Here is a 288358-nt window from a genome sequence, read left to right on the forward strand (position 1 = left end):
TTTGACATGTTTAATGTTAACAACAACAATCTTGGGTGTTTTCCTTTTTGGAGAAAAGAGTGACAGCAGTAGGGTAAGTGAGATACTCAAAACATTAGGGCATAAATTAATTGCTGATTGCAATCAATATTATATGTTGCTGGGAGGCTTCCATCTGCAGAATTTCTTTATACTGGCTCTATGAGGAATACTCTGTATGGCAATGCCAAAGATGTTAAAGACGCCATACAAAATTTTCAGTTGTGATCATTTAATGGAAGCAAAAATCGGAAATATATGCGTGCGTGCAACTTAAGAGTAGGTCATTCTCATTGAAAAATAATTTCAAATGCATAAGTCAGATGGGAATGTAACTCATCTCAAATTGTAGTTGTAACTAAAGGCCTGGATGAATTTGTGAAAAATACATTTCACTATGCTGCCTCCAATGATATACATTTGATCGGTCAAATACAACTTTGGACTGCTACGGTAGAATTTAACAAGCATTGTTTGAATGCATAACCGTGTTCAATGCCTCTATTTCATTTACTCTGGAAATCTTTCCATCCATGCATTGTCTACCACTAATTTGAGATCGGGTCTGCCCGGTGTAGCTGGGCGAAACTGTTTCCCCCTCAATCTAGGAAATGTATTGACAATTGTGAAGCGACTAAATATAAATAAAACGTTTCATAATAGCAATAAAAACATTACATTCAGCACTATAAATTAGTGTTGTCACAAGATCAGAAATTGAGGGATTAATTGATTAGGATTTCCAATTACCGGTAATTGTTTAACAGTTCAGTTCAATCTCATTGAGAATTTGTTAAGAAAAACCCTCATCCAGAGTTGTTTTTTTTAGATACATTTGGTTGCTGTGGCAGCTCAAAACACTGATATACTAGAAGAACATAAATGTGGCCTCAGTCATTGATTTTTTTTCAACAGATGCAGTAAACTATTTACTTGCTGCTCTATTTGAGACCAATTCCAAGCACTAGTTGCAACCTTTAGTTTTGCTGGCTGTTTTTGTTTTGTCAATAGCCGAATTAATAGAAAATATTTTAAATATATTGTAATAAAACACTGTTCATACTGTACGTTTTCATAAGTCATACATTTTCTCAAGTAGAGCATGACAAAGAGCTTTTCTATGGTTTGCTGCAGTAGCGTTTTTGTTGCTACCATTAGCTATGGCTACAGTATGTTAGGCTAAACTTGAGCTGCCTTTGTGGTAAGAAAGCGCCTTCTGAAAAAAAACAAACAAATAAATAAATACATTTACCGCCAGACCAATAACTCTCACATTCTCTTTCATTTTTATGTTTAACTCATGTTTTTTTTAATTTTCAGGTCAATTTTTATCATTCATTAGACTGACTCTCAAAAGCTGTTCTATTTTCATGTCTTCCTTTTGTATCTGAACTTTACCTTCTACCTGCATCAGGAGCCTGTCAGGTTGTGCCCAAAAAAATAGAAGCCAATCAGTGTCCACTTAGGAATGTCATTGACCTTTCTTTTCCAACTCCCACCAAGTCAAGCACAAGAGGCCCACAGAAAATAAACTGATCTAATCAGCATAAAAAAAGCATAATCATACCACTTTCACTATGATTGTAATTAATTGCTGGAAACTAATCTGTTAATCTGACACCTCTATTTAAACTCTTGTCCAATACTTTGATCTTTACATCAAAGGCATTTCTCATCAAAGCAAAAGCATTGAAAGAAGACATCAGAGAGCTGAAATTTCACCCAAATGGTGCCAATGTCAAAGTTCAACATGGTAAAACCACTTAGTTATCACGCGGCCAGGAGTGCGCCCCCCCTTGACTAAACTACTGTGAGAATGATGGAAGGAAGGTGGAAGAAAATGTTTATTGAATAATATTTTACAAGTAAACGTGCTTCATCTGTATTTCCATTTCATCCTAGTCATGCATTTGATTTCACCATTTTTAATTACAGTGTTCTCTTGCCACTCAAACAGTAAAATGTAACGGTCTTGCAAGACTTTGCTCCAACTCATTCACATGTATTGAGAGTCCGTTTTTGCCAGCTTTATTTATGTTTTTTATTTTTTAATCAATAAGGCAATACTGTGCTTTATTGTCAGTAAGGGAAGAGTAGTGATACATTTGACATAATAATTGGACAAACTGATTCAAAGGAGGTTTGCCAGGCAAAACCTATTTTGCTCATGATCACCCACTGGAAGCGTTATGAGCAGAAGACCAGTAACTCGTGAATGATATCAATTATTTTCATTGGAATAATTCATACGAGTCATCACATTTAAAAACATGGCAAGAGCTCAGCTTTGACAAGAGCAGAGCAGACGTTTGACTCCAAGACCGCATGCATTGATTATGCAATGTTTGAAATGAAGAGAAGAAGAGCCTTCCCCTTGCTGGAGTATTGCAGCCACAGTTATGCTAATGTAAATATGATGTGCAGTAGGATTTAAAATTTGAGGGATCATTTGTTTGGCCTGCATAAATCATCAAAGACTAGCCCCCTTACCCTAAGCCAAAGCTCCGCACCTCCACCGCCACCCATTGATATGACCTGTGGCAAATCTGCCAACGGCAAAAGGTAGCACTGAATAAATTAAGTGCAATTCTGGCAGAGTTTACTGGCATTTGAAGTAACATGAATGTTAATGAGATGGCAGCTTAGTAAGCATCAACAACCTCCCTGGTACAACAGTCAGTGAGGTGAGAAAGAGGAAACAGGCAGGCTTACATCTTTATCAGTGATTATTTAAAAAAAAAAAAAAAAGAAAACACAGGATTCTAGGCATCACAGTATGTAAATACTTGAATTATAGCAACTCATACCATTGTTGGGATACCTCATCTCGGATCACACAAATACGTGTTGTGCGTGTTGCACCCAGAGCTAAATAAATGAAATCCATTTGGATGACAAAGCACAAATGAGACATGAAAGCCTCCTCAGTGGACCATCCTCCCTCCTATCTCCACCGCTACCTACTAATTTTATTCCTGAGATCAATTTGCTCACTGGCTATCACATGGCACCACCACTGCACCATATTAAATCTGATCCTATACCTCTGAGCTCAAAGCCCACCACAGAGACTGAGTACTTACCAAGACTGTCATGCAGAGAATTCTAATTCAAGCAGCTCCATGTTGCCAAGGAAATTCAAAATGCCTCCAAAAGCATGGAGACGGGGATGCAGCAAACAAGACGGGCTCAGATCTGAAAGCTGAAGGTGGATGTATGTAGGAATGAGATTCGCTTGTCAGTTGGGGCATCCGCAAAATGCCTTCGTCCTCTACAGATGCGCTAAATCCAGCAGCACTGATAGGCTGATATGTAAACACTCAGGCGGCTGTGCTGCCTCGCACACGCTCACATACATGCTGCTGCACCTAGCAGAGACTGAGGGGAGGAGGGAGGGCTGGCGGATGAGAGGTGGAAGGAGGAGCTGCAGTGCCCTGGAAGAATGAGAGGACACATGAAGGGAGATGAAAAGAAACGGAGAGAACTGTCCTCTCATTGCACTGGCAGCAACGTCAACTGACTGGGCGCTCGGGTGGTCTTTCTTTACATGCAGTATTTTTTTTTTTAACGCTGTAGTAAACTAATATGCAGTTTATTTGTGTGTAGAGAGAAAGTCACACAAGTAGTGGAGAGGCGCAAGCACGCAGCAGAAGATTGAAGATAAGAAGGTGAAAGGAGATTATGGCAGCTGAGAGGACATTTTGTCATTGGAGCATAAAGGGTCAATTAAGCTCAATGAATAGCACGTTCATTGATGGCTGGGAACTTGCAACGATCGCGCAGTGTAGATAAGGACGAACAAGCGCTTAATTTATTGTCCCAATAATGGACGCGTTCCAATTAAAGTGATGATCATCAGTGAAAATCGCATTTGTTTTGAGAGCACTGTAAGGTGTTGGATGCAGAGGCTTAACTGTACTAATTGCTGTTTCAGGAGCACAAAAGCTGCCGGTGCCAATGAAGCTCCATCAGGGAGTTTTTAATGGGATATTATGTGGCAGAGGATTTAGTGAAGTGGACATGAGGAGCTCCGTGTCGCTGAATGAGTCATGTGACAATATTGGAAAAAAACATCACTGTGTTTTGTTGTTGAATGGTATCTTCTGCATTGTTTGCTCCTCGTTAGAAATGCATACAAATAAATATCCTATGATACATTGTTAAGGTCCTATAGTTTTGTTTGCAAGTATAAGTATACGGTGCTCAATAGCTAAGTCTACATGAAGCCATGGATTCAAATTTTAAAACATCCAAAAAAAAAAAACAAACAGAATGAAGATGCACTGTATGAACACTTGACTCAGAATCAAACGGCTATATTTGAATGTAATTTCATTTGGATTCTTGGGGCAGTATATTGCTTTTGCCCACCCAAATAAGCGTCATGTATGAGCATCATGTAAATAGTTTATAAACAGCTAATTAACAGGTGGTGTCCGGTCTGTGCGTGCTCCATCTTGATGTAGATGCGTCACAACGTCATCATTTGGAGACATTGGAATGGTGATGTATCTTACGAGCTGAGTAAATTAACAGAGTCACGCATGTCATCGGCAGACTGAAATAGACCAGGTTTCATGGAAACTAGCAAGAAGAAATCTTCATTTTGAATGATTTCAATCGGAATGATTAAAAAAAAAACAATTCTCAGTGGGATATGGCTTAAGGTTTCGTAAAGTCTCACAGTCAGGGCTTAACAGTATATCCTGTATTTTCAACATCTCACTGTTAGGGCTCTATTTAATGGATAGCGTAGTTGTGCTGGAGATTGAAAACTTGTGTATCTTGATTTTCATATTCCTATTTGGTGAATTGGTTCATTTCTCTGTGTCATGGTTGGCCATTCCAGATTCCTGAGGTAGGGTCCTTTTATGTACATCATGTGAAACTGACAACATGGAGGCAGAAACTCCTCCGAACTTTACGGCTCCTGGAACCACATTAACTTGCTGCAGGTATATGGTGAATTTCGGCAAAAAGACAAACAGATTTTTTGTATATAGCATTGCATCACATTCATAAATATGACAACACGACTACAATCAAATTCTCTAAGTGCAGGCTTTAGAGATCTTTACTATCCCTAGCCAACTTTATTTCATCTGCCCCTGGAGATCTGCTTGCACTTCCTTACAAACATACTTTGCATGTGTCAACCAGCCACTGGACATGAGCAAATTGGTTTCTTTGTCCAATATGTCAAGGACTCTAAGCACATCCCTCCTGAATTGCATTTAAAAGGAACGAGAATAGCTGCACTGATTGGCGGCGAATTAAGTCGACTGTGGTATGCACAACATGTAGCAACATGCGGCTTTTTTGTAATCTTGACTTGCATATAGGAACAAAAATACCAAAACCAGATCTTCAAGGAAACTCTTGCTAATTTAGACACTTGTCCTGCGCTGGAAAACAGAACAGCAAGTGCTACGCAGAGTCCATTTCACAAACGGCAGTTTGTGAAAGGCATATTGTAAACATATAATAGTACTTATAGGTATTTCATGTAGGTTTTTCTCATAAACAAGTTCATTAAGGAACTACAACCATCGGGAAATGGTTAGTTAATCGCATTAACATGAATAATATATAAGCAAGTCACTGGACAAAATGTGTGTTTAGCAAACTAAGCAATTGTTAATGTTAACAATTTAACAGAAGTGAAAGCAATATAAGACCCTCCACAAGAACATTTCCCATTCGATACATCAATGAATGAGCTAGTCTAATTTACTACACTGTACAGTATAGCACTAAAGTCAATAATGGTGAGTTGAGAAATTCAATAATGTAACCCTGGCATTAGACCTTGATATTTAACATAAGCACACTGAATACATTTGGCAATTTAACTGGAATGATGACATTTAATTTGTAAGCGGATTGAAATGTTTGGATGAATGGAATCACATTTATCCTTTTAAGATTTCATTAAGGAGCTCCTATCGTGGACATTCTACATTCTGAAGCTTTTACTGCAATGTTAATTACTACCCTAAACACACCAAAAAGTGATCTTTTCTTGCCCTGACCCATTGCTGAGGATTGTTGCTTTGTTGTGCATTCTCAACTTGAGATCTCTGCTGCTAAATGAGGAGATTTATTTACAGAATACCCAACTGTGAAGTCACATTACTGCAGACAGCTTCATCCTCATCTTTTCCTTTCAGCTTGTCTAGCTACTGGTCGCCACAGCATGTCATCTTTTTCAATCAAATTCTTTTGTCTGCATTGCATGCTCCTGTCTAATCCCAACTGCATGTCTTCCCGTACTCCATCCATCAACCTTTTCTGTCTGCATCAACCTTATACTAATATACTCAAGAGCTCTCCTCTGGACATTTTCAAACCGTCTAAACTTTCGTCTAACATCTAACCTTGGCTGTCCCTGTGATTAGCTCATTTCTAATCCCATCCATCTTGCTAACTCCTAAAGAAAAGCTCAACATCTTCATTCCCACCAGCTCTCCTCCCGGTTGTTTCTTCAGTGCCCCTCTCTAATCCGTATGCCATGGCTGGCTTTACCTCTTAACTGTTCCACTGCATCTTAACAGACTCTTCTATCATGTAACACACCTAATAATGTCTCCATTCGCGCCAACCTGCTTGGCTCTTCACTTCCTTATTACTGCCTCTACCCTCCTTGCTATTCTTCATCCGTCTCCTTTCCAGCACATGCATCCGCCCTTCTAAATGTTCCTTCACTTGCTCCCTGCTCTCACTGCAGATGATAATGTCATCTGCAAACATCACAGTCCATAGGGATCTCATTCCAAGCTAAGTCTAAAGGGCTTAGAGCTGATGCCTGGTGCAGCCCCTCCACCTTACCCTCCCTGGTCACACTGAGATCACACCTCACTTCTGTTTTGCTATGCTCATGCATGTCCTATAGTATTCTAACACATTTCTCCACAACTTCAGACTTTTATATCTAGTACTGTAATTACTGTTCTCAAATTTGACAAACACACTGTAGATACTTCACACTTTTATCCTGGGTATATCCTCCACAGTTTTTTTTCCCCATGTCTTCATTATGTGCCTGATTAACTTGAATCCTTGATATTTCCAAGTGCACAAGCAAGTGCACATTGGGCTTCTTCTTGAAAATGGACACAATGACACTTTTACGCCATTCCTAAAGGCATATTTTAAACCTCTAGAATTCTATTAAACAACCCAATCAAAACTCTATAGCTTCCTCTTCGAGATGGTTCCAAACTACCAGAGGTATATCATGAGAACCGATTGTCTTTCAATTTTTCATCTTTTTTAGTACCTTTCTAACGTCTTCCTTACCCTTATCAAAGCTTCTCCCTGGCTCAAAACAATTGTGTCTTCTACTCTTCCTTACCTCTTATTTTACTCGTTCATAAACTCCTCAAAGTATTCTTTCCATTAATTCACACATGGATGAATGGATGGACGGATGGATGGATGGATGGATGGATGGATGGATGGATGGATGGATGGATGGATGGCTACTAAACGCACTACTGGCAGAATTCAACACAAATCCCTCTCGATCCTGTTTTGACCCAAAAGCGATGTACATTCCATCCATCTTTAACCGTCTCAACTTCTTTATTGTCCAAGCTGGAAAACACTGCAAACATCATACACATTTTGTCTGGCTTCTCAGCTTCCCACGTCTGGCTATCACATCTTCTTGTAGACATTCCTGAGCCCTCTCAATGTCTTTCTTCTTCTTTGCCAACCTCTGTTCTTGTATGCTTTCCTGCTGTCTATGATCCTAGGAACAAGTCTCATTTTCCCCTTTTCTACATTCCAAGTGCTCTCCTTCCAGTCTGTCTGATCAGCTTGGCAGTAAGCAGTCCAGTCCTTGTAACCTGTCCTACCTACTGAGAGCCTGTCTCAATTCTTGAACGGTCTCATGACACTTTCTTGACTCTCAGCTTCCACGAAAGGGTTTTCTGCTCTGCCATTTCCATTTGAACAATCTTTAATCTTCCTCACCTCCAAGAGCCAATTTACATACCGCCATCTTATGCTGTCTAGCTCTTGCACAGTATCCCAAGCTACTACTTTACAGTCAGAAACCTCCTTCAGACAACATTATCTTCACAAGCAAGCAGCTGGATATGTGATCCTGCCTCTTCTCAGACAAAGTCATCTCTACGACTACTTTCGTTGCCTTGGCAAAATACACTACAATTGTTTCCTTTATTATACAATTTGATCCTTTCATGTATACACAATATACACATCATTCTTCATCACTCCTGTTTCCTTCACCAACCTGTCCTGAACAATCTGCACCAATCCAGATTCACTTTACTCCTGGAATGCAGAGAACTACAGTACTTGGTTTAGTTCTTCCAGAATCTGTCTTCCTCTTCTTTGTCACATTCTACTTTTGGAGTATAACTAATTACATGAAATGTAACATCTTGAGTTTCAAGATTCAGCATTAACACTGACCATCAGTTTGTAATTGCTTGTGTCCTTCGTAAGGCTGCGTTTTACTGCAGACAGCTGTGATTGTTCGAATGTGAAGAGTGAACATTTTCTTCTAACAGGTCTGATCAGGCAGGTTCATGCGTCAGACTATAATGATTTTCAGGCAAGCTATAAAGTGTCTCTATTGTATCGACCAACATATCCTTAAACACACAAAGCACCTTATTTCTTCTCTCTCGCACTCTTCTCTTCTCACATTCTCTTCTCAGCAGCTTCATTGTACACATAGGAAGTAAATGCCTGGCACATAGCACAGAAGGCTGCTGCAGGTTTCACTCAGAACAACAAATGAAAGCACAAAGGGCAAAGAAAATGCTGGCCTATTAGTGAATACAAAAAGTTTGACTGCGTGATAAGATTGAACAAATAAAATGAGACGGCACCTACAGGTCTGATGACGGTGATATACCATATCATTACTACAGTCATACAGAGTTCAACGTTAAATACTGTACGTCTTAGGCCTAATAAAAGCAGCCTGAGCTAATTACTTTGAATTTAGTCTCCCTCATGTCATTGTGACATCTCCAAGTACCTCATCAAGTCTTGTCACAAGAAATTACAGCTACATCGGACCAGATTTGACAGTGATATAAGCATCTGAACAAATTTAAAGGGAGTTTCTGTTACATTTAAATATGTTCCCAGGATTCAATGGCAGAATCTAGGATGGGGTTTCTTTTTCATCTTTTTTCCCAGTTTAAATTAGTCCCTGTTGTGCTAGCTAGTAAGCCTAGCCTTGTCCTCGCAATCACTACCCTTGTTTCTTTCTCAGGTTCAACTTAATTCGTTTTTTTGTTTTTGCTAGAGCAACATGAAAGGCAACAGCTAACTGCACTGCCTAAATGAACATTGCCGACAGACTGCTTTGCACCCGAATGTAATGCCCTTTAGTGGGCAAAATATTCCCATACATTATGGACATTTATGCCATATACACACAAATACTTATGTGATCCACAAAAACATAGCCCGTGCATACTGTAGCTTTGGGCTGAACAATTTTGTGTCTTTTCATCATGTCTTTACGATTTAGGACCATGGTCTCAGATTTGGAAGTGCTGGTTTTCATTCCAACTGCTTCCCAGCTCCAGTGAAACTTTAAGAACACTGCTTAAAAAAAAACAAAAAACAAAACAACAACAACAACTACAACACCACCACATCAGAAATGCATAGCTATGGCCTCTGAATCGGACTTTCTCAATGCCTTGGCTGCTCCTAGAAATTTTTATTCTTAAAGGTTATGAACAGAATTGCTGACAAACGGCAGCCTTGGCGGAGTCCTACCTTCACTGGAAAGGAATCTGGCTTCTGCTTGTAATGCGAATCAAGCTCTGACATCAGTGTTGCAGGGACTGAAGAGCCAGCTCCAATCAACTTCCTTAGCCAAACCAAACCAAGTGAAACTAAATGTGGAATCACATTCATAGATCTTCATTTGGTCTATTTACAGTCCTGAGATGAGCAGATCACAACCAACCTAACCTGTGATAATAATGCAGCATAAATCACACACTGTATGAAAAACAACCAGGATGCTCAGGTCAGGTCATGGATGTTTCCTTGTAGTAACAAAAAAACAAAACAAAACAAAAAAAAAAAACAGTAGTTAGAAATGCAATTGTCACAATATACACTCCGGTTAATGTTTCAAGTAAGGTTTTCAAACTTGGGTTATGGTTTAAAATTAGGGTTTCTATAAAATGCAGGGTTTTTAATTGAGTGTCAAAATAAGGATAGGCATTAACATGATTTTTTCTTGGTGCAGGGCTTCAATTTACAGCGTCAAGGGTTGTGGTTTCAAGGAGGACTTATAATTTCAAAGTAGGGTTTCAAGTGAGGTTTACGATTCAAACTAAGATTTCAAATTTGTTTCAAACTGTCAGGATTTTAAAATAGGGTTCAAACTATGGTTAGGGTTTTATACTAGGAGTATGGTTTCAAATTAGAACATGCAAACTCTACACAGGAAAGCCAAAGCAAGCTGGAATTGAACTCGGGACTCTGAACTGTGAGGCGAACAGGATAACTACTCTTCCATTGTGCCATCTTTCATAGATGAACACAACATTGGGGCGGCGTGGCTCGGTGGGAGAGTGGTCGTCTCCCAGCTGTGAGTTCCATCCCTTGACCATTGTCACCAGAGAAGACATTGAACCACCAATTGCTCCTGATGCTGCGTTAAGATCAGATACATGACTAGTTCATCTAAAGCACTTTGAGGACAGAAAGTAAAAGCGCTATATGTGGAAGTCCATTTTACCATTTGTAAATTATGGTGTATAATTACCTCGGTTTGAGCAGATGGGAAAGTTACCATCAGGTGACTACGTGTGTCAAGTGTGTAACAAGTGAAAAGTGCCAAAGATGCAGCTGGGGAAGAAGCCGATGGATAATTGGTAGCCACTAATGCATGATAATAATCATATTTTTTTTTATTAATACTTGATCCTTGATTGAGTGAATCCTTGAACTGTTTCATGGACTGTACAGGAATTCAGAAGGATGTCTGATGACCCCCCCCAAAAACAAACAAACAAACAAACAAACAAACAAAAAAAAACAAGTGTTTTAACGCTTCCTGTCAAAGTCATACAGGTTAACAATAGTACTGACTGGTCTGTTGGCAAGCTCAATAATAGACGAACGTCCTGGTCAAGAAAGTGAAAGAGAACCACCTTGTGGAGTGGCAGCGAAACAGCAGCTTTATTTGAAAAGGAGAAAACACACTTTAAATTGAACAGTTATCATTCCTGTTGTTGGTATTATGTTTATACTCATTTCACTTTTCAGTTATAAGAAGAATTGTCATTCATACAATTATTTGAGCTGGTCTCCTTCACGAAAATTATTTTCTGTACGCCATGCTGATATTGCTATATTCAGTTGAAAAATGTTTACAGGGGTACACACAGATATATTCAGTGAACCACCCCCAGTAGAGCCAAAACAGGCAGTTTGCACTGCCAAGATGCTGACTGCACTAGGATCGTGCCAAATGACTGTGTGTGTGAGACCTACTTGAGCATGGCACACAGAATCTGCAGAAGTCTTATGCCTTTCCTTTAGCGTATGTCCTAAAAATGACAGAAAACGCCAGTGAGCACGAAGGTGAATGTGTTCAAAGTGTGGATAATTGATTAAAGTGATGAACCATGCCCATGCTCCAAAGGTTATTTCCTGTGACCTTGTTTTTACCCAAATGTCTGTATTGTTTTCTCTTCAGTTGTTTCCCTTTGACTGTAATAATATTCAGATTTTTTTTGCATGCATGCTTAATGTTGTTTGATGGGTTCTAAAAATGGTCTGATCTCGAGCAGCATTCATTTAGTGGATGTTTTGTCGTCTGAAGGTAAAATAGATAAACTCAATATGGCCTTGAATTATTTGGTACCTTAACAACACTAATAATTTCTATCGCTGTATACTTAGCAGCTTTGATTCCCTCATTTGTGCACTTTACACAGACATGCGATCGCAAACTGTGTGTTACTGAGTTTTTTTCTGCTCAATTCAAAACAGCTGCAACTGCTCAGAAACTGCCTTCTGGTTTTTGCATAATTTTCGATAGACGTGATTAATCGTATCAACACGGAAAAACTGCATAATTGAGACAAAGGGCAGAGATAACAATAGTTTGAGGAACGAGAAGCTATAAAGTAGCTTGTAATGTAAATTTTCAGCTTGTCTTGCTGAATATCAAGCAGTAGTTATAATGTTTATTGCAGTGTGACCATTTCACCACCCTGAATCCAATTTTATTCTACTCCTTTCTCCAGAGCTTACTGGAGTGAATAATGTGGAGGAGGCTTTTATCAATTGGCGAGCGCACACAGAGAGTGTTTTGTACATTCCTAACATGAGTGGTGACTTCAACTTATTTGAGATGGTGTGGAAGAATGTGCTGAGTAACCATCAACAGCAGCAGCTCAAATGCAGCAATCAATTATTATATTTAAAAAAAAAAACATAGCAGACACAAATTTCGTTTTGACTTTTAAATCTGCTTCATCTTTGTTCGACGATAGCTGGATGTGACCAGGGTGGATAGTCGTTCTTCCATATACCCCACTTTGAACTTTTTGTCGGAACTAACAACAATCAATTTATACAGCATTTTTAAATATTTTTTTTTGGCAGCAGCATCTCACCAGTTTCTTTTCATCTTTTAATCCATTTTGACTTGAAGTCCACTTTTGAATAAATCATTGTAGTAGCATGTTTTTGTTCTTACTCTCTTTTGACTTATTGCGTTCTGTGGTATATACCTACAATTTCTCTCATTTTGAATGTCTCCCATATTTGAAGCAGTGTGTGTAGACTTTTTATATATCTCAATATCCTCAAAAGGGTATACCCATTTTGAGTGCACAGGCGGCACTATTTCATAATCTCACAATCAATCAATAATCAAAAACTCAATATTTAGTGATATTTAGTCCCAACATTATATTTATAGAAAATGGATGGATGGATATTACCAACAGGATACTGCAGAGTTTAAATAGCAGTTCGAACTCGAAATCAATACTTCGATAGCATTCTGTCTCCCATTGTTTAATAGATTATTTTAGCGAACACTGCTCACACTGCAAATAAATAATATATACAATCATAAATGTATAAATACAATCATTAATACTGTATGACTTATATCAAATTTGCACGTCACAAACTTTTAAACAAGATCTTAACCAATGTAGACCTTTTTTTTATATTTATTTTAAATTCTTTAAAACTCTTTCTGAGCACAACCATTGATTCACATCTTTTCAGTTCTATTTCATAGTTGTTCCATAAACTGACTCCTTGAACACACACTTGCTTGAAAGGTGGGAAAAACCAACAGATAAGCCGCACTGGACTATAAGCCGCGGGGGGGAAAAAGTCGCACCTTATATTCCAAAAAAATACGGCATGTTTCAGTGTTACTAAAAAACTGACTTAAGCGCAAAAAGTAGAAAAATTTTCTTAAATATGATTTCAGAAATTTTCATGTCTGGAAAAGTAAGAAAAATAAAAACTGTTGTGAGGGGAAAAATAAATCAATTTTTGAGACCGTTACATTGAGTTTTAAAATTCTCAATTAAATAAGAAGAAAATCATCTTTGCTGAGTCCCGCATAAATAGTTTGCGTCATTTTAAACCCAGTAATGATGTTTCCAATGACATGGATGGACAGTAGGTGTACTATGCTGTACTGTAACCGGCAAACTGAGGTCCAACTTTGTCACCTCCTGCACAGAGAATCAGATCCCTTTCAGCCAAAAAGATTAGATTCTCAAAAAAGTTTGCCAACGTGGATCTGTGCTCTCTGTCTTTTTCAGTGTCACAGCCTCCCTGAAAATCCTTTGCTAACACCGTGTGCTTCATCTACGGCAGGGGTGCCCAAGTCTGTTCTTTTCTATCTAACCCTCGTCCAGTAGATCTGATTCAAATAAACATGACTGTTCAGCTAAAAAGCAAGCCTCGGACGATGACATAGAGTGGAGCCCGTAGTTGATCAAGTATGATGATGGGGAAGCAGAGTTTACACTGGAAAATTGAATTTATTACAACAGGATTCTTCATAACTGCTTTCCAATGCTCTCTTTTGTGCTCGCCATACTCCTCCCGCCGTGTGTTCTCTGTCACGTGTCAGACTCACCCAGAAAAAATCTCCAAGTACTGTCCTCAACAGGCAACAGCTTAGACAAGACCGGCAAGTCAATAGATCACTATCACCGATGAGGTCAGGAGTTACTGTATAATCTGAACCTGCCCAGTAGTTGTCATCCACTCCTGCCCTCATTGTTGCCCCAGTTTGTCTTCCCACAATGTAGATTTTTTTAGCTTTTTTTTTTTTTTTTAATGATAAAAAAAAGGACACTGAAACTGAAATATATTGCGTGAAGTGGCGAGGGAACGCTGTATTCCCAAATACATTTATGGAAAATCAGAATGCATATTAGAACTTTTTTGTAGTACTGCAGTAATTTTACCAATAGATGGTGGTGTTGCTCTGGGTTAGTTCCACCTTTTGATGATTGCGCAATCTGAGGCGAGGGCATACAATCAGGGATTTAGGAAGAATTGTTCCCTCAAACCACATACTGTATATTCAGGCGGTGGCACCTGGGTTCATCCTTTGAGATTGCTGAGGCATTCTCCCTTTCAATTTGTCTGTTGTATCTTCATGACTAGTATCCTTCCAGGCTTACCATCTAATTGTGTCATGAATCACTCCATCCTCTGGTAATAGCAAACCAAAACAGCAATCAGAACTGTGCTGTTTTGAAGACCCTCATAAGCCTCACAAAGTGTTGACTGCTGGTCTGAAAGCTGTGTGATGCTAAGTGTTGTGATTGAGTAGACAGACTGCTGACTTTCAATGTTGTCTCAGGCTTAGTTAAAACAAAGAACTGTTCTTCAGGTCTCATCGCTCTCATGAAATGGTCTGCTTCTTCTGCAGTGATGGTGTAAAGCTGCAGTATTGCATGACATCTGCTCAGCGCTACATGCTGGTATTCTGTCCTCACACCAAAAAATGTGCAAGAGACTTCTCAAGAAAACCAATGCTATACACTATCCTGCAATCATACCAACTCTTTAGTTTAAGTCCCAAGAGGACCAAACTCACGTTGACTCTGACTTCTCACAATGGCAGACTGTCAAAGCAGCCAGGGTCATATTGCATTGTCCTCCGTATCTCCTTAATAAGGAATTGCACTTTTTCCCCCGTGGCCATGACAGCTTGCTGAACAGGGTGAGAATTTTTTTCTTCTTGCTATAAAAGCCTGACAAAATGATATACAGTAGTTGACCGCTACCTTGGTGGTTTTATAGCATTGAATTTGACTCGGTAAAACATCTGGTGGGCAGCACGGTGGAAGAGTGATTTGCACGTCTGCCTCACAGTTCAGAGTCCTGAGTTAAAGTCCAGCTCACTCTGGCCTCCCTGGGTGGAGTTTGCATATTCACCCCATGCCCATGTTTGTCACCCCATCACATCTGGTAGTAGGCTTACCAGTAACTGCTGCTATTAATGTTATCACTTAAGATTCCTGATTACAGCTGATGTTAAATACATTGTGTGTATAAACTGTGTATAGTTTACACTTACAGTATGTAGCTAAATATACATCAAGTCATTAGGTATATATGTGCGATTATTTTGGTTACCGTTTGGCCATTTGTTTCCTACATTGGTTATCTCAAAGGCAAATAAACAAAACACATTTGAGAATAAACACACTTTCAGTTTTATCATTGGAAACTGTTGTTCTCAAGTGCAATGTTACCAATCCATTTATCCCGCGAGATTTTGCTAGATTTAGGCTTTCCTTTCTGCTGTTATCACCTGCTCAACTGACATTTATAAACCCAGATTAAATTTACTAAAGGCTATGGTTCTGCAGGTTTCAGCTGTTGGTTCCCATTACGTTGCTTAAGTTGTCCGGTAGCACTTTGTCCATTTTCATCATTTTGTCAAGTGTGGTGTTGAACTGACCATAATTTTTAAGCGTCCCCAGAACTTATGCCAGGGGGACCTCTTCAGTTAGCCACATATGCAGCGCAATAAGTGGAAATTGAAACCTTTCAAGTAATTTACCCATTTATTATGTTGTACTCAATAACTATGTGCAAATCAATCAAAACATCTTATGTTGCTTTTAATTGACATTTTTAAAACATGGTATTTTAACATTTAACATAACAGTTTATTAACACAGGCCCTAAAGGTTCAAATTGTAATTGAAGTTTTTGAAAATAAGTTGGCGGAACAATAACTCAGTAGCCGCTAAACTGCATGCTCATATTTATATTTTCAGGCGAACTGCAGGAACTTCATTACTTGCGTGCTACACGCTCAAATGGTTCAATAGGTTTGTAGTATTGATTACATACTTTACACAACAGCTTCATTTTCTCCATGTCACTGTGGAGAAACCTCCACACTAGCTATACGAAGAAACTTGTCAATATGGCCTCGTCTTGCCAAGATGATGGCAAGCCATATGGCAATAAGCTGCAGCTAATAGCTAAATGTTCAGAGTTAAAAGTACTTTCTGATTAATGTTTCTTCTTTGCGGATTCTTTTTACCTGCAAACCAAAGTTAGAAGGAACAGTTGAACTGTAACTGCAGTCTCACACATTTCCTTATCTCTGAATGAGTAAAAATGCTCACAACTGGTGACATAACAATCATTATTCTCCATCATATAATCAACTGCTCATATTGCCCCTCAGAAAATAATAGATGGGGTAGGGGTGGTAGTAGTTAGCTGTACAGTATATGTTCTGGAAAAATAGGTAAAATTTTTCCGTCTCTTTGTGCAACCCGGTCCCATTTGGGGCCGATATCCGTCCACAGACTCGTGGTTGGAGACTAATAGCTTCGTGAAACCGCATTGCCTTAGATTACAAAATCATTATGCCCTTTCAGGCACCTTCTCCAAAGCATCAGATGGTCTTAGCATTGTGACACTATTTAGGATCCATATTATAAGAACAGGTATGTATGTTATGATTGTAAGTGTATTTTTGCATGTTACTTGCATGTGGTGTTATAAATCTATGACATTTACTTGAATTCTGAGAAATGTCATCAGTAGCTACAGTATAACGTTGTATTTATTTGTATTAGGAACACGTTTTTGACGCTGCAAACATACTGGTAATGCCGGGAGCATACTACCAGTATTACTACTTATCTTTGTGAAATCAGTCAAAAGGCAGAGATCTCAGGGAAGCCTCAGAAAGATTATTTATATAGTGGGCCCCTGTGTTAGGAGATTTGAAAACAACACAAATACAGCTAGGGTCATGACAGTTGTTTTTGTCGCAAAACCGGGAAAATACCATAAAGAGGGGAGCAAAAAACGCAGTATTCCACATCGCAATATGAAAAAAATTGCACGACCCCATTGGTTAAAATTTAACTCTGGGTAGTGTTACTTACCTAATCTCTGTAGTGTTAATGTTTCCTCTGTTTTGGGGGTTAAAGGAGGATTGGGACTTGATAAGAGTCAAATCTTTAACTATATTGAAAGCCAGTGTCCTACGGACAACGGTATGATGGATGTAAAGTGTTAATTTGACTTCGGAGTACTGAATGATACAAAAACCCTAAAACAACTCACTGGTCTTTTTGCTGTGTGGAATCCTTTTAGCTTGTTTTATCAATTACAGTATGTGCAGCATATTCTTACACCTTTGGTTTCTGTACAGCACTGTTTAAAAAAAATATGTGTTGAGCTTTAAATATACATACCTGACAGTTGAATTATGGATGTTTTTTTCGTTTTAAAATGTAAACGGGACATTATAGTGTTATATTCCGGACAAATTGGGTTACTGTTCTTTCTTTCAGCTCATTCAAAATGACATTGTAAATAGTCCTGAACGTCACAATAGAACTTTCATTTTGTGTTTCACAGTGATAAGAAAGCCCTTTCACATTCATCAAATAGGACGAGCAAAAACGAAATAACAGCACAGTACCAGACGAAATAACTGCAATTTGAAAACCTCTCAGAAGATGGCAGTAAATATCCACCAGTAAAATTCATGATGTGCGTTTCATTTTATTTTATACAGTATTTTTGTCATATGTTCTTCCCAAATTTCCTTGAGTTGTTCTGTACTTTAATCAGCACACTAAACGAATATAATATTCAGTATGAATGTGATACATTTGTTAATTTTTGGTCTGAGTTGAATAAAACGAAGTTTGACACAAACGCTTGTATTTCTCTAATTAGGTTAACATATTAGCACACACTTGTAGAGTTTTTTTTTAAATCATCCACACTTAAAATTCAAAACAAAATAATATTCAAGGAACAAATGTATGAGGCATTTTTCTTGCAACAGACAGCATATGTTTAGAGGAACTGCAATCATGATCGTAACTGCAGAAATATGAATGGTAAATCCTCTTTGTACTTTTACCTACCTCAGGTCTTCAAAGTGCTTACACCGACAACTTATGGACCTGATGCATTCACACACCAGTGGTGGTGAATGTAAGTGATGCAACCACAGCTGCCCTGAGGTAAACTGAAGAGGCAAGGGTGCCATATCCATCAGAACTGTGAAGTGAACGTTGATTTTTACCAACGCCATCCCTTGCCAACATTGTGTCAGAATTTGGCATCATTTCTAACGAGGCTTTCAACCTTCTGTAAGTGTGTCAGCCATGTCAGCTGGCTTCAGCTGCGAGATAGAGATCAACAGTCAGAAGTTCTGGTGAAAGGATTTTTCAGTCGCAGAAAAAAGCCAGCTCAGCTGAGAGGTTGTCAGTCATTTCAGTGTTTTGACCTCACTGTCTGAATAGCATGGGCCGTGCGTGTCCCAATGATCCTAGTAGCTAAGTGGTTTGGGGCTTATGCCCCTGGTAGGGTCACCCATGACAAACCGGTCCTAGGTGGTTTTGTTATTGGACTTTTGGGAACATCACGGATCGTTCACATCAAACTCCATGTTCAAACATAAGGGTGTCCATATGTGCACTTGGCACCACGACACCCTAGGCCACAGGTCGACGATCGACTTTGTGGTCGTCTCATCGGGTTTGCTGCAGCATGTTCTGGACAGTTGGGTAAAGAGGGGGTGGACCTGTCAACTGATCACCACCTGGTGGTGTGTTGGCTCCTGCGGTGCTGGAGGATGTCTGTCAGACCACGTAGACCCAAACTCTTTATGGGGGTGTAGCAGAGCAGAGTTTCAACTCCTTCCTCTGGCAGAATTTCTCTCAGACCCAATGACACAGCAAGGAGTGCACAATCTTAAGAGCCACGTGTCAACCAATGTAATCGCACCAAGATGGTGTGTGAAAAAAGAACAAAGCAATAACAAGGTGATAACACATTGTGCAAGCGACCTGTTGCGTTGTCTTTTTTGGTATTCCCAAGGAGTCAGTACAAAGTAATCCAACAAAACTCCTGACAAGGATGAGAAAGTCCCATTATATTACTCCGATACTAGCCGATGCGATTTCAATGTTTTGTTCATTACGTAGGACACGTTACACGGTTTATCACCTTCCGATCTCATTGATTTTGTTTTACCCTATGTTCCATCCCAAAACCTTTAGTCACAACATGCCAGTTTCTGCAGTGTTTTATATTTGGGCTCCAGTGCTCTATTGAAGAATACTGAAACCCCATGTACTCTCTAGGAATGTTTTAAATCCGACTAAAGATTTTATTTTTTGCACTCAGATTTGGTGGAACTTTATGTTAGCCTGTTTGAATGCCATTTCTTGTTTGTCTTTCCTGTCCCCTCATCCAGCTTGAAGAGGGGGCTGGCTGGGCAATGATTGAATTGGATGCTGCTGTAAGGGCTTTGCACCAACCGATTGAAACAAAATCTGAGATGGGCCATGACTTCAACTATGCTGCTATGGAGGTAGACCACCCAGGCCTAGTTTTGAGACGGATAGTCTTCTCCAAAGGCGTCCTTCCATAATGTTTCAACTTAAAATGGACTAGTTTGCAGTGTTTACTACTGCCTACTTGGCATCTATTGCAGCTCAATGAGCTTTAAAGAGGGTCTCCCATCTCAAGTTTCCTTATTATTATTATTTTTTAGAAGGTAGTTTTTGGTAATCAAGATTTTTGTTGTCCTCCTGGGAGCCAAGTTTAGGGAAAGTTGTTGTGTACTTGTGAAGCCCATCAAGACCCTTTAGAAATTAAGGGCAATGTAAAATATGATTAGAGTGTATTCCCTAGCAGATGACAGAACACTTGTCTTTTTCAGATTCCTGGCAGATAAGTCAGATTGGACCTTGACTTTTTATTTTTTTCTAGTAAAAATGAAAAAGCCCCTTTTCTCTTCTTAGAAAATGCCATTAATTTTTTTTCTGTCTCCCACTCACTTATCTTTATCTGATTCTCTTCAACGCTTGCTCAGTTGCTATCCTCATTCTTGGTTATTGCATGCTTCTTTCCAGCTCGTTCCTCATCAAGTCATTTTTTTTCTTTTAAAAATAAATGTCAGAGGTAGATTTCAGTTGCATTAAAACGCTGATCGTTCCATCCATCCATCCATCCATCCATCCATCCATCCATCCATCCATCCATCCATACATCCATCCATGCATTTACTAAAGCATCTTACCCTGCTGTCAAGTACAAAAACATGCAGTTTCTAAGTAAATTTACTTATTTACTTGAATCCCAAAAACTAAAAGAAAATAATTCTTGAACAGTTTTAAAAACACTAAATACATCTAGATTACCCAATAACATTACATTTTCTCTCCCACACCCTGTAATGGATAAATTGAATCTAGAATGTAACTGATTAAATGAAATTTAGATTTTATTTTTTTGGTTGTTTTTTGCTCTTTTTTTCATCATTTTTTTTAATTGCTACTTCTTTGAATGCTTTTGCTATTTCTAATAAACATAATAGCCTCTCCCACAACATGCATGCAGCCCTGGTACCATAACCTTTTTAGTATCGTATATAAAGAAGAAAGCAGTGAATCACATTCTACGCTTGACTTGACATCATCAAACAGTTGATATATATATATATATATATATATATATATATATATATATATATATATATATATATATATATATATATATACATATATATATATATATATATATATATATATATATATATATATATATATATATATATATATATATATATATATATATATATATATATATATATATATATATATATACACTGTGGAATTTCCTGGACACGAAAACACAATGGAAAGACTGACAGAGAGAACAAATCCCATAAACCACTAACAATCCCTCTGCACATAAAAACTGTTGATGTTAAACTTTTTCCTAATACAGTGTTCAGCAAAAACTACAGTAAATGATATGTTATGCATAAAGCTTCCCTTTGTCTTTAGAATAATCTTCGGCAGCGTGTATGGAACTTAAGAATATGGTACATTGTGTGCAATAGTAGTCATCGAGTTTCAGTAGCGGTGCAGTAAATGTGCAATGCAGTGAATGCATTATAAACACAGATGCGCCAAAAGCATCATTACTGTCTCGATCATAATGCATTTTTGCATACCCCAACTGAACCACTCACACTTGCTCTGTTCTTAAAGACATGGAAGTGGTAACATTTTCAATTTCAACAGTTCTGACTTTCACAACCGTTATCGAAACTTACAGCGTTAAGGCTTTAAAACGCTACTATCATTGAATCAAAAATCCATCCATTTCCTAGAGCCGTTTATCCTCACAAGAGTCGCAGGCTTGCTGGTGATTACCCCAGCTCACTTCGGGCAGTAGGCGACCCTGAACTGGTTGCCAACGCACCCAATCTCACCAAAGAAGAGGTCAGTGTGTCCAATAAAACTGCCATGCAAGTTTTTGTAGTCTGGGAAGAATCTGGAATGCCTGAAGAGAACCCACATGAGCTTGGGGAGAACATGCAAAGAGGAAGGCTGGAACCGGCTGGAATTGAACTCGGGTCCCTTAACTGTGAGGCGGACATGCTAAGCACTCATTGACCGAGCCGAAATTAAAAAAAAAAAAAAAAGGATTTTCCTCACCCATCGATTGACCTCATGGATGAACTTTGACACTTAGTGAAGATCTGGGTGAGATAAGGGCCTGCAGGCCAAATCAAGCCAGTGCATTGTAGCTTATATGAAGTCAGCATAAAATTTCTAAAGCGTTTATTTTATGTGCAAGTTTAAAAATATTGTTATTGTATCTAGGGACTTCAATCATTCTACCAATTATATTTAAAAGAAAAGAAAAAAACAAAAACAAATGCCAATGCCAACTGTGGTGCTCTTGTTCACATCAATCTTGTTTCCTGCACAGCAAGAGCAAATTGTTCTGGTAATTGTGTTCTTATTCTAAGATTGATATTAGTTGTTTGTTCTCATAATGTTGGACACAATATAGTGAAAAAAAATATGCAAGTGTGTTTTGTGAATTTCAATTAAATAGGAATCCATCATTAATATGCGTAGATATGTCATTTTGAATACACATTTTCAGTTTTGTTTTTAGTCTCCATTTTTAATGTCCCAATTATAACTACATAATTATACCAGGGCCGGACAAAGCCAGCTTATTAAAACAATACAATTATGAATCAACACTGAACTCATACTTAACACAATTGATTTTCTTGGCCTATTAGAAAAATCTATTAGCCACCGCTGACTTGCATAATGTGACCCTGTGATCAGCAAGCAGTTACTGAGAGGAGGCGTCTAAAGTCCACTCATTTTTGCACCCCAGTCTGCTTTGGTGTAAGGACGTTCTATGACAGTCTGTCAAGCCGTGATGCAGCGACACGAAGATGATCGTCCAGCCAGTGTCCACCCTGCAATGCGATCAGCCACCGTTTCTATGGTCCACGTAGCCGTTAATGGGACGCTAGTAAAGCCAGACACCACAATGTTTTGCATAGGCGCTGTGAGGGTCACCTTCAAAATAAAATCAAAACAAGTACTGTACATGGCCTTTTGTATTAGTGCGCAAAAACATGGTGACAGGTCAACTTATGCTGGGACACTGGAGAGATGGCCAGTTTTTCTGGGCCGCATCAAATATTTTTTTAAAAAAGAGGCTCAAAACGTAAAACTAATAACATATTTTCAATCTATTTCAATTACATTTTAAAACAATCATGGGTCTTCAGACAGAGCTCATCTCCCTGGCAGTTTGCCTGTGAATAAAATGACGCCTGATTTCTGAAGCACTGTTACTTTGCGCATTCCTTTCCTTTCCTTGCAAAGAAAACAAACAACAAAATTAACATCTCATATGCTGCTTTTGTTGTTGTTGTTGTTGTTGTTTTTTCTTTTTAATTGGCTGTTCTTGTCAATTACCACTTCACTCTACAGCAGGTTTTGAAAAAGATTTGACAGACTGGATGACATTTGGTGTCTTATCAGATTTACATTTTGCCAAAAGCTGAAGTAATAAAAACAAATTAAAAGCAAAACAAAATGGCCAGGGAAATGACACACACACACACAAAAAAAAAGAATATATAGTTTCATATCCTAGCTATAAGCAGTTCCAGATCCATTTTTTGCATAACACCAGTCAGATAAAGTAGTGATTGCAGTAAGCTAAGTAATTATAGCCTAAATTAAATTACAAACATTGATAATAATGACATTTTTGAGGAAGCTGTTTAGGCCTAGATGCCTGAAAGAAAGGAAATAATCTCCCATAAGTGCTTAACAAAAGGAAAACAAGGTTGAGGCCTAATACAGATGTCCTTCGGGGCTCTGGCTACAAGCCCGCATCACATTGGAGAGAATAAAGCTGGAAGACAATTGCCAAGCTTTTGCTTATACTAGGCTTACATTTTGTTCCCGGTGGCCATGGCAGCCCTGTTTGCCCAAAACATAGTGCACTGAGGGATTTTGGCCATTTTGCTTCTTGAATTAAATTCTTGCTAAATGTTTTTTTTTTTTTTTTTTTTTTACAGTCTTTAACAATATCCATGAATGGAAGTTAGACATAGTTGAGTCCTCAATGCTCAAAAGGACACGGATGACTTTGGTCCGTGGTTTACCACAGATGCCAGCATGTTCCCTCTTGGCCTTTCAAATTTTGTTGGGTCGCTCGCATTATTTTAAAACTTTCTACGAATAGAACTTGAGATGCCAGGTAGCTTTAAAAAAATGACTGAGATCAATTTTCTGTGTTCTTTCAACATGGAAGTCACTAATCCATTTTTTTTTTTTTTTTTTTTTACCAAATCATGCAGAGTTTAGTTCACTCCATTTACCATGGCGGATTACTTTTCTCATCCGCTTCATGATGATGTTATTGTTGACAGTTTATATATCTTGAGGTGAACCGATGGCGGTTACGACCTGCCCCGTTTGGCCATCCTGTTTTCCAAAGTGCTCTCACTTCTTTCCCATTTTTAGAATTCAGTGGTGACCTGAAAAGGGGGTTGCTGTAGCTGTTGAGTAAATACTGTAAACTTAGTATTAATGGTTTCTCTAGGCTCAACACAAATCTGTAGCTTCTCTAGCATAAAGGAAGGGTGTCCTGCTTGCTCTAATCTTCCTGGTGGTGTTGGTGTATGGTCAGTTCTCTATGATTTCCATGTGGGTGTCTTGGCATCTCCTTTCTTACTGTGGGTGTCTTGCAACTGGTGTGGGTTGGCCCATGATCGCCTTGGCAGGTACTGCAACTCTTTCTGTAATTCCTACACTTGTTTGAATTTCACTGATCATTGTATACTGTATGCTTTAATCCAAGTGATCAATGAACCTTAATGTCTTTTAAATGTCTTTTTTAATGTAAAATATTTTATTAGGAGTTGTGCAACACAATAATCCATAGAAAAGTCATCCAATACAATATGTTAATTTGGATGTTTTGATGTGATAATAAGAATTTCAGAAAGAACGCTAAGCAAAATGGAACAAATGGGCATGTTTCTGTTATTTATTTATTCATTTATTTATTATGGTCAGATTAAGAATTTTAAACAAATGATAGCCTACTGGCAGAATGGAATAAATGTTCATAATTCAACCAGAGTGCCAAGATACCCTTATCACATTCTTTTGTGCATAATGTATGAACTGCTGAAAACCTTTCCTTTAAAGCCAGACTTCTCTTTTCTGTTATCTCATGTAGTTTGCAAATTCAAGTTTTGAATGACACACGGGCACTAAAATATATGCAACAGAGTGTCGGATATTGTCCTGTCTTGTACAATCCGTCTGTAAACATATTGTGCATAATGTGGTAAGGAGATTTCACTGCTTGCATTCTTATTTCCTTTCTATACATATTCATGGTGGCAAACATAAGAAAGGAATGAATAGCATCACCACGACAAAGAAGTTCTCAGTGGAATTTTACCACAACGGTGACAGGCAAAAATTTTATCTATTTCCTAGAAACGAGAAATCCTGATTTACTTAGGCAACTGTCAATCAAAATTGCTTCTAGGTCTCATTGTGAAGCGGAAATATTAGCTCCTTGAAATTAAGCGGACCGATTGTGACACAATTCCCAATTTATGTGTCTGCTGGTTTCTGTTTGCCCATTTAAAAGTAAAGTTATTTCTTCGCACATTTGGAATTGAACAATCTGATTTTAATATAAGGTATATTATATTTATATACAGGTGGATGAGTGTTAGGCGCATCTGCTTATCGGTTCGGAGTCCAGAGTTCAAAGTTTGCATGTTCTCCCCGAGCCCACGTGGGTTGTCTCCTGGCACTTCGGCTTCTTGCCACACTCCAAAAATGTGTATTGCACACTCTAAAATTGTCCTTAGGTGTGATTGGGTGTGTGAATGGAGTTTCATCTGTCTGTGTCCTGCGATTGACGGGCAACCAGGTCAGAGTGTCCTCCGCCTACTGCCCACACATAGCTGGGATAGGCACCGGCAAGCCTTCGACCCTAGTGAGGACAAGCGGCTCAAGAAAAGGAAACTGATGGATATTTATTTACAAATAAGAAACATTGCTCATAGTCTTATGGTAAACTCTGAAAGGAATACTTCCAGTAAAATAGTCAATGAAATATCTTGAAACTGATGAGACTAGAATTTACAAAAAAAAAAAATATATATATATATATATATATATATATATATATAGACAAGCCACAAAGGTTCACGATGAGGGTTATTTGAATAGTTAAGGGGAAATTAACAGAGATTTTTGTTTGTTTGTTTTTTTGTAAAAACAACCAGCTCAAGAAAACAACCCTGGAAATTATTCCACACTGTCCCCATAGACTGAGACCTGAGCACACTAACTGTATAGGCAGTAATAGCCAGTCATGATCTTAGCGTGGCCATGGACGCTTTTTAGTTGTAAAGCCACTTTTGTCTTCACAAAAGGTTACATTTGCCCTGGCATGTCTATACCTTGAATGTATCTCCCTTTTCACGTCAGCCTATGAAGGTAACCTCAAGTATGCAACTACACAATGGCAGAGAAAAGGAAAGGTGATGTGCACATCTCGTGAATCCCCTTGGCCATATAGCTGAACAAACCGTGAACTAAAAACGTCTCATTTGAGCCATTAAACTCAAGGATTTCAAATCAGTCCCACTCATGCCCTGGGTGAAGAGAATGGATAACTGGCATGTAGTTTATCGCACAATATTTTCCAAAGTGGTCTCCGTTTCTAGACCACACATCATTCAAAACACTCAAATCAGAAATACATTTTTCACATTGAATGGCAATGCTGTTAATTTGGTCCAACATCCCTCAAAAACAATTTCATTTTTGTGTTGTTTTTTTCATGAAGAAATAGCGCAGCCAAATTTCACACTCTATTTATAAATTATTTAGTTAAGAAAAAATTAAAACGGCTGAACAGTTTTTGTCACATTTCTCCTGTTATGCACATGGTTCTCATTCTGCCTTAGCCACTTGGAAACAGTGTAAGACGGACAGACAGATGTCTCAAGTCTTCTCTCAGCTAATCAGTTATGCACTAATATCGTCATTTGTAGCAGAAGGTAGAGATTTTAATTTATAATTGGGGATCAGACTATAAAACCGCAAAGCAGTACCATTAGAAATTGACGTAAAAAAATCAATTTTCAATCAATCATTGAAACAAGCGAGCATGACTTTAGTGTAAAAATGAACAAAGAACAAAAAAACCTACATCATTTCGTTGTGAGAAAGTGAGTGTTGTGGCAGGAGGAAGAAACCACACGCTGTTCTAGTCACAAGGTTCGAAGCTTTAAAGTTTCATTCCGACTTACCATTCAGATGAGAGGCATGGTCTTGATGGCGGCCTCACAGTTTTAATTCCAAGCAGAGGCCACCATTTATTTGGTCCCCTTCTTGGCTATCTTTTTGGCGTGACCTCATCAAGAAATCTTACACATTTATCTCAACACGGCAATACAACTCCATCATATTATATCATAGATAGAGAGAGAGCAAAAAAGAGATACGGATATAGAAATGTTCACCGGTTTGGTTACAGCAGCCCAATGCGATATGTATGTGTTTTTATGTGAACATATACAGTGTCAGATGTAGCTAATTTCTACGGTATGAACTGTTGGTGGAAATTGTGGATGAAGCGTGTAAAGATGAAAAGTGCAAGACCACAGTAAACATCAATGCAAAGAGTCTCTCGTTTGTGGACAGGCCGGCAAATAATAATAAATAAAAATGCATCAAATGCTGTAACAAATCCAAACAAATGGTCGGTTGTGATGACATATTACAGGTACATATTACAGACTTTTTGGAGAGAACGCTGGTGTCTCATGTCATTATGATACACCAACATTTTTCACCTTTCATATCCTGAATTTTTCTTTTTAACAAGAGGCAATATTTTCCAAAAGGGGTGTTTTATGACATGATTTTTACATACCAAGACATTCATAAGTAGAGGCAAAACTAATCATGAATATATAAGAGAATGAATAAATATAGCCTATGCTGTTGTTCAAACACAAGTAATGAAACAATGTAATTATAAACATGTTAGAAAATTCTTGATGATAAAAAAAAAAAGTTTGCGACCATTGGAAACTGTTGGCGAGCGTCTGTGACCGTATACGACCTTGAACAATGATGAATAATCGACGTCACAAACATTTCCCACTCAGTGACCATACATAACTATGCATAAGTGACTAAACAGTTGGCTGAGTTTCTCACAAATTTCAACTTTTCCATTACCTTCTGACCACTTTCTTATATTATCAATTCGTGTTGTGCACATCCGCTCATCCAACGCCGGAGACCAGCATACCTGGGAGCATTGTCATCGGGGCTTTCCACGGAGATGTCGCGAGTAGAGTAGCCGCTGCGACAAGTGAGACATCGTTTTCTAAAGGGCGCCTAAGGAATAAACTGTTTGTTCCTGTTCAGCTTTTTCCTGAGGATCTTCTGCGGTGATTGTTCCAAAGTGTATATGAGGCAGGCAGACTGTGACAAGTAAGCACCTTTATGGCCACAGTCTGCCCATCTTGAGGCAGACAGGTGCTGACCAGTGGGTTATCGATGATCCTTTACACCTGTACCAAACTGTTGTGGCAAGATTTTGTCAATACGCTCTGGGCTTACAAACTCTCTATGGTCGTACCTTTTGTGCATTGTGTGGTACAGATGCTTCAGTCCTATTAGTGCCAAGTCTATTATGTATTATTTTAGCAGTATGATACAATAAATCTAAAGTGGTAAAAGTACATATTACAGTAACGTATGATGCATAATTCCTTGTTCATTTGCCATGGGGGCAGGTCTTTATTTTTACATGCAAGAGTAAATGGTATCACGAGTATTTCACTCGCATAGTTCGGGTGATTATTTACGTATACACACGTAGTTCACTAAAAATGTTCCGTACATATTTAGTAGTGCAATGTTACTCACGTTTATTTCAGACTTGTTGAGTAGTTCTGGAATTAATCAGGAATGAATCAGGAAAACAAAATAATCCTTTTTCTTTTTTCCTATGAACAGAACCCCACTTCAGTTTGACACTGGGGACAAGGGGACACTGTTTAGAATGTAGTGGCCATATCTGCCTCAAAGTCAAAGGTTGTAGGTTAGAATTCCTGACGTTTCTTGGAAGAGTTTGCTTTCATTCATTTTTACTCTTGGGACTTTGATTTCATCTCACTCATTCCAAAATGGCATGCTACTTTTTTCAATATTACAGTTTACTCCTCATGCGTAACTGATAGTTTATTTGACTATTTTTTCTAATGTGTGCTCCGACACCCATGACCCTAAACAGAAAATGAATAGCTTGACGTATTTGTCCTAGCAAACCTATGGAATACAGAATATTGACGGTACACTCTTACATATAGTCATGATGTGATTTCAAATGAAGCAGTGCACAACATTTACAAACCGTGCCGGCTTAGCTTTGGGGATTTAGCTAAATGTAATCACACTTGATATCAGCAATTCATGCTCATCCGCTATAATTATTCTTTATGATACTCAAGAGGTTGCCTCAGCTAGCACATTGGTGACAGCGAAAGTGCAGCTGACGCAATATATTATTGAGGAGATTCAGGGGGGTCTGTCAAGGACTCTCTCCTCTCTAATCTGAGGCATACTCAGGTCCGGCCTTCTCATTATAGCTGGTCACCATGGGTTTCCATGCATGAACTTCTAATTAAACCAGATAAATTGGTGGAAATCTTTCATTATGGACAGTAGCCTCCTAGGAGGACACAACAGAATGGAAATTCTATTAAATCTGTAATGGAAATGATTTATCATGCCCATGGTATACGGTATGTGACTTTCACCTTTTGCGTGAGCTGTTTCATATTCTCCATGTATTACATGGTTTGCGTTTTGGTTGCCTGAATCTTCAATTCTCAAACCTTTGTGCTTTTGTCCATCCCACTCCTCATAAATACAATATTTAATTTGAATAACATGTCAGACGCTGGTTTTCGGCTAAGTTGATTGCTTTTCAAGTCGAAAATGTTTCTCACGCCACATAAGAGCCAGGCTTTCACTCTGAGCAGTGATGGAGGGGGAATTGTGCATACTTGTGTATCTTCAGAAGCTAATTAAGTTTTACACTAGAGAATAAGAGGCAGATGTCGGGTCCTGCAGTGTATTATGGGTCAAATTAATATTTTGAGGCGACCAAAGAGGATTCAAAAAAGAAAAAGAAAAAAAGCTGTTATTTGGTCCAATTCAATCCCTGAAAAGTTTTCTAATGTCATCTTTGTTTTAAACATGTACAGGCTGGGCCATTTGATTCCCAGTACACTGACCTTCCTCAGCTGGGACACAATAGTTTAACTGACTTAAGTTCTTAATGAGATTTGGCGGGACGTGTGCACCTTACTGGGGCCCACAAAACTACACAGGGATGTGAGGAAAAAACAGGCAGGACATTTCTTCGGTGGATGGTGAAGGTGCTGGATGGTGATCCTAAATGACCGGCCGTGGGTGCATCCCGTGTGACCCAAAACTTTGCCCTGATGCATGGGAATAGTGCTGATTGTGCACTTTGTAATTTTATTACTTCATAGCTCACAATAGGTTAATTACATTACATTACTTAATTGCTGAGAAACATAATTTCTGTAAACCACTACATTTTTAATTAATTACTTCCAATACCGCCAACAAACGGTAATATTAAGTGTACAAGTAAATGAATGAAAATTCAGTCTCGACTGTACTTAAGAATGTTACAAACAATTGTGACTGATAATGCTCCTAATATGCTCCGAGATGAACCAACTGGCACCCTTTTTCCCCATACCTTTCCCACTACTATCAATTTAGCTGCTCACTTGAAAAGGTTCCTTTTCATATCTTGTTTGTCATAAATGTACTGAGAAATATCACTATTTTTAATTTGGGCAACAGTTTTTCCACATATTTTGGTAATATGAATCGACAATGTATCCCGTTCTACTTTTACCTCTTTAAGCAAAAAAAAAATAGCAGTTGGCCACATACAGTACTATTTTAGTGGAAAAAGACATGCTCCTTACTAATCAAAACTTAATAAATGTATGAAAAAATATACAGTCTCTCTTTGTTATTCTGTCTTGCAAAAATGACCAAGTAGTATGATGGTTCTTTGCACTTTACTAGATTGAAGCAGGAATCATTTTAAATTAATTGAATTCAATTGTTTTGAAACGTTTAGAATCAAAAATTGATTCTGACCCCAGGTGACCTCAAAATCATAATCGGATAGAATCGTGAGACAGTCAAAGATTCCCACCCCTAGTTGCCACGCACTACTTGCAATGAGCTCATGGACGAGTCATTGACTGTTTTGTACAATGAACGACTATACCGCGGATGTTTGAGATGTCTTACTATGTAAGTGGTCCTTGAGTGTATTTCAAGTCAGCGAGCAAATGCAAGTACAGTACTTGCTTTCTTTTGCTCATTCACACACCGATCATTAGTTGATTGCAATGTTTTTGTTTTCTTTTGTTCCGTTTTTTTTTTTCCTTGCATAACCTTTTTTTCATAAAACTAAAAAAATTAAATTGGGACAACATTCCTTCCGGTTCCAAATAGGAAACACGCTGCGAGAAACACCCAGATTGTCTTCAGTCTGAATATTTCAAATGATCCTTAGGTACTTAAACAGCTCCAGTCTACTGCAAACCTGAATGTGATTGCAAATCCTTTATCTAACTGATGGGCTGTGAGTGTTGGCAAAGGTAGCAAATGCACATGCACGTCAGGGTTCTTTCAAGGTTGCAAAGGTTCTCCAACTAGGTTGCTAATGTTTGCCAAGCTGGCAAATGTTTGACACACCCCAAGAGCAGTTTGAATGTTTTTACTTATGTATCTCATTGCAAGAGCAGATCAGGGGCACGTCTGGTGAATGTTTGCAACCTTGAACTAATCCTGACATGAACAAAAAAGCTGCTACCTTGAATGACACACAAGCATTAACTTCTCAGCGGGATAGGGGCTTGAAAAAATAACAGTGAAATCCTCTTTTCAATCAGTTTATTGTATGAATTGCTATTAGAATGAACTATCGCAGACCAATAAACAGCGGACCTGCTAACTGGACTACCCCTCCACCACCAAAAATAAGAAAAAAAAAAAAAGAAATGGGACACTGAGACAGGACCTGCTGTGACAGAGAGCCATTGAACGTCCCTGACTTCTTACCTGGCTGTCTTTGGCAGACATGAATGTGCACCAGGCGTTTTGTTCCGACAGAGCCATGCTCCATTAAACCGCTCCCCCGCGGACTCGCAAATACATTCAGCAGTTCGGACCAGTCAAAACTCAATTCTCCCCTGCCTGGACTTTTTGTTCCCTCATATTGTGGGTATTGAGGGTGCACACTCGACACTCACGCAACATACACATCAAGCACTCGTCTTCGTACTGTCGCCTCACCGTGTTTACATGCCGTCAATAAACGTTTTTAACCCGAATATTGGCAATATTCAGGATCAAAATGCCATGTAAATGCACACAATAACATGAACAAACTCATATTATTAGCATTATTTTGATAAATAAAACTCCTTCTACAACCAAATATGTGGCCACATTAACAAATTTGGGTAAAATGCTAAGAAGTAATTGATTTGTGTTCTTCGCATGCTCTAACTCACAAGTGTCGCTGTCCCGGCCAGCAAGGTTTTCCATGGCCCCCGGGATGAAACTGATTTGATTAGAACCGGGCCGCAAGTGTTTTTTTAATTTTTTATTTTGTTCCTTTTACATATACCAATACTCCATTTCCCACAATGCTACCTTTGGCATGCCTGAGCACGAACAGCTTCATTCAATTGTCCATCAGAAGTCATTATCTAGCATAATAGCAAAAGTTAACATTCAGATACCGATCAAAAATGGCAACATGGAAGGTGGACACTGAAAACTGCCGGTTTCAAAGAACGTGGGAGTCGGATTACTCGTTCGGAGAGGTTGCTGGAAAACCCATGTGCATCTGAGTGGAGAAAGTTTAGCAGTAATGAAACAGTATAATCCGAGACGGCATCATGGAATAAAACACGCAGACTAAAACAAGAATATGGACGTAAAACAAAGGCTACAAAAGGTGGGATAAATCTCTTGAAATTCAGCAGGCTCTGTTCAGAAAAGCTAAATCCGAAAGCTACACTGCTGTCGCGGCAGAAGAGCTCGCCAATTCAGCATTGACATAGTGGGATTTTATCAAAAGCTTTATACTTCAAGTTTGTGATGCAGTTTGCCAGACAAAAGGCAAACTCTTTCTAAACATGAACGTGAGCAGAAAACACGGTTGCTTAGCGCACATTCCCAGGCTGGGGATGAGAGCACCGATGCTTCTGACGTTGCCCACTTATCAATTTTCATTCGTGAAGTGGACTCCAGCCATAACGTTAGTGGCAGTTTTAGCGTTATGTCCCATGCATTTCACAAGTACAGGACATGATCTGTGTGGAGGTCGAGTCCCCAACCCAACAGGTCGACAGGGGGAGGGTTAGAGTTAGGGTTAGTTGGTTATATGGACAATGTTGGAGTACCCTTGTGAAAAAAAAGACCCCTACATATGTATAAATACCTGAAGGTTCGATCAGTCCGGCCCACGGCATGTAGTTATTTTTTTCATTCGGCCCCTTGTCCATTTGACTTTGACATTCCTGCTCTGAAAGGAATCTGGGCCTTTTCCATACAAAAGTACATAAAACATGTATCATGAACCTCACTGTAGTGAGCGAGAGGGTGGTATGGTGTCTGGAGGCCGCCATAGGAAGACGTTAAAGCCCCCAGCCTTACATTGCCACTATCTAAGCGTTGAATTTTCAGTGAAGTAAACAAACAGGCTGAAACTCATATGCTACAAAAAGCCTCACTTGTGTGACACACTTGGTGTGTGGAGGAAAATGATTACTTAAAAGTATTTTTAAGATCCATCTATCATTCTTCTAACCGCGTATCCTCACGAGGATCATGGGCATGCTGCGGCTTATCTCTGTCTTCGGGCAGTAGGCACGGTACACCCTGAACTGATAATTCATTCAATAAATGTAGTTCTACAATGAAATGGAATCCGAGAATCTGTCTGCTTGCGTCGCCATCAAATCCACCAAAATTGTATTACTCCACATCCGCCCCAACGTTTTCACACTTTAACCTGTACCATTTTCTTTAGCTGCTTTTCCTCTCCTGGGTTACTGGCATGCTGGTGCCCATGCCAGCTTTCTTCAAGCAGTATTAGAGGGACACCCTCAACTGGTTGCCAGCTAATTGCAGGGCATATAAGAGGTGTGAACGACCTCTCACACCTAAGGACAATTTGGAGTGTCCGATTCACCTACCATGCATCTTTTTGGGATCATATAAGGAAACCAGAGAATCTGGAGAAAACTCATACAGGCACAGGTCAAACTGGCAAACCAGTCTTCCACTGTGCCGCCTGCGCTTGGACGTGTGTAGTTAATTAAATATAGTCCTTGGCAAAGCACTTATTGAGGTGCCACACGGGCTGCCACATTCTTATACACGATAAGCTAGCCTTGCCCAGGTGCCTGTTGATGAAAATAATTCCCGGTGTGTCAAACCAGAAGTCGTGATTTACAACCACGTGTCATTGAGGTATTTTAAAATGTTAAACTACAATTGAAATGTTCAGAGACCCCTCAAATCTTTGTAGATGAGGTTTTAATTTGTTGATTAAAGAAGTTCCACTCCATGAGTCATAACCTTACCATAGTTTACGTGTCCCAATGACGCTAGGAACTAAGTTATCTGAGGCTTTATGTCCCTGTCCCTTTATGGCAAATAGGTACAAGGTGAGGAACCAAACAAAGCATGCCTCCCAGACCTCTATGTTGATTGAGACAATTGAACAATTGTTTTCCTTGCTCAGATCTCAGTCACCAGGGCAACCCTCTTGAGCCAGGCCTGAGAATTGGTCTTGTTAGCGGCATAGACTTGATGGACTGATCTCTGGATGCAGAAGGGAAGGAGTCTGAGCTGGTGTGCAAGGCAGAAAAGTTCTGGCTAGACATGGTCTGACTTGTCTACACACACAGCTTGGGTTTTGGTACCGCTCAAGAGAGGTTTGACTCAGTCGTGGTCATACTTATTGCCCCTTGGCTTGGCTTTGGGGTTAAGCCCTGTAGATGAGAAGGTAGCCTCAATCCTTTGGAGTGGGGTGACTGGTCCTGGCTGTTGTTTGGAATTGTGCACCAAACAACAAAGACCAAAACTGGGGACTCCCTCGTTCTGCTGGGGGACTTCAAATATTCACGTGGGCAATGACAGTGTGACCTGCAGGGGCATGATTGGGAGAAATAGCCCACACAATCTGAACCAGAGCTGTGATCAATTATTGGACCCGTCTGCTAGTCACGGATTGTCCATATCAAACACTATATTAAAAAATAAGCGTTTCCAGATGTGCACTTGGCACCAGGACACCATAAGCCGCAGTTTGACCATCATCTTTGTGGTCAAGTCATCGGATCTGCCGCCACATGTTATGGACACTCTGGTGAAGAGAGAGGCGGAATTGTCAACTGATCAACACTTGGTGGTGTCGGCTCCAATGGTGGGGAAGGATGCCGGCAGACCTGGAAAACTCTGTTCTGGTCTGTTTGGAATGGCTAGCAGAATCCTCAGTCGTCCAGGCCTGAAAACTGCTGGTAATTCCCCAGGAAGACCTGGACGAAGTCGCTGGGAGAAGTAAGTATGGGCTTCCCTGCTGTAGGTGCTGCCTCCATAATCCGACCTCGGATGAATGATAGAAATGGGATAGATGACTGGTTAAAGAATGTGTTTTTTCAAACAGATTCAGTTTTTTCTATGATTACAAATGCATCAAGTTTCAAATGTTTAGACTTTGGCAAAGATCTGCGCTCTCTGAGTGCTCTTGCATTAATTACTTTGACTTTTTTATTACTTTGGCACCTCAGCATCACTTTGCTTTCCATCATCATAATTTCACTTTTTTGAAATGGAAAACTTCACACTGTCATAGACGATTACAATCCCTTTAAATCTGTTTGCATCGTTTCTCAGAGCTGTCGATTCCAATGTAGCGTGTCCCCGATGGCCACTCTCACCACTTATGTATGCTGCGTGCTACTCCTCACACATTGCAGGTAGTAAACAGACAGTGCGGACTGAATGGGGTACCACAGAGCTGGGGGAGCAAGCAGCAGCCACACAATGGCAAAGAAGCTTCTCACCAATCGCAGAAGCTCCTCGGGTACTGACATCATATCTCCTCCACATCTCGCTCTCATGATTTCAGGCCCCACCCGCTCCTTTTCATTAGCAAGTCGCTCCGTGTCTCTGTGTTATTTAAAACCAGATAGCCCCCTTCTCACACAGCCACTGTGTTGCATCTGTCCGCCTCCCCGCATGTGTGTGAGAGCGTGTGTGCGAGAGGGTGTGCGTGTGTATTTGTGTGAGGTTGCACTAAAATCCCAAGCAGCCAGTGGGAAGAGAGCAAGAGAGTGAGGAGAGAGACGCAGGGGAAAGGCAAAAAGCATCTGAGACGGGAGAAGGATCGGGAGTGTGATTCAGCTATGAAATCCATCCAGGTTTTTTGCATGCTGCTTCTCTGTCCAGCTTTGAGTCTCAACACAAGGTAGGCACTGGATGATGTTTTCATTCAACCACTTTCAGGCACTCTGTAACAAATAAAAGGAGGGATGCGCACATGTACAACATTAGATGAGTACGTAAAGCTCTGTCCTGCCTTGTCATGTGCAAGATCCTAAAATTGTCCTGGCACGGACTCCCTGTATGTCGCATGTTGCTTCAGGAAACTCAAGGACTTACGGGGAGGAAGGAAGAGATCATCTTTTTAACTGGGCTATTATCTTGCTCGGTTCTAGGTTGGCTAAGAGACAGTTGTCCCATTGTGTGTGCGATTCCCTCAATGCGATGCCTGCTGGGGCGGCAGTGGGGGTGACCACGGCGCTTTTCGGGACTTTTGCTGCATGCCGGTTTAAGTGAGTGCAAGTTGAAGTCAGGTGAAAAGAAAGGATGAGGAGAATGCTGCTGCAATTTGCAAGCAAGGAGAGAGTGTGTGCGTGTGTGTGTGCGATGTAAGGCTTTGCATTTAGAAAGAAGATAAGTCATAGGAATGAAGAATGATGAAGTGAGATGTAAGACTGGACGATTTTGATGCGTTGAATCGCTGAAAAATCACCTTCTCCTGTCAGTGCCTTGCTTTTCTTAATGAGTCGTGAGGGGAAATTCAAGGCTTTGACGATGGCTTGGAGACTCAGATGAAGAAAGGCATGCATAAAAAATGTCTTTCCTACTCCCGAGTGCCTAAAACAGTTTAATTCTGGTTTGTTTGTTTTTTCTCTCCAAATAAAGTTAATGACACATGCAGTATCTGAACAAAAAAATATGCTTGCTTTTTATTGATAATGAGATCAATACCAACATTTGAAGATACAAAGGTTGCCCTTTTAGCAGAGTAAGATTATTGCCCTTGTCCAACTTCCGTCAATATCACAGCGGTGAACTTTTTATGACTTGTATTCTACTACTTGTACTCAAGTTTATTATTGTATTAAAGTATTAGCCCCCAGCAGTATAGCAAAAATCAAACTGGTACTGTAGTCTTTTAGTCTTTAATAAACCCTCTTGGTCATGTTTATTGTAAATTGCATGTTGTGCTGCATATGCTTCTTTGTACTTATTGTAAACACTTGAATATTTCTAGCGATGATATCTATGTTTAGCTATTATTGCATTTGAGTGTGTTTCTGAGCATATGATGTACTTCCAAAGATTAAACTTGAGCCTTTTAGGTGGCCATTTTTGCTTGTCAACACACTTTGCAAGCTAACTCTTGAAGCAAAATATCTTTCAATTTAATTAACAATTAGACATAATGAGAATCTTATTTCATCCTGAGAAGAAAGCTCAAAACAGCTTTTAAAATAGTGATGGACAAGGCAAACCAAGTAGTGGCCATAATAAGATAACATTAGTAAAATAAATACAGTAGATGCTTAGTATGATTTTTTTTCTTTAATAAATGCTTTTGTGAAGCGCTTAGCAGTTTGCATGAAATACAAAAAAAAAACAAACAAAAAAAGCCATTCCATCGACATTGAAATCCGTTTCTGGATACATTGGAGTTTAATAATTTCTCAATGTGAACATAGATATTAGGATGTGATAATGGCAGCAGCTAAGATGGTTTTTGAATTTGACTTGAATATAACCACCTGGCCATGTATTCTGAAATAGCTTCATTTCGACATGTATTCAGCCTAGCGACTGTAGCTAGAAGAAAGGCCCCATGAGTGGTCGGTATCAACCATTTCTGTTGTGGTCGTAATTATCAGGCAAATGTCACCGCTGAACTGGGAAACTGTACAGCTCATACAAAACGCTTTCATTTTCATTGTGCTCCATTATTAGCTCCCTGCTGTAATTGGTGACAGGTATGTTAATAAATATATATATATATATATATATATATATATATATATATATATATATATATATATATATATATATATATATATATATATATATATATATATATATATATATATATAATGTGTGCATCAATTGTTGATGACATTGAAATTTTCACTTGATTTTACCTTTTTTTTTCTTTGCGTTGTTCTGTTTCCCAACCAATACATTATAATAAGATTACATGTTAGTCAGATGGTCTTTCTGAAATCCAAACTCAGTTGTAATTCCGAGTGATCATATTCTGTTCCACTGCGGCATAGTACTTTAACATTGAACATTACTGAATGTAAGGCGGACGAGAGAAAAATGAATTGTGACCTGTGCTGCCGGGCCTAGGTAGAGCTCTTTCTCGCTTTGTTAGATTCACAATCATCACATCAGTGGTCTGTAAATGAACCCCTTTTGTATGCTGAGTGCAACATACAACAAGATATGTATGACCTGACACGATTAAAAATGTAATAAAAATGCCTTCTTCCATTTGATTACCCAGAAAACTTAAAATGACGTCCATCTTGCGATCATCATAAAAAAGCATGGCTGTTAATTAAATATGTATACCTGCCAGTTCACGTCTCTATCTGACTAGTGATGCCAGCTCCAGCTCCAATGAAAGCGTGATCAAAAAGGTTTGACTTTAATGAATTGAGTGAGGAACTCTAGCTGCAGAATGATTGTGCAGGGTTGTGTGCCATTGCAGAAATCAAGCGGTACTTAGGCAGAACACAAGGCTGCAAAGAGACCGGTCCCGTGAGACATGGCCGTCCACCCCCAGGTCTGGGTTGTGAGGCTGAGAATGCGCTTCTGTACTTGGCTTTTTTCCCCTTTTCTTTTCCCCATCTGTGCAGATCAAACAGTTCCACCTTTTTATACTTTCAAGTATTCTCTTTCAGGGTTTCTCTTAAAACATTTTGACACATTTTCTTGACACCATCTTTGATGCCTCTTGCATCAGCAGGCTCTTAGAAGAAGATGTACTACCTGGCACTTTCCCCCCCATTTTGAAAATGTGAGATTGTTTTAGATGTCATATGGAAGGGCAAGAGAGTGTATTAGATTGCTGATTGAGTACAGACAAGTGTCTGTTATTTCAAGTGGTCTTTTCACGAAATAAAACTCATAGTGTAACAGCCGCTTGAAAAGGATGTTTAACAGGAAAATGAGTAGCCTATTCTGACACACATCCAAATCCAATTGATCTTAAAATAATTTGCTAAAACATGCACACCTGTGTGTGTTGAATTGCAAAACACAACTTACACAATATACTTGCAATCCGTAGGTGTTTTTTTATGTATACTCTTTTCAGTTTCCATCAGCCATATTCTGTAGGACTATTAATTTAATTTTTTTTTTTTTTAGGACTATTAATTTAATTTTTTTTTTTTTTCAAACTTGTTCACATTGCATGTGATTTAGTACTGGTAAATATTCAGGATCACGCTCCATATTGGGCCCAAAAGGAAAAATCCAATCTCAGTTGGCATCGTACAAAATAAAAATTCAAAATCAACCTATAATTTATCTGCAATGTGTGATGACATGACAGAGAAAGGCTCATGACGGATATTTCATACGCCCTCGAGATGGGCTTCAATGACAATACTGTACTGATGACTATTTCAGTAATAGTCTCTGGCTGGCTAAGTTACTGTCCACATCCATGCAAACCCAATTGCAGGCACTCACTTCCATGTTAACAGCTTGACAAACTGCGTCCATCCTCACATATTAACTTTATATACATTGAGCTCTCCAATAAAAGGAAACACACAAAGCAAAACATAACAGTCAGTGAGCGTACCAACATCGACCGTACTTGAAATGTTGCGTGCTTACATACACACACACAAACGCACGCACGCACGCACACATATATATATATATATATATATATATATATATATATATATATATATATATATATATATATATATATATATATATATATATATATATATATATATATATAGCATGAATGCAATATGCTTTGAGCAACCTCAGTTTACCACTCAGTGTAAATGGACTTATCCAAAAGTTGTAGAAAGAAATTCTGACCTTATCCCAAATATTAACTGCATGTCAACATAGTCAATATTGTGTCGTCACGTGATTGCACAACGCCATGTGCTTTGTAAAAAAATGGTCAAACGTCACTAGTGGTGAGTGCAAAAGGAGGGTGTCTGATGAGCCAAAACCAAATTGATTGCAAGAATTTATTGACTGGTTTAAAAAAAAAAAAAATCACAGATCTCCAGCAGAGTCACCATGTACCTCTTTTTTGGTGGCATTGAGCACAAAAGGTTAAAAAATGATTAAACATACTTTAGTTTATGTAAACACAATGATTTACTGCATTTTTGGAAGTGCAGCAGTTTATGAAAACTTGACAATACCATTTTGTTTAACCATTTTACTGTGAGTGTGAGAGTGCTAAACCATGAGGGTTACAGCAGCTTCCATGGTTACAGTCAGACACCACGACATGTCATATCCTCACAGCCATGTGGCTCCAATGATATTTGGTGTAAGCAAAATTATTGTTTTTCTGTCATTTGCCTGACATCTACTGAATATCGCATTTTTTGAAAGGTATGGTACAATATTATAAAATGTAACACTGTATGTCGTTTATTTGAAGCTTGGAACAAATTAGGCAAATTACATGTAAAATATGATTCATCATTCGAATGATTCAGGGTACAAATTGCACTCTGGAATGAAATAGAATGGAATGGAATGGAATTCGTATCTGGAGGTTCCACTGTATTGTTGACAGGAGGATTGTGTTTAGATGAGTTCCACCCTTCATCTTCCTTAAATATTTTTAATTGTTGGTAGATGGGATAATTCGACAAACATTGAATGGGAGAGTTCTTCTCTGTAAAGGACATATTATGGTGTAGTGAAAACGCTCATTGTGTAAATATTTTTTAAAATGTATAATACGTTATGTATCCTTTACACCATGATGCGTGTTTGTGTGTGTTTCGTTTGAGAATGAATGTGTGTTAAGGACTACCATCACGCAGTAATTTTGTCATGACTTATTCTGTTTCATGAATGGTTAAAGGTTGGTAGGGGTGGGCAACTTACATTTATTTTCTGGTGCGACAGACGTCAGTGCCCCACCTCCCTTTTGTCATTGTCTGTCCGCCATTGTTTACTCACTAAATATTCTAATCGTTGGTCCGTCAGACGACTGCCGGTCCTTAGGCAACTTCCGCCATCGCCCCCTCTTCCCCCGCCAACTTCCGTCGTCAACCCCCTCATCGCTCATTGTCATTGTCAAGCCCCGCCTTGCTCACTCCCCCTTTACTCACTTCCATTGCTAGTCCCAAAAATCTTTTGTAAACACCCACCCAAACCCATACATCCATTTTCTAGAGCCACTTATCCCCACAGGAGTCGCAGGCTTGCTGGCGCCTATCTCAGCAGGCTTCGGGCAGTAGGCAGGGGACACCCTGAACCGGCTGCCAGCCAATCGCAGACCACCCAAACCATGTTTTTTTTTTGTTTTTTTTCAACTCAAAATCAATCCAACGTCAGTAAGTATAATTTTGCACTGCACTTACAACATATAACACTAATAAAAGTGAAATAACCAGCCAAGGCTCTTAAACCCACACTCCTATAAGCCATCATTTCAGTGAAATTGCATGTACGTGTATGCAGTTGGGACTAGAGTGCTATTGGCAATCGTGTCCACTGAAAGGCATTATCATGCTTTACATAACTATGGTTGTCCGTTGTGATGGGCTTCTGACAACAACTGTAGATCTACGGTACTTTAGTTTCCACAAACAGTCTCCATCAAAAGTATTGGAACAGTGAAGCAAATTCCTTTATTTTTTTCTGAAGACTGGAAACATTTGAGTTTGACACCAAGACGAATATGAGACAACAGATCAACAGTTCAGCTTTTATTTCCAGTATTTACATCTGGATCTGATACACAACTTAGAAGAAAACTTTTTGGGGAAAGAATCACAAATTTTTAGGTCCCCAGTGAAGTCCGCTATTTTATGGTTGTGAATGACAAGTAGTGAATTGAAGGCAGTTTATTCACTCAGCTGAACATAGTTCACTGCTTGGTGGCAAAATGAAGTGACTCAAGTCACATTGACGGCAAAGTGATTTCATCTTATACTCAAAAGATACAGCAACACAGCTGACCATCATGCCTTTTAAAAGGGCTAAAATTTAAGTTAGCAAAAAAAGTGTGTCAGACTGACGGACATCTGACAAAATGTCTATCCCGACGATTACAATGACAACTGAAAACTACACTTCCAACAGTCTTAATCTGTCCTTTTTTTGAGCAGCCAATCCCAGGGCACATACATGCCACTTTCAGTGCGAGGCCTTCTAGCTGGCCTTATGTGTGTGTGTGTGTGTGTGTGTGATAGGATAATGAGCTCAGGTTATGTTAGGCCAGCACAGGAAGCCTTGTTGGCCTACCACTAGCATAAACACATTGTTAACTTGAAAACATGAATAGTATTTTCAATGCAGTCAACACATAGTGTGCCACAAAACCAAGAACAGAGCTGAATCCCACACTTTTAGGAAGCATCTCATCCCTAATATTTTTGGAAAAAGAAACTGAAATGCAAACCATTTACTAATTAATTCAGTCAGTCCATCCTCTATTGGGTGCAAAAATGGTAGTATTCACTAGATATGAACTGTAATTTCCTTGCTTTGAAACAAATATTTGTGACGCCTTATAAAATTGCATAGGATATGAAGGTTCGGGTCACCCCAATTATTTTTTTCCAAAATCAAGCGATGTACTTTCTTTCCTTTTGCTTACAACTAATGTTCCTGCACATTGTGCTATCGACTTCTTTTCCTACCTACAATTCATTAAAGGCGATCCAGGAAACTTTGATGTGGCTCTTTATTGCAGCTTCAACCAACGCTTGATTGTACTGCTTTGGTGCTGTCACTACACATAGTGTTGCGCTGTCAAAATTGCTGTTGTAATTGGCAGAGACTTAATTGCTCTGTCCCTCTAAACACTGATGCTTGTGTTCTCAGAAATGAGTCATTACTGGAGGGCTTGGCTCTTTGTTTTACACTGTAGTGCAAGATGTATCACCATAATAAACAAAAGCTGAGCACCATCCCTCGTCATAATGGCAGCAAATATAAACTGACTTGGTTGTTTTCAGCGTATTGTTGCGCTACAGCTTGGAGTCAATTTGTTTTGAAGCAAAAGCAGCACGCTTGAGTGATTTTTGGATCTTGTCACATCTGATCAATGCATATAAATGTGACGCTCACGGCCTTTCAGAGGTTCTTCAATGTGGATGTTGGTCATGGTATAAGATTTGAGTCAAAGTGTCATCATCTTGCACACTTCATATGATTCCTCCGAAACACATCCGCTGATCATTCTTTACAACTCCACCAGGATCTCGGCTTTTTATTTTTATCGTTCATTTCAACGTTCATTTTAGCGATCAGACCTGCGCCCCCGGGATAAGCGCCATCTAATTGGTTTACGTATCCGTAACTGCATGAAAACTTGAACTCATTGCAAATTCGATGAAGCAAAATTGAGAATAGAGCCATGGTTTTAAGGAATCTATCTGTTCATTTTCTTTGACGTTTATGCCAAGCCTATTTCAGGTTTGATCAACAGGCAGGATGCATCTTGCTGGCACTGATGTTCACACCTAGGGGTATTTTAGTGCGTTCAATGTAGGAAAAAAAAACAAAAACAAAAAAAGTGGGAGGAAAGAACCCACGCGGGCTCAGGGAAAACATGCAAACTCTACTCAGGAAGGCCAGAGTGAGCTGGAATAGGATTTGGGACTCTGAACTGTGAGGCGGATGTGCTAACCAACTGCCGCGAAGATATATATTTATGTATATTTGTGTGCGTGTGTTGTTTCAATGGTAACTGATGGAAAAATAGCATTTTTATGCTCCTTCTGTCCCTTTGCCTTTAATTTTTCTGCCTGTGAGTATTATGTCACTGACATAGACAGTTGAACAATGATAACGAGTTGTAATAAATGAAAGAAAAGGCATTTTAGGTGAAATTGGATAATTTCCCACATTTACCACTCATGATCTCCTGCCATACACTAGGGTGCCACTGCGATCTGGTAGAGAATCACAACATAGTGCCCAAATATCCATCACATTGATCTTATACAATATCACCTTGTGCGTTATCTTTTTTTTTTCCTTGCTTGTGCGTTATCTTTTTTTCCTTGCCTTCCAGCTGCAATGATTCTCACCTTTTCATCAAGTGAATAGTGTGAACACACATCACTAGCAGCAATTTCGATATCCATTGCCCTTCAATGTTTGCATTCTCTTCTACTGAATGTCTTGTCTGGAACAGTTAGCGTGGCTCAAGGCTCAAATAATTGTGCTGTAAATATCAATTTTTCTAGCAACCTTGAGCAATTGGAGCTTTTGCTCTCATTTATGTGATCATGACGTTGCCATCGGCTGTATCCATTCAGCGGTTTTGTTCATTTCTGCTGTCTGTAAACCCGCAACTGGTTTACAAGCAGAGGAACCTAACCCTTCAGAATTATCTACAAAATGATAGAGAACTTGGAAGATGAAGATATTTCTTTTGGCATGAACCAAGAAGGCTTATGAATTATACAGGTATAAAAAAAAAAAAGCTTGGATCATGAAGACACAGCGAGGCCTCAGTGATTCATCCCTTTCATTAATTATTTTGCAGCAGCATTTGTCTCTCCTCCTCACACTGCTGTTAACACCCCCCCCCCCCCCCATTGCCTACTTTAATGCTATAGGTTAATGTATAGCTTACTTTTTCAAAAACATCACAGAATCCCCATATGACTGACACACAATTGTTAGCTCTCTTCTTATCATAGATGTTAAATTCCCATGAATTCCAATGAATGAAATGAATGTGTAGAGTAAAAGTAATTATTCCACTTCTGCTAAATTGTATGCTTTCATCATTTTACAATCAATATACCAGCCAAGGTAGACTTAGTAAAATGAATTACTGTGTTGACATTTCCCAATGGAAAATTTTGCTCTGAATTTTACTCGTGAAAAACATCTTTTATCAGACGGCTGATAAGTCAGTCTTGTCAGGCATTTCATTTTGTTCCTCATGTAGTGCTTTTTTGGGACTGTTATGTTAATTAGATAACCATTTGGTGCATTGCACTAAATTAAGCAAACTGAGAAACTGAGGTTTTATGTGTGTTGAGAGAGCAATTAAATGACCAGCAGAGCCTGAATCTTGGTGGGTAAGTCAACAAAAAGAGAGTTGCTCACCTGTTTAATTAACACTCTGCACCACATACAATGCTGACATAGCCTGTGCCATGATAAGTGACTCAAGGAAGTACGTGTACTGTCAAAATGAGAATATTGCTAAACTGGGTGGATGTTTTTTCTTCCGTCTTTTTTTTTTAATCCTTCCTTGTTTGTTCAATAACCACAGCTGAGCATACTGCGCAGCCTATCTCTCATGTTTAATTTCTCAGAAAATGAAATATCAGTTGCGTTTTATGAAGGCCGTATAAAGCTGAATCCTTTATCAGTCGCTAGCACACCTCCTCGAAGGCGTCTGGCTGGTTTCTGTTATTTTTATCATATAATTTCCTCAGCATATTCTAGTGTCAGGATTCATCTTGGATGACAACCTCTGGTTCCTGTAGTCCCCTATCACCCTGTTTATTCAATGCTTTACCGAGACACCTGATCGATAAGTACGTGTATGTTACGTGGTGCGCTCTCAATATACAAGAGGAGAATTTTCGTTCAAAGCTCTTTACCCCTCAAATGCTGTCGTTGCTTTTTTTTTTTTCAAGTGGTCTTTTGTCTGGCTTCAGCATTCAATTCTGAAACAAAAAATATGTGTTAAGGACTTTGGTGAAAGGACCCAATATATGCACAGTTTGAGGCAATTACAGAACAAATGAAAGCGTTTATGTTGAAACTCGGTTTCATTAAGCATTTATTGTATCACATTTTCATCATGCTGTGTTTTTTTTTTTTTGTTTTGTTTTTTTTTTTTATAAGGGGGTGATTGTCCAACATACTGAAAATGCACATTCAATCAAAACATTACCATTCAGACAACTTACTAGCATATTAAAGACCTGGAGATAGTGTTTTGGGAATAACGCTTCTTGGTCTAAGCGGTTCTGCCTCTTGCCAATCAATCTCCAGTGTCATTTGGCACCAAATAGAAACCACTCATGCAGTTCACCTTCTTGTTGATTGCATCTTTCTGATCAATCTGTCCATCCCAGCTTTTATTCTGTATCTCAGCAACAACTTGAGTGCACAGTGATGTCCAACCCACAGAATGCAATGCTGTTTTGTGTGGGTGTGTATGTACTGTATGTGCAATGAACCTCACTGTTAGGTTCAAAGAGGGGAGCTAGAGGGTGTTGCGTTACCGAACGTCCAGCATTCTGGTTTGCCTGTCTGTCAGATGTCTTGCTTGGCTGGGCTCCACATTGTGATGGTGTTGACAAAATGACAGGATGGGAGCAGTCTGCAGTGAATATCAATATCAATGTTTCCCCTCAAATGCTCAAGCATCCAAACACTTAAAACAAAAGCGAGAAAGCCGGTGACGCACAGAAAATATATGAAACACATTTAATTTGCACAAAGCTTCTCAGGTCACACGCATACTAGTCATCAAACAGTCTGAGGTCTTATGCACACGAGATGTTCTCTCACCAAGGGTGAAATTACAGCCTGACTGTGGATTATACAAACAATTAGATTTCAAGATGCACCGTGGCTTCATGTCTGTATGGTGATATGGGGAGTTTGCATATATACAATGTCATTCTTGTGTTCTCTGAGCTTTATTTGGAGAGGCTTATAGTTCTTCTGTTGAATACTGGTTGCATTTGACAAGTAGGACTACCACGAGGGAAGAATACCACCACTCCAATGCTGCAAATATCCGTCAGTCCTGGGCCTTAGGACTTGTCATCAATTTTCTCCTCATTAGAGCGCCGCAACTGGATCACATTCAAATGTTTACCCAATCTTACAATCTGTCCTTACACTCGACCCATTCCATGGTGGTTCGGTTGGGGGACGCTTGGTGAAGTTGTCATTTCATTTCATACAGATTTGAAAGCCTGAGTTTTATACTAAAAACAACATGTTTGACTATAATCAATAGGCGGCATCTAGACTCAATATTTAAGGTTAAGTTATAGAAAACATCCTCACTTGCGTGTTTTCAAAATTAGCATTTGATGAGAGGTGTTTGGACTAACGCTGATTTAATGAGCTTTATGAAATTCCCTGGAGGATGAATGTGGTGTTTAGGGATTACTGACTTCCAGGATATTGTTCAAGACAGGCAATGGAGCATTTCCGCTCTAAATCCATTAAAATGTATACAGTCTATTCGATGGAAACAGGAAAACAGATATTTGAAGGTGTGTGTGTGTGTGTGTGTGTGTGTGTGTGTGTGTGTGTGTGTGTGTGTGTGCGGGGGGGGGGGGGGGGGGGGGGTACTGCAAGAAGGTTAAGGATGCAGTGTTCCCCGAGGTAGTGAATGTTGTGACCACTGAGCAGAAAAATGATTTTCATGGTAACAGTTGTAGATGTACAGGTATTTTTTTCTACTCTTACATTTTAGTATTGATGTTCATGTTTGATACTATGCCTCTAAGGAGTCCAGTTACAGGAACTCGGTATATTTGGAAGCTTACTAGCGCTTCTAGAGGAAGTTATGCCATGCAATATAGGCATATTGTCATATGTACACACACACATACAGGCAGGATTGCGCACACAATTCATACACAACTTTTATGTTGTACATACGTTCAATATTTAACACCATTTAAAATTAATGAAATGGAAAAGGAAAGTCGGGTGAAGATATTGCAGAAGCACTGAACAGTACAGTGGCATTATAAATGTTAACTCACCATAAGAGGTGTCCTGGCTGGTCCATGAACATTACATACCATGAGGGTAAATGATCCACCGACATCATTTTACAATTAATAACCATCACTTTATTAATATATTTTCTCATTTGTATAATGCCCAGACACTTCTTTCCTTCCACTCCAGTTTGGGGCATGTATCTATTAAGAGGAGGGACCTTTATTAATAGAAGCATTGCATATTTTTCGGTATATAAAGCACATGTCAAATACGTACATTTTTTGAAAAATCAATAGCGTATCTTATCGTCAGCTGCAGCATTTTAATTTGTCATTGTTAATTCTAATTACTTCCTGTTTACTTACGCATCATGGTCCAGAAAAATATGGTATTTAAAGTCTACAACTGACTACATATTAGCAAAAATATCATCCTAATAAGTCTAAATCCACAATCACAGTTAAATAAACTTTCACTTGCTTACTGTATTAGTTTTTTGCTTATTGTGCTGCGATGCACTTTAAAACAATGTGCATTTTATAACTGTGTGACCTATATATGGAAATTTACAAAATTAGACTTGTTCATTGAGACTGCATTTTATAATCCAGTGTGTATTATGTCTCCAATGATAAGATGCATTTTTAATTCAATTTAGACATTTATTTTTAAATTATTTTTTTATTTTATTTTCACACCCCAGCAATAATACATATTATGAGTTAATATCAATGCATACAAATGATAAATGGTGAATAATGCTTCTCACCGTTAGTTGCAGGAGATCTGGGGCTGTTGGACTTTGAGGCAGATTGAAGGGCACATACAGAAAAGCAACCATTCACATTTATACCTAAGGACAGATAGAGTAATCATTGAAATCAATACATTCCCATGTCTTGGTGTACATGGCAGGCACAGAAGTGGACACCTATTTTTTTGTTTTGTGGATAAAGGCATGTGCTATAATATCAACTGGCATTATTTATTTTTTTTTGGGAGGGGGGCACTTTCACCCACCTCCAAAATGGCAAATATTTTTAGGATTTTTTTTTTTTATGTCATTTTGTTTGAGCTTTCAGGCACTACTTTGTTGAAGTTGGAGCTGGGTTGCACCCACCTACATCAAGGTTTTGGGGTGATGCTCATGACGGCCTCACTCTCATGTATGTTGCACACTCACATCAACACAATCAGCACCAGAAAATTATCTTCATGTACTTATTTGATCACCTAAAAATAAATTATTATTAATTGCCTAATCATTGATAAAGGAATATTACAATCGATGCTGCGCCACCTGGTGCCCACCGGATTGACTGGTGAAGTCACATAATGACACCTGCAAACATGCTTTTACATCCACAAGAACAAATAGCCATGTTACGCCCTCATCATCCACTTTTTCAAAGCGACAAGTAGTATAATAGGTAGTCTGATGAGCTTACTAAATCATAAGATTTCGGTGAAAAGGATTCTCACAAACGCACCTCATCATCTCTGATTTTGCTTTTTAGCGGTGGATGCCCACTCTGAGAAGATCGATCATGAGGCTTGGTCTGCACAGATTTTATTTTTTTTGGTTTTGTCTTTATTGTTTTATAGTCTGACCTCAAGCAGTGCATGTTTGTAGATGGAAAGAGCATGCCCCAAGCCGATACCATTAGCACTGAGGCTCGGTCGTGACAGGTTGGAAATTTGCTATCTATTCCCTATAGCCATCAAGTTTGACAAAGCAAGCCTACTCATGTGTCTGTCATCACTATTTTCATTTGTTATTGCCTTAATAAACACAAGCAAACGACCAGGCGTTTGAGGAGAAAACTATACTGCATTTCCTTCCACACAATAAGGAAATAGGCAAAGTTGATTACTAAACATCTATTCAAACCAGCCACTTGAAATTGGTTAAGATCTCATGAAAATAACAGATGAATTGGGGTCAGTTACTATATGGAAATAAGCAGGGGTTTTCCCAGATCTGTAAAAAACTATCAAAAATCACACCTAAAATTACTCCTGAGTCTTTTGAGAGAGGGATTTTTATAACATTTTTTTCAAGTCCAGATCTCAAACAACATGAGTGCAAATGTTTGGCACTTTATTAAGACCCTCTAGTCAACAATTTTACACTGTCGGTTTTCTGTTTTTTTTTGTTTGTTTGTTTTATTTTGTTTTTTAATACATTTTCTTTTTTGCACTTCCCTTAACCAAGTCATAAAAGTACAATGTAACAAAGGTCATACTACATGTTTCATTCTAACTGAAATTCAAACTGAAACGGAACTGTTTAAAAAGAAATGAAGAAGGTCACAGGTTGTAGTGAAAATGATCCTCGCTGTATGTAACCTTGTCAGGCTTTCCCACACCTTTAACATTTCGCACAAAAGGTGTCCAGAGGTATTGACCCCAAATTATCTGAATCCCCTCTCACTATCCTTTTCTTTGAATTCTAGAAGATAAGAAATGTCCATCAAAACACAACTGTCCTCAAATGGAGATGTTTTGCTTTAGTAGATGAAAAATGCAGTTTATTCATCATTCAAGGTTTATATATATATATATATATATATATATATATATATATATATATATATATATATATATATATATATATATATATATATATATATATATATATATATATATAAATACACTTGTGAACATTGTGCAGCTACACATTTATATATTGGGGTTCCGTCAGAGCTAACAATAAATCCCATCAGTCTGTCAAAGCTTATGTGATATGTTACACATCTAATTTATCAAAAATCTCAAGACCCTGCGTTAACAACAGGTTCCTCCAAATATAGCACTGGGTTGTGTAGCAAGCAGAATCCCATTACTTAAATGCATAAGTCTAATAATAAAATATGACTTCCAACCTAAACGGATTAACAGTGATTTTATGCTCTTGGAAATGTGTTGAGTTCCCTTTCCAAATAAATACCCTTTATATACAAAGCTTTTCAGCAAGTTGATCTCACTGTTACTAGTGAGTGTTAATGGAATGGAGGAGAGATGGTAATATATGTGTGGTGGTGCAAAGAAGGAGAGCGAGGCATTTCAGTGTATGGCTGAATTAATGCCCCATTCAAACAAGCTAACACAGCTAGGGATTACTCAGTATTGTAGAACACAATTAATTAAGAGACTTAATAGAAAAGTCACATCTAAGTGAAAAAGGAACTGGGTAAGAAACCAAGACACATTTATCTAGTCTGCTAAAGTCATCATTCAATTCCAAGTTGACCAGCTAGCTGAAAGTGCAATATTTGAGGCTAATTAGGACATCTTCTGCACTTGTTTACATGTGCATTATTTAACCAACGGAGAATAGTAAGAAAGATCCATAAAACGGAAAGGGGCGGGGGGGGGGGGGGGGGGGGTTACTCGTCAGCCAAGTTGTAGCTTAGTCCTAATTTCATTTCATTTTGGTCAATGCTGCTGTTGCTGCTGCGATTCTTCTGTTTTGGATTATTTTCATCTACAGCTTTGGAAAAAAAAAAAAGCCTCATAAACTCACTATGCCCAAACTATTCATCCACAAAAAAATAAACATTCTTCTGAATATAAATCAATGCGAGAAAAAAAGGGAATAACACAAGGCTTCACGGTGTAAAGACACACTCATTTGAACCATAAAGTCTCGTTTTGAATTTGAAGATGCGAATGCACCAAATTAAACCAAAACGTCTGAATATGAAATAAATCAAGGTCCATAGCGAATTGTCTTTTACTGGAGTGAAATTGCTTTGTAGCCTTGATTGAATTGGCATATTTTTAAAAGAAAGGTCCAGTGCAAAATTAATACAGTTTACATACAATTTTACACATTGTTTTACTTGCCATGATTAGGAAAGGTGTGAAACAATTACTTCTGTGGGTTCTTTGTGCATCTTTTTGCTACTTACATTGTTGTAATTCATCTTAGAAAACATCTGTCACCAATAATTCACTACCATGACCACAGTAGTGTATATACTTAAGTCTGTTTGGTGACGGTGAATGATATCTGAAGTATTGGGCACACACATTATTCAGGTTATGGCAGCATGCATCAAGTGTGTGTGCACTCTTGCAAAAGAACACACTGAGATGCAAGCGGACAGTAAAGGGCTCTTTATTCAAGAAAATACTGTACAATTAATAAAAGGCGGTAAGCATCAATTGGTTTCAAGGTTCTGACACATCCTGTATAGGCATTTTTAGGTCAGCCTATTTAATGAACACATTGGCCGTAGGTAGACTACTGTAATTAATTGGAAATGAAGTATATTCCACAAAAACGGTTTATGGGAGTAGTAGTCATTTAAGGAGGATACAAAGACCATTTTACATGGAATGTGCAAACAAATGAAACATTCAGAAATAGATGGGTGAACCTGTAATATCTAATTCTTCTAAAGATTGACTGCTCGAAACAAATGTAAAGAAATGACCGAATATGCTGGATGAAAGAACACAGTTGTGAGAGACCTATAATACTTCTCAAGTTTTTCATGCTTCTTCTTTCCGATATATATATATATATATATATATATATATATATATATATATATATATATATATATATATATATATATATATATAGTAGTGTTCTTTAAAAATGTCTAAAAAGTGACATAGGGACCCTTTGTCATTGTCATATTTAACACAGTACATACTTGTCCCACAGACACCTGAATCACCTGTCTGACACGATGTTGATACACTCTCATTTCCTGGCACAATTCCACTAATTGGAATTTCCCATTACTGAGATGGGATGTCTGACGGTCCTCCTGTTCCCATGACAATAGCAGTCGACTTGCACACAAGTATCCCTTGAGTAAACATTTCATGGAAGGATTGATTTTACATTACAAACTCTGCAATTTGACTTTGACAATTTTCATCTTAAAAGTCATGCACATGGGTGTGACAAGCGAAGACAGCATTTCTTCTTCAGGGTATATACTATAACATATTTCTATGGTACTTTCTAAGGAAATGCCAATCACCCCTCAAATTCCAAACACCCTGTATTTCACAAAGCAAATAAATGGGCTTTTTAGATGCAACATTTTTGTGTTTGGGGGGGTGATAGGGCTAACATGTGATGCCTCCTTGTCATATTACTGTATTTTTCGGTCTATGAGACGAAATAACTTGTTTGCATGATTTGAGCTGTGTGGCTTACGCTCCACTGTGGCCTATCTGTAAGTTGTTATATTTTATTTTATTTATTTTTTTTTTTTTGCAAGCCACCACGAGACAATCCACTGGCATAAATGTGTATCTGTTCAAGGTGTCACTTTATGGAACAACTGTGAAATAGAACAGAATGAATGTAAATTAATTAATTTTACAAACATGCTATTAAAATTATAAAAAAATGTAGAAATTGAATAACATCTTGTATAAATTTGGTGTGTATATGATTGTATAAATGTATGATTGTATACATTAGTTCTGTGCAATGTGTTTATATTCACTAAATAATCAATTAAACAAAGGGAAACAGAAGAAGACACTTTAGAATTATTGACTTTGATTTTGAACTGCTATTTAAGCCAGTAATATTCTGTCAGTGTCATCTTGAAAATATTCATCGATCCGTTTTCTATAAATTTGTTGGTACTCAACATGCAGGCATGTAAAAAGATGTGGCTTATGGCCAAAAAAATTGATACAACGACAACATCAAATTATTCATAGTATACTGGCTGTCTGAGGTAATTACGTGAGCTTATCTTGAATGATGTATTATATTTGTAATTACGTAAACCAATTATCCAGATTTCTACGATGACAGATCATCCACGTCTTAGTTAATGAGTCATTCCCAGATTCGCAAATCATGCATGACTATGTCTACTTACAGGTAAGCTTGCTGGGCTTCATGTTTGAGTTTCACCACTCTCTATTGTTTTTATAGTGCAAAAATAAAAACAACTGTAATAAGAAGCTATTCTGGAAAAGCGTACATTGAATGTAAAAAAAAGGGTCATTACTGAAAAAGAAATCAAGGTTGCAAATTCAAAAAAGACAATCAATAAACAAAAATAGAACTGAACAGAGCAGAATAGAACATAATGCCTTTAATGTAATTGTACACAGATGTACAGCAAAACTGGGAGTGTATATTAATACTATTAACAAATAATAAGAATGAATAATATACACTGAACCGATAAATAATGAAAACTAAAGCTATTTGTACTGAAAGCAGCTGTCAATTTATAAAATTTTGTCAATATGTCTTTTCTTTTTTATTCTGTAAAGGACATTAGTACAAGTTCAGTATATTATGTAGTTGGATGAATAGAATTATGCATACTGTCCAATTGCATAATAACATAACCCCTACCCTTCTGTCATAATTGTTGATAAATTATGGGCTTCACTATTTAATGTACACACCCACACGCACATTCACACACCTCTTGAAGGCCTTCTTAACTCAGTGTGATCTGGCTCATTTATTCACACATCAGATAATATGTAAATATCTTTTACATCTGCCGCACACTGAGCAGTGTGGTGGACAGCAGTGTGACAGCAGAGTTCTGCCACAAGACTTAGCATTTGTTTTTGCTGCAATTCAGTATTTGAATTGCTGTCGCATGCATGCGTGTGGGATATTATAGGCAGTGAAATTCCACGCTGATGAAATGTCCATTTTTGGGTTATAAGCCAGTGGGACACTGTTGCTGAACACACCCTGGCAAGAAATACAGAAATAAATGCATACAGTACAACGTTGTGTTTTATCACATATTTAAAATCTATTTGTTCATGCGGAAAAATTGTGAAGCTTGTCTTAAAAATATTTGTTCTGCATCAGTTACATTGAAAGACAATAGGAAGAAGCCCTGCCTTTCAATATATAAGCCCCTCCCCCTTGCCATGTCTTTCTTAACTCCTGCTCTCTCAGTTTATGGATAATATTAAAAAAAAAAGTGATACAGTACAACATATTGTTTGAGGATTCCAGAAGGTGATATAGGCTTGCAGAATTCATATCACACCAATTTGTTTTTGCTAAATTGCCCATTGTACGGTTCTGAGTGGCCAACTGTCATTTTTGTGATGCTTCAGTTTTGGATGCCGTGTGTAGAGGCCCTTAACTGCTTAAAGTTCAGTGGTACCAACTTGCAGGGACCAAGTTAGGCCACAGAGACTTAATTATCTTCTAAAAGCCCATACAGGAATCAGTCAATCATCAATAGTTAAGTTTTTTCAAATCGAATCAAAAAATGTATCAAATTATGTGCATACCAAATGTATGGGTTGCTTGATCTAATCAGCCATTTTTTTACTGTGACCACCTGTCGTCCTGCTGCTGGGTCCTTCCTCCACTGACGAGATGTGTCAGTTTTGCAAATTCGCCTGCACCTTACATTTTTCCCCCCAACCATTTTTACATATTTCTTTATTTTTATGCACCACCACATTTTCTTCTCACCTGCCTTCTTAGCAACATTCTCACCTTGCTGCGTTGGCAAGGTGATGAAAAGAGGAATTGATTTGAGCCTGAGTCAATTATTCCTCAGCAAAAATGAAGACGAATCCGAGTTGGTGTCGTGTTCAGGGGTAGGGCGAATATCCAACACGCTGAAGGCTTGTAAATCTTCTTACATTTTTGGTCGCGCAACAGCACTTATGCTGCAGCCTGCATGTAACTCTCGTATTTGACACCGAGCCACTCAGTCAGCTATGAATTGGGCAGACTAGAGATTTCCGCATGCAATTTTGAGCTCGATTCAGCCCTTTTTTTTTCTTACATTATTAGTGATGCATATCCAATTAATTTTTTGGGACAAGATACTGGTGGGTTGGGTAGAAGGAGGCATGGCTATAATCGCTGAATTTTAGCCACTGTAACAACAGTACTCAGGTATTTACTGATTCCTACAAAACAAATTGATAAAATAGAAAATCATCCAAAATCATGTTCTTGATATGAATAATAAGAGTTATTGCACAAAAAGTGAGATATTCGACAGGACTGCTCCGACAAAGGATGCTCACAGTAACACAGTAACCAAAATGGTCAAAACCCTTTGTACCTTTTCATTAACAAGGTGACAATGCCAACGTATATAATCAGATTGCTATGTGTATATATCCCCTTTTAAAATATAAAAATGCTTTGCATGTGTGATGGGTGTATTGAAATCCACTGAACAATTTAGTGGGCTATTTACGGTACAAGACTATGAGATCCTTTCTAATTGAATTTTTATGAGGGCCCCGTGCCGATGCTTCAAAGTATTTACAAAAATAGTACCTCAATTTTGTGTGATCTGAGACCAATGTTAAACATTTAAATGCATCGCGTAAGAACTATTCAGGCATAAATCCGTCTCAGAGATTAATCTGAACATCCTTTTTTTTTAAAAAAACACATTCGGCCACATTATTAGTATGAGATATACTGAACAAAGTTTGAGGGAACAAAAAAGGAGAGTGGCGCAAAACATAAAAATCATCATCATTTTTTACTACCCTCTTTACGTTTTATGAGCAATACATGAAACGTCTGTCGAGTGCGCTGACAAGACCCATTTGTGAGTCATGCACCGTACCTACAAATAAACACATGCGAGTATCGATGACTTATGGATGCCGATACTTTTGAGCCTAAAAGCGACCAAACCAAAAGGTGGTATACACAGATTGCATCCCAGTGTGTGATGCGGCCAGTTAAGGGATGGAGCAATGTAAAAACACAGTTGGCAACACTGGTCTGATGGGTATTTACCTACAGGGGGTGTGCTCATTCGTTCCATGTTGTCTCAGCAAGCACATATGGTGCGAAGACTGTGTGTCTTCCAGGGGATGCCTTAGATTCCATGGATCACAGTAGTGAGTTTCTAATCTGGGATTTCAAGTGTTTGAATTGCGTGTATTGTTTGTTTTTGGAGGATGGGTCGGAACTGTCCCAGCCATACTTTCCTCCGCGTCCTTCAGCCTGCACACATTCCAGCCTTTTCACTTCATTCAGTTGACTACATTTTTACCTTACATCTAAGATGACAGTTGATCCTCAGGGTACTATTGATTGAAGTCACTCCTTTGGGAATGAGCGGTACATATTTATGTTGCACAAGAAGGTTACCCTTAGGAACAACATAATGAAAGGCAATGGCGACAAAGGCTGACGGTGAATAATGATCCCTCGAAAAGATTTGAACTCCCTGTGTCATTATGTTCGCTCATTAATAAAATAAAAAATGTCATTGACTTGGAATGAGCTTATGAACCTGACCTCTGTGCCTACCTGAAGTGATTTAAATCTGCCTTCAATCGATTTTATTCTCATAATGAGATTTGAATGTCATATGGCTGTCTTGCCATGCTGGGGAACGTCAAGCGTGACAGAATGTACCCTGTTTCAGGGAAAATTTTCATCATACTGTTCTAAGACATTGTGTTACATAGCAATCTAAGAAATTATGATTCTATTCATATCTAATGGAGACATATCAGCTTCGAAATTGGTTCTTTGATGGGAGAAAAGACATAAACTTTGAATTGTTGACTTCATCAGTGTGTGAGAACCCTTGACTACTTTGAAACTACTCTTTAACATGTTGGAAACGTTTCTAATTGCTATGGCATTTCAAATATTGTCAGACTCAGTGCTTCAGAAAGCCTCTGGGTCAAATAAAGGTCGCAAATAGGAATATCAAATAGGCTTGAAATCAGACCACATTTCGCATCTAAAGTGTCAAAAAAAAAATTAAAACAACATACTATGACTGATGTATATCACTGTTAAGGCAAGACTGGTAATTAAAAAATTATACTTAAGAACGCATGCACAAACACACACACACACACACCCACACACACACACACACACACACACACACACACACACACACACATAAAATAAATAAACAAATTACCGTAACACCCCATTTATAAGGCTAAAAGTATAAATCCATTGTATCATTGGTAACTTAAAGCTTAATTTATTTTTGTTCATTCAACACCATTCTGTCAGCCACTTAAGCCGAGTTTTAACACACAAATGTGCATTTTTATATCAGTGGTGTTCTGCAACAAAATATGAGCAAAAAAATGATTTTTGTCACGGATAAGGTGCAGTGGACCCTAACCCGCAGGTAATCATCAGATCTTTACGCAAAAACATGGTATATGAAGTTTATCATTTTTTTAGTTATTTATTTTTTTGTAATTGTCTGCCAACAAAACATCCTCTCTTTAACAGATTGAACATTTCTGCATGTTTAGTCTAAACATATTCATCGAAATATGACGGAGGGATTGATATCTCATAGTTAAATAGCAGTTCAAAATCAATACTTCAGTAGCATCTTTCTTTTTCTTTAGTTTGATAGTTTATTTTAGTGAACATAACACATTGTACATAATTCATATACAAACATACATACATAGATAAAATCACATATATTGTGTACTGTATATAAAATTTACACATCACAAATTTCAGTTCTATTTGATAGTTGTTCCATTAATTGACGTCTCGAACAGTTACACACATTTGCCTGCTGGTGGCTAGCAAAAATAAAACAAAACACAACAAAATACCCCCCCACACACACAAAAATAAATAAATAAATAAATAAACAAATGCAGATAAGCCGCACTGGACTTTAAGCCGCAGGGCTCAAAACATGAGGAAAAAGTCACGGCTTATAGTTCGAAAAATACGGTAATTACCGTAAAGGCACAAGGTAGAGAGTGATGTCAGTTGGCAGTTGGCAGCTCGGGATTGTTACAGCTAACAGCAGCTCATGTTATTACGCTGAATAACTTCAGGAATTGATGGTATAATGAACTTGAGCAGCGTCGCAAAGAAAAGAAAAAACAACTGCTTTGATCTCATTCGCTACACTGGCGAAACATTCACTGACTGCTCACAATGTGGGAAATTCCAAAAACACTTATTGCACAACAAATGTTTACAAAAGATGAGATTCATTCTGTTATGCTAAAGTTTTTACATTGTTTTTACAGTGTTGGTCTCATACATGGTAACATAGAAAATACCAGAATTTGCCCCCCAAATTAGGTGTGCATCTTATACACAGGTGTGTGTTATACTTGGGGAATTATGGCATGTCAAATGGAAGGAAGAATCAGGATTTTGTGTGTGGTGAGAATTGCAAGATGAAAAACATGAATTAATCTTTGCTTGGACAGACTCAGGACCGCCAAATATGAGACTGAAACATGTTCTCAGAAGGTTGAAACATCCATCCATCCATGTTCTTAACCGCTTGTCCTCACGAGGGTCATGGGCATTCTGAAGCCTATCCCAGCAAGTTTTGAGCCGTAGGTAGGGTATGCTCGGAACTGGTTGCCAGCCAATTGCAGGGCACATGGAAGCAAAGAACAAACGTCACACATTTGACACTCACAAACACATCTAAGGGAAATTTGTTGTGTCCCAAAGACTTACCATGCTTTTTGGGAATGTGGGAGAAAACCGAAATACCCAGAGAATACCCACGCAGGCACAGGGAGAACGTGCAAACTCCAGACAGGAAGGTGTAAGGCAGAAGCGAATCCTCAATCTCTTAACTGTGAGGTCTCTCACCGTGCCGTGCCGCCCAGGGAGAAACATTTTCAATATAATTTATAATTAAAGTGCCAATGTCAAATCATTTTTTACCATCCAGTTTAGGAGTCCAAACATTAATCCATCAAACCTTTTTTATTGATGGTTGTAAATTATTCTTCTTGGACTTTTTCTTAGCTGCAATAAATAGGAACTGACTAAAGTAAATTTTTTTTTGGTGATGATGTGTCTTTTGGGTCACTGCCTGTCAACATTTTCTTTAGTCCTTAAACGCTTATTGATGAGGGATGAACTGTTTTTAAGTATTGCCATTTTTTTGAGCATCACACAGAATCAGATCACAGACACATAGGGATGCAAAAAATGAAGCCAGAGTCACGGCTTGCAAGTAGTGCTGCTTTCCTGAAATGAGTGTGGGAGTGTTAGTTCGGTACCTTTCTCAAGGGCACCTCAACTGTAGCCTCCAACAACTCGCTCCAATTTATTTTAGAGCCTTGCGTAGTGGTTTCTAAGACCTTGTCATCACTAATAGGCTTGTGATGCCCTCATGGACTAGAGATCAATGTTTTTGAAAGAATCTCTCCAAAGTGCGTAATCAACTGTGAAATAATGAATTATTACTGTACATGCTCAGTACAAATGCTTAGGGGGTGGTTCCAACTGAACAAAGCAGTTACAGTTACAGAGTGGAGCCAGATGATTATCTCCCAGGCACTTGACTTGAATGATGATGCAATTATGTTAATTTGAAGTTGATTTAAAAATTAATACACACTAACCAACTGTTTCAACCGTTCATATTTCGGGTTCAGAGAACGATGTCTAAATGCCTGTATGAACTTTTGTTCATTTTACAGTGCATCTCCCCTTGACAATAATGCCTGATTATGTATCTGTGAAATGAGGACACAGTTTCCTCCCCCTGCTGTAAACCCTCCAACTTTAAATGGCTTGACTGATTGCAACTGAATGTCTTTTGAGATTTACTTGATTAGCATGGTGCCAATAGTTGAAATTAAATAATGGTAACATTGTCTAGAAAGTAATGAGGGGTTACTTAGTAAACTGTAGCAGATTGGAAATGGCAAAGGCTTTCACCCATATGGCAAATCATATTTTAATCCCAATCTGGGACAAAATCATATACTGAATGAAGGAGAACTCTAAATGGATAAAATTCTACCTCTATTGTTTTATAAATAGTTTTTAAATTTCAGACTATAAACCACAACTTTTTTCTCAGTCTTTCTTTTTTAATGAGCCACCGAGGGCAATCTCCTAATAACAAAGGTTGACAGAAGAAAGCACGATCAACGTGTTGATTTTCAGTTTGAACTGCTGATTTACTCATCGCTTGTGGACACTCTTCTAGTAAGCACAATCAGGCATGCTACTGTTGTGTTGGTGCATTATTCTAACAATCAAAGATTGTCAATTGTTATGTTGAAAATATGTTGGTGCTGCTCTTATTTCTAAACGTGCAGATAAATTCAATCTGTGTTGAAGGTGTGCTGGTGATGCTCCTATGTCTAAATAAACATGCAGGCATGTTCGGTGTGTTGAAAGGAGTGATATTGCCATAACCAAACAGTTTGGGGAAAACAAAAAAAAAGTTTTGCATTAGAATAAAAATTAAAAAAACGTTAAGGTACTATCTTTGTGCGTGTATGCCAGCTGTTGCAGACTGTGTCTTATAGTCCAGTGAGACCTACAAACATCAATTCCATTAAATTAAGAGTCTGAAAAATGCAGTACGCTATTGTATTCTTGCATGTTACCAAATATGTATCCTCTAGAGTGCATAAACACAAATCTTATCAATGTTTTTTTATTTATTATTATTATTATTATTATTATTATTATTATTATTATTATTATTGTTATTATTATTATTAGTATTACAATTATTATTATTATATTATGTATATTTTTTTCGTTGCCTTGCATAATTTACAGTAAGATTAAATCATTTTAAAATAATAAAATAATTTTAACCCCTTGACCACACAGTTAAAAAATGTTTTACAATTCCAAAACATTCACAATGGATCAAATGAATAATGTTGCACTTCAAATAATATATTAGCATTATTAAAATATTCTTCTTATTATTAAATTATTATATTTTTTCAGTGAGATGCATTATTTTACAATATGTACAGTACCAATAATTCTTTCTAGAATAGATTGTTTGAACTTTCACTTTTTGTTTTCATAGCTTGCATTTGTCTAAAAAATTGAAGATGACAGCTGCTACCTTCAGAACACACAACCCAGTATCATTATAACAACAGCTTTTATTGAGAAGCATTCTGAACACACCTTTAGGCATGTCAAGCAGAACAGCAGCCAAGAAATACTTGGCACTAGCTTTGATGATTATCTACTGCTCTATTCTTCCATAAAATGCAATGCATTGTACAATAGATTGTCCATTTTGGCAGAAGAGGGCAATTGTCTTTACTATTGTCAGTTGGCTCTTGGTGGATAAAGCACATCAACACTGTAAAAAAATACCATCATCAAGAAAAAAAAGTAATAACATTTGGAGTCTGAGAGTTCTATTTGTTACGTGATGATGCGACTCAGATACCTTCAAAATGACTAATTATGCTGTAGAAGCTGCCAGACGAAACATTTGGCACAAAGATTAATAGGCAAATCATCAATTTTGTCACCATGGACACACACTTCCTATTATGATCCTGAGGTGTTTTTCCCTTCAAATACATTCAGAATGTCTGGAGTGAAGTTTATCTGCAGTTCCATAGGAAAAGATAGGAGAGGAAAAAAATGCAACATTATGCCCCAAATATTTGTTCAAGAGTTTTCCCCATATTATTGATGCTTACCGGCACCTAGATGGTTTTAAAATACATAAATGAATAAAACAAAATCACGGTTTTAATAAAGCATTTAAGACACAATGAGGCTCAATAAGCTTCACCGACTCCAATTTAAAGCACACAATTTAAAAAAAGTCATTACAACAAGTTATACATGTAAACAAGAATAATAAGGTGCAAGACACCTTAATTATTGGTAAAAGAATAAAACATTGTGATTAAATGGTGGCCAGTCTAGAGTGTTACAGTCATTTTTGAATTGGAACAACAATTTGTAAGAGCTCTATACAATATAGCGATTATAGGAAAGTAAACATTGTGTCCTCGAGAGCAGCCATCTCAAACTGTGGTCTATACAAAGCATATTAAGTGTAACTGAGCATAACAATCCTCAATTGGACTCTTCCTTTTAGTGGGGCAGATTTTTGAGTTTCATTTTATTACCTCACATCTGTTCAATTGGTGCACAGGGACAACACAGGCAAAAAAAAAAAACATGAGCCCAATCATCCATGAATAGTATGTAGATTATTGAAAGAAAAAGAAAAACTATTTTTTAGCATCAGCTACAGTAATTTTGTCTGTGTGTGTTTCCTCCTCTTTAATGGTTCTTGTCCTCTTAGGATACCGGGGTTTCAGTATGTATCCTTTCTTAAAGTACGGCTTGCTTCGTCTTAATCGGAAAACTGGGTTAATTATACTCCACCCTATGCTGACCCCAACCTCCCCCGAGAGACTGTTCCGATCGCCGCATAATTCTTAGCAGGCACTTGCGTTGTGGAGACAAATGATGGTGTGGCGCAATCTGGCCTGACATGTGCCCCAACAACTGTGAAGGATTGCCTCCCAAATACAAATCAAGAAAATCTAAAATAGGTTGCAGTTGCCTGTCATAGCTACATTTTGTGAAAACAATGCACCGTGGTGCTGTGGTCTCCTCCGGGTTTCACCAAAAAGAGAATCATTTTGTGCAGTCAAATTCAAACAAAGCACAGAATGAAGCAATTGCATCTATGTCTGATCAATAATTTGCACTCTTTCTATCCATCTCTCAAATGACAACAGTTAAATGTTTTTCTTGCCAAGAACGGGAAACTTTTAATGGAAATGCATCCCAGTGAGATAATTGCTGTGCAAAATTAATCTCAAAAGCCGCTGTTTTAATAATGCATACTACTTAAAACAGCAGCCAATTAGATTCAGTCCTTGATATGCTTACAAGTTAAAGTCATGCGAGAAAACACAACAGCTTTGTGAACTGTATGAAACAACATCATGTGTGACTGATTACACAGGAGAGGTTTGTAAACACAAGTAGGATGTCATTAGATTGATTGAGAAGTCATTTTCTCTGGGAGACGTTCTAATCAATTTGAAAAAGCCGGAATTATAGATTGTACATGACGCAATCTGTGGTGATGGTGAAAAGACTTGGGTGCATTTTTAAACAGAAGAAATGCTGGAATATATAATTTTCTTCAAAGTCAATCTATGTGCAATTACATGGCTCCATTCTGGAAAATGAATGTCGTTCTAAAACTGGATAGCGTCCCAGACTAATTAAATCATAAAGGACTTTTACAAGCTGTTCTCAAGCAAATTATCCTGAAAAAAGAAAATAAAAAACTTTTTTTAGCTCATTTATACGTTTTCAGTAAAGTGAGTTTAAGCACAGACCATACATCAATTTGGTGCAATCTGTCTGTTATGTGTTATATGTGAAAAGTGCCATAAAAATAAAGCCAAACTGATTGATTGCTTCTATACACAATGACGGCTGCTAATATCACACACGCCACTGATCCATCTCAAGACCGAGCCACCACAAAAGAACACATTGTAACACATCATTTATGCATTTAGAACGGCAAAAGATTTAAATGTAAATGTGTTTTTCTTTTATTTATTTATTTTTTTCCAGAAAGTTTCACTCCTTAAAATTCTAGGAGTATAAAAACCGCATTTGTGTGGTACAGCGGTATCGTCACTTTAACCTCCAGTGCTTTTCAGAGCTTGAATTGAGGTTTCAATCCCTTGATGAGATTTGCCATTCTTTCTGTGTATTGACTAGACTACATAACAGTGTGCATGCCATGAACCCAGCTCAAATGAGATCACTGGCTTCATCCTAGTTAAAGGAAGTAGATAGAAAAAGGGGAACCTGTGCGATAGACATTTGCAGTCGAGGAAACTTTGAACGGCAAAGCCGCAGTGGAAAATTGCTGAGAAAGGGAAGATGGCCTTAAAGCGATTCAAATCCGAAGTAACGGGCTCCTGGTTCTCTTCAGATATGCGTGAAAATTGGAGCCTTGTAAGCCGACTGACCGAAGGCGGCGAGGACTCGAATGAGCTCGTTCCCACATCAGTACCTCATGCACATTCGCTGTGTTATCATGCGCCACAGTGCAACCAGCTATGAATACCAATCTGAATCCACTATAAACTGACACACTTCCCAAAGAACCGCATTACGGATGTGAAACGGTCTCCGTGCAATCCTTCAAATATATCTTGACAACACAAACATTTCCCGGGTTGGGAATCTGGCCAAATCTGCACTTCCTTCTGCTTTGTAAGGCTAGTCTGACGACTCCAAAATGATTTGGACTGTAACATTACATTTATTACACTGCTGCATGATTTCCCGGGAGTCATCCATTTTGCAATGTGTTACTACATGACAACAATTAATTGCCTTAGCAAACTATTCATCAATACTGAATTGTGTTTGCATTAAGATATAAACGTTTTTGACTAACCAACCATTCTTTCATTCAATATGCGAATGAAATAGAACATCACAAATGTCCATTTTCCTTGCTGTGATTCTCTGCACCAGAACATTTCTTTTTTATTTTTAACTTGATATCCAATCTCATCATGACCTCTCTCACAATCGAGCAAGCAATGGTTTCAATCAATTAACGAAAGCACGCTAATTAAAAGTTTCTATATTAGGTCAACCCCCAATACATTAAAGTTAATTAACATTGACTGAAATATGCCTAATATAGTATACACACGTTGTAAATCTCATTATTGAAATGTCATCACATAAAAGACAGACCTTTGTTAATTAACAACTGTCAAAGCGTATTTCCGTCTTAGTTCCAGTGCATACAGTCTCCAAACCCTAGTAAGTACAGTTATTGTACTGATCGGCACATTAAAATTAGTAGCACCTGAACAGACATTGTCTCATAAATCTTTTGCTTCTGAATATGCCATACAAAACATATGGTCGTTATGCCACACGTATGGCCAACAGCTTGTCGTACTTTTAATGGATGTAACACATACTGTATGACAGAGCAGAAAATTGACTTTAGTTTATGACAGGGTGGGCATGATTGATGATACCCACCGCAGAGTCTATTTGAATAATCTAACCATGCACAGAATGCAAATTTATTTGCTTAATCATTTTTAATAATATTAGCATATAAACACTGTAATCGTATTAGTGAGTACATGCAGTTCTGCAAGGTGGACATACTGTACATTTTCCATGCAAATTACATTTTCAAATTGGATTAGTGAGCAAAATTGTTTGGGGACCGAGTTGTAAGGTTAAGTGCATGCAAAAAAATGATCTTCTGTTCTGAAATGCATACAGAGAGGTTTAAGGTAAACCCTGATGTAATAAGAAATTATTGAACAACACTGAATGCTAAAACAAATATTTTCAGTGTTAACTCAAATCCTGGCTCCTATTTATCTATTTATTTATTTATGAGGGGGTGAACGTGAACTAGCATCCCTTTATTTGATTCCTTTATTGGTTGAGCATGAGCTGGAAAGGTCAGTTTATCACTTGACTCACAGTCTGACCTTCAACTGTGGCATAGAGTTGTCTTTTCATTTTACTGGAGTGCTTTCAAGAAATTTCTATTTCTAGGTTGGATTTTTTTTTTTACTTATATCATAGTAGTGGGGAAATTGATCATTGAATTAATGGATTTGTGATGAATTATTCTGTATCAAGACGTATCTCAGCAATAGTGCCTATTTTTCTTTCTGTTATTATGCAAATGCAAGTGGCAACCACATCCTGGCATTTCAGATCCAAATTTCCTCTGCTATATTTATGAGAAGAAAACGAGACCCCCTCCTGTGGCGTTAATGGCGAAAATAGTGTGAGTGACATGGAGTGGCCATTCATAAAAAAAAGAAAAAAAATCAAATAAAAAGAGAGAAAAACTCTTAGACACTCAACGACATTAAATAAGGAGCAGAAGCAGTATGAGAAAAATGCCCAAATGTACTTAGCATTCATCATGAAACCTAAACTTTCATAGCAACTTTTCATATAAATAATTATTACCACTATTACGAATGCTGACTACTGCCGTTGAGTCAAATATTCATAATATTAACCAGTTTTTCTAAATATGTCTTTTGTGAATACATTTCATGACGATGACCCGCATGATCCAAACCAAATTATAAACTACAGATTCCATCATTTTGACGTAATCTACAAACAAACTTCAAGGTCTCTCTCATGCACTTTACAAAGGTTGTTCCCGGAATCCTCAACAGCGGCCCTGTCACAGCCACATTGATGTCACCAACATTTTCGCAACTGGTCTGTCTTTATGATCCCCTTGTCATTTCGAAAAAGAATCAGAACCCAGTCAAGTGAGTAGGGAGTTTGCACCAGTGTGACGAAGTTCTTCTTTGCTAGGAATTGTCAGAACCTCAGGGGCTTTGTCATGGTTAAGTAGTCACAAGTTATCCAGCCCCAACTCTTGCCTTTTCTCACACTCTTAACAAAGCAAACATCCCAAGACCTCTCTGAAGATGTGTTCGTTGATCATCGGGCCCACGATCAGGTAGAAAACTCACAGTTTATAGTTTGGGCTTAAAATAGATATTTTGAGACACTAGACCAGGAACCTTTTTGACACATTTTAAATATGTACAAACTGAAAACATAGAGCAGCCTTCATTCAACCAGATAATACTTCGAGTAATCTCCTCACTTTAAATTAAATGTTACTTAAAAAATAGAAACGTACATACCATTTGTATTGGTACTTCCATTCTTTAACCAGTCCTGCAATTTTTGTTGACCTATTATGTAGTGTATTTAAAAGCAAAATGCAAAATCAAAAACTTGGCATTTCAGAGAGATGTGTTTTTCTATAACTTTGCCATTTAAAAGATAAACAGGGCTGAAAACTGAGTATTTAGAAATATTGTGTGAAATGAAATAACTACTGATTACAAAAGCATTGTTGCGATCATAGTAAAAATCCGACATTGACTTTCTGTGTTTGGACTGTATAATGGTGTCATCACAAAGCAGTTATGAAGTTATCAGATTGCACAGATGTCATCCCTATTGTACTCATATTATGCCCCATAATAGTTTTATCATAATACATTTACAATCTATCTATCTATCTATCTATCTATCTATCTATCTATCTATCTATCTATCTATCTATCTATCTATCTATCTATCTATCTATCTATCTATCTATCTATCTATCATTTTGCATATAATTTGGACACGTGTACTGATGACAACTTTACTTCAGTTCCTCATCACTATGCAACTACATTTTTATGGATATGGAACAAAATTAAACTTTAACCACACAACGAGTAGTACGACAATAAAACAATACTGTAAAATAACTGACATCAGTTTAGCTGCTTTAATGCTCATTGACTGACAATTAAGTTCAGGAATTAATGGCCAGGTTCAATTTTCGAAAATGTTTTTTATAAAACAGTACTCCTTTAACATATTTTCGGGATTGTTAGGCTTGTAATTAACCTAATCAACTAGAATGTATATCCATTCATTCACATCCTGCCTTGCGATAGGTAGCCTTCTTTTCTCAATTCATTATTTTGTTTCTCAAATCTTCAATTTTGTTAGTTTGATTTTCAGTGAACAAAAGTATGATTGACACTAAATTAGTTGGGCCCAAAAGAATAAAATGAAGTGGGATACACATTATGCACCTTGCAGACACAATAAACAATTCAGTATTGGCTCTAAGAGTGATTCAACTTTCCTTCAAAAACAGTTTAATTTTGTTTTGCTCACAAAACTACCAAAAAGCATCCTTTTGTGATATTATTATATCAGTCAATACGCTTTTGATTTGAGTACAACGATGCCTGTCGTGGCTATAAAAACGAGGTCTCATGGCTTACTTAAATTGTGCTTCCAATTACTAAGGTATGATTTTTTTTTTTCAGCAGTCTCACTTCCTTTCCGAAAACTATCCATCAATAAATAAATAAATAACACTCGATTACCACAACACTATTCTCAATCTGACAAGCAGCAATTGGCTGTGTGGCTAATTGAGAAATTCCACAGTTAACCCCAAGTATGCTCCTTAATGCAGAATGAGAGTGTGCCTTACCAACAAAGTCAGCGACGATGCACATGGGATTCCAATTCATACTTGTCCTAACTTACTTACTTTCAGCACTCAGCTGTATTTACCTTAATCATGGCAGATAAAAGAATATATCCTCTGGCTACTACTTGCCTTGGCTTCCTTTTTTTATGACTTAGCAGCACTCTGTGAAGCAGGCGCTAAACTGATATCACCAGGTAATAGCAAAATCTGTTTTTAAGTGGTCTCTGATGAGCTATTTTGACTTTGTCTTCATAAGTTAACATTGAAAATGTATTGTTTCTTTTTTTAATGTTTCTTCTTAATGTATAGTAGGCATCAAAATATATTCACAGAATAAATTCACAGATTTAATTTTAATACATGCCTCACATCCTCTCGAGAACAACCACCTGCCTCCCGTCACAAGAGCTGTCGAAAAAGAACAACCGGGACATGATACAGGGCTTGATTTATGAAGATCCAAAATAGCAGGCACTAAATTGCGTGTTCACTCCAACAGATTATGCATGCTATTGATGGGCGTGTTGTGCATGATTTACGAACATTGCAATCTTTTACTGAGGTTCCAAATAGTGGGTGCGAAATTACGTGTTCACTCACTCTAACAGATTGCAAGCTATTGTAGGCAGGTGTAAAAGTGGTTGTGACTGGTATATTTAAAGAGGATTTTGCGTTTTTAGTACTGTGGTTCCATATAAATACCGTGGTTCTTGATTGAAAGTTTGGCATTGCACAGCAAGCAAACTACAGTTTGAAGTGATTCAATTGGAAATGTTCTAAAACAAAGACAAACATGTTAGTGAGGTATGAAAAACAAATCAATCAATGTGATCATCGGAGGAAGATGAATTTTAACAGTCCGCTCCGATGTCATTGGTGATAGGGCATGACTCTTTCTTGAGACGGGCCTCAACTTAGTCAAAGTCGATGTCAAATACAAGGTCAAATGGATGAAATGACAAAAACTGTACCGTTCAATGCACTGAGAAAAGCTCTGTGTATACCACTTTTATCAGAAAATATCCATAAAGCCTAGACTTCAGCACAGGGCATGCAAGCGTAAAAAAAAAAAAAGTGACACTCCAGCTGGGATGGTCTATTTTTCACAAGCTTCAGCAATAGTTTGCCTTTTTAATTTGATTAATTTGTTTTGGCGAAATCAGTAAATAACTAAGTGCTAAGTAAAAACGACCCCCTCGCCCTTCACTTGATATGTCAGCGTGAACCAAAAACACTTTGTCCATTCAAAATCACTGTACATATATTGCTTATAATGTCAAAAAGCCGGAATCGGTGGGTAGCAAAATTGTCTATGGACATCTACAAGTGCTCAGTTCAATCCAATTTGTTGAAATATCACAAAATTTAGCCACACACTGAGAGAAATGAAGACACGAGTAGTGTGTACAATTCTGTCATGTGGTTTTGTGCAAATGCACCTGATACTTTTCCTTTGAGAATTCACCAAGATAGGCAAACGTGTTCCTAGAGATTTTTGTAAACCTATTTGTTCACAGGTAACTAATATACGTTTACAACAACAGTGAGTCGTAATTTTTGGACCAAAATGTACAAAAATGTATGCAAATGACATTAAGTGAATCATCAAACTGAATTACTAAATTTATTAATTTCAAGGGGAATACCTGGCACAAACGACAAAGTGAACGAGCTAAACACATTTAGGGCAGGATTATATAACATGATGAAGATAAGAACTAATATTAGCTAGCGTGTTATCCACAGTCACAAGTAGTTGGATCAACAAACAAACTCATTTTAAAATGATCATACATCAACATTCTTACAAAGGTACAACTTACAGACAGTCTTGGGCCAGATTTCTCGGAAACAAAACAACGTGTGAGTCACCTACTGACTGCTCTCAAAACCACACCTTCCTTCGCAATATAAATGTAATACCAACAGCGGCCAGAGGTGGCGCCAAAAAAACAAAGATCAAGCCAAACAAAGCACAAATGAATGAACTGTTAAACTACTGTAAATCAGTTCCAAAAGATTATATCGGGTGCGTCCTACTCGGCCCATTACCAGTTGATCCACCGACCGGTACCGGGCCGCGGACCAGTGGTTGGGAACCACTGCTCTAATAGTTGTCATATGGTTAGCCCTAGCTTCTTTACTGTAGTTTTGGTGTACAACCAACATCTATATAAATGAGGAGTCAAGAAACTACTTTTTTTCCTGTAAGGCATGGGTGTGCTTAAGTTAAATTGGGTCACCCACATGTGCATTATACATGTCATGGATCCAACCAACGAAAACTTCAAAGAGGTCTACTCACTTGGGTCATTTTATACTTGAGCAGGTAGCCAAAGTTATTAAATGCATGGTTAAAAATGAAGGGATTATGTCTGGGCAAATTGTCATCAGATCTCTCTTGAATTTTCTGGCACTGAGAGCTATGGAATGTATGTTATGTAGTTGTGTGCCTAATTATCCAGCGAGGCATCCAACTGTCTGATCAAGGTAATTTATTTGACTTGCTAACAGATCAGTGAAAACTACAGTAATGTTTGAGCCTATTTTTGCGAGCATTGTATCATGTTGTTTTTTTTTTTTTTAATGACAGTTTATCATGTTTGGTTTATAGACTGCCTGTAAAGTAATGCAAATTTTATCAGCAACTGGCGACTTTTCATCAGAAGGAGCATATCCCTTTGCATTTACAAGCTCCATCCCTGAATATGAAATGCACGTTGTCATGACCCTGTAGGTAGCCATTCATTATGAAAAACTTGGACAGAACATTTTGTGTTGCAATACATCCAAATCCTTTTTTTTTTTTCTTAAACTTAATGCATAACTATGTAATTAGAACATTATCAACATGAAATTGTTTCTTCAGGCTAGATTTGACAGATGTGATCTTATATGCAGCCTACAGTACACAATGTGTGTGCAGCATACTTATATGTTTTTATGTTCTAAACAGAGAATTTCTTGTGAAGAATATTCTCCATATGTCACAATAAAGCAATGTTTGGCACAATTCCCAACATGCCTAATGTAGCATCTGCTGTTAGATTTATTCAGCTCACATGTCATAAAAACTTACACTATTTTAGGCACAGTCACTTAAAGTACGGCGTTAATCATGATTCATTGCTCATCCTAGTGCTTAATTTATGAAAAAACAGTGTTGATTGAAAAAGAAATTATATATATATATATATATATATATATATATATATATATATATATATATATATATATTTCCGTGGGGTGACATCGACCAACAGCAGACCAGAATTGTAGTGACGTGTTGCATGAAAGCATTGGCGGCAAAAGAAAATAAATGCAATTACAGGTACCTAAAAACGCCTGGTTGCAGGTAATAAGTGATACAGCAATGCTCCATTCTGAAATGTACTTTTTCTGAGGAACATGTCAGCATGAGGTAATGGGGACATGTAACCGACTACTGTCAAGTCATTAAGATTGTTTTAACAAAAATGACAACTTTTTTTTTTTCAAACTCCCGGTCGGCATCCAAATTTTCTTGTCCTCTAACCCATCCTAAAAAGCTGTAGCAATTTTAGAAACTCTGATAAAGATTCATTGTAACACCCATCATCAATTGTCCCACATAAAATGAAGGTGCAATTTATTTCCACAAAAGCAATGTAGATTTCAGAATGCGCATATTCCTATAGCTCGGACGTGGTTTTGGAAGGTTAACACAATTTTGTTTTTCCTTAACACCACAGTGAGGAGCTCAGCAGCGCAATTTCAGGATTAATCATGAATGTTGTTTTTCTCTGTCTCCACTGAGGCTCTCTTCTTAAAATGTGGGGGCTGCTAAGCTTGTAGCATAACGTTTGAAAGCAGGCTGATAGGTTGAGCGGGAGGGAAAAAATATGTTTAATTTCTCAGCAGGAAATATTTTGTCCTTGAGCATTTTTGAGCAACCAAGGGTGACATCGTGAATCTTGGTTACCTGACAAATCACTATTGCTGTCTTTGTTTACTGGGGAAAGGGAATGCCGAAGTACTAGAATATAGATCTTTTTCACCCATTCATTGGCACCACCCAAAAACCCCAAATGGTTACGGAAACAGAAATAGAAGCAAAAGCAACTATCTCTGCCCTATGCCTCATCCGAGGTGAACGGAAACTAAGTAAATTAATATATATATTTAATTGGTGTTTTTTTCTTTTATTTAAGGCAACCACGTCGTATGATTTTACAAAAATCTAATGAGAAGAGTGAGAGTCATTGCCATGGCAACTTGGGTTTTAATATTGAACCAACCTTTGGTGTACTGTTTGTCCCCCATGTCTAAGATTCCATAGTGTCTTTGACCTCAGCATATCTTTCCCAATGAATTTATTCAGCTCTGAACTAGTTTATGTCCCTGGACCAATCACACCCACTTCTCCTAGTCTGTTTTGGTCAAAGATGATCAGCTTGAAGCTGTTGGCCTATGAGTCACTGATCTGTTGACTGTCTCTTCTGACTTTGGGCTCTCTGTCTGTCAGACCTTTTACAGTCCACTGCACTTGGTAATCGACAAGTGATGGTGGATGAAACACCCTTTTTTCTGGCTCTTGTAAAATTCCTGTCTTCTATTTATTTTATTTTATATTTTGAGACATGTGACCAGCCATCCCACTACCCGTACTATTCCTTATTTGCCATGGTATTGGGAAACATGTCATCTAAATATCAAGATTATTGTGTATTCTGTGTATATTTGACAATAAAAACAGACTGAATGACTAATATGAGACACTGATTTGTTTTTTAACAAAGCACAAAATGTCATTCATTACTATTTGACGCTTTAAAAGAAACCAAATCAGAGTATCTCAAAAATAATTCTTTTAGTGTGTCCTTAATGAGGTGGCTGAACTATATTTTGTTTACTGCACACATCCAAATTGTGTCTTTCACTGGAATAAGCCTGGAATAAACATGGTAATTATTTTTCACCTGAGAAGCATAATTTTAGTTTTTCACCACGGTTGCTCTGTCAAAAACAAAGTGAAAAACAAATGGTTGACAGCAGAGGTTACAATGCTGACAGCTTTGTTGATATCAGACAGGGAGAAGCTGCTGGAAATGCCATTTTTGTGTGTCTAATTACTCAACAAATTGACAAGAGCAACAACAACAGATCTGCTTGAAATCTGTCTGATTGTTTTGTTCTCTCATCAGGGGAACATGCCAATGTGTGTGTGTGTTTTTTTTAAATCCCTCCATCAATGCTTTTAAGATAAACAAGCCCATTACTCTCCACACCTACGGTATTTCTCAGAATTAATTTATCAGCACATTATGGCTAATTTGCACACAGGCCCCCCTCAAGATTTAATCAAAAAGATAGCAGTGAAAGGAAGATTATACAACGACTGAAAAACATTGTCTTATCTTCAATCTCAAAGGTCATGAATGAGCCCAGAACCTAATGCAACAAGAATTGAATCCACCGTACTTTGTCACACACAGAACGCGACGCACACGCGGGGATGGAGGAGGGAAGTTTAGGGTCTCAGCCAGCTCTTTCTCCTTTGCGTTTGTGACGAAATGAAACACTATGAAGAGCTTCCAGCAGGTCGTGTTGAGAGAAGCATGCCCGGTCTAAAATGACAAACGAGCTGTTCTTACTGCAGTAGTGAGCTTTAGCCATTATCTGACTCACTTCATCACAAGCTCGAGATCTTGTGCTCTTCAGGCTCCCAACAGAATTTATCCAAATGTTAATAGTCTTGGCTGCGTAGCGGTGGGAAAAAAAGAGTATCGGGGATGTTGCTGGCTCAGCCGGTATCTGAAGCGGAATGGCGAAGTCTCTGTTTTAGCTTTTAGCAGGACAGGCGGCTCCTTTGGGGAAAGTGACTCGAGCTGCACACGTTGTGCCACGTATTGCATATGACATATTCAAATTGCACGGCTGTATTATGCAAATCATATGCGGGGATGGGAAGAGGTGACTTGTCAGCAATAGTCAGAGTGTTTGGAATTTCTTCTGCATTTATGCCATTTAAAGCGAATGCATTGGATGCAGCCTTCTGGAATAAGCTTAGATATTGTATCAAATAAATATGAGCATTTGCTGGTGTTGGTAACATTTTATTGTGAAGACTTTGACAAAGTCATTGCATTTATGGCCTTGATGGGTATATTATATTCCTTTTGTACAGCAGATGTATGTCATCAACTTAATAATAATAATAATAATAATAATAATAATAATAATAATAATAATAATAAATATTTGTCTATCACTTTTCATGCGTTAAAAATGTAACACATAATTGCTTACAATGCTGCACAAGGGTTAAACGTATCCACCCGTTCAACATCAATATTTTAACTGATCGTTAGACTTAGTTTGTGTTTGACAAATAGCATATTGGTAAAGCACATTGAAGAAAGAAAGAAACAAAGAAAATTTCACATTATAGTGAAAAATGAGTCAGTTGAACACTGACTGGCCATTGATGATTTTTTTTTTGCTATGTTGAACTTGAAATATGCAGATAAAACATCATTAATAAAGACTTTTCAGGAAAGATTTTTTTTTTTTTCCAAACAGACAGCAAGCAGTCCTTCCTCCATCTGTGCGGTGGTCATCAAACATACAATACATTTATTACTTTCCTGTGTAGTGGCAAATTGTCCTCTTCTCAAAAGGAAGATGACAGTTTAATGACTGTGACTGATTTGCAGTGTTCCAACCAGCGTGTGTGCTGCATTCATTGTTTCTGATGTTACCTGACAGACGGTACCACTAATGATGAATTTTGCATGTTCTTTCAATGCTTATCTTGGTTCTTTCTACAATTGCAGTTGAACATTCATCAGAGATACAATATTTTCCTTGGCTGGCAATGGAGTAGCTTTGTTCTTGTGTGTCTCGTATTTTCCATCTATTCCTGTACTGTTCATCATCCAACTGATCCCTGAAATATTACTGCTCTTTACTTGTTTCAGCTACAGGAAGACAATGTTTAAATTGGTTACAGGACTTGTATTTCCATTACTCTGGCTGTTAACTTGGCAAGACATTCACGATATTGTAATGTCATTCAAAAAATAGTTTAGCAAATGAGGAAATGGTTTCCTTGTCAATCTAAATATTAAACAAATCAGTGTGCTGCACTGTTAGCCTGTCTCCCGTTAAATTAACACAGCTCTTCTTGTGCACAAAATATATATATATATATTTTCTTGTAAATCCACATGATTTCATAAACACTAAGCAGCTACTGTTTACATCTGTAGAACGTTGAGGTTTTCCCCACCTTAATATGCATCTATCCTCAAAATTGCCTCTAAGCCATGTGGAAAAATAGAAATATATTTTTCCAAATTCTTATAGACCGTCTGTCTCTCTCTCTCTCTCTCTCTCTCTCTCTCTCTCTCTCTCTCTCTCTCTCTCTCTATATATATATATATATATATATATATATATATATATATATATATATATATATATATATATATATATATATATATATAAAACTATCATCAAGACTGCTTATAAATCCACGTTGCCCTTCAAAAAAAAAAAAAACATAAAAAAGAACCACTCAAATGAACAACTCAATTAAGGCATAATAAATAGATTAACTGCAAGTATGTGGGCTCCACTTCATTCAGAAAAACTGAATTTTTTTCATAGAGAATTATGTCTGTACAGCATTATGTTTCACACACAATTGAATTAGGGTATCCATGTCTAACTTTGCTGACATTCAAATATGTCGTCCTCAAAATTTAGTATATACAAGTTATTCTTCAGTTCAAATGATATAAATAGATAAGTGGGCATGATGTAGGGGATTTGACAAACAGCGAAACAATTTTAAATGCTCCACAGCCGAGGGTAAAAAGGCTTCCCCCAACACAAATAATTAAACAGTACATTCTCTAGACAAGCATTTTCACTAAACTTCCATTTAGCTTCATTCAAGTGAAAAATATAGAGCCAGCAGTGCAATAATGAGATGGATGCTTTTCCATTGCTGATATGAATTTGAAGACATGCTCGAGCCAAACGCAAATCCAACACATTGAACTTAGTAACTGTCACTTTTGAGGCCAGGTAACAAAGAGACCGTTTCATGATTTCACTGTAATACCTGGAACATTACAGTTATGGCAAGGAAGGTAGAATAAAAATATGCTGCTAGCCTGTGAGCTACTTTTGGTAAAGCATTTCACGCTACAAATAATACCACATTTAGCTGAAAATCTATAATAATATAGGTATCAATTTTTTTGTTGCCTTTTCACACATTTTTCAACTCAACTCTTAAAGACTTATTGAATACAACTCCTCAATAAGGATGTAAAGTTACATCTTCATTTTAAATACAACTATAAATCTACAGTCTAACTATTAAGTGCTTTTGGGGTGGAATGAAATGTTTAATTAAAATGCAAATTCAAGCTGCTGACAAGCAGAAGCATAAAATCAAGGAAGTCACTCTTTTTATCATAAAAAACAGCCAATGTGTTTTTGTTTTGTTTTTTTGCCAATGACAATAATCAATTTATCTCTAAATTTTGGTCATAAATGCATGCGTTATATAAGCAACATTTGTAAGAGACATTCCATTAAATCAAATTTATTTTACTGCATATATTTTTTTGCATGGATGACTTCAAAAGTTAAAAAAAAAAACAGCATTCTCAGATGCAAAAACATGTAATCTTTAACAGTGTTGCATTTTGAATATACGGTACCATTTACAGAGTGAGAATTGAACTGAAATGCAAAACGTGTAGAGTCATTAGCAATGCCACAATGTCATTACTAATTAAATGCTGAAATTCATCCAAAATCTTGATGTGTGCCTTGTGTACTCATTAGAAGCGATCAGATCAGATTCACAAAAAAAAAATCATAATTGGGCATTGCGCCCTGCAGGGAGATTGTAGCTATAGACTGTCCATCTTCACTTGTTGCTGATGGAGGTAGAGGAGCAGATGTTTTTGCTGTAAAAGAAATACCATTTTAAGTTCCTGTGACACAAATATAACACAATAATTAATCAATGACTGCTTTTAGTTTACATGCAGAAAATAACCCTTTCAAAATCCAATAATTGGCAATACTTTTTTTTTTTAAAGCCATGTAAACATGACGATTACCTGAATATGCTCATATTTGAGAGTTTAAATATCTGAGTAATGCCTCTAGATTAGCCACAAACCCAATTAATCTACATGTACACGAGTTTGGGTCACCTCCTTTGAGGCAAAAATCAGTTTGTCCTCTGTGCATGTTTTATCCACAAAAAAACCTGGTCAGATAAATTGTTTGGTTCACCTACGGATGCTGGGATTGGTAGAATGGGTTAATAATACTGTAACTATCTGAATCATTATTTAAAACTTCATATGACAAGTGCTTTGAGTTTTCTCTGGCCTGACGTAGCATTGTACCTATCAAGATCGGTCTTGGTTTTGAGACCAGTCTCATGACGTCTTATCAAGAGTCTTTGTCCCATCTTGGAATCAAGCCTCAAAAGTCTTGGTCTTGTCGCGGTCTTCATACTCCCTAGTCTTAATAATGTCTTAGTCTCCATTGTTGTAGTCTTGACTACAACCTTAGCCTAACATCTCCAAATACCAACACCATTGGTCAAAGTTTTTCTATGACAAGATTTGGTACACAGTACTGTATGTGGAGATCAGGCCAGGAGAACTCAAAAACACTTATCAAGTGAGCTTTCTACATTTTTTTCTACAAAATTTTAAGGTTATTTTCAGGGTTTGTTGCTTTGCTCAAATCAGTCAATCAATTTTTGATTGAAATATTTCTGCAAAATTTCTATAAAAGAAAAAAAATATCTGAATGATAAATGACAGCATAGCATGCTGAGACAAAAATAGACAAGCTTTTGAAAATTATTGCTTTTGTTCATTTTATTTAGTGTTTTATTTAGGTCTAGTGTATATAAATTTTGGTCAAGCCCAGAGGTGCATGTCCACTGTGTGGAGAGTTGTGTTATGTAGTATGTTGCTGTCATCTCATAAAAACACTGATTAAGTGAAGTGCAATTTTCCTCTGGGATGCGATTTGATAGTCCTGCCGTACTCGCTGCTCTATTACTCAGTGATTAATATCCAGGTCTCGGTTCAGGAACGCTGATAGACAAGTCACTTGACTAGTGGTTCAGGGAAATTAAGGCTCAAGCCTAATAAGATAAAATAATAATGGTTTAATTAAATAATGTATTCAGCGTTTTGTTTTGTTTTGTTATACTAATCTACGGCCAATGCTGTTAATTTTCATTTTTATTGAAAGAGGAAGATCATTAACTCATGCTCATTTCGGGTCATTTTAAAATTAGCACTGTTTGTGAAACTGATACATACGTTCCCAGCATTTCACATAGTTCATTAAAGGCAGTGCAAAAGCTTTATGGCCTAGAAAATAATTGTGTTCTTAAATATGCTACAAGTACTAATTTAATTAGAAATCAAGGATGTGCTAGTTAGAAAGTCATTATTTGCCACATTTGAGTTTTTTTCCCAACCTTTAGTGAGCCAAGGCGCCCATCGCATTATAGAAAAATGTCACTGTCTCATTGTTGCAATGAATAAATTATAGTTTTCAGGCGATTGCATTATTTTTCAGGGCACCCATATTGATCTCTCACTACTCACTGTAAGTTCCTTGGTTTGAAGTGATACAGTTGAATATTTTGTTGTATCACATCGACTTGTAAGTTTGTTTCAGCTGTCTATCCTGTTTGCTTCCTTAATTGAGCATTTGGGAGAAAGTATATGGCCCGCTGAATCATTTTTTAAGGTTGAATGAACAAAGTCTGTTTGTGTTTACTTGCCTAAATCAAGGTTCATTTGACCTTAACGCTTCCATTAGCCTTGTACTGTCTGCCTTTTCAATCATCAGACAGGGACTCTAATAAGCCCCCTTGGTTTATGGATTTTTTTTTTTTTTTTTGTCTTTGCAGCCTTTACCCATTCTCCCAAGAGGGTTTTATTCTCACAAACACCCAATATGTACTTCATCACTGTTCCGCATAGTAATAGTCAAAGGCAAACGTTGAAGACACAGATTATGTATTAAAGTAAGCTTTGGGTACCATTTGATCCTAAAGGAAGGCAAAAAAGTTGGAGCTGTTTGGAGATGTGTGTGTGTGTGTGTCCCAGATGTGTTCTCAGACAAGTCTTGTCGCGAGGATTAGTGTTGCGTTATTGACGAAAATATGAATTTTCGACATCGATGTTTATTTTGAGATTTCAACAAGAACAACTCCCTCATGGTCTGAATTATCATTCAGCAGCAGCCAAAAGGGTCAAATAGTAATCGGAGTGTGTGAAAATAACAGATTAGAAGCAACATTGAAAGATGAATGTGCAAAAATATTTTTTTGTTATTACTTTAATACTCAAAACTAGAAATTTAATCTTGACAACATTGCTGTAACTTCATCAAATATATCAATGTTTAAATGTTTATTTTGGGAGCCACAAACCTAATCTTGTGAAGACATATCATACGCCGACACACACACACACGCCTACACACGCAGACAGGCAGAATGACATTGAGGAAGACATTTTAAAGACAGAAAGAGTGAGTACCAACCAGTATGTCCTGGTACTCATGTGAGTAACCGATAAAAAAATACAATAAAATGTGCACCCCTGTTTATATACATAATTTATTGGAAGTCATTTTAGTAAACTCAGTTATCTAAATTAGCTTACATTAACATTAAAATTAACAATCCATAACATAAAATAAATAAAACGCATCACACATGTCGTATAACATTACTTATGTTATTTTATGGATCATAAAATGAACAAGGGTTCTGACTTCAATCCCACCTTTTCTTAGGTTATCTTATCGGGCGAGGTAAGGAGCCTATAGACCCGGAACATGAGCATAGCAGATGAGATTAAGGTGAGGCGATGGTGAGCAAAGACACGGGGATAAAAAAATCGGAAACAATACCATTGTAATTCACTTGATATATACTGTCATAAAAAAAAATCAAGTCAATATACAAAACTGGTCAGAACAGGACCATTGCAGCCCACCTCATTTCAAAGTTTTTCCAAACGAGTTGTCAGAAATGTATGCACAAAGGTGAGGCTGTTATTACAAATGGGACACCAAAATTATATATTCTCTCTCCATCCTTGTAATGTCTTCACATTTTTATTCATGTAATGTGTCTTATTTCGCTAACTTCATTTAGCTAATTTGAACATCACAGAAAGGAAGTGATAATATGCTAGAAATTGGATTTTCTTTCTCACAAATTGTCATTATGTGATGAAAGATATGGTTAGTTTCCTTGCCTGGCAGCATCCTCCATCATCATTGTGGCAAAAGGGGAATGGGGCTACGTTGTAAAAAGGGCCTTCAGTACCTTGAAGGTGGAATGGTGCTGTATAATGCAGTTAATTTACCATGATGACATCTGGAAGAGCCCCAAGCTAAGACAGGCCAAACACTTCAATTGCAATTGTGGTTTCATGCAATCCCTGCAGCACAGAGACACTTTTACCCAACTTAAATCTTTATTTTGAGCGTTTTTTACTAACATATTTTCTGACAGTTTTTTTTTTTTTTTTTTTTATTAAATCAACGTAAAACGTTATAATAATGTCTCTTTTGTTTGCTAATATCATTTAAAAAAAATCATGCTTTATTTTTAACTCAATATATAGTATTTGACTCAAGCAACATTTTCTTGGATGACCTGCAATACTGTCTAAGAACAGTCACAGCGTGGGGCAAATACTGACTAATTGAAGCGAGCATTATTATTACAATTGACATTCTGTTTACGCGTAAAGGTCATTTGTCTAATTTTTACAGCACATAGAGTTCATACTGCATACTGTCTGTGAAATAAACACAGCTTTCCTGTCTGCGGGCAAGCTCATTAAAGCTGTTTGCCACAAACTATTATGAGAGCAAGTCACCAGCCACCCATGAGGCTTCAAGACACAGGTTATGTGACCAGGCTTCATTCGAATATTAACACACTTCCTCCAAAAGAATTGCACTTTCACATTGAATGCTCCATTGTTTGTAACAATTTTTTCAGCCACATACAATTTACTGAAATGATAAATGTGCTGCAAACACATATTATGCCACTCTTTCTTACTAAAGATAGCAATGTTGACTTACAAAGTGAACAATGATGTTATTTTGCTTGATGTAAAATCACATGAAGAGGCTCACTTTCAGAATTGAATATTTGGTGTGGACTTCACACAAAAAGCAAATAAGCCACAAACTGGGAAATAAATTAAATGAATTATCTTGTTATTTACAGGATAAGGAAATGAGCACAATAAAAATACTGAGAATTATATTTGTATTAAATAAAATATATTGCACGCTTTTGGACACTCAAAGATGCTCTGCCGTACACACAAAACAAAATCAGAACATAAAAACGCCATCATGAGAGGCAGAACAGAAGAGAGGTCAAGGAATAAAAAAAAACAAAACTTTACCACTTTCCAGCAAATACCTTCAAATAGGTATAATTCACTTTTTACAACTTTTGTGGTCAGTGGCCATTTTATTGGTCATTTGACTGTCAGGCACTGGCTGCAAAAGGCTACAAAGTCATTCTTTTAAAAATCTTATTCTTATGTGAAATCACGGGGTGACGCATGCTAGGTGTCACGTGGTTCGGGGAGACAGTGTTGTGACACAGAAGGCGGTCCATGTGCATGGAGTTGTTTAGTAGTTTGTTTAGCTGTGTACGTTGACGACCACTAAGATTTATCATTCTAATTTATTTGTCTATAAGGACATGATTAAAAAGAGCCATAGTTTTTACCAAAATGTTATGTTCGTCATTTTTAGGTAATATTTTCCATGTTGCAATTTAACTGTCTAGCAGACGGGAAGCCGCCATCAGGGATTGAACGTGGCAGCAATTTACTGTCACAATAAAAGCTCAAATCGAGCATGCTGTTTAAACGTAACTCTTTTTCTTACCTTGGTTTATTTAAGTATCATACAGAAAGTTATTGGGTGGCACACACACATACGATATATATATATATATATATATATATATATATATATATATATATATATATATATATGGACATAAATGGTTGTTTGCCTCTGTATGTACTCTCTGACTGAGAACCAGTCCAACAAGAGCATAGTGAAAAAAAGGGATAGACTCAGCTAACTTTTGCCTCTGAATAGGAGAAGTGGTATATAATATGAAAGGATGGATATCTCATACTCTCAATAGGAAACCATACATTTATTTACCCACAAAATTTGAAAAGACCACATTAACACTGCCGCGCAGAACCAAATCAGCCCATTACGAATGGCTTCCGCTGAATTGTAAACAGATTAATTTCACATAATATTAGGTGACATGAATAAATATGACACAATATATGAATGAACAATTACAATAGAAGCTCTATGATTGGAAAGCCCTCTCTAGCTGAATGATCAAACTTTTAATTTCCTACTTTGATGCAGCAACCCTGCTGTAAATTTAACAGCTGTCTGGGTTTAATTGCACATTTCTACCCATTTCATTGCTTAAAATGTTATTATGGAGAAGATACTTTTCAATTGCTTATATGGAAATAGTTGAGCCAAAGTGCGGACTTACACAGCCATGGAGGTTTTTTTGAGCGACGTACCTATTTCTCCACAAATTTGCACATAAACAAGCTGTTGATTTTATCTGGTGAATATTGATTTACATGAGTATGTAGCTTGCGGACTGTGCCTGCATATTATAACCTTAATAATTAAATGAAAAATATTATTAAAATGAATACATTTCTACTAATCATTGCAATTGTGAATGATAATGGTTATGATATTGATGATGATTAATATTATGGTTTTTATTCAGTTTAGAATAGCTCTTTAACTTATTCAGTGCCAGGGAAGTATTTTACAAATTGTATTTAAGACTCTAGACATTCAAACTCAGATAATTATGTATCAATTTAAGACTTAAGTATCTGGAAAGAAATGTCCTTAATATACTTAAGTATCAATCTAATACGTATATATCTAGGATTCGTTCAGATTCGTAAAAAAAAAAAAAAAAAAACACAATACTACGTCCCTGGCATTGAATGAGTTAAATATCTAATGTTTTGAAAAGATGTTTAGGTGTTTTTTTTAATTTATTTTTAACATCATTTTTAAAGTTCCTTGCGAAAACTTTTTGAACGTCTTTTATGTATCGAGATTCTCATTTATTGTGATCCAGAACCAAACTGCCCCAAAAGTCTCCTTGACTGAAAGGAAGCAGAGTTGTACAAACACATGATGCACGAAAGCCAGTCAGCTCTGTTGCTAGCGAATGGGGTGTATCAGTCATGCATCTGGTGATTTTGATTAATGATTCCCATACCCTCAATTTAGCTGCTAACTCGAAAAAAAAATATTTTCAGATCTTGTTTGTCATAAATGTATTGAGAAATATTGATTGTTTTAATTGGTACATATTGTGTACTGCAATTTCCTGTGAAATGACAATGTATCTTGCCCTGCCGTTTTATTATACAGATTCCATTTATTTTTGTTCCATCTTATTTTATAATATAAAAGCTATACAGTTTATATTTTTATCGAAAAAGGCATGTTCTTTAAAGACAGAAAAAATGTAAAAATGAAAAACATAATGAGTCTTTGCACATTATAGATTGAGGCACAAATCGTTTGTAATTGAAATGATTATTAGTTTCAAAGTGAAAATCATTTTGAATAAAAATGAAATTGTAGACACAAACATCAGAATCAAATTGAATCGTGAGAGTGAGATTCTGAGCCCTAGTAGTCTATCATCTTTCTTGCTGGCCAAGAGCTTCAAATACTAAGGATTGTGGTAGTCCAGCTTCTTTCTTTTTGTACACAGTTCACTGTTAGCATCAAGTGCATGTTGAAGCTAACAACAGCTCATGTTAGCTGGCATTATTTTCAAGAAAAGAAGCAAGTTGACTTAATCAGCGTCTAAGTCCACGCAGGAATCTTACCAAAACCGAGAGGATCATGTAAATGTTTTGATGCCTCCAGCTGATTCCATGCAATGTGCTTCAGGTAGAGCACACGAACATATATTCCATCTGACTCGTTTGTTAACTGTGGTCTTTTGGCACATACACACAATAAATGGTGAAAATCGGATGCTTCTCAACTTCGGGTATTTAAGGTAAAATGAACTCGAACCACGTTGCGAGGAAAAGGTAACGCAAAAGCTGGGAGAGCATTTAACGTTACACTGGGGAGGTGTTCACTGACGGCTCACAATGTGGGAAATCGGAATCGCGCTTAACCTAACGTAGAACAAATATATAACTTACGGATGTAAAGCGTTTACAAAAGTATGTTAATTATGTTTTGCTGTAGTTTTTACATTGTTGCCAAAGTGTTGGTGCATCTTATACACGTTAATATGAAAATACCAGAGTTTGACCCCGAAATGAAGGGTGTGTATTTCATTTACTTATCTCTTGTATGCTTCATCTTGCTGAAAATATTTCTACTCGGTGATGCCGATTGTTAATGGAAAGAGGGGGCCCATGTCTTGCTGATGACTGTTGTGATCACAGTAGCGTATGTAAGAGAGACAGGGAGATGCATCATTTTTGGTTTTTGTTTTGTTATGTCGAAATCAATAACGAATTGCCAGACCTGGGAAGTGCAAAAATAATTGAAGAACTCCCAAAAAATGTAAAAAAATAACCAAAACACTTTTGCCTGATGAATCCATTTTACATCCATCCATTCTGCTTGTGTGATCAGAAATACTTGTAAGTACAAATTGTTCCTAATTAAGTCATGATAATATTATAATAGTAAGTAGAAATGGCAGCTTTTTAATAAGAATTGTCTTGTATGTCACTGGTTCTAAAACTGTCCTTTTTTACTTTACTTCTCAAAAAAGGATGAAATTTGGAGTATACCCACCTCAAGGGATCACTGCACCGCTGTTTGTCACAAAAGAAGTCGCAAATGTTGAAGGAATAAAAAACATGGTGCGATGTGGCATGATATGTATTTATTTATTGGAGCTTGCTGGCATATACCACTCCACTGCCATCAGGCAGAAATATATTTTTGGCAACAATGCCATTTAGACCCTTCAAATAACAACAAGAGTCCTTAGCTTTGACAGCAGAGTGCAGAATCTGACAAGCATGCTTCCATTAGGGATGTCTTTGAGAGATGGGTGCAGCTCCTTTTACTGATGTTCAACTAAGGGTCATTTTGTCTCATCTGTGCAAAATTCCCCTTCCGGCAATACATATGCAGTAAGCCAGGCAAGTTCAGCGGTAAAATGTGGGAAGCCTGTGGTTTAAAGATAAGATATGCAAGTGCCATCCCAGAGAAATAAACAAGGAAAAATGGTTATGACTTGAGTTGACTACTTCAAAGCAGGGTCATGTTCGCCAGATATTCGCAGTTTTAACGGTCGCAAGAAAACATGTAAAACTGTCTGCAAACTGGTGAACATCTTCAATAAGCTCTAAAAAAAAAAAGAGTTAAAGTTTTATGGTGTACTAAAAATGCAGCAACAGGAAAAAAAAACATATTTGTGAATAAATGAGCACTTATTTATTGAAAACGTGCATAGTCAAGAGTCTTAATCTGTTGCAGTCTGGCTATGAACTGGTTCTAAGAAAGTAGCATCAACGTAGAACAGAAAACCCAGACAAATATGCACAGTCTTTTCCTCTGCTCATAAACTGAACATTTAATGAGATTTGTTGGTGGGTACGGTGCAAGATATCAGCACAAGATAGGCTTATCTAGAAAACAATACGTCTTTGCTCAAGAATCAATGATCAATCATGTTTATCCGACGTTACCTTAACGAGGAGAAAAAAATAGATGTACAGTATTTTATTTGATTAAAAAAAAGAAGCTGAAGTGAAACTCTCCAGCCAGCAAATTTGGGAGCTAAATCAAGGAAATGGAAACCCAGTTGAACATTTAAGTTTCATTTGTCATAGAAAACGCTGTATCATCATTTTTAGTAATTATTCAATGACCCTTTTGAATGATTAACAGGCTTTTACTTATTGTTGGGTATAGTTTTTAATCAGTAGTGAATTACAGAACAGCACCAAGAATAAGAAATTACATCAGGGAACACTTAAATGTAGCTGAACCGTGAGAATGTATCCTTCTAAAAATGAATTCATTTTTGATTGAATGGGAATCTGGTAATACAGGTTTTCACGAAACAGACTCCTTGTCAAGGTCCATGGGACATTCTAATACAAAAGGATTCTCAGATCTCAAACATAAGCTTCATCGTCAATTTCACAGCGATCAACATCCTCACTCATCACTCATTCCTTTTTGTTCAACTATCTTCTGATCCCTACTTTGACAGAAACAGACAGGCTGCAAGAAGAGTTTTTCTTTGCATTTCATCATGCCAGTCCAAACTTTGGCCAGCGGGTGAATTCAAGCAAACTGGACAACCATGTCACTGCAGTTGTTCCAATTTGTCAGGAAAGCACCACAACATGTTGCTGAACACAAAATTAGTTACCACAACGTGCACCTACCTTCGATGAAATTAAGTGAAATCTGATTTTCCGCTCATACTTAATGGATAAATCACCTGCCTCTGGGTCTCTCCTTCAGACTTTCTCGGAGAGTGAAGTACCAGAAGGGCATAAAACCCGTGATAAAGCCGCATCTGTTATTTGATTTTGAATTCTCTACCTCACTCCTCCTCCTAGCTCCTGCCTCTCCCTCCAGATGGCTTAACTTGTCTTTTTGCGTCTTTGAGACCTCACAGATTGTCCTTGATGTGATTTAGACGCACACTGTATTGTATCGCTGCATACTTCAAACCAAGTTCACAAATACTTTTAACAAGTGAGGACATTTCTTGAAGATTAGTACAGTAAACGCATATTCAAATTCAGGGTGTGCACTCATAAAAGTAATCTGTATCTTAATATAATCATACCTTTCTGAAAGCTAGTGAAGCAAACCAGATTCACAGTCAATCAATGATTGGGCATAGGCTATTTGTGCTTTCAATCCGACATGCAAAAAAAAAAAGTTGACAGGTAAATTAGTTCACCGAGAAACCATGTTGGTTTCTGATGCAGTTCTGTTCCTATACAGTGGGGAATACAACTTGAACGTGTACAGTACACTAGTTCAATGTGCTATAGTCGATCACTAATCTAACTAGGCTAAAGTAAAAATATACTGAGACAAATTCAAAGTCATGAGTATCAAACACTAAAATGAAAAACCGTGAGTAGTCGATCTTTCAGTGAAGAAAGTTTTTGATGGATTTACTCTAGTCAAGTGGTTCAATGTAAACAAAGAATCTGGGTCTGGATGCTTGTTTTAAGTAATCTATACATTATCTTAAAATACTTTCTCTTTCGATAACATTAATAAATACACTGTCGTAAATCAAACACGCCGTTCTTATGCCTCATAATAACACAATCTTACGCCACATGTCACTTGTGACCACAAAATGTCACAACCGTCATAAACATACGGATGTTGCGAAGGCAACATGTTAAAATAGCAAACTGTTCTAAGATCACATTCACACTATTATGCTAATTTCATATTCAATTAACGTACCACAAAGCCGCAATTGGTGACGCTCCTCCACACACAAACATATTGGACACACTGGAGGGGAGCTTGCATAGCAATTCCATTGCGTATTTGTGGTGACAGCATTTTATCACCAAGCCACAGAATCACACCTGACAATGTAGTGATGTGGCGCATGACATTGTTTAACACTAACTGTACCTTTAACATTGACACCTAAGCCAAACATCACTCTGACATTATCATTCTCAGAAGAAAATGTTAACGCGCTTTACTATTGCTAATCTACGCAGCCCTGTTTTCTTATGCTGATTTTTGTCCAGTATAGTTGATTATGCTATTGGCTGAGACGGTTGGTGTAAGAATGTATTTTCAGGACCTCACTGCTTTGTTGCACTGGGGCTAATTAAGTGGGAGTGCACAAACAAAATAAACATTTTCAGAAATTGGAGAATAAAATATTTGCGTAGTTATTTAGTTTCACATGATGGCTGGGCTCTTCAGAGACCTACTTGTACACACATTTCAAAAATAAATTTTTCCAAACACACTTATGTATGTTTTTCATTTAGTCTACTTTATTTAACCAGGGAAATCCCATTGAGATTAAAAACCTCTTTTACACGTGTTTAAAACATTAGCTTTTGGTTTTAATCAAGTAATAGCGGTGTGGGTAACTACTGCTTTTACTTTTCGTCACTTGTATGCCAGAACTTCAATAAGCTTCCAGAAATCTTATTTATTCCTGAACTTACATGTGCACTCTCCTTATATAAACCAGAAGTGAGATCTAAGCTATTCAAGTAAAAGAAGTAGAGTTCATGTCCCTGGGATATTGATGATATCTCTGGAGTAGCCTATTGTTTTTCTTCATTATTTTTTTTGACACCTCGATTAGGTGTACAACAAACATCTCTCTGAGGGAAAAGCTGAGAGTTTCACACACAGAAGTGATTGTGTGCATTTGCACAAACAACATCAGGCCGTTTGGGAGAAAAAAAAACCCCTCAGTTATGTAAGCAAGGGATGGCACTGGCAGTGTCTTCAATTGCCAGGCAACCAGTCCTGGGTGTCCCCCCCCCTACTGCCCGAAGACAACTGGGATAGGCACCAGCAAGCCAGCGAGCCTGGTGAGAATACGCGGCTATAGATAATGAATGGATGGATAAATGGATGGATGGATGGTGAAAGAACAATGAAGAGAAACATAATACACATGGATTTTGATAGAAACTTCCAACGAGGATTCTGAGAGGTTCATAAAAGGTATTAATTAAGATGATATGAATGCCTAGATTGGGGTCATGTCATCAAAGGTGATAACATAAGAGAAGATAATAAGTCAGAGCAGCGTTTTGCAATCAGTGGTGTCAACCAAATTTGGTTTCATCTGTCTTGTAAAATATAAAAGAGGAAAGTATCAAAGGTGATGGATTCATATGTTGGGGCTTTCACAAATAGTAGACGTTGTTGGGGTGGGGTGGGGGGTGGGGGGAGGGCTGCTGCTGCTGCTGGCTGCACTAAAAACGTCATCTTCCTACTCACTGTGTGTAATGTCAACTACGGCCAGAGGCGGCGCCACAAAAACAAAGATCAAGCACAAACTTAGGAACTGTTAAACTAAATCATTTCCAAAACATTCCAAAACAAATTGTGGGTGCAGTCCACGCGGCCCGGTACAAGTTGATCCACGGTCCGGTACCGGTCCGCGGACCGGGGTTTGGGGACCGCTGTTCTACAGCACAAGTTCACTTTAATTTGATTTATTTAATGTATTTAATTTTGTACTTATTTTTCATGTTATGAATATAACTACACATGTTCTGGAGTTGTGAAGTAATGGGATTTGGAAGCTGCCTTAGAACTTTCGCTAATTTCAAGCAATACATAATCGCAACTAGCTGACCAATTAAAATAATCGGTGATTAATGGACTATTGAAATAATTGTTAGTGACAGCCCGACCTATATGTCACTGAGAAAATTATTTAACTTGTCCTTGTTAAAGAAGGGGGGAAGCAAGGTTAATATGGGCAAAGAACTGTATTATTTTCATGTGACAGATATCCTGATTCTGCATAAGCACAAACAGGATCTGAAGGTGGACGAATGCTACCCTCTTTTTAGCAATGATGTACTCATTGATACAATATATTGTTGAGTTTTGCTATGCTGCTGAATAAACATTTTTCAAGGACAATTAACGCTTCATATTTTTGGTTTTGAAGGGAAGTCCTTGAATTTTGCCTGAAGCTGCAGTCTGTGAGAAAATGCTTATCTGTCTGAAAATGCTGTATTGTTTCATATGCTGTGTGAAATGTCAAGGAAATATAATTGGCATCCAGTTGTGCATGCAAATGTTAATTTGTGAATTATTTATGTATATGCTAATTGTTTTTAATGTTATTGCCAATATATGCCTTTTTTGCATAACTTAATGATGTGATGAGCAATCTGGATGTTTCATTTTTCAGAATTGTCTCAACTGATAGTTTGGATCAGTTTCATAGGATATGTAACATTTCGATGCAATTTCTGGAGTCTTCCTAAATGTAAAAGATTCAGACGTTTGCTGTTCTGTATGTCTTCAGGAATATTCAGACATTTTGGGGAACAGGAAGAGGACATGTCTTTTAACGAATACATAAACTTTAATACAACATATCTGACACATATATTTATTTCAACATCCTTACACTCACATGATTTTTTAATACTAAGCACATATGTGCAATACAAATTGGCCAAACAAAAATATTTTTAGTTGTCTTCCTTCGGTTTTTCACAGGAGGAATTAAGAACAAAAGAAGCTTTGATACCGCGAGACCAACACAGCTTGGCGCAGATAGACAAAGGCCGTCTCCACCATTTGGACGTCAACGCAGCCAGCTCCAATAGTGCAATCGAGGCGTCCTATCTCCATTCCTTTCGATGTAGCGCACCTGACTGGCATGGTAAATCCAGGACATGGCAGACGTTTGGAGGACACCGAACTTAATCAGGGAGGAGTCGCACGATCAGGAGGTCGAAGTGCGGGCACTTGGACAACTCAATTCATCTTCGTCACCCCCTCAAATAAATTAAAAAAATAAAACCACAGGACCCCCAGCCCAACAAACATACACTGTTGTACCACAGGCAGGGGTGCTTTAAGTATAAGGTTACTACAATGAATAATAAAATACAACATCATACTAATGTTATTATTTATATAGCATGTCATACCCAGACATGATTTTAAGGGATTGTCCCAACCTGTCAACAGAGGAATAAACAAACTTCCTACATGCTCACGCTGTTGTTGATTTTGAAGTTAGGTTGTCCTAAACCAGGAGTGGGCAAACTTTTTGGCTCAGGGCCACATTGACTTTTTAAAATTTGACAGCTGGGCTGGTACAGCAACAAGATACAATACATTAAAAAAATGCATTTGTTAACAGTACATATCAAACATAAACATAGCTGAAGTATTAATGTAATAACATATACTTTTTATTGATAACAGTGTTATTGATCACCCATTTTAGCCAGTGCATCAAAGTCTAGATGTAATCTTGTGGCAATTCTCAGAACAGATCTGATAAGTTCATCACTCATTATAATCATAACACTCAAAACCTATCTGTGTTTTTCAGCTCTGGAAAGTTGTCAGCGCTTTCACGTAGCTCCAAACATGAAATAATCTCCTGTTTGGGCTCCCAGACATGTTGACATACTTTTCCCAAACTTAACCAGTGGGCATTAGGATGGTACAGTAACTTTATGTGATCAGTGTTAGTTTCTTTGAGAAAAAGAATAACTGGTGATGGGGAAGTCCCCTCGCTCGATTAAAGTTACCAGGTTTTGCAACGCGGTCAACCTGCAACACGGTTTTGCACAGTGCTTCCTAGTGAATTGTGCAGTGTAGGAACCTCTTGAGCCTCCTGACGTTTTTTTCCTGTTGGATTTGGTGATCCATCTGTGGTAACGTTGACGAGCGTACTCCAAGGTAACTTGTGCCTCTGTTGGACGGTTGATAGGCTACGCTGTTAAAGAAGCCCTCTCCTCGTTTTTTTGTTTTCCTTTCAGAGATTCCATATCAAAAAAGTCCTCCATTATCTCAAAATGAGCAGTGTCATTTGTTTTTGTCCAGTGCCAAAGAATATAATTAAAAGTATGCTGCTTTATTGTTTAGCTTGCTATTTACGTGTCCGTAAATTACTTCAATACGGCAAGTCGCTGACCTGCATGATAAGTTTTTTTTTTTTTTTTTTTTAATTCGTTCTTGCTCTCAGGACATAAAATACTTGATGTATCTACTTGTACCTTGCACTCTTTAAGAAACTCCTCTTTGTGGAAAGTATAGCTGTCTTTTGCTAGTTTGAATGGCAGTAAATAACTTGTATTCGTGTTTGCTTCTTGAATGATTGTTGCTCGGACAAAAGTGTTTTGCTAACGCTGCACGCTAGCTACCAACCTGTCTGCAGTAGCCATACGTGCTTGTGTTGAATAGTTGCTGGCATAATTAGACGCCTTGGTGGACAAGTGATGGCTGCTATTATATTCTTTTAAAACAGTCATGGTTTCTTGGCAAATCGAATATACACCCTTGGACCTGACTACACAAAAAAATATATCCATCCATTCTTTCTTAAACACCCACTCACTGTCAACTTTTTTTTCTTTGACATAGCTGCTGATGTGTTCTGATTTGACCTGTAGAAGGGCGAGAATTGAAAAAGGCTCATTCATGCGCTCTCTCACTGCGCTCATTCTTCTTCGAGGCTCTGCACAATCATGTCCTTGCACCTACTGTGCCACCTGGTGTTGGAATGTCTGCCAGCAAGTCAAAATGAAAAAATAATTGGAATCATTCAAACCAAACCTTAATTATGTGCCATCATAGGTAGGCCGGATTAGAAAGACCAGAACAGGCCGGATCCGGTGATGTGCACAACACATCATGTTGCATTGATTCCAAGCTGAAGAAATCCCACAGCAGTTTTTGACCAAGCTGATGACCAGCATGAGAAGGTTGAAAAGACGGTTGTGCTCATGGATGGTTCTTCCACACACTATTGAAGTGTGTTCATGTATTGGCAAGAGGAAACAGAGAGCTTATCTTCCAAACACACATTGCTTAATGTTTGTTTTTTCTTTTCACATTAAGAAAATGAATTGATGGATGTACATGCAAAAAAAAAAGAAAAAAAAGATTGCTTGATTGCATTTGGGCTTGACTGCCCTGGTTAGTATATATGATCGCAGACTCTCTAGACATTGCTTTTAAGGACACTCTTGACCTTGGCTGCTTGTCCTTACTTTTGAACATTCTTCAAAAACAGCAACTCCTTGTGAAAAAGTAATTGTCATAAAAATCATCATCGTCAATGATTATTTTGTGGAAGCCAATTACTGAGATCACAGTAACGGGGAAATCCTCCATCATGTAATTAGTGAAAAAATTAATGAAAAAAGATGCAGAATCTAAATACGTGGTTCTCAAAGAAAAAAAAAAAACCTCATGATCGAGAATAGACAGGACAAGACACATGACAGATAATAAAAACATACATGTTCTTTGAGTAACATCATATTTCTAAACACAATCACCACAATAACTGGTATTGCGCAAAGGCGTCGTGTTTTTTTCTGTTTATTGATACTACAATATCAGGGGAAACCACAATGTGTGTAAGGTAACCTTTGTTGTCTTCACACTACAGTAGAGCTGAGTTCTTACTATAGGACATGATTAACAGGATAGAATATATACATTTTACAATTGGGGATATTTGGTGTGATCTAGAACAGGCTACACAAATAAACTATTTCATGATGGAGACTGATGGAGATGTTGATTACAATCAGGCAACTGTGACAACGATATGAATGATTTGAACATTGTCCCGCAACACGTTCTTGTCTTGCAACATATTCAGGGATATTCCACTCAGTTCATTTTTCCATCTTCACTGCACTTCAATCTTCAAGACACTAATGTTGACTGCTTCAAGCAGTACATTGTGAAGTGACTGATTAGATATCGTGACAATTTTGAAGGGCATACCAGCGAATATTTTTGCAACAACCCTCAGATGAAAGAAAAACAAGGTTCGGGTTGGAAATTGGATTGCTTTGGTTGCAACGATTACAGTTATTGGTACTGGATTTTTCCCAACCATTTGGAAACGCACACCGCTTGCAAGTAAAGCTGCAAATGCTGCGCTTCATAAACTGTAGCGAATGAGCGATCAATCCATTGCTTATCTTTGTCAACAACTGTGTTATACAAACAGCATTGTTTTTTTCTTTTTCTTTTGTAATTGTATCTTACAATTTATATCATCAGGTACTATTAGTATTTAGAGTGCCCTTTCACATTAATCATGAACTTTGAAGAATTTAGTAGATGCTCCAGGGCTTGAAAATGGAAATTGGCAGTGTTGTGGCAGAAATATGGTTCAGCATATGCTACGATACTGTATAAGAAATATGGAGAGCACTGCAAGATTTGCAAATGTGTTTTCTGGTCGGTCAATAAACCTGAATGTATTTCTTACTGTGTTAACACTCGACTCATATTTATCGCCTCACCCTTGTCAACAGGGGACCTGAGCCCCTGCAGTTCTCTTTCTGAGACTTGATGCCATTCCCTCTGCTACCTTTATCGAGCTTGAATGGTGATGGTCCTATTCAGTGGCATTGCTTTTATTCTCTAAAATTGTATTTCATATTGCAGGGTCTGCCCTAACAACTCTAGACTTGCTCTGACTCTGAAGGTTCAGAAATATTTGTCCTCAATAATGGTTCCCAATAAATGGAGCCTCCCCTTCAGCCTTGAGTCTGATGAGTTATATGACAAAAGCCTGAGTCTTCTTCCAAACAGGAGATGTCTGACATGAAAGATTTAATTTTTTTTAGTGTACCTCTTTTTTACAGCTGTATGCTTGCCTGCAAATACCGTACATTAGGCATCTTTGTTACCTTTGTTATCTTTGTTACCTTTGATATTATTTAATGTCCACGCTCTTTATTGGATGGGTTTGGTAGTTTGGGAAATACCAAGGTAGACCTTTCGAAATTGCCCATCCTTTGCCAAGGAATTGAATGTCCACAATCTAAGTGTCTTTTTATAAATGCTCTTTTGCCTGCATTCATTCAATAACTGGGCTACAAATTTTGGCAGTGGTAGAAATCGCTCATCTTTTCATCCCCCATTATCCGAACACATGAAGCAAATGCATATTTTGTTTGTTTGTTTGTTTTAGTTTGTTTTTTTTTTTCGGAGGGGGGGACCCAGATTTCTTTTTCTTTCTTTTTTATACATTAAAAAAAATAAACATATTGCGATATACTGTAGACTTAAAAATATCATAAAAGTAATCACAAAAGTCATCGCAAAAGCTGGCCAAATCTCAGATGACATCTACAGTGGAACCTCAATTCTAAAATTATGTGAAGCGCACGCATGTCGAGGAAAAAAAAATCTTTTAAATTTACAGGGATTTTGTTCTGAAACGTGCATCGTGAGTACAATAGCAGCATACAGCGCAAGGCATCATCACACCTAAATACTTGGTAGTTCGGCTGCTATCTAAATAATTGGATAAAAAAAATGCTCCCAATCGTTTTGTTAAGATCTTACCATGAGACCAAAAACACATCTCAGAAAAATCTAAAATACCTTAGCAGTGTGTTATTGAGTTTAGAGCATAACAACGGAGTTGCAAATGATACACACAGAGACTGAAAGAGTGACGGAAAAACATTTGGTGAATTGGCAGTTAGTGGCTTGTTAGAAAATAACCAGTTTTGCAAATTTTACTAGAACACTCCTCAGTTCTACATGTACATTAAAAGTTTAGAGAAGGGCAAGCTAAGTTCACCTGGAAAGAATATATCGTGAATTTCAGGTTATTCATGCATTTTTAATTAAAAGCTGAATATCGCTAACCTTTTGTGAGAAGTGTACCTATCAGTTGCATATTTTATTCAGTATTATACGCCCACCATGCACTTAATTATGAACACTACCACATTAAAATCATATCCAATGCAAGAGCTGTCTCCGATATTTTGGCTTCACAAATGTAATATTAGGTTAAATTTGATTGTTACTGTCAGGAGGTTATCAATTTAAGGATATGCTCAATAATGTGGTTTTAGCTTGCAATAGCACAATGCATCAATCATAACAATCTCATTTAACTAAATGACAACATTAATGATAATAACAAAAGTTGCCAGCAGCTACACATGCCAAAGGGCCTCAAAAGCCCTGGTCACATTGAGGTACTGGTTCAATGGAATTTATTTTGAAATAAATCTCAAAATATGGTATTTTTGTGCCAGGCTTGATGCATGTGTAATTTTCAATACATTATCCTTCACAAGTTTTGTTCCTTTTTCTCCTTTCAATTGCTATAGGCTTCAGTCAAATGTAACATGATTTGATTTTATTTACACATTGTAGGAGATACTACAGAGCTATTGTCATGATTTTGTTGGTCCACTGTAGAAGGCACTTCGTTATTTGTAATTATGCATTATAACTTTAAAAATGTAATGCGCATGAAAGGTAATTCAATACTTTTCCACAGTTTTCCATTTTCTACAGTAGCAGTTTCATAGTTTTCTGTAATTAATTTGAAGGGGTAGCAGACATAAATTCATTACCGTCACTGTGAAACATTTCTTTTTAACTGTCATGCCTTTAAAATGACACAAATATACAAAACGAATATAAAGTGCACGTAAAATTACACCCAATTAAATGGAGCCCTGAGCTTCTTTCTCTGGCCCAAGCCAGGCCCCTTCAGGTGTGATGGGAGACTTTGACACATGAAATGTGTTGCAGTCAACTCTGTTGTTTTGTTTCTCTTCTGGCCACTGTACAAAACCCTGTTCCACACAAATAAGATGTCAAAAATCAAGAAAATACTTTTAAGGTCACCATCATTTACAATGTCCAGGAGTTGATCATCCTCTTCCATAGACATGTCAGATTCACATGATTCTTAACGAATAGGTAGAAGATCCATGCCTTGTAAGTTTCCAGGTTCTTTGTACCTCAAAGGTATCGCTAAAGGTCCATACTGTGATAAATCATTATTTCAAATGTTTCAAATTTTTCAAAATAAATGCTTTTTCAGACTCAGATAGTCAATAAAAGGGAAATATTTACTTTGTGTGCGATGCCAGTACTGTACCGTTACCAGTTGATCCATGGACATGGACTAGTGGTTTGGGACACTGAGCTATGGGGATTCAGGGATTTTGAAGAATCCACACTACAGTATGTAAGCGAGACCATACTTTGCAATCGATTACCAAGCCAGAGAAAGACTGTGAGAGAGGAGGAAGGGGAGAATACGACTACTTTACAAATAATCATTGGTTTCAGTGCACAATATTGCACTATAATATAAACCTGGGCACAAAAATAATGCGGGACTGAGTAACATCGTATACAGAAATCCAGGCACACAAGGGTTAAGTATTATTTTTCATGTTTCCTTACCACTTCATGTTTCACTTTTTGCGCTTCCCCCTTTCTTTTTTTTTTTTTTCCAAAACCAACATTGCAGCCCATACCGCATTGCAACACTCCCACACTCAGTCCTAACATGGAGTCTGAAGAAATCTAACAGCCCTAAGACATGATCTTGTTCAAATAAAAACATTGTTTCTCCTAAGTAAACCACTGCTGTTCTACATCCGGCACTATATAGACACGTTTTGGCAAGAATTACATGACCAGGCTCAGGCTCTACGCTTAACTGGCGCAGAGAATTATATGTGGGGGAGGAGGTGGGGTGTGGCCAGATAGAGCAGAGTGACAACACTCACGGACTGAGCCTGGGCCTTTAAGAACATTTTAAAGGCAATGTGGGCATGGGCATGGGGAGGGGTACCACTAGCGCAAGAACATAGTTAGTGAGCAGCACTTTCTGCCCACAAGGGCACTCTGATATGTGATGAAAAATAAAAATAAAGTCTGTACCCACAAACAGACTGTTCTAACTCCATACTATGGGTAGGAGATCACTGGGCATTGGAAAGATACGTTGGGAAGGTTTTACACATTTCATATACTTTATTTATGTACATACAATATCCATTGTATGCGGAATTCACTTTTCTCAGGGCATTTATATAGCCCATTAACCGCGAAAAACAAGGGAACATTGTCCAGTTAATGTAATTAAATTAACATTTTGCCGCTGGCTATCATGGCTCACAATTTGTTGGGTTTGGCTATGTGACGCCTACAAGCCCTTTTTTAATGCCCTAAAATAAAATAAAAAAATAATAGCCCTTTTTAAAGCCCTTTTTTAGTTGACAGCAAGTGCCAAAACACAAAAGTAATGGTTATCAATTCAGTTGTAAACTGTATATAAACGTGTTACTGTTGAAAATAGCTTAATAAGTAAAGTTTTCCCTTTAGATCAGTGTTTGTACATCTTTGAGCCTTGAAAATGTAATTTCAAATACATAAAAAAATAATCATGGTAAGTAATCATAATATTTGTGTGTGAATCAGTTATCATTTAGATGTTCTTGGTGCACACTCGCTTTTTTTTATTTAACAAAAGTCAGTTGAAAAGTTGAAAGGTAAGGGGTAAATGAAAAGAAGAAAAAAATGCATAAATACTTGCTGCTTATATACTGCTTATCTGACTGTCATACCTAAGCCTTACTGTCAATAACTGGTGTAACATGCTGTAAGAAAGGCTCTAAGGATATGACCATTTTACTGACAACAAGCCAGAATTAATCTCCTTGTACTCAACTTTTTCCTTCTGGATCAATAACCCCGCCATCTGCCCAGTTGCTTTTGCGACATTTGCAAAGGGTTTACAATATATTTAAAATGCCCAGGGCTCCATAGTAAACACATTTGTGGTCTGTAAGGGAAATTTAAGGCCCCACCATCTCTTTTCATAGCAGGTTAATTGCATGCAGGTACACTTGATTTGAGACACTTCCCAAATGAGCTGTTGGCTGTTCTATAGTTAGTAAACAAGGACATTAGATTTAAAGAAACTCTTTTTGTTTGTTTTTTTTATTATAAGCAGTGAAAGGGTGACTCGGTGGCACAGTGGTTAGCACGTCCGCCTCACAGTTAGGGGACCCAAGTTCAATTCCAGCTGGCTCCGGCCCTCCTGTGTGTAGTTTTCTTGTTCTCCCCGAGTCCGGGTGGTTCTCTCCGGGCACTACGGCTTCCTCCCACATTACAAAAACATGCATGGCAAGTGAATTGGAGACTCTGAATTGGCCTTAGGTGTGATTGAGTACATGGATGCATTGTTCGTCTCTGTGTGCCCTGCGATTGGCTGGCAACCAGTTAATGGTGTCCCCCACCTACTGCCCATAGACAGCGGGGATAGGTGCCAACAGGCCTGCGACCCTGATGAGGATAAGCGGCTAAAGGAAATGGGTAGGGTGGATGGATGGATGTATAAGCAGTAAGAGGAACACTCTTACTATTTAATCTCGGAGCATATCTGTTAAATGTTCCAGAAAAAACTTCAATTGTGCTGATCGTAGTTCCTGTATTAGATCCCATATACTTTATGATTTGTAAAGTACCATTTAATTGTACAGTATCTGTCCAAATTGTCAGTTAGCACATTTGGCATCTCAGGAGTGTTCTTGTTTTTTTTTTTTTTTTTGACATAGCTCAGTGATAAACCTTCCGACGTATTGTTCAGTGGAAGCTCTTTCACAGAGGCAAATAGGATGTGATAATACAACCTCCATGCCCTGTCCCCCCTTCCTTTTAATAGCTGAATGGCCCCTGTCGAATATTAAACTAGATCAGTAGGAACATGCCTCTGGTCAACAGGCATATCTCTCTTAAGCAGGTGACACTTGAAGGATTGGTTGAAAGCAATAATCAGTACCATACATTTCTTATCCATTTTTTTTTCACTTCGGGAACTGTGCTGAACAGATGTTTTTGTTGTTTTTTTTTTTTTTTTTACCTTTGCTTTACACGTTGTCTCTGATATTGCTGCTTAGTCTTCCGGTAAAAGTCACTGTAAAGGCAGAATCTCAGTCAGTGGTAAACGTTAAAAGTAAAATCCCTTTTTTTCTCTCTCTTCAAAGACAAGGCTTCGATGGGCTGGAAAAAAAGCTAAAGGAAGTCTTCAGTGAAAGAAGCAGCATCTTGCACCAACTTTCCAAGACATCCAAGGAGTTGGACAGCATAAAAGGCAGCATTCAGGTTGGACATTACATTTTTTTTCAAAGTTAGCAAGACTTTCTTAACTGTGGATTCTTGAGGAGAAGTGTTTTTTTCTTCTTTCTTTTTTGTGGGACTGCACAATGTTCAACTATAAGTAGTGTAAATTATATTCAACAATTAATTGGACTTTATAAATGGAAACCAAGACTAAAAAACTGGAGAAGTATCCATTTAAAAATATATATGTTACATGTATATGTATAATTAAATGGCAACTAGATGACAGCCATGTGTTCAGTGGTGAGCTCATTTCTAGATACAAAAAAATAAAATACAAACTTATATTAAGCAGGGTTTGAGCCGCTGTTTATAAACATGTTTTGGGTGCAAGGCCCTGGATAACTACCATCAGAACCCAGGCCACCAGCACCATACCCCCTGCTAGTCCTTGTTGGTGAACAGTTTTTAGCTACTACCTTTACACTGCAGTCAATATTCCGGTTATGGTCAAAATGACTGTATTTGAAAAATTCACAAAAGCTCTGTTTACATACTCCAGTAAAGGCTATTGCGTTTTATGTGTGTTACCTCAATCAAAACTGCAACATAAATCTGAAATTATGACACAAATAGATTCCATTTTTGCCTTTACTTTCTATCTCCAGTGACACACATTATAGTCATGTCACTTACGACAGTTTTAAAGTATTTAGTTTGCTTTTACCTCCAAAAGTTTTGCCAGATCTGTTTATACCAGGAAGGATAAAAATGTATTCAAGTTAGGCTCGCTTAGCAAGTGATAATGTCACACCAATGGACTTACCTCTCCCCAAAGCAAAGGGTTTTCAATTGTGGTTCTCAAGGACCCGAGCCCTGGATGTTTCTTAATGCCTCACTGATGAGACACCTGTTTCAAATAATCAGGATTGTTGTCTGCAGACCTTGCTGATTATCTGATCATTTGAAGCAGTTGTTTTTTTTGCAACTTGCAGAAAACATGGACAACAGGACACTGGCACTAGATGGCCAAGATTGAAATCGCTGACTTACAGCAAGTTTTTCCCCCTCTTGCTATGGCAAATAAACGGCATCACGGAGGATAATAAATATATTTCTGCGTCAAAAGGTTTTACTGCGGATAGAGCATGAACACAAACCATTGTTCAGTGACGACTGTGGCGAGATCAGAGGATGGAAGTTTATCCTTTGCTGTGTTTCTCCCCCCACCTGTTGACATCCTGTTGACAAAAGTTGACTTGGACTCGGAGAAATATGTTAGTTATCTGCGAAGTTTAAAATGGCATGAGACAGATCGTTTAAAATTGATCCTCTTTCAGTGCTTCCCTTCAATTGTTTTGCATGACTGATGATTCTTTATGTGCTTTTGAGGCAAATATAATTCTCGGTATGGTGGTTATCAAAAAAAATGATACACGGCCAGCAAAGTGTATGTTAATGCCCGAGCATGCATGCGTGTTCTTCAGATTAGGCATATGTGGTGATTATATTCGATTATATTCCCCTGAGCAGACTTGGATGTTTTTTTTTCCCACTAGTGTTCTTTCATCCTTGGCCCTGTGCCAGCATAATGGACATGGCAGAGATTGTGTGAAAAACCTAAGCAACAGAAAAAGAAACATTGTCATTTAAAAAAGAAGGGAGGGCTCAAATCATTTTTTGAATTAGCCAGAGTTTATACTTTTCAGGTTTCAAGCTTGCACCCCAAGTAATTAAACTTTCCTTAATTGGGGTGGGGGGGTTTATTGACAGTGATACCCCCACCTCACCCCAGTATGCTAATCCCCTCCATTTTAAAACAGAATCAGTCATGAAACCACCTTCAGGCTTTGAAATAAATTTTCCTCAATAAACGACATTAGCTGAAATACAAAAAATAACAATAGTGTAGTAAATTGAAACATTTATGAGCAATATTTACTGAGCACTAGACCTTGGCTTATCTGTAAAATACTTTTTGCAATATATATGGGGATTCATCACGTGCGTGTGTGTGTGTGTGTGTGTGTGTGTGTGTGTGTGTGTGTGTGTGTGTGTGTGTGTGTGCGCGAGCACACGTCGGTAGTGGGGTGAAGGGGAATGTATAATGCAATATGTACAGAGGTGTTGGGGGGGGGCTTGTTCTACTGCGTATAGTGCTCAAAGCAATCCACCAGATGATCGTTTGAAGTTGGAACAGTTTGAATTCATATAAAAATATACAATTAGAAGAGACAAACAAGACTCAAGAGTTTTATGTTCATATGTATAGCAATACTACACAATGAATCTCTTATTCTGTTCACTTCCCCGAGCAGAATACCACAATCAAGCAAATAATAGAGTAGGCAATAAAACAAAAACAAAACAAAATAACTGTAAGAACAATAATATTGAACCACTAATAAATGAATAGACGTACTTTCTGAGCTTAGTATGGAGTAGTTGGAGTGGAAGAAATTGTATAAATATGAGGATGGTCGTGCAAAATATTATGTATTTAGCATCTTTCCTGCACTGTGCAGGATTCGTAAGGTACACATCTGCGTGTGGTAAAGTGACTGGTGGTGAGACAGATTAGTGCGTGAGAGATTTGCTCAGAATCCGGATGGCCTTTGGATAGAAGCTGTTTGCCAGTCCGGTAGTTCTGGCCCTCAGGCTCCTGTAGTTTCTGCCTAATGGCAGCAGATCAAACAGGTTGTGTTGTGGGTGAGTATTCTCCCTGATGAGGTTGTGTGTCCTCCGCAGAACCCTGGTGTGGTAAATCTCCTGCAGTGAGGGGAACGCTGCCCCACAGATGCGCTGTGAGGTCTTGATCACATGCTGGGGAGTTTTCCTACGCAGGCACTGAGAAAACATGCGAACTTCACATAGGAAGGCCATAGCGAGCTAGAAGTGAACTCAGGACCCTGAACTCTGAGGCGGACACGCTAACCAGTCCAACACCGTGCCATGTAAAAACTTAAAGTGCTCAAATTTTAATTTTACTTAATCAACCGAAGATGCATGATACTCATGCTTTCTTAACCCACCTTCAAACTGACAATGGCTATTAACTATGTGGTTCAGATGACGCTGTCTAGCTGTGTGAGTAGCATTATGGAGTTCAACTTCTTGAGCCGTAGTGGGAATGACAGAGCCTGCCATTTTCCAAACTGGCCAATCCCAGGCAGATTAGTGAAACATCTGATGCGAAGTAAGCAAACAATCTGTTGATTCAAATGTATTATACAGTGGACCCCGTGTTTATGACGTCCCTGCCTTAGGTTTTTTTTCACCTTACGACTTGGACCCTTCTTTACGCCATTTTTTTTTGCCATATGACACCTCAGACATGACAGTCAGTGTGCGTGCGTGACTCTGCGAGTCACTCCGCGTTCATATGTCTATACACACGTAATTTCTTACGTCACTACAATGCTGGACGGCGTCACGACTCCCTATGATACTGGTCTACTCTTGGTCGGTGTCCCGGAGGCACTAAGATGCTGGTCTGTCGGCGTCATTTGTTCCAAAATGGCGAACCGGTAAAGCTTTGTTCTCCTGTGAGTGCTTACAAAAACCTATTTATAGTGCATTTTAGTGCTTAATTCAAACTTTAATTGGTTAGCCATGGGTCCCAAGATTGCTAATGATGTAAAGAAGTGAGAAGATGATTTATATGGAAAGAAAGCTGGGGATAATCAAGAAACATAACAAGGTAGCCTAGCCTAGGCTACCCTTACTAGGGAATATGGGCATAACAAGTGCCACTTAAAGGTAAATAAATCCTTTTTATATTTTTTTATTTATGATGTTATTTAATTGTATAAATGTGTATTATATATAAGTAGCACTCACTATACTATTTTCACACCAATTTTTAATATGTATATACAATTTTGATGTTTTTACCTGGGGTTATACACGCATTAGCTAATTAAAATAGGTTTGGATTGCCCGCCAAACGGTGAAGTCCCAACTGTGGAACGGATTAATCTCGTAAACCGGGGGCCCCACTTTATCTGCCTTAATTTCAAAAAACACTTTTCACTTTGGCTTTTGCAAGATAATATCCCTCCTTTTCTCCTAATCACTCCTCATCATTCATTCATTATCTGTGAAATTAACATTTGGGCATTAAGCAGCAGGGTAACAGATGAACTCTTTGGCTCATGCGACCTTGCTTGCATTCTGCTTGCACAACACACACATCTACCCTGAGGTTGTAGTTGACATTGTGGTGCGTGTGTTACACGCTTTAGTGAGTGTCCGAGTGTGGACATCTCAGCAACGTGCAGGTGCCTTGCTGCAGCTAACGGTTTGAATATGCACGCAATGTGGCTCACCTACACAATGAATTTTCATGTAGAAAATTGTGTAATTGTTTTCATTTTCAGCCTCTGAACACAAACAAGTAACATTCTGCTGAGGTCTTACTCCATAAATATGACTATTGTACTCCAGGTTACTTTTCTCACATTTGGCCACGATTACTTAGCATGCTCATGCTCCAATTTTGTGTGCCAAATGCATGCACATTTGACGCTCACACGTGATTATATATTAATGTTTTTGTAGTTGGTTTATATGTATTCTGTGAACAAATGTGTAACACTCCTAGTCCATGCATACGCATAAATAATGATGGATCAGCAACAAACACTTCTTGAAGTTGAGGTGTAGCACAGTGACAAGTGGTTCACACATTTGCCTCATGGTTATTTATTTGCCTTCCTGTGTGGAATTTGCATATTCTATCCATGCTTTTGTCTTTTATGTATATGCATTAAATCCTAAATTTTGCACGAATGTAAATACTGCATTTGTTTGACAACATCACAGGGGAGTTGCAGGGATGCAGCTATTGAATATTTTAGTATTCAAGAAACCTGCTGAAACTTAAGAGAAAATAGAGCAAGCCACTAATTCGACAGTAACCATAATTAACTGAAACCTAGTCCTGAGCAGGGCTACTGTCAAAGAATGCAAATTGTTGGGCTTATAACACTGAATTAGAATGTTTGTTTAAAATACATCCAGGCATTTGGCTGCTGTACGCACATTTTAGGTAGACGTCAAATGGCAGGGCTGTGGACGCTCTAGTGTTTTAATCTAGAATCCTCCCACACTACTGCCACATTCCTGGTCCATCAAACAAAGGGTTGGCTTCCACCTGCGACTTCCTGCACCTATATGCCATAAGCGTGTTGTTGCTGCTTGTAATTTTGATTGTCAGTGTGTCTACGTTGAGGCACAAAATGCAACATTTGCCAAGCAAACTGCGATGCAAACCATTTATTTTAATGGATACTCATTGTGTTCGGGTCCCAAATCAGTTTTCTGTAGTTTCATGTGGCATGTGCCATGATCCAGGTAGTTCAAAATTCAGTTTTAGGAAAGGCATAATTTCAGTTAAGGCGATTCCCAGCTGTGCAACTGAGGGTTTTAGAGGTCCCAGTGTAAGTCAAACTAATTTCCTCCTGTCCTGGCTCAAAAGGGCTTTGACTAATTTAATATTCATTTGTCAACAGTGACTTCCTCATTCCTGAACATAAATGCAAATGAGCAGCCATCGGGGACAGGAAAAAAGTGGAAAACATCTCTGTGCCACCAATGGAAATGCAATATTAATTGCCACAGAATTCCCCTTCAAGCATGTTTTATAATAATCTATAACCTGCTTGAGTCCTATTAGGCTACTTTGGGAATTTGTGTGCAATTCATGGCAAACAAAAATATCTTCAAGGGATTTTCAAGCAATCAGAGACCTGATTCCTTCAGAATTACCCATCAGGCAGGTGCTTATGCACCAGTTAAAAAAAAAGAAAAAGCAATCAGCGCTTCCCCATTCACCCCTTGTTAGGATTCTTTTAGACATCAGAGCCAGATTGTTGGAGGCTACATATTTTATTTTATTTTTTTCTGGGGCATAAACAACATTTGAACATCTGCTGCATAATTACATGTTCATGGTATTCATCTCAATTATTTTAAGAATCTTCTTCTTTTCGGCACTGTTAAGTATTCAAGGATTATCTTCCTTTTAACTTTGTTCTCTAAATACACCACAGTCCCTTCGATAAAAGTGCTTTTTTCGGCCTAACACTCATGGAGAGGTCATTGTGTAATATGCAAAATTCTCTTGTGCCTTTCTCCCTTTTAGTCATTGAAAAACGATGACTCAGTCGCCAAGAAGGACGTACAAAGGATTTTGGAGCTCAGCCACAAACAGAGGTAAAGGCATCAGTAACATTGTTTTTGAAAACATTTGTAACTTATTTAATACATGAGTCAAATGTTACGGTCCAAAATTGTGAAATTATATGACAATCCCTTCACAAACAAATCAATTATGCCGTGTAAATCCACGCATGCATAATACAGGTGCACTACCCAAGCATATATGTGAGATAAAAGACCCATGCTTGAAAAGAACGCTTCCTAACTTGGCAATATATCTTTTTGCAAGCGAGCTGGAAAACTGTTTACCTAAAGTGCTCCACCAGTTAAGATTGTCTGATTAATGTTGTGTGTAATGAGAGCGTTAATGATTAGGAGTCATCTGTGGCCCCCCTGCTCTCCAAAATGTCAGACTGATTAAAGTCCAGCCTTCTACAAGCAGTATCTTGATAGCCAATCAATAGCTTATCACCAACGCATGGCGGCGTTTGGTGATGAAGCTAAAAACCATAGTAGGCGCCTTGGCTCAGTGTTGCTTACACTAAACTGGATTTTTTTGTTTTTTTCTGCTTTTAATCCGCCTGTGGAGTCCCACGTGTGCTAGGGGTAATTACTAGCTGGTTCGATCATGATAAAAGACAACATGATTAATCAGAAATAACTTATTTTTGACAACTACTCTATACTGCAATTCTACAACTCTTTACTGATGGATTACTCTAACGGGTTGCTGCCTTGGGATTTCATGAAAGCAAAAAAAACAAAAAACAAAACTGGTGATTTAGCCTTTTATAATTCCATAAGTCTATATGACCTCTTTTGTCATACCTTCACTGTTTTGTACCTCTGTGTCAGCCTCACAGTCAACGTGCCCTTCCCTGTCAATGTGGGCACTTTTTGATTTTGTTTGTAGAAGTGTTTACAAGCAAGGGACACGGGAGATGAGAATAAAAATGAAATGCCAAAGCAGTCGTGGGTGGCTGGTTGCTGAAAAGGAAATCATTTTCAAGGATTTTGCCAATGCCAAAACATAAGACCACTGGCATGTAAACGTGCTGTGCGGCTGTTCTGCAAAGACGTTCACTGAACACAAACAATGCAAGTGTCTTTTTTGTTTTTAGCCTTCAAAGACTGCTGCTTAAGTGCAGTGGCTGACTATCCTTGTCATAATAATGTACAGCAGTGCTTAGAAACATCAAATACATTGTTTGTTCTGACTTAACATTATTGCCACACTCCTAAGTCTCAAGTTAAATTGCACTTTCTTAATGTTATAGTATGTTAGTGTGAGCATCAAAGTGCATGATGAACATTGCAGGGAGTCTGTAGAGCATTCCGAAAGCTCGAAGGGAAGTGCCTTACGAAACACAATGAATACTTCATACTATGTCATCACCGTCTCCGTGTGGACCCCAAGTCAAATGGCCTTTATTCCATTTACATTTGTCAAGCCTCCTTTAATTAAAGAGAATATGATTTGGAACTAACAAGCCACGGGAGAGTTTGGATGTAATCATGCACTTGATTTGGAGGCCATTAAGAAAATAGATGGCAAAACAATGGTTCTGACATTGCAGCAGGGAAATGCAGCAATTTAATGCAAAACTGCATGACCAAGGGCTAACTAATCGAAGAAGTTCAGTTCAAGTTGTTCAACATCTTTTCATTCGCCAAATGCCATGTGCAAAACATAATGTTTGCATTATTTATCCATAAAATGGAAATGAAACCTCAAACGCTGATGTATTATTAAGTCTCAAGGAGACCATATACTGTACTTCCCAACTCTTCAATTTGCAAAATTTAAAAATCACAAAATGTATTTATTATTGATATTCACCGGCTGTCTTGCCGGTGTAATTGCCTCACACGCATGTGACAAAGATATCCCGTTTACTGGTGTCATAGGAAATATTAAACAAAATACACATAGTTTACCAAATATTGGTTTTCTGAATATAGCCATTCATTATGACTCTAAGCCGCACAGAATATGTGGAAAGTGTGCTAACAGTTTCTCATTTGCTTCACAACCGACAGAGACGAGATGAAGTCCCTCCAGGCCGCCTTGCAGAAGCAGCTGGATGAGGCAAACGAGAGAGCCGAGAAGCAGCAGGCCACAGTAAGACAGACCCGACCTGACCATCAACATCCGGTCGTTTCCAACCTGTCCTGTCACCTGTCACGCAGGCCCCTCGGTGACCAAAGCTTATTAGCCAGGAGCGCTCTCAGTCAGCTTCTTCACTCAACGCTTGACACTCTTAGAAAATGGCAAGAGAATGTGGTCTGCCGGCTTCATTCAATCCCCAACTAAAGATTAATAAGACTGAGCAAGGGGAGCGCAATGGCCGAGTGCTTACTGCGGTTGCCTCTCGGCGACAAGGTCGGCGTTGACTTGAGCATATCTGTATGGGGTTTGGGAGCTGTTTATGCAGTTGTCTTGGCTGCTCCGGTTTCCTCCGACATGTCCAGTTAGGTTCATATTGAAAAATCTCCATGTGTAGAGTGGAGTGAAAAAAAAAAAATGCGGTACAAGTGAACAATTCACGGTCCATCAAATTTTTAGCTAGTCAGAACCTAGTGCTTGAATCATTACCATTAGCAATACACCTGAAAAGTGGCGTTAGTATTTTTGTCCCTCAGCCAATGTGCATAATTCTAGTGGACCGGTTAGCATTTTTGGTTTTCAAAACAACATAATTGCTGAGGAGGAAGAAGATTGTATGGCAAATTAGGAGGATTCGCTGGAGCACTTCATCTAAACAGCATCTCAAGTCAAAGAGTTGGCGGGGAAACGGACAGACGAACAATTCACTTACAAACTCAACAACTCTCACCATCCACCTGATAATGTCCGTATGCAGTTACTTCTTTCTTTTCTTCTGAGCGTTGACCATTCCCACGTCCAAGCACACGGCAATAACTTCTGCCATGACTGTATTTTGTGACCAAGCCCAGGAACACGTTCCCACGCAGGACCTGCTAAGCTGCCCAACATGCCTGACTTAAATTAGTGCCTAAGTACCTCTTAGCTTCCCACCAAAAATGAGTGATATAAAATACAAGAACCGAGCGTCAACCCAATGCTTTTATAAGTTCAGCAGCAATGAGAAATTTACGAGAACAATCAACATTTTCTGCCGAAATACTCAAAAGTTTACTTCAACGCGAAGATCCGTTATTTGAACTGGAAACATGGCGTTTAATAAAAATGCCAAACAGGTCCCACAGACCCAAACACAATACAAGGGTTAAGTAGTAGGGGGAAAAAAAGTCTCCTTTAATGTCAAATCAAACTGATGTCACACCACTCTGTAGAATTTCATGAGGGTTCAAGCAGATTAGAATCTGTTTATGAGCATTTGGTGTTTATCATCAACTAAATGCTTTTTAGGCCGGATAAATGATTAACGAGCATAGATTGGATCACTAAGAGGAACACATGCTCGACCGGCCTCGTTAACATTCAGTTGAACAATGGGAGCAGACATTACTGCCATCTGATTTGTACCCCTGGTCCACGGCCAAAGGAAAACACAAATGTTCCTCAGTTGTAGAAGTCAATGAAAAGGGGAAAGCTATAAAACAAGTACTTCTGAGGCTATCACTACACTAGTGATAAGCTGTTGTTGCCCCGAGCGTACAAAGATGTAATTTTATTTTCAGTGTAGCCAAAACTGATGTCCCCATTGTGTGTACTGTAAGCCTTAATTCAACATGTTTTGAATGTACTGTGCATCCATATGGCTGATGGATTGGAACGTTGTCCAGCTGTAAATATAAAGGAACCATCAAAGACTCACCATGAAGTTAAATGCAAGGCAGAACGCTGCAGGGATTTTCTATTCATACTCACAAAAATCTGCCTACGTTTTTATGTTTGCTCAGGGGGTGATAATGCACACGGTGAAATGCAATAAAAATTCTAAACACCTGCTTGCTACATAGATTAAGTAGATAAACAACAGCGCAGTGTACAGGTCATAGGATTTGTCTTATTTGAGTGCATAGTCAATGTCAATTTGCCCAATTTCATTGAGTTTGACATGAAATGTCGATATAAACTTGATAGTCATTTAATAATTGTGAGACAAATGCACCTTTTTCATTAAAAAAGAAAAAAACATCCAAAATCTGTGAGGGTTTTCTACACCGGTTTATAAAAAATATTTGCGTGTGAAATTATTATTTTTCTATTTTTCATTTTTAATTATGAAATTGAAAACCATTTTTTATTAATTATTTGCTAATAATTGCCTCAATAAGTTTATGAAAATATTGTTGCTTGACGCTAACCACTTGGGATTTGTTCAATTTCATCAGCTTACATCTATTTATTGCTCTCGCAATGTCGCCATAGATCTACTCAATTTAGACTGACCATACTAATGTCATTGTAATACGTACATGGAAACCCCTCACATTTCTGTGATAAAGACAGAATTCAGAAGCGCTGACCAGCGCTGTACATCTGTTTGGACAATTCTGTTTTTGGACTGCATGGTTTAAGATGTATGCCAATGGCCTGGCCAATAAGAGCATGCCCATTATAGTCTAATTTTGATTTATATCAATTCTCATTATGACTTCCGGAGTGACTTTTGCCTCTAACTGATGAACATGAAATCAATCATGTCCATGGGTGACTTTGTGTTCCCTCGTGGAGCTTATTCTACCACTGACATCCCTGGGCATGAGGCAATCTCATGCCGAGCTGTTCCCAATTGTGGTGCAGATGGTGGGTGGCATAACCCAGTAGATGCAAACAAAGTAGGGTTGTCTCTTCCAATCTTATAGATTCTCTTGAAAATGAATCTGCCCACCCTCCCTTCTCACCAAACAGGTAAACCGTTCAAAATCCTACATATTGCTCCTGTTTGGAATGTAGCTCGTGTCGGTGGTATCAGTCAGTACATGACTTTCCATTTGCAGCAAATCATTCAAGTGCTGTTACTTTGGCTAAAAGTCAAACTTCTAACAGCATTAAAACAAATTGAAAGACGGCCTTGTGACAACGCACGCAATTCTTTCTTTAAACCATTTTGTCTAAATACTGTATATGTACGATTAAAAAGAACAACTAACCTTTGTGGCACATATTTCTGAGACCTGATGTTGTTGATAAATACCATATTCTAGTTTTCTGTAAGATTTGCCAGTGTCGGGGCACTATTTTTTTTCTGTTTTTGGAGTGAAAATAAAGTATATAGGTTTTTTTATTATTAAAAAAAAATAAAAGATACAGAATACAGAGGACCTCTGCTGTTCATAGACAGGGATCGAGCCAGCCTGCAAATAGCAGAAAGCCATGTATCATTGGGACTCTTTGAAATGTATCTGGGGAAAGGATAAATACATAAATTGTCATAAAAAAAAACAACAACTGCTAAACCACTAATCTGCATTTTTCATAAGAAATGCCTCCCCTCACAAAAAATACACAAATAACTAAAAACCACAAGGTGAATCTGTGGGTGCTAAAGCAAAGGTAAGTATGGATTCAGTCGGTTCTCAAAGCTCCCATAAAATTCAAATCATTTTTCCCCCCACTGTTTCATGCCCAACATAGTTCAAAATTACTTTGACATCTATACAGAACAGTTTGTGATTGTATGCATTGCATTGGAGAGCCATTCATTTAGTTCTTATTTTATTTATTAATTGTAAACGTTTTCCCCCTCAAATTTCACGTCAATAAGACTTACACTGAGTCTCTGCTTTAAAATGTGTTCACAACAGGCGTGTTTTAAACTACGCTAAGCTAAGTTTAGCATTTTTGCAGGTGAACAGGAATAGTTTCTACTTCCAACTTCAACATTTTAACATATCTACTCCACAAACACCATGTAGTACCTTCGGACTAGTGATGCTAGGCTAATTACGTTCTAACTTTCAGTGATAGATAAAAAATATACATGTTAATAAAAACATGTGAACTGCTAAGCAATTGATGTACATAGGCAATACAAATGAGAAATGTGGTAATTCAAAATGTTTGAAGAAGGCCATTCTGGACATTTTCATGTGAAATCACTTTACACTACCGCTAATAGAAGATTAAAGACTCAAAAACAAAATCACATGTGGCATATGACTTGTAATGAAAACTTTATAGCAGAGGAGACTTCTCTGCAATGTTTTATTCTTAAGTGTTACCTTGGCTACTCGTGATTCATCTGCGCTAATCAAGTGTTCTCATATGAAGAATAGAGGTTGAACAGCACTCAGCAACATGCAGTAATAGCCATAAAAAGAACATGTAACGTTGGTCCAAGAGCTGGAACACCTCATGCTTTAGTTTCTCAAGTATACAATACTTTGACACAGAATAGCAGGGCCAATTAGAGCAAGTCAGATTGATGAAGGGCATTCTTTTTGAAAAAAGAAAAGCCAACATCATGTGTCAAATTCAATCAGTAAAATGCATCAAAAATTGGAAGTATTCATTGTGCAATCGCTTACAGTATACAGTATAGGATATACTTTATATAAACAGTATATGAACAAGAATGTTAGACTTAGGGAATATTACAGTACTTTTATTTAGTGTTGTCTTAAAAACAAACAAAAAAAGCTGCCCCTTTGCCTCTGACATGACTGGAAGTTTCAAGATAAACCTGATGTTATCTTGCCATACTCTGGGATGAGAGTCAATTCGCATGGCTTAGTTTACAGTTCCCTAAGGTGCATTCCTGGTATGAGGTCACCAGCACCATGATTATTTCCCTCTTTGTCACCGGGTCTATCTTGATGACCTCTTTCAAGGACTCAAAGGATTGAAACTGCCTGTTAAATACAGTCTCGCTCGCTCTCTCGCCCTCTCTCTCGCATTCTCTCTCGAACACTTTCTCTCTCCGTCTTTCTCACTTTCTCTCTCTCTCAAAAATATTACATGCAACTATTAACATTCTCTTATCATCATAATAAGAAGTCATTGGTACATAATTTCCAGAATGTCCTTTGTCACATTTATTTTAATTCTTAGATGATGCTGACAAATATAGGGAGTCAAAGAACACCCATAGTGACTGCAGATTTTTTTTTTTTCCAGGTTAAACTGATTAAAGCAGAGATGGAAAAGAAAACCAAAATAATAAAGGATTTACAACAAGAGGTGAGTCATCCATGTATGATTCAAGGTTTTTATTGAACTCTTACAAGTGTTTTTCATTGTCATTACAGTATTCAGTTTTATCTGAAGTATTGTTTATATGTACACTAATTGCAAACAAATGACCATCAACATATTTTCTTTACATCCTACAAAGGGTTTTTGGTAATGTTATTAGACTTGATGTGGGAACCCTTGTTTTTGTCAACTCCAGTGGGTGTTTGCAGCAGGTGTTAACGTTTCAATGCTCTTTTTAAAGACGAAAGGGCCAATTTAGATTTTTGTCGGTTTGTCGGTTTATGCGTCCTAAACCAATGATGCCTCTGCTTTATGTTGTTGCAAATGCCACCATGCAGACAATATGCAAAAAATACGAATCCCAAATCCAGAAACTTAAATGAAATGTAAAGATCTTATCTAAGTCTTTGCACTGTCCGACAGTACGGTATCACTTCAAAGCGGCCATGTGAAGGTTTTTTGGCAGTGGCTTGTCAATTCCATTTTTAAATTAAAATAAAATCTAATAAGTTGTGTAGTATTTGAATGATTTTAAGAGAAAAATAATAGTTGTCATAAATTTGGGCAGGAAGTACTCAATAACAAAAATGTTTCCTATCAATAATGGTCAAGGCACGAGAATCTTCTGTATGTACACTCATTCGCAGACCTTGTTAAATGGAACCCTTTGCCTTACTTGACCCCACTATTTGATGTTTTCAGTGAGCAGACACTGGTCATCTGGTATGCTTCTGCACCAGCAGAAAACCTATTTCTCCTGCAGTTTCTTTTCCTTGTATAAGAGAAGTTAAAAAAAAAAAGAGAGATCTTTACAATGATTCAACTGTGCCAGTGGCACTGATAACACTGGTGCCGCTGTCACTGTCTGCATCTTAAGAGAATAGAATAGAATAGAATAGCATAGAATAGAATCGAGCTAAAATGTGTCTCCGGGGCGGCAATGTGGACAACTGCTCAGCACATCTGCCTCGCAGTTCATAGGTCCCAGGTTCAATTTCATCTTACCATAGTCTTCCTGTCTTCTCTGGGCACTCTGGTCTCCTCCCACATTCCAAAAAATCATGCATGGTAAGTGTATTACAGTTAGCGGGAATTGTGAGTGTGGATAGTTGTTTGTCTAAGTGTATCCTGTGATTGGTTGGTAACCAGTCTAGGGTGGAAACACCTACAGCCCAAAAATGACTTGGATAAGCACCAGCAAGCCAGCCACCCTAATTAGTATGAGCGGCTATGGAAAACTGATCAAATGGGCCTCCGTTAAGAATTACATAAAAAATAAATTAAAACATAGAAAAATAGTACAAGTATACAGTAGATCAGGGGTAACCAACCTTTTTAAATTGAGAGGTACTTCTTAGTTACTGAGTAATACGAAGGGCTACCTGTTTAAGTGAAGATGGCGATCATGTTAATGATTTTTCACAATAATTAAGGAACAACTGTAGTAAATATGTAAATCAAGTGTAATATGCAATGTAAATGTAATACATGTATAATTGTAAAATTCATAGAAAATCACCAATGTTCTATTTCTTGTAAGCTATTTGCAGAACAGGCCTGTGGTCTGTCTGTGGGGGCTACCTGCCAGCGGGCACCGCATTGGTTGCCCATGCAGTAAATGTTCTATATACAATTTAATGTGCTAATAATTAAATAATGATAAAATCATGCAAAGACTGATGTTTTAGAAAGTGGAGGACTTGTATTTCAAAAGCTATATTTCAAATCCAAATTACCTACTCCTAAGTTTTTGCCCTCATTGTCATTGCCCTTGATGATATAACTATGACCTTTACGCTCTGCAGCCATTGAACTTGATTCCCCATGCATTAACATACACATCTTCTGTCAGGTTGTCAGCAATGGGCTGTGAGGGTTGATGAAACAAATTAGACCAGACTTGCTAGAAAGCGTCACCACCGGTGATGAATTATGCATCTTCTGTACAACTCAGAGGCCAAACGCTAGCGGGTACTGTGAAAAAATTCAAAGTCACAGAGGCAAAAGAAAGAAAGACAGTTGAAGTCAAAGGTCAAAGTCATGTTGACTGTATTCTCTGAAGTGAAGAGCATCTTCCACTCCAAGTTCTTGCAATGGGCCAGAAGATTACCCAGCACGTAACCAGAGATCCTAAGGTTTTTTGCTTAGTGAATGAGAAGAAGCAAGAGTTGTGGCCGGACAAATTGTTGTTGCTTCACCATGATGACAGGCTTGGTGAAGCAACAACAACAAAGGCAAAATGATCTTTGCAGGAGTGCAAAAAAGTTTATTTTTGGAGATGGCTGAGGAAGTATAAGATTCCAGAGCCCAGTAGCCCGGAGCCCTGGAACCTTTCTAAATGTGAACATAAGCAGCAAGAATAGGCAGCACTTATGATAAATGCCAGTGACAGACTCTGACCTGGACTTAAGTGACCAAATCAATTTCTAAATACCACTAACATCATGTTGCAATTTTGCAATATAATTCTGTGCACAAAAAAATCACTATAAAAAGGGGTGCACATATTTATTATTGACTCAAAACATTATTTTCATGGGTTACTCACATGAGTACCAGGACATAGTATTTGGTACGCACCCATTATAAACAGTCTTCCTCCATGTACGCCATACCTTGCAATCTGTTCCACCAGCTAGCATGCCGGAAAGCGAACATGCATTGTCCTCACAAAATATAAGCTTATGAATAATTTATTCATTATGAAAATACCTAAGTTGTGAATCCTGAACCGGTCAGCATAACTAAAATATATATTTAAAAGAATAACTTTGCAAGTTAATTTGGTATTATTTTTGTATTCATTCAAAAGATTAAAGTATGTATACGCACACACACACATATATACATATATATATATATATATATATATATATATATATATATATATATATATATATATATATATATATATATATATATATATACACAGTATATATATATATATGGACTCTTTAATTTTGAAAGGCTTGTAGCGAGGTAACGCCGGTAACGTGTGGCGACAAATGCGCACTTGGGTCACAGAAGCCAAAAATGTGCATTAAGTCTCTCGATGAGCATCTGTTATACCACGGAGAAAAATGGTTGGAAATCATCCATTCGAAACTTTTTTCTTGTGCAACGGCAGAGATTTCTGTGTATTTTTGCAACCTGTTTTTACCGTGCTATTAAGTTTGGTTATATAAGAAAGATAACTCTCAAGATGATAATGCTTTACAAGTAGAAGAATAAATTGCTAACGTTCTGTATGCCATGTTTTGTTTTGTTTTTACCTTGAGCACACATTACAAATTCTATGTAAGATTAAATATATGTAAGGGCGAATTACAACTTTGGTAAGCTTCAGTACACCCCAGGGTTGGCAGATATGAGCACCTTGTTTGTTAGTGTTGCGTGTGGTGCGTGAGCTGTTCCAAACACTTCGTTAGACGGGGAGGAAATGCAGCACTTGTACTTCTTCAGCCGCAAGCATGCCACAAAATGAGCGAGCTCTTTACTGTCTTTAGGAGCGGAAAAGCCAACGCTGAACAGCCAAGCGCTTATTCCACCACTCATGTCATCATCCAAGACACATTCTTTCAATCCGGCACTTACATTAGCAATACTTTGCGCTACATTCACCTGATCTTTTCATATTTGTTAAATGAAGGATGACTGAAAATTAGCTGGGGATAGGAGCAGTAAGTCTTGCACCACATTCAAAGCATGGCAGATCTTCGATGAAAATTGGTAGCTACGCAAATGCGTGCAGTGAAGCACAGGACGTTACGCATCAGTGACGCGCATGCGTACCTGCGTACCAGTTATGTGCACCTACAGTATGAATATAAATATACTTGGCTTTCAAAAGAGAGGTCACCCTTTGCTGTTCTGGAAGGGGCAAAAAAACAAACAAAAAAAAATTCTGTGTAGTCAAGTCCAGTTTATTTACGTAGCCCTTGATGACAACATAGTCTCACCATCAGGCCTTGGTCGACCCATCTTCACAGGAGCACCTCCGTGGGTGTGGCCACCTCAGAACTCGCTGCAGTCGCTCAGTACAGGTCCGCATGGCAGCATTCAATTGGTTCATTTCCATCCAGCCCCCTATGTAAGCTGGAAGAATGGGGCAGGAAAGAAAAAGAAGAAAGCTGCAGTCAAACAGACAGTTCAACTAAATGCATGAGTACAAAAAGTAGTCTTTAGTAAGGTTTTAAACATTTCTACTGAGGGAGCCGGTCGAACCTCTGTGGGTAGGACATTCAAGAGGATCTCTTCTTGGCTCTCAGGGTCACTACAAACCGGCAACATAAGTGACATAAGGTTTTGGGACGGAACAGACAGAGAGGCACTAAGCGAGACAGAAACACACTAAGCCGTGCAGAATTTTATAAGTATTCAACAAAACCTTGAAATCGCATCTCAGCTGCACACAAAGAAAATCTGATTTCACTATGAAATCGGAATTGAGCATTAAGCCCTGCAATGTGAACCTAGCCACCACTTGAGCTTAAGTTTTATGAACAAAACCATCCTTTGAGAAGGAGAACATTGCTTTTTAATACCACAAATACAATATTAATCAGAATACCTCATATGGGTTAGTGATGGCCACATAGAAAACATTAAAGGGACAGTGTGTAAGATTTAGAGCGTTTTCCATTACGGACAGCAGGGGATGCTGCAGGTGCTGCATTTACCATTGACCATAGCTATAACAAACATGGCCGCCTCCAGAGACGTGCCACCCACCATGTAATATAATTCAATGATAACTAGACCGATGATCATATTTAAAACATATTGTTGGTCATAAAGAACACATTCATTTGCAAGTTTTTGAAACTTATAATCATTTAATTTCTTCCTTTTGAATGAAAAATGGTCTAAAACTTACGCATTGTTCCTTTAAAAAAAGGAACTTTTTTTTAACCTTCTTTATTTAAAATGATGTATAGTAATTTATATAAAAACACTGATATGTAAATAGTTGCTCACAATATATACAGGTGAAGCACATAAAATTCCACTCATGCCCCCAATTAGCTGAGGAATGCCCCTGACCGATCTACACGTTATATTGTCAATTCTTAAAATCATCGCAAGACTTCTGAAAATTGATGACGGTGACAGTAAAACTGAAAAATACACAATGTTTTCTCTACACAAAACTAGGTGAGGAGGAAGAATTGTTCCTTTCAGCGATCCTCTTATTAATGACCAGCATGTCTGACAAACTGATGAACTGTGGCCGCTCAGTGAAGCAGTTTGTAAGGCCGGGCTAAGGAGTGCTAAAAGCACAGGTAAAATTGAAGTTCCTGATCCTTTCTGTGCATCCAGGCTTCTCCATGTGAGAAATACTAACTCGGTGAGAGAAGGCAGATGACAGGCGCGTAGGCATCCTGCCGTGGCTCCATTAAGGCTTCACCAGGGGACACACAGTATAGTAGGTGGTTCTGAAAAAGCTGCTTCTGTGTCTTCTCTGGAACAAGATGTTAACGGCACTGATTTGTTGCAGTTGAGCTTTTCAGTGGTATGTTTTGTGAACGGCACCACGAGAGGTCTTCCACTGCCAATCTTTTGGCTCGATCAGTTTGAAGACCTGCACGATCTTGCAAAGCTCATTTGCACAGAGCTTGGTGAGCTTGGAGCTGATTGAGGAATTTGACTTTCTGAAGATGTATTTTGATTATCTGAATGAGCTCCAATCCTTTGCATGACAAAAGTGACATGCAAACTAAAAAAAATCAACAACAACAGATAAGCCAAAGACTAACACATATCCATAAGCCACTTTTACAAATACTATGCAGTGAATACGATTGCCTTGCTGTTGGTCAGCATGTTAGGCAGAATGTTTAAAATTTTTTTAATGTTAACATTTAAATGAATGCCTGTTTTTGGACGTTCATATAAATAAATGCATTGATTTGGCTGTCAAGTGTTACCCTTTACAATAAAGTAATCAAATCAATGATTTACACAAACAGCGGCTGTACAAGTGGTCGTATTGTACACTAGATCTGTTTAAGTGAATAAATGGCCAATAAAGAGAACTGTGGTTTGCCTTGGTAATGAACAATTAGATACAGTATTCCTTTAGTTTTAAATAAAATGGAAATAGACCAAATTAAAGTGCTCAACACCAACTCAAATAGTTATCTGTGTTGGTGTCAGGCACTTATGCTGTATGCAATGCTATTATCTCTTTGACATGCAGTAATTTGATTTCCGGCCATATTAGCCTCATTTCACTAAGTTGGTCAAGTAGTGCTAATAGCGATTTTGGCAGAACAAAGAGCAACGGAATAACGAGTTGATGTCAGGTAATTTATCAGGGCTCCAAAAACAACACTTTATTAATATTCTTTTGGGTTTTAATGTTACCCAGAAGACTCCTAATCAATCTAAAATTGAAAATAGCAATTGCTTGGTGGAAACCCAGACTTGCTTTTACTCATCAGAAGCATGGTTGGAAACACTACAGTAACTGCTGAGTGGATGACTGTACTTTTATCATGCAATTTAGTTTGGATAACATTTTTTCCATTATGTGTCCCTGATGTTTAAGATCAGCATGCTGCGGTGCTTTCACTGCACTGGCAGATGTCTCAACCAGTTGCTCCATCATCATATGATTGCCTAATTGCTGACATTTGCCTTTTTTCTGTCCCAGATCTGCATCACTTAGTAAATGTCCTTCCAAGGATTCTGGGCCAAAGTAATCACATACAGAAAGGAGCGTTTGTGCTCAGCAGAACATCTCTGACATCTGTGATGACCTGACATTTAAACTGGCAGCATGCACAGAATCTATTAGAGTGTCACTTACCGAAATGTATTGCATTCAGAAAGTCAAACAGTAACAATGTTAAAATATTACAGTAAACCCTTCAAAGTCTGCCACGATCCATTACGTGATGTCAGTTACATTCCAATCTGTTAAAATTATTTTTTCCCTCTCTGGATATCATATTATATTCCAATAGATCATTACTGACTCAGAGTCCATGATCAAAGCCTTGATTACTGTAAAGAATGTTTTGGAAACCTTTCACTGGCATCGGGCCAAAACTTTGTCACACATGGTGAATTTCAAATTTTTCTATTGTGAATTTCTTATATTTGGTGAATGTTCTAAGTCACTTGCTAACATTCTGGATGCAGTACTAATGGTTGCGCAAATTTGGTGTCTCCTGAAAATGAATGATTTTAGAGATACAGTGGGCCCCCCCGTGTGCGGCCCGTGTTACGAACTTAATTCGTTCAGCGGCTACGCTCGTAACTCGAATTGCTCATATGACGGGCAATCCAAACCTATGTTAATTAGTGAATGCGTGCAACGCATGCAAAAACCTTAGGTAAAAACATCACGACTTTATACACATATTAAAAATTACTAACAATCTACTGTACAGTTAAATTAAATAACATAAATATACAAAGGAAAAATGACATGTACCTTTGGGGCGACGTGACTTGAGCTGGGTGGAGGCGGAGGGGAGCAGAGACCAACCCGCAGAATTTATTGATTTATTTTCTTAAACAAGAACTTTTCTCAAACTAAAACATATCACCGGTGATTTCCTTCTCTTTAATCCATAATAGAAGAAGACTCTCAATTTTGTTGTCGATCTAAAAAGTCTTGCCCTTAGAAGATTGCCGAGCGGTTACGGCCATACTCACGAGCAAGGTTAACAATCTGAAAATGATATCAATGTATGCTCTGATTTACAAGCGTGCGCCTCCTTCGTATTTTTTTTTTTCCTGCTTCGTTTCTATTGTCATCATCCTCTTACTTCTTCCTTTACCGCTACTAGCAATTTTGGAAACCATGTCTAACAGATAAAGTTTGCAAAGTCTTCACAACATTCCTTCCTTCCGTTTTTCACTCATTTTCTCTCCTTCCTTCCGTCCCGACCAGCTGTGTCATCAAGCTAGATAAAGGCGTTCGGCCAATAGCATATCGGCATTTCTGTGATTGACGTGACGCCGGCCAATATCATATCCGTATCTCCGTGAGTGAGACTGGGACTGTGACCTTAATCGACCAATAGCATATCGGCATCTCCGTGACTGACACCGTGACTAAGACAGTGACTGTGACATGTAAGAGCAATAGCGTTCAGCGTCAATGTGATAAGCGTGATCATTTGATTTCGTTGATGCAGCAAAGTAAAAAATAAATAATCCGGACACATTGACCGTCATGTTCGGGCATGTTGAAAAAGGTTTGTGCGTAAGTTAAGATGAAATGTTCGTATAAGAGGGAGATCGTAAACCGTGAGCCCACTATATTAGGATTCTCCATGACCCAAATCCCATGCTCATTTAAATGAATATTATATACACAATTAAAACGTGCTTCTGGGTGGTGTAGTGATATTGTTGCCTGATTTTGGTGGACGCAGTCTAGGTTCATTTACGAGCTTCCCACACACTGACAGTGTGAATGTAAGTGGGAATGGTTGTCTATCCAGTATGAGCCTTTGTGTCTGACTGCTGACACGTTCAGCGTATAGTCTGCATTTTGCCTGGAGTCAATTTGGAACGGCTCCAGCATGAGACCCTTAACAGGATAAGTAGGGTTGAGAATGGATAGATGGATATTCATATGTAAATTATATATTTATACTGAATGGCAAATGATCAAATTGCTCCATATAACTGGAAAGATGCTTGATAAAAAAAAAAAATAATGAAAATGTTGTGCCATACAGGCATGTGCATGATAGATTATTTAATGTTTGTGTGCAGTCAATTCTGCAATATAGTACCAATGGCCAAGACAGAAAGTTTTTCGTGTCTTTTTTATCCATACTGATTCCCATCTGTTGTATAATTACAAAAGAAAAAAAAACTCACATGAAAACACAAATTACTTAATTTATTTTTGAATTCATAATGTATTTTAATTATCGATATTGTACATAGTTTAGCATTTTTCAAACATCTGCTTACAAAAAAAAAGATGCTTTGGAAATTTTGAACAAAGCTGGATCATCTGTTAAGACAATCTTGTTCATATATCTTCTGCTTAGTCTTTACAAGTGGCTTGTCATCGTGCACATGAATGTCGTTTGCGTCAAAATATGAGATACGTAGCTTTGCGGCTGCAATTCAATCTGAAAATGATATCAATGTATGCTCTGATTTACAAGGAATATTGACCGAGAATGATTTTCATGCGAATTTAGATCCTGCTGGGTTTCATCACCCTGACAGAGAATTTACCACACACTGCTGTCTTTGTACTGGTACTTTTAGTCTAAGATCGCCCAATGTGTTTTTGTTTATTTCATACTAGTTCCATTGAGGAATTGGCAAAATTTGATTTGAGCGTTTCCCTGGGGAGACAAACTACATGAAAAAATGTGTCGTTATTTTGTGTTACAGAACTGACACCCTTATATTTACTTTGTGAAAGAGTAAACCAATGGGAAATTATCTTTTTGCAGTGAAAAAAATGTTCACTGTATGAAGAAATAATAACGTTCTCACCTCTCAGGTGGTAATTTACTCAATTACTGACTAACCACAGTATTAACAGAAAGAAGGCTCTCAGTGCTATCAAGACTCTGTCAGAAGTAATTTCACACATATGATTGCTGACACTCATTCAGAAAGTACATTGGGGAAAATGGAGCTTCAAGTGAAATGGAATGAGAGGGAGCATGATGCAATGTGACTTTTTACACAGAAGGGACAGGTGATATAAAACCTGGTTGACTACAGTCCTAAATAGGAGACATTTGTGCTTTGATATGCAAAGTATGGGGTGGATTCTGGTGGTGGAGTTAGTTAAAGCGAGTAAGTGTAATTTTTCACATGCGACTATGGGAGCTTTAGGGGCATTACGGTAAATTCAGCAAAACACACTGAGCTGTCCGTGGCTACAACAGACATGGCGACCTCCGGTGGAGTGCCACCCCCCATGTAAGATAATTTAATGATAACTTGCCTACGATTATATTTAACACACACTCTTTGTCGTTAAGAGCACATTTATTTGCAAGTTGTTTTTTTTTTAAATTCATAATAATTTAATGTATTCATTTTTAATGAAAATCTGTCTCACTCCTGCACAGTGCCACTTAAAATGGTAAGGGTTGAATGGGAAGGTAAGAGCTCATTAAAAATAGCAACTGACCTCAGTGTTGTACAAAATTATAGGTCACACCTGTATTTGCATTTCCCTGGTTGAGTAATGTGTAAAGGTTGGGCTGTGGTATCACACTGAACCACTGGCTATTCAACAGTAAGGGGGCCTTACAAACCGGAATATAATCAATTATCTTGCTTCCTTTCTAATCCTTGTGTTTTTGCTTTGTATAGTTTAGTTTTCGGTGAAGAGCCAAAGGAAATGAATGGCAATATGCAAACTTTAGGAAAAATTCACTGGGTGACGACTGGGTGAAAGTGCATGTGAAAAAAAAACATGAATTGTTTGTCATGCCAGAAAGGTCAAATGGCTAGAAATGGACCAGGCATGCTGCTTTCAATGTCGAATCGGAGCTATTTTATGTTGTGGCTTTTTAATGTTCTGTCATTATTTTTTAGTCGCATAGAATTCAATAAAAAAAAAGTTGACATTAACTGTCTTCTCGTTCACTTTTTTTGCTTTCACTTTCATGCTCTGCCGAAATTAAAAAGTTTACTGGCGTTATGACATTTTTATGTTAGCACAAACCCTTTGTGCAGATCCCTTGCAGAATAAAGAGTGTGTGATATCTTAACCATGAGTCAAATATTTCTGCCAAAAGTTGTCCGTAGTCTGAAGTGACAGTGAATCCGCAAAAGCTGAATGACAAACTTGTATTAGGTCAACATGCCACAGGTCTGATTGGAACAAACTGCATTTCCACTGACCAAATGCTGTTACACAGAGAAACTGATCTTTGTCTTTCAAATTTGCCAATAATTTGCAAACCGTGTTGACCCAATTGATTTAAGTTGTTGATGAGTCTATCTATCTATCTATCTATCTATCTATCTATCTATCTATCTATCTATCTATCTATCTATCTATCTATCTATCTACCCATCCATCCATCCATCTATCTATCTATACCCACCTATCCATCTTCTGATGAGTGTATACAAAGTTGTCGGCAAGACTGTGGTGGGTATATTTGATACACCACACCACTACATACATTAACAAGTGTAATATGATGGTTTCATGGTGATATACAGCTTTCACTAGTGATAATGTGAAAGAATATTTATGGGTGCTTACTTTAGGGGGATAGTTAAATTTGCCAGTAATGCATCAAGTAAGCTGCACTGAGCTTTGTTGAAGCACTGATTCACATTAAAGGGGTGTTAGTTTGTGATAAACAGCACGTACAATACTCGGTCACTTGATAAAGAAGTGCAATGTGTGGGGGTTCTTTATGTTTGGCAGTGTCAATGCACAAAATGAACTGTTGCCTCCACAAGATAAAATGCTTTCATTTTCTTTAAGCTAAGGTCACTCACTTGTTTTTCACTATCTGGGCTGTTTCCGTAAAGAGAGGCTAGCAGCAGGGCATCACAAACACTCACCACTGAATAAAGCAGAAGAGACAAACGAAAAGAGAAGACAAATGAAAGCTAGTCCGCTGGTTGTCAATCTTATAAAAGCGTGGCTCATTGGCCCGGCAGTTGCTGGTATGTGATGTAGGTTGACTTGTGAAAAAAAATTGAGTAAATAAAACGTGATGGTTGGTTCAGCTGGGCAGACGCCCACTGTGATTTCACTGAGGATAACTTCACTTCTTCTTCATTACTCCACTAGTAGATATCAAGAAATATTTTACTAATATAACGACCCATGCTTTCCCTGTAATTTAGATTTACAACAGGATTTTCGGGTGTAATTTGGGTGGACATTTTGGGACACTCTATGATGACACTCTATGTGCAACCTAAAAATATTTACAGTCTGTCTCCAAGTACCACCGAAATAGCCAACGTTAAAATGCAGTCGCACAGTAGTAGTCCTAAGTGTTTGTTCATAAAGTGGCAGAGTTTTTATTCGTTAAGTGTAGACTTTCAATCAAAAAATGTAGTGAAATTGTTCAATTAAAATAAACATATTAAATAAAAATTACACGTAGAAAGACATGGCTAAAATAGAAATATTATAATCAATGAAAAATGTTTCACAGTATTATACTGGGGTTAAGAGTGAAATGCATTGGAACTTCACTTAAAGAATGCAAATCACTTGGAAAGTAAAAGTATGTGTTTTACTGAACTGAAAAAAACCCAACAGCTTTTAAAGAGAAGATATGCATATACGCAAAAAAAAAAAAAAAAAATGCTGGGTTATATTCCTAACCCACTCATTGAGTAGCTGTGGATTTTGAACCGATTGAGTTACTTTTACCCAAGGTTCGGTTAAAGACTCGACAGAAAATACAGCTGAAGATTAGAGCTGAATTATAAGAACTGAAGCGTGTCATCTTTCTTGACAGTTTTGTTGTGTGCGGAAGCTGAAGTACATTTATTTTAACATTCTTGGAAAATGTTGGTGGTAGTTGGATGGCATTATTTATTTATTCATTTATTTATTTATTTGAACCAAAGATATAGTAATGATATCCCTCCCTCCCTCACTCAACATCCAGTTCTCTGCGCACTTGAGTTGAGTCCTCTCTGCTCAATCAGCTTGGCACACATGTTACAAATGTGCCACAAAGCTAGCAAAAGTACTTTGATTGATTGCTTGCTCTCCAATTAGATTGCTTGCTGTGTGTGTATATGTGTCCCCTCTCGCTTGCTCCAAACGTGTGAGGGAGACTTTGCTGTCACGGCACAAAATGCCATGGCCAAATACTGCACCTTTACCCCTCCTTTACACCTAAAATGTAATTGACTGTATAGATCGTCTTCGGTACGACAGTCCTTTGGCCATCCATTGTGGTACTTGTGCGCGCCCGTAGTGTGTGAAATCCTGGTGTCCTCCCCGCATACAGCACAATTTTGAGACATTTAGCGTTTACACAGGTCACATTTAATTGAAGATGTGAACGACCTCAGGAAAAAATCTGATTTGACAAAAAAATCTAATTTGAGCATTAAGCCCTGTAATGTGAACCTAGCCTATGTCCCCTGTGCTTGGCTGTTGTGCGGTTATGGGTGTACGCCCTTCTCTACCAGAGTAGACTGCGATAGGCTCGTGCACAACCGTGCCATGACCCTCATGAGGATAAGTGGTACACTTTAGAAAATGGGTAGATGGATAAAGGGGAGAACATTTGAGTTGCTAAATTTCACAGTGCAATAATCTGATTTAATGCTTTTAGGACTTGAAGGCAAAGTGTGTAATAGAACTTACAAGTGTAGCGCACTGTTGCATTGGCCTGCGTGGAAAGAACAACATATAAATATGAAAATGTTCCTTTACTTCCAGGTCCGCAAATTTACAGTGCTCCGGGACTAACACGTTTAGACGTATGCAGCTCAGAGTATTGCATTTTGCATAATGCACAGTGACAGACAGGCTCTAGAGGATCTCATTTTCACTCAGAGTATGTCCAGGGGCTTAACTACATCACATTTTGTGACAGCTGCCAGTTGTACATGTCCTCACATGGTGCTCCCTCTGTAGGAGCGATAGGAGGTGAAACTGTCTGGAATTGATACTTGTCCAGTTTTGCCTCACTGGCTCACGATATTTTTGCTGGGCCAGCTCATTATCTCATGGCCATAACATGCTTTATTTGTACGTTAAATAGAAATTAAAAGGTCACAGCTTTTGGGCAATTTTGAATGTAAATATGAAAACATTTTCCATGCATTTATGTAGTAAGAGCTAAAAAAAAAAACCTTAAGGTAATGTCGCCCATGGTGGCTGAAGTTGAGTGTGCCTTCTACCCAAGGCCCATCATGACTACCCTGATAGAGGATAAGAAAACGTACATACCAACATTTAAAAAACAACAAAAACTCTGAATTCCTATGTTGAAGGCGAAAACCAGCATTTGAAAGTGACAAAATAAAAGAAATAATGGCATGAGTACTTTTATTTCAACGTTTAAACATTGCAAGGTAGGTTTTGATACGCACTGCTTACCAGATTAAAATGTCAGTTGGTGAAAACATTTCGCATTGTTCTTTGCCATTTCTCCTGAAAACGACAACATACTGTATATTGATACATCTTTATAATTACATCGTGATTATGTAAAAGTGATAAAAATGGTATGTTGACTTGTAATCACTTTTTGAATGTATGTGTGTGTGTGTGTGTGTGTGTGTGTGTGTGTGTGTGGGGCGGGGGGGTCTATTTACTGTATATTTTGGGCCACGTTTTGCATTGGGCAAGCCACATGGTTAAAACTTCTCTTACCGTAGAGGTGTGCTGTTCTTTAGCAAACCTTACCGCGCAGTACAATGATCAGTCAGTTTTTTATTATTTCACACAAATTCATAAGACTGACAAGTTTTGTTAGTATTGACTCAGCTTGATACACCATGTTTACCGCGGTGGTTTTATTTATCGGAGTTTGAGTTTCTGCAACGATCTCTTTAGGGGTGAGACAAGCAGGAAAATTGCATTTTGCATCATTACACCAAATTGCTAGTCATAATAAAAGGATAGATAGTGTATAGAGGTATGGGGGAAAATAGCCCTAAGTAGGTTTGTTTCTTGAATTTATGTTGCAATATGTGCAATTGTATTGTTGCTTTTTACATCATGACTTGGGAAAAATACTGATACCTTTGCTACTTATTTAAATCTCCCGTGTGTTTCAGAGGCTGCTAAAGAATGGACTCACATGAGAAATGTATTGAGCAATAAATCTAACACACCATCCCAAATGAGCCTTTTATAGTTCTGTAATTTAAAAAATATTATTTTCTCTAATATCTTGTCCCAGTATTTCAGCTGCATTTGTGACATAAATGTAAGCGCTTATATCCAAACAGAGGCCACTCCAAGCGCTCCTAAATCTATTCTGACATTGCGAGGCATCCAAGCACTCACTGTCAGTTTCAAGCCAGCCTGAGAAAGCGAGACCCACTGAGTCATAAAATAACAAAACATGTAAAGGAACATAAACCAGCAGACAGCAATTTCATCATCTCGTCTCTCATGCTTTTTCAGAACAAGAGCTTGAAGAATAAACTCTTGTCAGGAAACAAGCTTTGTGACGCACATGCTGAAGAGGTAAGTGCATGTTCAGCTGAAAAAAAGAAAAAAAAAAAACAACACAAACTAAGGCAATGGCTCAAATGTAATAATTGAAGTATTAGAAGAACAATTTGGGTCGTGTGGAACCAAATACTGTACGTTTTGTTTGGTAAATTTTGTTTCAACGACAATGGTGAGCAAAAGGTTATTATGTATTTCACTTTGTCATTGTGTAATTTTGCTCGTGGCAATACTGTCTAGTAATTAGTTTGTGTTGGCTCAATTACACTTACCAAGACTCTTATGAGTTGAATTCATGGAATCTTGAACTATGACGCAAATAAGATCGTATTTTACCTACACAATTTTGTAGATAAGCTATGATTAGTTGGTGTGATGTGTTTGAGTCCAAGGTGAGTACAGGACATCGTTCAAACACTACATTCAGTTTTCGGATAGAAACAGTTTAACCAACATGCGATCTTGATGTCTTTATTTAGAGTTGGATTTTGTTCACGAGGTTATAACGTTATAATTCAAAATGATCACACGGTAGGGAATACCTTACAATATTTTGTACAACTATGGATAGTTTATAAACTGAATTGTGGTTAAGGTACACATTAGAATTGGAGGTAAGCGGATTTTTTGTAGTTTGTGAGAAAAGAAAAAGTCAAGTCAATCAATCGGTGATACAAATGTTATTTTCGTCAGCACAGAACATCAGTGCCTGCCTATTTTGAGCTGCTGACCAGTTTCACACACACACACACAGTTCGATAGTTGGGCACAGCTACGAATAAAAAAGTGCTTCTTAAACTATCGTGTGAGCCACTATTTTAATTTACCACTACATTGGAACGACTGTGCAGTGTATTTGAACTACTGCGGTATCTTGCCCAGTACACAGTATACAGCCCAGTAACCAAAGTCTATTTCACAATGGGAGTTCCACACTTTCTTACTAGCTAACTGCTCACTATAGTAGTAGATATGTGGCAGGTTATAGTAACCAAGAAACTGGAAATTCTCAGACAGTCAGTGAGGCAAACACAGACTCGCAGTTGCTCTATTGAAAAGGTTAAAAATGTTGCCACAAATGAAAATGACGAGTTCTAGGTTTTTGCACATATTTTCAGAATCAACTAATTTGTTTAGCTACACATGCCTGAATTTTATGGCATATGATCACTGCCAAAATAATGTATGCCGGATTACTGATTTGTCTCAGCAACAGTAATAATGTATGTGTCTGAAATGTTTCCTTCAAACTACAACCAAAATTGTGCGGGTTTGAATTATTTTCCTGTGACTATGAATCCAACACCTGTGAGTGCCAAGTGTTTTCAATACAACTCTCACTTTTATGACTAAGAAGCTTCACTACACATGACTTCATGTCTGTGCTCGTGGGTACGACTCTTCTGTGGATAGCTTCCTGTGAGTACAAATCACAATATGCAAAATGGAGTGGTGTCACCAACAGTTCATAGGGAAAGTAATCGAGCTGCAAGTCCCCCACCTGCGCATGGATCAAGAAGAGAATGAAGAAGGCGGACGGCAATGGCATGGAAAACGAAGCTTTCAACAGCTCAACACGCTTCAGTGTGAAGGATAAGATATGCCATTTTTCAGTGATGGTCAAATCAAGGTTTTGTGAAGCACCGGACAATATGGGCCAAGTGCCATGTTCTCCCTGAGCCCGCATAGGTTCCCTCTGGGTACTCTGGCTTCCTCCCACATTCCAAAAACAAGCATGGCAGATGTATTGGCCATACTAAATCAGGGGTTTCAAACATGCGCACTGCAAATGGCCCACAAATAAGATTAATCCAGCCCGTGATTATGTTTGGGCATAAAAATGAGATGATTTTTTTTTTTTTTTAATAAATGAAAAACTTAAAATATTTTATGATGAAGAGTAATGTTAGGATTAATAGTGATGTTCGAATACTTATTTTGGACAGTAAATACATTTGTTGTTGTTTTAATGATGGGCCACTTGAGAATAGATTTTTCTCCATGCAGCCCACGTTTGACAACCCTGCTCTCGATTGTCCTTATGTCTTTTGGGCTGTGTGAATTGTTGTGGATCACTGTGTGCCCTGTGATTGGTTCGCAAACTGCGCAGGGTGTCCCCTGCCTACTGCCGAAGACAGCTGGGATACGCACTAGCTCGCCAGCTGCCCTAGTGATGATAAGCGGCTACAGATAATGGATGGATGGATGTTTTTCAAACAATGTTTGGATTTGGAGTCATAGGTCATTAGCTTGAAAAGCTATAGAATGAAACAATATCACAGCCTGCCTGTCCAGCTAACTCATTCTCCCTCACGAACCTGTCTGAGCGCCCATCACCATCAGGTAATTGGTCATCTTGCTCCCCATGCCAAGTTTTCTTTCATTCTCTCCTGTTCTGCCTGTCTGATCCTGACCCTGCCTTTCCCCGATTATCCCAATGTCTGTTACCCCAGTAAGAAGATGTGCTCTGCCTGCTTCACGACCCTTCTGCCTGCCCCTGATCAGATCTTCTGTCTCGGCTTGTCTTCAACAGCCTATCGCCTGTCTCTTCCTGCTTTTGACTGTCAAGCACTGTTGCCCACCTGCCATTCCGTCACGTTTACAAAAAAACAATTACCCAACACTCTTGCCTACCTCCGTATGCTCTTGGGACCAACCTACGTTTTGTGTCATCCAAAGATATAACAAAAGTTTGCAAAATCTTTGGATGTCAATAAAAAAAAATATTTGGATCATTCCTCAGGTGAAGTAACAGCACAGCAGGTAATTAGCAACGTAAATGTCAATACTGTATACAGAAAATATTTCATGAAATTTAACTCAAAGGCTTAATGCTAATTTCTTGCAAGCTAAAGAGCCATGACTCCAAATCCATGTATTATTTGAAAACCATTTATATACAATCAATTAAAAATAAATTATACATTCATTGTCCTTAAATTTAAACATGGTGAGCCTTTGAAAGCTACATATTTCATACCATTGGTGTCCGCCATCTTGCAGCTTGATCTCTATCCCTTTAAACTCCTGCTGGTAACTTGACGTGATGTTATAGCAATGTGCATATTGTGCTTGCACAGGAAAGGGTTGGTAATGTTTAGTGACGCTTCGTAGTCGTAGAAGTGAGAGCTGTATTGAAAAACTTTGCCCACAGGTTGTAAATTCATCATCAAAAGAAAATAATTCAAACCCAATTACAATAACATTATTAATGTTATTGATACGAACTGTTAATCATGTATGTTTTTTTTGTCAGTGATATTACGCCATAGATTTCTTTTTTTGTTGTTGAGTTTTTAGTCAGCACATTTATATTGCTACCATAAGTAGCTCTTTTTTTCTCAATCAGGGCACAAACATGAGATGAGGACTCATTGACAATGCTCTGAACATCATTGTGGAATAGTGCAGCGAACAAGCAGATAAGTCTGACATCCTCCATTATGCAGTACTCGGACTATTTACACACATTTGCACACCTCTATACTGTGCACCTTGTGATTCTAAGTATTTCTCCTCACGTGAAAACAATACTATAATATCCGTCCATTTTCTATAGCTGCTTATTCTCACTAAGGTCGCCCCAGCCAATTGCAGAGTCCAATTTCTATAAGGATGGGTTTCATTCGATAACACAGAAAACATCTGTGTCAACAAGCAAGCCCAACACTTATTAGCCTCTTTTTCCTACTAAACCCTCAAGTCGAGCATATCTGAATCGTATCCAACAAACATGTAACTTTTCCAAGTCTTAATCACATTTGTAAACTTGTGGTTCTGGCTCAGGCCCTGTAGAAAAAGCTGGAAAGACAACAAAGACCAAAAGGCCATAAATTAAGCTGTCAGTTTGTCAGTCAACCCAGAGCCAAGGATTCCCGAGCAAGCGAGCATGATTTCACATACTTGCTTCAAATGAAATGCGCTGTAATACTAAAGATTCCAGTTACCCTTCTGTCCAGATTTATTATTTATTTATTTTAGACCTGATTATGTGGCACTGTGCACTATTCAAACAGCAGTAATACTTAGTTGCTTCTGGATATATATATATATATATATATATATATGCATTAAAATGTATACATACTTGACATTTGATAAGGTTTACTTATTTAACAACGCATGTGTAGCCTCAGCTTGATTTATTTTAGACACCGAACTCTCAACTTCAAAGGAAATTTGAACAGACAACCTACATATGTGATATTCCTAAATTTAATTTAAAGCTTTTACAGTTTACCTGACAGTTAAAAAAAAAAAAAAAAGAAGCTTGTGGACACAAGATGCTGGCTTTTATCTCTCTGTGGGTAAAAATCTGTAGTTGTTGCACGGGAGGATAATTCTAGTGTCTGTAGGCGTGGGAGGAACAAAGACAAGATTGATGCCTGGGGGTCCTGCAGTATAAGAGGACAATCTTTGATTCTAGTATACATATTCAAGGAGTAACTTTAATTATTCATTTCCCTGTCATATAAGATTGGGTGGCATTTTTTAAGATTTACATCAAACACTCGCTTGTTTTCAAAATAAAACTCAATTCATGAAAGTTTTCTTTAGGCCTGACAACACCACCACCTCAAACAAATCAGTTGCAAGTAAACTGTTGCCTGTCCCAGTTGACAAGAGGCAGGATGCAACCATAGACCGGTATAGCCATCCAATTCTGGACTGAAAAGTGATAGGTTACAGTACATGATTAACTTTATGCACCCATAAAAGTTCAACCGACATACAAGCCCTTAAGAATCTGTTTTTGATAGAATATTATAATCTGCACTTTAAGCACAAAAACAGTTCCACTTAGAGCTCCAGCTAAGTAAGAAAAAAAAAAGAAAAAACAACAAAGCTTCCGATAAAATCTTAAACCAGAGCTTTGAAGTCGCGGCCAAGAGCCGAAATGAGGCTGCAGCCTTTCAAGAAGGACATAGATAAACTTTTCAAGCACCAACTTGCTTTGTTACATGCAGTAGGCCCACATTTGGAAAGTCTGTGTGTGTAAACAATTTTTTCTGCATCTGTGATGTGCATTTTAATGCTTATGCGTTTATATTCTCTATGGGAGAACAGTCCAATCAATTCCAATTGTGTTTTCTTGATCAAATTGTACCAGAATCTTCTTCTTCACAACATTGTAAACATCCATCCATACTGCATTTTTAAAATAGATTTTGTCCTCAGAGATATTCTTGTCAATAATGTACCTCAAGTGGATATCCATGAGATGTTAATAAACTATAAACAGATTTACACCGATTTTGCAGTGTATTCAAACGAATACTTTTTTATTGTCTTTGAAAAATAGAAATTGAGCCGCTGAATAGAAATTAGGCTTGTTTGAAGTCTCTTTCCACTCAGTATTTCTGCTTTGAAACAAATTTTCAAAAGGAGCTTTAGACATGATAGGCGGAACGTGTGCCTCGACAAATTGCAACTATGGAGTTTAAGTCGCTTACAGTGAAGAAACAGTTCAATGTCTCAGTGCATCTCGTTTCAGAACACTTTTATGAGACATGGTAAATGGTTGTGGCATGGCAAATAGGAACTGAATCTTACAGTGACTGAGCAGCTTGCATTTATGTATTGTCTAGACATCTAACGACGAAATTCAGTGTAAACAGTTGTTGTGGCAGATGGCCATTCAAATAAACGTAATCCTCTTCTTTAGTTGACCATATTTCTTCTTTTGAGGAATCTAAGACTCTATGATTTCAGCTGAATAATATTAATACAGTTGTTAACATGAGAGTAAGCCGATTGGCTTAGTTACTCATAAAAAGATGAACGTGTTCTCAAATTGCAAGGAATTATTGTGGAGCACCCAAGCATCAGTCAAGTGCATTACAGTTTGCAATGCTAAGCTTTGATTTGCACCCTGCAAGACGTCTATACTACCTACATGCGCCTCATACAATAATCTAGTTGTAATTTAAAGTTGAAAAGTAGCTCACTTGGCGGTGACTTGACAGCTGTTGATTCATTACAAAAATAACATCTAACCTTTCGGAAACGTTTGATCAAATCCTCAACGGAAACATCTGACATTGAAAAAGTCAATAAAAGTCTGAGTCATACAGACCTTTGAGGAAAGGGGAGGGGTAACAGGCATTAGATCTGCCATTTAATCAGTTGCTGTTCTTATCTGTGTGAGGACGCATCCATTGCTCGTTCTCTGTTGCTGCCTAGTACTTTTTGTTACGGATGATGCTATGCAGAAATAGTCATGTGCATCACCACAACAAAAGGAAAATAAAACACTCCTTTTTGTAATCAGATTTGCATTTGAAAATGTTTTGGGCTCTCAACTGAATCTCGTGAACTGAAATTCTCTTCTAACACCATAAGTCTATGGATCCTGTTGAGAAAATATGCTTAATGCATTTCACAGCTGTGCCCGCGGCCAAAAACACTAATTTTAGATCCTTGAGTCCCAAACTAATATGCAATCAAAATTTGATGATGATTCTGATAGTAAAAATATCCTAATTAATGGCACTGAGATGCACACTCCAGTGTGGGCTGAATAAATGATCGAATGGAAAGTGCTTCTGGCACTGTAAAGAGAAATTTGTCTTTTTAGAATGGAAAGGCAGTCATTAAAAGGCAAAGCTCATGTTTTTGCTCAACTTGACTTCATTTTTTTTTCTTTTTTGGTGAGCGGGTACTGTATGCATCCTGTAGTTGTTGCAGTACACACTGTTCAGAGTCTATTCCTGAACTATCTGGATTTAAAAAAAAAAAAAAAAAAGTGTTTTAATTTTTCTCCATCACTTTTCAAATCAAGGAGAACATCTGTCATAAAAATTGTGCCAACCAAATCATGCAAGTGACTTGCTGCAGTGACCCCTGAATGGACAAGCCTAAAGTCAGAGCAACAACAACATATGAAGTTGGCATGAAGAGAAAGTGTCCTCACCCCGAGTCATCAAATAAGTGAACATTTTTCTAAGGCCATTCAACGGCTATACCTATTTGCAGCAAAGGAATGCTGAGCCTATTCTTAGTGAACATTTACATTTTTCTCATTGAATTTACAGTAAGGAGACAGAAATAGTGAGTGTTGAGTACTCCTGTTAGAGAGTCCTTAAAATCCGAAATGTGTCAAATAACACAAATGTGAATTTAACACTGATATTCAGCTGAAACAAAAAGTGGATGTTTGGCTGCTTTGGTAATGTATCATTTTAAGAGATGTGTGCTTCCCCCAGTTTCACTAATGTACTCTGCAACTCAATTAGATGTGAGGGCAAGAGCATATCTGTCCAATAAAACAATTTCCCATGTCCTCCCTCATCCACTATCTATACTGAATAATTCAGACACCTGAAGCTACTGGAATGATTAAAATGAAATTTGACTTTTCTCTGTGGCCAGTCTGCATCATCTGACATGTTTAAGAAAGTCTGGTACATAGACTACTTTGTAAAGTGCAATCTGATGAAAGGCAGTGGGGTGTGTAGCAGTTTAGAGTTGCTTTTGAGCTCTTTGTTAGTAGTCGAGTGTCTTTCAGTAGAATATTAAAAGACACGAGCATAACCTAAAAAATTAAGTTGTGTCAGCGTGTAGTCAATACTACAATAGATGCCCCCCCCCCCCCCCCCCCCCAAAGGAATCGGCAGCGTAAAAGTTGTTTTTGGCATTAAAAAAAACAAAATAGCCTTGTTTTTGGCATTAAAAAAAAACAAAATAGCCAGAATGTTCCTGAGAGGTGATGATAATTTTGGCATGTCTTCTTCTTCTCCTTTCGGCTTTCTCCCTTCAGAGGTCACCACAGCGTATCAACTGCACCAACTACTTTCAAATCCTCATTCGCTAGATTTATGAACCTTCTCTTTGGTCCTCCCCTAGACCTCCTACCCAACAATTCCAAATTCAAAATCCTTCTTTTTATATATTCACTATCTTATATCTCGACGAACCATCTCAGTTTGGTCTCCCAAAACTCCAACATGTGCCGTCCCTCTGATGTATTCGTTTCTGACTCTATCCATCTTGGTCACTCCCAAACAGAACCTCAACATCATCTCTGCTATATCTTCAGCTCTGCCTTCTATCTTTTCCAACATCACTGGTCTCACCACTGTCCTGTACACATTTCCTCTCAGTTTAGCTAAAACTCTTCTATCACACATCACACCTGACCCTTTTCTCCACCCGTTCCAGCCTGCCTTCACATGCTTCTTCAACTCGTTTCCACATTCTCCATTGCTCTGGACTGTTGATCCTAAATACTTCACTCTTCCACTTGGGTCCTTCTCATTGACACACATGACTCCCTTTTGCTGCGGCTAAGCTTCATTCCTCTATTCCAGCTTCTGCTCCACCTGTTGCCTACTCTCACTACACATCAGAATGTCATCTGCAAACATCACATTCCATGGATATTCTTGTTCAACTTCATTTGTCAGACTCTCCATCACCATAGCAAACAATATGGGGCTCAGAGCTGATCTCTAATGCAGTCCCACCTCCACCTTGAACTATTCTGTCACACCTACTGCACATCTCACCACTGTCTTATTGTCCTCACACATGTCCTGCACTGTTCCAACATACTTCTCTGTCACGCCAGACTTCTTCATACAATACCACAGTTCATCCTTGGGCACCCTGTCATAAGCTTTCTCCACATCTAAAAAGACACAATGCAGTTCCCTCTGACCTTCTCTGTACTTTTGTACTTCTGTACTGGACTTATGTGTATCTTTGTGTATTTTATTTCTCATATTTTATATCTCGACTTGAGGATACTGCTGGAAATGTGAATTTCCCTACGGGGTTGAATAAAGTATCTATCTATCTATCTATCTATCTATCTATCTATCTATCTATCTATCTATCTATCTATCTATCTATCTATCTATCTATCTATCTATCTATCTATCTATCTATCTATCTATCTATCTTTTCTATCAGTATCCTCAAAGCAAATACTGCATTTGTAGTGGTCTTTTTTTGGGGGGGGCATAAAACCATACTGCTGCTCACAAATACTTACTTCCGCCCTTAGTTTAGCTTCAACTACTCTTTCCCATATTTTCATTGAATGGCACATCTACTTTATTCCTCTGCAGTTACCACCATTTTGCACATCTCCCTTGTTATAAAATATTGGCACCAGCACGCTTCTCCCCCATTCCTCAGCGATCTTCTCACTATCCAAAATCCTGTTAAACAACTCAGTCAGAAACTCCACTGCTACTTCTCCAAAGGACTTCCATACCTCTACATGGATATCATCAGGGCCAAGTGCCTTTCCACTCTTCATCCTCTTCAATTCCCCCTCACTTCGTCCTTACTCATGTTTGCCACTTCATGTTTCACCAGTCACCTCTTCTGCTGTTCGTTCTCTCTCATTTTCCTCAGTCATCAACTCTTCAAAGTACTCTTTCCATCTTCTCATCAGGCTACTGACATCAGTCAGGACATTTCCATCTATCCTTGTTCACCCTGACCGTCTCCATGTCCTTCCAATCTCTGTTGCGCTGCCTTGCCAACTTGTATAGGTCAGTTTCTCCCTCATTATTGTCCAACTTAGTATACATGTCATTGTAAACCCTTTGTTTGGCCTTTGCCACTTCTAGTTTTACCTTATGTTGCATCTCCATGTACGCCTGTCTTCTCTTTTCGGTCCTCTCACTTCTTGACCTCCTCGTTTCACCACCATGTCTCCTTATCTTTTTTCCTTCCAAATGACACACCAAGTACTCTTACCTGCCTCTCTGCATAGAGAAAAACAAAGATTCACACACTCATTAACACAGTTGCATGATTTACAGTCCTGAATTATCCTAAGAAGTGTGTTTTTCGAATGTGGGAAGAAGCCAGAGCTGTGAAAAAAAAATAAAAAATCAAACTTGACTACAGAGTACTCAAGAAACTATTCAGACGCCACCAGGAAACATTTGTAATGTTTAAGCCTTACTACCATAATGAGAAAAACTAAATTTAGAAGTTCCATGATGCATTTTCACAAAGCCCTTCTTATGTCTCCTAAAATGAACATTGACGTATTGCTATGTAATTCTAAACTTAATTCCCTTAAATGATAGACAATACAGGCTGGTAGTTTAGAAATGGACTAACTTACACCAGTTTGAATTTTCACAAATTGAAATCCCTATTTGAAGGAAAAATACATTTCAAATATCCATAGCAACCAGTACCTTGGGATAAAGATTTAGACCCGAACTAGTGTTAACCCCTCCGTGTCAATGGTCTTACAGGTCCTTTGTGTAAACTTTGTAATCAAATAAATGTCACTTGCAAGCTTGAACGCATCATGCCATTTTGAACCTCTTCTTGTTTTGAGAAATTTATAGTATTTTTTTTGGTCTCATTGTGTTTTTTTTTTTTAATGCTCTCAGTATCAAGTACAATGGCCCAAATCGTGTTGAAAGTGACAACATTAAATGGCCACCATGGCTTAATAGATATTAATTGAAGATATGGCTGATATTTGAACACTTTAAATTCTGAGAACGTTTAACATCTCCACAGATTACATTGTGAAAAAATTGTTCTTTGGCCTCAACCCAAAAAAATATTTTCATTCGGCTTACAAATCATTCCGAAAGCACCATCTGTCAAAGTTTGTTCGTTTTAATGTTGCCATGACCGTGTGTGGATTTTAATGTCAAATTTATTTACTGTGTTGACTGTAGAGTACCTATCATTAGATAATTACAAGTCTACAGGCATTTCCAAATGTGCCCTTTTTATTGGGAAGGGGGGTGCTCGTCGTAAAAAAGTATCATCAAATGCTGTAGTGGCACAACTTGCTTTTATGCAAAATGAAACACAAATTAAATGCAGGAACACACTCATTAGAGAAAGACACCCTGGAAATTAATTACAATTAGATTATTCATCGATTTACAGATGACATAATGATATGCAAAGAGGTGGGTAACAGCATATTTGTACATTATGCATAATGTCCAACCTTGTTGGCACGGTGTTAGTTGGCACTGCTGTAAGTCCGTATCGGTCCTGTCTGATGTTATGCTAAAGGGTCATATCATGGAGTTTTTTATTTTTATTCGAATTTGTCCTTTATGCAACTCATTTGTAAAATGACGTTCAAGGCGTGGGACTCTGGGTCATTCGGGAGCTACTTCAAAGGGACGCGTTAGTTTGTTTGTCAGATTAAAGTCCATACAAATGTTGCATATCATCTACTAATCTTTTTTCATACACTTCGATTACAATTTGAATATTCTCGCTCCTGGGAAATGAACGTCGAGGCCTTAAGGAGTTTTTTCTTTTTTTTTTCTAATAATTCCCCAAATTTACATTTCTGAGGAAAATTAAGAATTTTGTCAATAACTCTTATATTCCTACACACACACACACACACACACCCACATACACACACACACACACATATATATATATATATATATATATATATATATATATATATATATATATAAATTATTGTGTGTGTTTAAGGCTTTGCCTTTAAAACATGCATTTTTCAACTAATTTAAATACATTTAAAGGTAAAACAGCAAGTTTGTGTGTCCAATGGTAGCAACAGCAAGTTGTCAGCAAGGTACTGGTTGTTCGCGGTGAACCTTCATAGCAAGTGGAAGCCTCTGTGTGTGTGTGTGGTGCAGGTGATAATTTAACGGTGGGCATAATGCCAGCTCATGGATGCATCACTGTTTGGTTTGTCTTTGCAGTTCAGTGAAGGGGAGATTTGATATTTTCCTTCTCACGGTAATGCTGTTCTCTTAGCTGGAGCGTTTGCCCTGTGAACACTCACAAAGGGGTCTTCTGCTGCAGCTGCCAGAATCCTGCTACGTGATCTAAAACCAATTTCACAATTTGAATAAGCTAACACTTATTTTCTTATCTTTCTCTTGCAGTCCAAAAAAATCCAGGCTCAACTGAAAGAACTGCGGTATGGGAAAAAGGATTTAATTTTTAAGGTAAGCTCACTGAAGGGTGGTTAGCTTTCAAGAAGCTCCACACCAGAGCTAAGGAAGAACCATCTCCATACTCCAATTAATTTATTTTTTCATTTGGTCTTCAATTACAAAACCCTTCCGGCAAGGCAACTGCCTGGAACACAGTCTGAATTTTGTTTTGTTTGTATGTTCTTTGTTTCCTGCAAAATTCTATCACATAATTGTGTGTTGAAAAGATTATGCGATAAACTTGAAAAAAAAAAGTAAAATAAATTCAGAAATGTGTTTCTAACTGAAAAAAATGACTCAAAACCACAGTACTCAATTTTGACAATGGTGCATTATGTCAGTTCAGTATTTCAATATCAATAATCTAACCCATTTCTACCAATACAGCATACAATTAGCTAGCTTTCTAACTATTCCTCCAACCCCAAAAATACCTCCTTATTAGATGCAATGCATGAAAAACCGAGCCATTGTTATTTGTCTTCCCAACTGCTTTGTATTATTCAGGCTTCAAAACCATATTATTTTGAAAGATATTGTGAGGTTTTAATTAGCAGGAAATCCATCCATCTATCTATCTATCTATCTATCTATCTATCTATCTATCTATCTATCTATCTATCTATCTATCTATCTATCTATCTATCTATCTATCTATCTATCTATCTATCTATCTATCTATCTATCTATCATTGTATTGCAGTATATATATATATATATATATATATATATATATATATATATATATATATATATATATATATATATATAACGTATTTTGCGTACTATAAGGCGCACCTAAAAGCCTTAATTTTTTTTAAAAAAAAGCTGATGGTGCGCCTTATAATCAAGTGTGCCTTATATATGGATATCAATATTGAGATTGGTATTCGTAGATGGGGAATGAACTGATAAAGCTTCACCTGTTTCTTGTGTGTTTTCAGTTGAACAAGGTTGGTGATATTGACATTGAGTTATTATGCTATTGAGAGTTTAGAGTTATTAGTTGAGATATTGTTATTACTTTGAGTATTACTATAGTGTGATTGAAAATGTTTTAAAGTATGTCATTAATTGAGGGTGCGCCTTATATCCCGGTGCGCCTTATATATGAAAAAAAGTTTTGAAATATGTCATTAATTGAGGGTGCGCATTATAATCCAGCGCGCCTTATAGTGGGGAAAAGCTCACTGTCACCTATACGTTTAAGAAGCTTTATACAGATTATTCTTTGATCGTCAATGGATTTTGACTAATATTGCCTTATAAAAACATCATTGTGTACTGTGTTATTTGTTTGTATATTAGTGGAAACACCTGCTGTTTCCTTTCTAGCTTTCTTTTAAATCTTATCTGTATTCCCAGTATGCAATCATTGAAAGCCTTGCAGGGTACAATGGAGCAGATGAGATGAGAATGAAGGGAAGAGTCACTCAAGATCGCAAATGTCATCAGCCTCACATGAGGGATGTCAGTCATGGCACCTTGCCCGCAAGGAAATTGAATTGGTTATAACAGCTGTTGCACCACGGCAAAATGCATTTTATGTGGTGACAGTACACAAAAATTACAACTCACAACTCGGGGGGGAAAAAAATGAAGATATTTCCAACCAAGGACAGCTGACCCAATAGAAAGATGGGGAAAGACAAAGTGAGCCATGGAACGTGAGATGGGTGCCAAAGTTTAGTTAAAATTGACCTTGAATATAAATATATTTATATGAACTTTTTATCTGTCAAAAATAAACAATAGGAAGATCTGCATCTAATAAACAAGCGCAAATGCTTTCTCCCGATGCAAATAGTCATTAACATTGCACTTCACTGCTCGACTCTGACCATCAAACTGTCTGAAATGTCAAAATCGACAACATCTCAGATTATTAGGTAACCTGCTCCAGTAGCCGTAAAACACTCATCACAGTCAATGCTAAACTAGACACACAATACTCAGGCAGGTACGCCTTCGCTCGGTCTCTCTGTTATTAAATAAACACCCTAAGAGCAACTACCCTTTCCCGCGTCGCATGGCAGAGCCCTCCCTCGCAAGTCCCCATTCAACTTCACCTCGGGGCTGTTTCTCCACTGGCTTTCAAAAGCGAAAGAAGAATGGTGGTGTGATGTAGTCGCATGCCTCATCAAGCGAAATGGCTTGTACCCCACTGACCCCACCTCTCCATAATGGACTGACACATAAATATGGAGCTTTGAGTCAGTAACCCTGAAAGTCAGCATTTCTGGGTCAGTCACCATGTGCCTGCATTCCTCAGAGGACTATCTGCTGATGATGCACGAAGCAATGGCTCTAATGGCTCTCTATAATACAACATAGTCACATGCATGCGTACGTGCACACATTCTTCTCTTGCCCTTTAGAAGTAATACCGAGAGCATGCTGCAGACTCCTCTGCTTGTTAGACAATCCAACCTGGACTCGTTATTTAGCACATCGTATTTGCACTGTTTCATCTGACATGCTGAGCTACATTTTGCGTCTGTATTTTCTACTGTGATAAGATGTAAACACATTTTGTTTATTTTCCCCTCTGTGGCAAGGATTAAAATGTCCTGTGCCAGTATTCTGACGGCAAAAAATACAAAATGTCACAGATGTTTTTTTTTTGTTGGTGTTTGGTGATAATGTTTTTTTTTGGTGTGTTTTTAGTTGTTATTAGTATTGTTCACATAACATTAGTATCAATGAATATGCCCATTTCTTATTTTATGTGTCAACATGTATTGAATATCCCACACAGATTTAGAAACTCAGACCAAAAAAATAAAAACGATTCATGCCCTTGTCTGTACTGGTATGACTCACCCATCCGGCCAAACTTAAACATCATTTTAGTGTACCCATTAAGGTGTAAACACATTTGGCCTCATTAAAATTGTAAATTTGTGTGCCGATTCTGGCATTCTAATTAGATGAATGTTGCAAATATTGGATGTTTCAACAGTCTGACTCAATACCCAGAGGTGGGCAGTAGCACCTTGCCATCACCTGTTTATTACTACCGACAGAGGCGTCCGTGGTTTGTTTGGGTTTGAAAAGGAAGGGGTCATATAAGTATACTAGGGTTAGTATAAACAATTAAATATTTTTGTGTACTGTGGTCCCTACTGTTTCCAAATGAATGTGTGCTCTTCGCCTTGTGATTTTTTTTTTTTTTTTTTGCTCATAGTCCTCAAATAGTGGAGATTTAAGGCAATTTAGCAATAAGGGAAGTACGGTTAAAATGTTGATGACAGACTCACGGACTGACAGGGGGGCCTAAATTAATGGTGGACTCATGATGGACTCGCAGCCTGCCACTGGTGAATAAGGAACGTTTACTGGTAAGCCCGCTATGGTCAATGACCTAAGTTACTGTAATACTATTGAAAAGGCTATACAAAGCAATACATTGCATTTAGTTTTTTGTTGGTTTAGCTGACCTTGCCTTTTCCAAGCAGGGAAAATGTTTAATTTCAAAAGGCCAGTAAACTTTATAAGAACCCTAATAAAACGGTAATAACTGAAAGTAGACCACCAAGGTCAATTTTAGTTTCACGCAATCTGCATGCAAATGATCACAATTTGTTCCATCGTAATGGTAAAGCGATTAATAATGAAGTTCATTTGGCTCTTCAGTTAATGGGTTTTTTGGTGTGAAACAATCGCTCCCCCCCTGTTTATTATTCAGTACAGGAATTAAACTTGAGCAGTTATAATAATTATGGGCCCTGTGTGTCATATATACAGTAGGACACTTAATATAAAATATCGCACTGTAAATTCAGTGCTCATTGTACTATCGTAACTCTCAGCCACACATAATGCTGCTTTATGTATGTACTGTGTGTTTGGTTAAACAACAAGTTTGCATAGTGATAGCTTGCTAGCTCAAGACTTTGAATTCTTGTAATCAAGGCAGAAGAAGCTATGTTTTTTTCACGCATTGTCCAATGGCACTTATCAGAAGAAAAAAACTGGAAAAAGAGTCTGTTGTCTGGGGTGAGTCTGAGGCCATTTTGTCTGCCCCTCTCAAAGGTCTTGCAGTGTGCAAGTCATTTAGAGTAGGTAGAGCGGGACCATGATCTTCTCAGCAGTCCTGTTCCTTGCACTTGGATTTTTTTGTTTTGTTTTTGTGGCAGCACCAAACCAGTCTGTGATGAATGAACACAGGACAGATTCAATGACTGTTATATAGAACTGCCTCAACAGCTGTTGTGGCAGGCTTTGATTCCACAGCATTCCCAGGAAATACATTATCTGTTTGGGCTGATGTCGGTCTCTCTCTTCAAGACCCCAGAGTCTAAAATCCAGAAACTCCAAGCTCTCGATGGTTGACTGGGCTGACAGGACTTTTGTTTTCTACATTGGTTAATTTTGCCACTGTTTTAAACATAGCTTCTGCTTATTTAAGTTGGTGTTTTTATAACTACGGTCACATGCAATCACTTTTGGGTTAAGTTGATTGAGTTTTTTGTCAGAATTCAGGTTTCTGAAATTATTTCTAATATCACCATTTACATGCTTTAGTGAGGGAGGTTATCTTAATAATAATAGCATTATGCAGCTAGACGTTTCCTCATCTTACTTTTTTTCATTAAAACACCTTCAATTGATGTTATTCACCAGAGTAAAAAGCTATTTTTTTCCTCCTCGCTTTCGAAATGAGGCTCATTGTCTTTGACTTTCGCCCTGTTTGTTCATCGCACAAAAGACAACTCAAAGTATTCAAATAAGGCTCCTCAGTAGTGGCATGGATTTTAAGTACTTTAGTATTGAAAAAAACCCAGATTGCATGCGGCTCAAGCATGCGCAGAACACAAACGTAAAGAGAAGGGTGGAACAGTGGGTTCAGAGGTCTTGGGTTCAACTCCAGCTGGCCAGGGTTTTGCATTATGTCTCCCTCTGGGCAATCTGGCTTCCTCCCACAATCCAGAAAAAAATATTCATGGAAGGTATATTGAACTCGCTACACATAAATTGTCCTTAGATGTGAGTGTGAATGATATGCCCTGCGATATACTGTAGGTGTCCAGCTCAGGGTGTCCTCTGCCTGTTGTCCGTAGACAGCTGGGATAGGCACCAGCACACCAGCAACCCTAGTGAAGATAAGTGGCTATAGAAAATGGATGGATAGATGGAGAGAGCAATAGAGAGAGAGAAAGCATGTGTGCAAACTGTGCTTGGTGTGTTTGTGTATTTTTAAGTGAGTGAATGATAAATTATACAGTTTTAGGAGCGAAACTTCAAGGTTTGACTTGTCATGATTGCGCTGTGGGAAGAAAATGCTGAAAGGTTCATTTTTGATTCAAAAGTTGTGTACTTTTTCAGGGGCAGCAGCTAATGGATTTGGAACACAAGTTAACCATAGCTAAGGAAGAATTAGAAAAGACTGCTCTTGACAAGGTGAGCACTTTTTTTTCTGCTTTAGTAGGGCTTCTTCATTTCAAGCCCAATTGAAATGTTTCCCCAAATTATTATTATTATTAAGATGCAGTACATGTATTTTATTGACAAGTTTATACAATTACTGAGGATATTTACTCATCTTCTGAACTAAAATAGAAATGTTTCCAAATACCCACAAATATGTCATTTTTTGGCACCCCTCTAATCTACCGTTTTAGATGCAAGCCAGTGCTTTTGATGATGTTTAGAGCTTCAGAGATGGCCCTGGTAGCAAACCACTGGCTTTGTTGCTTTTTGAAAGTCAATTTAGGGCTTGGCATCTCATAAAATCAGATTCTCACATGTATGTACAGCAAGCGACATGGAGGAAGTAAAATATTATCCCCTGTGTAATCTCTTTTGGGAACAGGATTCTCAGCTGAAGGCGCTAAAGGACACTGTTCACATCTGCTTCTCAGCTGTCCTGCTCAACCAGCCCAGCAGCAGCCACAGATTTCCCACTTCCCCTTCTCATTTGTACAGATACACATCACTCATCAACAGCTCCAGAGTCACCTTTCAACAGCCACATGCCAAGGTAATTCAATATTTCACTCTTCACCGTCTGATTTAACGCCGATCAAAACGGCACACTTTTGCCGTCAAATTTCTTCCAATAGTTTACCGCCCATCTTCTGTAGAGTGACTCTCAGCTGTCCTTGAACTACAGTTACAGTATGTGTCATAAAGAATGTCAATGTGTGCAAAGATGTAGCAAATCTATCTATCTATCTATCTATCTATCTATCTATCTATCTATCTATCTATCTATCTATCTATCTATCTATCTATCTATCTCTCTCTCTCTCTCTCTCTCTCTCTCTCTCTCTCTCTCTCTCTCTCTCTCTCTCTCTCTCTCTCTATCTATCTAAAGTAAAACCATTTATATTTTGATCCCCTGTATCCCAATTAAATTAACCCTAATTGCATCCTTAAACTGCATGAAATGAATGGGGATTTTCTATGACTTTTTTTAGAGACAGTTTATAGTACAATGCGGACTAAAGCCAAATGTCTGGTAATGGACTAGGTGGGGGCCCCCACTCATTTTGAATCCCTTTGGCGAAATTGAAAGATTTTACCCGTGCCGAGCAGGAGCACAATAGAGCTAGATGCTGATGCTAATGTGTGCGCAAGTGAAGTGTCCCACTTTCTGTCTCTAAAATGATCAGCAAGCTTTTTTGCACCTGCATGGCAATTCTTCAGTTCCACTTGTAAATTACAGTGCTCATCTGGGCATTTTCTTGTAAAAGTGTGAATTTTTCATCTATTATGGTTAGCAAACTAATGGATTTGGTGTTATTATTTTTTTCAATGCTTTGGAAAATACTCTTGTTTGACACCCCTGATGTTGTTTGACACAACATCACCATATACATATGTATTCCAAATTTCACATTCTATTCAAGCCCTAAAACGATAATGCGCATCTGCATTGCACCACAACACACACATCACAGCACAATTTTATGTGTATTTTTGCTGTACCAAGCAGTCGTGTCAAGCTCAATCAGAGATTGTATTAGTTCTGATTTCTGAAAAGCAGTCACTGCAGGCACTTTGAAATCATCTGGTCGGCCACAGCCCTGCTGCGCCTTATCTACCATGATTCTGGTGAGCAATTCTGTCTTTAAGAAGCTTTTCTCCCGTCAAAGCAGTCACAATTTGCACTCCGTCCCCTTCAGTTGGTGCCTCAGAGATTTGACATGCTATGATGATGTTTTTTTTTTTTGTCATATTCCCTTATCAAGTCTCAGTTTCAGCATCTCCTCCAGTGTCAGTGAAACTGTGAAAAACAATAATATACAACTGACGTGTTTATGCTCACTATTCAAATACTTAGAATAGAAAGATCTGATATGAAGTTTTATTTCCTTAAGATCTTTGTCATTCTGTACCACTTATTTGCCTAGCAGACTCAAAACATAAAAAAACAAAAACCTAACTTTGGTTTTGAGCACTAACGCTTCTTCGTTTGCACTAAAAAGAACTGCACTCCACTCGCGGAGGAAGATTCCGGCTCTATTATCTCCATTATCTCCTTTAAGCGCCATACACTTTGACTGGCTGTCTGATAAATCTGTGTCAGCCCTTGCTGTAAAGATTACTGGGGTGCTCCATCTGTCCACTCTCTCTGCTTATATGGAGGTGTGCCAACTCTCATTGAAATCCTTGCCAAATTGTTCGAAAATGATGTGTTCGAAACAGCACGTAATTGCATTTGCTGTTCGTGGAAAAGAATGGTCCCTAACTATGTATGGTAAAAAACACTTGGCAAAAATGCTGCTCTACAGATCTTGCTTTAAGTGAAGACAGCATTATGGTTTTTTGTTTGTTTGTTTGTTTGTTTTTTGGGGGGGGGTGTTCAAATTGACTTTCATAAGATCCATCATAAAATAAGGTATGCATGGCAGCCAGGTTAAACTGACTGTATTTCAACTGTTCACTGTGAAGAACCCTTCAAAATACCTGCAAACGTCACTTCTCTAGCGCCAGTATTAGATATTTGAAGACGGATAGCAAGGTCGTAAAAAAAAAAATATATATATATATATATATATATATATATATATATATATATATATATATATATATATATATATAAAGAACATAAATCAATAAAATTAAGACATAAAATAAAACCTCAATGAGGCCTATTGTCAGGTGACATACTTGGGATGAAAGTTTAGCGACTTACAATAACTAATTATTCTACTGTAGATACACAGATTCTTAACTTGCATACATATGTAGTAGAACCCCACCATAGGTGCAATTTCCCTCCATTAGTGTAATTTTCCCTCCAGACATTGCTCATAAAAAGATAACATAGAAACTGAAATAATGAGCTAATATTAATGTGATTGCAACTAAAGCACCTTCCCTTTAAGTAAAGAATTAAATATTTAGAATGGGAAACTATACTACAATGAATCTCGGCAAAACAGCAGCAGTTATTTGAAAGTTTACAATGTGTTAAGGAAAAAAGTGGTTGTCTTAAATGCTCACATCAAGATTGTGCACCCATCCTTCTCATTACGCCTTGCAAGTAGGGAGGCAATTCGTCAATGTTTAATTCTAATGTTGTAATTATTCTACTTCATATTATATTTAAATTCATTTATTTCATATTCTTCAAGATAACCAGGCTTCTATGGCTTAAGAACGAGACACGATTGAGGAAAGCTGAGGTCAGTTTTGGATTCTACACACCAGAAGTAGTTTAAAACCCTCTAAGACCTAACAATGAAAATTGTGCTTTCCGGTATAATGCATATGTTATCCTGCCTCATTGGATGAATAAGCAACTCAAGACCAGAAGAAACAGATTATTGTTCAGAAGGGAAAACCTCTGGACGATTAGCATGTTCCGCATATTTTTTGACAGTCATATTTTGTAAGAATTTTTACATTTGGTAATCCGTTTGAAATAATAAAAATAAATTGAATTGAAAGCCACTTACCCATGCCAATGCCATTTTTCTCATGCCAAATTACAATGTTTGTGCTTCAATAGCACACTCCAGAGTAGATTCAGCATTTCATAGCCAAAGAGGAAAAATGCGGGGTAGTTTGTTCAAGTGCTCAGTGACACCAATCTGTGTTTCTTATTTGAGTTAATATAATGAGGCTTAAGCTCTCATGGCTGCTATAGTAGGGGCTCCCGTGGACTTGGCCTCTCCCACATTTACAAAACTCCACTCACTGGTGAAAGATTCATTAGTGTGAGGAAGCAGAGATCAGCAAGATTGCAGTGGAAGTTGCTTCATGTTTAAGAGTGTTGGGGGAGAGCCATGGTTTGTGGTCCAATAGCATGCAGTTTTCATCTAAGTAATGGAAGATGATGTCGTAGGGTTTGGAACATTGTGCCTGGAGAAGAAATCAGCCCATTTTAATATCTTGTCCAGTTTATTGTACAGAACTATTGTCACGTATAGCACGTCTGAAATTGAACGTATGAAAGTCTTACTGTGTGTATATATATATATATATATATATATATATATATATATATATATATATATATATATATATATATAGACACAAACACACACACACACACATTTTTATTGCAACAAAAACAACTGTCATGACCATAGGGGCTTGGCTGTATTCATGTTGTTTTGACTGAGAGATAGATAGATAGATAGATAGATAGATAGATAGATAGATAGATAGATAGATAGATAGATAGATAGATAGACAGACAGACAGACAGACAGACAGACAGACAGACAGACAGACAGACAGACAGATAGATAGATAGATAGATAGATAGATAGATAGATAGATAGATAGATAGATAGATAGATAGATAGATAGATAGATAGATAGATAGATAGATAGATAGATGTCCCCCATCTGCCCAATATGTTAACTATATAAAATAATTATCTTTTAAAACAAATGGGCAAAATAGCATTATTATATAAATTCCATTCCCTTTTGTTGTACGACTGTGAACAGATTCTGATGGTTGCTGCCAAGAGGTGAGAAATAATGCATGAAACGCTTATCCTCCTCCCAAACTGCCTCTCCCTTCCAAAATTCTTCTTGACAGAACCCCCAAGCCCCAAACCCCCCAAAAAGGAAGAAGAAAGTTTGACAGTGACTTTAAAATCACTAGTTTTTATTTTAAAATGTTTTGCTTTATGCTCTCAAGAGACGTTTTGGTCCATAGAAGGAAACTTCAATATAACAGCCCTGAGGAGTTGCCTGCAACAGGCAGTTACATTTGGATCAGTGTCTCATAATGCTCTGGATGCTACTTTCGCCTCTGCTTTGGACAAGCTGTTCAAAAATATATCAACATTGATTTCCGTCCTTAAGTCCTTCTTTCTAGGATTTAGCTTTTTAAAGATTTATATTTAGTCTGAATTTAGCATTCTCTTATTCTTGCATTCAGTGCTTGTCGGTTGAAAACAACCTACAGATTTAATTTCTTTGAATTCAATTTATAAAAAAATCACTGTAATATGGGAAACTGACAGAGAAAGGCAGTAAGGGAAAACTACTTTCCAAAAACAGGATTTGTATTTTGTGGAAGCATAATGATGCAGTCTAACAAAATTAGATTTTCCCTCTTCCCCTTAACGTATTGTGAACACTACTTATATGAACCCAATTTTGTCCCAGAAACTTCAATTCATCTTCTGTCATTGCTTTGTCTTTTCCGATGATTTTACATCATCCACTTAAATGGATAACTCATGCATTTACTTTGATTGTAAACAATCAATGTAAAACATTACCTTCAATGTCTAAGCTTGCCATCAACCATCATAGTATAGATGTCCTACTTTATTATTCACAGTTGATTTCTTAAACAATGCAATGTAAAACATTTCAACCCCTAAAATGTTATTGTTCATACAGACATGAATATAATTTTCACAAATGAAACAACTGTGTCAAACATTATTCAAATGTCAGACGATAGTCGGGGCACAGCGCCAGCTACTGCAATTATTTTTTTTTTGTAATCTGAAGTTTGATATCCTGTCTAATCTTTCCTCAACCTTATTACTAAAAAAGGAAAACATAAGTACGAGTAAGTCTCAGTCATTCATCATGTAAGGCATTGTTTTCCTGAAGAACATCAATAGCAAATCATGAACTTGGAAATTGCAATTTAGTTAATTGTGTTCCTTATTTATTAGGTAATGCAAATGATGTCTCTCACACAACACAACTGTTCTTTTACGATTTAGAAATACAGTCAATAGCTTGAATTTCATAATTGAATTCAAAATTGCAAGTAAAACAAAGTCATTGTGAGTCAGCCGTGTTTTCAGGATGCTCAGATTTAATACTGCAAGTAACGAGCCGTTTCTGCATTTTAGTTTTAACCCCAGGCTATTTTGTTTTTTTTTTCCTAATAGGACATCTCTAAAGTTCAGAGAGTCGTCACAACCAGCAGCACACCCATGAACATCAGTGTAATGAGGAGAGAAAGTGGCGGAGTTAAAAAGTGCCAGATGGAGGAGGTGAGCCTTAACAGTAATTATAAACAACGATGTAACCCAAGGGCCGGAATCCACCAGCAATCATTCAAATCCCTAACCAGGGTTTAAAAACATGGTTTGTCTTTATTGTTGTCATTATCCATAAACTTTGTTGAAGGACTTCCAATGAATAGAATATTTATTATTTTGTTATTAAATTCATGTGAATGTGTGTATAACAGTTCATCTATAATGTGCAATGGGTGGAGCTGTGCATATAGATCTATATTTTCTTTATTGAAACACTTTGTCCTGAAGACCAAAGAATGATCAATTCAGCCTAAGAATTTTCAGGTCAGCAGTAAACTAGCAAGTGTGAGGTCACCTCACGCCCAGTGCCTGCTAGCTCTGGCACCCTATCACCCCACACATGAACAAGCGTTTGAAGACAACAAACGGATGGAAGGAATACTTGCATTTGCACATTTCGGAGTTCCATTCCAAAGTTTTAGTAGAATGTATCCTTTCAACAAAATTTGCTGTTAAATGCTGTGCTGAATTGAGAATACATTTGAAAGCAGTTAGTTCAAGTGAGAAGAGATAGTCAATAATTGACATTCACTGTTGAAACTTTGGTTAATTTGCTGCCTCGCTGACAGTGGCGAGGATCCCAAAGATTCAGGCAAGTGTGACATTCAAGGAGCCTCTCAAAAAACCTCTTTAAGACTTGTAAAAACAAATGCATTTAAGAGGACCATCAGGAGTTTTGACAAGTGGCGCGCAAGAAGTACTACAGATAAAAATTGATAACCATCAGGAGACTGTGGCAGATTCTCATAGAGGAAAATCGTATTTGCAAAACAGTGTCTCCAGCAAATGGTTCCATAAGGAGATTGTGCCAATAGCAAGGTTCACTGTTGTGCCATTATTGATTATGTAATTTTGGCATGATTGTGTAGCCCCCTAGCAAAAGAGAGAAACATGCTGTTCCAGATTAAAGACGATGCTGGCAAATTTGAGAGGGCGAAAAAAAAAAAAAAAAAACTTAAATTGTGGTTGCTGTGGATGTCATCACTGTTGAGGGTGTCCAAGTGATGGATGCATGGGTTTCAGTGCATGTCATGTTTAAGAACCTCTCTCTTCAATGGGTATTAATGCAAAACAATCAAGGATTTTTTTCAGATCCTTTGCTCAAAAGCTGAAGTGGTCCAAAACAGATAAAGTATGAGCGTTAGGGCGGCCTACAAGGTTGATACTGTCAGGGATTCAAATCGCTGATAGTCCGGAGAAGTTTATTTGGAGTTACAGCCAGGAGGGAGACACCCTCCGGGAATAACTGATGCATTTGTGATCATTGACCTACCCACGTACCCTAACAAAATGCAAATTAAAGAGGGGCTCTCCCTAAGGGGGTAAGAACAAAAGGGTTAGCTTTTATCATTGGTTTGGTAAAAAAAAAAAAAAAAAGATGATGACAAGCCAGGCTTTCTCAACGAATTAAGGTTATCTTTGGCCGAGGGAGCAGCAGAGGCTATTTTCTGAAAGACGGTACCGCCGGAGGATTGTCCTCAAACTCTCAGGTGCCTAGGTGGACATTTAGAGCACATTTTGGAAAAAGCAAGAAAATCTACTCCAAGACCTCAAGATCACATATTTTCTGACATATGAAATTAATTAGTGTAAGAACTTAACATTTCCATCATTAGCTGTAGAAATGGAAGACACTTATTTGGAGTGCAAATCATTTTGTGTACCACCATAACGCCAGCATCAAAATTTCAATCTATGTATACGGTATTAAACTCATAAAAGGTAGATTTTTCAAAGATTTTAAGATAAAAATTGTAATATAATGCTTTTAGTGTGCTGTTTGCATCTGTTTTAGGCAGCGAGCGTCTTATGTTTGAGTTGCTGGAGTTTGGAAAACTCACCCCGAATTGGACACTGATTAGCTTGTCATTGTGTTTGAAGTAACCCATTAGGCTTAGTTTATGGGTGGAAGGCCAAGTTTAGGAGCAGAAGGAGGAAGCGGAAATAGAGGAACCTGTGAGAGTGGTTTTACTTTCAACTTTAAAAATGCCCTAACGATACCTTTTGATGAAGTGCATGCTTTGTAAGGAGCTTGTTTACCACAGAAATACTGTAGCTCAAGTTTAGCCAATCACATAAATGCAAAGCACTCAGCTGCAAATGCAACCACAGTTAATGATAACACTCAAAGTGAGCCATAGCAAAGCTACTAAACTAAAGAATACTCCACATTTGAGCTGGTGAAGGTCAGGCTGGTCCTTGTTTTATCCTAATGTTAATTTCCGATTATTCTGTGATTGAGACAAGAATACGGCGCCATTCCTCTTGATTGTCAAAACTAAATGTTGTAGCCTGAATTTGGGAGTGGTTTCATATACAGCAGAGGGTTAATGGTTACAACTGCATCAATTAAAGTAAACAAATACAACTGAAGCCACGATTAAGTTTATTATCTCCAATTATTAAAAACATTGATTTATTAAAAAAAAACTATGGTTAAGGGTTTTTCTTAGAAATGTTTCCTTGATAATAACGAGATTGACTCGAGATCTTAATTGAGTAACCCCATTTTTTTCAATCTCTTGACAGCATCATTAACAATTTGTTTATTTTTGTTCATGTAGTTTGCAGTGGTGTTCAGAACACAATATTCTAGCAAGCTGTTTTATTGAATACAATTATTTTGTGCAAGAAGTCATAATGAAGTGGCTGGTCGGTAGACGTTTTAATGACTTTGTTGGTTATGGTGCCAATGTCGGAGCTAAGCCCACCTTTTATAGGTATTGTACAAAGTCTGTTTTACCTTGGAGTTGAGAACTCACAATATGTATGGTTTGCTTTGAGCTATGAAAAAAAAAACAGGAAAATTAGTACTCAAATGTTTGTCACACTGAGAAAAAATTCCTGATGAATAATTTTCATGAACATGGAATGTGTTTTGGAATACATTATTGAATGAGCTTGTTGCCTTTGTTTCTTGAATGTTCTTTAAGATGTCTTGTTTCTCCTCCAATAGCCTGGGAGCGACTGCTCCACAAATCAGACAAAGGATATTGCTCCAGAAGCAAAAGAACAACCAGAACCACATCAGGTAATGTTGAGTGCAAAACATTCTCAATGAAGCATCTTATTACCGTAATTTCCCAAATACAGGACACGCCTGTGTATAGGACACATCCTTCATTTTCAGGTCAAATCCTGGTATTTCCTCTGTTACCATGTAAAAGATGCAGTAACAATTTGGCGACAATGTCAAAGCTATATTAAAACAGAACTAATGTCATCTTTGTCAAATCTTCATATTTTCTTGTTTTCATAGCCGTAAGTTATATATTTGTTGCAGTTTAGTGTGTTTCAGATTTCCCATGTTGTGAGCAGTCAGTGATCACTGCTTCTGTGTAACTTTGAATGTGCTTGCCATAAATACCCGAAGTTGCGCACCATCCTTGTTCCACCAAGAAGGGACAGGGGAATGTCTGAAGTTATGGAAAATGTATTTATCAAACCTACCAATGATATCGGTACATGGTATCTGTATTAGTGACTGTTTATTAGTTGTGTACTTACACTTGCATGGGTCTGAAAAAAAAAAAGTGGTATATAATATCCACTGTACTCATATGCCAAAAACATGCTGTTTATAAATTCAGTTGAAAAAACAGCCCATAATCAAATGTTTGTAGGAAAATATTACCAAAGGTTAGTTATAAAGCAACACATTGGAAGAAACATAAAACTGTAGCAAAGGTGAGTGTTCAAAGTACTGTAGGTGAAAAACAACAACAACAAAATAAAAATAAAAAAAATCATCTATACTCGCTGCTGTGCTCCAGCATAACATTCTTTAGCATTATATTGCTGAATTGAGTCACACCTGCCTTCAGTTGGCAGATGGTGCAATAACGCAACACATCCCATTTGAATTCAGTACAATCATGTCAAACTGACAAGTTGTCATGCATTCCAAATGGATCTTTTCCACTTTTGGACACATTCTATTTGCTGAAGAATATGGCAACATCTTAAGGGGGAATTTCTATATACCAGAACACATTCAGGGACTGCCTAACAATTGATTATTCGTCAGTATTTTACTTTAGAGTGTGTTATTATTCATAGTCAAATACAATTTTGCCAGATGGATATGTGGTCAAGATGATGGATGGAAGGATGGACGGTAATATATATGATGGTGACAAATACAACATTTGAAACCATGCCACAACAGAAATGGAGATTATTAATAGACTCTTTGTGAACACCACTACCGAATTCGGTATAAAGAGGCATACATGAAAACGCATAGGGGAAATGCGTATTCATGTTTAAAAAACACTCAGAATCCCAGTGTTGGCTCAAGGAGCTATTTCCTTTGTCTTTGATCAGTAAAAAATATCGGTGCCATTTCGACCTTGCGCTGTGCAAGCATGAACTATCGAATATAGCAATTATGCAACCATGGGTTATCGCACGTTTAACGACAGAGGTTATTTTTCAGTCAGACAGCATCCCAGCAGCTTGTAATATATTAAGAACGGAAGCTTTTATTCCGACTGACCTTTCCACAGGAAATGCTTAATGTCTTGCCATGCATATGGTGCGGTCTGTTATACATCCTATAAGGACGTGTCACTGTTCCAAAATATCATTCTAGACAGACGTTTGTTTGCGACAGTAAATTCTTTGCCAATTTTCTTTCCCTTCTGCTATTTGTTTCTTCTGCGCAGAATCACGCCAACATTCATTTTGCAGTAAACAGTTTGATTAGTAGTGATTTGCAGTCAGGTGTCTCTGGCTGAGTCTGCATCAAATTTTCCAATATTCCTGTCACAGTGCAACTTCCATTATGCGTTCTCATGTTCAGTCAGGACTTTTCTGTTGCCTCCCCTGATGTCCAAAATGTTTTATGGACCGAGAGTATGCTGGAAGCCACAAAAACAGAGCAGCATCTGGCCTGTTCAATATAATATGTCCTCTTCTATCTACACATGCCTTCCAGCAGACATAAGAGGGTTCTCACGCAATGTGGCTTTAACGTCAACAGTCGGGCAGCTGAAGACACTCACTGAAAAGATTTCACTAAGATATTGTAAAATGTCAGCAAAAGAAAAACAACACTCTTTGTTATAGTACATACAATGTAGAGGCAGTTTGACCTTGCGATTTTCATGCTTAACATATAGATCTGAACACGACTGGACCGAACCTAGTAGGCAAAAGCGTAGATAAGTGGGTTGCACATCAGCATCACACTTTTGCCGGTTCAACCCCTAACCCTGCTTGGGTTTTCTCTGGGCGCTCCAAGTTTTTTCCATATTTTAAAAAATGTTACTTAGGACGATCATTGTGCTAATTTAAATCATTACTATTTTGATTTTGAATTTGTTTGCAATGTATACATAACCTAAGAATGTTGGACTTGAAAGTTGTAAATAGTTGCTGAGAATTATAGCACCAATCAAAAGTTTGGAAATACCCTTTAATTCCGTGTTTTTTCCAACTTTTGACTGGTGCGCTACATGTTCATCAATAATGTTAGTTGTTGTTTATTATTCCCTCTCAGTTTTAGTTATATGTGTTTTACCAAACTGATATCATGGTGTCATTTCGTTCATGTTAATTCATCATCATAATTCGCCACACTGACACACACATGCTGTATATCCGGAGAAACTCAGCAACCCAGAAATGTTACCTCAATGTAAGAAAAGATGTTGCCAAGACAAGATGGCAAGTACCCTGTTCTGACAAAACAGAACAAGTGCAAAGGAAGATTTTGGTTTCACTCACTTTGCTCTCAATTGTATTTTTTTTTCATTGTTTTTGCTTCATATTTATCAATAAGATTTTTATCATTTCTTAACCTGTATGTTTTAATTCACATTTACGTTAGAACATGTTTAGTTTTCATCTCTACGGCCCGCAGCTAAAAGTGTGTGCTTTGAGTTCAGATATTTTGCGCAATTGTGTTTGACAACGCTGTTGAAGTGCATTATGCTTTAAGTCATCCTTTGCTATGGTGAGTGGTGTGGAAATAAATCATTTGCAGCCACGAGTATAAAGGCATTCCCGAATGTGACATTGGCAAGAATAAGACAGGTGCTTTGCTTAGAGAAATGTTTTCTGTGTGAACTGTCGTGCTTAAAAAACACCAGGCCAAAATGCTGAAAAATTGACTGAAATATTTGGATTATCAGTAAAAATTTAATTTGAGGGCACGTCTCGCAATATGAGACAAAAGAGACGGGTGCAATGATCCTTCATAATGCACAAACTACATTGTGCTCAACAGTGAGCAGCCTGCTGTGACTGTCAGTGCCGTTCATCAAAGAATGGATGGAGTTTTCATCCCACATAGCGGTTAATGGCATCCATTATGCATTCCTCATTCACTCTTTGTCTGGAAAAAAAAAGACATCTTCTGATGCTGTTAGGTCTTAGCCATAAACAAGAAAATGCATCTCACCTAACATCATGGCAGACATTATCAAGCTAGTATGGTTAGGTCTAATTATGTATTATATCAGCGAGTGTGTGAGAGTGACTATAGCCTATATTACCCCCTCCGTATATCTACATAGGATGCGCGCATATACAATCAGTGTACGGCCCTGACAAATAATAAAAATGGACAAGTCTTTTTAATAGCTCCTTGGTCATCTATTCTTTGAATCTATCATTTCTTGACATTCTCGGGTATTAATGAGCATTACTCATACCTATCATTCAAATTATAGACCGCTGTATGCCTGCAATGAAATATGGCTAGAGCTATCTTGTTTATTATTCATGTTTGTCTTTTGAACCTCACAGCAAAGAAGCCAAGGGCAGCCCGGGAGCTCGGAAAGCGTTGGAAAGAGCCTGGACGACAGCGAGGACGAAGGGCAAAGCAGCAGCAGAAAGATAAAGCCTCAAAAATACAACTGAGCAGACAGCGTATCATGAAAAATACAAATCTCCTGCATTCCTTCAACGATATTTCCAAGAGCACACACATCTGACGAACCTTCACAAAACATGCGCACACACATCCGCCGCACCCTCACAAAACACGCGCACGCACATTTACACACACAACACACAGACACGTACAGTATCAGCATTGCTTGCAAAAGCTAAGGCACTGGAAATGTCAACACAATAACATGGCATGCATTTTACAGTTTTATTTTGATGGTAGCAATGGCACTGGTAAATTGTTTCATGATTGTTCATTTGATGTTTACTTATCTGAGTTGTATTCTTAGGGAGGGTACTGCTTACTAATGTGTGATCTTTCTCGAAAAATCCCTTTTCACTGATAAGGTCTGGACACTGTATAGTGTAATAAGTATACGAATTTGCAGATGCCTGTTCTACAATATGATTCTCGCAGTCTTCGGTCATTCGTTTTCAGAATGGTCACACTGCGCGATGAAACATAAGGTACGTTGATTCTTGACTACGGCCGAGTGATTTTCAGGGTCTTAGTGCAGTATCGTTGCATCGTTAGTATGGGTCCACCACAGGTTGTTGTTGTGACTTTGAGCCAAAATCGTGTGCTCACATAGTGGTGTTTATGTTGAAACTAAATAAACGAAAGAGGAAATAGGAAAGTGTGGCCGAACGTAGTGAGTCACATTAATGCAAGTTGACTTATGCAGCTGCTGCTGATGATAGTGGCTGTGGCAATGATATACTGTACATGTCATTTCATGGTATGTTTCTCTTGTTTGGTTTTCTATCTGCGAGCGTGACGTCAGAGAACCTGTGAAGTGATTTTCTTCAAATTTGGGACACTGCTTGATGTCGGTCGCAGTCCATATTTTGTTGCCAGGCTGCATTTTCCATCAAAAATGGTCAAAATTGTACAGTGCATTCTGGGCTTCATACAGGAAAAATACTTCTCCAACTAATACCAAACTAGACGATTGTTTGTCACCCATAGTAGCAGGTTAATTTACTCCTCCTCATTTTGGAATATTAAGGCTCAAGTTGGCTGGCCAACTGTTCAACGTTTAATCTTTCTGCACTCTTTCTGCCTTTACCACTCCAGAGGCAACGAGCCAAAGACTCACAATGGGTCGTCTCCCTGAGAATGTGCCATGCACTGAGTAGTAACTCCTAGCTACATGTATCTGTGTTCTCTGACCTTTATGTGTACTTTCAATGAACTGTAATTTTCAGTACATTTGTGAAGAATAAATGGTTCTTTGTGGGAAAAAAAAAAAAAAAAACTTGAGCAAGAATGTTTGTGATCAACAGAAAAAGGTTGCTCCGCGTGCAAACGTGCCCTATGAATATTTCATTAATTTTGAATATTTCAATAGGGTTTTAGATTCGAGCAGATGATTTGTGATTTGCAAAGTCGTAAATATTCTCAGTTTCAGTTGTCAAGAGCTTTCAGAATAATTAAATTAACGATGGGAGCCATCAATCACTTGTATTCTCTTCTGTCTTAAGCTAAAGGCATCAGAACTACGGTGCGCATGTAAAAAAAAAAAAAAAATCTCTGCGTGTGCAGTCCAGTATTATTTTATGTTCATTGTAGAAGCTCCTGGTGGCATTTAAGCGGTAGAGTTACCACCATACAAATCCAGAAGTTATATTATGTCTCCCAGTAGAGCTAGTTTGTGTTTAGTGTGACCATTAACTGCACCATGTATCAGGCTTTATTTCGGACTTCCGTGGGGTAAAAGGAGTGTGAACCTGAATAGGAAATGCGGTTGAGAAAATGTATAGCTCCAATATGCTCACTACGCTTGATTTAAGCATTATCTATTTCCTTTGTCCTATTCAACTATTGTGGCGCTTTTATATCACCCTTATTTACCATCCTCTACTGTCAAGCCAACGTTTGACCCAGAAGCTCCCGAAATTCGTCTGTGTTTTGAAAGTGACGGCTCAACCTCATCTATCTTTAGTTCCGGCAGCCCCTCCGTGTGACATTTGGTGTGACCACAGGATCTAAGAATGTGCCGTTTTAAAAATGTCAGATGACAGGTGCACTGCAGTTTTTCAAGGCCATAATCCGTCTTTTTGTGCAAAAAGGAGCGACTCCCATAGGTTAGGTCAACATGTTTCAGTGGCTTAAAAAGGCCCTCCAACCAGGATTTGGAGAGCCAAGCAGGACTCGAAAGATTCTGCCTTTCAACAATATCCCTTTGATAGGACAGAGGGGAACAAAATGATTGCATGGGATTGAGGCTTTTATCAAAGCAACAAGGTGTTATTTGTGTGTCATTTTGATTTTGCCACAGACACACACACAAATCAGGGAGCACACTAACTAGGCCTTTATTTGAAGATGAAATCCTTTTTGAAATCAGAACAGAAGTGATTTGCAATGTCTTTCTTAAGATGGCCGTTGATAGAAGTGAAATGATCGTGTTTTCTTTGACCTTTGTGAACATCTGCATAATAAAATTGATTTTTCTAATTCTACTAATTAAGATAAAACTAACACAATAAGAAAGGAGGCTTCATTATCTCCGTGATTGGGGATGGTCTCACAGATAAGGAGGAGGATGGTGGAATAATACATGTGTTAAACATTTTACATGAACACGATGATGACCAGTCTAGTCGTGGTCTGTCAACTCCAGCAAACATGAATCACAAAACAATGTTCTGCTTCTATTTGCCTAAAACTGAATCATTTTACTTTGACTTTAATTTGGCCGAAGCTGACATGAAATCCACAAAATGTCTCCCCGCTTATCGAGGCACTAATATGCTAAGGTGACGTGCTGTACAGAAATGAATGGGGGGGTCGCTGGGGGTGAGGCAATGGAGTGGAGGATTTTAATATCACACATTATTTGCAAAATTACCCTTAGATTATTATTTTTTTTAATTCACACACAATGAAGTAAATGTCCACCTCATTCTGATTATTATTTGAATTCATGTAAAGGTAAAATTGTTTTAAGTCTACAGAACGGTATTGGAGCACCTCATTAGGGTTTCATTAAGAATTAAAAAAACAACAACAAAAAAAAGAAAAATGGAAGAAAAAGAACCAATTCATCAAGCAACTCTTGCTGACCAGCCTCTTTTTATGACCTTGCTCGAGGTCTTCTCAATCCATCTTTACTGCTCTGTTCTATTTTTTTTTTTCATGTTTTTTTGCCAATGTCAGCAGTTTCCCATTTCCTCCACTTCCCTTTGGGGTAACAAACTTTTTGGCCAATGACAGCATAAGAAAAAGGTGACATTAGCACAAGCACTTCGTTTGAAATAAACATCCATTTCAAGACTGTTTGCCCTATCCCAAAGAATGAATGGTTTAAAGAAACAAAATGACATCCGTCCTGACCTCTTAAGCTTGCAATGATGTGAGCTCTGGTGCAGTAGCCAGTGCAGGTTACACAGACCGATCTTCAATAGTTTGTCTTATATTATTCGAGCTAGTACCTTGACAAATTTCACAATGTAAATGTATACGAGATAAAAGCTGAAAATGCTTTTGATTTGAGAAATGGTTCTCCTTGAAAGCAATCCTGTCTATCGGGGAGCCCATGGGAATTGCATGAGACTGTCGTATTACTGACCTTATTTAAGGATCTAGCCATTGCAACATTGACAGGTTTGTAGCACAGTCTTTATCAAATAAGCTGTTTCAAGGTTTTACTGCCTCCAAGAATAAAATTACCTAGAGTGTATACGGCTGTTAATCAATAACATTGAGGTGAGTAATATACAGTATAAAGGACACCTTTATTTCCTAGACATGTATAAGCAGTCTGAGACTGTCAATGTAAAAGTCGTTAGGTTGCCATCATTGTAAACCACTGACTGTATTTACTTTCTTGAATATACACTGACCAGCCACAATGCGACTTTCATTCGGGGTTTGGTGGCCCACTAGTATGAGAGATCACCAGGAATGCTGCGGTAAATCAACCAAGTTAACTTAATTGGTCTGAATGGTATTTAATATGTACGAATGCATCATTTTGAAGCCCCAAAGGTGACATTCAATGCCTAATGATGGCATAGTCATTGGAATGAAGACTCTAAATCATCCATAGGTATAAATGTAAGCCTGCATGCTTGTTTGTCCGTGGTCTTCAATATACTGGGGACTATTCTTGGGTCAGTTGAAATCGGTTACAGCTTATGCATGACCTCAATGAGGACAAACAGTATAGAAAATTTTTGGATGTATGATCCACAGCATATTCGCGCTAGAGCTCACTGTCACTTGTTAAAACCATGCTGCGGTATATGGATGGACACCAAGCCTCAGAGTGCTTTTTCATCTGAGCTGTCACTGAGGGCTGAGGACCTCTCACCTTAAAAAATCCGACATCTGGGATATTGAAGCAGACAACCGAGAAGATCCAAATGTGTGTTATCTTCTCCTGGATTTCCCCCGGGTGATGGCTGAGCTTTCAGTGGATGACACTGTAGTGTGCTGTTTGGTAGTAAGACACTGCAGGATCTCTGCTCTATACCTGCGAGATCTGGCTGAAGTCTCATTTTTATTGATCATATGAATGAATGATGTATGCTCACTTTTCCAAAGGAAATGAAATAAACATAGATACTTTCTTTTCTTGTTTTTTTTTTTTTTTTTTTAAATTGTGTGACAATATCTTGCATGAACCTTTTCAATGGATATTTCAAAAATCTCGGATCAAGAAAAGGTTATAGAGAAAGGGAAGAAGTTGTAATGTACCCACTGCATGCAATTCAACTCTTAAAATGCATGGCAATACTAATCTGGTCATGTTGGACTTCCAAGGTTCAAATGCAGAGATGGTTTTGCATTATTTAAACTCCGTCTTATTGGGTAGTCGATAAAGGAGGTGTTGAGAACATAAATATGACTTAATATTAAGCAAAATTCACCACTGTGGAAGGAGAGTGAAACAGATTTTAGTCACATCATTTTGTTTGGGTGTAAACGATTTGTGTTATAGTGGAAATTCGTATTGATTGATGATGGACTTTGAAAATAATAGTCAAGATTAAAGTGGTTTAAACCCGCTGTAGTTGTCAACTCTGCAACTGACACCATTCTATCCAAAGTCAGTCAGGATAGGCTAGAGTAGAGACTTCTAAGCCGATGATGACCAAAGAGAAGTCCAAAGCACAAGAAAGGGAATAAGTATGAAAAAAGGCAAGTTTGACAATATCAGGGTGTAAAAGAGAGGCTTATTGAGTGGTCCTTTATCATTTTGAATCCCTCCTCGACTGCTAAATATGCACCCACTGACAAGTCCTTTCTGTGTTCCTGTAATAATGAGATTCCGCGTCCCTCTTATCAGCTCATCATGTTTCATCCAATTCAGCCTTGGTCACACCACTAGCTTGACTTAACAAAAAGAGAAGGAAAGAGAGTGCGTAAGAGAGAGAGAATACTCATCTAATTGGGTTGTACGGTTTGCATTATTTTAATTACTTGCCTGGGTTTAACTATGGTTCCCTGCAGAGCTTCATATTTTCTTTCCAATATTTTGAGGTAACCGCTAATCCAACTATTTCGGTGACATTCGTTCGTAAAGCACATGAGAACAACGCACGCTTCCTCTCACATTGCTGAGTATTGAAATCTTGCCACATGCTCAAACTCTTCTTGCTGTATGGAAGGTGTGTCCGCAGGATATAAAATATCCTCAAATGAGTCATTCCATCACTCAAGTATGTGCTCAGTTAAACCTAATTTAAACTTTGTAGACAGGGCACTTCATCCCCTTCCTGAAGTGTTAAAAGGTTTGCCAAGCCTCTTCAAGGCCATCCAAAAATTGCGCTCGTCTCAACGCGTTCCAACCCAAGAGTTTTTGCTTCAGTTCCCACAAGGCTGCACCCCGCTTGGCCTGGCGGCACCCATCAGCTACTTGAGAAGTCTTTTAAGCTTGCCAAGCTTGGTAGGACTCTTTCTTTCTTCTTCTTTTTCTTTGCTCTCTGAACAGTACTAAATGAAAAAAATATATGGGAAAAACGTATGTTTCAGAAACCAAATGTTTAGATTATTTTATTTCAAGAATGATGTATAGCCCTGCATCATTTCCTGAGTTTCCTACAGTATATACTGTATTACCCCCCTATTGTACCTTTGTAACCACCTCTTGTTCCTGGTCTCATTATGGAAAGGGCTGAATCTGAGGTTTCCCTAATCCAGCAATAGAAGAGCCTTTCCATCTATTGATTACACACTTAGGGGCTTATTTATCCTTCTTACTTCCTTTGGCAGTGTATCTCTGTGGTGGCTTATTTTTTCACGTTTTATGCATTCATGACAACATGCAAAGAATTTGATGCCAAATAGCACTGACCCCCCCCCCCCCCCCATTCATATGGACATAGACAATTGCATTGACGAAAAATATATTTTTTTAAACTAATCAGATTTGCATTCCATTTGTTTTTTACTTAAATTATATATATATATATATATATATATATATATATATATATATATATATATATATATATATATATATATACATTTTTAAAGGTACCCATTTTGTCATTTTTATTATTACTGTTTTCAAAATTAAGATCTTTTCATTTTTGGAAGACAATTCGTATTGGAAATAATAAAATAATTCCCTTTTCCCAAGCGGTTTTCATTAGTTTAATTCTAATTACTATATTCTTCATTCTCTCAATGAAAAGGATGATTTTAGCAATTTTCATATATGGGAGGCACTGGGTTATTTCCTGTCAGGCGCATTACTGCACAATAAGTAAAACAAATGAATCAAGCTTCATCCAAGTACCATACATAAGACACATCTGATTTTAAGGCTCCCAGATGATTTTGCAAACATAAAGGGATTTCAAGTGGGCCTTATATGTGTGCCAAAAAAATAAGATACATAATCATAAAAAATAGTCAATATGAAAATGAGGTTTAATCAGATTGTGTCTCTGCTCCATTTAATTGGATAGGGAAAACAGCTCTCTTTTTGTTGGTCAATCCATGATATGTGGGCACCTCGTGGCCATCGTGTTTTGTTTTCCTTTTTGTTGGCTCATTGAAATTTAGCAAGCTATTGGTGAAAATGTTACTGGCAACATTGTGTCCAGAAGCCGCCATGACAGCGCAACACCGCAGTCATCCTGGAGGATTTTTTTCCACCTCCATGGTGAAACCGTATGACCTTGCAACAACACAACACTGGCACTGAGGTAGGGGCTTTTAAGCAATACAAAGCAGCGTTTGGAGAAAAAAAAAGAACATGATGGAAGGACGCCTTTAGACTTGGGCATAAAACAAGCATTTGAAATCGTCATCAATAAACATATACAAATAAATACAAATAAATATATACAAATATATACAAATAAATATAGTTTGAGTTCACAAATCTGCGGAATGAATAACATGCATATTAATGCTAAATGTGTCAGGTGCGAATGCCCCACTTTCGCCTCTTGTTGGTGTTCATCGGAACTGGTCCAACATTGCCATCTTAATATTTGAAAATGGGAAAAAAAACGTTCTTTCTTGAGGGGACTAAAGACAGCTAATTTTCCCACGCACAACATTTGGAGCAGCACCTCCCAAGGAGCTGAGGAAAATGTCCTGACCATCTGACTCCCCGTGTGCTTTGGGAATTGCAAAGCACACAAATTCAAGTCCCCGCATAGCATAGTGTGAAAACAAAAACATGAAAATAAGGGAAGTCTCCCGACCCACAACCCAGGACATCAATACATGCATCTCCGATTGTAAGCAACCCCTCCCAAACGCACACACTTTCTTTGCCCCATTGCAATCAGGTCATAGGCTTTGCAGCATCAAGATGTGCGCCGCAAGGTTCGACAACAGCTTCTTCCTCCAAGCTGTCAGAGCCCTGAACACAATGGCCTGGCATCAACAATATGAATGTCTCTCTGAGGAAACGATAATCTGCACTGCCACCAACGCTAATGTGCAATAGACCTTTATAAACACTGAAGCAAAAACTGCTCTTGCTGCTCTTTGCTGACAAATCCCAGTATTAGACTTGCTCTGAATAATGTGTTAAGTTTTAACTAAAAGTCTGTTGTTTTATGGCTGTTGTAATGATGGAGGTACTTACTAAGTAAATTAACAAGGAGTGGAGCCTCACAGTGGAAACTGTTGGATGTAAATGGAGTGCATGAGTTAAGTGTCTCTTTTTTATATCCTTTGAATATTTGTGATATACTTTTTTAATCAACGTGGTCCCCATGAAATTGCATTTTTTTCGCTGCATAATGAAAGATAAAGCTTGATTTGGAAACTGAATATTTTGCTTTATGGATTTTGTGTTCTATTAACTTCAGCATGTTATTGTTTTGTTTGTTTGTTTTTTTTTCATTTGGCTCTGCCTTTTGAGCTTTACCTGCAAATCCTTGATAACTGACACCTTTGTAAAAAAAAAATTCTGTCAAGAATTTGCTTATTTTCACCAAATTTCCGAGTAAATTTATTGGTGTACGCAAACAAATTGTGTTACTCACAATTCACAATATTGTCATAGGCTGTAGTTTGTTGTTTGGATGTCTTGATATTTTCCAACGAGCTGTTATTTGTTTCTATTTCTGACTGAAGGTGTAATAAAAATGTAATTTTAATTTTCAAATATCTACCTCATGTATTTCTTTCTATATTTATTTATGTATTTATATAAGTATGGACTGTTACGTGGAATTCGTTATCTGTACAATCTGTATTGGTGTATTTTGCATAATTGCATGAATCCATATACAGTACTGTGTAAACACAGTGAAACATCCAACAAGTGTTTAACTGGCTGCCATGTACGTCAATCAAGTGTTAAATTTCACAAGGGCTGATAAACTGAAGTCGACTTTTTTTACTTTTTTTAAATCCCACAAAGACCATGGACATTCCCTCTGCTCACAATCTACTTAATGTACGCCCCTGGAATACATCACCTGTGTGTTATGTCGTCTGTGAAACATTTTAGTCAATGGAAGATGGAACGCTATTTCCATTTCGATATGAGGGGCGCTACACAGCAAGCTGACTTCAAAAGTCGTTGTGCGTCGTCAGCTTCATGTAGTAAACACCATCGGAAAGTCGGAGTAATTGTCATGGTCGGGGAAAGGGGGTTGGGCCGGTCGAGCGTATTGAATCGCGTCAGGCTGTTGGAACAATCAGCAGCTAGCGAGACAAGGGCCAAAGGGGAAGATTCAGACGAAGAAGAGAAGTCTGGGAAGTGCAAAGGATTTGTTAATTTGTACTTTAGATGCATCTCATTGTCCAAATATTGATGACATTTCTTGACATGTTGTGATCCAAACATCTTTTTTAATTGTATTTAGAAGCCGTAATGTGAATTTTTTCAACCATAATTTGTCAAGTTTGCGTGAAAAGAACAAAACGTTATTTAATTGGCTGTCTTTTTAAAGTTGACTTAAAAAGTGTGCATTCTTAAATAAGAGGACATTTTCAACTGGTGCCATTCTATGTGCTCGTATGCAGCACATGTTAGAAACTAGAGACTATGATATGCCGGGTAAAATGCATGGAGAATTTTTTCTTGCAATTGTTGAATTTTTGATCTCATTCTTGCTGGGTGGCAAACGAACGCCTACCATTGAAAACAGACACAGTTTGGGACTAACATCAGCAAAATTATACCACTTTACCCCAGACTTGCACAAAAAAAACAAACAAAAAAAAAAACCCCAATGTGATTCATATACTGTGTGCGTTTATATATATATATATATATATATATATATATATATATATATATATATATATATATATATATATATATATATATATATATATATATATATGTTTATTCCAAGCGGCATTCACTGCAGTGAAACAAAAGCTCCCCACAAGTAATAACTTTTTAGAAAGACTTAAAGTTGAAAACATGGAGCCAAAGAACTCACACAGAGCTAATTTGCATTGATACAGCACTGTTTGTGTAACAAGCAAACTTTTGATTAAAGTTTACTTGTGAGACTTGTAAATCAATACCTGAACTTATTTTGTGGCTTCTAAATTCTATTTTCTTTTTGAACATGTTTTTGAAGTCACCTAGACAAATATAACCTTTCCTTTTGTGAGATTGTTTGGGAGATGTATTAATATTTTTGCTTACCATATATAACATGCATGCAAAACATTCCTTTGCAACGATGGAATATTTTTAGGAATGATTCCATCTGAACTGTCAAGAACCTTCTGTTGAAAATTAGATAAACCACAGCAGATTACTGGAGATTACATTTTGATTTGCATGTGCTTTTCTGTTTACAAATGAACAATAAACAATTCTATTGTTTATTAAAAAGGCCAATGCCGTCAAAATGTCCTTTCAATCTGCCAAATAAAAAGTCATTTCCGTTTCAGTATCGCTTAGGTCTCAAATGACTTGAATTAGATGAGTGGCCTTACCAGAAACTTTTTTTTTTTTTTCTAGAAATCTACCAGACATCAGCTCGTTTCCACTATAAGAATGTTGTTGTGTGTGTGTTTGTGTGTGTAGGTGTGTGTTTTCAACAACAAGTCATGTCAACAAGCAAAGAGGCTAATCAACAAACTGTCCAGTTACATTAGAACCATTCATCCACTTTCCACCACATGTGTAATCTGGAGTTCAGCAAGAGGTTGGTTATATTGTAGAAAAAAGTCAGCAGGGCTTGGGAGCTCAACGTAGCCCGAAAACAAAATGCTATGTGAAATGTGTTAATTGCGCGATGGCATGACATGTGTGTAAAATAGAGCATAGTTGGGCAATTAATGAAAGCCGAACAAGTACGCTGCAGTACACTGTAGTGTTGTTCATTATGCCACTCCCTGACCTTTTCAAAGCTCAAGTCAATAAAAACCTACTTGAGGTCAACCATGTCCCTGGGATTTTTAAATGGCCTCACCATCAGCATTAATACTGCTGATGAACATTTGTTGCTATGGTTATAGTGAGCGGCCTTTTTTTCTTCTTCCTGACAAACACAAGGCCATAATTACAGTACATAAAAATGTATTTCCGAGGTCTAAGATGATGATGAAATGCATTGACATTTTGAACAACAATTTAAAAAGAGATGGAAATGTCTGCCTGAAACAAAATCTAACCAGAACTAATTTTTCTAAAGGATGGAGGAGTTGACAGCCTCCAATCAAATGGCATGCTCACAAAGTATCTGTAACCGGTTTGATATTTGCAGCAGTGGGCAGGAATGCATGTTGCTTGTTCAGTTGCACAGCAAAATTGATGAACGATTTACATCGTCATCCCTAACTAACCCTTGTGTAGTATTTCATTTGTGTTTAAGTCATTTTCTTCCACACCATTCTGTCCGTATTTTAGCAAAGGGATGGCACACTCCTAGTAGTGTTATAACAAAGTGGTCTTGCCATGTTGAAATTTGACGAGTTGCCACCATCGAGGGGAAACTTCTGCCCCCTCGCATCTTCTTTGAATACAAACCCTTTGGTGTGAAATATCTTTGATGTAACACTCAAAGTATAAATACCGCACTGATGTTAAATAGATGCACAGGGTAACAAAATACGCTTTCAAATCAATTAAAAAAAAAAAGTGACTCATCATTGCATTTCACTGGCATTGTCCTTGTACAGTGGAACCTCAACTTTTTTTGGGGGACGCGGGGTAACAGCATTTATCGACATGTTTATCTATCTATCTATCTATCTATCTATCTATCTATCTATCTATCTATCTATCTATCTATCTATCTATCTATACAGTATATATATATATATATATATATATATATATATATATATATATATATATATATATATATATATATATATATATAATGTCACTAATGAAAAGTCGCCATGGTATAGACATATTGGTAGCTATATTTAGTCCTTGTTTTTTACAGTTGCTCATATCTCAATTCATAAAGTATTTCTTGTTCACCAAGTCCATGGAGATTTGAAAAATGATGTAAGTTTAGACATTATGCATCGTATGCACACTTATTAAGTCTTCTGAGGTTTGTCTTGCAGATCAAAGTGCCTTCTCTTGAAATCTGAAATAATGAGAAGGGAAGAAGGGAAAAATCCAAAAACAGACCAGACATGCCAGATTTTTACCATCAGATATAGCCGCTCTTTCAAGTACAATCTGTTGTCTTTGTCTTTGTGAAAAAACGGAACACGTGCTGAGAGAAGAAGGTATGAGATGGGCACATGAGCTCACTTATTTAGGAAGAACAATATGTGGTCAAGTAATTTGCATGGTGATCTCACCTTTAGCTTCTTCATTGTGGCACCCCCCTTCTCACTTACACATTCTCGTTTCCATGGAAACAAGGAATCTACTCCTCCTGCTTCCCACAAAGTGCTGCAGCCTTACAGCAGTTTGAACCAGCCTCTGCCACACTGTTCTTAGAATGCGCCACCGTCACATTAAATGCATATATTTGCATGCTCTTCACGCGGTGATCTTTGTGGCACATACAGTGAAAAATAGAACCATCTGAACATCACTAATAACTTGGATATCAAACGTATGCTTGTGTTCTGATGGAACAGTTGACATTGACTGTAAAAATTATGCTGCTCTAAACTATGTCTGTGATGGTGATTCTATTGAAGAATAAAACAAACTGCCTTTTATTTCTTGAACTGCAATGTTCCCTCACCAGTTGGCACTTCATTTTGTGTGCCTTCAGTGATTCACGTTTTGCAGCTGCGCTTAGCTCATGTACTGCAATAACATTCCCACACTCAGTCCTAAAGTGGAGTCTGAAGCAGTTTAACAGACTAATACTTGGTCTTGTTCTGCCACAATTGAAGGCACTTTTGTTTCAAAGTAACTTCTTCTCGTCATTCTTCATCGACAGAATGATGGCATTTATATAAGGGCATTTTGGGAACAACTCTTCCTTACACTTACAGACAGTGCACTTGTGGCTGTGAGTGAGAGAGTTGTGCGGGGTCTAAATTTTTAGGAGGGGGTGGGCAATGAGCAGATGAATGTGGGATGGACACCGCAAACTGAGGAGCGTCCTTTAATAAAGTTTGCAAAGAGGGGGAAGGGGGAGAGGAGGGGGAGTTATGTTTGCGGTTATGGGAAGAGATAGTGATGCTCACCCCGCTTTGATGTGCTGAGTGTTTTGTTTGGGAAAAGAAAATCAAAATTTTGCTCAAAAAGGGATGTTTGCCTGTTTGGTCTTGGTACTATGGTTAGGAGATCACTGGGTATGGAAAAGAAAAGTAGACATTGTTTTATTAAACACATGTCATATACTTTCTTTATGTCTGGACAAGGTAGCGTGTGTACACAAAGATCACTTTCAACAATTAACTATCAAATAGCAACGATCGTAATATAGGAAGCATGGACAGTCCTAGGACCAACGTTAAGCGGAACTTATTGTGCCACAAGAACTAGACATATTCTTTTGTGTTGCAACAATTAAATAATGAAAGCATACGCATATGCAATTTTCATTGGTGACACTCTGAAATATGAATGTGTTTCATGTTTTTGTACAGTCCTTCAACTTGCATTATCCAGATTGATTAATTTGCACGTAGAAGAGTCATGACTTTGAATAAGTACTCTGATTTTATTTCAGCCGTGGTGGGATTGATTGAATAGTTTTCATTTTCTGAGGTTTTGATAAGAAAACATCAGTTGTTCTCTCCTCCGTACTTTTTTGCCAAGGCCATCCTTTTCTTGTTCTTGTTTTTTTGGGTCTTGCGTAACGTATCGTCAGACATGACATGCAGGCAGAAATTATACGTATTTGTTGGAACGTCGGCTTGATAAAAATATCCTTTTGATGACATGGGCTACACGAATTCTCTCATCAGCGCACTCCTGAAATTTGTTGTAGACCACCACATCATTTACCACAAGATTACAGTTTTCTTTTTCCATATTTATTGTTCTTTTTCAACTTCCTTCTGCCAACCTTTCTCCAACTTCATTTGGGGCCTTCTCAACAATCTTGTCAGTGCAACTTTGCAGAATTAAAAAAGATTGTTTACAAGTTGGTGCTTTAATTGGATTTCAGTAATTGCGTTAGGTCCAGAATTGCCCATTAACACCATTCTGTGCAAAGGACAGTCATTTTGTTTGTTTCTTTCATTGTTTATTTTATTATTTATTCAGTTTGTGTCCTAATTATGTACCTGGTTAAACTCAGTTGAATATTGTATATTAGAGAATAAAGATCCTATCCAAATGAGGACTCCTCAGTGAGTGAATATTAAGTGTGTTGATGAAGGTAGAAAATGTGCGTGCACATAAATGGTTCATCAGGCTTTGTTAAAGTTTGCAAACATTCTCCAACAAGGCTGCATACGGTCTGCAACAAGGATGCAAGAGATTATGAGAACCTGTTTGAAGACTTTGTTCATGTTCAAAAGTTATTAACCCCTAAACATTTTCTTTAGAGGTATAAACTAAACTCAAAACTCTATAAATGTAGCATCCTTCTATGTAATGACTGATTTCAAAAGTTTGTTTTTGTTTTATTTTGTTTCCCAGCCTTTTAAAATTGATCCAAAACCAGACATGGTGCTCAGACAAGGAGCTTTAAATTTAACAAATGAAATTAAACTCAAGGTTCAATGAAATAATTAAAAAATTGACAATAATTGTAATCTAGTAACTGTAGTCAAGCAATATAAAAATGACAGATGAATCTAGTCATAAAGAGCCACATTGAAGCTGGCAAGAGTTTGTAGAATTAAATGACAGGACATGGGACATGTCTACCTAAATGTGTCTTGTAAATGATGTATGTTTACCTATGTGAACACTGTAACACTCTAACAATAATCAACATAAACTAACTCAACTACACTAGCACTGCAACAAAGTCTCAGTTCACACCTTGCCCCTATAGCATCGAGTGAAAATAATTCCCACAAGCATCATCGATCTTTGTAACAACTGGCTTTACTGGAAACTAATAGAACAACCGTTGCTTGAAACAGCTCCTCCGACATTTATTGAACCGAACTGTAGTGCAGCAAACAATAACACCGCAATGCAAAGTAGCTCACTGTGACCTGTAGTTCTCAAAGTCAGCACCCAAACAGCCAACTAAGTAAACTTGATTTAGATTTTCTTACATCCAACTAAGCTCCCAGCTGCTTTCTGACTTGCTTTTGTGATTACAACAGCTTTGATACAGTGTGACCCCTTGCCCAGCAATTTCTGATTTACTGAGTGCAGTGTGTGTGGGAAGGTAGGCATAGGCACACACATCAAATATTCACGGGGGATTTTCCTACGTGCAAAACCTGACGCTGCTTCTTGGCTGCAAGTGTATATTTGCTTTCATGTACATTTCCCAAAAGGCGAAGGATTTCCGAGACAATGCAATACATACTGTAAGTGAAAGTAAAAAAAAAAAAAAAAAGAAGAAGAAAAAAAGGGCTGCAGGGTAAATGAGGCTGAACCTCCTAACACAAGGGAGCAGTTCAAAGGTAGACTTTTAAGATTTCGCTCTGTTACGAGACACGCACACACGTATACGTATACAAATAAAACTTAAGCTCACTCAAAACCATAATGAGGAAATGCCATCCAGGAAATATTTAGTATTAATGTATTTTATGCAATTTTCCCATATTTTATTCACTGGTAACATGTCTGTGACATGAAAATACCCCAGGTATCATGAATTGTAAAACATTTTTCACTCTTTCATGCTTTGTAGAGACACATTAAAATAAGCCTATTTAGTGGTGGGCTGCCACTGTTTCACTGCACAACCCAACCACCTCTACTGCGGGTTGCGCTGAGCTGAACATTGAATTTTAAAACCCAGGGTCACATAAAAGGGTTTTCTCAATATTCCTATATTTTTGGGCCGTAAACTAAGTTGCTCCGGAGTGTAAATTGGCACCAGTCAACAAACATCATCACTAAAAAGAAGAAGAAAAAAGATATATAAGTCACTCTGAAGAATAAGACAGATTTAAAATGGATTTTATATGTTTTTACAAAAACTCTGACCAAGAACAGTAGAGGACTGACTCACGTCTAAAATCCTTGTTCGCAAAGCATGCATAAGTTCCAAGCGCACACTGTTAAAGCGATGCAAAAAAAAAGAAGTGCCCGAGTCTGTGCTTCAGGCTTTTCAGTTGGAAACAGTTCAAGCACAAACTGGTGATTAGTGTCTAACAAAGGCCCCATCCAGAAATTAATGGAAGGGGAGTGCACTTTGCCTCTCCCGCTCTCACAGTGGTGATTGAGCAATTGTATGAATTTCGAAGGCTCTCTGTGTTGACCGCAAAAAAGTTCCGATTGTTACCTCACATAAATTATCTTACCAAAAAACGCACAAACCAAACAAAATTCTACATGTGGCCTGAATGATTCTACATGTGGCCTGAATGTTGCATACATGCATTCATGTTACATTCTTTTGGTACTATAAACCTTTGTTAGGGCATTCGGAAGCCGCATGCCAAACTAGATATAAATCACATTCATTGCCATGACCATTCAATATTATATACTTCTGATGCATTGCCATTGGGTAAATAAGGCGATAGTAATTAACAAAAAACAAACAGGGCGTTTGGGTGCCCCCCTTAACATTAATATACTGTTGAGAAATTGCACTTTGTATAAATAGCCAAACTGGGAACAAAACGTTAGTTTGAAAGATATAGTACTTGTCAAATGATAGTGATGAGTAGAAAAGATGCAGTTGCAGGTGCGTATTTAACCTCTGTGAATTGTGCATGTTAGCCAGGATGTGCACCCAGAATCCAAAATCAAACAGACATATTTTATGGAATGCTGAGAAAAATGTAATTGGTTCTACACGATTCAAAAAGACTCTTCACTTGTGAATGACAAGAGAAATAGCAACTAGCGAGCGGCTGCGTGGTGACTTTGTAGTACTTGCTTTTTTTTGTTTGTTTGTTTTTTAATTAATTGCGCATCAAGAAAAAATTCAGTGCAAGGATGGGAGCAGCCTCATACAACTCACATTCGATCCCACTGATCATGTGAATATCTATTCAGCAGTCCAAAAAAAATATTGCCCCCAAAATTTGCATATATGTTACACCATAAAATTTAATCTGATTCATTCAACAATTCAAGCATGGTATTTTGTAGTAGTTGTTTTGGTTTTGTTGAGGTAACAAAGGACATCTGCTGGTGCTTGTGTTAAAATGAAAAACAACCATCTCTCCAAAAGAAAGCATAACCTCAGGCAGGATTGAGACAAAACTGACAACTGTGCATAGACAAAGAATGCTTCTTCTCAGCATGCTTACCAAGCTTTACCTGTCATAGACTATACTGCACTTTCAATTACTCAACAGTAGTTAGTCACTGTGAGGACAGGTGTATTGTAACCTTCTGACAGTTTTAACAAGGTCCACTGCTGACAAAGGGTTCAATTTAAATGACCATATGCGCAGTTTAGCTGAAAATTTTAAGTTTACTGAGAAATTTTACAGGAAAACAAGGTAACAGGTAACATTGCCTTTTTTTAAACATCTTTTTAAATATAGTAAAAGATTCACAAGTTTTTGATTTTTTTTTTCATAATTATTGTGTTGGTTATTATCTTGGTTCTTGTCTTTGTTTTTTTAAATACACTTTGGCCTCTTAAGAAGTAATAACGCTCCCTAATTTTGAATAGCTTGTGTACACTATGTCAAGACTGTTTTCAACTCTGTACATGATTTGTGCTCTTGTAAATTCTACTAGTTCAGAAAATTTAAGACTATTTAATTAGATAAACAAACATTTAATAATTAGTGTAGCTTTTTTGGGAGTTTAAAGAGCGCCTGAGTGTATGTTTTATACGTATTACCCCAAAAACATACTTTTTAGATATTCATATTACTTTTTTTATGGCCAATTTGTTAAGAAACAAGAATATGGTCAAGTGAAAAGAAGGTGCATACTATTTCAATGCAAGTGTTAGGGGTATTTCATTAGTAGAAAAAGGAGTTTTCATGGTGACAGTTAACCAACGAGCTTTTTTAAGCATCTTTCATGGAAATATTTCACAACTGTCAGCCCAAGAGTGCTTTGACAGTGTGACTTTTCAAGTTTAGCTTTTACTTTTTTGCCTTGTAACTTACTGTCAGTTTCCTTTCTCTGTTTCGCAAAAGAAGTTTCTTGCAGAGCTGTGCCCTCGCATGTCACTAATTCCTGGTGTCAGACACTTTTATCTCAGTCTTCTGTTTCAAGGCACTGCAGCCAGATAGTGAAGAACAAAGCAAGGAGATCAATGAATTTTGTGACCCAGTTGTCAAAGTGCTCAACCTTTGCCATTGGAAAAGAACTTAACAATTTTCTTTTGAGCATTAAAACAAGACAAAATCAAAGTGGCAAGGGCACACCAGTTTTGAATCTATTATTATTTTTCACCTTGAAGCATGTGCCAGATGATTTTTTTTTTCTCGGATATATACAGCTGTAATAGCATTAGTGTCCTGTTCTATTGCACGTGTTGACTCACAATGTTTACTAATACATGGTAATGCTATTAGTTCAACCTGTCACTGCTGTGAGTGGTCCATAACCTACAGGATAATTTGCACACTAATAGAGGTTTCTGACACCCATATAGTCAAAACACCTGTCAGCATTGCAAATATTTGACAGACTACCTACTTACATATAAAGCTTGTCCTCAAAGGGAAAATGAATACAACTATTGTTATAGTCATTTGGTAGCATGTGTACAGAGTATTAATGCAGATTTACTCAAGGTTTTTCGTTGATTATGCAAAAACGTTTGTACTTTCAAAGGTTCATATCATCTCAATAATCTGTTTTGTGTGTCAGTTTAACATAAATGTTTTGTACAGAACTGGGCCACAATGGGGGATATTACTTTATACTGTATGTTTGGAAACTATGTGCATATATAGTTTACATGTTTGTTAGACATACATTTAACACCATTGTAAATTATTTGTTTAATTATTCCTTTAAGATGACCTTTCATCTGACCCCCGCACACACGCACACACGCGCACACACACCTTGTTTTATATAGTATGTACAACTTATGTCAGAACCACAGTGTGGCATGTTGTGACATCTATGCGCTTTATGGATTGGCACTGTTGTGAAGTAGGATCATGACTCATTACTGACATGATTCAGCGTCGTGACGTACCAAAGCTGCTTTAGGGTGCATTGTCAGATTCTGTTTTCAACATGATTATGGCTGTCATCAACAAGACAAGCCTTTGGAGTTTTCAGGGGAGAAAAAAGGTGAACCAGGCAAGAAAAAACAAGTGCAGACACCCATTAATTAAAACTAAATTAATGAGAATGAAAATGGTGAACTGAATGTTTAAAAATGTGTTATACTTGGATTCTTTGATAGTCCCTAAAAAATATATGTTGGTGAGCATTGATTTAGTACACAGATGTGTATTCTATTAAAGGCACAGTATTCTGATTATTTCTATTTGATATATTTCATACAGAAAAAAAGATGTTCTTCAAAGTGCTCGTGTAGCTGGAACATGTGCATACTTACCCAACCCAAATGGTCGACTTCCTTTGTGGGTGAAAGTCATATTTAAATTTTAAAGCATGCTTTTTCTTTTCTTTTTCATGGATTTCAACGACCTTCACAAATTTCTGGAACAATCCACGTATCCATGATTTGCAGCCTCGGCTATCAGTGAATTAGTTCATACGCAGTTCAGACACAGAGAATTTTATTAAAGAATATGAAATATTTTATATTATATTAAAGTGTCTAGGTCAAGTCAAGTAAAAATAGACACAAGAATTGTGGGGCATGGCGATTAATGGAGTGGGAAGAGAAAATGTTTGTAGCGTATCAAGAGAGCTTTGAATAACAGCATTGCTCGCCTCACGTTTTAAACAAGAATAGAAATGAAAATATACCCTGTACTGTGATTTGGGATTTTGATTAAAAGGTGGAAAAAGAGGTTATTATTACCTCTGTCAAGGAGGTAGATTTTTTTGTTCCAGAACTTTTTGGTAGAACAAATCCATAGAACAGTCCGCTGTGATTAGTATGCTGGGGTTTTTTTTTTCTACTTTTCCCCTCATCGCTTTTAGAAAAGTTCTACTCTGAGTGCTTTTTTTTTCATTTTCAGATAAATGGGTACACAAGAGCAAAACAGACACAAGAAGACTTTTTTTTTTTTTACTCTCTTCACCATCAGATTATACTCAGTCACTATTAGTGCTGTTTCTTCTCATGTTGTGATGAGACGATGTCACCTTGACATGAAGAAAGAAACATGCGGCATTTCTTCTGCAATTCTATTTATGGGCTGACCTAAGGGTCGCAGAAAATTCTTAATAAGAATGGACTCGCTGTAGAGTTTCTACCAGGGGAGTTGCAAGACATAAAGCACTCTACTACAAGCTCCCTATTATAGTGGTCTGCAACCCCTCGGTATCAGAAAGGTATTTTGAGAAAACTAAAAAGAAAAAAAAATCTGGAACAGCGCTTATGTGGCTTATGTTATCATATTATAACAACAGAAAGAATGCAATGAAAAGTTCCGCAAAATATCAGTCGGACTTACTTTGATGGGCCCCTCTAGATGCAAGTACAAAATGATGTGGAATTTCTCACCTGTGTTTCACCATTGCCTCACATTTAAAAAGGGGTCTATCATAAAAAAAATGAATGGCAAAAAAAAGGAGTTGGTGTGTGTGTAAGAATGTGTAGACAAGTTTGAACAGATACTGTACACGGAGATTTTTCTCATCTATTGGTCTGCTGTTTAATGCTAGCATTTGTGTAGTCAACATCGGGATGGATGGTGATGTTGGGTCAATCTGGCAGCACAATAGACTTTCCACCATCACTTTGTTCTTTTCTTTATACTCTTGTTTTGTTTGTTTGTTTGATTTAATTTATTTTACACTCCCTCCCTGATAAGTTTAATTCATACAAACATTGCAATGGCGTTATAGAGTTCAGTAGTTGTTGATGAAGACTAATACCATCTGTCTATGGGACGTAGCTGGGAGGCCCACTTGCATGCGCCACTCGGCACACCACAGGATGGTTTACGGGAGGAGGGAAACGGAAGGGAACATCCGTGGTGAGCAGATTGCAAAATAATAAATAGAAAGAAATGCTGGGGCTGGTTGCCAAATTTTCACAACTGTGCAGCATCATTTTTTTTTCCACTCCAGCTATACTGGCCAATCCGGATGGCCAGTCTGCTATATCAATACATATCTTATGAAAAGCTATTGTGACATGAGCCCCAGTAAAAGGGGTCTGGCTATTTCCCAGGTGTCTACCTTAGTTAATTATATGACAACTTCAAGGGAGAAAGTATGAAATGAGATACACATGGTTTCTAATATCCCATTCCTTTTCATATTCAAGTTTTTTGTTCTAAGCAGTTTTTTAATACGCTCTGCTCCCATCATCACCCTGGCAATAGGAAATAAGGACAAAGTAAAAAGGGATCAAGCAGTACAAGAGCAGCATGTCCACCAAACCAGACTTATTTCATGGGGATTAGTTTTGAGTTATTAACAAAAAATACAAATTTTTGACAGATGTCCACTTTGGATTTGAACAAAAACAGCCTCCTTAGGGTCTCAACTTTCATTTCCCAGCAGCCAAAAAGGTTCAAATTGTAATGAATGTGTATGAAAATAAGGGAATACTTTGAATGATGAGTGTGGCAAAAATTTAACTGCGTTTTTCTCAAAACTAGGGATTGCAATTCGGCAAAATTCAAACTGCTGTAACTTTATTAGTTTCTGAGCTACCTCTATGTATTATACATCACGTTAAAGAGAATTTATTGTAAGATTAAAATGCTTTAATATATCATGTATCGTTTTTGGGGACCGAATTTAGTGAAAATGCCTCATATATTTTTGCCTGAACATTTGACAATTATCCTTAAAATCCTGCAATTGACTCGAATTTTTATTCATGTTTTGTTATATGGCTTGAAGCAAATGTTAATAATATAAAAATGAGCTAATGATTTGTGATCATACTGTTGCTTCTACTGTAGGTTTGACTTTACTAAGAGAACTACAACTGTGCTTGACTGGTCCAGAAACTGCACCAATGGGACAACGCTACAAGAGGTTCAGGTGTCCAATAATGACAGGCATGGGGAGGAGAGGCCCAGCAAAATGTTACCCAGTGGCCAATCACACCAAGCGCAAGAGAATGAATGAGGAGAAGGGATAAATGCGCATGCTTATACAATCGAACCTGGGAATTTGGCTGGGAGGCGGACGAGATTTCGATTTTTTTTTTTTTTAAATGGGAGCAATAATACTTCATCTGGGACTGCAAAAATGTGTTCATTTATTGACAATTTGATATGCTCACTACATGTGTTATTAAACTGTCGAATGCGTTTAACACCATAGGTATCAGCTCATCCATTGGAAAGCATTTCCTAGCATAACTTTTCCAAAAGTGAATTTGCTCTTTAGGCAAAAACCTTATCATGCATCCATTAGATCTTTGCATTTCTAATACACTGTTGAACTAGACCCAAATAATTGAATTGATTTGTGTGGAAAATGACCGTTTAAATGCAATGAAGACACAACAGTTCTTATTTTGGAAAGCAAAAACATAGCTCACATATACAATAAAAAAAGAACTACATGAGCTTAATTAAAACAAAACTGCCTCAGAAAGGGAGCAGTTTGACGACGATTTTCATATTTAGTTACCTCCACGTTTCATGAAAGGTCATTCTCAGCCAATGTGGTTTGGAATAGACGAGGGCTTTGGCTGACTCCTTGTGCAAATGTCACGGAGGGTCATTCACATTCATATTGGGAAAACAGACAAGCAAATAACTTGGTTTCAGGTTTTAACCTCTTAATTACAGTTGGGAGGGTTAAATTAACAGAGTAACAGATTAACAAAGATTCTGTATATTGTCAAGTCTTTAAAGGTTCACGATACAATACAGACCTAATGATTTGTATTCTTTTTAGGCTTAAGCCAACCTTTCATTGGATGTGTAATGAGCGTAATGAGCCACATTTAGAATGGTAAATCCATATTTCCAGTTATGTTGGTGAGAGTAATATAAACGTAATGCAATAGTAGTGTAATATATTAAATATCAAATGCAGTAATATTGTAATGTAAATAGTTACTACGAAAAAGTAATAATATATAATACATTGCAGTTTTGAAGTAACTTTGCCCAACAATGTGTTTAAACTAAAGTGCTTTTACTCCTTTAAATTTTTCATCTTAAACCTACTTTCTGTATGCTGATTATATCTGTTTTCACGCACTTTGCTTCTTTGTGCTTGTTTTGGGCTGGAAAACGAAGCTCAATCACACCCTGAAGTGGAGGCTGATTGGCTATAATTGTGTTTGTCATATCCTGATAGGTTCCTGCTATGGGTGGGAGAGCAATTGGGAAAATCCAAGTGCATGTGAACGTTGACGAGCCAATAAATGGTCAATTTAACTTTAGCAAAACGCTTCAGACATCTTTGATGAAGGTAGAGTGATATGCATTATGGGTAATGAGTTTCCTTACCACAGAAGCAGCTCAAGTTTAGCCTGACACATAAATGCAAAGAATCCAACAAAAATAAAAATGTAGACTGCTATAGAAAGCTCCCTGGTTAGCTAAAATTGGCAACTTTTTACGTTTGTTCAAGTCCGCAATGGACAAGATGGATGATGCTTTATTTTCATTGTAAATATCACTTCTTTGGCAATGACAAAAGAAAACCATTCACCTTTCTTCATGATGGCTGAAATTGAAGGTTGCAGCCAACTCTTGGGAAGAGTCTCAAATACACCAGAAGACAAGCATTGCTTGGATAGCGTAGTGTACTACCACTGGTTTATAAATGTGTGAGTACATGAATAATGCATCCATTGTAAAACATCTTTGAATGTTGAGAAGCGCTATTTAAAACTGATGCATTATTATTATTAAATAGTTATACGTCTGATTCAGAAATGAAATCGAAAGCCACTCTTTCTTGATGCATATCAATCTTTTGGTCTGCAGCAATAGCACAATAGATCTGAAAAAAAAACAAACAACAACAGCACAAAAGTATCACCGGTTGTGAATAATTTTTTAAGGTGAGATCAAAATAAGATTATTGGATCGATTAATAATCAAGCTTAATTTCTAGATTGTTTACATCTCTTGACAACACTATTGCTCCCATATACAGTGTGTGAATAGGTATCATCATAGGAACAGAATAGATGGCTCGCTGACTGTAAACTGTCATAGAAAAAATGGTTAAAAAATATGTTTTCCGCCAAACTGCCAGAAGCGCCAAGGATGTATAGAAGAAAATGTCCTCAGTTCACCTGAATGCCCCGAATAAAAAAGGAAACCTGGAATTAGCTTGACTATTAAAGTAAACCATCATAGTAAATCTTTAGGTTTCGATAAATTTGAAAACACTGGTGTAACCTGAAGGTTTTAAGTTCAAGTAATGTTAATGAGTAATCCAAAGCAAACTGATTATCGTTGTTTGTCCTAGTTTAAAATAATTAAGTTATATTCATCACATAAAGAATTTTTTCAGTCCAACCTGAAAAAAAGAATCCCTTTACGTGAACCATAATTGTACATTAGTACGAAATATATTTTAATATCCTTTCAAAGATTTAAATTTGTCATAATACTGATTAAAATACAGTGGACCCCATAACAAGGGAATATGGAAATAACAAGAGCCACTCAAAGGTAAATAAATCCTTTCTTAGTTTTTAATTTATGATGTTTTCTGATTGTATACATATATATTGTATATACGTAGCACTTACTATTCTATTTTGGTACCAATTTTTAATATGTATGTACAATTTTGATGTTTTTAGCTGGGGTTCTAAATGCATTAGCTGTTTAACATAGGTTTGGATTGCTTGCCATACGGTGAATTTGCCTTACAAGCCCTACCATGGAACGGCTTGATCTCGTAACAGGGGGGCCCAAACATTTTGGAATAATGAGCAAGTTTACTTTTTTCATGGTGTATTACAACATGTAAAACCTTTTAAACGAATCGAAAGATATTTATTTTATTTGCAGTGCAACAAAAAAAAAAATACCAAATGTTATTTTGAAAAGAATGCTTTATAAAAGCTCAGTCTGATAGGCATGCTGGATAATCAGACCTGATTAGAAGCAAAAATGACTACCGTAATTTCACCATACGGCACACCGTATTATTCAGCACAGTCTTGATTATGGGGTCTGTTTCCGTACATAACCCGTACATAGGGAGCGCGATATTAAAAGGCGTGTGCTCAATCACCTGTGTCAGTGGGAAATGTCTCTCTGGCAGTCAGTCGAGCAGAGACGGTTTACCAAAGTTGCACAATAACATTTTTATAGATTCTGGGACTTGGTGCACAAAACGGCGCACCACATTGTAGGGCAGACTGTTGATTTTTGAAAAAACTAAAAGCTTTTATTTGGGCCTTATGGCATGGAAAACCAGGTAAGTTAACCATTAGGAAAAAAGAAAGATTCAAACAAAATGTATACAATTAGTGCGTTGAATTAGATCAACGTAAGAACACATTCAAACATAAATATAAATAGGAAAGGTACAAACTATTATTTTTAACCTATTTGATTAAAACAAAAAACAATGAAACAATGTCAGATGTTGCATACTATTTTTAAGTGTACAGCACGGTCTAACCAAATTCACACTAAACGCTTGCCTCCGAAACGAAGATGTGGCCTTTTTTATACAGAGCGTGGTGTACTTTCTGTGATGACATTTTCAGCTGCGTCTGGGGCTTGACAGCTCAATGCAATGGCACGCACAATGAGGACCCAAACACAATAAAGTACACTTCCATGGGCAAAAAAATGAAGCTGCGTCTGCCTATGAAAACCTGGCAATATCAGCATTTTTTTTTTCTTACTTTGCTAACAATCAAATCCATGTATAAAGATTAGCCAGGACATACTGTTTTATAGATGAATTTATTCCTGGTTTGTCACACACATGAAAGTTTAAGTATAAACTTTAGGAAATCTTCTCCAAAAGTTGAATGTGGCAAAGAAGAGATGGCGTAACATTGAAGATCAAAAGTAGCCTACTCGATTGGGACAGGTTGTGGCAGGGGAAAGAACCTAACAGCTATGCTGCAATATGCCGTATTATGTTGATAAAAGGCTGCCTGACATTGACTGGAGGGGGTTCTTCAAGCTGTGAGTCAAGGATGAAACTGTTTGCAACAAAGAAGGCAAAATAAGGAGAAGTAGCTGCCTGCGTCAAGAATACCAAATGCGGATCTATAATTGACTTAATATACAGTGCCAAAGCTCTACAAATGGATGTAGCAACAAGTCTTAGACCTGCTTCAAAAGCGTTCACACATTCTTAAGGATGCAATTGTCAACAAGCGAATGACATGATTGTAGTTAAATAAACCCATCGGAGAGCAGCGAGGTTAACGCATCAATTAAAAACAAAAATCTATAACCGACAAAACTCGAATCCTTTATAATATTTTTTTAGTGATCAGAGGTTTGCGGTGGACCAGATATGAAATTCAGTTATCAGTTAGAAGCTACTCAAGCTCAGGGCATTGCTGTTTTGTATCTAAAACAGACAACATTTTACCTTACCATATTTTCAAGAGAAAAGCAAATCATTCTTTCCAAAGTGGAGTTTCAGAGCTGTGTCTAGCAGAATAACTTGTTCAAATCCATGTTCAGGTCAGTACCGCCACAGGAGAGTACAATTCTAAAGGTTCCTTGTTGCCGTCACTATTTATAGCTCTCCAGACAGACATTGTGTGGTTGTGACTCTGACAGGAAACGGGCCATTTGAATGCAGGGAATGAACCCAGGCCAACTGCAAAGAGATTCAAACCTTTTGCATATTCATTGTCCAGAATGTAACATCTGGGGCATTTTGCTGTCGTCCTGATTTCCACACTCGTCTTAATGCGCCACCACAATCAAATGATGTGCGCTCATGTCCCTGTTAAGTGCTATCTGAAAGGTCAAGTGAGAGGTTCAGCGTAACCTTTTCAATGCATACATAAAAAAAAAAAAAAAAAAAAAAAACTGTATGCCATGGTCATGTTTTGTTGAACTGTTGTTTTTACAAGTCCGGAATTTGAAATTCTTTCAGCATAATTGCAGTAACTTGGAATGGTTTAGGATTACTCTGAAGCTAATCAGGCGCTGGTCACATGCATTTCTTTTTTATGTCATATGTAGAGTATCTTAATTTAAGTTTGTTTCCGATCATACATCAGAATCCATTTCGTGTTTTCTTTCTTTATTTTTTTTTTCCGTCATGCTGCCATAAGGCATATCCTAATTACTTGATCCATGAATATTAAATCCAGCCTTGGTCTGTGTTCACACTGCAGGTAAATGTTAACACTTGTGGCCAATGTAATATGCATTTGCTTTTTTTTTTTTTTTTTTGTCAATGTGAACAGTAAAATTCTGATTATTTTCCATTTCTGACCCAATAACGATGTTATTCAATCGATCACATGCAGTTATTGAATAAAATGTTTACTGATACCACGACAAGTGTAGTTCCTGAAGTTAATAATTCAGACATGAATGACACAGTTTCTCTTTTTATGTTTTAATCCAAAAATATTTTGCACTCGGTTATGAGGTACTTGGTTTAAAAAAATATTTCACATGGGAGTCATAATTGAAAACATGTTGACAACCACTATGCTACAGGATGTTCTGTTTATTAATTCTACTCAAGACGGTTTGGTCTGAATTACATAAACAAGAAATCCACCATTTGTTTGTCCATTTAATGGATTCCAAAGCTGGCTAAGGAAAAAAATCCTCTAAAATCTAATTCAAAGCATGTTGTCGAAAAGCCTTCATAAATCCTTTGAAGGCTAGAAACCCATTATGAAGTTATATCCAATGTTGCATTTTTTGGTCCCTCCTAACACTTGAGGATAGAACACGTTTTCCATTCTACCCCTTTTCTGCATCATTCATCCTTTTCAAGGGTCACAGCAAAAGCTGAAGGCTTAGGTTTAATGGTTCACTTTATCCCGGGCTGGTTGCCATTCAGGCAGAGAATATATTGAAAACGTGAATACAGGATTGAATGGAAATTCATCTCACACAAGCCGCTCCATCGGTGTCCCAACTTGTGACACTATTATTAGGTCATTTTTACACACGACAAACCAAATCTATTGGAACAAAAAATCAGGAGCGTACTTTTGAATCTAACTACAATGCAAATTATGGACATGGTAGTTTCAACAGTTAAGATGCAATATTTGTTTGTTTTAGAATAAATCTTGGAGGTAAAGATTTTGATCGAATTGGCAAAAACATAAACATCTGTGATTGAGTTTTGCTCATTTTGACCGGCAAACTGCAATGTGAAAACATTTTCTTTGAATCTTGTCGTATATTGTTTTAGGAGGTTTTTTTGTTTTTCTGACGCTTGAGTACCAATTCAACCGTAATCCATCAGATGTGAATTGAGATGTCTCGCTGCCTAAACTCTGAAAATCATTTGTGGCCCGAGTGGGTTGCAGTCTGTGCTGGCGGGACTGTGGGGTTACTAATCCAACTGTCATTACTAAATGCACAGTGAGTCACACTAAAGAGTCTTAGCGTCACAGTGCTTAGCATTTCCTCCAATTCAGAGGTGGAGGCAATTACATTTATTTTGAAGATTTGCCAACCTCAATTTACATTTAGTGCCAACTGACACCATGTTTGCCACAATGTTGAAGCATGACATCTGTGTGGGATGGACTGTCACCAATCGCGGGCATATGTTATTGATTCTGGCCAAAATAAAAATGGGCAAAAACATCCGGTGTTTGAAAACATAGCATAAAAAATCAAAAGTCGAAATGTTGTAGGTGCCTGAAAAATGAACCAAATAAAAGTTTTTTTGTTGTTGTTTTTTTACAAACAGACAGCTGCCTGTTCTGTAGTTTTAACAACCTCGGATGCGTCTTAATCACAATGAAATACATTTCAATCAAGTTCAGAAGCTGCACACACACCCAAACAAGATGCTCGGCTGTGGCTTCACATTGATTGAGGAGGACGTGTTCATGTTTTTCTTTTTTCAATCGGACTCTTTTGTTCTCTTTGATATAACTGACTTACTTTAAGGATGACTCGGAGAAGAACATTGTTTTTTTATAGATCTTAAATTCCTTACTTCTCTGCAAAGTATTGACAAGCTTACTGTTATAGTCAAGTTTCCTTTTTTAGCAGTCTCTGTCATATTACAACTCTTTGGTGGTTCTGCTTCAGCTGCCGGCCTGCATTGAATGGTTTCTAAGACATACTTTATCTAACTATACTCTGTTACCGTTTCCGCCTTCAGCTCTTTACGTTACACACCCTCTGGTCCCTTTTGACAAGCTGCCTTTTTGTCAGCAACCTGAGACGGCAATTTTCCTCCATGCAAGTCCATCTGTGGCCACTGTACTTTAAAAAGCTTTCCAAATCCAACCTTTTGACACAATTGTGATTTACTTTTATACTTGACTGCATTGTACGTGGTCTTCTCCTGAAGTGCTGATGAATGTGCTTCTTTTTTAAGCTGACCTTCAAGTTCTTACAAAAGAACCTAAAAGGCTGATCTTTTAGACCTATTGGTACTTTAACCTCATATTTGCTGCTGTATTTATTCTATCTGCACACCCGCATGAAAGCCCTATTTCTTTTTAAGTGAATTTGCTGCATAGTGATGCCTCTTGTGAGTTGCAAAGCCATTATATTCCGGGCCAATTTCTTTGCTTTTTAGCTTCAGCTATTACCATTGCGATTGTTTTTGCAAAGACTTCCAGCAGCTGTCAGCAGCCATAATCACAGTGGTTATCCGATAAATCTTACTAAGGCTTTTTTTTATTAAACACAAGATTGAAATGCAGTGCTCATTTTACCTCAGAAAACTGTTGAGTCCCCGGGACTCGCAATACTAAAAACTATGGGTACCGACAGAAAAGTGTGGAATCCCAAAAATTATGCAGTAAAAACGACAAAGTAGGTCAAAGGTTCAAACTGCATTTACGAGACATGAGCAAAAATCAATATCAGCTATTAACAAATGTCACCGTAAAATGTTTTTAAATTGAATGAACTTGCATGTAGTGTTAGTATCAGCTTTACAATAATCTGCTATTACTATTTATGTATGTATGTAGTATCATCATTTTTTTCATATCACAACCACTGATATAATGGTCAATTTTGGTAGAAAAGTCTGCATTTTACTTTTACTGTTCATGTGTTTAGTTTGTCACTGATACTAAAAAAAAAAAAAAAAAATGCTGAGTGTTCTTTGCTTTGAGCCAAAAGATACTTTTTAGAAGGCAATTTGGGGGGTGGGGGTGGGGGAGTGGGGGGGGAGGGCAGATCCCAGAATCTTTTTCAGGACAGACAAGTCCACTTTTCTGTGAAATAAATGTGAATGGTTTTAAAAATTGGCCCAAAACGTGATGATAGGAAAAAACGTTTTTCCTTCTGAAGGCAGAAGATTTGAGAACCACTGCACTATCCAGAGCAGGGCTGTCAAACTCATTTAAGATTGCGGGTGCATGGAGGAAAATCTCTTCCAATAAAATCATGGCATACATGTTTGTAACTTTAAAACAACGAATTCAATATTTTTTAAAATACTGTCTGAAACAAATACAACATGACTATGAATCATAAAACACCAACATTACTCTACACCATAAAACCTTTTCAATTCATTTATTTATTATAAGTCTGCTCATTTTTATACTTCACAAAATCATCTCGCGGTCTAGATTAAACCCATTTGTGGCCCAGAATAGTTTGAGACCCCTGGTCCAGACGCTCTGTCAACTTAGACAGGCTCAATGCGGTGTTTATTAAATGATCATCATTTCATGCTGTTGAAACTCACTGCAAATTCCCGCGACAGCTCGTACAACAAATGAGTACGGTTGCAATGTTAGCTAACTTAGCATTAACTTATGACAGACTTGTGATGCGTAGCTAGCTAGGACATCATTGATGCCTCACTGCTGTAGGCGAATAACTTTGATTTCCATCTCGGAGTTACACTTAAAGTCCATTCGAAATCATATCAACACGATTTGTCTCCTTCTGGTCCGCTTTTGCTCTCGCGTAAGTAATATGCATGAATAAATGACCGTATCAATCAGCCATGTGCGCATTGTTCATGTGAAGCGTATACAGTAGCAATGAAATACTATTCAGTACTAAGTAGTATACTGCATGTGAGCTCTGACGTGAATTTGTTTTTATTGATGGAGCTTTCACCCAAGCATTGCAAATCAGTATTTAATGTAGCATATGTAATGTAGCATATCTGTCTGGCGACTTGCTGGTTATAAAGGAAGTCAAACAACGCTTCAAAATAAAACGTGAGTAATCAAGTAACGTATGAAACAAACAGCATTGGTGCGGAAGCAAATCGTGACAACGATCAGTGTCATCTACTTGATCATTACCTCACAATTCAGCTGTCCAGTATCGGTATTTTTGTAAACAAAGATGTCTAATTTTTTCATAATTGACGTTATTTGTAAGATCAAAGCAAAATGGCGGACGAAGTTGTTAATAATGTTTGTAAGTCATCAAGTTTTGTTGAATAAAAGAGTAGATGTACAATGATTAATATTTAGATGTAAAGAAAAACAATGTGTTTCAAAAGTTGATTCAAAAGTATGCATCCATTGGCAAAAGTAATGTGTTGGGGATACAAGGACGCAGGCAAAATGGAACACTGAAATGGAATAAATGTCACTTTTTTCCCATTAGACCAAAAGTTTCTATTTTACGTGTCTGAATCCAACAATATATAATACCAGCGGGACAGTATACAAACAACTACAAAAGATAGGTATGATAGGAAAAACATAAAACAGATATATTCAATGACTGTACAGTACAACAGGTTGCATTGAAAATATAACCATTTACTATTGTCATAGCTTTCAATCAATCAATCAATCAAATTTTATTTATATAGCCCTAAATCACCGAAGTCTCAAAGGGCTTCACAGAATGAAAAGAGGTCATACAGAGACATCTTTTCAATGTAAGGTACATTGAAAGCTTTGTCTGACTAGCAAATTATCTAAGTAATGGTGGGTGGAACCTTTTGAGTTTGGGTCTTTTTTATTTTGTAAAGCATCGTGTGTTGCTATTAGTGTATATCTATGTAAATAAAGGTTTGATTTATTGGTTGGTTGGTGGGTTGATTTATATGCATTATTATTTCAATAAATCTTTTCATGTGATTCTGATTCTCTCCTCTGCAATTTTCTAATTAGAAATCACAATCATCCATTACTGGTGAGCTATGTTTAACAATCCTGCTGGCTGTCATGGGATCCTTGGGGGTGCCCACAGTCACCATGTTGGTGACCCCTGACCTGCCATATATATACACAGTATAAATCTATCCTTCTGTGAGCCCCTCAAATAAACATTGCCATTACTTGCCGTATGGGTGTATAGAAGACATGAAGATGTTTCCATAATATTGCTTAAATCCTTATCTTGTTAGATGGCCCACTTTGCAACCAAATTTAGAATCCAACACTCTGCTCTCTTAAAATTCTCAGCCAAGCCTAAGGCTTGCACTTCTGTAGCCATGCGGTTCTTCTTTCCGAAGCCTTTGCTCTGAGCTCTCAGGCCTCAGGCTGCACACCTGTGGTCCAGCTACAAAGTGTGCTGCCATGCTGTTCTGAAGAGCTATGCCATCTGCCTGATTTCCGCTCTTTTCCGGCCACATGACCTTTCACCTCAGGTATACAACTTGGCCCCAGCCTTGCGATCTCTAGCTATTTTGAAAAATCAATAGTGACAGTGTCTATTTAGCAAATAAATAAATAAATCCAAGCCAGGAAACAAATGTAAACACATATTGAACTGCAAAACCTCCCCAAAATACAAAAACATGCAAAAAATACCCGCTTGTAAAAATAAACTGCAAAACAAAACAAAAAAAACCTAATACATAAACAGTAGACATATTGTTGGTGGAAGAGTTGTCTAGGTTTATTGACACTGCAGAGCAAAGTCATAAATTTGAGTGCTTGTCAGCTTTTACAGTGGTAGTCTAGTATCTCGAGGGCAGCTTGACCGAAGGGAACAGAGTGGCTGTCAAGAAATTAGAACAATGTTCTCCTTGAGGAAGATACCGAAGCCCCAATTGTATCTGCTGCTGTGTCGGCAATGTGAATATCTCTGCAGTGAGACAAGAGCAGAATACATTCATATTTTCTGCCTCTATTTCTATACAAGGGCAAGTTCCATCGGTCCCAAACAAAATTGTGCAGCAAAGAATCTTAATATGTAATGTTTGTGTATTTCAAGAAAAGGATTCTAAGAAGCAAGAAACTATCGGTAAAGGTCTCCAGTCAAGTGATCTTTGGAGAGAAAGACAGCCAGGGGCGTTCAAATTGCGAGATGTGGAGAATTTAATGCTACTACAAAATATAGCCCAACACTGTAAATGTGCTACGCGGTATTGCAAAGCTTACAGTAATCCACCGAGAACGAACAGCAGGTTTAACTCTATTATTAATAAACAACAAAGTAACTTGCATGCACTTTACTGAATCACAGACGTAATAGGAGGAAATAGAGCTAGCTGAAATATTTCACATGATTTCCTTTTCTCCTTGATCTAAAATCTTGCTTGAGGCACAACACAAAACACTCTTGAGACAAAATTGTGTCAGAATAGAACAAGTGGGTGCATGACAAACAGAATAATGTTACATAAGCATTCACCCAAATATCTTAATCCTGAATCCATAGTGAACAATTGAAGCCTGTGTCAAATCATTACAATGGGGATCGAACGTTTGAACACCCCGAGCAAAAATTTGTTTTCAAATGCAAAGGGGAAGCCAACGAAAGTTGGAAAAATCTCCAAAAGCATCAAATCAAAGATGAGACTTTATATAATATGCCAAAAAAGTTTGATTTTATCTCCCTTATTTACACTTTCAGAACAACTGAAAACAACATAATAGCTTGAGACCCAACAGTGTCATTGACAGTGTTTACAATCATCATCTGGAAAAAAACAGGTGATGTCGATCTCAAAGGTTTTGAGTCACATCTGAAATTGGCCCAGCAATCAGTTCTATGGGTTCTTCTCAGTTGTCTAAAACACTAAAGCTGAAAATAATTGACATTCACAAAGCAACAGAAGCCTAAAAGAAGATAACTAAGCATTGTCAGATACCAATATCCTTTGTTCGGAATGTAAAACGACAGTAGGCAGGAACAGTGAATATTAATGTAATAAAATTAAGACCAAGAAAAATATGAGACTAAACAGCTCACAAGATTGTGACGACAAGCAGGGGAAGACACATGCTTAACTCCAAAAAGGTCTGCCAGACACTGGAGTTGCGGTCCCTGTCAGCCTTCAAAGAACTGCAGGACTTTTGTATAGAGGAATGATCGAAGACACCTCAAATAAGAAGTGATAGGCCCTTGACTGTTTACAAAATGTGTTTACAAGCCTTTATAGTTTCCAAAGATGACAGTCACAAGGTGTTAACTCTGCAGGGTGCCTAAACATTTCCAGTCTCTATAAATTTTGGTTTAAGTCATTTTTAAATTGCAAATAAGTGAAAAAAAAAAAAAAAAAAAATATATATATATATATATATATATATATATATATATATATATATATATATATATATATATATATATATATATATATATATATATATTTTTTTTTTTTTTTTGATTATATCTTGATATATCTTGATTGATCTGAAAACAACTTGAATCGGTCAAAAATCAATCATGTTTGATCAATATTTATTAACTTTAATAGTATAGGCTTTAAAGAATTTTTAGTCAAATACACAAATACACCTCATCTTTGATAAATCCCTTTGGAGGAATTTCATTTGCAGTATAGCCAAGCTAACTGAGTTTGTAAAAAGGTTGTAAATATTCATTAAGAAACAGATTGCATCATAAGCCCTCAAACGAGCTTTGCCTCATCAAATCGTATTGTATTCCCACTGAATCGAACCAAATCATTTTTTTGTCCACTTTAAAACATCACCGTCCTTGAACGTACCACACTCCAGGTATCCAGATACAGTACATGTCAAACTAGTTTTTATTGCGGAGATGTGCGCACCTTTCTATTATGTAATTCTTTTTAGTCGTTGACAGGCCTTATACTGTTTATCTTTGGACCAATGATACATTAGTATGTATTGTATATAGAAGAAGAAGAGTTGTATTGATGGCAAGCTTTTTCGAGAAGAAAAGTTATATTTTTATGTACTTCGTCCATGTAAAAGTACTTTAAAGGGGAGCTTACATTTCCCCCTTAAGCAATAATGATTTGCTGTTTTATACCTTTTATTGCAGTCATTAAGCATTATCAGTGCACAGTGTGCGCTCACATCTTTAATGAACATCCCACAGAATTGTCAGTTTGAGAGCAGATGGCTCATCATTCCCACACAATGGATCGTTAATGATTTTACCCAGCTGTGCCTTCGGACTCCATCTTTCAAACAATGAGCAATCAGGTCGTCTATCTAGACTCATATTCCATTTCTTTCCTCTCTCGGTTTTGATCATTTCCGCTGATCTTTTTGTAACAGGTGTGCCTGAAGTGCTAATTGTAGATGGTTATTAGCTGTGAAACCATAGGAATATCAATTAACTTATGTGTTTCTCAATTTAATTCTGAACTGACCTAATCAGACTATTGAAACACAGTCACAGAACAACGCAGCTCTGTCATACCTTGTATGTGTTGTCATAATGAATATTTTGTTTCTAAGCTTTTATTTTGTGAAGGCTATCTTCAGAGGAAAATCTGCGCTCGCTTTCCGGCAGGCTCGCAGTTTGCAGCCGAGTGTGATGCGGCTGGGATGAGAAGCCGCCATCTTCTAAGAGCATGGTCCTCAGACAGAAAAGGATTGGGTGCTCTCTTTGGGTTGGGGATGAAGTACTGCCCCAAGTGTAGGAGTTTAAGTATCTTAGGGTTTATTTCACGAGTGAGGGTAGGATGAACGGGAGATCTGCTGGCAGATCACTGGATGCACTGGTCTGTCGTGGTAAAGAAAGAGCTGAGTCAAAAGGTGAAGCTCTTGATTTATTGGTCAGTCTATGTTCTTGCCTTCATCTATGATCAGAAGCTGTGGGCCGTGACTGAAAGAACAAGATTCAGGATACGAACGGCCGAAATGTGATTCCTCCGCAGGGTGTCTGGGCTCTCCCTTGGCGATGAGGTGAGAAGCTCAGTCATCTAGGACCAACTCAGTGTCGAATTGCTGCTTCTCTGTGTTGAAAAGAGCCAGTTGAGGTGGTTCGGGCATCTGGTTAGAATGGCTCCTGGATGCCTCCCTTATGAGGTGTTCTGGACTTGTCCTACTGGGAGGACGCCCCAGGACACGCTGGAGAGATGATGTCTCTTGGCTGGCCTGGGGATCTTCCAAGAGGAGTGCACTGCTGCCTGGGGAGAGGGAGGTCTGGGCTTCCCTGCTTAGGCTGTTGCTCCTGTGACCAGGCCTCGGTTAAAGCGATAGAAAATGGATATATGGCAGTCGTGAACCGTCAGGGCCAGAAAGGCCTTCTCTGCTGGTTTAACATAACCTGACATCATTATCATAACTGTAATAAACTATAATAATTAGAATAACTATAATGAAAATCAATTTCATTTTAAATTCATTTTTACTAAATATATATATATATATATATATATATATATATATATATATATATATATATATATATATATATATATATATATATATATATACTGTATATCATATCTTTTAATGTATGAAATTATTCTCCATATTCTGTTCTTTTCATGTCATATTATAGCCATTTGGTTACGCCCCTTCTAGTGTTGTAGTTTTAAGTTGGAGTTTTTGGACGATTAGAATTCAACTAACTTGTGATGCCAGGCTGTATATAATCTGCATGCTCATGGAGGCGCTAGGACATTAGTCTCAACAGATGGATGTGATTGGCCCGGATATGTGATTGGCCCGTATAACTTAATAGACAGGTGTAATAGCCAACTGAGTCATAAAATCGCCATCTAGAGGCCTCACATTGAACTTGACGTGAGTGGATGCTCTCTGCACTGAGGCGGTGCTATGCTCAGTAACCAAGCTACGCGGTGTGGGCTTTGGCTGAACCCATAGCGTAGCTATTAGCTAACCTGTCCCGAGTTCTGCTGGGAATGCCTTTCGTTTGCAAAGGATCGATTTGGTGTTTGGAGCTACACTGGATTTGCAAACTTCAATTATTTAACCAAGGCAGCAACGAGACACCAAAGCACGACTAGACACATGCGCTACGGTGCTTTCAAAAACTCCTTGGGACACCCGAGTGGATATACTGTACAGTATTGTACATCTTAGTTCGAAGGTAAAGAGAGCTCATTAATGCGCTACGGTCCTTTTAAAAAACCTTTGGGAACACCGGAGGGGATACACTGTACATCTCAGTGTGAAGAAACAGCGTAAATAGGTGAAGAAAAAATCATGAGATATTGAAATGACTGATCACTTGTGACCGCCGTTTATTTTGGTGGGTGCACTCTATTCTTTGTTCATTGTTTCATTTTTAATATGTTTGTGTTATATTCAATTAATAGTAAAGAAAATCAATTGATGTTCCTCTTATATTCAACTGCAATTTGTTATCTGGACTTCATAAGATTTTGTGGATATTTATTTTAAATGATGATTATTTTTTTTTAAGTTTTGACAGCATCACGTATAATGAAAATTTTTAATGGCTTATTATTGACGTTTAAAAGCTCCGTAAAATAGCCTGTGTAGCCCATAATGCGTACGTGTCCTCATGAGGGGTATTTATTCGAGAGTCTGACATCACAGAAGGTGTACGTGTGAAAGGCACAGACTGCCACCGATGTATGGATACAATTGGGTGAGCTGTATTAAAAATTGGCTAATCACTTTGAAAATCACGTTAAATACGCATAGCTGTCACCATTGAATGTTCGTTCAAGATTCAAGAGATTTATTGTCATATGTATAGTTTTACCACACACTGTTATTAAACTCGACAAGTGTTCTGTTTTTTGCTCCATGCTGTTTTAGCATTATTGTTGTTGTATAATCTTCCTCTAAGTACCTGGCTCGTGCAAGCGGGCTGCTGTCTTTTATTTCATTCTTTTTTTCCCAGTTGTCTTAATGTTTGTTTTTATGTTTTGCACTTCAAGGCCAAGGCACTTTCATATTGATAACGTCTGCTAATAAATGTATGACATTAATGTTGAAATGTTACTGACATCAATGCCTCCGCACTAAAATACACACAGACGTGCATTCACCCTCACACACCTTCACACACAGTATCAGAAATGATCAAAGTATTTTCAAAGATCAAATCCTTTGAATTAACATAGGCATCATATCTAAAATCATACAATGCAAGAAAACTATATTTGCCTATATTTTCAAATTAGTAGTGTCAAGCAAAATATTTCTGCACACAGCTCAAATGCAAAGCCACAAAAGAAAAATTGAAGCTGAAGATGTCTGTAACAGTATCATTGCAAGATACGCAACGTTTTCACCTCTGCAGATTGAAGAACAGTACTTAAATTGCCTTTGTTAATGGTCCGACAATGCGATTTCTTTCAGACTACTTGATCTAGCACCTCAGTATTCGATTCAAAATTTAGTGTTGTTGTATTTACCATACGTACTGTGAAATATGGTCTTTATAGTACCAGATGCATTATTTGTATTGTACCAATCACATAGACAACATTTATTGATCATATTCAGTCAGTGGTTCTGAGGCTCAATCTGTATTCCACTGTTGACTTGATGATTTTCAGCATGAAAGGTCTCTAACTGGTTTTCCAGCTTGGCTGAAGCAACTAAGCTGCAAGGAATCAATGGTTTGTTTCCTGGATAATATTGAGACATAATTGTAGTAAAACATTCTCAGGTATTATGTAGACAGAAAGCCAAGGTACACACTGGAGATAAACACGCAAAGCAAATGCTGATAAGATATTAAAGGAAGGCTTAAAGCTTGTGAACATTCAGCATGCACGGTTGTCATGTTTTATTTAATCTTTTATTTTATGTGGGATATGGTCAGTGCATTGGCCGGTTCTCCAACAAAACACTCCAAACGGATCAAAAGACCACATGAGAGTAAAACCCACAGAACTATTTTCATTACGGACACCGATGTACTCCATTGTCAACTGCATAATCACTGCATGACAATCAGAATAAGAACGGTAGGCGCGACCTACTTGTACGCTGATGTTACCAAGCAGCAAGGTGACCCACTTTCTGTAGCATGTCAAGTCGTTGTATTCACCTGACCTGTATCTGCTTCGTCTCAGTACTCCTTAAAGAGTTACATCAGCCTCCCGCTTTCACTATGATGCCCCGAGGCTGCGCTGATGTGGTGCAATGTGCTGTGAAAATGCTTAGGAGAATCCCTACAAGCTTCTCGATCAAAAGCTTCCTGTTCTCCTTGCAGAAGTCGACACGGTGGGTAGGTGAATTACCTGCCTCTAATGTTCCGATACAACTCACCAGCCACTGAATTATTTGCATGCTCACTGATGACTACCAGCCGCAGCTTTTGTATTAAAACGGAGGCACAGTAAGAGCCATTGTTCTACACTGGGTACAAGCCTATTCTTTTGAGAATTTGACCTGTCATTTTTAACGAGTTTTCAGACTAGATTGCCATATTTCGGAGGTAATTTATGGTTTGGAATAATACTTAAAGTTACATAATGATAAATTATGAACAATAATTACATTGACGACAAACTATTTTTTCATGAAAAAAGAATCTTTTAAAAACACATTTTGCCATTAGCACAACTGAAAATGATACCACATACAGAAGGCTCAGATAATGACCAATTATAGCTCAGCTTGTTCACATCACATGACCAACCAGATTACCCTAGCCTTGAGCACATGTAATGCCATTTTCAGTCAACAGCAAATGAAAAATAAAATGTTTTACAGGTAGTTTCGATCCCTTTAAAGAGCTGTTTGAACTTGTTAAGAAACACTTTGGACTTCTAAAAGGAAGAGGAAAAACAAGTCCACTTCTACATGCAACTAAAATATGCATACATTTGGGAAACAAATGAACTGGGATTAACATTGGTATACAGCTAAAACACTTAACATTTCTCCTCCTTTTTATCAGAGGTTTGTAGTCCCGCCTGTATGTGGACCCCCTTTCACCGTTGGTCAGCCAAATCTTAACAGCATCCGTTATAACTCCCTTCACCAAAGTCCTCTTGCTTGGCTCTGTTTTTGTACTGAAAGCTCAGCCGGCCATGTTGGGTAGCTCTGGGTGACCACGAACCGGCCGCCATGATTCCTTTCTGCCCCCTGTGTGAGACGTTGAACGGTCCCAAAGCTGCTTGGCTGTTGCAACGCGATGTGCGACAAAAGTTACAATTTTTTAACTTATTGTGACAGGCAAAACGAGCCGGAATTTCGCATCGTGCATGCTTCACGTTGCCCGACGCACCTTCGTGCCTCGTCGCATGAACTACATTGACTGCAACACAAAACAGTCCGGTTTTTCACTGCGTTCGGTGTGAACGCAGCATTAGATCAGCAAAGGTTCTTTAAATGTTTTATCATCTTAGTTCATACACAAATAATGTATGAATTTGTTCACTTAACCAGAGTATGTTCCTTTTTAAAGACTGTTTCTAGGTACAAGCTTTATTATTAAAAATGTATGAAGTGGGTTTGTACATATTGTACTAAATCTCACAGTCAAAATCTCCAAGTGCTCTCTTCACTAATGTGTTAGACTTCTGTGGACGTGGGAATAACAGAACCTGTGCACTCATGGGACAAAATACTGTGCGATTTCAAAAACACATGAACTGAAACATTTTTCCAATGTGACGAATGCCTCGTCCCACGGGAAGTCTGCACCTCAAATTTGAAACTCAAGAAGCTTTTTTTTAATACAATGTAAAACCGATTTCAACAAGAAATAATTTAGTCCATTTGCTTCCATTTATTTTCAACAAAAAAGAATTCTGTCCAGTTGCTTCTATTCAATTGATGACATGGATGATGTGAAGCTAGACAGTCACTCAGTAAGCAGAAGATAGAATAGTGTGGTGTCAGAAGGAGTTGACGATGTTCTGCCCAACATTGTTAAGCATGAAAAGTTTATCATTATCATTAGCTGGTATTTATTATCCCCCTAGACTTGTAATCGTAGGTGTGTGTTTTACCAACCTGTTGTGCCATCAATTTGTTGGTAGTTCAAATGAGGTTAGTGGTCTGGTATCACTGTAAAAGTATGTCAAGTTTATGTTGTGAATTAGTTGTTTGCTCTTTGATTGCACAAATAAAAAGCTTTTATTTCCTAGTGAAGTGTCTGTGATCATTTCCTGCTCAACTCTGGATCACCACAACAATTTCAGATGTGGGATTTCATGATTGCAACCTGTAACAAAGAAACAGCCTTTAATTCAAGCTTGTAAACGGCGGAGAAAGAAAATTGCACAAGGCAGGGCATGGAACCCTGCCTTTGGGAGTAGGCTTTCTTCTTTTTTTTTTTATCTTTTGTTTACAATACACAACAACGACTGAGAAGTTACTCCTCTTGAAAAATGAAGGTGATGTACCCCGAGTGCTCTCTCTCTCTCTCTCTCTCTCTCTCTCTCTCTCTCTCTCTCTCTCTCTCTCTCTCTCTCTCTCTCTCTCTCTCTCTGGGCCCCGTATTACGAACTTAATCCGTTCAGCGGCTACGCTTGTAACTTGAACTGCTCGTATGACAGGCAATCCAAACCTATGTTAATTAGTTAATGGTAAAAACATCACGACTTTATACACATATTAAAAATGAGTAACATAATCTACTGTACAGTTAAATTAAATAACATATTCAAAGGAATACCATTAGAAGAATACCATTTATTCTGTTGTTTGCATTTTACTAACATTAAAGCTATATTTCATATACAGTGGGCCCCCGTGTTACGAACTTAATCCGTTCAGCGGCTACGCTCGTAACTCGAACTGCTCGTATGACGGGCAATCCAAACCTATGTTAATTCGTGAATGCATGCAACGCGTGCAAAAACCTTAGGTAAAAACATCACGACTTTATACACATATTAAAAGTGAGTAACATAATCTACTGTACAGTTAAATTAAATAACATATACAAAGGAAAAATGACATTTACCTTTGGGGCGACGTGACTTGAGCTGGGTGGAGGCGGAGGGGAGCAGAGACTAACCCACAGAATTTATTTATTTATTTTCTCAAACTAGTCAAACTAAGTCTTCACAACATTCCTTCCTTCCGTTTTTCACTCATTTTCTCTCCTTCCTTCCATCCTGACCAGCTGTGCCATCAAGCTAGATAAAGGCGTTCGGCCAATAGCATATCGGCATTTCTGTGATTGACGTGACGCCGGCCAATAGCATCTCAGTGAGTGGGACCGACCGTGACCTTAATCGACTAATAGCATATCGGCATACCCGTGACTGACTCCGTGACTGACACCATGACTGAGACAGTGACTGTGACATTGTAAGAGCAATAGCGTTGAACGTTGCCGTGACCAGCGTCGTCTTTTGATTTTGATGACGCATCAGAGTGAAAATATATCGGAGTGTTTTGCTGCTGTCGCTGCTGTCGCTGCTGTCGCTGTTTTAGCCTTAGCTGGAGAGACGAACGATATTTTTCTTTTATATTTTTCTATTTTTACCACCACCCGTCGGACCTGTGTTCGGTGTTGTTTTTCTTCTTTTTCCTTCATTTTTGAGGACTGTTTCCATTCTTCGATAGCTAGTGATTCGCCGTTTCTCTGAACAGCGCCTAGCTCCGTTCGTCCTCGTGCAGCTCTGCTAGCGTAAGTATTTCGCTCGGCTGTACTAAGGTAAGCATGGCTCCGTGCACCTCCACCTCTTCTGTCACCTGTGACACCTGTGTTATTCTCATGGAGAGGCTTTCTCTCCTAGAGGGCCGTGTCCGTCAGCTAGAGCAGGGTAGTCTGATAATCGTAGATCAGACGGACACATCTGATAATGACAATGCGGGCCGTAGCCCTCCCGCAATGCCGCTAGCGTCGGCTAGTGCGGGTCGTAGCCTACCCGCTAGTCCGGCTAGCATTAGCCCTAAGAAGCCTGCTAGCCGCGGTGAGCCTGTTCGGACGCATAATCGCTTTAGCCCCCTCGCTAGGCAAACTCCTCCTCAGTCTACTGGCTCCCGCACATTAGTTATAGGGGACTCCATCACCCGTAACATCAAGCTTAAAAAGCCAGCCACCGTAATGTGTATTCCTGGGGCCAGAGCACCCGACATTGAAGCTAACCTTAGGGAGCTGACACGCAAGAGGGCTAGACACCAGACTAGTGCAAACAACACTAGCTACTCGGACATAGTGATACACGTCGGCTCCAACGATACTAGAATGAGGCAGTCTGAGATTACAAAGAAGAACATAGCTAGGACTTGTAATCTCGCTAGAAAGATGAGTCGGCATCGAGTTATTGTCTCTGGCCCTCTGCCTGCGAGAGGCAATGATGAGAGGTTTAGCAGATTATTCTCGCTTAACCGGTGGATGGCTGGTTTCTGTAAAGAGCAGGGTTTCCAGTTTGTAGATAATTGGCCCTCTTTCTGGGGCCGGCCCGACCTGCTGAGGACAGATGGCCTTCACCCTAACTGGAAAGGCGCTGTCACTCTTTCTAGAAACATAGATTACTGTTTGAGCCTTCCATGACTTCCCACATTAGAGCATGTCGGGTCGCAGGCGAGTAGCGAGCCTGCTAGAACGGGTGTGGAGTCGTTAAGGCTAGAGTTAACTGGCACTAGGCTGGACTGTTACAACACACATAGCATACTTAGTCTAGGTCACTGCAATCCACACACTGTTTCAATACCTAATGCTGAATGCCCCAATGATAAGATTTCTGCTGAGGTGGTGTTGATTAAGGAAAACAGCCCTGCCTCTTTAATCAGTAAGACTAGTGACAAAGTGCCTAGGCGAAATATTAATATCAATATGCGCGCTGTAGTCGTCGACAATCGAATTCCTACTTTACTAACATCGCGACGAGGTTTTAATTACTCAAAATATAGAGCAAGCCCCAGCCATAAAAATCTTGTTGGTATTAGTACTACCAACACGAGGACTCAGAATAGTCCGGGAAAAATGTCCCAGTTTAAATTCGGCTTCATAAATATTAGGTCACTCGCTTCAAAAGCCCTTCTTGTAAATGATCTTATTACAGATCAAAATCTTAACGTGCTTGGTCTCTGCGAAACCTGGCTAAAACCAAATGAATTCTTACCATTAAATGAGGCCTCACCCGCAAACTTTGTGGGCTCACATGTTGCCCGTCCTTGTAAAAAAGGGGGGGGTGTCGCCCTAATTTCGGAATCTGATCTTAGGCTTAGCACGAGCACGAGTCACACTTTCAAGACATTTGAGGCTCTCGTTATGCGATCGAGCTCCTCACCACCATTTTATGTGGTAGTTATTTACCGTCCTCCTGGCCCATACTCTGGATTCTTAGATGAATTCCCTGAACTTATGGCTGACTTAATAACTCACACAGATAATATATTAATTATGGGTGACTTCAATATTCATATGAACTCCCCATCAGAGCCACTTACTGTAGCTTTTCAAGCAATAATCGATGCATTTGGTTTTACACAAATAATAAAAGCAGCAACACACCGGAATGGTAATATCTTAGACTTAGTGCTAACCCGTGGCCTAACTGCCTCAAACGTCATAATTCTGCCACATACTAACGTTATGTCTGATCATTATCTTATAACATTTGAAGTCCTAGCTCAGTGTGGTCTTGTTGTCCACAACCAAGGCTTTAAGAGCCGTGATATTAATTCTTCAACGACTGCTGCACTTTCTGAATTACTGCCTTCCGCAACAGCTGCCTTTCCGTCTTTCACTGGCTCAGTCGATAAGCTCGCGAATGATTTTAATTCGGTTCTTCTAAATTCCCTAAACTCTATTGCGCCGCTGAAACTTAAAACTCGTCCGAAGCGGCGCACTCCGTGGTTTACGGAGGAAACGCGTACGTGTAAACTGTTAAGTAGACAACTTGAGCGTAAATGGCGAACAACTAAACTTGAGGTTTTCCGTCAGGCCTGGTGCGATAGCTTGCTGAAATATAAAGAGGCTCTTAGGCTAGCAAAAACTAATCACTTTTCCAAAATGATTAGTCTTAATAAAAACAACCCAAAGTATTTATTTGAGACGGTAGCGCAGCTAACACAGCAGCAGCAGGTTAATCAAAATTCCCTCCATTCAGCACACGATTTCATACAATCCTTTACTCAGCGGATTCAGCTAATAAGGGAAGAAATAAAAAAGGCAGCGCCGCTCACCACCTCAACTGTGATTGTTGATGCTAGTTCGGACAATCAGGTTCATGAAAGTCTGGCTACCCTGTCCCAGTTTGATTTAGTATCCCTGGAGTGTCTTACACAACTGGTTAATGCAGCAAAGCCGACGTCCTGCATGCTCGACCCGCTTCCAGGCAAACTCGTCAAAGAGTTGTTCCCGATCTTGGGGTCGTCTGTCTTGAATATTATCAACCTGTCACTCTCCTCTGGCATTGTACCTGAAGCTTTTAAGACGGCCGTCATTCAACCATTACTTAAGAAACCACACCTAGATCCTGAAGATCTCGCTAACTATAGGCCAGTGTCACACCTTCCGTTTATCGCCAAAATTCTTGAGAAAGTTGTAACACAACAGCTTAGTGATTTTATGATAGACAACAATAGATTTGAACTCCTTCAGTCAGGTTTTAGGGCCAACCACTCAACTGAGACAGCCCTAGTAAAAGTGACGAATGATCTTCTCTTAGCCTCGGATTCCAACATCTCATCAATATTATTACTGCTTGATCTTAGTGCCGCATTTGACACTATTGATCATCATATTCTTATAGAACGTCTTAGATCATGTGTTGGTATCTCGGGATCAGCACTTTCTTGGTTCAGATCTTACATCCTGGGAAGGACGCATAGTGTCTCTTATGGCGACGCGATCTCTGAGTCTTTCTCCGTCTCATGTGGTGTCCCGCAGGGGTCAGTACTTGGCCCCTTACTGTTCAACATCTACATGATTCCTCTCGGCGATATTATACGTAAACATGCTATTAGTTTTCATTGCTATGCTGATGATACCCAACTCTATATGCCCTTAGAAATAACGGATCCGTGCAAGTGCAGTAAACTGGAGGCTTGCCTTGCCGAGATTAAACAATGGATGTCTTCCAATTTTCTGCTTCTCAACCCTAATAAAACTGAGATGTTATTTATTGGCCCTGCTCATCATCAGCACCTGCTTAAGAATACCACGCTGAACCTAGAAAACTGTATTATTTCCCAAAGTAGTTCTGCAAAAAATCTCGGCGTGATATTTGACTCAACTCTCTCCTTTCGAACACATATTAATAACATGACAAGAACGGCGTTTTTTCACCTCCGCAATATAGCTAAAATTCGCCCTATTCTTTCTCTTAGCGATGCAGAAACATTAATTCATGCATTTGTTACGTCGCGCCTAGACTATTGCAACATTTTGTTTTCTGGCCTTCCCATGTCTCACATTAAAAGCCTGCAGTGTGTACAGAATGCAGCGGCGAGACTATTGACAAGGACGAGAAAGTTTGATCATATTACTCCGATTCTAGCTGACCTGCATTGGCTTCCAATACACGTGAGATGTGATTTTAAGGTGTTGTTAATTACTTATAAAATTTTACACGGTTTAGCTCCTTCCTATCTCGTCGACTTAGTATCACCTTATGTTCCGTCCCGACAACTTCGATCACAAAATGCCGGTTTGCTATCGACCCCACGGGCTAAAAAGAAGTCTGCGGGATCAAGGGCATTTTCCATTCGCGCGCCAGTACTATGGAATGCCCTACCTATGGAAGTTCGCGCAGCCACCTCGGTAGAAATCTTTAAATCCCGACTAAAAACACATCTATACTCAAAAGCATTTAGTTAAATTAGCCTGTCTGCAGCCTTCTTCTTTTTCTTCTTTTTTCCTGCCCCCCTCTTCCGGCCGGGAGAGGGGGCTAGCTAGATGGTGAGGGTTGACTTGACCGCCTCCATTGGGTCCTGCGCTGGTCGACCATCACGGGTTAGGAGTCTAGCCGTCTGCGGTCCACCTGGCTGGAATGCGGGATGGTTCCTGCCCAATGGCTTTGCCTGCTGTCAAGACATCACTGCACTATATAGCACAATATGTTTTCTGTAATTTATATTGTTTCTGTGTTCGGTACATGCAGCATCCACTTCAACCTGTGGGCCTGGAAGGGGGCTCCTCCCACCTGTGGTCCCTTCTGGAGGTTTCTGATTTTCCCCAAATTGGGGTTTTTGAGTTTTTCCTTCCCCTTCTGGGAGCTTTGACAGGGGATGCTGTTGTGTACCTTACATTGAAAAGATGTCTCTGTATGACCTCTTTTCATTCTGTGAAGCCCTTTGAGACTTCGGTGATTTAGGGCTATATAAATAAAATTTGATTGATTGATTGAAAATATCTGAACTAATACAATGGCCGGCATGTCAGATTGTTCGTAAGTTGAAAGGTTTGCACGTAAGTGGGGGACAAAAAACTCCGTGGTCCACGCTCGTAAGTCGAAAGAGGGTGTTCGTAAACCGGGGGCCGACTATATATATATATATATATATATATATATATATATATATATATATATATATATATATATATATATACATATATATATATATATATATATATATATATACATATATATATATATATATATACATATATATATATATATATATATATATATATATATATATATATATATGATATATATATATATATATATATATATATATATATATATATATATATATATATATGTATATATATATATACAGAGATCCCTCCTACTTCGCGGTCTCAGATATCTCGGTCTCAGTACTTCGCGTTTTTTTCCAGGAAAAATAAAAAAATATTTCAAAATAAAAAATCATTTAAAAAATGTGCAAAATTTGAAAAAGCAAAAAAGTACATTATACAGTACTGTATTAATCAAATAATGAAGTAATATTAGTTAATAACTATGTTAAGAATTCTTCAAGCGCTAGAGTTTGTGACGTTTTTTATCTTATTTTGAAATGCATGCTTTTAATTTGTCGGGTCAAGTTGCATTTCCGTTTCCTGTTTTAAGTTCTCTGTGCGTCATTCTGCTCATTATGGTGACATAGTGAATGACAACATAAGCTCATATTTGTAGGTTATTATCAGTTATGTTGATAACGCGCGCTACTGCCTATGTTTAGTAAGTGATGAGTGTTTATTCTGTTTATGTGTTCGTTTGTGCAGAGGTTGCACTTTATAGTTAGTAGTTGTTGTTAGTTGTTGCTAACCCGCTAATGTCGGCTAAAAATACAGTAAATTCATAGATTAAGCGTTTATATGTTAGTTGACTGACTAAGATTGTTGTTGATTTATTATTCAACAGATACTACATGATCACCAGACCATACATGAGCCAAAATAAATGTGAAGTTCAACGTGATGACTTGCTTACTCTTTCACCGGAGTCTTGGTGCAGATAACCAGTCCTGAGAACAAATTCTCAACAAACTAAGTAATATTAGTTATTTAATGAATTTACAATAATGTTAATAAGGATAATGTAATGTTAAATGATAGGAGAAAGGAAATAAAATAGGCACACAATACAAAAAAAAGGAGTGTTTATGGTTACTGTGGCTATATTGGGGCGTACATAGAAATCTAGGAACTGATACCCTACTTCGCGGGTTTCAGACTTCGCGGGGGTTGACAGCCCCCATTAACCGCGAAGTAGGGGGGATCACTGTATATCTATCTATCTATCTATCTATCTATCTATCTATCTATCTATCTATATATATATATATATATATATATATATATATATATATATATATATATATATATATATATATATATATATATATATATATATATATAAAATGTTTCAACACTTAATTCCCTTTCCAATGATACATAGTACATGGTGGTAGCTCAAAGGTTGGCTAAATTACAGCAATTGAATGTTGTGTTGGAATCCCTAGTTTAAAAAAAAAAAAACACACAAATAAACATTTTGGCACATTCATTTTTCAAATGTCCATAGATAACAGTACCTTAGGAAAAGGATACTGACCTGAAACTTTCAGGAAGTGTTAAATGGCCATTGAGAGTAAATTCTAACAGCAGATAAGGACATCTTTGAAATCTGAGGAAGTTTAACAATTTAACAGATGAAATTGGGATTGATTTTTCTTATGTCATTCATATTTCTTATTTGATTTGTAATTCAGTCCAATTAAATGAATATAAACGTTGCAGACTGATTCGTCACATTTGATGTGTCATCAGTTGAAGATAAACATAACGAGAATGATGAGGAGCGATCAAAACATTACATTATAATTATTTATTATTATGTATTTATCCATAATTACTCAAAAGGCATTTCAAAACAGTTACACTTGTTTTCACAGTATGCATAATGTTTAGCTTTGTTGTATGGTGTTCCCACTTCACATCTTTTCAGTTCTATTTGATAGTTATTCCATAGATTGACACCTCGAACAGCTACACACATTTGCTTGCTGGTTGCAAGCAAAAAAAAAACCCCACACAAACACAGGTAAGGCACACTGTACTATAAGCCACAGGAAAAGTCATCGCTCATAGTCTGAAAAATATGGTACGTTTGAGCTCATTTTTCATTTTATGAAAAAATATGCAACGGTTATTGAACGGCCCGTTTGAAACTCACCTAAAAATGTCGGAGCTGATTCTTAAATAAACTTCAACCAGTTTGTTCCTAAAGTATCTAACTAATAACGGCAAGTGATGTGCATCATTAATTCATGGGTTGTGGGGGTGGAACTTGCGATTTGTTTGACGCCTCAGAGGAGGGTAATTAAACAGATAGAGTTGTTTCCACACAGTCAAGCTTCCTTTGCACGGTGGTGCCATGGGAGATGTGCCCGCTGGTGATCAAGAGCACTTTTAAAATGAATAAATCACATGTTTATCACATCAAAGAATGGTGGAGGAGAATGGCGGATAAATATGTTGTCCTGTTGAATATGTCACATTTTATCATATCATTTCATGAATCTCAAGTATCTCAAAGGTAAAGAACCACTGTACACTCTACACAAGCTATTTCTTACTTGCTAACAACATTGTCATTCGAAGGGACGGTCCTGCTTGATGCAAGTGAGCAAAATGTGATCCTGCTCCAAACACTGCTTGGCCAGTGGCAAGAATGAATTACGATATCATGGCAGCTATGTACATTGCAGCCCTAAAGTGCCAAATTCCACGCCAATCACTTTATGGAGCTGTGTTTGTGGCAGTGGACCCAGAGTGACAACACAATGTTGATGTGTGAAAGCAGGCGTGGAAGAGCTGGACTTGTGTCATCTCTTGAGAATTTCAGTTTGAATTAGGGACACTACTTGATTGCAAAATGGTAGAACACGCTTACACTGAACTTACTTTTTTTCTAAAGTTGAAGCTTTCAGCTACTATTTCTCAAATGCATTTTTGACCACTTGAATGAAAGATTTAATTGTTCTTCATAGCGCCATAAGCAACATATCTCCATTTATAATTCAATTCATCCCAAATGTGCACTGTGTATGCTGGTGCTGGAGGGGAAAGGTGAGACGACCATGGGGCCGACAAACCCACTGGACTGCTCATCTGCAAAGTTGTGCGCCATTGTTGATATTTGGCTTATTTTCATTCCACTTGAAATAAAGCATAAAGGGGACTTTTTGGGGGATGGGAATAATTCTGAAATGCTAATGATGCATTCGTGGCAGGCGTCATCATTAGCGGACATATCTTAGTACAACATAATGAACAAGACATTATCTGGATTTTTAATATTTACTTCAAACATCACATTCTCTGTTCTGGGGTTGTCTCTTCCTGTCAGTCAGTGAGATCGCCCAATTACTTTCCAGTTTGCTTTAATCGTAATTTGTTTCGCCTTTTGTTATTGTGTTTTCCGAAATCTAAATATGTTTTTTGAAATGTAAATGTATTTCAGCTTTTGTTAATCTGTTTTCCTAAATGTAAATGCATTTCTGCTCTTGGTAATGTGTTTTGTGAAATGTAAATGTGTTTTCTGAAACGTAAAGAATTTGTGAATTAGTTTTTATTTTTACATGTTAATCTGTTTCAAGTTTTGGTAATTTGTCTTCTTAAATGTAAACGCTTCTTTCTGTTACAGGTAGTTTGTTTTTAGAAATGTAAATGTTTCACAGATTGTCATGTTTTGCACATCCCAACTGCCCTATTTGACCTTTTACTGATGTTTCCTATCCTACAGTATGTAAGACAAAAAGATTAAAAAGGGACAAAACAAAGCAGTTGGTGTTAGCCTGGGAATAAAAATCTGAAAACAAAAAGACCTTGGGTTATATGCCAAAAGAATAATTCTCCCAAATGTTGTTTCAAAAGGGATTCAGCAACCTAAGGCAAAGGGACACTGTCATAGCATTTCCTGACAGTGCGTGCAGCCCAGCATTAACACTTGCCACACCAAAATATTCTTGTCAACTTGGATGTATAAATTCCTTTGGAAGTTGCGAGAAACCAGTCCACGGTACAACAAGGAAAGTCTCACACATCTTAAATCAGCTTGACAGGATTTCTTTTGCTATGTTTGTTTTCATTTGCTCTGGTTTGCATTCATTGCTGGGATCTGTATAAACGCCCACTAGAAAATTCAAGAGGCTGCACCAATGTCTTGGGTTATACTTGATTCGAGAAAGCCTGATTGAAAATGAATGGAAAATGTGAATTTCAGTCACCGAGATCCAATTTTATTAGCGGATTTAATACAGGGGTCTCAGTAAAAATTCGCAAAGGTTAAATTAGCTTTAAATTGAGCAAAAGATAAATATAATGAGGAATGTAACTTGGATTAACACACGTTTCTCCTCCACCAAAAAGACAGAGGAAAGTGTCACCAGGTGTAAAAAAGGTCAATGTCATAACGACTACTAGACTCTTTTTAATTATACCGTTAGATAGCAAGTAATTGTGCTGCCAAAGGGTTGTTAGCCTCTCTCCCCTTGTGGCTCTTCCGCCTAGTACAGAAACTTTTTTAATAGAGCGTGGTCTATAGGTAAGACCTTACCCGTGCAGCACAGTGTAATTCCTCATGGAGAATGTGTGATGGGGCTTGGTGCAAGGGCTGCAGCAATGCTCCATTATGTGGCATTAATGGGCTTCTAATTTAAGTCAAGGTTTATTAGATGTCAAGCACAAAGGGGCTGAATGGTTTTTCATGATGAGTTGTGCCGAACCTCCTGTCAGGCAAGACACCTGCCTTATTGCTATTCCTGGCTTACTGAGGCTGCAGGTTACATCACAACCTCATGGAAAGAAAATAAAGACAAATCACAAAGGTTGGACTCACTCAAAACCAAATCTGTTGTTCATCCCAGAATAAAAGTGAACGTGAATTTACGCCCCTAGGAAAATTTGCCCCCTGAAGTGTTGTGGGACAGTGACACCCACACTGGGTTGGATTAGGTTAGGCAGACTTTAATGTCATTATCTGCAGGACAAGCCGACGAAATTGACTTGACAAACTCGAACCGTCCAAGAAACATTCAACACAATTTACTGACGGGGGAAAACAAGACGGCAAGGCCCGACGGTAGTCGTCACAGGGAAGATCTCTGCAATAGCATGAAACTTGTTGCAGTACATGAGGAAAAAATGGGGAAGATTAAAAAAAAAACAAAAAAAAAAAAAAACGATGGCCCCAATATGGTATGTGCCCCAAACCACCTACCACTTGTTCCGAGGACCATTGGCCTATCCGGCAGCGAATGTCCTTCTCATAGAAAAAATGCTGTATTTTGAGTCCAGAGTCCATCTAACTAATTCTATGACTAGTTCAAAATGCAAGGAATACTACAACAGGCCACAGGTGATGGATAAAATACGAGGACAGCACGCAACAAAGTGCAAAAGCAGTGGATATAGGGCAGGAGAAGAACATAACGCGTCCACCTCTGCCAAGAGCCAAGCAGAAAAAAAAAAAATCACTATGAATATTATTGATAAAACTATTGATAACATCACATATAGGTAACAGTGTATTATAATGGTTATTATTATATAACTTAGCTGAAATAATCTCCAGCCCCTGTCTGCAAAAAAAGACTATGGACAACTGGAACAGAAAACGTGCACTTCATTTAATTTGATGAACACAAAAAGACATCTGGAAAAAATAGTAAAGTAAATACAAAATAACACAGTAAAGTAAACGCAATACTTAAGGACAGAAAAAAACTGTAGTATCCCACTGAATTACTCTTCTTGCATAATGATAAAGATATGATCAGCTGAATCTTGGCTTGCAAAACTCATGTTTTGCCCTTCAAACACTTTAGATATAAGTGCACAAAAAATCCAAATCCCTCATTGAACCTATTACACTTGTCTATAAACAAATATAAGATTAGAGAAAAAAAAAAAGGCATGCAATAGCTAAAACGTGTTCACTAATTCATATTTATCACAGAATTAACAGCATTTGTAAAAGGACCAAAATTGGAACTCTGAAGTTAGTAAAGTTCAGCTGTGTTTTCATGGGAAAAGTATATTAAGCATAAGAAGAATGAAAACTATACATATCCAAAAACTTTATTAGTATCTTCAAAACAAAACAAAAAAAACATTGGAACTCATGAAACTTCATTGGGGACAAAGGATGGTAAAACCTCTTTGAAAATGTTTTGAAAAATACAACGGCAGCTAAAACACAGATGTATCTGCAGCAGCACACGTGTGGAAAACAAGGGCTCACCATGATTTTCTTTTCATAAACCAAGTGCCAAAAACCTCGGAACACTTTGAACTACCGTGATAGCGATGAATTTTGAATTCACATTGAAGTACAATGTGCTGGACAATGTGCTGACAGCATGACAGTGACTACAGAGGAATGAAATGGCTTGGAAAGAAAAGCCTTTGAAACACAGCAAAGACCATGAATGCCCGTTGACAGAGGCATTAACAATAACCTAAAAAAAATATGCTTTAAAAGTGGTCAGACTCCATTAAAAATAATAAACTGAGTTTGAAAATAATCTGATAATTCTCTACTAAGCACATTTAAAAACATTTGTATTCTTATTAAGAACTGCTACTTCAATTTGAATACATTCTGGTCATCGACAAATTGACAGTACAGTTTGTAAAGTCCATTGATTCAAGGATTCCCAGTGTTTACAGCGATGGCTTTTTGCTGTGGGGTGTGTAAAATGATTTACATTGAACACACTACGGCCCTGCACAAGCAGTTAAAAATGACTTGAGAAAACTCATGACAACAGAAGAAATTCGTACCCCAGCTACAATGTCCCCATACTGCTCGTTTATGAGTACTGTAAATACACACCGACCTTATCCACATCTTCTACTTCCGCTTTGGTTCCGAAATTGAGGAAGACAGATTTTGCACCGGGTTGGCCAAGTAAACCGTAACGTTTCATTTATTAGTTACAACTTTTTCCCATAGAAAATGCCAAACTGGCAAAAATGTGTGTGATTCTTTAAGAACTGCATTAATTTAAAAAACACTACTTTTCCACTTAAGCCCTTAAAGCTGCTGGTAGTACAGTATCTAAAAAAAGGAATGCTTGTGTGTTGTATTGTTGTCAGAAAGGCAAAGAAAGAGACTGAAGCACATATGTAAACACCCCTGTTGAAATGCAAGATATTTGTGACATTAATTGTTACCTAGTGGATAACAGGCGCACCAAATTTTCCAATAATACATTCACAGTCAACATGAAAAAATGTCATGTAATCACAGCCGAGGCATGTCCTTGGGAATACTAGGTCAAGGTTTCTGGGGAAATCATTAGTTGATTTTGTCAGACTTTTCAAAAATCATAACAGACTGAGTGAGTTCCTGAGCAGGAATGAATAAATCATTAATTCACCAAAGATGTTTGGTAGACCATAGTTACGGAGCAACGACAATTTCATAAAAATGAAATTCTCTTTTAAACCAGACAGCAATAAAATATTTTGCTCTTGAATCAGCAATTCACATTTCAATGGTAAAGTGAAGAATTACATTAGATTGTACATTGGGATTTTAGGAAATGGCAACAAAATAAATCAACCTTCTACTTGAACCAGTCATCCGTTCCCCCATTTTCCCAGGGTCCATTCAGTTCTGCTCATTTTAATCTCTAGAAGAGGGAACATACATTAAGTGATGCGATTGATATTAGCAGGATTCATAAGCGAAGGTTCATCCGTGAAACATATTAATGATGTCGAATTGAAGGTGGAGACAGACCAAACAGCGCTCCGCCTTATACAAATCGCCATTCTCTCCACAACATAAGAGAAGAATAAGAGCTACAAAATATTCATGAACATAACGAAATTAGGCCGTCTTTCATTCAATTTCTTCCATCATTCAATTCATTTACCATATTTCTCCAAGCACAAGTCGACTTCACGTGTAAGTCAACGGTTCCTTTTTTAATGCAATTTGAGTGAATTTTACAAAAATGTGAACATACGTCTGTCCTTGACTTTAGCGTCTACATAGATCATGGCTGTCCAATTAAAACACACGGTGTGTTATTAAAATGATGAAATAATGGTACTTTTAGAGGCATTTCCACATCGTTTATCAAGTAACATGCTGTTGCGAGACAAGGCTGCAAGGCAGTGTTTGTGTAGATTATACACAGAGGACGCATTTTTTGTATTTGCACATACCTAATTGACTATATTTATCAGTTTTGTTGTCTATTCTTTTTCTGAAAAACAATGACTTTTTTCCCAGAAGTATGTGTGTAATCACAGACAGAATGGGGAGCCATAGAAGAGTCTCGCAAGGGCCCCACATTGACTCTGTGACCCTGAATATTATTACTCGCCATCTGAAGATAATTATGTGTGAATGAGCTCAGCTTGTGCATGAATTAATGTAGCTTCTTCACCTTTTTATTAATGGTGAGTGAGCAGTGATTGATTACTTCACCGAAGCAACCGGCATAAGAGTGCTGCAGCGTTTGGCCAAACACCACAGATGGCAATTATCTACCGAGTGTGTTTGATCATTTTCAACCTGTTACAGCAGTCGTGATTCATGGTTTTTTTTTGTTAGTTTAAATATCTGTTGCAGACAGTGCAACACCCATGAAGTCGATTTCTGTAACAAAATATGGATGATCCAGAACAGTTAGGAGAGCTGATTGTACAAGCCCTTGGATTCATCAAATGATATCTACGGTATACAGTATAATACTTAGTACAAGTATGTGCAAGTAAATAGAAATTAGATATAGTTTTTGTTTTGGTGATTGTATTGTTTTTCAAAACATAACTAATTAAATTTTAAAAGTTGCATTTTATTGTAAAATAATTTGTTTGATGTAGGAGTCAACCTAAAATCAAGCGCTAAATCGCTCTCATTTTAATCTTTCTTGAGGATTCTGATTTTAAGCAACGGTACACTTGCAAGCTTGCTGCTCAAGCAGGGCTGAAGCTTTCCAAAATACAAGCGCTGTGACATGATTTACCTTCAGTTTCCTCATTAAGTGGTGCTGTTAAATCAAATATGACAAAGATACTAAGAAGCTCCTCTGACACCATGAAAGTGAAAACAGCTCACACGTAAATCAGAAAATGCATTTAATGGACAGAGAATCTGACCGAGGGGAGTCAGGATTACTCTAATATTTTTCTCAACTGATGCTCACCCTGACTTCAAAGTATTTAAAAACTAGAGGGTGGCACATCAATCCATTCATTTTCTGTACTACTTATCAAATATTTTCCATAAGCTGAGTGCTTAGCTTCAGTCAAAAACTATATTTAATGAGGTTACACTTAACATGATAAGTGAGGATTTAAAAACACTTTAAAATTGTTCAAGGGCAAACAGTATGATTAGCAACTAATGTGCTTATCATCTTCTAGCCTTACATAAGGATAATGATTTATATTTTGGTGTCCTGTCGATGACGCCATTTAAAAGATCGCAGACAAAAAGCAAGTCCGATAGGACGTCAGGTGGATATGGTGAGATTATGGTTTGAGGGTGAGGACTATTTCAGGCGCACTTTGTATGCTGCTAAAAATAAGAATATTTGTTTGAAGGGCTTCACGGACAACCTCTGTGCCCAAACAAAAACAACAAAGATGCAAATACGAGCATTTGCATACATCTGTAGGTGGGTCCATTATCTCTCACCTTTGGTGTCCAGTGAAGCTTGGTGACGAATGAGTAAACGGTTTTTGAGACGTCAATGATGGCAGACGCGACCATTGGAAAGACAGTGCCTAAACCTACACTTTGTCAACACGTGAACTTTGTGTTATGACTGCTCTTGGCCAGATTTTTTTTTTTTTTTATTGTCTATGTGGGACATTTCCCCAATTAAGTTTCGCTTTGCTTGTTGTAATCATTTTATTTTTTACAACTACTTAATACAGCTACTTGTGTTTGAATGAATGTAAAATAAAATATACATAATGTTGCTGTCTTATTAGCAGAACATGTACACCAAAGTGCAGTATGTGTGAGGAAAATCCAGTTGTATGGAAAATATGGGAGAGTTCAGCAGCCAGTAACGGCTGGTTTGCATATGACTGAATGTTTCACATTTAGAGATAGCTATAATTTGCAAATGACGTAAGCGATGAAAATTTTATATAAGCAACCATGAAATTCTTATTAACTGGTCCCATATGTGCTGACACGGACACAGAGAATGTGCTTGATTTACTTTATTCAGAACCGTAGTCTATGAAACAAAAAAAAAGACCTTTATCCGAAAATCGCATAATTCCGGTGAATTCCTCATTAAAACATAACTTAGCTCCAATGTCCGCTGGTGCTTATTAATTCCAGACAGTTTCATTTAATGGCTCTTTAAAGTAGAAGCTTTAGTCATCTATTTCCACTCTTTTCTATATTTTGTTCTTTTGCACACACCTTTATTACTGGGTGACTATGTGGGGAAATGTTAAGCGAGCAAAGGAGGGTGTGAACAAGATCTCCATCAGATCACTTCCTTTTAATACTAACCTGGAGCTTCGATCAAGTTAAAGATGCGCAGATCAAAAATGGCTGGAGCGAAAGAACAGCCCTCAAAAAATGGAGAAGAATGTAATGTTCAAATAAGGTTATATCGGTGTGAAGTCGAGTCATATTGGTCATGTTGGCCATGTTGGTGTGAAGGTAGTTGATGTGAGAGAAGAGGATGCAAGAGACAGGCTTAGATGGAGGCAATTGATTAGCCTTGGCGACCCCTAAGGGAAAAGCCAAAAGGAGAAGAGGAGCTGTGAAGCAGAGAAATCTAATTTAACAAAATTCCAGTTCAGACAAAACAGTCAAATCTATAGCTGTCACATATAATGTCAATATTGATTTATAAGTCTAAAATGTGTGGAAGCTGCACTGTTTAGATATTCAAAGCTTCCTTTTAATCTCACAGCAGGTTGAGACGCTTTCTGCTTCGGGTGCAGTCCTGGCTCAGCACAGAAGAGTAGCATAATGTGTAATGATTGAAGTATTGAACCCTACATAACTGGAAATAACAAGACAGAAACTTTCACTCGCCAAGGAAAGTCTCTAGGGCTGCATTCTCCCGCAAAGAGAGGGAATGTAATATATTTCAGTGAATCAGGACCAAATGTGTTTTTGAAATGATTTGTTCCTGCAGGATTCTGCTCCAGAAAAATGTAAACTTAAGGGACAAGCTGGGAGCTACAATCGGACAGGTCCGAGATAGTGGGCACCTTTTATTTTGTTGAAGTTAAAAAGGCAGACTGAAACAGGAGCACAAATGGGTGAAAATCAAAGTGCAGCTATCCCGGTTTCAAGGTCGTCGCTGCGGTTGTTGTGTTGTAAACGCCAGACGCTTGCTGGGATGCCACAAGCTATTTTTCCCCCTGACCTACCTCTATTAACATCTGCCATTCCTATGGTCTTATCACTGCTTCAGTATCTGCCTTTAGAACTGCTTTCCCTTTTCCTGTCTTTTTTAACTTTAGGCCTGGAAGTCAATCATTAGAGATGCACCTACGGCGAGCATTAAAGACGCATGTGATGTAAACACACATTCGTAGCCAGCAGCATTAGTTAACCCTCAAACACAAAACAGCAGCTCTCGTCATTAATATATTACGAATAGAACTCCACATGACACCCTCTCATGGGGAGACTGAAAAAATATTTTTGTGTTGTTAGATTTGTGCAGTGTAACTGCTAATGTATTTACACCACTTGATTGATTTAACTTTCTGCACTTCTGAATATTAATATTAGAGTTTTCCAGAATAACTGAGGGATTCACCCTCCCAACTTCAGTTTGATGAGGATGGGAACTGAAATAATCAATGGTTTGTCCTCCCTGCCTTTGCATCTAAAACATAGGTATTAAAGAATTGAATATTTCACCTTTTAAAGTTCAAAAGGTGAAATTCATAAATAGATACATCAAACACAAAAGGTCAGTTCATATCTATTTTTTGTTGTTGTCTATTGTTTCCTTGGTAAAATTATAGTAGGTCTCCGATGCTAGACCTGTGTTAGTCGTGCTGGATTGCCCTGAAATACTCTGAAAACAGATACTCTTGTGCCATGTTTTCACTGTGCCAGCTTAATCTTTTCTGAAGTGTGTCTGTCTTTGGTGGGTTGTTAGGTAAATGTCACTGAGCAAACTTACAAATGCTTATTATGTTAAAAAGCCTGCAGCATGTTTGACGTTTGTCAAGAAAGTGTGTTTTAATCAACAGTGTGGCTGGATAAAAAGGGTGGGCTGGATATGTTGACACAATGGGTGAATGAGTATGTTTAAATTAAACAACTGTACTGTGACGTTGTGTCAGTAAGGCACAAGGTAAGAAATTAATATGAACGAGCTAAAAATCAGCGAACACAAACAGGAGTATGACAAATTAAAATTCTCAATTTTCAAAATTAAATTCAGCCAAACTGGGCCTCCTTGATCTTACTGAAAGGGGATTCAAAAATCAATTTGTGTTTTTAAGCTGTCAGGAACCCAATGTGCTACATCAACAGAATTCCGCGATTGAGAATAAAAGTAAGTTTGTTTTTATTTTTTCATTTCTGTGTAATGTGGCAAACCTTCAACAAAAATGTTGATAAAAGGTCACCTATTCAAATAATTTCAACCTTAACTTTACTTACACCAAGTATTGTTGTAAAATGTTATTAAAGCTATGATTACATTCATCCTTCCTATCCAACTGTTATTATTTTACTAAGGATGAACTCACACCTGGCAATTCGTTCTGTACTCTAATGAATGTGTTTTATTTGGTTTTAACGCATAGTTCATGCTTTTGTGTCTACCGTAATTCAGAAATGTTTGAATAAATAAATGAATTGTAGCTGTTTTGAGTTCATTCGATCCTTAAAATAAAGGGATGAAAAGCATGGAATCCATAGGTATCCATTCCTACAGAAGTACAGATGAATTGTGTAAGACAAACGCCAGTTAATGATGTCAGGTTAAGACCATTGTAGCTTTTGAAAAGTCTTTTTGAATAAAAATCAGCTGCTAGAGCAGGGTTAAACATAAAAAGCAACTTGTTTAAGAAGGTAGGATGGAGCAATGCAACAGAGCTAATTTATGGTGAATTTCATTTAAACTGGTGGAAACAATGGAGTTGTGCCAATCCTCTTTTTGGTGCCATGCAGTCTGACCTTTCAAAACATTGATTAATATTCAAAACAATGCCCCAATAGAGACAGGAGAGATTTTCCATTGCAGTCAGAGTACGTGAAAACTGATGAATCAATAATAAACCATCACAATAAAATGCAAACCATAACATAGATGTCAAAAAGAAACTCTAAAATCAGAAATAACATTGCAGTGGTGGTTCATTATTTCTTTCCAGGAAACCTGGCAGTGAAAGTTTGGCGGATGATCAAATCGGGATGATAGGGATGCGGATGAATAAATACAATAAACACTATAAACACTGAAAAATCATCTAAACAGGTGATAACCTATTTTCATTCCCTCTGTTTCCAATTGTTGTTACAATTGTGTCTTTGTTTACATGTTATCAAACAAATATTTATAATAATATAAAAGGGAGAAAAACATTGCATGTGCAGGTGAGAAAGGCACCTGTTCTGGCCTTATAAAAAAAAAAGTACTGTACGTTCAAATGTGTTCAATTTATATATGTGTGTATATATATATATATATATATATATATATATATATATATATATATATATATATATATATATATATATATATATATACACATCTCATATAGATACATCTCCCTTTGAGAATTTAAAGTGTATTCGTGAAGTGCAAAAATATTCACCAGTCCAAGCATTTTTTTTTTATTTTATTGCAAGAATCAAACTCAAATTGAGAGAAAATTCAATCAATCAACTCCACTGTAGCTTGAAAATGATTTTCAAGTCATTATATTCTCTTTTTTTATGTGTTGCAAAAACAACCCAACTCCATTACAATTGTTTATTTTATTTTTTGTGTTAAACATTACTCCCGTTCTTTCTCAGTATGTGCTTGAATGAGTTTGTATTGTCTTAAAAGTTTTAAGAGCTTCTTAAAAAAAAAGGTCCAGTAAATATTATCAAAACATACATCAATGTATTAAAATAGGGTATTTGTAATTACTTGTTTTTTCACTTCTTGAGGGGGGTCCTGGAACATTACCACACAATGGAGTGAGCATTACTATATTGTATTCCAAAGATATTAGTACCATTGAATGAAAATGAAGTGAGATTGGTTCCATCCAGTAGTTTCAACAAAACATGGAAGAGGATATCTTCTTAATGTAATACACAAGTAAGTGAATGGTTGCGAGCAATGGACTGTGGAAAGTTTAATGTGCCCTCTGCTTCTTCCACAGCATGAAACGCTCTACAGATGCTGTGGGGCTCATAGGAAAAAAAAAAACAACTGTCAAGTATGTGTGCTTATTGCCACTGAAAGGAGCTAATTAAACATGACAGCAATTATCAGTATAGGCACACTGTTGAAGTCTAATTTATCAATTATGTGGCACAATTCCTCTGATGCTATGAAACCTACCTAAAGAAATAGATTTTATGTAGAGTAGATGCCAACGACCAAGGGTGGGAGGAATATGAATGTATGAAATATAGCTTTAATGTTAGTAAAATGCAAACAACAAAATAAATGCTATTCTGTTGGTTTGACCCAATTTACATTGGAGCAGACAAAGGTATTCCTGGTAACTTTTTACAGATTCAATTCACTACTGTATGTGGATCTTGCTTTTTCCAAAGTCTGCACCTACAGTATCTGAGGGAGTTTTCGGAATTTGTAATACCCCAAATGGAAGTGTTTAACACCAGAAGGTCCAGCATATGGATTACTACCTATAAAGACCACCGGGTGCCAATTGGCACCAAGGATTTTAGCTAACACCCCAAAACACCTGCGAACAGGTTAACTGTTATGTAAATTGAACACAAGCAAATTTGCACTCACTTTATCTTGTTGGGGGAGTATCAGCCATGCAAATTGTCATTATGTGGGGGCAGAAGAGCTTGCACAGAACCATTCTTTGAAAACTTCAAGATAAGAAAGGCTGACGTTGCAACACAATTTTGCCGAGAGAGCAACATACAACAAGTTTTCCTCTGTTGGTGAGATTTATTGATAAAAATGGGCCAAAAAGAAAATCATAAAAATATATACAGTATACGCGTCATCAGGGTACAGTCAGTGTTTGTGAATAATTTCAGAAGTCATTCACAATCCAGTCAACCGGGGTTGTGCGATGTGAATCTTGTTTTTATGTCTCTTACTGTGCCACAGTTAGTCTCAAGCAAGGGAAATCTGCATTTGTACAAAATTATGGAATTATAATGTGAATCAGTATAACATCGTACAAAGGCAACCTTATGTAGATGTCTATCTTGGGGTATTGTTCACGAGTGTGGGTCGGATTGAATGGGAGATTGACAAACGGATCGGTGCAGCATATTCTGTGTTGTGGACTCTGTACCAGTCTGTCGTGGAGAAGAAAGAGTAGAGAGAATAAAAGAGACCCTGGATACAAGCAGCCGAAATGAGTTTCCTCTGCAGGGTGTCCGGGCTCATTGGCTAAAATACTGGAATGTGGAAGAATTTGAACAAAATATGGACACAATAATGCATGGGGGTTGAAAAGGAATCACACAAGCATACACATCTTGGTGTGGGGAAAAATATTTAAAATCTTTGCTTCATAATGTTCAGCTTGACTCAAACATCATTTCTGCCATTCACAATATATAGAGAGTACCAGGGCCGAATTTGAAATCTGAAACCTGAACACGTGAGTCATTCTCCCAAATATAGTTTTTATTACCGAAATAAGTGTATGTGTATATGAAGATGTAGAAATGCAATTTTATCATCAATTCAAATAACACATCTGGCACCTTATTGTGAGTGTGTGTTAATCTATCAACACAAATATTAATTAAGATATTGAACTACATAATGAATAAGAAGTTTGACTGCTAAAAAAAAAAAAATTCAGTGTGTTTTACACTAAGCAATAGGGCATAGTGGAAGGGTATGGACAATTAGCACAATGAGCTCAAAAATTGATGTCAGGAAGAGGCAAAATCATAGGAGAGCTCTTCAGTACTGTATATGCAGCTGAGGTAAAAAGGGAACATAAAAAAGCAATGTTTAATTTTGACATTTTTTAAAGTTTTAGTGCAGAGAACATTTTTTATCTGAGAGGATTCAAAAGTAACCTCCCTTAGGCAAATGTGCACTGTTCACACATTGCCTCAATTAGAGGACAAGGGTAAAGCATAGAAACCATATGCAAAACATACAGTACAATATTGTCAACAGCTTTTGGGGGTTTCTTTTTTTTCCCACTGAGTATGTGATTATGCTTTTAAATAAGTTAATCATTTTCCAGAAGATGGTAATATTTTTTTTAAAGCATCAAAAAGCATTGAAGAGAAACTTGGAAGTTCAAATAGCAGGTTCTTTTTAAAATGAGAAATGACAGTTCTCTTTGAAAAAAAGAAAACAGACAAAATCTCTGTTATTGTGTAACGAAAGACTGACCTTCAACTGAGTTTTGAAGACGAGCTTTGTAGATTTGAGCAAATCCTGTTTGTCTCGAATCTTTAGTCTTCCCATCATTGGTAAAGGTTCAGTGCATATAACCTTCAGCCAGATACTTTTAGGCTTATTTGTACTTTATGGCTCGCTTCAACCCAGGCCTGTCTAGTCTACTTACTAAACAATATAGTTTGCGTTTTGGAGGAGCTTTTGTATTTGTACCAAGCCTGCTGAAAACAGCTAAAACTCAGCATGATATTCTTTTTAAAAAGGATGAAAAGTTCAAAATATATAGATGTATTTCGCAGAGTAGTTGTGTGAATCATTACTTTAATTTGAGGAGCAATTTTCAAATTGAATGGAACATTTTATTTTATTTTTTTTTACTTATATTTTACTAAGGTAGCTGAAGCAACAATTAAAACCATTATTATTATTATTATTATTATTATTATTATTATTATTATTGCTGTTTTTTGTTGTTGTTGTTAAATTATTATTATATATAGCGTTAACATTGTTTTGGGCTTAAAGACAACACTTTTTTAATCAAATTATATCTGTACCACTATCGTGAGCAAGCAAGGATAGATTTTGAGCACAGACAATATTTTGAGTGAGCAATGATAGATTTTGAGTGAGCAATTAAAAATTCTGAGCATAGAGAAAGATTTTTTTTCACTGAAAATCTCTCATTGCTTGCTCACGATACCCCTCCCTCTCTCACTCTAATTGTTGCTCTCTCATAAGAATGTGTTCCCTCTGTGCGCTCTGCTTGGCACACACGTTACCAGCGTACCACAAAGCCCACCAGAGCTAGCAAAAGCGCGGATTGACTGTTTGGTCTCGGGTTAGATTGCCTGCTATGTTTCAAATGAGATTGCGTCACAACGAATTGGGCAAGAAATATATAGTCGTTATACAGTATATATAGTTATTAATTGTGACGGACGGACGGACGGACGGACGGACGGACGGACGGACGGACGGATGGATGGATGGATGGATAGATAGATAGATAGATAGATAGATAGATAGATAGATAGATAGATAGATAGATAGATAGATAGATAGATAGATAGATAGATAGATAGATAGATAGTATTCTGAAAAAAAAGGAAAATGTATATTACGGTTTCATACCACACAGAAAAGCAGGTTATGCGCATACAACAATGCAAAAAGAGATGATGAGATGGGTGGTGGGGGTGGGGGCTAGCAAATGATGCTGCACCCCTTAGCTGAGTCTGAAGGACAGACTCAAGGGGAGCTTGACAGTTGTCATCAAGAAGCAGACAAGACTTGAGACCATTTTATTTTGCCTGTAAATCCTTGGTGATGACCTGCTCCTTCAGTCTCCAAATAACAACAAAGCCTTGCATACATATATGTTAGAATATTGTGAGTAAACTGAGACACACATACTGGTAGGGAGTGTGGATATAAAATGGTCATTGAGGACCAATAAGTGGTAAATTACTTCATTATCAAGAAACCCCTTGACAATTGTTCCAAACAGGTATCCCATTAATGAAGGGTGTTCATGATTATGGATAATTAGCGACCCAATAGTTAACAAATATTTGAAATGTAACTAATTCCTGAATTAAATTTTAAGTGGAATATGAGATGCTCTCTTTGAAAATATAACAGAATTAAATAAAATTGGGCACATGGAAAAAACAACCATTTGTTCTTATTTTCACACTTGAAGGCACACCAGGCCATCAACTCAGAGGGGGCATTCAAACATTGTTGTGTTGGCAAGAAAATCCTATCTGTTTATCCAGTTTCTTGTCTACCTGGCCAACATACCAGCTATTTTTAGGATCCAGTACATCAAGAGGTATCTCACAGGACCTCCGGTTTCAGGAATGTGGCCAGCTGCATTTTTAGACAACCCACTGAGGAGCGAACATTTATGAGTGTCAGCAAAGGCAGCGGATGTCAAGTAATTGTCAGTTCATTAATTTCATATGTGCCCACCCACCTTTATCCATTGGCCTCATCAAACTAGTGTTTAACGCCTGCACAGTGATACGTTCAACTTGCCTCAACAGATCATCACTTCCTGACAAAACACTGGCATTTCAGCTCAAAGATCTTTGTGATAAGTGATAACAATAGAACCCATTCCTACCCCGAAAAGTAAAACAGAAACTTGAATAAATGGCCGCTTTGGCATTGTGAATGTGTTATTTGAGGATCATCTTAAGACTGGAGTTTTGCTTCTGCAAGAAGACCATCCGTCCATCCATTATTTGTAGCCCCTTCTCCTCTCTAGGGTCGCTATCACTGCCTATCACAGCAGTCTTCGGTCAGTAGGCGGGGGACACCCTTGGCTGGTTGCTAGCCAATCACAGGGCACACAGTGACAAATAACCCTTCATGCACCCAATCACACCTAAGGACAATTAAGGGTGTCCAATATACCTGCCATACATGTTTTTAGAATGTGGGAGGAAGTCGGAGTGCCCCGAGAGAACGCACTCAGGCTTGGGGAGAACATGCAAACTGCACACAGGAAGGCGGGGGCGAGCTAGATTTGAACTGAAGACTCTGAACTGTTACGGCAGATGTGCTAAACACTTTTCCACCGAGCCGCCCTCTACAAACATACGTACAGTATAACCTAAATAGAGAAATGAGGCGGTATGATGTGTTATGGAACAAAGAGCACAACAAAGAGCTGAGGTTCAGTTGTATGCTTTGTCGAGTTGTTTTGTCTATTATTGTTTATTGGCGGTGATGTGTATAGCAGTAAGAAAGTCTTCTTGCTAGGGCTGCATGATTATGTCCAAAATAATAATCATGATTATTGTTTATTCCTCATGTTTGGTCGGACATGTATATTTATTGCTCTTTTTTGAAACAAGCAGTATATAAAAAAGGCTTCAAGGCTTGATACTTACAAATAATAATGATAAACTAAAATAATTAATGATAATTCAAACAAATTCACCCAAGACATGGCAAAAACTTGGCACTCAGAGCAACACAGCTAACTTAATTGCTGAGTGCAAACCAATGAAAATAATCAAGCCTACTTAGAACCAAGCACATTATTTGCTTCAAAGCAAATGTTATTCAATTACCAGTCAAAATGTCATTTTCGTTCATCTCAAACGAATTTATTCAAATGTTTTGCCAATTGGATTTTTCAAAATGGCTCTCAATTGACAGCTATTATGGTTTTTATTAGGAATCAGATGAAAAACTATGCCATTTTACACTGGTAAACAATATATTAGGGTTAGAAAAGCAGAGGCTTTTGTCATGAAACGTGGAAAACATACAGTAGGCATCTAAAGGCTTTTAAGGTGGAATAGAAATCTGAAATCTCGGGAGCACGCCATGAAGTGGCTTCAGCGTCATCATCGCATCGGTTTATGCAATAGAATAGTGTTGTTTGTATAGTTAATGAAGTCTTAACCTTGCATTTGGCACCTGGTGGTAGAATGACAAAGTGCTTGATTTGACAGGAGTTTTGAAATGTTCAATCGCTTCTGATCAGCTTAATTAATCGTGGCAGTCAATATCGTGATCGGGATTAAAATTTGATTAACTGTGCAGTTCTACATCTTGCTGGTTTTCTCTTGTAATTAAAGTGACTAAACACTGATGATGATGATGATGTGCATTTACACTATGCCAGTGTGACATATGGCTTGGGATCCAAGAGCCTGTGAGTATTTGTAAGCTTGACTATAGCCTGCCTTTCATCCACAAGAATCATTTTTCATTAAAGAAATCCTTTCCAGTCGTTTCGTTAGGTGCTAAACAGACTATAGCGGCTGTTCAACCGGCCATTTCCCCTAATGCGGTGAATGTGACTGACTCCTTTGCTGGTGACTCTAAGCTGATCGATAGCTAATTCCCTGAAATGATCAAATAACCCCTGCAATTGGAATGTGTTGGGAGGCGGGATAATTGATTCCTTTTGCCCAACAGTCTTCCCAGTGGATTCTGTCTGTACAACATTCTGGCACATTTGTCATTAAGCTGTTTCGCAGGATGCTGACGTATGCATGTTTCAGGTTTTTCATTTGAATACAGAACATGTTAAGTACATTCCCCTTTGCAGTAGGGTGCCAAAAACGCTGAAAGAGCTCCTAATCTTTATATTCTTTGAATGTCAAAATACAATACAGCATACTTGAATATATAGTAACGGTGAGATAAAGCATTGGGGTCAGAGTACTTGAGTTGTGTACACACATTTGACCATACAAGGCAACTCTGTATGGTAAATCTCAGGACCCAAAGAAATAGAGGGCTTATTGAATAAAACATTTCTAAAAGGAAAATTATTTTTGAACAGAGCAAATTCACTGTCAAGCTTTGAAATAAAATGTAAGCATACAGTATAGTAAAATTCTGCATGTACAGTAATTTGCTGCTTCAAATACTCGATAAAAGTTATGAAATAACAGTTTTGGACTTAATCAAATGCTCCTCAGTGGAGGCCAGAAGCAAAGAAAACCAGTGGTTAATAATATGTCAGCCATGCAGTTTCCTGTTTATGTGCGTGCATGTGCATTAACACATTGCAAAAAACATTTGATTTGCATTGGTAAGTAACGGGACAAAAATGCAGCTGAAAAATGAATTAGATATCAACTCATCCATTTTCCTCACAATTCCTCACTTATCCTTACAAGGGTCGCCGGCTTGCTGGCGCCTATCTCAGCTGGCTTCGGGCAGTAGGAGGGGAAAAGACTGAACTGGTTGCCAGCCAATTGCAGGGCACACGGAGATGAACAACCATTCGTGCACCCAGTCACTTTTAAGGACAATTTAGTATGTCCAATGTCACATGTTTTTCGGAACGTGGGAGGAAGCCGGGAACCGGGACCTTTGAACTGTGAGGCGGACGTGAGCCACTGAGCCGCCCTAAATTAGAAATCATAAAAATAAAAAATGTATTGTGTGACTATTTATTTCTAGCTTGTGTATAGCTGATAGGAAGGGATAATGTGTAAAACACAGTATAGTGAAATCCAATGGTGAACCAAGCAAATGCAATGATTTTGAAGCACGTGCACTACAGAGTCTCAGAGACAACACTGCACAAAGTTATGTAGTTATCCTTTGGATGTCTGTAGCAGAAAGACAGTGGTAAAACATGTCATACTCCTATAAGTCCAGCCCAACCTGTGTAATATCATTCCCGATTACTAGGCCTACGATTATATATAAAAAAATGTTGATAGAACATATTTTTGCATAATATTGAAAAGTATCACCATCGTTACCCATTGACTCTTGTTTGAAGTTTGACATTCCAGATAAAACCAGGGTAAGATGCGAGATAGGATTTGAAATCTGTTTAGGAGTTTGTTTCGTTCTGTCTTTAATCAAGTAGCTGTTTGTCATCTCTGTTATAGACTTTATTGTACTCCGGGTCTCCATCTCCTATCTCCTGCAATCTTTGCACAGTATTTCACTATACGTAAATGTTCTGTGAATGGCCAATATTTTGGGGGCTTTTTTTGTGCATCAAGTAACTGGAAGAGAAAGCTAAAATTCAAATCATTTACCTGGAATTTGATCAACAAAGGAAAACGAATATAGCATATCGCTTGTGAAATTATGTATTGTGCCTGCTATTTTCATAGTTACAAGGATCCAAACCACAGAGCCTATCATGTTTACAATCCCTGTTTGATGATCAAAGCTTATAGTAAAACCTATGAATGCCATTAGCAGCAATGATTGCTCATTTACCCAAAACCCTTCAGACAGGCCGGAATTCAAATGTGTGTACACAGTAAAATGAGGAGTTGGGAGTTTTGAATTGAGTGGCTCGCATTACTGTTAAATTTCAACAACAGTTGAGAATTTCAAAACGGAAATGGTTTCCGACAACATAATCTTGAAAAGTGTGACATGCATGCGTGCATAAAAACATCTTAATACATTTTTAAGCATGTAATCATAGCTGTCAGATTAAGCCAAGCATTTTCAGACTTTTGTGATGTTTTGCAAATTTCTAAATGAGAAAGATGTACGCTTATCTCGTTAAAAAATAATTAAATGCAAATACATTTATGCATCATCCATGTGCTGTCCAACAACACATTCTGCATTTTCTCATTTCACAAAGGCATAACAAAAAAGCTTGATCACCAGCCACCGTGTACGTTGTGTTCATTTCCTGTAAACCACCTGTTTTTGCAAAATCTCTCACATAATCCTCTGTAAACAGTCTTAAAAATTATTCTAGAATGTTGTTGGCAGTCAGCTTGGTGCTGAGATGTGGGTAATCCAAACAATGATGGTTAAATACCGCACATTGCAAACATCTGTCTGGATTTATGTTGCTCGAGCTCCTCAGTGAAACCCGATGGGGAATAGTCTGCTTTCATTAAGAGATACAGTATATGAATTGACTGATGACAGATATAGCAGCAGGTATGGGATTTGTGTTATTGTCGTTTTAGCACTTGACACACGAGATGCTGTTTATTTTACAAAGGTGTTTAAAAAATGCATTTGGAAATCAACTAAAGAAATGTAAAAACGGCGGGCAAATCATTGAAAATGAAAGCCTAAACTATGGTGGATTACAGTTCAGCAGTTGACCTTTGAAAATAAAAATATATTCAGCAAAGACAAAACAATGACATTTCCAACATCTTGTTCTATGTTTTTAGTTTTTAATTATTGCTAAATTGATATTCAAGATAATGTTTTGTTCTGTAGTGTGTCTGTTAAAGAATGAGTTCCAGTCATGCAGTTTTCCATAACGGTGAATTGTAGGAATATTTGTTCAGATGCTTTTTGTACTTTTTTTTTTTTTATAGATTGTTAAATGGAGGTGTTTTATTTATTTATTTATTTTGTAAAATCATCTTTTTCTGTTTATTCTTAAAAATTCTCCCAGACACAACAGGAGACTTGATAGCTATCTCATTCTAAGCGTAGATGTGTAGCATACTGTACATTACTGGAATACAGAGATGGACAACTCCGTTAAAACACAATTTTTAATCAGCGCTGCTGAGGAGGGGGGAGGGTACACTTGGAGCAGGACCACGCACTTCACATTGGGATATATGCCAGAATGCCATTTTAAATCTATCATTTTATTGGCTATTTTATTCTTTTTATCCTTCATTTTATTCTGTTTTACCCTTATTCATTTGTCTTATCAGATTTAGCGTTTTATATCCTTGAGCTTTTGTGCCTGTTTCTACAATGTTCTTATTGTTTTGTACAGCACTTTGGTGAGCTGTGGCTGTTTTAAAGTGCTTAACAAATAAAAATGGATTGGGTTGGATAAATACTTTCAGAATAAAAGCATTGAAATGCACAGGCAAAAGTCAGGGAAAGTACCTCATAAACCAAAGCAATTCTTCAAAATCCGCTGATAAGCCTCCAAAATGCATTTTACATGAAAAACAAGGGCCATTTAGCTGGGCTGAGCACCCGGTTTTACGTATCAGCATGTGGCATGATGTCAGCCACAGAACGAGCACCCTCCCTGCCTGCAGTGTCAGATTGAAGACCACCTGGAGAGGCTCAGCCATTTGGTTCGCCAAAACCTTCAGCATACTACTGTAGTACACACATGATCCAGGCCAGCTGCCTTTCTGAGGCGAATGCAATCGTTCACATATTTGCTTATTTTGTTGTGCCAGCATTAGTGTATTCTTTATTGGGGCTTCTGCACTCTGCGTTATTTGCATAACTGCTGTTGATCAGTATTCGACTCTACTGGACACTTAAATTGCTCAAGGACATTTTTCATCATTTGCACAATTGTGGTATTATATATCAACCCCACAGCCTTAATGTTATACTCCTCATCCTCCAAATTGTGTCTTTTGACAGTTTGACTTTTGCAACTTCCATCTCTTTTCTGTAGCCGCTTATCCTCACTAGGGTCGCTGGCTTGCCGGTGCCTATCCCAACTGTCTGTACGGGAAGTAGGCGGGGTAAACACTGGAGTGGTTGCCAGCCAATTGCTGGGCACACAGACGAGCAACCATTCAATCACAATCTAATCACAATCACACCTAAGGATAATTTAGTATGTCTAATACACTTGCCATGCATGTTTTTGGAATGTGCGAGGAAGCTGGAGTGCCCAGAGAGAACTCACGCGGGCTCGGGGAGAACACGCAAACTCCACACAGGATGGCTCCAGCGAGCTGCAATTGGGGGGTGAACATACTTTCCAGTGTGCTACCATGCTGCCCACTTTTGTCACTTTTTGGCCAATTTTTCTCTAAGATTTGTGCCAAATTCCAAATAGTATGATCGATGAGGTATTTTATTGAGGCACCACTGCGTACAGGATACTGTATCTATCAAGCTTGAATATTATGCACGATGGATCCTTCGTTGCGAAGCATGGAGAGGTTGTATGTTAAACTCCCCCAGCAAATGGAGTATACTGCACTAAAATTACGAGAGCTGCGTCAGTTATTTTGGCATTTTCAAACAACACACATCAAAGAAGACTTTGATTAAAATAACATTGATAGCGTAAATACACAGATGTTATTTAAATCTGTGTATTTACGCTATCAATGTTATTAACTGTATGCTGTATCTGGATGACAAATAATAATAATTTATCATTGTTCGATAACTCATGTTTTTATCGGTTCATTATATTGGCAAATAACGTCAAAAATACAATAAATAAAGTAAACTGGCAGGACTACCAAATCTGTGGGGGTCGGTATATTTACTTCTAAAAAATATCAAGAACAACCTGATATTCTCATTTACGATTACACGGTTTTAATGTAAAGTTTGATATCGGTTGTCTGGTGCGCAGAATATATTATCCACTTATCTTTCAGGAGCTGCCGCATCTTACCCACAAGCACACCAACCGTAAAATATATCTCACTGCCAATGTTCTGTTCTGCAACCCAATTTACTCAAGGTGTTTTCAGTATTCAGTGGCTGTCGATGCAAATCTCCCTCCCGGTCATGTACATTTCAAAACCTTTTTGCACCATGTTTGTTTATCTTTCTCAGCTGTCAGGAGAATTCTGACCTTTCAGATCCACCCTAGTGACCTGACTGCGCCACCAGTTTGGAAAGATCACTGACATAGTGTACAGAGCCTCAAATAGCCAAATGATGAAGTGTTTAAATTGCAGAAAGGAACATTTAGTGGTGCAATAACAAAGAGAAGTTGTCCTGGTAATTGGCCTCATTTCTCCTCCTTTAGAACACCCAACAGTGATATGTTACTTTTAAATGCAGCCCACCTGCGCTTTCATCGTCAAACCTGTTTGAAGCATGGATATTTTTAATACGTATAACAAGAGCATCAACCTATTTACACACACACATTTGGTGTGTTGGTGAAGCTACTTTAGGAATAATACACTCATATCAATTCCCCATAGATGACTCCACAATATAACATTCCCAAATAAGACAAACTACGGAGCGGGTCATGGGAATAAATTTGCATTAATGCATTAACACTTTGCTTCTTGTAAGAAAACAGACCATTCCTCCAGCTGGGCCATGTTTAATCATTTAATGAGAGGTCGAATTAATAATTCTGGTTAATTGGCTGTGGATATTGACAATGCTAGTTAAGTTTTCTGTATATATAATAATAATTGCGTAGTTTGGGTTAATTTATTTCATTAACGGTTATAGATACATATACTTTTTTCTCCTTCTTTCGCTAGAGTGAACAAAATTAAGTGAATTTACTGTTGTCACTATCATGAAAACAACAGAGTTGCTGCTATACATTGTTAAAGACTTCCTTTTCATGTTGATCCAAATGGAATCCTTTAGGCATCAGTTTATTTCAGGGTATTTTTATATCACTATTTGAAAACATTGTAGCTTGATAAAAGCTAGAAATAAAGGCATATTGTGTAACTGCTGCTTATTTTTTTCACTACTTTGGTGCAAAAGGGTTGTGTTACCTCTGATTTAACTTGGGAAAGTGTATCCAGATTCTCACCGATGCTCAGTTCCCTGCTGATATTTATATATGATTATATTTATTCATTTTCTGTTGATTGATTTTTTTTAATTGGCTTTTTGACATTTTATTTTATTTTTGGTCTGGTTTAAAATGGTTTATGCAAGCAACATGGGAAGTCTGCAATTGCTTACGTATATGATCTTTATGTTTGAAATACAACAAAGGAAACATGATGCGCAAATTAAACTCAAAAATACTCATAGCATACATAGCACTGTTGAGTATATTGTAATTGTTTTATAGGTTCATCTCATGAAAACAACTACAACTTTGTTTTTTGATGTTGCACACTTAATGAGTGTTACCAAAAAAGAGTGAAATTGAATTTGGCTGTTAGAATGTTTGGCATAACCTCAATTTAGATAGCAATCATTTAACTTCATTCAAATGGATGTGACTCAGCTGGAGGAGAAAATGAACCTGTCCAAACCTTCAAATGCAATACGAACATTTATGAGCAGGGATGTGGTGTCATTTAATTGATTTCAGCATCCTGCCAAATGTGTTTATCCCAAATTGCTGAGCTTCTGTGTGGGTCAAAATAAACGCGGAAATGGAAAATGTATTTGATTGTTGATATCAGCTATTGAGTGAATGGCATGTAAAAAAAGCAAGTGAGCAATGGAAGAACATAACGTTTGTTCAGGTCCTTACAGTTCATTTACTGTGCAGTACAACCAACATGAATTAGTTGTTTGTTTTTGTGTTTTACTTGTTGTCAGATTACTAAATGTGTCTAAATCCATCATCTGTGTCATTTTGTTGGCTTGACATATTACATTGAGAATCAGTGACGTGTAGTCGTTCGGGTTTAGTGTTATGCTCTGAGGTGGCATCTGTTGTGTTTTGGATTGGTATCGGGGTTTTCTGCTCTTTTGTTCTGGGCTTTTGTGGATTTTTGATTTGTCTTTTCACATTCTGGGTTTGGTGGTTGGCTTTTGTTCATGTCTTTAGCTCATGTTTCGGGTCCCCTTGTGTAAGTGTCTTGTTCGTGTGATTGCTTCCACCTATCCTCACCGACCTGCTTCTCTTGTGTCTGCCATTCAGCTCCCTGCTCCAATTGTGTCTTGCCCAGGTCTTCATGGTTTTGTCAGGTTTTAGTGTATTTATTATCCTGTTTCCTTTCAGTTCTTGTCAGGTTTTTGTTATTGTTGCTGTGTTGTTGTGTTTTTCAGTCTGTGTGTTCATGTTCAATGTTATTTTTGATCCTGTTTTATTTTTTGACCTTAATTAAAACACATTTCATTTTAAGTCAGTTAGGATACGCCCCGGCTCAGTGTGGCCCCACCCACATTAAGCAGTATATGTACAATGTATTGCATGTAAATCTTACTTCCCAGTCAAATCACTGGATACCATACTCATTCGATTTTTATAAAGGCCTGTTTATCTTGTTGTGAATAATTCTATGTTGTCAATGTAGTCTACGTTTAAACAAAAAGTACGACAATATAATAATTATTCATTTAAGTCTGAGTGGAAAAACCCAACTACAGTTTTTCAACTGAATACAGTATTATTGAGGGAGTCTCCACCCAGCTATTGTTGACGGGCCTTTTTGGAAGGCGTTTTTCATTCCAAAAGATGATATCATTTGTGGTTGGGGCGTGCCTCCAACATGTAGCATAAATAGTTGGGCTGTGGCAAGGCAGAGATCATTTGTGATCACATAATCCTCATAAAGACGTATAATTCCATTGTAATTCTATTCTGTTGAGACCTGTGGGGTGTTTGGCGGAGGGTTCCAATGTGTCTGTAATTGAAACTCAAGTCCTCTTATAAACAACCACAGTTTATTTTGACCCTCAATTCAGGAGTTTTGGATATGGAAAATAAATAAAGGCAAAATGATCATACAAACAACACATACACAAATCACATGTGGGCGGTAAAAAGGTCCAAAACATAAATTGAACATTGGCATGCATTAAGGGGGCGAACATCAAGGCAGACAGCAAGCACTGGAAATTTCAATCATTGATATGCAGTGCAAAGTGCAAAGCTTTTTTTTTTTTTTTTTTTTTTACAGTGCTGCATCTCACTAATGTGGCGTGAAGTGCTTCTTTGATTGATGGTTGTTAGATTTTAGAACAAAATTGAATTAGAAAAAGCTGACCTGTCACCAAAGGATTTAACAACAAAAAAGTCACACGTCTTGAGTTATTGTTGGCTGCTATAACCAAACCGTAATACATATCACGACATTGGTTGAGTGCTAGTCTGTATAACAAAAAAAAAGTACAAAATATGACAATATGCTTTTATTTTTCATTTGAAATTATATAACTTTTTTGATTGGCTATGAAAGAGCTACTACAAGTTAACCATAATGCTGCCCACGTAAGAAAATATATTGAAGATTACAGATACTTGCTGAAGGTTGTCACTCAAAGTCAAAAAAGCTCATGAGAAGAATAACAATGACTGGGTAAAAAAAAAATCTTTAAACTACTGTGCATTCCTCTACGCTTGGTATGCTGCAGGTGAATGTAGAGTAACTCTCTGAGGTGCACCACATCACCTAACAAAAAAAGTCACATCGGTTTGGACACGTAGAGGTCATTGAATTTAGGAAGTTTAATATGATAATATTGCTGCAGCTATCATGCAACCAAATATATACCAAAACCTATACCTGTGAGTAAAACAGCTACTTGAAATGTTTTAGAGTGCGGCTATGGCTACCAGCACCTGAAAATATAAATTGTGTTTCTACTTATTACTCGCAGCATGCCAAACCTAATGCACAATATTGTTCATAATGGCTTCTTGTGCTACTTTGTGAAAGCAGCAGTGTTATATTTTTCAGTTATAGTTTTAATCCGTTATTCCAATGAAGTTGACACATTCTGTGAAATATGAAGAAAAACTGGATTTGTCAGTAAGTAAAAACAGGGTTTGAACCTAAAACATTTAAATGAATTTACAGTATTTTGAAAGCATTTATTAGTCATTTTCTGAACTGGTAAACTGGAGCCTCTCCCAGGCTAGACACTGGCAGAGTCGACAAGGACACAAATCAAAAACAACAATTTACAATCACATTCAAACCTTTGGACAAATGTTATTTATTACAGTATATTAATTTTGGCATGTACAAATGAAAAAAAAACATGAATTGTTGGCTATTACTGTAAAAGCAATGAGATCACAATCCAAGTAGAGTTTATAGTGGCATACAGTGGACCTAAAGTATCTCCAACATAAAGTTACTATGGCAGTGTCATTCACCAAAGTTCCTGTCAAAAGGGAGTTGAGTGGTCTTTGTATCTTGCTACTTTGTCTGACGCTCATGAATCTTGGACATTTGAATGTTGTCTCCTTGTAGTCCAGAGTTGTAATAAGATGAACGCCCGAAATTCAGATCCAGAGGTTCACTGTTGTCCAATCTCAGAACTGGAAAATGAACGTTAGTGTGAAAAGTTTACATTTTTAAAAATATTATTAAGAATTGAATTTAAAACACTGGTTATGAATTGCTCTACGTAATGGCCGTAAAATGCATATTGTAATACATGTAGGAATATTTTCGGTATTGATGTAATTTACTATCCATCCATCTATTTACTATAGCCACTTATCCTCACTAGGGTCGCTGGCTTGTTGGTGACTATCCCAGCTGTCTTCAAGCAACAGGCGGGGGACACCCTCAACTGGTTGCCAGGCAATTGCAGGGCACACAGGAGCAAACAACTATTCACGCACCCAATCACCCGTAAGGACAATCTAAGCTGTCCAATACATCTACCTGTAATTTCCTTTATTTTTTTTATTATGATATAGTTTACTTTAATTGTAATTCCATTTACTCATTTAAAACAAATAGGCAGTGAACTGCAAATACATCACGAGTGAAGTGAATAATGGAAAAGTCAGTGAATGTCTTCTCAAAATAATGGGAAGAGTAGCTGTGAGGTTTAAGGTAAGCGTTTAAGGTGTTACACCTACAAAATAAAAGCTTCTTCAAATTATAAATAAGAAATAGCACTCCAATGACAGATTAATGAGGTTTAAAGGGAAGCTGATAGGGGAAAAAAAAGTAATTCAGCGGAATCTCTCAAACTGAACACAATGTGCGTGCAATTGAGTTCAAGGGTTTTGATGGTAAAAAGGTAAGAAATCAGCCAAATGTACTTGTATTTGATATTGATTGTGATGACTTGTGTTAGAGGTGTCGACAAACTTTGAGAAGTAATACTGTATAGTGGATGAATGACCTTGCATAAATGCTTAAAAGGCTTCATTTTGGTGAACATTGTAAACCCTACACAATGTGAATATGCATGTTGGATCTGATGTTGGCAGATGGGCAGCTCTGACAGAGGGAGGTCTGTGCCGCTCTGGGGGTAGGCACAGCTGACTTCATTCGCGGTCAATCAAAGTGGTTCCTGTCATTTCCTTTAAATGCAGTGTTCTTGTCATGCACAGGGGTCTGCAGATTGCGGCGCAAACATCTGCACCATGAGGTAGGCACTTGGAGCCCTGCCCCAGCCATGACCGTTCACCCCCCCACCACCACCACCACCACCACACACACACACACACACACAAACGCACACACATAGCCGTGCTTGCCCATTAGGATGATTTGAAAAATATCATAATATTAAAAATGATGTGTTGCATTAATTGATTTCTACCGCTGCTCAGATATTTACGAATGAAATGTGTCTGACAGTGTGGAGGAGAGCCGTCTGCCAAATTGGCAAACTCCAACCTGGCATAAAATCAGTATCCTGCAACATTTGCATCCAGCCAGAGATGCGCTGTCTATGAAAAGTGGGGCTCAAAGTTTCTAACTTTCAGGCGGAACTAGACTACATTCTTCTTTTGTAATTGGTGACTTACTGTCCACTTTGTCACAAACGTCTTACATTGCATTCAGCCATACTTCGAATTGGGTCATGACCTCTGGAGTTCTCCCATTACTGTAGTACTACCAAAGGTTTTTGAAAGGTTTTTCAAAATAAAGTGTTTGGAGCAGCGGTTCCTAACCGAGGTTTGATCGAACCCTAGGGGTGCTGTAGTCGGTCTCAGGGGTTCGGCGGAGCCTCCGCTGCAGAGGTCAAGACGCACCCGACACATCATGTCAATTTGTGATGATGCGCCCGTGCTGCAGGGGCTGGCTGCAGATGATCTTGTTACATTGCTTGGTCAATTAGTGTTGCGGGGGATTCAGTGCGCCCAGTAAACAATGTTTGTCTGATGTGTTAGGTCGTTGAGTGATTCCTTAACAATTCAATCTATCTATTCGAAATATGTTGGATGTTATGTTGAATGAATATGTCCAACATAGTAAGATGGCGAAGAAAGCGCTGGAATGTTTTTTATACCATTTGTTACGACATATCTTTGCAAGCAAGCCTTTTTCAGGATGCTGGACATAAAACCAAGAAAAGGAACAGTCTTTGCTGTGTGTGAAAGGACAGGAGGATGGCTCAAGGTAAAGCCACACTTTTGTGCACTCGTCTCTTAAAGGCAACAGCAGTCACACTGGTGTACAGTTACATAATTAGTTGATATCATTGATAGTTCATGTACTGTGTTACTTTTGTTGTTTGTACAAGGTGATGCTCAAAAAACATAAATCAAAAAATGTCTATATCTGGAATTTCTAAAAAATTCATATCTTTCGTCACTAAGGAACGTTTCAGTGAATGAACATATGAACTGATGGGGTTCGGTACCCCCAACAAGGTTTGGAACCACCGGTATAGAGACTACTCCCTTTACGTTATGGATTAAACAAAAGAACAATTTTTAGACCGATGAGAGAAAATGAACTCGTGGACACTAATCATATTTTCTCAAATTATGTTCTTCATTATGTTCTATTCAAATGCCAATACCATAATTTACATGAAGCATTTGGAATTCATTATGTAATCACTGCAATTATATAAAAATGATAAATAATATATTGTGTGATTTAATTAGTGAATATTAAAATTACAATTAATAAAAGTGGCCTTAATAAAACGTCCTTGAAATCTGTATACAGGTACTTGGTTTTATTGTAACGCAAGTCGCCTGAGAAATGAAATCAGTTATTCTTATTCATGTACTGAGCTGATTAAATGGAACAGCATATTTTCTTTTCTATTCTGTCCTTACAGTTAATTTCGGACTTTAACAGGAAGGTTAAGTATGTAATTTTAGCTGCTAAGTGACATTTCTTGCTTAAGTACATGGCAAGAATTTGATGAATTGCAAATTGCCATGGTGCATGTTCCTTAATTTACATGATGATGTGAGCTCCTTCCAGGTGTGTGTGTGTGGGAGTGCATGCATGTGTGTGCATGTATATCTCCCGGTGAAATTTTTGTTAGGTCCAGTTTGACGATTCCATTAAACAGTAATGAGGACATCCCTCCAGACAGAGGCTAATTGTAAATTACAGTAGAAACAAATGTTGTCAGTGTTATTATAATTGTCAACATGTGTTGTTACACGATTATACCGATTAAACCACCGCCAGACTGTACAGCATCAGTGTAGGCCACAACTTGCACAATCGATGTCTGGTTTTATCAGCTGCTGTTTACCCCCCAATTTGTTTACGCTTTTAATCAGTGACACAAAAGAACAATAAATACTGTGCCATCCCACATGCCGACATAAAGTTAATTATCACCCCCTAAAACAAAACGATGAATTGATCTTACCTGGGTCGGAGGGGAACTCCTCAACCAGTTTCCTATGTGAGAAATTTTTAACGTGTTTTCTTTTCAAGATGACGTATGCCACCAGTCCCACGATGGACACAACCACTGCAGTTCCCAATACAGCGCCCCACGCTTCATTTCGTTTGTTTCCACTGGACTCGGATGACAATCCTTCATTATAAGATAAGAAATGACATATTAGATGTAGGTAGGCAAAGGGCTTCCAAATACGATAGTGTAATTTTCCCAGAACCATGATTTAAATATTTTCCAGTGACAGCCCACTGGAGTTACCACACAATTTAATACCGATTTTCTGGTTTAACTTTCAATGCCACTCAAAAATAGCTGCAATTGTGTGCAAACAAACAACAACAACAAAGAATGGTATACAGTACAGCTAAATATTTGAAACTATCTTCCAGTCATATAATTTGACCCAGGTTGAGTGATCTCAGCGTATACAGCCTAGAAGACTTTACGTTGAAAATTGGTGTGTATTTTGATTTGCTCAGTTTTTCTTGATACAATTCACGCATAGAATGGAGCCATTAACATAGGTGCAATATTGATTGAGAAATGTAGTGTTTAAAATCTGCCTGAACAATGCACCAAATAGATGAGACAAGTCCAACAGAATCCACTTCCTTAATGCTGTTTAACCACAAATTCTACTGTATAATGTGGCTAATAGTGCCTTGGCCTCCATTTCAGACTGGTCATCTTGGAAACAAGATCTGTCAAGCTGTTATCTCTTCTCACGATTTCTCTCTTTTTTATTTAACTCCCAAATGAGTTTTCACAGTTATTCCTTTCTCTGAGAGGCAGATTATGAAAGGGATGCCATTAGGTATACTGTGGGTTTGTGACTTAACTTGTGACCAAAGCTCAGATTACTCAAACATTAATGCTGTCTACAGAATTAGACAAAACCGAGATATATACTTCAAGGTTTTGACCAGCTGAGATTTCATGCAGAGCTTCCAAAGCATGGGTCAGAGGAAAAGCATCAATTTATGTTGTTTTTACAAGGCAGGTAGGTAAACAGGGAGTCAAAAAACATCAAGACCTATGTGCTTTAAAGCATTTTTTTAAAACTGTGTTTTTGTTTCAATGTGATTTAGGACTGTTCATCTAAAATATTTTTGCAAATGTAATTCACCATAAAAGGAATCAGAAAACTAAATCCCCTTACACTCAAAAGGCTTTATTTGAGGTTTTATTGATGTGTTCACTTTTTCCACTCACATGCACAATATGATAGCCTGTTCAGAAGCACTTAGTTTTCATCACAGCACACATTTTTAATTGAATTCACTAAGCGTTATAATACTCCAAACTGAAGAGTAAATATTTTTTTACATTTTATTTAGCAACATTAAGTACAATGTTGGGCAAGTTCAAAACTGTAATGCATTATCACTTATTACCGTCATTTCAAGTACAGTAATTGGTTACATTACGATGTAATTGTATTTCATTCGACTACTATTGCATTACTTATCTATTACTCTCGACAACTTAACTGGATGTATGGATTTGCCATTCTAAATGTAGCTTATTACTCTGATTACACATACAGTTGGCTTAGGCCTAAAAACAGTTCCGTCGGCTAGGTTAGGGACAGACGTTTCAAAAATCGATGGTTTTAGTCGATGGCCTACATCATCGTTATTGTGTTTAACGTACTGTTTAACATGAGTTTTGTATGCTTCTTCTTGATGCAAATTAACCAGAGCTATTCATAGCCTTTTATAGATAACAATTGTACGGTGAAAATTTGTGTTAGTTTACCTTGTCATTATTGCTAGTTGCGATAAGGATCTTGCTGACAAACTTTCGAAATGCTAGCAAAAGCACTGCGGAAAGTGGCAGCATATCTTCTACGTATGACATACTCCGCCACGAGTCTCCTAACCTCTTAAGGTCAAAGAGGTGTCGCTGAGTGAGAGAGCAATATTTTTGCCTGCTTTGTTTTATGCCCAGTATCAATCCTCCCATGTTTTTCTTTTTCGCTAACATCATGTTACTAGGGCACAGCTCTAAATCTTTCGTCAAATTACTGGTGCTATTTGGCGACGTGGACAGATCTTTAGGTGTCGCGCACAAAGTGCAACTAACTTTTATATTCTGTTCTGATCTTGCTGTATTTTGGGGGTTAAACACCACTTTCAGATTTAAAATGCATTGTAATGCAATGCGTTACTCTCATCTGTACCAAGTAAAAGATTACAATTTTTTTTGTGTAATACATTGCACTACCGTATTACAGCAAAAAGTAATGCATTACATTAATTACATTACTTTTGTAATGCATTACTTCCAACACTGATTATGTAGACCATTTATATTCTACTATTATTTCATTTTATCTCATATGCCTGTGTTTATGCAGAGCAGGTGTGTTTGAACCCCATTTCTTCAGTTTTTTTTCCACTAAAACAGTGTGTCATTGTTACTGCTGAGAAAATACTTATAAAAGGAGCCTTCAGGCAAAGTAGACAGCTGAAACCCAACCCAAAGCTTTTTTTCTTTTGAAAGAAGGGATGTTTGTCCTCAGCCTGTGGTGATGGTGCACAAAATAAGGCCATCAAACAGGCAACAGTGATATCTATTGTATGCTTTCAGACAATGAGTTTAGAGTTACTGTCGAACTGATAACCTAAAAATTATGTTCCGAGGATCATGTCACTGGTAGGTTCCTCTATCCATGCTCCCAGTCTCCTTCACTATCTGTATAATAGAAACACTTCTAAACAACCAGACTACCATATAAATTTGATGCTATGAGTTAGCTAGACTTTATGCCGATTTGATTGGCTTGATCGTGATCAGTTGGTATTTGCTGATATTTCCCTTTTTATGCAAGATCGGTGATTGGCTGTACTTTAATGTCAGATATCGCACAGTGATCAGTGATGTCATTTAGAAATGATATAAATCAATCAATCAATAATACGTTTGAGAAGCAGATGTACTTCATTTGAATCAGTGTGACTATTCATTGTATAGAGTTATTGGAATGTTTGCCTTGAATGCAGAAACGTGTTTGCAGAGCGCGGTTTGTTTCGATGCTTACGAAACTCAAAAAACAGCACAATAATCATAAAGGTTCAAGGAAACATGGACAGACGAAAATGCAACTCTACCTCTGTCCGAGTTGCTCCCCGAAGATGCCTGTTTATCGGTCAAGTTGCCTTCAGGTGTTTGTGGAGCGATGGTTGTCTCACTAGTGGACCCAGGAAACATTGGGTTTGCCGATTCAGATGTTGCAGATGTTTCGTTCATCTCTGTTGCTGCTGTGGTTGTCACAGCTGTATTGTTAGATTCTGTTACATTGTTGGACTTGGTATCATCCCCTGGTGTTGTTGTTGTTGTTGTTGTTGCTGTTGTTGTTGTTGTCGGTGTTGTTGTTGTTGTTGCTGCTGCTATTGTTGTGTTTTCATTTAAATCATGGCTCTCTGGTGCCAAAGTGATGTTGTCTATATTGATGCGATTGGAGAAATCAGGGGAGATTGTTGAATTCTGATCACGTAGATCAGCATCCGGGACTGCAGGAGGTGCGGATGAATTATTTAACTCCTCCTCAATTTGGGTGATGTTTGGACCGTTGATGTGGTCATCCGGCAGTTCAGGTTGCACTGTTGAGGCATTTGGGAATGTGGGAGGCTGGGTAGTTATGGCAACCTCCGGATCATCTGACGCTTCATCTTCACTCTGCTCGAGACTGTTCACTCCTTTCTCTTCATTATAAACCGCACCACTGAAATTGCTACTTGTTTCCATTCCAGATACATCACCCTCATGTCCATTTTCTCCTTCCTCTTCAGCATTAAGGTTTGGTTGACGCAACCAACTTTGATCAATCGTACGCGCTGGAGAATCTGTTGCATTTTGTAGCAACACTAAATGAAAAATATGAACATATAGCAGCAGGTATATTGTGATGATAGAATGCCCTCCCATGTCTTCCTTATGGTATCGTCCTAAAACATACAATAGATTAATTTCATTTAAGAACAAAAAATAAACTAATCACATCAATTCAAAAGTTACTTTATTTAAATAGACATATGCAATGTTGTGTCTGCTGCAAACCACATTTGAAGTATTGGCAAATAAATCTGGCAATATTGAAATCCTAGATATACTGGTTGTTGTGCTGTCATACCTACTGGTAACTTCACATATGTGTATTTATGTATAAATGATACAGTCCTCGCCTCTTCTCACACCCTGAACACGACAGATGCCGCAAAATCTCTCTGTTGACATGCCGTTTGATTGTTAAAAAAGAGCATCAAAACTCTTATGTTGGGTTTGAAATAGGCTACTAGTGACAGCAGTCTTGGAACTTTTCGACTTACCTCATACTAAATTTTCCAGGTTTTGTTTGCCTTGAAAGAGGGGCTAGACCAGGTAATATTGTTTCTGTGTTCCCTTTACAGGCACTTCTGTGATTAATAAAATACACTTCAATAATAAATACACGTAATTATTTATTATTTCAATTACAAATGAATTGAAATCCAACTAAACAATAAATAAACTCTCTCTGCATTTTTTGTTGTTCCAGCAATGCCTTTCCAAGCTTCAGTTTGCATGTATTGAGGGTGTAACCAGACTGGTGTGGCTGCATTCCTGCATTATTTTGTCAGTTATATGCATAAATATTTCAAGCTTCTAAAGATGGAAATTAATGTTTTGGAAATGATTGAATGCAGGAAATTAAACTCAATCAGGGTTTTCTTTTTTTTTTTTGCTCAAGCAGACATTTCAATCACCACCTATTGTCTTCTTCCATTAACCAGCAGAGAGATGCGTACCACACGAACAATAAGTCTACTATAACCCCTCTGAGGGGCTGAGTAGTTTATCCCTGACAATTGGCAATTCTGTTTGATGAAAAGACGGTCAAACCTGCTCGCCACTTCACAGTGTAGAACATTATATATATATATATATATATATATATATATATATATATATATATATATATATATATATATATATATATATATATATATATATATATATATATATATATAAGGTGTACATGAAAGTGTTTTATGACAAAAATGACGACGCACCCTAAATATTGGTGTGCACTGCAGGTGCACTAGTTCCCAATCTGTAAGAATATCCTTAGCTAGTGCTGTGCTTGATTCACTTTCAGGCAATTTCCCACTGACACAGCTATGTAAGGAACATACACAGAGTACATATGCTGGCAGCATCAAACCAATGAGAGAAAAGTACATAAATATGATGCAATCTCATCACTAATGTTAAAAACAAGTAATGCAAAAGAAAATGGAGCTTCCTATCATTTCGGGAGATTTGAAAAAATAATTGACTAGCCATCTCCGACAACATTTGAGATCTTTGAGAAGAGCGTTGTTAGGAAGCCAAATTTTTTGCTTTCTTATTTCAAAAACATTTCTTTCCTTGTTTTTGATTGCGTGCCAAGCTAGGCCAACAAAACTTTTGACCACGTGTGTTACAAGAGCTCGTTCACTAGCGTACCTTTGAGTTTTGCCACAGACCACCACATTGTGCAAACGGAGACCACGGTTGTCTTTTTTTTCTAATTGTTTTTTTTTTTTTTAACTTTCTTCTGCCATCTCAATGTCTTCAAACAATCTGGCCACTGTCTGAGAGACTCAAATCAGGATGAACTTCTCAGAATTTTTTATTTGGGGACCAACTGGACAATGCTGTGAGGACAACTGTTTTTTCCAGATTGTGTACACTTTATATGAGACATCACATACTAATACAGGACTCAAAAACAACTTCCAGGATTTATGCAACATACCCCGCTTTACGGAATGCATCTTGAAGAGACAACATTGCCAGATATTACTAATCAGTTGCTCCCGGGTTCAATATAGTTCTCTCAAAACGGTGTGGAAGGCCCAAATAGAAAGCTTCACGTTGAACGTGACATGTACACGCTCTGTGATTGGATACTCAGCACTGGAGGCAGTGCTATGCATGTCAAGCAAGCTTGGCCCTTTTGGCTGTGACAATCCCTGTCTTTGTTTTTCTGTAGAGCGGTCATTCGTGGCTTTTTTTTTTTAAGTGAATTAAAACATATGATGGAAAAGGATTTATTGTTGGAACTGAAATGCACAGAAAAACTGTACAAACAAGTCATTGAAGTCTTCTTGAGGAAAGAATGGCTTTTGTGCATTGGGCTGCACATTATTAAGGTGATGCAACGCCCAGTAATGCATATGTGTGCTTCCGCTTGTGATTTCTCTCGCCGTGGTGTCACAAATGATGGTTTTATGAGTGGTATTTTATTGGAGTCGGACATCACTGAAAGCGCAAGTGTGAAACGCACAGACCGCCACTGGTGGAAGGTATTACAAATTTGTTATGTGTGTGTGATACGGTGCAATTCATCGGTAACGTCATGTAGAGCTGCTTTTCAAGGGACATAGCAGCCTTCTGCTTAAACAACAGAGCGGTAGGTGACAGTGTGTGGGTGTAGTTTGGTGCATGATCTTTTTTTTCAGCTACAGTATCCATTTTCTTTTGTGCTTGTCATCATTAAAGTTGTGTCTAAGCTGCTGCCTATCCCAGCTCACTTTGGGCAAGAGGCCAGGTACACCCTGAAATGATTATGGTCTCAAGATACATAATCGACAACATTCATGCTAACATTTACGCCCATGGGTCATTTAGACTTTTCAATAAAGCTAACATGCCTGTTTTTGAATGTGAAAACAAAGATTATAACATCATTTTCAAAAGAGTAAAAGTTTGTGAGGAAATGTAATACAATAAAAATGATTGTTTAAAAAACTATGACTAATTGAAATCACATTTCGGGAACACTAATTGGGATTTAATAGAACAGTAAAAAACGAATGAATGAAATATATGTGCATATATGGCCTTATATATGAAATGAAATAACATGTGTTTTATCTTTTGGGGGTTGATTTTAAATGAGGGAACGAATCATAAAAAAAAATAACCATAAGCTCATTCAAGAATAAGAGTCTCATAACCTGTTTTCATGCCTTACTATGCCTTACTATGACATTCGAGCCCAGAACCTCATAAACATAACTCAGACATGCACTATCACTATGCACATGCCCTCTGATCTTTTTTTCCAATTGAAATTCCACATTCACAAACTGTGGACCAAGTCATTTGTAGTTACACAGAGTCATGAAGTAGTTCTGCTGCCGTAAAAATGAAACTACTCAATTTCAAACACATCTATTCTTTGCCGAATAAATAATTCCTATACGTCATTGCTGGTGCAATCAAAACATTACTCCGAGAGTTGTAAATATAAAAATATAATGACAATGCCAACCCTTCTATTCTCTGTTGATATACTGTACGGTGCTCAATCCTAAAATGCAAAGATGAGGATGTTTGCAATTCTGTTGTTGTGGTTTGTTTGTGGTCCCTCTGAAATATTGACAAAGATCTTATCACACAAGTTATTTATAAGAAAGTTGTCCATTGATCTTACAATTAGACATTTAACTTGTACTTCACTGGACAATGAGACAAATCAAAACCATAAATCCTTACCTTATTCTCAAGCTTTCTCAAAGGAGAACAGGTGCTCAAGCAACAATTATCTTCACTGAGCGCTCTACCCGGATGATTCAGCAGTCACCCTGAAAGAGGAGGGAGCACTTACTCAGAGAACAACCTGCTAAACCTGTTTCTACGCCTTGGCGATTCTGATACACCCGCAAACAAATCCAGTCTTAATGTCATGAATAGTATAGGCGTAAATAAATAAATAGACTAGAAAAAAGGTGAATACTGAATAGTTAGATTGGGAAAACTGAACTGCAATATATCGTTTGTATTTAAATCACTTGGTTGTCTCCATTTCCTGGTGATACCTGAGTGAATTCCCTCGCAGTGGGCGGAGCTTCTGGCCACAGGTCCCCCGAGTATTTACAGCCCCCCCTTTGGGTTGGTGGAAGCGGCTGCTGTCGTCATAGAAACACAAACCTCAAGCTCAGGTTTCACCCTTAGACCTTTGTGATGTGTATCAGTCTCTCCAGTGACACGTAACTTTGTGACTCAAATGAACTGTGACTGTTGTTGTTTCAATTCTGGTAACTGCGTCATGATGTGGTTGAAATGAGATTCCGGTGTTTGAGCTGCGTGTATGAGTTGGCACTCAAGGACGCTGTTCTTTTTGTGAAAAAGAAGGCAGTTGTATTCCTTGTAATTTCATTGTCTTGATGAGAAACCAACAGCTCAAAAACAGAGCAGCAAAGACACTGTCACTGTGTTTTTCTTGTGGCACAGGTTGACACAAAAATACATTAGAAAACAGAGACACCGCTTCCTGGGGTGGGGCCACCTGCATGAAACGTGAAATATGATATGGTGAGGTCAAGCACAATCACAGCAGGACAAACAAGCATGCTCTGCCACTGTAATCCATGAATGAATGTTAACGGAGTAAATGCAGAGGAAATTAAACTAAAGTGTCATTGACAGCATTTTTGTGCATACCAAGAAGTCTTAACGTGGAGCCCAGTGATGTAGTCTACAGTAATTAATTATTCATGATATTTATTCATTGTAAAATTATTATTTTAACCATAACGTACCATACCGTAGCGCTGTCTATCTCAGCTGTCTATCCCAAACTGGTTGCAAGCCAACCGCAGGGCACACATAGACAATCAAGCATTCATACTCACAATAACAACTAAAGACAATTCAGGGTGTTCCATTAATCTACCATGCATGTTTTTGGAATGTGGGAGGATACCAGAGTAACCACAAAAAAGAAACACAGGCGCAGCGATAGCAAACTCCACACTGGAATGCGAGAGCCCAGAATCCCCCCAGCAACTTTTGCTAACCAGACCGACACCTTAATTTGTTTTAATAAATTGTCTAAATGTAATGCTAGGGGACTTATTGGGAAGCTATGTAATAAACAGGGATCCTACTAGATGTCGTACATTGAAATTTTGCAAGATCAAAATGCCACCAGATATCTTGTCCCTGCACAGCACAAGATATTGTTTCTTTTGGCTATTTTTTTTGGCTATTGCTAAGTATTGCTAATTAGTACACAGGAAATGAATTGCTTGTTAATGACCTGTGCTGCTTGTTACTGCTCTGCGCGACAGTAAAACACGTCAAACATGATCAGAAAGCCAGCTAACTTCAAAATAAATGTTACCTACTGAATATAGTATAGACTCAAATCAAAGCCTTTATTTGTAAGTTGTTCTGGGAAGCATGATACAACAACTGCCTTTACTCGTTTTTTTATTCTAGAAACTATTGCTCCCAGAGTGAGCAGCGACACCACTCCAGGTACAAAATCAACACAATGCTGTTGTCAAATCACATTCCATCCCCAATTGTGGACGGTACAAAAACAACTTCATTAAGCGGAGATTTTATTGTACACCGCTTGGTGCCAGCGTTTAGAGCAGTGTCCAGGATAAATCAGCCACTAGCTAGCAACGTTCAAGCGCTCTACGTCGGCTGGCGAGAGCAGTTGGATTAGCAAAAGATATTTTAATAGACGTAAATAAATTTGCACTTTGATGCTGACAGTCTGTGGTTCTAATGTCACTTTCTCACATTGATCAAACTTTATGGGGAGATAATTATCTTAAATTGAACTAAAAACACGTTCATCAAAAAAGTAGAAATATCGGTCATTTATAATTGGAAATGTGTTATTTGTGGTGTTTCCTTTCATTCACTCATCTCTCAGTGTTCCAGCTCATCGCTGCACTCTCAGTAGCAGCCCCTCTCGAACAGAGAAAACCACAGGGTCCTCAGACTCCGCACTTTGATAGTGTCACTAATTGAGTACCACCCTTGTTCTCCCCATGCAGACTCACACCCTTATTCTATTAGCAGTCGGCGCACACGACGACAATGTCATAAAACCGGCACGTTAGAAATATACCCACCATATACTGTACCAATAGTTTCCACCCTGCAGGAGAAATACAGGATGCTCTGATTATGTTCAAATCACCTTGTGGCAATATTTTTTCCAGTTGAAAAAAGGGATGGTGAAATATAGTAATGAAGTTGCAACTGATATTGAGCTGGACTTTTCCTTTATGTTTAAATGTTAGATTGTTCATTTTGTTGCAGTCTTCTGGATAAAAAGAAAACATTTTGAAAAGTGGAAAATTTATTTGAGGCATCATTTTGCAGATTTTGCATAGATCTCGTTTTGTTCTTGTGGACTCAATCTTGCGAGGCATTTTGTCTAGACAGATTTGTCTCTCGTCCCACCCTGTGGTACTAAATTCAAAGGATTAAACATTTCTATACCAATTTACTGTTACAACCGGCCTTACGAGAACAACTATGACTCACAAGCAATGACAGCAAGTTTGAGAGCCATGGCTTGTTTTTTAACCTCAAATTTTACCTTGAAATGAACATTTATTGCAATCTAGTTCACACACATTCAATCTCACACACATTCAATCTCACAAATCTCAATCTACCTTTGTTACTGCTGCTACTCCTGTCTCAGTTTCTTTATTTCTTTTAAAGCCCCAGTCAAAAGTTTAGAAACACCCTCAAATTCACATTGCGAGCTATTAAATGTATAATACACACATTTGTGAATTTTTGAATGTTCCTGAACATAAAGCAACAGCCATATCACAATTCTAACGTAAATACCAACAATTGGATAGTTGTTATCTAAACAAAAAGAGCCTATTTTTAAGAATTTAAAATATACAACATATCCTGATTACGTTGCAAATACCATGGCCAAATAATGCCATCAATATTTCCCCATAATGTCAATGGCCTACGTTTTAATCTACAACTCAGAAAATGTTTGAATAAGAGGGCGTTGCCCAACTCTTGGCTGGTACTCAATAGTCACCTGTATGTTCAATCTCGTCACGATCACTTTGGTCTCCAGTAATAACTGCACCTTGTGAAATGAAACGCTGTGTTTGAGACTCACTATGTTCCAAAAATGTTTCTGTCGTCATTTCAAGGAACTTTAAACTGTACCGACTGAGCTTTTGTCGAAGGTAGCTGCTATGACGATTCGACTGTTTAGTAAAACCACCATCTCCCACTGATTTGACATTCTCTTGCTTTCTTTTCATAAGCTTTCCCCTGACGGTCCAGCAGAAGTCGATTGTCTACATGCTTTCAACACATTGTGTGCAAACACAGCACATCTCTAACAAAGCACCAATGTCAATAACTCCAGCTGGTGGCTGAAATATTTCCACGAGTGCTTGGTAGTTTCTTGGCATTGTTTGGCAGTTGCCTCAACTCAGGCAGCGTCGCATTTCCGGTGTACTGACTAGTGAGTCTTGCTCATGAGAGTCAAAGTCATGGACAGTTTCTCAAAGTTGGGATTACTTGTATTGGTTGAATGTTTGCCAAAGAGGAATACAAGTTCCTCCCTTTGCTAACATTAGCAATCTTCATTTGGTTTGTCCTCTTTTAGTACTGAATTGGGAGATATGAATTTCTGGCCGACACTTCGCAAGTTTGCATCCCTAGTAATCTTGAGGTTTAGGAATATAAGGGAAGAAAATTGATGTTTCAGAAAATATGGACACCCAAGCTCTTGAGAATGTGTTTGTTCATTTGTAATTTGTATGATCATTATCTACCACAGTAATCACTGCAATTGTCAACAATATTTGATTGCAGTTTTTTCATTAATTAGGAGGAATACTTTACTATAGATATATTATTAATGAGAAAAACTGACAGTTTCTCTGAAGGAAACGCTGTTGCGTTTCCTTAACTTACATATTCAGAGCCAGCAAGGCCTTCTCCGCTGACCTAACATAACCTGATATCATTATAATTATACACATCCATCCATACGTTTTCTAGAGCCGCTCATCCTAACAAGGGCTGCACTGACCACTGAAGGTTTAAGTGTGAAATGCACATACTGCCACTGATATTAACCAATTCACGATCATGTAAGTCGACAATGTTTTAGTGGGCTGGCAGTGAATGTTAACTTATAACTTCATGAGTTACTGTAATTCATAAGCTCATTAGCTATCTGAATTTTGTTTATGTTGAATTTATGTTAATACATGGTTAATTTGAAATAATCTGTTTTTGAATAATGGGATGGAAAATAAAATGTCTTTTGCTTTGTGTCCAATTTATCAATTCATCATCAAAATAATTAACAGATTTATCGATAAACTGATCAATTGCCACCCCTGTTAAAACAAAAATCGGACTTATATAGCTATTATCCCCTCCATGAGCCGTCACCCTAATGCGGGGGAGGGTTTTGCTTGTCCCGATGATCCAAGGAGTTTAGCTTTCTGAGGTTTTATGCCCATCGCTACGGTCATTTATAGGAAACAGGTCATAGGTGAGGGACCAGACTAAGCAACTAAGCAAGATCTCTTTTCACTTGCCAGGACACGGGTCACCGGGGCTCCCTTCTGAATCCAGGCCTGGAGGTGGGGCTCACTGGCCAGGCCAGGATTCATGGGTGATGCTAGATGGTGGTAGACAAAGGATTGATGGATGGATCAATATAGCTGTCAGTGGCTGTGAATTAGTTAACTCAATATAATTCAATAAAATGGAATTTGGTCCCGTTGGTGTTCTGCTGTTAAGGCATCACATACTTAAAAAGTGAATAGATTTGTGACAATTCTGAATAGTGTGTTGGCTCTATTTTTGTACACAGTGCATGTGTGATCTGCGTAAAAACTAAACAGTAATACATCTTGGGTTTTTTGTGCCATGGCAAGTCTAATTTACTGGTAGACTAGTGAATGGGCTCTCCTATTTTTGGAGTTAAAGTCACAGAGGAGCTTAAAAAGCCCCTCTGGGTGGATTACACCCGTCTATGGATATTTCAGTATAGTCCAGGTGACTCTGGATTGGCTGGGACTTTTTTAGAGATGGTTGCCTCAGGTGCAACTTGGTGGACAGGCACGGGCCCCTCTGGCTCATTATTTAGTTACGCATTGTTTCTGACAAAGCACAATGGTGAATATGGCTGAATATTAATAGAAGTGTCCTTCAGACTTGATAGATATTTTTGGATACCACACATTTGTCCTACTTCATGCTGTTAAAATGTCGAGTGCTTGGGCAGGTTTTGCTTTATTGCAGTGAGACGCTCAAGGACTCCAGGTTGCATGAAAAAAGAGTTTCCTCACAATAGGCTACAGTGTATCCATTAACTATGCATATTCTCAAAAGGGAAATAGAAAGGGTAGAAGTTTGCTTTTGCCATTGGGTGTTCAAAATAACAGAAGGGATGCTGGACAATTTGAATAAAGCTTTACAATAGTTGTTCCATAGAGGGGTATGAAGGGAGGAGATTTTTTTTTTTTTTTTTTTATCCCTGTTGCTAGAGAAACGGTTGCTTCTTACCTATGATGCACAATACAAATGAAAACCCTTCTTTTTATTTCAGTAGACCATCATGTCAGTTTATGATGTGCCTTTTCTGCAGTCTTCTGTGAAACCTCTCCCATTTAAAGACATTTTTAACTGTCTTCTAAATATATCGGCCACATGGGCATACATATCACAGAAGTGTTTTTCCCAGCATGACAGGAAAATGGATTAATTATTGCACAAAAAAACTCATAAATGTGTCATAAGTAATAATGTGATTTACTAGAGGACGAAATAGGAGGTGAATTGGGTAATTGCTTTTGAAATGCTCCGCAGATAATTTCTTGAGGACACAATATGGGTTGTTTAGTAGTTGAGGTTGTAAAAATTGATATGAACAAGAAATGTATTTTTCTGTTTTAGCACCAAATTTAGCATCTTGTTTCTAAATCAACATTTATTTTGTGACTAAATAACAGAAAATTACTTCTACCAGGTCTATACCCTTCAATCATATCCTATCCTATCCTATCCTATCCTATCCTATCCTATCCTATCCTATCCTATCCTATCCTATCCTATCCTAGCCTACAAACTAAACACATGTTCAGTGAGAAAGTAATGACTGTTAGCATCAATAATTGTGTCTTCCTGATAAACTCTCCCCCATTCACTGTCATAGTTAAGATATTTAGCCAGAAAAAGTTTACATTGTTTTCTTTATCATGAAGTACTGTTTTCTATTTCAACCACACCCTTGGTGAACAGGTATTAGCATAGTGGTTCAAATAAGATGATGACAAACGTTGTTTTTAGAAAAGAAAAACCTCTCTGATGGGTACCAATACATATTCATACATTTTTCTTTCGATCTGCAGGGAATAACACAGCGACACTTGGAGGATCTCCTCCCAGACATTGATCAGTGCATCACATTGTTTATGCCAGAGACACAGACAGACGGATGGACGGACGGACAGACGGACAAAGAACCTCAGGTACTGTAGTTTCACGTATCTCCGCCACTAGATGTCAGTAGCAATCAACAGCTTCTCAATAGCTCTTTCAAAATGACATTTTTGACATTTTCTTGTTACCCGTTCCACATGAATAATAAATGAGCATTGGATCTTATAATACTAACTTCGGAGGAAGGCACTACAAATAGATTGAAGCCCAAAATGTCAAATAGCATAGGAATGTGAATGAATGAAAAAAGATAGTGAATCCTTTACATTATTTTCCAACACAACTTATAAAAATTATTTGACTTTTTTTTTTTTTAGGCCAGGATGGAAATCATTCGGTCTTAAATATATATTTGTTTATTTTTTCCAATCACCAATCTTACATTACCGTTTAACGTGGCACACAGTTGAAAGGGTATTATGTAGAATCCTGAGACATACTGCCCAATGACAAAAAACCCACACATTTATTTATTCAGTCATTCACTCATTAGCGGACACAATAAACTATACCTGACAGAGTATTGCAACCTGACAGAGTGAAAAGTAAACGGAGGTTACAGGTTAAAAAATTAAAGGTACAAATAAATATACTGAGGATATAAATTACTAAATTGAGGGTGCAGATTAGTAACTTCAGGTATACTGATTGTCATCCATTTTCTACAGCCGCGTATCCTCCCTAGGGTCGCTGGCTCGCTGTTGCCTAACCCAGCTGGCTTCGGGCAGTAGGCGGGGGACACCCTGAACTGGTTGCAAATAGCGCTTGCCAATATCTCAGCAACTGGCTTGCAATTGCAGGGCTACTGATTATCAATGAATGTTATTTTTCTCATTTGTAGCACCGGTGGTGCTGCATACAAAAACAACTCAACAAAGAATAAAATACAATCCTCCAGCAGGACATATTGCATAGCGACTGACTGATGTGTTTCCTCTAAAGCAGAACATGGATGCTGTCCATGAAAAGAGCTGACAATCTGCACCACAACCCAGACTTGCCAGAATCCCAGAGAAACGGCACTATGACAAATATTTGTGGAAGACACTGGAATTCCAGTGAGATTTATTTGAATGTTTTTGGCTCTTGAGTGTGCCAATCTGGTTTTTGTTTTGCTTTGTTACAGTTTTTGTTTCTTTTCTTTTGGGGTTTTTAGTACCTGGGACTGGATGAAAATGGTGAGATCTTTGCTCATTCTTCAAATCACGTAAACTTCTGAACTTAGAAAAGTAATGTTTAAATGATGACAGACTTTTTTTTATTTATTTATTATTGTAGCAGCTGTGCCCGTTCAAAACAGCTTTCAGCCTCACAGACTGAATTAAGTCAATGATGGTCTTGTGAAATGAATATGCTTTGCTGTGTCACATTTCCTATTGCTGCATGAAACTTGCAAAGCCTGTCTGTTGAAAATCACTTTTTATTTTACTCAACTTTTTCTTCTTTTTTGCGTAGCATGTCAGGAAATAATGGAGCAACAAGTACCTATTGGGGACAGAAATATCCCACTGAAATCTATTAAGCTCGGAAAGCAATACTTTCTTAAAGTGAAACATAACGCCGGAATGCCATGACTGAAGAAAAAGTTCTCTTGTAGCTTTCACCTCATTAAAGAAAAATGTTCATGATTTCTCAAAGTGACCACACCAATATTTAATGGGTATTTGAACAATGAGAAGACTTAAACCATTGCCTCAGGTTCAATGAAAAAGCCCACTGAATAATCCAACCGCACATTTCATTTGCGTTTGTGTGACAAAATGGAAAGACTTCAACAGTTAATCAGAATCATATGGCAGACGGGCTTAGATAGTCTTTTTTTCCAAACGCAAAAACCCACCATGACTTACAATGCTTCCTTTTATTTGGATATCTCAAAATACTTAAAATGAGATATACCTCAATAAAGTAATTTTACGCCTAATTAAATTATATTTTCTCTTCAACTTTTTTTTTCATTTGTGAGAAATAACACCGGCATGAATAATGGAGGAAGTAAACGCATCATAAATGAATGATAACAGGCAAAAGTGAATACATACCTCATTATCATGATTAATTTGAAAATGATGACGTACTGAAAATTCCAATTGAACTACTAATTTGATGTGTGACCTTGCAGTTACCTCAGCCATCTTGTATCAGTCATCATTAGCGAGTTTGGAATTAAGTGGAGAATTTCAACTAGAAGAGCGTAGGCAAGAAACCACTGTGGATATGGTGTACAGGGGCCAAAATCAGTTGGAACAAGTTTGCAAAAAGGCATACAGTGGAACCTTTAAAATTGAATGCTAGTCAATATATGATTTCTTTTTGATTTGATTCGAGTAAATTATTGATTGTTACGAACTTATGATAACCTTGTTACATATAGGTACTGACTACACAAACAAATAACTAAAAAAAATGTGATATAAATGAAAACATGCTTTCGTTTCTATCAATCCTTCTCATTTTCAGCCACTTTTCCACACAAGGGTAATGGACGTGCTGTGGCCTATTCCAGCAGTCTTTGGGTAATAAGTGTGGTACTAGTAGGATTGCCAGCTAATCACAGGACACACAGCGACAAATAATCATAAACACTCACACCTAAAGGCAATTTGGAATGTCCAATATACCTATCATGCATGTGATAGAGAATGTGGTAGGAAAACAGAGTACCCAGGGAAAATCAGGGAGAAACAGGGACAACATGCAAACCACAGGAAGACCTGAGTCAGAGTTGAATCCAGGACCACCACATGTGAGGTGGACATGCTAACCAGTTTTAAACTTTGCCACCGCTTTTTATTCTAGTTTCTTCAAAATATCCATCAGTTGCTCTAATTACTGCTTTTGCACATGGCATTCTCTCATTGAACTTGAAGTGATAGTCACCCTAAATGTTTTTCATTCCAATTGTGTGCCTAATTACGATCAATTAGTTGAGTTTCTTGCTTAATCAATTGGGTCGAGACCATCATTTTTGTTGTGCAGAAGGGAGGGTAGTACACAGCCAACACCCTTAAGCTTGGTTTATGCTTGACGCATGAACGCTCCACGTGGAATTAGGAATCTCGCTGGCACGCGTTTTGCAGCACTTTATACTCGGTGCGGCTTACCCCCACAGTCAGCAGATATTCTCCCATACGATAGGTAGACAGTAAATGGAGTCTACTGCAAACAAACAACACTACTCTATAACAGAGGTAGAGAATCCTAGTAAATTCAGACTCCTCATCTCTACCGAGTGTGTATGCTCTCCAAGTATTCCAAGTAGTCCTTTTCAGCCGAATCATCAATGTGTTTGTAACGGAGAACGTCCACAAGCAATCGTTCATCGGACATGTAACGCGTTGCGGGAAAATCTGGCCCGCATGGTCGCTGCGCGGAGGGCGTGGTTGCTGAAATGATGTCATTTTGACGCGTGGAGCCGCGCGGAGGTCGCGGCGGCGTCAAGCATAAACCAAGCTTTACTGGACAACTTTTAAAATACATTTTAAAGCAAGAATCAACTAACCAAAGCAAAACGAGTGGCCATCATTAAAAAATGAGATTACGATACAGTCATTGGCTTGGTACATAGGAATTGAAAACCAGGGTAAAACGTTTTTCTTTGTTTTTTTCCAAACTAAATGTTTGCAAAGGTTTTCTTTTGATCAAGCACAAATATAATAAATCTGCTTACATGGAGGATGACAAGAATGAGACAACATACAGTCGAGGGGATGACATTCCAAGATTTCTCAAAACAATTGATAAATTATCAAAAAAGATTAGTGATTACCTAATCCGTTTCTTGATTAATGGTTACAGGCCTACACACACCAGAACTAACACTGCCAGTCCTAAATACAACCGAATCCTTTGTAACAGTAGTGTTTAATCATAGCACCCCTGACACCAATAAGGCCACCCTCCCCCGCAGCGATTGGTGAGTCGGATCGAGGACGAGGGCTGTCGATCAGAGAGGAGCAGGTGGAGATCGCAAAACCGCAATTTACCAGCCATGACATATCGCGGGCAGTAACAATGGTGTCATTCACAAGCGTCAGCTCACTGCTGCTGCCAGGCAGTCAAGCATTCTCACAGAGTCTGAGCCACCGTTCATGTAGTGTGGAGCGTGATCCAAAGATTACCGCACTGGTTCAGCTGGCTTGCCAACTACCACAATATCTTACAGCATGTGGAAAGCATGCAAATAAATGGGCTCAAATAAGTGACCATGAGGTAGACTTTCAACTGAGCTACTGAACAACTCCCCTCATTGTTCTGTCTTTGAATGGATTTTATGATGATCTGCATGCATGACATGTATTCCATATTCACTGTGTAAATTGACCTAATTGTTGTGTTCCAGCTGTAAAGCGAGTGATTACTTCATTATATATGTTATTTCCACTCCCTGATGTGAAAAAAAAAAAGATGGGGATCTTAAAATAAATAAATGAAGGATTTGCAAAGACGAAATATTTTCTCTTGTTCCAAATGGTACAGAAGTGATTTTAAATCACGCTGTGACATGTTGAATTGCTAGGAAGATTAATTAGCTGCAAATGTATTTGCTCACAAAGACGTAAACCAGGCGCAGTTCAGGCTCTGCACATATTGACATCTGCGTGACCTTCTGCATTGGATAATGCATTTTTTTGAGGCGTGACACAGTGCAGATTCTCTGCTGTAGCAGTAGAAGCGCAACCCCAACAAATGCTTAATTGAGGTTTGCCTCTGTTCCAATTTTACTTGCTGGTGTAAATGATGGTTTATTTTGTCCAATGGCAAGTCACCAAATTTAGCATGTGTCATCAGCTGATTCTACTTAGCTGTCAAACTGTGATGTTCATCAACTATAGTCTCCACCCAGAGAAATGTTATAATAAACATTTTCCATCATCTAGTCCTCGTCTAAGAATCCTTAGGTAATTTATTGGAGACATCTTTGTCCTATGCTTTACTCACACCCACTTTTTCCTTGAAATCCAGGGAAGCTCTGGAACATTTTTGCATTTATCACCACCACATCACACCGTAGACTGTCAGGAAGACAAAGTGATGCAAGGTCTGGGAGGGGATCTCCCAAGTCCTTCCCTTGTCTCATCAAGAGCATGCCCAGATGTTCTAGGGAGAGCAGAAATGCATGTAGAGCCACATTTCGGAGCCAAATCATGTCTTGAAGAAATTTAAAGGAATTGGATCATCTGATGATATTTTTTTCCCCCTGATCCCCTCCTCTCTGAGGAGCTGATTATTCGGGTGCCCACTCTTAATTTGCTGTCACTGAACCACACTTTGTAATCAAGAACTGGGATATTTTATTAATCAGAGTTAGGGATTAGATTATCTTCTTTCTTTTTCTTTTTCCTATGTATTGTTGAAGCGCCAAAATCCACAATTACACTGTGGTTGCATGGAATGTAAACTTCTTTAATTGTCATCCCCAAAGTTCTGCAAAAAAATATGTAGTTGCCTTGAACTCTTACCTAAGTTTAAACAGTCTCTGTGAGCCCTACTAAAAAAGTAAAAGACTGATTGCCTCCGATTACATTTTGTGTTTCATCCACACCCTACTTGACCAGAGCGTAGACATCGCTGCCATTTCACATTTCTCTTACCTTCTTCTCATTTGTTTGTTTTTTTTCCAAGCAAATTTTGTGGTATTTTCCACTGTTTCCCAGATGACACTCATATCTATGTTTCTGGTAAACACTTTCAAACTTTTTCAAACTTTATAGTGATAAAACAGAAATGCACCTTATGCGACATGAAAACGACACTATCAAAAGTTGACAGCTTTTCCTTCAAGATTGACAGTTCCTCAGTTTCCTCTTCCCCCAAGGGCAAGTCTGGTTGTCATTCATAACGGATAGTTTCACTCTCACAATCTCACCCAGTTATCATACTTTTACCCCTGTAACATCAACAATCTCATCCCTCACACAGTCCCCGTTCTTGTCCAAAGCTTCATCGCATCTCCCCTCCATTGCTATAACTCTTTTCTTTTTTCAGGCCTCCTCATAAATCGCTCGATAAACTCAAACAGGTTCAAAATACTGCAGCCCTTCTGATCGCCAAAACATCTTTGCCTCACTTGTTTGTTCACTTCTTTCAGCAACTCCAATGGGTCACAGTTATGTGCAGCATTCAATTCAAATGTCTTCTGCATACGTTTATGGAAGACATTTATTGCCCCTTTCATTCGCCACTGCTATTTGCTCCCCATTTATTGCCCTTTGTTTGCCTCAGCACCCCAAAAATTGCTGCCGTCTACTACCAGAAACATCTAATCATCTTCTTTTTAAAAATCACACTCATTAATCATCTGATTGAGACAGCTTACTCCTCAAGCTGCATTTCCTACACGTGCATTTCATGCATTACCCTGGTTGCAACCATTGTGAGTTTGTGACCATATCAGAAAAACAAATATCATTTAACACCATTATGAGCTCGCATCTAGGGTCAAGCCTGCTGTCTGTAGTCAAATTTCCCTTCGGGACCTTTATAGAGCCATACAAAGATGAAGCGATAGAGAGCAAACATGAAGAAACCAATCACGGTCCCCTGCTGGAATTTACTTCTTTGGGAGCCTGGGGAAAGCACTTTACAACCAAAACAAGGTGTTACACAATTGTGATTAGGACAACTAACAGAGATTCTAAAAGAGAATCTAACACACGATCGCAATAGGAAAAATACATTAGATACATTTAGCCATCATGTCAATTCAAAAGATGGAACATTTTTGTGGTCGACTCACTGAAGCTTTGGAATGATGAAGAATTCAGAGCAGCACGCTCAGGGCCTGCTTCTATTGATCTGGGGCATTGTTTATGGACTTGGTTGCCAACAATGAATCGTCTCTGTGTCCTCTGTTTTGATCGTTTGTTACAGAGAGACACTTTCTACTATTGACAGGGGAATGAAGAGCAAAAATGTTTGAACTGCGGCCACTGTGAAATTGTTTTCGCCTTAGGCTTGTGTTAAGAGTTTTAATTTAGATTCCATTGAAGATTTTGTTTCCTCTTTAATGTAAATGTAAACATGTGTTTTTTTCCTGCATAAAATGTATCTGACTGCAGGCCCAATCATGTGATGTGTGTCTGTTCGGCTGCCAATTTGCATGTGCTGCAGCCATGTAGAGCTTTTCTTCTGTCGCAGTGGAGGGCCCCTAAAACAGTGACAAGACTGATTCACAGTGGTCAAGCTAAACCAATGAAAACTATTTTTTTTTATAGTCAGGAATAGACAACTTTTGGAGTAAACAGTGTAATTGGTTAGAACATAAAACGTTTTTTTTTTTTAATCACCCAAATTTGATTGCATTCCACATTTACATGTCAAAGCAGGGTATCATCGCTATGTATAGCTAGAAACTTTGCAGCATGTGCAACTTCATGTCTCCAAGATGTCCTTGAAATAATTGCCTTTATTGGCTTTAGCGGGACACTTGTCAGCACTGTCAGTGTGCAAAAAAAAACACAATCAACGTTCTTTCACGCTTCAAAATCTCTGGTAATCATTTTCATCAAAACGGTGGCTTCAATTCAGTTGTTCGAACTGGCCTTGCCACTTTGTATATTGATTTTTTTCTCAATTCCATGTGTGTATGCGTCATTCTTCCCTTCCACATTCAAAGTATTCAAGTCCCACAAGTTATGTTTTTTTTTTTTTTTTAAATCAGACACACACTGGATAACCTTGTTGCCATAATGATTTGATTTTAAGATGAACACAAATGTAACAGCTATACAATGTTATGTTTGACGCAGAATATTTCAATTAAATTTCTGTGAGAACGCCTGGATATGTTTGGTGCCCATGTGTACTTGCCACATAATTGTTTAAATGAAGCACAAGATTAAGCTCATATGCTAGGTACAGCGTCAAAAGTTTGATAACACCCTCCAGTTTTTTGTTATTATTTTCACTATTCGAAAAAAACCCTGCATTTCATAATAATCATTGAATAAATACCAAAAATGATCATCAAAACAGAATATTCTTTGTTACAGCTGTTACTGTTATGAAAACCCTATAAAGGTTATCCCATATTTGCAATGCAGTCACTTAGTATCTTTGATGCAATCAGTTGGTATGTTTGTCATGTGATCAGTATGTTAGTAGATTAGGATGAATATATTCTGTTAATGTTGGTTGTGAAGAAGAGGAATTGACGTGTCTCAAGCAGCTGCAAGAAAGAGACAGGCATGTGATCAACGGGGGTTTCGTGAATCAACCAGTTGCGCATCCTGTTCCTGAGGAAGGAGATAACAGCATGTGCTCTAATCTGGATTCCTGTCCATCATAAACCAATTGTTTACATTATTGCCAAATGTTTCCCCCAAACCATCAGGGCAGCAATGATTCTTGTACCTAGGGACCTCTTGATCTAATAAAAAAAGAAGATGTGGAGACGCTGTTTCAGATAGGAGTAGAATTGTACTTGTGCAGTCCTTCTCCGTTCTCCTCCTGCATGAGAAAGAAAAAAATGCCTTTTCTCCTTCTTTGTGTATATTTTCTCACAAGTGTCCAACAGGTGAACCTGACACCCAGATAACAGCTTTGCATATCTTGTTACAGTACATTCTCAAACAGTTTTATGATGTAGATGATGCTTTTTGACCGAGAGTGACTTTTACTTCACAGCTATGCATTTTCAATAGCTTGAATTTCTCGACAGACAGGTTAGCACATCCGCCTTACACGTGGAGGTCATGCTTTAATTGCGGCTCGAGCCTTCTCGTGTGGAATTTGCATGTTCTCTCCGTGCCTGTGTGGGTTTTCTCCGGGTACTCTGGTTTCCTCCCACATTCCCCAAAATACAATCATGGTGTATTGGACAATATTTATTGCCCTTATTCGTCTCTGTCTGCCTTGGGGTTGGCTGGCAACCTGTTCAGGGTGTACGCCACACACTGACAACCACTGTACACCACCCAAACCTCTGAGGACAAGTGTTCAAAAAGATGGATGAATGAGTGGATGGATGGATGGATGGATGGATGGATGGATGGATGGATGGATGGATGGATGGATGGATGGATGGATGGCCTTTCCAATCTTTTGACTTGTGAGGTATTTTTTTATTGTATATCAAGATTTTGTCTCCTTAGCATGTCAATCGAGCAGTTTGCATCGCTGCCACATAATTGCGAGAACCGGGCACCTATAGACTCAGCCGGTCTCAATGATGGCTTAACTATGTGCCCTGCAAGGCTTTAACTTGTAGATACAACTCAGTTGGAGGAGGTTTTTATGCTTTGACATACTGTACAGTTGGCAGCTTTACTCTTCATCAACTAGTTCCAACTTCCAAAATATATTAGGGCCTTGGTAAACCGCCAAGTTTTGAATTAGATTCCCACAAGTGCTTCTTCTTCTTCTTCCTCTCTTTTTTTTTTCTTTTAATGTCAGCACTCACTTCGGACATGCATTGAACTGCCAGTGGTTTTGATGAGTTTGCGAGTTTGGCCGTTTAATAGGATGAGTTTCTGTCAGTTGATAACAGTACAAACTGCCGTTTTGCCCATTTTTCCCTGACAATGTTGTCGGTAATGTTTGATCTTGTGTGATACTGTTTTCAATCATGCAATAACCAGCACACACAGTGAAACTTGCATTCACACAGTGCAGTGCCTGCTTTAATATATCACTAAAAGGGTTTACATTTAATGCTAACTAGCATACCACAATGAAAATATTCTACTGACCTTCTACTGAGTATTATCATACAACCAGGCGCTCGGTTACTCTTCAATCACGGTAAAGTGTGTGTTGATGCTGATGGAAAGTTTACGAGGTGTACTTATCAGTCATGGTCATGGTCATGGTCATCAGTCAAAGAATGCATAGCCACCTGATGACCTTTTGTTCGTGTTCTGTTCCTTGTGTAACTGGACATTTAATCTGCAATTGTTTAATTGGCAAAACATTATTCTTGTCAAGTGTATTTTACATGTTGCGCTACTCTAAAACAATCATTTGCCAATTAATTTTGGTGCTAATACATCAACTCCTTTTCAAGCATGTTGAGAAATGCACCCAGTATTGAAAATAGATGACCTTGCTCCTGCCCTAAATGAAAGTGAGTAAGAGTGCAGTAAAAAAAAAAAGAAAGAACATAAAATTAATTGTTTTGTAGAATTCTTATAATAATGATATTAGACCAAATATATAAGTGTTATGTTAATTTAGAAAATATGTTTTGTTTCCAAATGATAAAAGTGCTCTGTTCTTACAAGTGGGAAAATGATGCTTATAATTTACAAACTAGACCATCACGATTCATGGTTGTTGTGAGTCATATTATCAGACAGTGAAGTCAAGCTCTCATTTGTGTAAATCAACATCAAACACGTTCATCACATTGTGACTCATGCGTTTGCACCCATCTGTATTCATAATTAAGTTATTAGTCTGAAAGAGGGTGCTTTGCCACAGTACTTTCTTTGGTGAATCATTTTTAACAACCAAGGCCTTTCCAATGAACGCAGTCATTGTATTGCTTTACAGCATAAAAATAGTAAGTAAAATAAACAGAATGTTGGCTGCTTCCCAATGACGGTTGTATTGGTTTATTAATCTGTATTGACCCTCAGACAATAAGTATTCATATTTTGCTTGTCAAATATCTCTTATTTTATACTGCAAGTCACAGAAATGATTGCAGGTGTGGAGCAACATGGTGATAATGTTTTTTTTGTTTTGTTTTTTTTTTGTCTAAAATTAAACCCTGGCTATTAATGGCATGACAATGCCTTTGCATGTTAGTGTAGACCTATAGCTGTGCCAAAGTACAGAAAAGAAGATAGTTACTCTTGACCCATAAGAACATGGAGAAGAATAATGAACAGCACAGGTTGTCACAAAATCATCTGAACACACTAGGTTTTGCTTTCAGGCCATCGCTCTTATGCGTTGAATAAAACATTTTTCAAAAGTTAATGAAAAGAAAGGAACACTTTATGCACCAATAAAAAGAATCAAGGCACCAAACCATACAAGGCTTTGTTGTATTTTCAGTCTTCTAATGAAACAACATTCAACTATTCTACTTTTCACTTAGTCACTGATGAACAATCATCCATCCATCCATCCATTTTCTAGAGCCACTTATCCTCACAAGGGTCGCAGGCATGCTGGTGCCTATCCCAGCTGACATTGAGCAGTAAGCGGGGGACACTCTGAACTGGTTGCCAGCCAATTGCGGGGCACACAGAGAGGAACAACCATCCACACCCCCTATCACACCTAAGGACAATTTAGTATGTCCAATGCACCTGCCATGCATGTTTTTGCAGTGTGGGAGGAAACCGGAGTGCCCAGAGAGAACCCATGCAGGCTCGGGGAGAACATGCAAATTTCTACACATGAAGGCCGGAAAAAGGTGGATTTGAATTAGGGTCCCTTATCTGTTAGGCAGACATGCTAACCACTGCGTCACCAAGCTACGCTGATGACTTTACATTTATAAATAATAAGAATGTCATGATGAATTAAGTGTCACTGGAAACAAAAATTCCAGGACTCCCACCCCAAGGTGCCACGCCACCCGGATGAGAATCACTGCTCTATAAAGGAGACCAAGGTCCCTGAGGTGGTTCATTACAATTTGATTGAAAACATTTTTAAACATTTTAAGAGCTGTCACGCGTAACACTTGACACTTCAACAAATCTTGCATGACCTTGTTTCAGAGAGCATGAAGGTATACCACTCGGTAGCTATTTTCACAGGATCGTTTTTACACTGCCTTCTAGTCCCTTTCTTACACCTCAATGCAAAAGATATTTACTTTAAGTATGCACCTTTGTCATTGGCTGTAAAGTAACGGTATGAAAATTTCATATTAGCATTTTCCTGCGCATAAAGTGGGTGTACATGAGGGATCACTAAAATGGGCAAGAGCACTCATGTAGCCACTGAAGACTTCATTAGTAGCCAGGGGCCTATTCTAAAATAGTGCAGCAATGTTGGGTTATTTTTGATGGGTAAATTGAAAACCCAATTACTTATATAATAAGAAATAGTGTTGCATATTTGTTTGTTTAATCTCTCTTTTTTTTGTCTGTTACCTGTTTATGATTATTGTGAGAAATCTGTCATTTTTCTGTCTTTTTCTGTGGGTTCTCTGTATTGGTTGTTGTGCCTAGGCGGGGTTTCCATTGTGCCACGAGGGGGCGGGGTCACCAGCCTGGCGCACCTGTTCCCCATCATCCATCATGGGCTTTTTAAGGCTGGCTGCTGCAGGAGAGCGACGCTGGGATATTCCTTCGCCACACTCTCAGCACCTAGCGAACGTTCCTGCCCTGCGTCCTTCTCCCCAACAATCTTTTGGTTTGGACTTTGTTCTAGTTCCATTTTGCTCACTTGATGTTTTCTGTTGTTACTTTGTTTCTAGTCGCTCTCCTGCAGCTTCCGCTCCCTCGTTTCCTTCCTTCCCAGTCGTACTGGGACGTTCTTGTCTCTTCCTTATTTGGTACTTTGTCAATTTTGCCTGTACTTTCCCGTTCCCCTTTTGAACACTCTTGTTTTCCACGCCAGACGTGCACCTTCTGTTATAATAAACTCTTTGGACCAAACTCCTCGAGTGTCTGGTCGGGGTCCTTATCGTGTTTGGGCTCGTAAGTTACTCGTGACAAAATCATGTTGCTAAGCATCTTCACATTTGTGTTACCTCCCTTGAACAGGTTTGTGCTCTGCACATGCTCCAACTACAAAGAATGTGGACCTTTTTGATACAGATGTCAGAACATTATCCATTCGTCGCGCTTTCAGTCAAGGTAACATGATTAACATAACCCTCTTCGCTAAAGCATGTAAAACAGAACTATTCCGATTGTTGCAGGACCCCAAATTTTGAGGTCATGTGATCTTAAGTATTGACTGCAAGTAAATGTTGCCAAAGTTGTTGAACCCTGGTCTACATTAGTCATGAGTTATTACACATTCATTACTCCTTAGGGTGACCCCAGAATATGCACTGTGCTACTGACACCATCCTGTCATCACTCGTTTTGCTGGGTCACTTGCTTGAAATATTGCAGCAGACTGTTCGGAGTAGATCGCTTAAAGTGGGTGTCTGGAATTAATTTGGATTAAACTGTGACATAAGGGCCCGATGTTAATAATGTTTCCAGATGTGCAACCAAAAATATTTTTACTACGCTTGTTCAAAGAAAAGAAAAAGTGAGGTATCTTTTCTTTGTAGTTGACAACTGTTTATTTTTTAATATTCAGCGGAGGTCTCTATGAGTTTGTTTCTTATTGCTTTTGCAAGCTCATTGCTTGCAAGCTAATCATTTGAATATAACGGTTTCTGCACTAGATGTCCATTTGATGTACAAAATCTCTGAAGCCTGCCAAAATTTCAACAAGTGAGAATAAGTTATGATAAGTTATATACAGGTGGATGCCCAAAAATAATGATATAGAGTAGAGGGGGAAGTCTTAATTCCAGTTATTGCTTCAAAAAGTGAAACTTGTGTCATACTAGTTCATAGCACACAACATGTAATATTTTAAGCTTTTTTTTGTTTAAATTTTGATGATTATGGCAGAAAGACACAAAACAAAAGGACACTATTTCACAAAATCAGACTATCATGACCAAGTTGAACATTGTGGCTCCCTGAGTCCCAATCTTGACAGCTAATTAAGGCAAGATACCTCAGGAGGTTTTCCTCAGCCTTTAAGTGGTCTCATGCTGGCTTAGTAAGCTTCATGAGGAAGACTGCTGACTTGACGGTTGTGCAGAAAACTATCATTGACACCCTACATAGGAGGAAAAGGCCTCAAAGGGAAATTGCAATAGAAGCTGGATGCTCACAGAGTACTTTATCAAAATACATGAACAGGGTGTTAGGGGGGGAGTCCAAATTTGGTGGGAAAATGTACACAAGTGACAGGGATGACTGCAGCCTTGAGAGGACCGTCAAGCAATGGTGCTACAGAAATCTGGGGGACCATACTAAGGATTGGATTTAGGCTGGTGTCATGCCGTCAAGACCCACCACATACACACAACATGGGCTGCAGATATATGTGTCAAGCCACTACTGAACAGAAAACATCAGAAGCGTCTTTGCTGGGCTAATGAGATCAAATCCTCTTCTGAAATAAAGTCTGCACTTCATTTGGAAGTTTAGGACCCGGAGAAAAACTGGAGAAGCACACAAGCCGAGCTGCTTGAAGTCCAATATGAAGTTTCCATACTCACTAATGGTTTGGTGAGTTACAGTATGTCATTTGCTGGTGTCAAGTCAACACAGATGCCTACCAGGAAATGTTCGAGGACTTCATGCGTCCCGCTGCTGACAAGATCTTTGGAGACAGTGATTTAATTTTCCAGCTGGATTTTGTACTGGCCTACAAAGCCTATACTATCAATACCTGGTTTCATAGTAAGTCAATAACCCCGATCCTATCTCACCACCGCCAAGGACGTGGGTCCTAAAGCAATAACTGTGCCGAAGTCAGATCACCACCATGCCATGACATTTGGAAAAAAACAAAACAAAACTATAAGTACAAATATTTTAAACCTAACACGAACCCTAAACTTGACCCTAAAATAAGAACACGTACTAGAGAAAATATACTATAACTGCAACGCCTAAATTGGAGTGTGACATGATGGAACAGTCTCACCTCGCAGACTGAGTCAAGTCTGGTCCCATCATTCAACATCTTTTTGCCAATAAGCACGTCTGCCAGTTCTAACCTGCCAGGTCAGTTCACCATGTCATTACCCGTTAAACAGGCGTCCCCAGTCACTTCCCACAATTAAGCATGCACCTAACCATCAGCTGCTGCCACACCTGCTTCTCCATCTCGCTCCCTCTAATTAAACACACCGCATGTAAGCTGCTGTCAAGCTGTCGCCTTGTGGGCGATGCAATTGTACGCTTCTGCACAAAGATGTCTACTCTCCTACCGGTCTCTTTTTTGCCTTTTTCTTTTAAAGAGTTTACTTCTTTTTTTTGCCAAACGATAATGTTTGTTCTGTCTGACCAAATCCCATCAGCTACAAGTGGTGGTACAAATTGGGTCACTCAACTTGAGTTGTCAGGCAATGATATGTGATGTTGCAGTTAATAACTTTAACAGCATCAGAGTATTTAATGGCAGAGGCGCATGGGAGTGCCTGGAGTTCATTTCAGAATGAATGACTGTAATTATAACGTCATTCATTACATTCAAAACCAAATAACATACCTTGTCCTAAAATGACTGCACTTTCTTTCTTCTCTCTGAATGAAATAAGACCAATTCAAAAACAGCACTTTTCCACTCTAGATATTACAATTTCGCAGCAGCAAGTAAGTTTCTGTTAAAGTTGAAGCAAATCCAGGACGGAGCACTTTTATAACTGTTAGAGCAGAAACTTGGCAAATGCAAATACAGCCATAAACATCAGGACCACAGTGACATGAAGGCAGACTTCCTAGCACGCAATATTGACTCATGCTGATTTGCCCAGACTGGATTACATGAGGATTTTCAATGTTAAATTTATTTTTCAGTTCCATCACTAAATCTAAGAAAATAAACCAAACCTTAGCAGACTGTCACTTTAATTCAAAATCTTTTTGGATGACAGTCATAACCCTAAGCCTTCCAAATAAACAATCCAGCAGTGGTGGTCTGCGTCATTTGCATTTTCCACTGGAAAGATATACGCATGTGAGGGGAATCGGGAGCACCTTTTTAAACTAAGATTGTTCATTATAGGAATGGAAAAGGCTGTTATTTTTAAATTACATTTCTAATACAGAAACGTAACAGGAGCCTAATTATTTTCATTTCTGCAATGCATTAGAAGCACACTTGCATTAAAAAAAAAAAATCCTTTTCGACTGGTCTGCGCGTTAATGTGTTGTTTCAGGAGCTCCTAGAAGCTCAACAAGTCACACGTGGTCGTATTTCTTTTAAGCTAATCTTGACTTGTCATTTAATGCCAACAGGCGACTAAGGGAACAGGCGGTCGTAACAAAATGTGCTAACTTTACACCTTTTTTATGTCTCCTGGAACAGCTGATTTAGTGAAGTGCGTGCTGCCAAGAGACACGGCATGAAAAAAAGACTGCTTGCATTTGACCCCCACCCGCACTGGCCACAATATGGGGAAAACCTGTACACTCTTATCTATTACAACACCAATCCAATGTTATTGTTCTGTGTATTATTGTGGCTTTAGTTTGTGATGGCATAAAACTGCAAGGCGAAATCTACTGTGTATGCATTTAAAGTCGATTGAAATCAAATAAAGAACTTTACAATAAAAAAAATGACAAAAAAAAAACAGGCAATACATTCACTGTGACATTTTTAAAGGTTACAACTCCTGATTAAGCTTAAGTGAAAGACTACAATTGAAACTTTGCAAAGAAAGTTGACAGGACAGGATAGCATTGATTACATTTTATCCTAGCCAATAAAAATGACTGAGTATAAGGAGTATGCTGAAGCCAGAGAAGAATTTAGATTCAGGGAGGCCATCAGTGTGAGTAGTTTCCGATGCTGGAAAAAACATGTTAACAATACTAATGTACTGTAAGTCCAATTAATGGCGGCTCGGTGGAGCAGTGGTTAGCACATCCGCGTCACAGTTCAGGGACGCAAATTCAGTATGTCCTATCAATATGATGAATGTCAGTGGTAGATAGTATGAGGACCATAAGGCAAAAAGTGTGTAACTGTTCCTTTTGTGACAGAATCAAAATTTGATGAGCATTCATTAACTCTGATTGCATTTTATGAGTAATTTACTCACATGTCAATCAGACTGAATGCTTGGCGTCCCATTGTTCCCAAGGGAAGCATTGGAGCCTGTTTCATCCCTGTACTTTTTGTGACATTTTTGCTCGGTTGTGTGTCACAGTAAATTGTGATTGTATTTTCAGCCACCGGTGTGCAACTCATTCCAGCAATGAAAGCCAGCAATTGCTCCTGTTTATTTAGTAGTAGCAGAGTGACCCCTCCAACCCGAGTGCTGCTTCAAAGTGACGACACAAAATGTAATCCGAGACGAGTTGGGGTAAAATTTGCACAACTCTTTGCTCGCCTCTCCAGTCATCCAGATGTTGCGTTTGTGGCACCAACCAAAGTCGGAAGTTGAAAAGTTTCCACTCTGAAGCTGCTTTTTTTTCCCCTAGTAGTGAGGTGGAGGCGGCCAGGCACCACTGAGGGAACACTTCACCACTTTGACACCAGTTGGGCTGAAAGGGGGACGCTTCGAGGAGAGCGATGCGAAAGTCAAATGAGCTGCCATGAAAGTTTAAAGCCGTTCGAAATGCATCAGTGTGGATTGAAGTGAGTTGTAAGGGTTTAATTGCTTGTACGCGAGTGACTTTTTAGTAGACATCAGAATGGCTTTCACGCACTTGCTGCTGTGTGCGGGGATGTTGACGCTGCGTCTGTGTGGCGCTTACTACAGCGGACCTCTCCAGCCAGAGATGTCAAACGGCACTTTTCACCACTACTTCGTGCCAGATGGCGACTACGAGGAGAACGACGACCCGGAGAAATGTCAGCTGCTTTTCCGCATGACCGATGAACGAAAGTGCGGTCCCGACGAGGACCAGGACTCGGTCATCCGGGACGATTTCACCATCATCAGGCGGCAGATCGAGGACTCTGCCCGGGTGCTGGAGGGGCTCGGGAGGAGCATCTCGTACGACCTGGACGGAGAGGACAACTACGGCAAGTATCTGCGCAGGGAGACCACGCAGATAAGTGATGCCTTCACGAACTCCGAAAAGTCCCTGCTGGAGCTGGAGGTGAAGTTCAAGCAGAGTCAGGAGAGCGAGTTGAAAGAAGAGCATCGGCTCAGCGACGACTTTCTCAACATGATCGTGAGCACCCGGGACGTCCTCAAGGAGACACTGGACATTTCTCTGGGCCTGAGGGACAAGCATGAGCTGCTCTCGCTCATCGTCCGCAGCCACGGCACACGGCTCGGTAGACTGAAGAATGAATACATCAAGTACTGACAGAATAATTCCCACTAAATGTTATTTGCATAACGAGGGACGCCGGCCACAACATATGGACAACGAGGATTATTAATTAGACCACAGGTGTCCAACTCATGGCCCACGGGCTACAGTATCTCTGGCCCACTACATCATTTTATATGGCAAATTAAGTCAGCTTCATTGATGCTTGCTAGAAATATGTACAAAAATGTCAATTTATCATGTGTAATATAGAAGAATGTTGATATTTTGTTAACATTATACGGTAACGAACAATATTTAACAAACTATTATCCTAGACTTTGGATTGAAGTTAAAGACTTAAGCTCTGCAGTGTGCAGTGTAGCTGTACTGTACACCACAGAAAACCGGTCATATAGTCAAAACATATTGTAAATGAGCTCTTTGACCATGCGCATCAAAAGTTAGCGGTCTGATCTTAGTAAATAGAGTTTCCTGACATTCTCCTCGGTATCCTACCACATTCCAAAAACATGCATTATAGGTTTAGTGGACACTCCAAATTGCCCTTGAGTGTGAGTGTGTGAATGGTTGTTTGTCTCTGTGTGCCCTGCGATTGGCTGGCAACCAGTCCATGCATGGTGTCCCCTGCCTATATTGCCCGAAGACAGCTGGGATAGGCGCCAACAAGCCAGCGACCCTTTTGAAGATAAGTAGCTAAAAGAAAATGGATGGCTGGATGGATCTTTGTACGTGCCAATGTATGCTGGCTGTCCTAATTTTAAAATAACTCTAATCGTGGAAACACGCAGTGGTAGAGACAACATCACCAAGTGCATTTTTTTTCCCCCATTTAATGGAAAGTTCTGTTCCTTATCTAAATTGCAGCTTTATGCCATGTATTTGCCCACAGTCTTTGTCAGGGTTGCCCTTCATGCTCTATCGTATTGTAATTTTCCTAAAAAAAAAGAAAATCGATACATTCAGTGGGCTACACGTGGTTAGAATTATAATGCAAAGTACACAGTACATAGCTGAAGATATGATTTGGATTGTTGTACCTTGTCCAAGAATGTAAAACAGGTATATTTAAATAACTTATATTCGTGCAATAAAAAAAAAAAATCTGTCATGACATGCAGGCAGTAAGCAAAACTATAAGGTTGTCATTGTTTATTGTCATGGAAAATGTTGTCCATTTGACTACAACTACATACTATACTGTACCCAGCAGAAGATGATTCTGTGCTCATGACTGACAGAAGCATTGTAAAACTTCACTTTAAATGTGTGATTTTTTTTTTTATCTTTAATTTTTTTTGTTGTTGTTTTTTTTTTGGCAGGGCCCCAATTTGCTGCAGCACTCCTGATTGTAGCAAAACTAAGAGCACGATCACAGGATATCCCAAAGACACATACTGTATGTAAAATGTGCCAGATCTCTTAACAGTCACCAGATAACAAATTTTCAGGAAGGGCATATAAACAAATAGAAAGAAGAATCCAAACCATGATAATCATTTACAGACATTCGCATTATTGTAAGTTTCCAATGCAAGAAGTAATGTTTAAAATCTACACAATTCATAACAGGCTAGCAGATGTTACAAGTCTTACTGATTTGTACTGAAAATGCACTGCCTACTGGAAGCACCATCATGTATGTTTTGACACTATTTACTAAGCAAATATATTGAGTGCCAGTATCTATCTTAAAAAAGATTTTAAAGTGTATTCTTTATTAATAGGATATATATATATATATATATATATATATATATATATATATATATATATATATATATATATATATATATATATATATATATATATATATATATATATATATATATATATATATATATTGTAATACACTGTCTCTGAGATGTTACATAAATATATATTATGGATTAAGACTGCAGGCAGCACTCGAGAATTTCAACCTCAAACATCTATTTTGTGTAACATTGTCAGAATGCCATTTTTTGGTCAAATAAAGAAGTAAAGTAAAATGTTTCAAGTATTCCTTTTAGTAAGGGAGTTTATACTCTATGAAATGATTTTATTAATTCATTTTTTTCATTCCTTTATGTAAATGTGGTGCCATATTTCTTCTGTTGGAAACGAGCAGACTTTGCTCATTTGACATAACCCACCGTTTGACAGACACCATTTTTTTTTCTATTGGAAACAAGAAGATTTTGCTCATCTGAAATAACCCACAGTGCGATAGCACTATAATCACTCGGCAAAAGTCCTGCCATGTATTTTCCATTGACACATTTCCCATCACTGTTTGCTTCAAAATATTTAGAGTGCTGCTTTAAAAACAAATTCCCATCAATGTCTTCTATTTATGAGTGTTTTAGAGCAGTGGTTCTCAAATGGGGGTACTGGATATTACTGTGCGTATTGGAAGGAACTCCAGAGGGTACTCTAAATAATACAAACAAGCATGGAACAATCCTTTAAAAATAATGATTGAGTTAATGTAAAGGTTCATTACGTTCATGTACGTTCATTAAACACATTTTATGTTTCGTGGGTTATTTAATTTCAGTATTTTTAAGAGCCAGATTCTCACCCATTCTAGAATGGTTCAACCCAACGTGTCACGTGCTACCTCTCGTTACTTGTTAAGTTCATTTTAATTTAAATTCATTTAGATTCATTTTTGTGAGTAGAGCTCTACTATGATCCCAAAAGTTGAATATTTTTCTGTGGACAAATATTTATAAATAAATATTTCTTTTGAGAACAGGTCTGACACAGCAGATCTCTACTATGATCCCAAATGTTGAATATTTTTGTGTTTATGTGTCATATGTTTATGACATAATGACGTTAATGATTTGTTTCTGTGAACAGATCTCTACTGTAATCCCAAAAGGCAACGCTTTACGTTGAATATTTTTCCATGGACAAATATTTATTTAGGATTATTCCTTTTTCAGAAGAGGTCTGACATTGAATGTTGAATAGTTTTTGTGCACAAATTTTTGTGTCATATGTTTGACATAATGACGTTAATGATTTGTTTTTGTGAACAGATCCCTACCATAATCCCAAAAGACGACGCTTTATGTTGATTTTTTTTTCAATGGGCAAATATTTATTTAGGATTATTTCTTTTGGAGAACAGGTCTGACTGCTGATTATTTTTTATGGACAAATATTTATTAATAATTAAGTTATTTCTTTTTGAAAAAAAAAGTCTATTTTTTGATCCAAAAGAGGACGTTTTAGTTTATTATTTTTTGAGGACTAATACAAATGAAGTTTGAAGGGTTCTAAAGTTAAATAAATCAAACATTGATGGCATTTTTTAAGTATGTTTTTTTTTTTTTTTTTTTTTTAACCCAAAATGCTTTGCACTGGTTAAGGGGTACTTGGACAAAAACACATTTCAAAGGGGGTACATCACTTCAAAAAGTTTGAGAACCAATTTTGTAGAGGAAGAACCTACTAATTGGAATGTACAGAATGAGCAGGGACGGAAGGATGTCAGAACAGTGGGCATTAATTTTATAGTATGTGGTACCAAATATATATTTTTTTCGTATAGCATAGTATTTTGCCCTCATCGCTGTTTTCCGATGCACTGAAAACAGTGATTCTCAATTTGTGGTTATCAGTTGAAATGTTAATATTGAATTGAAAATGTTCTTGGAAGTCACTCGCAAAAGCAAGTAAAGTAGTAGATGAAAATTCGATTAGTATCATATTTTCAACGCGAAATGACAACAACAGCAACCATCCAATTAGTATGTAATAGCATCAATTGTGTCCAGGGGTTGCCCTATGACGGATGTGTGATACTTCCCAAACAAAGGGCGCGCTGCTTTTGTTGTAACAAAGCCACAGGTCATCTTTGTGACTCCGTTGCAAACAGTAATTAGCCTTTGAAACGCGTCGTTTACCGAAATACTGATCGAACACGGTGATATTTTGGTTACACAAGAACGTTTACTGTTTCCCCGTCCACGGGCGCAACCTATTGTGTGACAATAACACAGCCTCGATGGGTTCAAATGGTTGATATGACGAAAGCGCTTTATCAACAGAGACAATAAAATCAAGGTGAAGGCTGAGCGGATTCCAAGGGTTGGGACACGGGCGCTACCGTTATGTCATATTGCACTGCCTCCTGCGACCTTTCGCCTACTTTCTCTTCCACACTGACAGCCGACACTTGTCTTGACGGACGCCGAGCCACGGGGACCGAGGGAATCCAAATACAGGTAGCCAAACAAGCCCGGTCGATGCCTTTTCTTGGTGTCCGAGAACAGCTGACATAAACGAAGACAACAACAAAGAAGTGAACCCGCGAACTGTGCGGAAAAAGTCCGACGCGCAATCGATGACGTCACGCAGCTAGCTAGCTCGCAATCGATATCTTAAATTTCTTCGACAAAACGCATGTTTGATATTTCTATGTATCCGGCCTTCTTTGTGCACATCGTTGTGAAACGTCACGTGGGCTTCTTTTCGGGCTAACCGAGATGTAGATATGTGTTCACGCACGGTTTGTTGGCCAAGGCTATGTTTAGTGTGGCTTCAAATCAAATCCACCCGCTGAAAGTGATGTCACGTCTTGTTTAAGGACGCAGGAGTGCTTCAATTTATATATGGCAAGCTTTTTGAACCTCTGATATAAGAATGATATGCGTTGCCGATATCTCTAATTCAGCTATGTATGTGTATGTCAATATAGGTATATGAATGTGTGTGTATATGTGTACACTATACGTATATGCATGTCTGCATATGTGTACTCCCCGATCAAGTGACGTCACCTTTATTGCCATTCAGAGGTCGGTAACTTACAAATCAGTCACTGCTCCAGGATTTTTTTTTCTTAGTCTCCTGGAGCTGTACATAAAAAATAAAAAAAGGCTTGGCAATAAGAGATGAGAGGGACGAAAAAATCATGTATAAATAGATTTTTAAAAATTATGACTTAAATAGGGGCCAAACGTACTAGCCTGAGGAGATGGTGGGGTGAATAGAAGATCTTTTGTCTTAGTAATATTTTTTTCGCCTTTTGTTTTGGTATTCAGTTGTTTACATCAATCTGTCCTCTGAAAAAAAAATTGCATTTCTCCCTGTCCATAAGGTTCAATTAATATTAAATGGATGCGCCTCAATTTAATGTACATCTATTATCATTAGTTTTGAATTAAATTTGTTAAGGGTTAGGACAAAAAACAAATTAAAAAAACAGAAGGAAACATGCTCTTTCAAGTAACTAAGTAGTAACAGAAACATCTTTCTAAAATATCAACCACCATTTTACCTGTCACATTTCTCTAAAACAGGACATGCTAAAGGTATGATTTGATACCTTAGGTGTAATCTTAGTGTGTGAATGGTCGTTCATCTCTTTGTGCCCTGCAATTGGCTGGTAACTAGTTCTGCCCCTAGATAGCTGTGATATGGTCCAGCGAGCCTGCAACCCTTGTTAGGATAGCTGCGATATGGTCCAGCAAGCATGCAACCCTTGTTAGGATAAGCAGCTTTAGAAAATGGGTGAATGGATTTCTCGAAAATAAATATGACATTGTCCCTGTTCTTTTAACGTTTAATGTTGTCAAATAATTACATTTTATTGATTTCTTTTGCCCTTTAAATTGACACTGTGTAAAATGTAGACTGTTTTTCATTAAAAATGGATACATTAAATTATTATAAATTTAAAAAACTTGCAAATAAATGTGTTCTTAACCACCAACAGTATGTTTTAAAAATAATTGTAGGTCTAGTTATCATTACATTATATTACGTGCGGGATGGCACACCTGTGGAGGTCGCCATGTCTGTTGTAGCTTTGGACAGCAGGATGTGCTGCTTTTACCGTAATGCCCCTAAATTTTCCACAGGCGCATGCAAAAAAAATCATAGTATCACTTAAAGATGAAACGTCTTTGCGAAAGTTAAGTGATGAAATGAATTTGGAATCGTTTTACTCTTCTCCTTATCATGACACCATATCTTATTTAAGGTGTAACTAAAATCATATATTCAAAAATGTACTGCAACCAACAATACTAGGCGGGAGATCTCGACACTTAGGAGTTAATTCAACCCTTGTGACATAGTACATAACCTTCTCCTCTTTTCTGGTCATAAACTACTGTCAAGTCAGCCAGTAACAGCATACAATCTCCTACACTTTAACCAATCGCGATCATAAAACATCTTACTGACTACTTCTTGGGGCTTATGTGGATGATTCATAATAGTTTCCATTGCATTTCTGAAGCCTCTTTTCCCACTCAGTAACTTACTAGATTTGTCTGTTTGCATCAGGTTTACTTTAGCTACATCACTTTTTATTGTCTGTGAAGGAACATTGATTATAAATTGGATGACCTTTTACATCTCATCTTCTTTAATTCTTCATATTAAATTAATTCTGCTTTCCATTCTTCCCAGTAGAAACGGTTTGACTTGACAATCATGGTTAAAAATAAATAGTGCTAGTTTAATTGAATTATATTGACCTATTTTTCAGATAATAATGTTGGTTTTCCTCTTTATCAAACAGTTAAAAAATGTAAAAATAAAAAATAAACGGTTCTAAGAGGTTTTACCTGACATGTTTTGGCTTTATCGTTCCCCTTCTTCAATATGTCAAACATGTTGGTTAAACCTGTTAGAATTTTCAAGATTTTAAAGTTTCTATTTTTTAATTTAAACATTTTTAAGTCTTTCACTGTGTGATAAAGAAGAAAGCAACAGTTGATTTAAAAATATAGAAAGAATGAAGGCTGTTCAAGTATTTTTCAGATGTTTGTACTATACATATAGCATTTATTTGCCTCAACCTAACCCAGTTTTGGAGTAATTATATTATACTGTAATACCACAAATATAAGAGGCACGTGTGTATAGGACGCATAATTAATTTTGAGGTCAAGTTCTGGTATCATCTGTTATCGTGTTGAAGACGCACCAACACTTTGGCAACAATGTAAAAACTATAGCAATATAGAATAAATCTCATCAGAAGTTTTAAATAGTAATCTTCCTGTGTGTGAATAAGGATTGACTCGGACGGTGGTTCCATCTGCTTGTTTCTTTTATTGTGATGTGGCTGACAGATCATCGTCCTCAAATGATGTCGAAAAAAAAATTGATGTTACATTTTATAGAACACAGCCATACTTTTTGCCTTCATTTTTGGGGAGAATAAAGTGCGTCTTATATTTGGGGAGGTAAGATATGTATTAAAACTATATGCCCCGAGTTTTTAACAAGTTTTCAAATAATGTTCTAGGCTTTCCGTGTTTATTTACGCGACATAATTCCCCTCGGAAAAGCCATTACTTCCCAAAATAATTAGCAAAAATGCTGTAAATCAATGCGCCAATGGCATTAAAGAAGAGAAAAGGGAGCCTTTTCACATATTTGAGGAGAAATACATGATCACTAAAGCATGCAGCACTTACCTTAATCTTTCAACGTCAGATCAAAAACCTCTACATTACGATGCAGCAGTTCACAATCGATATCATATCGTACATCGTTTATCAAACTTTAAATAAAATACATCATATCCTCCTGAAATGTTGATGCGGATTCAGCATAACTTTCTTTATTCCTAACTGTCTGCCCGTAAGCTAACAGTTCCACTCATACCCAGTGCTCGGAAAGTGGCCAGAAATCAATTTCTTTGAAAGCCAGCCAGCAACAGCGTTGTTTGACCTAGCCTCATAAAATCCACTTACACTCCTGTACTGTAGATCAATATCGGGTGCACATTTTAAGATCAACCAACCAGAGGGATAAACATATCTGAACCAATCAGACGATGGAAAAATGGAAATGATTATCAATGACTGCTGACAGGAAAGGTAAAATGTTGAACAACAGGTCATATTTTAACAAATGCGTGTTGTATGGCCCAATCGACATGAAAAGAAGCAGCCAAAATGTGAAAACGTGTGCTGTGTGAACTGTGTCTCATTGTTGCTGTTTCCATTTTTCATTACTTCACAGTTGGTGGTCCTGTGTCATTTGGAAGAGAAGCCTTAGAATGTTAAGCACCTTGGCCCGTAACACCCGGCCTGCTCTGCAGAGATGCTCCTCTTTCATGGCCTGTCAGACTATCAGGTTTTGTCAGAGACCAAAGAAGCTTTCAAATCTGCCATCTGCGCGTCTGCCATTGGTGCAGCTTCGTGGACACCAGACTTTGGGTTCAGCCTCACTCTCTGTGGCCAGCCACTCTGTGCGACATGCCCGGACGTTGGATGAAGAACGGCTGGTGGAGGTTGAGTGGGAAGATGGCGGGCAAAGCCTATATCCCTTCACGTGGCTGAGGGACAACTGCCAATGCTCACTTTGTACACTGCAGTCAGCTCAGGCCCGCAAACTGCTGATGTCGGATCTGGACATCCACACAGGCATTGACTCTGTGGAGGTTACCAATGATAGCAAGGTAGGCCGACCAGGTATTCGCGCCGACCAGTCTTGTTTAGTATAAACTTACCAAGGATGCGCCAGCAAAATTGAAAACCGAAAATGAGAAACGCTCGTCCGAAACCGTGACTAAAAACAAGAAGAAATATATTTTTTTTCCACGTTCATTGATACATTTCTAAGAATTCTTTGCTTATTCAGCCCTTTCGGCATCACACAGATAATATGAGACTTCCGTTCAACTCAAGGCTACTTGGTATGTCACAGGTAGAAGAAGGGCCCTTGTTGCGCCTCCGTACCGCCCACGCAGAATGTATATATGCCCGCATTTTCTGAGGAGGTCCTTATTTTTTGATGAGAGAATGAAATTTTGCTCCTAATCACCCAAGTAAACAACAATGTTTCATTCTTTAGTTGCAGGGCCTGTACAGTGAATATGTTGAGTAAGATTTTATACACATATGTATCTCACCTCATGAAAATATGACATTGAAGCACGGAGCAAACAATGTGGTCCCAACCCTGATCAGCAAACACTATGAAGTGAGAGTAAGTCATGAAAGTGCTGCTTACAACAATGCATTGTTGGCAATTTCATCAATTTGGTGTATTTCACTATATTGAAGTTAGCATTTGCAACAGGACGTCGGCGTGTGACGTAATGTTATTCGTCTTCTTTGGTAGGTCTTTTTTTGGCTCGCTCGTAGTGCCGTGTGATGGCCCTCGTCTTTTCCTATGTGCTTGTGTGAAATTAAGACAGGTGCTTGTTGTTTTTTGAGTCATCAGAGCATCGAATTTGCAATGTATTGTTTTGGTTTTAATTGGCTTTGAGATAGAGTCCCCCCCTCCCCCATTTTCTTGCAATTTTTGACCAAACATTTTCATTGGCCAAAAATGGAATCCCTTATTGCTCTACGTTTGTGGGTATCTTACCAATATTGTTGTTCATAGCCTGAGAGACTTCTAAAAACTGGTACATGGTAAATAATACAAACGTGTTGTATTTTACAAACACTTAATTGATGCATGGCCATTCTTCACGGCAACGTACAAACTACAGCTAACAATAATTTGTACTGAAAATTCATTTTGGCACTCAGACTCAACACTAAACATTCATTCTTTTTATCAAGGTTACATATTTGTTCCGTCTCTTTAATCTCATTATATTGTGTATCAAAATTAATGGGACCAGCAAGTTAAAGTGATTTATTGCTTTGTATAAAGTCCGTTTTTTTTTTTTTTTTAACAAATCAACAGATGGCTTTACTCAAGCTTTCAGCTGGATTTGTTTTACAATTCATTCTCAGATAAAAACTATGTGGATAAATTAAAAAAACGGGGTAGAGTTTGTTTTGATATAATGACCTTAATGCGACCGGACCTTTAGATTACTTAGCATTGTCTGGTGTCAATAATGTGCAAAAAAAAAAGAAAAAAAGCTTTTTTGCAGTTAAGTTCCACAAAGCGGTCTACAGATTCTAACATAAATGTGTTGATCCAAGCAATTTTAAACTGAAGGAATTTTAAACTCAAATTAATTGCTCACTCAAATATCAGACATTGATTGCTAAGTAGAGACAGAGTGTCAATGTGTTTCCACATTTTTTGTAAGGTAACGCATTTAATTTCTGATTTATTTACTCCTGAAAATGTTAACACGCACTAGTGAATGTAATCTGTTTCTAATGTGTGTGTGTGTGTGTGTGTGTGTTTTTAATGTAAAACGTGTGCAGACAGTAGGCTCAAATTTGTTGGACCAACGTCACCCTAACAGCCACAGACAGAATCAGGATCCAGTTACTCTGAGAGCGAGTCGAGCAGTAATGTCAGCACTTAGTCGTTGAGTGGTTGGCGGCGCCCAACAGCGCTGATTGCCATGAAACTATTAAAGTGTTTAATGGGCCAAGGTACAAAACATTTTGGTACCGATCTGGATAGCAATTATTATTGTTTTATTCCAAGGAAAATATCCAAATAGAGGTCACAGGTCACAGGTGTTGGTGGAAATTTATTTCCAACAGAGTGCTGTTTTTGCAAAGTGAGAGTTGAGCACAACTGTGCTGCTAGTAAGACTTGCACCTATCTTTTCATCACATGTGCTATATATATATATATATATATATATATATATATATATATATATATATATATATATATATATATATATATATATATATATATATATATATATATATATATATATATATATATATATGCACACACAAATTCAGCATACTGGTTTTATTTTACTGAAGATTAATTATTGTGATGAATGGCTGCTTTTCTTCAACGGGAACACATGTTAAAGTCAAGGTTGTGTAGTCTCAGGAAACAATGGATTTTGGCACAAATACGTCAGGCATCTGCTCGAAAGATGAATATAAAGAGAATTTTCACTTTTCTGCACAATCAAAAGCAGACAAACTCAAGAGACAAAGAGCAAAATATTCAAGTAGCCTTATAATTGAAAAATAAATTTATACAAATAGTTGGGTCTGTCGAGTGCCTGCTCAAGTAATATGTAAAACAATTTTGTTTCCTGCTTTTTTTTCATATATATATATATATATATATATATATATATATATATATATATATATATATATATATATATATATATATATATATATATATATACTGTATATTAATGCCTTTGTAAGCAAGCCAGTCTGTTTTGTCCTGTGACCTTCCATTTCAGCTACTTTACACTTTATCTCCCACCCCCCGAATAACTTGGTAACTACAATGCAAATGACTTAAATTAAATTAATAATTTTGACTCAGAAGCTCATGCAAAGTTTTCTAACTTAAGAAGGGTTTACTGGTTCCTCCAGCTGCGGTGTGTGTCTGGAGTCATTACTCTTCATCAATATTTAATTAGCCCATTGCAACACAGTATGAAGAGACACTACCATGTTACAGTGCTGCTATCTCAGCTACTCTGCAAATCAGTTCATCAATAAAATAAAAACAATGTTTTTTACATTTGATGCAGGTTAACTATACTGACACTTGGCTGTTAAAATATTTTTCAATATTCTCCTCAAGATTGCAAACTCAAAAACATTAACACAACATTTGACATTGCCCTTTCCACAGAACCCACAAAGCAGGATATTGCGATACTTGTATTTGCTTCGACAAGGCTACATGGCATACCGCAATCACATGCTTAGATGCAATTTGAGTGCCAGAAAATGTAAATAGATGTGGGTTAAATTCAGCAACAGTTTTATTTAGGACAAAAGAACTGCAGTTTCAATTCAATTCAATTCAATTCAGTGTTTATCAAGTGGTAATTGGTACACACCGGTTTTGTGCTTTTCCGCTAGCTGGCAATACTGTCAGTTTCTTGCTTTTGTCACATCAGTAACACACATTCATCACTGAAAAGTGTTAAGTTTTAATAAACATTGTGTGCTCTTCCCTTTTCTGATTCACAGGATTAATTCCATACACAACTGCGTCAACAACTTTACCTTGCTGTGGTTATTTGAATCCAGCATTAACAGGGTTGAGTTTTTGCCGGAAGGCAAACATCTTACAAGGGCAAGGGCAGGCATCAAAACAGTCACGCTGCTTTAAGTGTTTATAAAGCACATCAATTAAGATAAAATTGATTACTTCAAATCAAAGAAAACATAACACAGTTTTCAGGACATGTTAAGAGGCCTGTAGAAGCCGTGGCTGCCCTGGCCGTTGCCTGTTTTTACCCAGTGGCAACTCCTCATTTTGCAACTTGTCCAGAATGTCCTCTGCTTCTTGCAAGAATTAGGATAGGTTACATTATCTGCAACACTAAATAATTAGTACAGAAAATGAGTGTGTGGGCATTTTTGTCTCCAAAATGTTGCTTTGTTCCTTCACAGTTGTCCATTGTGTGGCCTGACCAGCACACAAGTGTGTTTGATGCAGAGTGGCTCAAGAAACGCAGCTTCTCACGTGAGTCCAGACAAGCCATGCAAGAAGAGCTCTTTCTCAATGGTGAGTAGGTATTTTATGACATTTCTTTGGATTTTAAAGAATCAGTCTGAATATGTACTATTTTGTAACGCGTTCAATGTTTGATCTTTTTAGACCCTCTTTTAGCACTTAATACACATAAATAAGTACCTGTGATTGAAAGCCTAGGCTAGGGCTGGAAAAATAGCCGACTAAGTTGAGAAAGTCAACTTTAAAAATTGCTCACCTGGATGCCCATTTAAAATAAATAACTAAACAAAAAAATACATTAAAAAAAACAAAAAACAAACTTCTTTGGTATTGAATGAGTTAATGACCTCAAACAAGCAGTCGTGCAGAGTGAAACCTGGTTTGTGGCGGTGTTTGTCTGAATCCTGTTGTCTCATAAGTAATGAGTCACAAGTTGCTGATTACATGCTGAAGTAATTGTGAAAGCAAATATGAATCAGAACTTCAGACTTTTTTTTCTGGTTAATGCCCCCGTTATTAAGCAGGATGTAGTGATTGACTACAAAATCATTGTTTATCCAGAATCAACATGGTGATAGTGTCCGAAAATCCCCCTAAAAGGATGAACCACATCATCTTCTCATTTATTACATTGGTTAGCCTTCTGTAAATAGGTTGTCAAAGAGTCAACACCTTCTAAAGCCTTCTGATTAAATCAGAAGTGATTCAGTTCTGGACTTTGTTTACATTAATCAACTGTGCTTTACAATATGCCAGACATGAAATGAAAAAATTGAGTTGCAGAACAAGGTCTTGTACTTTAGTGGAGCGTGAGTGGACTGGAGTTGGTCTGTGCACTCTTCCTTTGGTCCTGTAGGAGCCACAGGATTGAGTGGTTCCTACTCTACCTGTTCCAGACTGATTATTGTGTGTGTGTGCGTGTGTGTCTGTGTGTGCGCGCATAGACGTGAACCCCGGGCCTGTCCGTGCCTGTTCAAAATGTTCTTAAATGCGATAGACTCACTGAAAGGGACACTTAATATGATAACTGGACGTCTGTGGATAGTTTTCAGCAAGTGCAGAACATTTTTTTGTTTTGTTTGAGAATGTTTTACATTTCTTCTGCCACTGTTTCTGTGACTACACAAACTGCAATATGTTGTTGGGCTACAGTAGCTATTATTGGTAGGGGATGAAACAAATCATGCATCCATTAAAAACTCAAGTTCGAATTTCATAAGGCCAAATGCTACTCTCTAATTTGAATTCAATCTCATCCTCAGAGGACGAATCTAGAGTTGGAAGTGGTGATATGACATTATCATTGTATATAATGCACTAAAAGTATTTTTTTAAGACTAATACAGGAGTTTGTCCACAAACTTTTATGAAGTCCACCAAGAGCAGGCGCGCTTTAAAAAGATTGTATGTTGTATTACAAATCGCAGTTTAATATAAGAAGAACATCATTTTCTTGATTTACCATTGATTGAATGTGAATGAAATAAAACTACAAAAACATTGAAAAATGAATAAATTAAATGCTTGCACTCACCAAAACGGCTGTCTCCCAAAACATTTAATTCAACACAAAATCCATTCTCAGCTGTTGTATTCCTTTTTATCAGACAGTAGCTAGACTTACATTATTTTGAATTTAATATTAGTATTATAGAATGTTGAACTTTAAAGTTTTTAAGTCTTGCAACTGTCTGATAAAAGGGAAAACAACAGTTGATTTTAAACAAGAGACAGAATGAAGCTTGTTCAAGTACAATATCCATTCTTCTTTCTTTCCTCAAGAAGACTTCAATGACTTGTTTGCACAGTTTGTCTATGCGTTTCAGTTCCAACAATAAATCCTTTTCTATTGTAACTAATTTAATTCACTTTAAAAAAGGCAGAGTGAGGGATTGTTTGATCCTAATCTTGTTTGACCTGCGTAGCGTGACCTCCCATGCTGAGTATCCAATCACAGACTGCGTACATATCTGATGTTATGACCTGCAGCTTATAGTTCAGCACGCCTTATCCGTGACGATTATTTTTTTTTTTTTGCTCAATTTTTGATGCCGCAGTTTATATACCAGTGTGGCTTACAGTCCTGAAAATACAGTACATGGAACATACTCTATTTAGAGATGGGAAGAAACATGTTATGTGTCACAATGAAAGGCACATGCATGCAACTTAATTCTAAAATCTCACTTAACTGCTAGTGTTGAGCTTAATGTTCTGCTAATGCACAAAAGAGAATGTGTCAATGTTTCAATCTGATTTGAAATGAAATACACAGACATCGGTTTCATGCTGAATTGCGATGTAGTCCTCTGGCAGGCGATTTCTTTGGCGTTAGGTAAGAGGATGTCAGCCTTGGGAGCGCCTCCTTTCTGCCACATGGAAAATGGATTTAGAGTCAGGGTCAACAAAAGATCTGCATGTTCTTCCAGAACGCAAGCCCGCCGCTGTCAATATTTCCTTTCCTGGGAATGAACAAATCCCAGAGCCCGTATGTATGTCTCAGCCGGAGTCAAAAGACTTACTGCATTGTTTCCTTACCGGAGGAAGCTTAATGCTTTGGGCTGTGTGGACCTCCAATTTACAGTATATGTATAGCTTCTGCAGAATGTTACCATACAAATACAAAAGACATATATCGTTGGAATGCATTCTACAGGCGTGGGTGGCTTTGAATGGCGTGGGTTATGTTTATAACAGATAAAATGACATTTATCAACTTTTCCCGTCACCTCAAAACAAACCGTCACACATTGTGGATGGGCTGTCATCTTCTGTGTTCTTAGTGCCGCATCACTTGTCAGTCAGACGAAAGCTGACATTATGTCCTTGATGATAATAATTGAGCTCTATTTATTTTCTAATGGCATTTTAATTAGCAGGTTTATCTTTGAGCTGTCCGTTACTTTTTATCAAATGTCAAATACATCTTGTTCAATGCTTGTGCTCTATAGTGTTTACGTCACATAAGAGAAGCAAAGATGTGTGCATTCTGCTTCACTGAAGTTTTGCGTCTCTTATCTGTAATGAGTGTCCCATTTTTAGTTGTAAATTTGCCTCTTCTTTGCCAATCTCGCCTGCCAGATGTCTTTAATACTTGACCTATGGCAACAACTGCAATTTATGAATGTCATGCTTATTTAGCTGGAGCTGAAATCATGAGTAATGACTTGGTTCATGCCTAAAGGTCAGAATTAATATGAATATTTGTAGAAAGTTGTCATAGCTACCCCACTTTCATTTATTTTGCTCACATAACCGATGGGCGTTAATCACACCCATGCTATTATGACATCTGCTCTCCTCGAAAATCTCCGCGTTATATCACTTGGAATTTATTTGCGGAACAGGCTTGCGGGCTACTCATGTGATCCTCAGGGGCCGCCTCGTTGGTGACCCCTGCTCTATATATTCAGATGAACATTGCAAGTCTCCCAAACAGACAATTCAGACTTCCCTTTTTTCAGTCTCCTGACTGATC

The 288358-nt window shown here is 37.9% G+C and overlaps 5 protein-coding genes and 1 long non-coding RNA gene across 8 annotated transcripts in view; 3 read left to right on the plus strand and 3 right to left on the minus strand.

Moving 5' to 3' along the window:
• The window catches only part of lingo1b (leucine rich repeat and Ig domain containing 1b), a 13311-nt gene extending 9940 nt beyond the window's left edge, over window positions 1–3371 (minus strand). Inside the window, exon 1 of the mRNA XM_088413142.1 lies at window positions 3102–3371. Coding sequence (XP_088269268.1) covers window positions 3102–3113 — 12 coding nt within the window. The 5' untranslated portion in view covers window positions 3114–3371. The remainder of the gene's footprint in view (window positions 1–3101) is intronic.
• Window positions 3372–36225: 32854 nt separating this feature from the next.
• luzp2 (leucine zipper protein 2) lies at window positions 36226–160900 on the plus strand. The gene is made up of 12 exons (XM_088413143.1): window positions 36226–36522; window positions 100738–100855; window positions 106959–107029; window positions 109016–109097; window positions 114027–114089; window positions 129181–129243; window positions 141099–141161; window positions 146478–146552; window positions 146965–147132; window positions 152477–152581; window positions 155586–155660; window positions 159383–160900. Exons 1-12 carry the CDS (start codon window positions 36461–36463, stop codon window positions 159494–159496), a joined length of 1059 nt encoding a protein of 352 aa, XP_088269269.1. The 5' UTR covers window positions 36226–36460; the 3' UTR covers window positions 159497–160900.
• On the minus strand, window positions 118007–198869 carry LOC148424926 (uncharacterized). 2 transcript variants are annotated; one of them, XR_015865376.1, is made up of 3 exons: window positions 198721–198869; window positions 138816–138947; window positions 118007–118199 (listed from the first exon to the last, which is right to left on the minus strand). It is a non-coding gene; the product is annotated as an uncharacterized LOC148424926 (long non-coding RNA). The 2 variants fall into 2 exon arrangements; XR_015865375.1 differs by lacking the exon at window positions 198721–198869 and adding an exon at window positions 143219–143363.
• Window positions 198870–235391: 36522 nt separating this feature from the next.
• On the minus strand, window positions 235392–247944 carry LOC148424927 (uncharacterized). Its single transcript, XM_088413958.1, has 4 exons — window positions 247844–247944; window positions 243430–244266; window positions 240281–240451; window positions 235392–237011 (listed from the first exon to the last, which is right to left on the minus strand). The coding sequence occupies exons 2-4, from the start codon at window positions 244244–244246 to the stop codon at window positions 236890–236892; spliced, it is 1110 nt and encodes a 369-aa protein (XP_088270084.1). The 5' UTR covers window positions 244247–244266; window positions 247844–247944; the 3' UTR covers window positions 235392–236889.
• A 23729-nt stretch (window positions 247945–271673) lies between these two features.
• fibinb (fin bud initiation factor b) lies at window positions 271674–274269 on the plus strand. 2 transcript variants are annotated; one of them, XM_088412200.1, is made up of 2 exons: window positions 271674–271897; window positions 272022–274269. In XM_088412200.1, exons 1-2 carry the CDS (start codon window positions 271845–271847, stop codon window positions 272575–272577), a joined length of 609 nt encoding a protein of 202 aa, XP_088268326.1. In that variant the 5' UTR covers window positions 271674–271844; the 3' UTR covers window positions 272578–274269. The 2 variants fall into 2 exon arrangements, with proteins under 2 accessions (XP_088268326.1, XP_088268325.1); XM_088412199.1 differs by having other exon boundaries at window positions 271674–274269.
• A 2236-nt stretch (window positions 274270–276505) lies between these two features.
• The window catches only part of bbox1 (gamma-butyrobetaine hydroxylase 1), a 26343-nt gene continuing 14490 nt past the window's right edge, over window positions 276506–288358 (plus strand). Inside the window, exons 1-3 of the mRNA XM_088414089.1 lie at window positions 276506–276764; window positions 280525–280963; window positions 284817–284931. Coding sequence (XP_088270215.1) covers window positions 280562–280963; window positions 284817–284931 — 517 coding nt within the window. The 5' untranslated portion in view covers window positions 276506–276764; window positions 280525–280561. The remainder of the gene's footprint in view (window positions 276765–280524; window positions 280964–284816; window positions 284932–288358) is intronic.

This window comes from Hippichthys cyanospilos, chromosome 4 (genome assembly GCF_059441005.1).
Source record: "Hippichthys cyanospilos isolate Australia breed blue-spotted pipefish chromosome 4, RoL_Hcya_1.0, whole genome shotgun sequence".
Lineage (NCBI taxonomy): Eukaryota > Metazoa > Chordata > Actinopteri > Syngnathiformes > Syngnathidae > Hippichthys > Hippichthys cyanospilos.

Bases quoted from the DNA above. Each gene is read 5' to 3' on its own strand.
- luzp2 (XM_088413143.1), top strand. From the start codon at position 36,461: ATGAAATCCATCCAGGTTTTTTGCATGCTGCTTCTCTGTCCAGCTTTG. The intron at 146,553-146,964 runs GTGAGCACTTTT...TTTTGGGAACAG, and splicing joins AAAAGACTGCTCTTGACAAG to GATTCTCAGCTGAAGGCGCT. The intron at 147,133-152,476 runs GTAATTCAATAT...TTTTCCTAATAG, and splicing joins TTCAACAGCCACATGCCAAG to GACATCTCTAAAGTTCAGAG.
- LOC148424927 (XM_088413958.1), bottom strand. From the start codon at position 244,246: ATGGGAGGGCATTCTATCATCACAATATACCTGCTGCTATATGTTCAT. The intron at 240,452-243,429 runs GTAGAGTTGCAT...CTTATAATGAAG, and splicing joins GGGGAGCAACTCGGACAGAG to GATTGTCATCCGAGTCCAGT. The intron at 237,012-240,280 runs GTAAGATCAATT...TTCATTTTCCAG, and splicing joins GGAGTTCCCCTCCGACCCAG to TTCTGAGATTGGACAACAGT.
- fibinb (XM_088412199.1), top strand. From the start codon at position 271,954: ATGGCTTTCACGCACTTGCTGCTGTGTGCGGGGATGTTGACGCTGCGT.